The sequence below is a fragment of the Gadus macrocephalus genome, chromosome 9 (genome assembly GCF_031168955.1).
Source record: "Gadus macrocephalus chromosome 9, ASM3116895v1".
Classification (NCBI taxonomy): Eukaryota; Metazoa; Chordata; class Actinopteri; order Gadiformes; family Gadidae; genus Gadus; species Gadus macrocephalus.
Genome location: NC_082390.1, coordinates 11,708,554 through 11,923,553, shown reverse-complemented (window position 1 = coordinate 11,923,553; position 215,000 = coordinate 11,708,554). Strand labels below are relative to the sequence as shown.

Below are 215,000 nucleotides of genomic sequence, written 5' to 3'. Positions count from 1 at the left end.
GCTCCAAAGAACGAAATGTAAACCAATGCATTCTGAATGGGAGTGTTTCTCCGATTTTTCCATGCTACACAGAACGAAATGTAAACCCATGCAAATAAAGACTTCATGGTCATAATAATTTAAATATCATTAATATCCTGAGTGTGTAGGGTGGCATTCTATTTTTTTCAACGGGGCTGCATCCAGTCACTTAACCGTTATGGTTGCTATGGTGGTTGCTATAGACCGCCCCTTCTAATCCTTACATGGCTCTAAAAACCACGCGGCAAAGGAGCTGCCGTCAATTGTGTTGTTTTTGTTGTAAACGAGGGTCAGATTGTTAGAAAACAGGCAGATATTCCAAGGTATCCTTAAAAGGCAGCTTGGATGTTTTTATTTTCTGCAGTTTAGACGTCTACTATAACCTATTTTTGAAAGCAAAACACCAAGCTCATTGATTTAACGAGGCAGGGTTATTTGAAACAATTTATTAAATAAATATTTGTGAGATGTCATTACTTCTCCTGAGTTTGCTTCCTATTTATGTCGAGTATACACCCCTGCTGTCCACAAGCATTCCCCCCCCCCATATGGATTTGGAGAATTGTTGCCACACCCCAGTGGTGGAGGTATCATATATATGAAAGAGGGCATTCAATTATACTATAATGATCAATTAGGAGGCCGAAGCCCTAAAGGAAGTGATGCAATAGTTTCAAGTTTCAAGTTTATTATTGTAGCCATTTCAACAGTATATAAAATACAGTTGATAGGAATTTGTTTTGGTGTGCTCACATGTATTACACAGCAACATAACAACACAACATTACAAGACAGAAAGCCAAAACGGCACATAAATAACAAGGAGTACAACACTTAACACACATGAAAAACACACAATGCATGGTTCGCGGGGAATGACAGCAGTAAAGTACAGTACAGTGGTGCAAAAACTGCAAGTGAGGTAGACCATGAAGATCTTAAAGACCTTAAAGTGCTTAGTGCTTGACGTATGTTGGTGACTGAGGGACAACATTTGAGACCCCCTTTTATCAAAGGGGGTCTCAAAGGACGTATACGCTTCAACCTGTGGCTCCAGCCCTACAGGAAATGACTCAGCAAGTGCTCCATCTCGTTGCACCTGCACCCAGCGGCTCGCTTGCAAGATTTTGGCCTGAAGTACTTCCCAGACCTACACCCTAGCCATCCAACATGCATATCTGAGAATCAGGCCTCTCTTTAATAATGACAAAAAGTTATGAGAGAATTACACATTAACTTTTTGTTATCTCATAAGCGGCGTGGTGCCGGCTCCTTTTGACCTTTTGACCCTTTTGACCTTGAATATGCATGTGTACGTTTTTCAAATGACATTTTCTCTAAATCTATACAGTAAAATCACATGGTTCTTTGTGTACAAGTAGTCAGTACAACAGTTAGTATGGTCATATCAGTCAGTGACATTTTCTCTAAATCTATACAGTAAAATCTAATGGTTCCTTGTGTACAAGTAGTCGGTACAACAGTTAGTATGGTCATATCAGTCAGTGCCTGAACTTATGTGAAATTCGGTCTATAGCCCACTTCAAAGTGCTGACATAATGCAATTTTGCATTATGGTGACCGATTAAATATGATGGGAAAAATAAAACGACTTGTCCGACTTGAGGGCCGCGTTATGAAACGATGCGTCAGATAAACGATCGCACACATAGGACAGAGCCTATAAACTCAACAAATGAATCCTATTTAACAGCCCGTTCCCTAGTAAATCATTTAATTTTTTTCGTTAAGTGACTAACATATCTTTGTTTTTTTCCGTTCGTTCCTTGCAGAAACAACACAGACAGAATAAGCTTATTAATAATCAGACGGAAATCGTCGAGCGATGTCTTTTGTTCAGAAGCGTTTTCAATATGTGTGCAACAGTAAACATGCAAACGTTAAAGATTCTTCGAAAAAAATTCCAACGTCATGCAGCTCATTGTGACGTCATAAGAGAGATGACCTCTCCACCGTGGCCGTGTGTGTGTGTTCCTGTCCTGTGTTTGTGCGTGCGTGTGTTACGGACAGTGCTGTTAGCCTAGCAGAGGCGAGATGCTTGCATGTCATGAATATTCATAATAAGAGCCAAAATCTATCTATCAATGTAAGCACCAACAGAGGATCATGGGCATCAGGGCTCCGTTTCCCGATAACGATGCTCGTACGATCATTCTCACGATGGATCTTGCAAGCCATCGTAAATTTCTTTGGAGCGCTTCGAACGCGCGTTCACTGCACTCACGACGTTCGTAGGATTGTAACCGTCTACTGACACGGTGCTGAAATGGGCTCCGTAGGAGGGGGCGACGCAGGAATGATGCAGGAAAATGGGGTTAAAAAGCGTTAAAATATCTCCCCATCAAGGCCATCAACAGAATAGCCTACGAAACGATTAGACTGCAATAATATGAATGCTAAAGATATTAAAACACAATTGATTAGGCCTAGGCTGACATATGCTACATTAGTCCTTATCCTGAACGCACTACTACATTTTTTCAAGGCATTTTCCCCCCTGAAATAATTACAAAAATAGCTTGTGTGACAACTACATTTATCTTAATGTGCAGCAAAGAGCCGACTATCTGATTCCGCATAAGGTTTCATTGATTGGCGCGCAATTTAGAATATGATGTAAAACAAAAAATGCAACATTCCATTAATTCATTAGCATTCAAACTCAGATTCTGGGCATTGAAACCCGGCTATTGCTGACCCGATTAGGGGAGCTTGGTCTAGATCCTGCCCATATTGTTGGGCAGGATGATGTATAGGCCTTTTTACACTGCCAAGCCGGACACCCGCATGCAAGAATGAGCTCACGTCTGAGTAAAGGCTACAAACGAAATTAACTATTTACAAGTACAAAAACTTCAACTTATTGTTCATTTTGCATTTTGCTGAACACACGACAAAAGCCTCATAAGGAAAGTTCCTCTGCGTCTCTCGTAGATCGTAGGCCTACCATCTTTCAAGGTATTTTTTAATGTGACTACATAACCTCTCACATGATCAGCAGCTCGCGGATTTCACTTACACCGAAACAGCCTGCCCTGGCCATCATATCCCTTCTTTTCCGGGTAGGCTATACTAGGTTATTAACTTATCCTGGAAATGATAATAGTATATTAAACAAATCCCAGCACCACACCAAAAGGAGGCAGCAAATCAGAGTTAAACATATCCATCTGCTCATTTCCACATGGTAAGAGAGCAACACAAAACAGGTTTATAATATTTGGATGTTTTATTTTCTTTAAATCAAGCAGGTTACATTTCATTCATTTTTACACAATCTGACATTTGGAGGCATTTGCAAATATGCTCATAAATTACATGATTTGTAATCCCAAAGAATGTGGTTAATGATCAATATTGGGATCAACAGTGATCACTAGGGATGTGTCGGTCGCGACTGATTCGTTACAACGAACGAATCCCGAACGTGAACGACAAGAACTGGTTCCCCAAAACAAGAAGAACTGGTTCTTTGATTCTTTTTTTTTAACATATCTTTTTTTTTTGACGTATCTTGGGTCATACCATTCGACTCATAAATTTTTTCGAAAATAGACTTGACCTCCAGCTGTTTATTGGATAAACGCATTTCCCAATCTCAGGAGTCTTTGCTCCATTCTACGTCAATTTAAGAACAAACAAAACAATGAAGAATTAAATGTAAAGTAAAATAAAATTATAAATGTAAAACCATGAATGAAATATAGAGAGTAAGCAAGTGGTATAAATATTGGTGGGACGTTCGATATACTATATAGCAGGCATCTCCAAACGGCGGACTGCGGTCTTGACGGTCCTATCCGGACCCATGACCAATTAAAAAATATATATATATTTTTTTTAAGATGTAATCTGACGTAACGAACGAATCAAAACGACCGAATCAAATAAACGAATCGTTATAGTGAACTGAACTGAAAGAACTAGTTCCCGGAAAAGAATCATTTTGCCCATCCCTCGTGATCACCCTACTAATGTAGGCATTACGTATGCAGGCAGAAAAAGAAAAGTTCCCATTAAGGTCTCATGTGAAACACCACAGGTCTGAAATACTCAGGAACACATGAAAATGGCACAAAAATAAATTTCACTCTCCAACCTTTTGCTAAAGAGACGTTGACAGGCCCACAGAGAGCCTGGAGCTCACGGGACAACATTCACACACATTCTGCTTCATGAAGAGGTCAGATTATCGTCAGACCATAGACATCACATGTAAGGACACTGAACATTTGGCCGGATTACACATAGAAATGCAATCCAAAACAAAATGGGTAAAGATAAAGCATGTTTATTGATGCGGCAAACAAAGGTTCAAATATCCTCCAAAGCACTTCAAGCCCTCAAAGAATGAAACTCAAAACGCAGATGAGGTAAAAGAAGAAACTTCTAAATTAAAGTGGAGCGACCCAGGGACAAGTCTGGTTTGGGTTAAAGATTATGGATGGTTAACTTTGTGTAACGTGTTTGGACAAGCAAGTTTAGGTTTTAGGCAAGCGACTTCAGGTATTAGGCAAGCGACTTCAGGTATCAGGCATGCGACTTCAGGCAAGCGACTTCAGGTATTAGGCAAGCGACTTCAGGTATTAGGCAAGCGAGTTTAGCCAAGCGAGTACAGGCAAGCGAGTCAAGCTAAGCGAGTTTAGGTTTTATGCAAGCGAGTTTAGGTTTTATGCAAGCGAGTTTAGCCAAGCGAGTACAGGCAAGCGAGTCAAGCTAAGCGAGTTTAGGTATTAGGCAAGCGAGTTTAGGCAAGCGAGTTTAGGCAAGCGAGTTCAGGTATTAGGTAAGCGAGTTTAGGCAAGCAAGTTCAGGTATTAGGCAAGCGACGCGAGTTTAGCCAAGCAAGTTCAGGTTTTATGCAAGCGAGTTTAGGTTTTATGCAAGCGAGTTTAGACAAGTGAGTTTAGGCAAGCAAGTTTAGGTAAGAGAGTCAAGTTACTTTAGGCCTCACTTTATTTGCGGTTAAATTGCGGCATTAGGTTTAGAAAGAAGGTTAAGATCCAGGCTCAGGTTTGCTTCCAGCCTTGTCCCTCTAGTCGCTCCCTATAAAGAGGGTTCCCAGCTACCGTGTTAAAATACAACAGCTGGGATTACAGATATGGAGTACAGAAATAAATGACAAAGATTGATTCAAACATTCTTCCCCCAAAATGTGGTGCAACATAAAATGGAGAAAATAATTACTTTCTCTCCATTGAAACCCAGTCATATCTTACGATCTCACGAGGTCCCGCCGCAAGGGGCGGACTTACGAGCTCTATAGAGTGTGCACTGTGTGTTGATGTTGGGTGTGGATTAATGTGCTGGTGTAGCCATCCAGGGATCCTCAGGTTTTATGGGAGTAGAACACACTGGTGTAGTTCAGTACTGTGAAGTAAATTGATGCAAAAAGTAGAATCAGTGTCAAGGGCAATCAAATGTCTATAAATGCAGGAACAGCCCCATCTGGATCAGGAGGGATTATACAATTGCTGTTTGACACTAGAGCCCGACCGATATATCGGCAGGCCGATATTATCGGCCGATATTAGGCATTTTTCAAACTATTCGGTATCGGCATTTATAATGGCCGATAAATGAATAGAAGAAAAAAAATAAAGTCTGTCCACCAGAGGGCGCTCTAACGCCCAAACCCGGTGATTTAGCCAGAGTTAGGCAGAGTGAATGACGGAGATCGACGGTGATCATCGGTGTTGTTCATGTGTGCAAGTGTGTTCATGGTAAGTTGGCAACTGTCACGAGACATACATTGCTTGAATAACAATTAAAAGAACACCCCCATCAATTCTCTAAAGTCGATAAGCATGACTTAATTCATGACTACCATGTCCAGTTTTGCTGTTGTTACGTGTTAGCTGAGAGTGAAAAGGATTTAAAGGATAACTACAAATAACCAATGTTAGGGAAATGTGTTTGTTTTGTTGCGCGTTTCTGGATTTTTTTTAATATATATATATATATATATCGGCCGATATATCGGCATATCGGTTTTTTAAATCACAAAATATTCGTATCGGTATCGGCCTTAAAAATTCTATATCGGTCGGGCTCTATTTGACACGTTAGGTCTGTTCAAGGAGGAAGTAAATATTTACCAGCGTTGGGTCTCTGCACCATGACACCCAGCTGCCGCACATCTGGTCTCCCTTTAAGTCTCCTGAAGGAGAGGTCAACTTAATTGAACCTAAGGGGAATGGGTCACAAGAAAAGGTAAGGATAAATCAAAGCTAAACATAGAAAGGATGAAAACAAGCATTGTCCAACATGGGGTTCGGCGATATTTTGATGTAAAAACATTTAGGTGTACGATCCAACCATCAAAAACAGGCTCTTCTTATCATGTTTCCAATGTACCCCGAGTTGCTACGCCCTCATCAGCCACCAGGTGGCAGACTTGATTTTGTCAGTAGAAGGAGCAAAATAGCCATCCAGCTTGATTACAGCAATAGTAGAGGAGCGAGTCAAAATAATGCGTTTGAGCACCTTCAGCCATTGGCTCTTGTTCAAGGACATCCCGCTGATTGGATGAAGTCAGATCTTATTCTCTAGAAAGTTTGTTACAGAAGAAGCCCCTAGTATCAAAGCAACATACCCGCCAAACAAAACTAACCTTGTTGAATAAATGAAAATGTCTTCAAGATGGTCAATCCAGTATCTTACCGGTTCCACATGGAGTCTCTAGTCGGCTGCGCTGCGGGCCTTAGGTCCGTCCTCTGCTCCGGGACGAGGTCTTGAGTATAAAGAACCAGTCAGTCATCAAGCTGCTTGGTCTCTTCAAAGAGGTGGAGGTTTGACCGCCTGCACCATGAGGACGCTGTGGATACGGTATGGGACCATTTATCAGCGGATCTGAACTGCAGAACTTTAATCACATCAGCTGTAGATTTATGTACCTTCTCCGGAAAGATGAGTGGTCGTCAGCCCCTGAGCAGTGATCTTCATCCCCAGTGACTCCTTCAATCCTGCTGGAGCAAACACTCAGTTACCATTTGGAGATGACCCAGCTACCCTAGTGTACTCACTACTAAGTGATACAACCCGGTTCAGTGTTTCCCCCAGACAATGTCTTAGTCAAGGTGGGGGGGGGGGGGGGGGTCTTCGGTGAGGGTTTCAGTTCGCAATAATACGATACAACCACCTTTTCAATTACATTCAAAATGCTTTATGGCACGACTATTGTTTTGAACAGTATACAGTATTACCGACAAATTATTTATCTATATTTTTTGTACTTGAGGAAAGTATGTTTTCTTTCCCTACGAGTTTTGCACTTTGTTATTGCATAATTATTTTTTATATATAATTTTTCTACATTGGTAGTCAAGGCGGGGCCCTACTGTTAAGACGGCCTTAACCATACAGTGCTGGGGGAAACACTGCAGTTACTTGAGTTAAACATTAGAGTTTAGTCCCCAAATGGCGATACCACCAGTTCATGGCTGCGCTCTTTGATTTTCTCGTTGATCAGATTGACCTGGAGAAAGAGCTTACCTTCCATGGATGAGGAGCTGCTTGGTCTAATCACGAGCCGCCTTCGGACCTCCACCGCCGGAACCCCCAGCCGTCCTCCACCACCGGGACCGTCTCCTCCAGGACCTCCACCGGGCCGACCGCCTGGACCTCCGCAACGTCGCCTCATTTCTTCTGAAATGTGACACACGTTCTATTTGCACCCCGGACATTCCTCCCCGTTCATGATGCACTGGAGAAGAGTTTAGCTTTACTGGATGAGGAGCCGCCGCCGCCGCCGGGCCCTCCAGGACGCCGCCGCCGCCGCCGGGCCCTCCTGCCAGGTGGACGCCACCGCCGGGACCTCCAGGTTGGTCCCAACCACCGCCTCCAGGTTGGTCCCAACCACCGCCTCCAGGCCCTCCAGGTTGGTCCCAACGAACCACCTCCAGGCCCACCGACTCCAGGACCTCCAGGTTGGCCTCCACCTCCAGGCCCGCCGTTGGCCTCCACCTCCAGGCCCGCCGTTGCCTCCAGGACCGCCGTTGCCTCCAGGACCTCGGCCGTCTCCAGGCCTTCCAGGTTGGCCGCCTCCAGGCCCTTCTGAAATGTGAGACACAAGTTCCAGTTGCACACTGGAACATTTCTCCCCTTTCATCATGGATGTACTGAAGATGAGTTTAACTTTACTGGATGAGGAGCCGCCACCTGGCCCTCCATGCCGCCCCTTCCAGGTTGGACGCCTCCAGGACCTCCAGGCCACCGCCACCTCCAGGCTGGCCTCTGCCTCAGTCCTTCTGAAAGGCGAATGACACGTTCCATTTGCACACAGCACATTTCTCCCCGTACATGATGCAGATAATCAACCAGTTCATGGCTGCGCTCTTTGATTTTCTCGTTGATCAGATTGACCTGGAGAAAGAGCTTACCTTCCATGGATGAGGAGCTGCTTGGTCTAATCACGAGCCGCCTTTGGACCTCCACCGCCGGAACCCCCAGCCGTCCTCCACCGCCGGGACCTTCTCCTCCAGGACCTCCACCGGGCCAACCGCCTGGACCTCCGCAACGTCGCCTCATTTCTTCTGAAATGTGACACACGTTCTATTTGCACCCTGGACATTCCTCCCCGTTCATGATGCACTGGAGAAGAGTTTAGCTTTACTGGATGAGGAGCCGCCGCCGCCGGGCCCTCCAGGACGCCGCCGCCGGGCCCTCCAGGACGCCGCCGCCGGGCCCTCCAGGCTGACCGCCGCCGGGCCCTCCAGGCTGACCGCCGCCGGGCCCTCCAGGCTGACCGCCGCCGGGCCCTCCAGGCTGACCGCCGCCAGGTGGACGCCACCGCCGGGACCTCCAGGTTGGTCCCAACCACCGCCTCCAGGTTGGTCCCAACCACCGCCTCCAGGCCCTCCAGGTTGGTCCCAACGAACCACCTCCAGGCCCACCGACTCCAGGACCTCCAGGTTGGCCTCCACCTCCAGGCCCGCCGTTGGCCTCCACCTCCAGGCCCGCCGTTGCCTCCAGGACCGCCGTTGCCTCCAGGACCTCGGCCGTCTCCAGGCCTTCCAGGTTGGCCGCCTCCAGGCCCTTCTGAAATGTGAGACACAAGTTCCAGTTGCACACTGGAACATTTCTCCCCTTTCATCATGGATGTACTGAAGATGAGTTTAACTTTACTGGATGAGGAGCCGCCACCTGGCCCTCCATGCCGCCCCTTCCAGGTTGGACGCCTCCAGGACCTCCAGGACCTCCAGGCCACCGCCGCCTCCAGGCTGGCCTCTGCCTCAGTCCTTCTGAAAGGCGAATGACACGTTCCATTTGCACACAGCACATTTCTCCCCGTACATGATGCAGATAATCAACTCCTCCTCTGCTTTAGCTCCCACAGATCTCACTGATGCCCTACTGTGCAGTCTTCAGTGAGGTATTATTTAACCCAACAGCCAGCTACACACACCTAGCCTACATCCTGGAGCTGGTCCTAGTGGCTGAGAATGCATCTGACATTTTTCAGAACACCGCCGAGTTGCTGTGGCTGCATGTCAAAGTTTTAATTCTAAACAATTCACCAAGCCTAGAAAAAATGTGCAGCTGTGCAGTTCCGTGTCTCACCGTTCTGCATCCGTTGGGCTGCACGGCTCCCGGCCTTCCCTCCACCTGCAGAGAGCGCCTCCAGACGACCGCCATGGACCTCACGGCGAGCACCTCCAGACGACCGCCACGGACCTCCAGACGAGCACCTCCAGACGACCGCCTCCATCACCTCTACTGAAACAAGACAAAATCTATTTAAACACTGGAGATTTTTTTCTCCTCGCTCACTCAGATGTCAATAGCTTATCTTCTCCCATTCTGTGCGTTCTTGAGAAGTATCATTTCCTATAAACTGTTACTCCCAAACCCAGCCACACATCTAATCTTCATAAGGACACTAGTCCTAGTGGCTGAGAACGCTTGCCTAACAAGCCAATCACAACCAATGACTGAATTCCAGTTTTATTCTGAACCGTTTGACCACGCCAAGGTGGAGTTTATAGGATGTGCAGTTCCACGGCTCACCCGTCTGTTCCTGTAGGACTGAACGGCTCCTGGCCAACATTCACCTGCAGCTCCCAGCTCCAGACCCGCTCTGTTGAAGCCTCTGGGAGTACAATCCGCTCCTGAACAAAAACAACTGTTCATAAATCATTTGGTACTCTGCAATCCTTGGAAATATTATGAAGCATGAGCTTGAATAGATAATGTTCAAATCCTGTATAATGATTAATTGTTGTACAAATGTGTATAGTTCTATTGATTACTTTTTTACTTCTATAAAACATTTAATGAATAGTGGGAAACTACACAAGAAAAGTAAATGAATGCGGTTTTAACGCGGTTATATTAGTAAAGCAAGTCTTACCCAAAAAGTAAATAAATGGTGACCACATTTTATCATTATTATTATTAACTATTTAGTGCTTCACTTAATTCCTATAGCAAGTGGAAACGTTACTCTCCTTCATTGGTGATGTTCATGTTCCTCGATATCTTCCAATGGACTCGTTGTGAAATCCTTCTGGATCCTCTGCGTTGAAGTGCGTTGTTCAATTTCCAAGGGGCGTGTCTAAAGGGCGCAATCTAAAATGGGTCGATGCTATGCTATTGGATAGGCCTCGACTAATCATAGCATTGGAACGGGTGATGCAGAAATACATATTCCTCAAAATCTTTGAGTAGTAGTCGTTCGTTCTTTTAGTGAGCATATACAGTCTTTAGTTCACTAACTTCCATCTTTGTTGTTGAAACACCTCTACATGTTGCGTATATCCAACCTCACATTAGATAGCCTAAAGGGTTGCTATTGGTCGGTCTAATTCGTACCGGGCAGAAAACGTTATATAACGGAGGGGCGCCTGACCGCATCTTTGAAGAGCAAATTATATACGAGGTCCGTCTAGTTCCGAAGCTATTGGTGAAATACGCAAAACGAATATTGAAATGTTAATTTTGGCATTTAATTTGCATCTACATTTTGCCAGTGAAGGAGTTTAGGTTTGCCAATCCGAGGTCTAACAGGCAGTAAACATGTTCATTAAAATACAAATGCAAAGTCCACAGAACAAACGCGATTAAAAACCACATTGCACCACCAGCGGTCAACAGCAGCAGCAGCAAGTGTATTGAAAGTAGAAAAGTAGTAAAGAGAAGAATAGAATTGGGAGAGTGGTGTGCAAGTCAGACACCGCATCTAACCCAGGACCACCTTGCAGATCACAAGCAGCAAACCTTCTACCAGACCAACCAAACACACATCAACAGGCCCCCAGTCAGTAGGGTCAGTCAGACAGGTTTCCACAGAAGGGCTCAGTGGGGTTATGGGTTGAGCAAAAACAGACCCCTTTCTTCCTTCCACAAGTTTCCATCCTGGATTTTTCAGACATGTGGAGTCGGACATGTTTCAAGTTATCCGTAGATTCCTGAGGGCAGTGAAGTATCTGCAGAAGGTGACGTTCAGGTCCAGCGGTCTGCCGCATTGACCACGAGATCTTAAACCGAGTGGGACCGCCTCGGTTTGTAGTAGGCCTAGAACAGTGTGTTCAACAGCGTGGAGGTCCTCGTTTCCATCAGAGTTGCTGCAGTTCTTCCATGCTGCTTCCACAGTGAGCAGAGGACACTTCCCAGTGTGGTGGTCGGTGCTGTAGTGGTCCGCAGCGTTAGTTAGTCAGTCGATCCCATAGATAAACCACTCAACACAAACTACCACTTCCATCAGCAAATCCACATTAACCTCCAGCGGTAAAACATGTACAATAGAGGGGCGAGAACAGACGACAGGAGGAGATGGGGAGAATGTGCAGTGCTCATGAAGGAAGTACCCCGCGTTACTCACTGCGTGGGTCCCTGTGGCGGGGGTCCACGTCGGTGGCCACGATGTCCGGATTGTTCAGCCCACGCAATCCAACGCAAAATAAACGATTAACATCCGTCACGGTGGGGGCGCTTTATGAGGAGAGGCGGGGGAGACGCAGCTGAAATCAATTAAGAACTAGCAAGCAGGTGTCTGTAGGGCTATATCAGGAGTTAATGCACGCACTGCAGCCAATCAGAACACGCGTATTCTCCCAGACCGTGGTCTAAACAATATTATTCACGAGTTATAATCAACCCCTACACATCAATATTAATGATAACCCTGTGTAAATTGCAATAAGTGAGGGATACAATTTCGCACGTTGAGCACACAGTTGTGTGACTCGTTTATTTAGTAAGAGAGAAACAGGAAATCAAAACGTGCTGAATGTAAACAAATCCCGCATGGGCTCTGACGTCATGAGACGCTCGAAATCTTTAAAGGGACAGCGATCCCTGAACCACCAAGACAGTAAACGAGATGCCTAACACAATTGAAAGAACAACACATAACAAAATACTGTAGGTGAATTATGTTACACTCACTACAACCCATTAAATACGGTATGATTTCTAGATGTCATGGCAACGTCCGCTCGCGACACTGGACTTGCGATCGAGGCATCGACGCGGACGTTCATTCACATAGCCAAAAACAAGAGAATAGATGGCTAGATAAAATAAACATCAAGACATACAATTATAAAAAGAACAGATGAAGCAGCTACCCTTTTTTCCTTCGCGGTTTGCCTACAGAGCAGCGCACCTGCATTTAATATATCCGTGTATTGTCACAATTTCTCAGTATCAAAGGTGAAAGTAGAAACGGGTGGCCAAAAGCTGTCATATTGTTAGTTATCACAGACAATTTTAAGTAGAAACGGGTGGCCATAAGCTGTCATTTGTTAGTTATCACAGACAATTTTCAACAATGAATGATCTGTACGGAGCTCCATAAGGGACATTAGGGAGAACGCTCCCGGACAGAACCTTAGTTTGGAAGTCATGCTTAGTGACTGACACGACAAATAGCCTACTTCCAATTGAAATACAAAATTTAGAATATAGGCCTACGTGTCCCTGATCACGTTTCAATAGATTAAATAACGTGACAGTGTCACGTATTTTCGTGAGACCAGGTTCGAGCGTGTGCATGGGCTGAATTGCGTGTGTCTCACGCCGAATGCATGAGACATGAGAGCCCTGTAGGCCTACTTACGTGACACAAACCAGCACCGCAAACCACGTTCTCTCCCGCTTGAGATGACGTCTTTCTTTATAGGTTCATGGGTCTGATTCGCCGATTTCCCATGCTGATATCCCCGGAGATTCTCGTGCATCTTCGACAATTTGGCTATAGATTGTCTCATTACACGCTAAATAATATAATTATAGCCTAATTATATATACAGCCTATACATACATACATACATTGTCTGAGAACACTCCCATTCAGAATGCATTGGTTTACATTTCGTTCTGTGTAGCACGCAAAAAGTCGGACTATCGTGCTCTGGAACACGCTTCAATAGATTAATGTTCGTGCGCAGGAGCACGCAATCGCGTGATACCGGGTTGCGCACACACACACACACACACACACACACACACACACACACACACACACACACACACACACACACACACACACACACACACACACACACACACACACACACACACACACACACACACACACCTAACACCTTTACACACACATACACCAACACAAATACGCCAACACACGCCTACACACACCTTTGCACAGGGGGGATTGTGTGTGATGGGGGTTGTTCATCTTCCTTTGTACCCTGCACTCTGCTCCCAGTTGCCACGGTCACACACCCTTCACACACAGCTGCTGGCCATACCCCACAGCTCTCCTGAAGAACAGATCTATGGGGAATATGTCACACACACACACAAATAAAAAAATAACGTAAAAAATAAAAGCAAAACCTTTTATTTATTTACCCAATAGGAATATAGAAGAACATGTATCTCTATTTACTGTGTCCTCATCCAACCCAGCTGACTCCCTGACCTCTGACCTTATTTGAGGCACCTGATCATCGCTTTTACGAAAGAGGTGAGGGGTCACAAGCTTATCCCACACTGCTGCAGCTGGGTTTTCTGGGTAAATATACAAATGCACAGCAGAATCCCAGCAGGCCACATCAATTGCATCACAATCATTCCTGTCCATTATTATTATTTGCCTTATCATAATATCTATGTGGTCTATGTCAATTCTATGTGCTAATTTAACAGACATATGGCCAGGTCACCATGCATAAACCATAATTACATACACACATAATACATCCCATGTAGAGCCCATGTGCGATTTACAGAACGCTGCACATCCCAGGAGTGACCGTGTGTATGTGTTTGTTTGTTTATTTGTGTGTGTGTGTGTGTGTGTGTGTGTGTGTGTGTGTGTGTGTGTGTGTGTGTGTGTGTGTGTGTGTGTGTGTGTGTGTGTGTGTGTGTGTGTGTGTGTGTGTGTGTGTGTGTGTGTGTGTGTGTGTGCGGGCTGTCAGAGGAGATCTAGTGAGAGTGGGCTAATTGGAGTTAATTCACCATCTGTTTGTGAGAGCTAGCAGACAGGGTCATTAGCAGAGACAAGTCCAGCCACAAGAGAAGCTAAAGGGGACTCATCCTCCCTCAGTCCCTCTGTCAGCATTTTGTTTCCACTGTTCTGACTCCCTTCTCACACCCTACCTCCTTTGTCTTTATTCTACTACTTTTTTTTTTTTACATACAATCCATTATCCCCCGGCATCTCCCTCCTTTGCGATTAAAGGCCCTTTCCAAAGATTATGTAATCATTGTTTATATTTTGTAAGTCGTTTTCGGTATTTTCGTTTTGTTTATCACCAATTATCGCCAATTATTACAATGATGATCTGAGGAGTTAAGGCATAGCGACTTATGTGACGCTCATGTAGCGCTAAAGCTGAAGCTATGAACATGGTTTATCAAACCACTGCTGCCCTCTACTGGATATCCTCGGTCTATGTCAACTTATTTCATAGGGTCCATGATGACAACAAGCACTACGCTATCCTACTTTACATACATTATACATTATACATTATACATTATAGGCCTTCGTATTAAACATCGCAAGACAAATTAAGCTATTAGGTAATACAATTACACAACAAAAATAATAATAGGCTTTAAATTAAATATCATTCAAGCAACATTTAGCCAGAAATATTTCACATACCTGCGCGATTAAGCCGAGTTCTAAACGCATTGTTAGCTTGCTCGATGCAGGAACTCGATAAAAGAAATTACACTCTTTTTAAGTATTTGATAGAGATTTTTAGCGAAATATGCCAATATAATAATTATTAGTATTATTAATAGCAGTAGTAGTAGTAGTAGTAGTAGTAGTAGTAGTAGTAGTAGTAGTAGTAGTAGTAGTAGTAGTAGTAGTCGTAGTATTAATATGATTGGGGCAATCATTCAAAGAATTTAGGAAGGAACTTACCATTCAATTCAGATATGGGTTGAGGTTTAGGATGCATACGGCACTTTTCCAGAACCCTTCATGTCCACTAGGGGGCAGCCAATCCCCAAGACCCGTCTGCCATTGGTTGGCTCGGTTCAACTGAATTCAACTCGGGCACTGCGGTGCGTACTGTGGATCCACGGGTACTGCTGAAAAATGGCCGGGGCCGCGATAGTTCCTTTTGTAACTCGCTAAATTCAAAATTATCGCAGTTACCTATTTTATCTCTGATTATAGAAAGAAGAAAAGGTGCGGACATTTTACACCTTTTTGATACAACATCGGTGACTTTTGCGTGATCGCGATTTATAAGTGGATCTGCGTTTGCTTGGATGAGGTTGTGACGCTTTCAACGATTTACAAGTTTGGTTAGCTGACGGCTAGGCTAGGCTATAGTTAGCCGATAATGCTATTAGCCTAGTTAGCACGCTTGCGAGCGTTTATTTTAACTACGTTTGACTTATCCGTATTTTATCTTTTAGACAGTTTCTTAAACGTCGTTTATTCTCATCTATATTCACCCAGCTTCGAGGCAAACGATGTTAAAGCGGGGCCCTTTGGTTTAGTGTAGTTGTTAGTCCGTCTAGCTAACGAGCTAATGTTACAAACAAGTAGTTGCTAGTTGGCTTGTTTGTGTGCTAGCTAACGTTAGCAACTTAACCTGTGTTGGCCAACCCACAGTTTCGGCAAGCTAACCCTAAATTACGGTCACTAACAAACTACTGCTGTGGATAGAGCCGCTGTGTCTGTAATCATGTTTGAAATGGAGACGCATATATCATGCCTTTTCCCGGAGATATTGGCAATTATCTTCAGCTATCTGGAAGTTAAGGACAAAGGACGAGTGGCCCAAGTTTGCGCGGCCTGGAGAGACGCATCGTATCACAAGTCTGTGTGGAGGGGAGTCGAAGCCAAGCTCCATCTCCGCAGAGCGAACCCGTCCCTGTTCCCCAGCCTCCAGACCCGGGGAATCAAGAAGGTCCAGATCCTTAGTCTGAGACGAAGTCTCAGCTACGTGATTCAGGGGATGCCGCAAATCGAAAGCCTTAACTTGTGCGGGTGCTTCAACCTCACGGACAACGGACTGGGACATGCTTTTGTACAGGATATTCCATCCCTGCGAGTGCTCAACTTGAGTCTTTGCAAACAGATAACGGACTCTAGCCTGGGCAGAATAGCCCAGTATCTAAAGAACTTGGAGGTGCTTGAACTCGGTGGATGCAGCAATATCACCAACACAGGACTGTTGCTTATTGCCTGGGGCCTCCACGGACTTAAAAGCCTTAACCTTCGCAGTTGCAGGCATGTGTCTGATGTGGGCATTGGACATCTGTCCGGCATGACTCGGAGCGCTGCTGAGGGCTGCTTATCTTTGGAGAAGTTGACTCTCCAGGACTGCCAGAAGTTGACTGATTTGTCCCTCAAGCACGTCTCTAAGGGCCTGAATAAGCTAAGAGTGCTCAATCTCAGTTTCTGCGGAGGTATTTCAGACGCGGGGATGATCCATCTCTCCAACATGACCCACTTGTGCAGTCTGAACCTGCGGTCCTGTGACAACATCAGCGACACAGGAGTGATGCATCTGGCGATGGGGTCTCTCAAGCTTTCTGGCCTGGATGTATCGTTCTGCGACAAAATAGGTGACCAGAGCCTTGCCTACATTGCCCAGGGACTCTACCAGCTCAAGTCCCTTTCCCTGTGCTCGTGTCACATCAGCGACGATGGCATCAACCGGATGGTCCGCCAGATGCACGAGCTGAGGACTCTAAACATCGGACAGTGTGTGAGGATCACGGACAAAGGTCTGGAGCTGATAGCTGACCACCTGACCCAGTTGACAGGGATTGACCTGTATGGGTGTACAAAGATCACCAAGAGAGGGCTGGAGAGGATAACGCAGCTCCCGTGCCTTAAAGTGTTAAACCTGGGACTATGGCAGATGACAGAATAACACTTTTGTTGTGAGTTTCTTGGGGGTTGGTCTCTTTCAGTTGTGAGCATTGTTTTATACAGCAAAGATATATTGTACGGCGGTTACTGTCATGTTTGGGTTAAAACGCAGAGGTTACCAACATTAATCACGGGAAAAGAGCAGGTCCTCTGCGATGTCTCCTTGTTTTGATAGGGTTTCATTCCAGTCCACTGTCTTAGCAGTCTATAACTCGGGCCTACGTTAAGTTCTTAATAGCTAGCTACCTCACACATTAAGAAACAGGAGTGCCTACTAAAATTGAAATTAAAACAAGGCATCGCATTTTATTTGTCCTATTCCTTTGTTTTATACTGCGTACAATGATGCGTAAACACTTTCATTATTTGGAGAGAAATAAGACAGGACTACCTTGTGTGGAAGAACATTTTTGATAGAAAATGCCTTCTGTGGCCGATGTATTTTTCCTTATGTAAAACATATTTTTTTGTAACGAATGACTGTTGTCCAGAAAATTGTACTTCAAATTGAAGTGATTTGATTGTATTTTTCATTTATTTCTTTAATTTTATTATAGAATGTTTAGCGCAGTTTTGTATTCCTGCGGAATGCCAGATATCAGATATTTTTAAATGTTACTTTTAACAGTCGTATTGTGCAGAGCGGACATGCTTACCAGGAACAGCTGGCAATCTAATATGCAATATCTCAACGCACCAGTCCTTTTCCTCCTAAGGAGCTTCCACTATACCATAAAAAGTATGATTAAAAACAGTAATTTAACGTTTTTATATTCCTACTGTAGTAATATTTATGAATAAAGTGAGTTATGTTTCAATTCGCAGGTTGGAGTTTCTTTAGTCAAGAACAGGTTCTGGAACAGTAGTCAGAGGATTTTCCCAAAAAGAACCATTTACTGAAATGTGCTATTAAGATATCAGGATTTACAATTTCAAAAGAAAATTCCAAGACTGATAAGATATATTTATTTACATACATACAAAATGAAAATACTCAAACATGTCTTTAGCTTTCTTTTTACATGGTTTGATTTCATAACACAAACAGAAGGCAGTACATTTCTCTTACAAACGTAGACATCAACAAAACGACATGACAATGAGGCAACAGTTAAGGCTTGGGCAGGAAAATGAAGGCCTAACAAAGAAGCGTTATTATTTTTGAAGGTGTGTAATGAAGGTTAAATCTAACCCGGCTGACAAACTTTGGCCAGACCAGTGATGTGGTTGGGTCAATTATTGTCGTCCTCATGAATTATGAAACATTAGACTCTTACATCTTTCAATACATTTAGAACTTGGACCAATATGCATCTTACACAACCTCCATTCCTTAGACAGGCCACACTAGACACTTATTTTTTGTACAGCCTTCTCAAATATAACACTAGGGTCAGGAAAAAGATTGGAATACGAACAAACTAAAAATATATTTTGGGGTAATGTATAACTTAGAGGATAATGCACGAAAACTACTTTTCCATCACATAATCACGGTTCGAAACATCTGCAGTTCACGTATTGACACAAAAGGTTGTATTTTGACACATTTTCTCTCAACACTTGACAGCCATTTTATTGAGAGCAACTCACTCCTCAGGATTCTGTGCAAACATTCAATGCATATTCATATGGTTAACATTTTTATATATGTATATCTATAGATCATGACTTCTGCAATTTATGGCAGTACTGTCACACATTCTGTCTTGAAGACAAAATTATACAAACAAAAAAGACAACTGCACCGCTTTTAACTTGTCATATATATGTTTTTTTAAATGCAAATCTTCCACTAAATCATCTATATCCAGTCACTTAACGTGTTAATTATCAAGTTATTTACAAACTGATCTAAAAATTCAAAATCTGCCAAAAACGGACTTACATGAGCTGTAAATGCCAAAGCACAATCAAAACATGAGCCCTGAAGATTAAACAGTACGAATCCCTGGTGGTAATAAGGTCAACCATTTTTCTGGAAATACAAGAAAGAACCCCAAACTGGAACCTACACATGATTAGGGAGGAAAACCATAACGGGAACAACATCCCTCGCCTTTTCACAAATTCAAATAAAAACAAAAAACTAGGGCTTTTAAGTGGGGTCCATACAAAAAACACTTAGGAATTGTGGTCAAACGGTTACTAGGTTGGATGGAAAAACATACTCTTCCATCATGCCTTAGCACCGCTGGTACAGAGGACTACACATCCCTGCATAAGGTCCACAACAGATCACTGTGCATGCTCCAAGGCCACTGGGACTCAACAACGTTGCATACCTCATAAAACACATGGACATTGTGTGCAAAAACTTCTGGAGTAAAATCTTTATTTAGTGACATTTAGTGCAGAGCTACAGCCTCGCTCTGATTTTCTTCCCTCTTTTAAATCTAGTCTGGGCTTCATGTGTTCTGTAGCATGGGCGTGCAGAGAGAGAGAGGGGGCTACAGTGGCGAGACTGCTGTCCCAACACACCCCTGGACGCCCCTGGTCTGTAGTGTTGCTTTTAACTGAGCCCAAACCCAAAACTCCAGTTAACTTAAATATAATTCTGGCAAGAAAAAGATCCAAATATCACAAGGGGACATTTGGAAAACATACTTGTTTTTGGTTTAAAGCATAGATTTGTGTGTTTCAGTGTTTAAATGATCATCTAAGAATATCTTGACTCCTGACTAGTCTCGACAGATAGTATAAATTACGATGAACAGCCCCTGCTTCCGATGTAATACTTTAGGAACACAGGAAAATAATTGAAATTAACTATTAAAAAAAGATTAAATACAAAAGCCTCAAGCATCAATACTCCAAGAATCAGCCCAGATCTTCCCTCTTCTTATCTAGAGGTCTCCCCTAGGACCTAAAGGTTTCCGTTATCTACTCTGACCGTGGACAACACCGCATGCCTCAAAACAATTGTGCTCAACATTAACGCCATCATCCATCATAACGAGAGGAACAGTGGAGGCGAGGTGTATGAAGACGGGAACCCAGAACCTAGATTAGCCTCCAAGTTCTTCATCTAAATGTAGATAATAATCAGAAACACTCAGGAGACCCAGGAGAGGAAAGACATGTCCAGGCTTTTGGATGATCATCGCTTTCCACCCCACACCGGGCCCCGGTTGACATGGGACAGCTCCGTCGACTACCGCTGTGCTAGGGACTGAGCTCAAGGGTTTATCTGAAGCCTGAAGGAGGTGGGCAGGGATCGGGGTCTAGAGGTCAGCACGACTCTTCGAGTGCGTTGACGACCTGCTCCAGGATGTCAGGACAGTAGTCGGCGATCTGCTGCAGAACCACGTTGGCGTACTCCTGGAGCTCCCCGCTCTCCCTCTCGCAGACCTCCAGCTCCCCCTCCAGCTGGGGGAGAGAAGGACAGGTCAGAGGGTGGGCGGCAGCCAGGTGGGACTGCGCTGGTGCTTAAACCATTAGTGCACCACAATGATCCGTTGTTCCGGGTGACACTCTAATGGTAGTAACTTGGGAAAAAGGTCAGGAAGGTTAGGAATGTGTGTCCCGGGTTTTCTCATCTAAAGAGAGCGAACGCCTGGTGTGTAGACAGCGCCGAGGGAGAACGGGTAACGTATCAGTTTTCCGTTTCCGCATATTTAGTAGATGAAGTGATAGTTTGGTTAATGCATAAAGTTAATATCACGATCCAGGGACGAGATAAGAGTGTGGATCCGGGGCTACACATCAACGACACCTCAGAAGGCTTGTGAAGCTGCCTGTGGCGAGCTGTACCTGGTCGAGGGTCATCTTCTTCAGCTCCTCCTCCCATGCTGGGGGGTCAGCATGGTGATAGTGGGAGGGCGGGGTGAGCTGGCTGAGGATGCTGGGGTCGCGGTCGTGGCACAGGTCGGTCAGGTGGGCGATGTAGAGCTTGAGTTTACTGCGGTTCTGGGCGAGGGCTAACAGAGGGGGGATCATCTGGCCGAGAGAGAGGGGCAAAAACACACATATTAACGAGGAGTGATGAAGGAGAAAAAGGTGAAAGGGCCGTCGTAGGGGTATAGAGATGAGACGTTGGCCATGTTTTTAGTCCCCTCCTTCATAATGGGGTCAATGTGAATCAACAAAACATAACTGCACTCCAACTGAAATGGATTTAAAGAATGAAAGGAACACAGAGAATGAGAGCACAGCACAGCACAGCATGCAAACAGCCTCTCAGAAGGAGACAAACCTCATCAGTCCTCCAGGTTTGCACGTGGGATCAAAGTGGCTCATCATGTTTATAAAATGGACGCCAGGTTGGGCATGCGTCATGAGGAAGTTGTGTGAACAAGGATAATAATAGTTCTTCATCTGTTTTGTGCAGCCGTAGAAACCATTCCTCTCTTGTAAGTAAGGTCTTAATGACGGTGAGAAGTGTTTTGCTTAGAGATCAAGAAGTGAGTTTGCGCAAATGAGTGAGGTGAGATTTGCTCAACGAGAAAGGCCGGATCTCTGTAGAACCACACCAAAATAATTCAGGCACCAATGATCAATGTCGATAACAAAAAGGAAAGACAAGACGTCACAAGTTCACAACATCACAAAGAAAGAAAGTGGAAACGAGTGCAAAATGAATGAGTGAGGAAGGTGAGCAAACATGCCACAGACACTGATGAAGAGACTTGACGAAAGTGTCTCTAGAGGTTGGTTCTCACCCTGAACAAAATGGCTGAGAGAGAGAGGAAGGGAGGGGGCACAGGGTTGGCTATGCCCATATGCCCTCCTCATCATCCTGTTAATAACAGGTTAAGCCATTCGCAGCATTGGGGAGGAACACTTCGTTAGTGCATGTAGAGTAGTGGATAATCAAGATTTTTTTTAACTACAACCTTAACAAACCCAAAGCACCTTTTTAATAACAAATAACCAGTTTTGGTTAAAGGGATAGTGAACCAGATGCGTCAGCTCAAATTTGAAGAGGTTTGACCGTCACGGACACAACAAAACCAGATTCTGGGGCGGAGTGGAACATTCACAAACTGGTTCGTATTTTTATGCTATTTTGATACTAATTGATACTACGTTAATGATTAGAAAACAACTCATTTGGGTCTGCTGAAACTTTAAGGAACCACTTAAAGTGTTTAAAAGATCCTCTATCAATATAAATATCGAAATTCATAAAAATGTCACGTATTTTCCTTCCCTGCTAGTATAGAACCTTAAATCAGAATTGATTAATAAAGTCTAAACTTGTGTTACTTTGTAGATGATGTTGACATATTTAAGCAATCTGTACATGCATACCCATATAATGCTACTGGAACAATACAATACAACATACTCCTTTGTCTCTGCAGCGAATGGAAACAAGTTGTAATAGTGAAGCAGTAAAGGGGTTGAGGGAGCTCAATGGTGGAAAGCTGATGTACCTGATCAGGAGAAGGTTTGTGATTGGTCTGATCAGGGGCCGTCTTCAAATGGTCATCGTCATAGTTATCTGCCATAAGCTTCATTCGATTCTGAGTCTGTAGGGGATAGCGGAACAGAAGAACAGATAGAAAGAGGAGAAGGGTAAGGAACCAAATTTGATGGTTTAATGCCGCGTTTCCACTGCAGGGTGCGGAACGGATCGGATCGCAAAGGTGCGGTAGGGAGGGGGCGGTATAGCCCAGCTCAGTTCCGAGGTCGCGTTTCCACTGCCGACAGTACCCTTTGTGGTAGGCCGGATGTCGATCGCCGCGGCAGCTACGTAAACATCGTAAAAAACGTCTTCCTTCCCAAGAATGCAGACGAACGTCTCCACCTCCTTGTTCGCCCAAGCAAGCGTTTTACGCGACAAGTTAATTGTAAAGAATAATACCTCGAGGCTACTGTTCGTTTGTTTTTATCCCCGCGTCACCCGGAAGTGACGATTCTGTCGACCAATCAACGGAGGGGGGGTGTAGCTAGAATTTCATGGGACCCTTTCAGGCGTCTCGTCTCGTTTGCGGTACCCCAACGGAGGAGTCCCGAGAACGGGGCCGGAACGGGTACGGCAAAGTCCGGGTCACGCCCACTTTTGGCGGTGGAAACGCGACCCGACCCGCACCTTTGCGATCCGATCCGTTCCGCACCCTGCAGTGGAAACGCGCCATAAGTATTTTCTACAATGGTAAATAAACAACGGATTAACTTTTGTTTTCTAATCTTCCTCCTCGTTACAGTTACACAAAGAAGCCGTTGTTTTCAGTTACAGTGAGCGGCTAAGATCACAATAATGTCAGACACACACTAAAACACTGCTCAATTGTTTGCGTCACAGACTGATGCAGAATGCTCATTGGCCAGTGTGACAAATCCCCCCATTGTCTTCATACTACAAGACCCACAATGAAAATATAAAACATTGTGTGACGTCAAAGACAGGTAGGAATCACGGATCGTTGACCCTCTCAAGCCATACGACCCTTTCTTGTGGAGATGCAGGAGGCAAGCAGGTCTGCCTACCTGCTGTTTGAGCTGCTGCACCAGCCGGTCCTTCTCCCTTTTCATCTGCGCCACCTCGTCCTGAGTCTTCTTCTTCTTGGAGGAGGACAGCTCTAGCAGCGCGATGTGAGCGTCCTTCTCGCTAATGGTAGCCAACAGCGCCTCCTGTCTGTTGGGGTGGAGCATTGAACCAAGATAGAATTTACACCCACACACACACACACACACCGGTAACGGGCCTCACCACGCATTTATTATTGATGGCAATCAATCTCCCAGGCCATGGGGGAGGGCCATAAGTGGCTGACATTTTATAATATGCAGGTGAAACATTAATAATCTACAGTATGTTCATTCTGACCTCAGGCCTGCGTGGGTGTTTTTTTTTTTCAATTTAAAAGGTGACATATTATACCACCAGGTGTGAGTGTGATTAGCCGTTTTGAAAATCTGCCTCTTCTGTCATCACAAGTGGGCGTGTCCACTTAGGTGTCAGAAGAGGCAGATTTTCACGACTTGTAACGGCTAATCACACTAAAAACCTGGTGGTATAATATGTCACCTTTAACCAGGCGGCTCTCATTGAGATTAACACGTCTGTCACAATCAGAAAGACCCGGCCCAGACAGCCGCACCGCATGCGTTTGTGTGCGGGAGGCTCCTCACTTCATCTCCAGCACCTCCTCTAGGTGTTTCCGGCGCTCGGCTCGCAGGGTGGTCAAGTGGGTCTCCTTCTCACACAGGGACTGCTGGGTGGAGGCCAGCTTGGCCCTCATGGAATCCAGCTCATGCTTCACCTTATCCATGGCCCCCAGGAGTTCCTCCATCTGGAACACACAAAGACAGAGGTCCCCGTTTTAGTAGATCACGGACCTGGCGTCCATGATGAAGCTGGAGGAGGAGTGACATGGTTTGAGAGAGAAGTGGGTTCCCTCGCCATTTACTTTTAATGGAATAAAAAGTGATTGTAGAATCACTGCAGCGTTTTAATATCAATTGATTTGCAAGGTGAATCAATAACCTCACGATGGTGTGTTGATCACTAATGGGGTTGTATACACACACCGTATAGTTACAAGGTGGTGAATACAGTTTAGTGTTGATCATTAACCAGGTAGTAAATATAGTATAGTTGATCCCAAGTAAGGTGGGGAATACAATATTACTGATCACTAACAAGGTGCTGAGAAACGTATAGGGGTGTTGATTCCTGACAAACACAGCATTGTTTATCACCCACACAAGGTGGTACACACAGTTTTGCTATTACCAACAAGGTTGTAAATCCAGCAGTAACATTGATCACTAATCAGGTGAAAAATACAGCATAGTTTATAAATAACCAGTTGGTAAGTACAGCATAGTCTATCACCAACGGTGATAAATAACGGTGGTCCATACAGTGTATGTGGTGACAATGAAGATGGGAAATAATGCACAGCTGATCAATGACGAGTTGGTAATATAGTATAGCTGATCATGGGGCCTGGGTTCATACCTTGGACCACTGTAAGTGGGTGAGGTGAGACTCATGCATTGGTTTGAATGAGTGCATCTGACAGGCAATGTTCAACAGAGAGAGAACAGAGAGAAATTGAGAGGCCAAGACACAACAGGAAACTTAAGTCAGGAAAAAAGAAAAGAAAAAAGGGAACAGAGATGACAACCAAACTTGGGAAACTCCATAACATTTACATCCGAGTTGTTTTCCAGCAGTAAGAGTGTGTATAGAGCAGTGGTTAAGCTAGTAAAAATGTCACAGAGCGCTGCTACGTTACAGAATGTAGGAAAGTCAATCAGTGTTTGCGTGCGAGTGAGCGTGTTTCTAAAACCTGCGTGTGTGTGCGCGTGTGCGTGCAGGTCTGAGCGCGTGCAGAGGCGTGCGCGGGCCGGGTACCCTCTTATCCTGCAGGGAGCGGGCGGACTCCTCCTGGGCCAGCACCATCTCCCTCTCCGCCGTGATCTGCACGCTCTCCCTCAGAGCCTCCTCCAGCTCCTCGATGCGCTCCGCCTTGTGCCGCAGGGAGTCCTGCACCGGGAGGGGGGGGGGGGGAGGGAGGTCACAGGGGACTCACGGCACAAGGGCAACGACTCAGAGGGTGGGGGGGGGGGGGGGGGGGTTCCTATGAGCACGAAGGCAGCCCACTCCACGTTGTTTCATGAAACACCTTCTTTAACCAACATACAGTGATGGTTCCATCTTCATAAGACTTTTATTTCATCTTTTCTGTTTATATGGTGTGCCTGGATGTTTTTTTTTCGTGGAAGGCATTCAAGGCCCTGGCACAAAATCAACATCAGAGAGATGTACAAAAGAGATTTCTGCAAGTATCGTGAAACAACAACAACAACACAGTATTGTTGAGTGTGACCAATGTTAAGAACATTTGTTCTTGACATTGTTAAGACCAACGTTAAGGCCATTGCTCCCAGCACTCCAGCAGTACTCTTCTACCTTGACCTGTTGGGAGCTCTCCGACATGTTGTCCTCCCTCTTGCGCGCCTCCTCCATGAGTCGGGCGTTGCGGCTCTTCTCCACCTGCTCCTTGTGCTTCAGCGACGCCACCTTCTTGGACTGGTCCTTCATCTGCCTGCAGCCACACCACATGCAACACACACACACGCATTAAGAGGCGTGTAGTTGAAGAGGTGGCTATTGTCTCTCCTTTTCCCAGGTTTTACATTTTTTTCATCCTCTCCAATAACGGGATTTGATCCCTATGCATAGTTGCCGTTACAGCAGTTCTGCTAACGCAGTGTGTAGTGAGCAGAAGGCCGTTATGTTTTAATCAGCTCAATAACAGCAAGTGGTTACAGTTATTCAGACCTCCTCGATTCCCTGCAAGGGCCATAAACACACCACTTTTAGAAGGCTGTTAGCTACCCCAGGGCTGCAGCCACTATGATATAGGGTTCAGGGTAAGGAATGTCGTCTCATCCTAGCTAGGTCCTAAATCCCTGTAGTCTTAAGAGACAACGATTAAAATGCTAAACAGAGCTGGGTTTCTGCCATCTGCCTGTAGAAAATAGTTATCAACACACATTAATTATTATTATTTTAAATGGTTTCTAAGGAAACAAACCTTTACAGAAAAAAAAATCTTCAACTGATAATGAAACTGGAAAGGTAGATGAGAAGGAGGCGACTGACCCCTTTAAAAGTACGACATCAAAGAGTTACATGGAGGTCAAGCTGTGCGTGCAAGGACAAGTCTCAGGCCCCCAGTGGGGATACAGAAGGAGAGAAAATAGCTGGGCAAAGTGAGAGAGCAAGAGCGAGAGAATTCCTCTCAAAAAAGGTGAAGAGAAGGAGAAACAGATGTGAATTACTAACCTGGAGGCCAGACTGGGAAGATGAAAGCATGTCCAGTGAAAAATGAGAAGGAAGGAATGAGAAAGAGAAACAGAGTGAGACACCAGAGAGAGAGAGGGGAGAAGCCATCATCCTACCGTTTGTGGAGCTCCTCCCATACACACAATGAAAACATATTATATTGTAATCCTTTTTACATTCAGTAAAACAAAACTCAATGAAGGCTTAGTTATGTTTCCACGTCGACGCAATGCAGGGGCGTTTACAGACCCATTACGTCCTTGCGTCCACCGCAAGGGTCTGACGTGCGACTCCCAAAGATTGTAGCCTAAAGTCGAGGCGACACAGCAAAAAGGGCTGTGATTGGTCCGCTAACAAAAACCCGGCGAAGAACCATAACAGGTTCACGACTGCGTTGGAAGCGTCTGCGTGGTCACTGCATTGCATCCACGTGGAACCATAACGAAGCCTTTATGGTGTAAAACCTCTCTTTTTAAACGTTCACAAAATGACACAGACAAAGTATCAGGAAACCTCGACAGAAGTCCGAACAATGATACATTTCCCCGCTCCACTCACTTCTCCAGCTCGTTGATCTTCTTGTCCTTGTCGTTCTTCTCGTTCTCCATCTCCCTCAGGATGTCGAGCAGGCGGTCCACCTCGGCCTGCGCCTTCCCTGAGTCCTCCTTGTGGCGGGCCACCTCCTCCTCCAGGCAGCTGATGCGCTCGGCCAGCTCCGTGTTGGCCAGGGCCTCCAGGGCAGCGTTCTTGGCCTGGTGGAGGACCAGCAGGGCCCATTACAGTCAACCAGCAGGGACTGGGCAGTCAACCAATCCAGTGACAAGAGGCCAGGCCTGCTTTTTACCACTACCAGGTGAGCCGTGCCTGTTCTGATTATAGCTCTCGGTACGGCCAATGTGCCCATCGCACCGACTCTGCCACATGGATTGAGTTGAGCAACAAGCTAATATGGTTACAGTTTAATTCAATTATCACAGACAGATGCTGGGGTCTCACCCTCTTAAACTGGCTCTCCAGTTTGTGACATTCCTCCTTCTTCTGCTCCAGATTGATCTCTAGACTCTTCAGCTTGGAATCCTTCTTCAGCCCAGAGGAGGCCAGTGATGAGGCATGTTCCTTCAGGTCCAGCAGAGAGGTCTGCATAGTATTCATGAGATTTAACAAGCATTACAACCATGTCAACAACGGCCAATTCATTTAATGGAGTCCCTCGCAAGTTTTAAAAAGCATCAATAATATAATTTCACATGAGTCAACTGAGTCATTTCTCTTCCATCAATACAGTTTCTTAAAATGCATTAAATGATTAACGTTGCATTAAGTTATTAAAAAACACATCACGTGCTTTGGGCAATCTGAACGAAAGGGTACAGACTGTGTGTCTGACACAAACTGTATAAATAGACAGTGAATTTGTGTGTTTGTGTGAGTTTGTTCATGTGAGTGTGTGCGCGTGTTCATGCGAGTGTGTGCGCGAGTTTATGTGTGTGAGGGCGCGCTTGAGTCTGTGAGTGCGTGTGTGAGTGTTGGGGTGAGTGTGCGTGTGCGTGAGTGCAAGTGCCAATGTGTGCGTGTGCACGTGTGAGTGAGTGAGCGCGTGCGGGGTTTTTTCCGTGTGCGTGCGCGGGCTTGCATGTCATCTCTCACCTCTCTGTCTGACAGGTCTCCTTGGAGCACGCTCACCCTCTCCTTCAACTCCTTCAGCTCCTTCTTGTTGCAGTCAAGCTCTTCACCTTTCTCCCGGTCGTCCCGGTCTCTCTGCTCCTTCAGCCGCTCGATGATACGCTCCTAGTGGTGCAGGGAAAGGCCGTTATTAAGTATATCCAAATGACACACACACACACACACACACACACACACACACACACACACACACACACACACACACACACACACACACACACACACACACACACACACACACACACACACACACACACACACACACACACACACACACACACACACACACACACACACACAGGTTCTTAAGATCAACCGTCTCCTTTTGGGATCAAACCCCAAATCTTTGATTGGATGTCCATGGCCACAATTGCACTGCCAAACGTTTTTCATTAAAATAATCATCACTGCATTTCCCCCAAACACGCACCTTCTCAGCAAGGGATTCCTCCAACGTGGTGAGGGCGGTGTCTGTGTTGGAGGTATCTGCCTGCAGAGACTTGACCCTCTCTTTCAGGCTGCCCATCTGCTTCTCCTTGTCCCGAAGCTGCTCCTGCAGGTTCTCAATCTATGGGCGGCAGACAGGCAGAGCCAGAGTCAGCCCTTCTCCCCTCCCTCTGCAGTCCAATGCAGAGCCGCTTCACCTCTCTGGTGGGGAACACCGATGCACGGGCCTCACTCACCTTCTTCTGTAGGACATTGACCTTGCGCTCCTTCACCTCCAGCATGTCCTTGAGGTCGTGGATCTCCCCGTTCAGGGTGCCCTTCTCCTCGGACGTCTCCTGGATCTGCTTGGTCTTCTTGTTGAGCGTGGCTTCCTTCTCCTCCAGACGTAGGCGGAGGGCGTCCACCTAGACCAGAGCCCCGAGAACAAGGGTCCACAGTCAGACGCAGGACCACGTGTGTGCTGCTGGGTCATGCTTAGGGGGGTTTGCAGTGAAGCCTATTCCTCATGCCATTCCCCCCGTTCTCCCTACTCTCTACCCGGTCTCTCTCCATTTAAGAGTGATGAGGTATATTGCAGGGTTATAATATGGAGGTATTGTAGTGCACTGGATAGAGGCCACACCTCTGTCTGCAGGATGGCAGCCCTCTGCTCCTTGGCGGTCAGCGACTCCTTGAGCACCTCAATGTGCTGCTTGCTGTCTGAGAACTGATTGGTGAGGGTCTCCAGCTTGGTCTGCAGGCCCAGCATCTCTGTGTCCTTCCTGGACAGGTCCTGCTTCACCTGCTCCATCTGGAGAGGGTCAAACAAGGAAGGTGCTACGTCAAATCTTTTATTCAACCAACACTGCAAGGTCAGAGCATGGGGCTGCAGTTCTTTAAGGCACAGTAAGCCCGGCGGCGTACCTTATTCTTCATGAACTTGGTGTGGCTGCGGTAGACCTCCATCTGCTTCATCTCCTCCTGGCGCTCCTCGCAGCTCAGCAAGCCGTTGGACTTCAGCATCAGCATCTCCTCCTCCATGTCCCGCAGATTGCGCTCCATGGAGATCAGCTTAGCATCCTGATGAGACGCACGGAAGACGGGCTCAGCCGAAGCACAGGCAAAAAACAATGGGGATCTCAAAACTGAATTTGGGTCCTGAAACGTGATCCAAGAGTGTATGCACCATTAAAACCCTGAAGGAAAAGACTGCAAGCCGCAATCCGAGTTCATGTGTGTTATGTGTATACGGAGGCTTCATCTAATAAGGATACATTTTTTACCAATAACAGCGATGTAGGGCGTTGAAACCAAAACATGATCGATCAAATCTCATCCCGTTGTATGTTGACCCGCCCTAATATCCTGTAAGATCCACTCTGGTCCACACGGTCTCTGATCTCACCTTCATGTCGATGACCGTCTGGAGGGCCTTGGTCTTGGTGGACTCGGGGGTCCCCTCGTAGCGCCGGTGTAACTCCTGGTTAAAGGTGGGAGGAGTTGAGTATGGCGGGCTCGGTGATGGGAATCGGCCCACATTAAAGAAGAGATCTCGTGACAAGGAGGCGACGCAAGAAGCCAAGCCAAAGCCATTATGGCTGCCCCCCTCTGTGTGGATGTGGTCCTTACCTCCCTCAGAGCGCAGACCTCTCGGTCTCTCTGCTCCAGCAGACTCTCTAGGTGGTGTCTGTGCATCTCTGCATCCGCCAGCCTCCTGGTCCGCTCCTGGTCCTCCTCGGAGACTTTGGCGGATGGACCTGGTTCATTAAACCCAGTTCAACAGTCACTAGGTCATTCACCGCCTCAGGTAGCTCCTTAGGTGGCCAGGTAGCTATACATTCAACCAGTTAACAGAACAAATAACAGCCACAGGCTTATGAACTGAAGGTTACATAAAGAAGTGGACAAGGCCAACTGCACTGTGTTGGACCATCCGGTAGACTAAAACAATAGTGAACCAAATATTGACTGATGTCAATATATATACACCTTCGCTAGCTAGTTAACTTGCTAGGGTTTAATGCATTTCTCTATCTTCTAATACACACACACGTTTTAAGCTTTAAGCAAAAAAAACAACAACATTCAGAATAAAATAATTGATGGATACGCACTACCGACGTCTAGTTCCTCAGAATCCTTCTGCCACATCATGTCGTCGCCTCACCTTTGCTCTGCAGCATCTCAAGGAGCTTCTTGATGGACTCGTCCCTGGCACTCATGGTCTGCTTCTGGGTGTCGATCCTCAGCTCCATCTCCTCCAGGGTCTTCCTCAGCAGGAAGAGCTCCTTGGCCTGCCGCTCGTGCTCCGTGTGCAGCCGGCGGTAGTTCTCCTCGGTGGGCTCCGCCACCAGGGCCAGGTCCCGGCCATGGAGGGCTGGGTCCTGCTGGAGCAGCTGGTTGAGATCCCTCTGGACCCGGAGCTCATCCTGGAGGGCCTGCACAGTCATCTGGAGATGCTGATGACGACGAGGAAGAAGAAGAAGAAACAGGAGAGGAAAACATTTATGAATATACCACAATGTTCAGAAATAAAAAGCTGCCTACGGCTGGCTTGGGGAAATGGAAATTCATCAGCATCACACCCCCATCACACAAGTCAGCCACAGAGGACCAGCCAAGAAACAGGCTCTCATGTAAAAGGGGCCTAGGTGGAATATTGGGTTACAACTGCTCTAAAAATCAGCATCTCATTATCAACGAGGATTTAGTGAAGGCTTAATCTTGGATGCCTTGTAGACAGTCTTATATTTCATGCTTCGAAGAAACACAAGTGGTGAAACACAATCAGCCCTGTGTTGAGTTGCATCGTTTGTGGCATTCGGAGCCACGGGCACTTGTCTGTGCTGCGTTGATAGAATGACTTGTACTGTTCTGTGCCGTGTAGTGAAATCCAGCTGTGAGCCTTTTCAGATGAACAAAGAGGGAAGTCAGTGTCTGCCTCCGCTTCACCCACGTCGTCCTTCTTCTTAGACAAATCCATTCCTCCTCTTCTCCCAACATCATCTTCTTCTCCTCCTTTCCCTCTGTCCCATCTGCCTCACTAATCCACACCCTCCATCACGCTTGCCTCTCTCTCGCCGTCTCCTTCTTCACACTAACCCTTCGTGTTCACATACACCTCCCCCTCCCCATGACAAAGGTTGACTCACTGCCGTGAATGCATTGATCCTCCGGTATGACCTCGCACACACACACCTTTCTCTGCTGATTATATTCTCATGTATTCTTCCTGCTGACAGAGGAAGGTGTTTTCAGCTAATTAAATGAGAAGCCCCATATAAATCGATTATAACCACCATCATATACAGTGTAGCCATTATTTAGACCATGCTCACAAGAGAAGTAAAGGGTTGGACAGACCTAGAACGAACAAGGATGTCTGAATGACATCTCATGAGCACCTAAAAAATGTCTGATTCTGAACGTCTTCTCTCTTAGTAAATTCCTCCTCTTTCACCATGCTTTCCTAAAGGGTACGCATAACATACATTTGGCTATGTCAGAAAGCCTTTAGAGAGCATCCCCTGGTGTTAATTAGACTAGTAGCAGCCCTGCTTCAGCGGTAAACTAAACTTGACGGCCATTTCACAACCAGACATGTTTGGTCATACAGCTCTCATCACAGACAACGATGGGAACGTAGGTCTTTATGGGAATGGGATGTTCCCTTAGTGAGTGAGGGAGTGAGTGCCACTAGCAAAGAGAAGAATGCAAAGCAAGAACACACACACACACACACTTAATTGGAAGGGGTAATTAGCCAGATGACTGTGTGTGCAGTTCTGTTGCGTCTGTTCTTTTGCACGCGTGTGTTCCTGTGTGTGTGGGAGGAGAAGTCTAGCAATGAAAAAGCTAACATCTTAAAATTAGTGCACCCAATTATTAGCCCTGCACTAGCCGGCCATTACAGGGAATTAATCGGCAGTGTGATTGTGTTAATCAGCACAGGCAAACAGCTTATTATACATGCTTGCCCGTCCACTCCGGCACAGTCACAAGAGGATAAGCCCCTTTAGCTGCAAAGGGACTATCACATTGATATAGATTTGCTTTGGACATAACTAAAGTCTAAGGATCATGGAATCAAGGAAATAAGGGATTGAACTCCATACCAGAAAAATGTGGTTAGCAACCAAGCTAGGAAGCTTGTCAAAGTATTCTTAAGAGACAACTAAATGTGTTCATATCAGTTAGACTTAACTTAAGTAGTCATTACTTCTGATCCAACCATCTTTAAGCACTCTGACTTACCAATTGCATCTACAGTAAACAGCATCAACAAGAATAAATCTAAATTAAGGCAGGGAAATAGTGACATTTTGAAATGTAAAATTCATCATGTCACCAATGCCGCACCTTACCACGATTATATATGCACAAGACCAATAGATATCCAAAGCTTTTGGATTATGTGGCATTTAAACATTTCTGTAAGTTGCTTTGCTCGATACAGAACTAATGCAGGCATTACACTTTCACCCTGTAAGGCATTATTTTATACTGACACGTAAAAGGATTAGCTAGAGGGCTTGATGCTGCAGCTAACATTTGTATTGTGTGAAATGATCAGTTATAATACAATAATTATCTTCAATGTTTTAACAAAGTATCAAGCCCAACAGCTAACTGCTTATAGTTTCACAAATGCTAATCCTGTTGTTTTTTTTCTTCCCTTCGGGCTACTATAAAATGTATGCTTCACTTTCTTGGCGGCTCTTCAGATTATCACTTTGGACTCAGTAGCAAATCATAAAAAGGCAGAATGGATTAATTTCAAGGAAGAATACACTGTAATACACATGAATATGCATAAATTAATGTGAAATCTTCAATGTGAAACCTTAACAATCATATGGTAAAATGCCTTGCCTAAACATTTAATCAAGTAGAGCCACAAGACACACCTGTGTTTCGTCCTGAATGATGCGGTATTGTTCCTTCCACACAGAGATCTTGGACACCTCATCTTTCCGCAGAGCTCGTTCCTTCTTCAGCTCGGGGCTCCAGAAGGTTTTGATGGAATTCATGGAGGAGCTTAGTTTGCTCTCCTTCATTTCAACCTCTCTGAGCAGCAGTTCGTTCTCACGCAATACCTGACAGAGTAGCACAGGTAAGGAACAAACACAGCAACCCAATTGGACGTAAAGCCACCTAATTCCTATTCTGACTAAGAGCATTACAGGCTAATTTACCAATGAAAAATAAAAGCTCAGGAACATCTCCAGGGGAAAAATACGGCATTCTCTCAAACCGTTATCAGCTCAAAATATCTTGGGAGGACTCTGATAAACCTTACCTCCTTGAGTTGGGCCTGTAGGTCCAGTATGGTGTTATCCCTGGCCTGTCTCAGAGAGTGGGGCACAGTGGAGGACATATGGTGGTCCCCAAAAGCAAGTGCATCGCCGCTTATCATCCCGCCAGGCAGCAATGGATTTGTGGGCACTGAGGTGGCAATGTTGGGGGTGCTGGCTGCCACGCCTCCACTGTTGCTGCTCCTTGAGCCGTAGGTCACCCTTTGTCTCCCCATAGTCGTCATCGTCCCACCACTCTTTGGGATGTGGTCTGTCATGCCAACCTCATTGTCACTCAGGTACATTGGTCCTGAAGTTGCATAAGCCGCATTGAGGGACTGGATGTTCTCCATGGAAAGGGTCTTTCCTCCAGGACCTCCAGGGCCCCCTCCACTACCACCTGTACTGTTGGTGCGACGGTGGCCCATTCGTGGGGAGCGAGGAAGGCGAGGTGAACGGCCAGATCCCTGGTTAGTGCTACTTCCTCCATCTCTTCCACCGCTGTGGTTGGCCTCCCCCCTGCCAACAGAGCGGGCACTGCCATACATCTTCTGCTAAATAGAAGAATGGAACTCTTGGAATGGAAGATCTAAAGCTTGACTGATGTTTCCTTAAATAGTTTGGTTAAAATCGTAACTGAATCGTAGACTTTAGATTTCAACAAGAAACAACCGGTAATATTTTGTCTTCCAACTAAAGCTGCCTTCCAGTGATCCAAACGTATGTCACCAATCTGTATATGCAAGAGAGAAATCAGAAACAATTATGACATTTGCCTTTTAATGCGGTAGGGTAATTGCACATGCTATGGATAGAGAACAGAACTGAAATCAGTAGATCACACAAGTTCAAAACGCAGAGATACCTAGTGTTATTTTAGTCTTATCACTACAATATCTTGCCAATATACATTGCAGAGAAAAATGTGATTCCCATTTCCCAGGGCGTCCAAAATAAATTGTTTCGATAAAAGGATAACGAATTTCGACCAAACACCACGAAAACGTTATGGAGCATTTAACTTCAGTGACCGTCTTCGTGGCCTAGCTAGTAGTGCTAACATCCAGCTAATGTTACCGTACAACGGCCTAGGTTAGAACGGGTCAAATGCGCTTTTAAATACCCCAAACATGGTTGACACAAAATGCATCCGTAACATTTCAGCAGGGTACGGGGGACGAATGTGTGTCGAGGCGGATTAAAAACTATGGATTACAGTCGCTCAGTGGAAGAAATCGTTCTCTGAGCATTTCGTCTGAGCATGGACATAAAACAGAATACACGATACATTTACCTTCATATGCATGGGAAAATGTATTTTCTTGTTTGATAGATATTGTGCAAACGTTTGCATTTCTGTAAATACGTAATGGTAACGTACACAGGTTTTGCCATGGAGACACCCAGTCCTTTTCCATTTGTCCTCCCGATTAAAGAATCCATTTAAAATAGCGTTACGCTACATTTTCAAACTACCCACTTACATGGCTTATTGCGAAATGATCGATGAGACTGACCAAATATTAACTGACGGGTTCTACTCGATAAGTTATTTTACTGTATGTGGCAATTCCTCGTAATTTTGTGGTCAGGCAGAATCACATTTTACTCAACACAATAGCTTGTAAGAAATTCTGTCAAAACTACCTTATTGTCTGTCCTGTAGAGGTCAATTCGGCGTCTGTATAGAATGGTGTGACAAATTGAAATCAGGAACACAAACGGTCATTTTCTCTTAGTTATTCGTTATATAGCTATCATATTTTTCCATCTTTTACCAGCAGTACCAGCGGCTCTGGAGAGCCAAGGCGCTTCAGTGACGTCAAACACGCGATGCGCGTTCACTACAGTCATCGCCACGCTTGGATTTTAGGGCGAGTCACGCGCAATATTTGTAACACGCACGATGAAAATAAATATCATTTTTTCACTGTGTGTGTGTGTGTGTGTGTGTGTGTGTGTGTGTGTGTGTGTGTGTGTGTGTGTGTGTGTGTGTGTGTGTGTGTGTGTGTGTGTGTGTGTGTGAGTGTATATTGATCAAATATGAGCCAATGACATATTAAAAAAACTATGCCAGCAGAGAGCACTGTTTACTCAAACATATTTTCACCTGATCCATTAATTTACTATATTACTTTGCCCTGACCAACATTGAATAAGCACACGTTTACTAATCCTACATTAATGTTATTAAATTAATGATCAAGACATCGAGTTATTTAATATGGGAGGACTGAAGGGCTGAATATGTGCATCTGTGAGTATAACTGTTTGTTGTGAATAGATAAAAGGTCGATAGTGTGATGTGTTAATCTTAATATATCTATATATATCTATATACAAACATACATATGTACGTATATATATATATTTTATACAATATATATATGGCAATTACATGTGCGTAGGAAGTAAAGGAATACACCTGTGTCTAGTGTAGGCGAACCATGTCTAGCGCATGCGTTGTTCTAGCTCAGAAAAAAAAAACCTTTCCTTCGACGAATTTGGATTGTGATTAAGGGTTTCATTATCTTTAAAACGGACTAGTCTACCTCGTGTAGATTTGTATGCTTTATACATTGGTATTATGTGGTCGGAGTTTACGGCGACAGAGCTGGTACTAAAGAACATTTTTGCCGAGAGTGTGCAATATTGAGGTAAGTCACATCGCGTCCAACCGGTGCCGTTGCAGCTACATCATGTAGTTGCTATGTTAGCCTTATCTGTAGTCAGTTAACGGTAAGAAACTAGTTGTGTTGCGACACAGGCTCAAATTCCATCTGGAGTTAATATTAACGGTCGTATTATGATAACGTAGAATCCAGTGAATACTGTGAGCTAATTATTTTTGATTGACGTCAAAAGACAAAAAACACAATACTCAGCATACATGATCACGGGGCTGGGGGGCGGGTCTAGATCTGGGCCATCTTGGTGGTCATGAGGAAGACCCGCCTTGCTAATGCTGGCTAGTCAGCTAGCTAGTAAGACAGCCTGCTAGCGGTGGCACTGCTTCTGTCACGGTTTGGTAGCATTCCAACCGGTATGCCAGACGAACGTGTCTGGTGGTGTTAACAGCAAAGGTTGTGGTCCTATGATAATGGAATTTCGATATCGAGAGGGTAAGATGAGTTGTCTACTATTGATTCGTTAAATGTAGCAATGTTCTTTAAATCGCAACGAATGAAAGTGTTAAGGCAAGAACTGATGCGTCAACCAGTTACGTTAGCCAATTGGCTAACGTCAGTGGCTAGCTGTTAAACCAGCAAGCTAACAAAGAACCATCGGTCTTCCGTGCTTTGTATTCAAGGATGTTGCTATTCAATTCCTTCTTAATATGGGCCTTATGGTCATACAATTGACTACACAGACACATTTGGGTTGAAGAATAAGCTGCTTCTAATCTCTATTATTTAGTTTGGTTTCCTGTAGCAGAACCTTTCGCGGTGACCCAGTTGCGTTATGGTTTTTCGTAGCCTAACTATTTGCCAGTGACAGTTATACCATAACTTAGTAGAAAGTGTTCTGTAATTGATTCATGATGGTAGGATGTAGTTGCGTATTATTGCCAAACCCAAACTGTACTCAATATCAACAGTTATATTGAGTAACCCCTTAATCATATTTTTAACGTTAACTATTGGCTCAAACCAGGGATGGAGTACATGCCGCCCAATAAGGGTTACGAAGTGATGTGCTGGACATGGAATGCATGGTATAACTTGCTGTTATAGTAGTTTCAAACTCATCCGTTTGAGTATTTAGACAATTGGTGATGTTGTATAGCTATAGTATTTATGTAATTTGGCCACGTATACTAACTCAGGTGTATGTATGTATATATATATATATATATATATATATACATCCACACACACGATATGAATTGTAAACCTACTATGTTTGAAGAATGCCAGTATTTGACTTCTACTTGTTGACTTGCAATTTAGCTACTGTTGAAGCACACTAAATCTTTATGGTGTTGAAATTATTGAATGTGTATAGCATTTTTATCATTCAGTTTGCAAATAATATTTATCTATGGTTTTTTCTTGCAGGGATATCAGACTGGAACAAATCGAGTGGGTGCGACCTGTCAGCTGTTGACTATACAGCGGAGTTTGGCCGCAGGAGCAAGCGCTGCCACTTTCTATCTGCTTTCAAGTGATTCCTTATGTTGAATAGAAACCGGTCTCCTTGCCCCACAGGATGGATGGTGTGGATTTAAAAAGCCTTAAGTGTCATCATCAAGGCTCTCGCTTTTATAAGGGTGTTCTATTTTTTTCTATTTATAAAAGAACACCGCCGCTCCAAAGCCTTGTGTCTCTATCTTGCATACAGAGCACTGCTCTTTAAGCATTAAGAAGACAAGACGAGAGGAGTTGCGGCACGTTGTTGCTGCTCTTTTTTTTGTTGTATAATTTCTGGAATTGATAGTGCTTCATTGATTTCTGAATGGAGATAGTGGAACTGTCTTGTTAATTCCGCAGCCAAGTGTACGTGCTCACGCTTGCTGTGGGATGTCGGAGAAGTCAGGTAACAACATGGTGAAGTTCTTGGCTCCCCCCCAGAAGATGGGAACTGGGTCTGGGTCTGATTCCATGGTGGCCGATCGGCTGACAACAGAAGTGAGGAGGCGCCACCATACTATGGAGCGGGAGCGGTGTAACCAAGAGCACCGGTTCCTACGCCGCAGTGTCATCAGTGACTCCAATGCTACAGCTTTGGACCTTCCTCTGCCCACCAAGGTCCCACAGTGGCACCTGGCCTCCTCTGCGCACGCCCTCCAGGTGGATGTAGTGCTGGCCGTGAGCGAGGACTCTGCTAAGCACGAGGGACGAGGTGAAAAGGCGAAAGTGAATGAGTTGGCGGCAGAGAAGACGGTTGCTTTGGTACAAGACCTCTGTGATGGAGGAGTACTGGTAACAGCTCACTGCATACCCACCATCAACACAGAACCTCCAAGTAGATGTGAGGTGGAGGACAGGCCTGAGCTGAAGTCGGCGCGGGAGGAAGAGGAGCCCGGCGCCGAGGAGGAAGTTAAAGAATCAGCCAAGGCGAGAGCTGAGGCAGTGCTGAGGGAAGCAGAGTACAAGAAAGTACAAGATGACATAGAGGAGGCCGAGACGAAAGCAGTGGGCACATCACCAGACGGCCGTTTTCTAAAGTTTGATATTGAGATCGGGCGCGGCTCCTTTAAGACTGTATACAAGGGTTTGGACACTGAGACGACAGTGGAGGTGGCATGGTGTGAGCTCCAGGTAGGACAATACCCTGATCATCATTACTGATGGTTCTAAACACACCCTTTAACTCTCCCTTTCGTTTATAACAAATGTGTAGTTATTGTTGTTTAATATTGCTTTATAGGCCAACATGTATTTTGAACACGTCGTGTGCACTGCAAATGTTCTCCTTAAATCGTCCTTCTAAGAAAGCGCCTTGATTATCACATTTGAGAGATACAAAAATGCTGCCATATAGAGGATTTATGTTAAATCATAGATGTGAAATGAGCTATACATCCAGCCTTTAAATTGCCATTAAAGTGTAGTTTATATAGTCTACCATAAAATCCAATCAGATAGTCCAAATATAAATTCAAAGGCATTGATAAATGTTGAGCAATAGCTGATATATTCAAAGCCATGATTGGGATATTATTATTTTGAACCTTAGCATCAGCCGTTGGCTGGATGGAAAAGTGCCAAAGTAATTTCCTTCCTGATTGTTCCTTCAGCTGTAGCCTCTGTCATTTCCCTTCAGAAGTCCATGGCTCACATTTCCTCTTTTTGTTTCACTTTGCATCATATTGTTGCCGGGTTAAGAGTTTGCTGCACCTGTGGAAGGTCACTTGACGCATTTCACGTAATTGTATTTGTCATCCTTCTCATGCCTTAACACCTGTAATGGTTGGCCATATTGCTGGGTGGGAAAGGAAATTTATAAGGATCTACCTGGTCTTTTTTCTCTGCCATTGATGTATATATTACCACCAATAAGCACATCCTTTGTGGATTTAGTTAACACAATCTTTATCTAATGACAGAGCTGCAGTTGTTTATAGTTGTGGCATGTGAGGCCTACTGGAGTTACGGCAACATTTTAGGGTCTATTAAATGGATGATAGTTCAGTAAGGTAAAGCTTCTTTGTATTCTAAAGGCAAGGGCCATCCTTTGGTTTAAATCGGCTATGGGAATATTTACCATGTTTTAATGATTTCCCATATTGAAAGCAGAAGTAAGAAATTGCGGGGTTAGCTTATATAAGTGTGGCTATTTACCATTTTAAAAAAATATATGCAACGTTGCTGAAACGATTACATTGCCTTCAGTGACATTCGACTCGACATTCACTGAAGGTGTGTTTGCCTTTTCCGTTTTTCCTGTCTGAGCTGACAGACTACTCACACAGCAGTGCCTTAGGAGTGCAGTTGGAGAGGCACACCCACACACAATGTCAGGACTAGAGCTTATAACTGTGGCCCCTCAATCCTCACATGGAGAGGATCTGGAGCATGCTCAGTCAATGCACGTCTCCTCTGGATGTAAAATGGTTCAACCTCACAACCAGGAATTTCTAATCCTCTGTGTGAAGTAAAGTGCAGCAGAGATACCTGCCATGGCATGTTTCTTCTCTCGTCGTCTTTATTTCCACATAATATTACCTATTTAGCACTGCATTGGTCCTGAACTTTTTTGAAATCCTGCTTTTTTACAATTTTCTTTTGTCCGCATATTCTTTCGGTTTGGCCTATTCTCCCTTTTTTCTTTTTTCTGTCAATTGGCTCACTATCTATTCTGTTATGAAAGGAATATATATTTCTTTGGTATTTTATCATATCAAAATGCTGGTTTGTGATCTCATTTCAATGAAGTCTTTCGGCTATTCTAGGCAGGTTAGATTAATGACTATGAGGGCAAGGTGGTTTGATTATTTATATTTGAAAAGTCTGGTTTCCTTGAGTCATGTTTGCACTCGAACACCTGTCAACACTTCACTTTAACTGGTGCAACAGTCTAACCAGCATCTAGTATTTCCTGCCAGCAATAGCTCATTGGACACTATGTGTAAAGTGTTTGCCTACATGTATTTATATGGTGCCTTTGGCAGTCTATTGGTCCTTACCTTTTTTATTTGATCATTTTAGGTGGGAAAACTAACTTTTATTTATTTAACAAGTTAATGGCGAGGAATTTGCCTCCATACATCTTCAAACTGCGACTAGGGAAACTTGTATTGCCCTTCTTTTAATGCGATAAGAAGTGATGTCACATGGGTTTAAAACCAGTTCCCAAGGGCACAAAGTGCGCGTTGAAACTCTAACTCTTATTTTCCAGAATAGTTTCCTTTGGCAACGGTGACTAATGCTTAACTGCATGAAAGCAACGTTTCTTTTTTTTTTTTATAATGGTCCATGTCAGATAAACTTATTGTACTAACTAAGACTTTTCATCCATGTCGTGTATATTTTAAAACACATGGTCTACCTCATATAAGATCAACAATATTAGCTTGCAATATACGTTTTTAGCTTGTTAGCTAACCGGTCTGGTGGGTGTTCCAATTGCAACCTGATGGTCTTCTCCAGTACCAGTAATGCTCGATCATGCTCTTTTGACAGGGGATATCTTAATCGTGTTACATTCAATGAACGGACATAACTTGTAGCAAAGGTTTTTATCCATATTTTCTTTGTCAAAGAAGTTTGACATTCTAAGGATTCCAATAGACACCAAAACAAAGCAGTGTTTCCCCCAGCACTGTATGGTTAAGGCGGCCGCCTTAACAACAATAGGACCCCGCCTTGACTACCAATGTATATAATATATATTTATTTATTTTTTAATTTTTATTTAATTATTATGCATTAACAAAGCACACAATTCTTTATGTCCACTGGTTCTGGGAATTCATAAGCATCCATTGTTCTACCTCGCATGCAAAACCACTTTGGTTTGATTCATATATCTCTTAGCCGCCATGTTTGAGCCGTAAGTAGGTCAGCATGCAGAGGAAGTGAACATTGGATTCTGGGACCTCCCCCTTTCCCCCTCGTTCATCCATCCTTAACAAACCGTGTCATATCCAATTCTCTGTCTGCCAAGCCCCCTTCCTTCTCAAATTGGCAGACGACCAGCATTGAAAGATGAACAGTGAAACCACAGGCATCCTTTGGACGCTGTGGCTCTGCGAGCGACTGCCTACATTCCCTGAATGCCATACCTCGGTTATCTCAATCCACTGGCTTTTCACGTGGTGGAGCTTCTTCTTGTCATAAGAATCTAAAATAATTGCTTTTATGGAATATACTCTTCTAGTTTGATCGACCAACAAATCAATGGTTTGAGATGTTTTTAGAATCAAACACTATGCACTTTCATTTGGGATGTTTGAGTCTGTCACCTTCATTTCCCACTTAACCATATTCCCATAATCACATTACTAAGATCAAACTTCAGCGAAGCCACCGTGTTCTCCCGCCTGGCCAATTAAAAATTTGGAATGAAAATGCCATGACCATGGTTCTACTCAAGCCTAGCGTCTCTAATTCTCAGTACTCCTCACAACAGGGCCCTGCCGTAGGCCGCCCAAAGCATGATCACAGACCTTCCTCACCCTGTTCATTTTTAGATTCACTTGGTTATTTATGGACATTTCTGCCTTGCAGCAGCATGCGCCCCTTCCAAGCTCGCCCTCTCTGTAGCTTTGTGACAGTCGAATCGCTATGGGTTCAATTAGATTCTTTGCAGCACCATAGTTCATTATTTGTTTTTTAAATGGTGAGGAGTATTTGTATCTTTCAAGACATGCTTTTGCTGACTACAGTTTAAAAGTCGTTTTATATTCCCATGGCGTGTAAAACCACTTAAAACGAGGCCGATGCACTATGAATGCCAAAGGATATGAGATATGCATCAGTCATGACCATTACTTGACCTTAATCATTTGTATTGTCAAGAGTTACTGTGACTCATTTCCTGCCCTGTCAGAAATTTTTTGGATTTATGAAACCAGGTTCGGAATGTGTTTGAGATATCTTAAGCCCTGTCCTCTACACCCTATGACTCAATTTTTAGGAATTCTTTGAGGTAGTGGTCCCTCCGAAATGAGCGGGGGGATGAAACAAACACTAAGAAACGGTACAGACTCAGACATTTGAACAGCTTGACCAGAAATTGCAAATTGCAAACTTGAATAAACATTTGACATGGTGAATAAATTGCATGCAATTATTAGTTTTGTTAATTACACTAAGACAATCATACAGATTTGATATATAATGTATTTAAGATATTATCATTAGTGTGGTTGCAAAGAAAGCCACACTATTGTAATCTTGTTTTATAATTTTTCTTATTCTTCCGCCTCATTTTGCGTTATCTACTCCTACAGTTTTAGAGGTATAAAAATCAAATCATACATGTATCGGTACAGAGGCTTTAGTCTTGGAGGTTGTTTCCCTGTTCGATAACTAAATGTAGTCTCACTCTTTTAGAAAAGGCTTGTATCCAAAATGGAACTGTTGCGATATAACTGCACATATGTTATTAAACGCAAACTATTATACATTGAGTATAAGTCGATGACGTAGTTTACTACCATGGACTGTGTGCCGAGAAACGTAAATAGGCTTGGTTATTACTTCCACCATGTCCTACCACCATGTCCTACAAGTACAGTGCAGCGGTCATGTTGAGTATTGGTGACTACAATGATACCTGATTGATTGTTTAACCGATTTATTTGCAGGCTAGAGCCGTCAAATCAACCTTGGTACGGCTAATTTCCGGCTAACTGAAACCGTGGCTGTTTTCCGGATTCCCACACACCATATTTTATATTGTACTTGTGATTATTATTATTATTATTATTATTAATAAATGCTATACAGACTGATTCACAATAATGGACTTGACTGATTGGGGAAGCTAGCATTATTGGTATCAATAGGGGGGGAATATGGGCCACAACACTTGACTTGCAGGCTCATTGATAATAGCCTTCATGGTGCTGTGTAGGAGTGTGCTTCCCTATCCTATCTCTAATCTGATCCATAACAAACACCTTATGAGAGGGAAGTTACTGTGTTCCTTACATGATGGCAGAACTGAACTTTTGTACATGCTGTTCGTACTCTCTATCTCCAAGGGCATAGTTATACTAGGCGGTAGGCACCGCCAACAATCTTAACCACATGCACATCCCTTTTATAAGATAAGCTGTAAGCATTAACTTTGCAACAACTTGATGGAAGTAATAAGATGGTTCTCTCCTCTCAATACAACCGGGTTCATTATTATATATATTTTATAAATATTAATTGTAAAAAATTATATTAATTGAATAACATTATGGAAGATATTATTTAGGATTCTGCTTGGCTGTCTCCATGTAGTGATTTGTAAAGTGATGTTGAGTTAGCTGCAACTGTTTCATTGACACAATTGCCATCTTCCAATATGCTGGTTATAACATAGTTCATTTTGGCTTTTAACCATAATGGGAAGCAGGAAGGCAGTGTGGGACAGCTGCTCAAAGTCCCCAGAGTGAGGAGTGTAGGGGAGCGAAAACGGACAGGGGGTGTATGGCTTGTGACCGGCAGCCCATGCCCTTTCAGGCACACGGCTCGTCGTGACCCAGAGCGGCTGCGCAGGTTTTGCATGACTGTTCGCACATGGTGGGCAGAAGAAGAAAAGGCATGAGGATCTGTGGAAAGTAGGTCAGTTGGTCAGAGATCTGAAGACCACTAGTTGTTCGTGCTCACCCCTCGTCATACAGATCACACTCTCTGCCATTGTTAATTGCCTAACTTGCCTTGCCTAAAGATCTCAACAATATCTCACTCCATCTGGGCGAAATCTTAAACAGATACCGCAATGTCCTCGACAATAGGGTTGCATCAAATCCACTTTTTCTCAAACCAAGTACGAGTACTTTTATTTGGTAAACTGCCGATACTGAGTACCGATACGACTAGTTAATAATACTATTGCAGTTTAAAGAGCCAGCGAACCCTCGGTTTCAGTGGGAATTCAAACTCAAACATTACTCAAGAGCAGGATGTGTTATTACCATTGTTAAGTATATATATATTTTTTATTGTGTGAGTTATAATGTAAATGAGTGATATTGTTTTTTTTCATGTGCCTCACAGTTAGCGATATACTAGGTGTCCTGTAATCCTAACCCTCCAGACGGGGGTATTGAATAAATCATCCCTTCTCGACAGTGACCAGTAAGTCAATGTGAGGGCATTCTTTCCCTGCCACAAGGAAGAGCTCATCCTTGTCAAGGTTAAGCTTAGGGTGTTGGGCAGTCATCCAATAGCTGATGTCTTCCAGACATTCTGACATGCGTGTTGCAATCATGGTGATGTCAGAGGAGTGGGAAGTGGGGAATAGTTGTGTGACATCAACTTAGCAGTGATGGCAGAAACTGTGATGCAACACTGGTGTCAAGAGCGCAGGGTTCGGTTAGAGGTGGCATGTTCCAATGTTTTAGAAAGGGATGAAAGAAGAGATACTGGTCTGCAGTTCCGGATGTCAGCAGCTTCCAGGGTCGGTTCTTAAGGAGCGGCTTAATTCTAGCAGGCTTGAGGAAGCTGAAATAAGGCCTAAAGTGAGGGAGGAGTTGATGAGCGGAGTGAGGAATGGCAGGATGTTGCTCGAGAAGGGATGAGTGGATTGGGTCATGGGGGCAGGTGGTGTTAGATTTTACTATTCTGTGGATATCTTCAGAGGAGAGGGAAATGAAGTGGGTAAAAACAGAGGGGTCTATAGGGGGAGGGATGATGTCGGCACGGGTAAAAGGGGAGCAGATATCCTTCCCCTTCTTGGTCAAGTTGGTTACAAATGTATTAGCTGTGAGGGAAGAATGAAGGGAAGGAGTGAGGACGAGGAGGGAAGGGAACATGGAAATCTGTTTCCTTGGGTTGGAGGCAGAGGAGTTGATTTTGGAATCAGAATCAAAATCAGGTGAAGGTAGTGAAGGAGAGAGATCATCACGACATTCTGATCTCATCCATTTTCTCTCTGATGCCCGTAAATCTGCTATACAAGCCTGGAGATATTCGAACAGCCAATCTCTGCAGGCTTGTAGAGCAGAGATCCTCTGGGGAGGTGATCACACTGGTCTGGAGTGGAAGGGACAAAGGCAGTCCAAAAACTATGATATGGAGGATAGCAGAGTGTCTTTGTCTAACCAGGTCTTCGTTTGCAGGGGCCTGACGCAAAGCATGACCTCCTTAAGTGCTAGTCATAAGTTCTAATACTTCATCAAACTAATGCTTAGTATTACAAAGTTGGCATGGGTTTAACCATGGGGCTATCAGGCCCCCTCATTCCTAGAACTGTAAACTGCCAAAACCCTTATTTTTTATTTCACTTACACTGTAAGCATTTTGGACTTAAGCACTCAACAAGACTTCTAGTAACTTTCAAGTAACAATTTAAAATTAATAATATTCCTCGAGCATACATACCCTTCCACAACAATGGTTCCAGTTTCCTGGAGAACCTGGAGGGTTGCCCAGGCAAAACCCTAGGCTTGTGTCTTGCTATGCCTCAGAGTAGGGTTTCTTTGGGCTTGGCAGACGGCTGTGGTTTGGCTTCGTCAGTAAAGCACAGTGCGAAATAAGTGTACGTCAAGCCGGGCTTTGCAGAGAGTTCCAACAAGAGATCTGTGCTTGTGCCAATAGGCAGACATTGTATCTGACAGGTGCTCTTGCTATTGGTCATTACTTGTGCATCTGCTCTTGACCCAATTCTGTCATTTAAATTCCCCATTGACACACATCGCTATCAGCATTTCAACACCGCCCCATGACACATTTTGAACCCTGTGACAAAATTTGTTCGCCATTGGAATAGTGTCACAGCTCTTTCTAGATTAGGGCATTATTCATCGCCTCACAACGTGTTCATACTTGGTATTTACTCAATCCAAGTCTGTCATGACTTGGCATGAGCTCTGGCATTGGCATGACATCTGAGTATGACATCTGAACGGTTTAGGTTGGGGATGGTTGGCAATGGAAAAATGCGGGGGGGGCGGGGGCTGCATCTTGCATATCTATATCCAGGGTTTCCCACAGCACTTTACAGCTTACGCGGCCGCCTTAGCAAAACACGCCTGCCACCTTAACTACAACGTTACGTTATTCTTTTTATAAATTGGTAACATTATACAAGAGTATTAAAAAAGCTAAACTTCATTTACTCTGTGTATAGATCAGTCCAGTTCATATGTCATCTTGTGACCTTTTCATTGAGTAGGAAACTTGCCAGAAACAACACTGTGACCCTTGCTTTGATAAACGGCCCTTGCCTCTACCTTGTGCTCTAAACAATGGTAATGCAAGGATGGGTAGATCTCAACACCTTTTTATTTTTTATGTCAAAACCTTGTTAAATGCTGCTTGGTTCCTAGACATTTCTTTCCATCATCTGCGTCAATAGTAGCCTTCCAATGCATGTGTACATTAGGCTGTTGCAGTATTTATTTTTTTCACCACAGGGATAAATTGGCGCTCAATCCATCGGATTGCTCATAACGCCAAAATAAATAATAGTTGTTACCCCACACAACCATTTGAAAAATGGATTATTAAATCTAGTATATTGTCCATGTTTCCAGGCAATATTATTTTGGTTGGCTATGATGTGTATGAAGTGCTGGGATCATTCATAAAACGTTTGCAAACACCATAGGGTTATCAAAACTGTTGGACATTATAACATTACTCACAACACCATAAATCCAGGCTTTACCTAAGTATCAGCCTCAGCTTTTTTCCTCAACTGAGATTATGTGGAAATCGCTAGTGCATTGTCCCACTTGGAGAAACTGCAAGACCGACAGAGCCGTTAAGATATGTTTTCACTGCGAGCACTTTACACTAACCGATAATTCTGCTATATGCTTATGCTTATCGTTACATAGCTGCTAGCATTAGTTGGTCGTAATGAGGTTTAGTAAGCAGCATCATTGTTTCACTAACTTTTTTTAAATGCTTACAAGATTTACATGCAGTATGTTTTTTTTTTTTTTTATGTATATTTTAGCAACTGTTGAGCTGCTAAAATAACCGTTCATTAATAGTTGACTTTATCAACGTTGAGTTTTAACCTCCCACGTGGGCATGAGGCGGCGGTGCTGGAGTGGAGCTTCAGTGTCTTGTTCTAAGCATATCTGCTCGGTGACGCTGGTGAACTTGCTACATCAACGTGTCAAAGTGACACGTTTGACGTCTGTTTCGTCCACACACCTCTAATAGACGGGCAAGATTGAATCAAAGAAGTTTTATTGGTCAGCTATAAAGTCACATGTGTACAGCAATGTGCCATGTTTACTTTGACTGCTCCTATTATTGTGCTTAGTCAAGCATTGAACATGCATAGCTAATGAGAATAAAGCAAAATTTAATAAAAACACGGTATGATTCTATGCATAAAAAAACCCTATGTTGAACGTGTTATAGCAGCATATAGTTTAAGTGAATTTTTCAGTTCAATAGTTTAGCACTTTTACAATGCGGCTGGGTCAGTAAGCAATGTTAACGGTGTGTTCCCTTTGTGTCCTGTGCAGGATCGCAAGCTGTCCAAGTCAGAGCGGCAGCGCTTCAAGGAAGAGGCTGGAATGTTGAAGGGCCTGCAGCATCCCAACATTGTCCGCTTTTATGACTCCTGGGAGGGGCCCTCCAAAGGCAGGAAGTGCATTGCACTGGTGACGGAGCTCATGACTTCTGGCACACTCAAAACGTGAGTGTTATGTAGCAATACACAAACCGTGATACTTGCAATCCAAAAGGCCCAGTAAATCTCATGGCTATTGTTGCTGTTAGTCCATCTCTTTTGAGAGATGAACCCTTAAAATTGTATTGTTATTACAGTGAATGTTTTTATTTTTTCTGAGTTGTGTTCTAAACCTCTATGGTCTTTTTATCTACCCTAGATATCTGAAACGGTTCAAGGTGATGAAGATCAAGGTGCTGCGGAGCTGGTGCAGGCAGATCCTGAAGGGCCTCCACTTCCTGCACACTCGGACCCCTCCCATCATCCACAGGGACCTTAAGTGTGACAACATCTTCATCACGGGCCCCACGGGATCTGTGAAGATCGGAGACCTGGGCCTTGCCACGCTTAAGAGGGCCTCATTTGCCAAGAGTGTCATAGGTACGACCTCAAAGTCACCGCTACCTCCTGCACCCCTAATCCGACCAGGGCTGCAATATTGTTGTGTTGAGTTTTTCAAATGTGTGTATTGAACTGCATTTGAATTGCGAGAGGTTGTTTTTGTTTCTTTGACAATGTGGTTGATTTGGAAAAAAAAACAGACCACAGTGTTTCAGCTTAACTCTCAAACCACAGCTCAAACGGAGGCCAGGTATTGTGGATGTCTTGGGCTAGATAACACAAGCCCTGCTCTCTCCCCACTCTCACAGCAAGTCAAGTACGTTACTGTGACAGAACCTTACTGTTCTCTGTGTCTTCAAAAAGGGATTTTTTTTCCAGGCACCTACTGAAAGTAAGTAGCGCCTCAGTGTTCTTCCTTGCTGTTGACTAGAAACCTGATTTAATAAAAATGTCATGCCTTGTACTTGCAGGCTGTCCTGGCCAGGGCTAAAGGTATTCCCTTGGCTTCCGTCTTAGACTGGTCTTTGTTCTGTGGTTTGGAAATATGTGGTCTGTTTAACAATAATGCCAATGATCTTTAACATCTCTTTCCATGGGTTTGCCTCAACAGGTTTTGGTTAGGCTTTAAAAAAAAATCATTCAGCATTAAGAGTGTATCTTGTCCCTCCTCTAGTGAATGCCCCAGCAGTCCTCTTTATCAGCCTCTTTTTTTATTTTATTTTTTTTACATTCCTGGGTATGTTTTTAAACTAGGCTCTAGCTTCAGCTGTGCCTCATTCTGCTGTATGGAATGAATAGGGTACTGCTGTCTTTGAGTAAGTATACACTTGAATGGGCCTGGTAAGTCTTTACCGTGTGCTGTGACACACCTCACTTAAAGAAAAAATCTTTAAAAAGGAACCAACTGGGTTTTTCTGTGTAAGACCTACATTTCAAAGCATTTGTTTATTAAGGGCTGGTGTACAGAGGCATACTGATGAGTACAGGGTCTAGCTATGGGATGTGCTTCGCTCAGACCTGACCTTTGTGCAATTCTTCTCCAGGTGAAGGACAAGAAGGTAAGTCGTCATTAAAAGGTAGGTGAAATGTACGCTTTTTAAAACCTTGTGAGGTCTTGACAGAAGTTACTTCCATAGCTAGTCTTGTTGGTCCCCTTAAATCATTGGCAAACAAATGTGGGGTTTTCTTTCAATATTTGGCTATTGAATGTGTTCTGTACACCAGCGTCTTCACATGAAACTCTTTCCTTATGCTTTAGACTGTCAGGGTCTTATACAGACAAACGCGTGCGCCTTTCTCCACAGTCTAACTGAGCTCAGTTTCCCCTTCCTTTTTGTTTCCCTCGCTTTTTTTTTTTTTTTTACACTCTCCTTCCCCTCTCCTGTCTTCTCTCTCTCTCACACCTCTCCGCTCGCAGGTCCCCCACTCTCCGGCGGACGGCGACATGGCCGGCCACTCTTCCTCCTCCGCCCCAACCCCCCAGGCGGGTTTGCGGAGCAGAGGGGCAGTGGGCCATGGGAGGCCTTGTCAGTCAGTCAGTCAGGGGGAAGAGTTCTGAATAGTTGTTTTGATTTAAGGTACCCCTGAGTTCATGGCGCCTGAGATGTATGAGGAGAAGTACGACGAGTCAGTGGATGTGTATGCCTTTGGAATGTGCATGCTGGAGATGGCCACCTCCGAGTACCCGTACTCAGAGTGCCAGAACGCTGCACAGATCTACCGGAGAGTCACCAGCGTAAGTCCTCCCTCCAGCCCTCTGCCCCGCTGCCCCTTGCTTCCTGTGTCCAACACTTTAACTAGAGACTAGATTTAACCCCCCCCATCCATCATCTCCCACACCAGAATAAAATTAGATAAATATGTGTAGGTGTAGTTTGAGAATCACAGTCCCCTGCCTTCCTCTACTTATCTCTACTAATTTCAGTTCACTGTTGCTTTTCAACGTTTAACTACCCACTTGTCACTGCTTGTCACTTTCATACTTTGTACTTTAAACTGTGTACTACATTGGCCTTTGAAGCTATACCCAGTCATTCTCATTTAACGTCATTGTATGTTTTATTTTTGTTGAGTGAGACCTGTCATTGATGATGGATTAGGGTGTGTGCCGTCCATGTTCACACCTTTCTTCCTGTAACGCAGCTAGATGCATTGGATCAATCCTGCATAAACACTTGAGCTATTTTTTAACCTGTATTTGTTTAACTAAGCCTTGTGTCTTTGAAAAACACCATTTATTAAGAGTCGGTAAGGCACTTCCTGGTAATCTCATATTACTGCGAACCCAACACTTTTTTTTTTTTTTTTTTACAGTAAATCGTTTAGATTATATCATCAACTACATATTATGTAATGATCTTATTGCGGCAATAAGCTTTTTCTTCTATGAAAAGCGATACTGCTAGCACAAGCGTTAGTATTACTCAGCATCAGGGCAAAAATAAAATGCCTGATTTAGTTATTTGATACAGACGGTAGCATGCTTATACTGCAGAGCAAAGTATCAAAATGGACGACGAGGCGTCCGGAGATCAAGTCTCATTTGGTGTTCTGTGTTTCCTGTAGGGGGTGAAGCCAGCCAGCTTCGACAAGGTGGCGATCCCGGAGGTGAAGGAGATCATCGAGGGATGCATTCGGCAGAACAAGGACGAGAGGTTATATTCAAAGATTCCCCCCCACTCATAATGCTCTGACCTGGTTAAAGTCCACCGAGTACTGTTGCTCACAGTCACTCTGCTCCCCCCAGGTATTCGATAAAGGACCTTCTGAACCACGCCTTCTTCCAAGAGGAGACGGGGGTGAGGGTGGAGCTGGCGGAGGAGGACGACGGGGAGATGGAGGCCATCAAGCTCTGGCTGAGGATTGAGGACGTGAAGAAGCTCAAGGGGAAGTACAAGGACAACGAGGCCATCGAGTTCTCCTTCGACCTCAGCAAGGACGTGCCCGAGGACGTGGCCCAGGAAATGGTGATTTGACCTCGCTTAAAATCACACCTCCCAGATATAACCGTGTACATTCAAGATGGATGGGTTTTCTGTTGTTTTACTTAACATAATTATATGATCTGCGAAAAGACTACCAATTGGCTGTGGCTATATATGAAGCTCAATCACTTCCACTCACCCCCAATGTTGACCAAAGTTGTACCCTGTGTGTTGTGCTCCAGGTGGAGTCGGGCTACGTGTGTGAAGGAGACCATAAGACCATGGCCAAGGCCATCAAGGACAGAGTGGCTCTGATCAGTCGCAAGAGAGAGCAGAGGCTGCAGGTCTGTAGTCATTCATCATGCGGTTTTCCTTCTTCCTGTTGCCTTCTCAAGGAGAGGAAATGACCCATTTGAAATTGACTATCATTGAAGGTGCGACAGGAGCAGGAAAAGAGGAGGCTCTCAGAGGAGCAGCAGCTGCAGGGTTCGATACAACAGCAGCAACAGCAGCAACAACAGCAGCAGCAACAGCAGCAACAGCAGCAACAGCAGCAACAGCAGCAGCAACAGCAGCAACAGCAGCAGCAGCAGCAGCAGCAGCAGCAGCAGCAGCAGCAGCAGCAGCAGCAGCATCTAAGCCAGCCCGCGGACACCCCCCAGCCTTCCACCCAGTCCATCCCACAGCCAGCCTCGTACATCCCGCCCCCACAGCCCGGTCAGCAACCCCTCCAGCAGAACACCAACTACGCCAATCCTCAACAGGCCCAACTGCCTGGGCCGGTACAGGTGGCCCCGTATGTCCCCCAGTCTACAGGACAGGGCCAGGTGGCCCCATATGTCCCCCAGTCTACAGGACAGGGCCAGGTGGCCCCGTATGTCCCCCAGTCTACAGGACAGGGCCAGGTGGCACCGTATGTCCCCCAGTCTACAGGACAGGGCCAGGTGGCCCCGTATGTCCCCCAGTCTACAGGACAGGGCCAGGTGGCCCCATATGTCCCCCAGTCTACAGGACAGGGCCAGGTGGCCCCGTATGTCCCCCAGTCTACAGGACAGGGCCAGGTGGCCCCGCCGGGCCAGTCTGCGTCTGAAGAGCCGGAGGCGGATCAGAATCAACAGCGTCCAATGCCCGGCGTCGGAGGTTTGTGTTCCCTCCTCCTTCTGGAAACGACAAGATGGTGGTATTCTGGAAGCCATTATAAAGCAACTTTTTCCTATGTCTTTACCACTTCAGTCAATCAGATGGGAGACCGGCCTCGGGCGACCTCCGTCCAACAGGACACCCAGCCTATGATGTCATACAGCTCCCTCCCAAACCAGCAGCAAACCCCGCTGCTGTATCCACAAACTGACCAATTAAATCAACAGGTCTTGGTAATTACTTGTAGTCATCCGTTTTAGATAGGTGTACTATTTCAAGTGCTGCGACTCAATTTAAAAAGCTTTGTTGATTCCTCTTGAGTTGCATAATTAGTATCATTATCAATACAATCGGAGACTAAAGTCTGTACTCTGGATCACAGCAGGTCCAGACCCAGGTCCAAGGAGGTCAGATAGTCGCGGTCCTCCCTGGATTACCTGGTGCCCTGTCATCCGTGATGGCCACCCCACCACAGGTAGGACCTCCTAGTGTCTCCCTACAGACTGGTTAGGATCTGTAGGTAGATAAAAGGATCTACTAGAGCGTCTCCCCACCGACACTGGTTAGGACCTCCTCTATTAGACATTTAGACGACTAAAGACGCTGATCTTAAGACCCTCCACTGGGTTCTCCACTCCTCTCTCTTTCAGGTTTTCTCTCTTCCTCTTCCCCCTCAGCTTGTCTTTCTTATAGTGTGTTGTGTTTCGTCTCTTATAGCAAGGAGGTTACTACCCACCAGCGCTCCCCCCTCAGGTAGATAAACTGACCCCGATCTCTTAACCTCTCCTGGTTGCTCCAGCAGACCCACTTCTTAAAGCCAAACATGGAGTTATGCTCCAAAATAAGGCATTTACTTGCAATTCTGATCATGCAATAAAAGAAGCACATTGTACTGTTCTTCACTGTTGTAGCTTTTAAAAGGAGAGTATACCGAGGTTAAACGGCAATAGATTGAACAATATCCTTCCCTCCCAGGTGTCACTCATCATTGAAGCCTCAGTATGCTGGTTGACTTATAACACTACTTAAAATTACACAGAGCAGACTAAACAACAAAAAACTATTGATATGCGTTGGGTAATTTCATTTTTTACTCATAGATGTATGTATCCCAACGTTTCCAGGGTCTTGTGCTGTGTTCCAATATCCATACTTCCATGAGTCTTAAACGTAGTACACTATCCGCACTCACTAAGTGCGCTAATTTTCAGATGTCAGTGGTGTTCCAAATCGAATACTCCGTGGTGCACTAACCGGAAATTACGATCACGACTGCCGCCGCGGCTCCTCCCCTGCAATAAACATCCCGCTTTGAACGGTGAACTCTTTACGCCTAGCAGCTATAAAAAAACAACTAAAAACTACAAAATGTCTATTAATATGTGGAAAATGCGCCGACTTTGGGTCAGCCTGGCTCCGCCCTCTTCCGCTACGTAGCTAAGATGGCTGCCGTTGAGTACGAAAACAGGGTGCCCGCGCATCCTTAAAAAGTCTTAAAAAGTCTTAAATTCATGTTTCTAAATTTAAGGCCTTAAAAAGTCTTAAATTCGTTACAAATGTCATATGCTGGTCTTAAATACTGTAACGCAAGGTCTTAAATTTGTCGGGGCAGGACTGCTTTTTATTTATTTTTTCTCGTGGGACTTTTCAGGAAGGACGTAGAGAGGCTTCTTTCTTACTACCTGCATATATAAACGATTATCTGCGTGCTTGCTAGATAGTCTGCGACAATGGGTAGGTGCAAATTCAAGGACAGTTGGCTGGAAGACGTCCGTTTCCGAAGTTGCCTCGCGTCTGTTGCCAACCCCGACCATCACGTGTTTTAGGTCTTACATTTCACTCAAGGTGGCATTGAAAAGGTCTTAAAAAGTCTTAAATTCGACTTGCTGAAACCTGCAGATACCCTGGAAAAGTGTACATCGATCCACACTTCGAGATATGACAGTTTTGAGTACACCATCCGGGTCCTTTCAGTACTCTTATTTTCGCCCGATCTGAATTGGAACGCCCTACGTACTCAAACTAAGGCTAGTAAGTACGGATATAGTATGGATATTGGAACACAGCATTAGTCTTTGAGGCTACTGATCTTGCACAGTGCCTCCTTGAAGGTGAATTATTCAACTTTTAAATTCTGTCACATGGTACATTTTAGGGCTTTTGTGAGACACCATGGAAAATATGTACAGACTATGCCTGAACAAACGATGGGGGTAGTTGGAATTCAAACCATGTCCCCTTTGTTAAAGTAGCTTGAATATTCATGGGGTTTTTCTTCCCTTTTCTCTGCCGCTCCCTCTTGTCTTTGCAGATGTCCGGCCAGCAGTCTGTGTCGCTTGCCCCCTCCCAACCCGTCCAGCCAGCCCAGCCTGAGGCCAGTCCTGCCCCACATAGCTCCACTCCGCCACAGGCAGGCCAACAGGTACCCCCAACCCTGGAGCCTTTCTCACTTTCACGCATATCTCCATTGTGAACACGGTGACCTGTGCACGTGATCTGTAATGTGCACTCATTTCTACCATGCATGGCTTTCCTCTCTTATCGTTCCTCTCTACTCGCATGCTGCTCCTTCTGCCATAACTGTTAAGTGTTGGGCCAATGAGCCAAGTCCGCTCCTGTCTCCTCCAATCAACGCTGAGCATCTGTACTTCCTCTATCAGGCCACATGCCTTCCTCAGCTGCAGGTGTGTGTCTTTGTGTGTGTCTGTGTCTGTGAGTGTGTCTGTAATCAACAGCCACGACATCCTCGCATAGCTTTGTAATAACTGAGTGTTACCGTTTCAGTATCTTCCATTTTTTAACCACCTCTGAATGTCTGAACACCCCAACAACTTCCCTGTGTGTTATGTGGCTCGCTCCATGGCCTACCCTGGTTGTAAGTTGGCGTGTTCTCTGTTTTTCAGGCCCCTACCAGTGTTATTTACCAAACCGCACCAGTGGATCAGACAACGGGGCCTGCGCTGGTGCCACCCCCAGTGGAAAGGTTGGCATGAGCCTACCATCAGAATCAAAGACCCCAGAGCACCATGACGTGGCTCGGCGGATAGCTCACGGTGTACCCCGGGCTTGTGTTTCAGCTGCCTGTCGGACGCAGCGTCCGGCCTCAGCGACGGGAACGAAGGCGGCCCTCCGTCCGGTGGCCGCCACGAGGGGCGCTCCCTCAAGCGCCACCAGCGGCGGTCGGTGCGGAGCCGCTCGCGCCACGAGAAGTTCGGCAAGGCCAAGCTCAACGTGCTCAACGTACGTGGCCTCTTCTCTCCCGCGCACTGCTCTGCGGAGCCAGACGGCTTCCCTTCCTCGACGTCAGTCGTGCTCCTAACCCGTGCTCGATGGTTTCTGCTTGTAGATATCCAACATGGGAGACAGAGTGGCAGAGTGCCAGCTGGAGACTCACAATAGGAAGATGGTGACTTTCAAATTCGACCTGGATGGTGACAACCCGGAGGAGATTGCCTCCATCATGGTACGTCTCCTTCACAGCTCTAGAGCAGTACAGTGAGGGCCTTTTGGAGTGTTCTTTGGTGGTACTCGTTGTACGTGTCTTGGATCTTCTCTGTGCTACAAAGCTGTTACATTGGCTTCATTTTGGTGTTGTGTTCTGTGGTTTGTGCTCCCTTACTGAATCATAAAAAACGATGGATGCAGATATAGGTTTCTATCAGTATTCTTAGGCAACTACTAGACATATACGCCTGAGGGACATCATGGGGCAAAGATGAGGATTGTTAAAATATATTTAAGTTTTAAAAGGCGAGCAAATTGTTTGAAAATATTCATTTTCAATTGACCCAATATCGGACATATCAATATCATTATTGCAATTTATATTTTTGGTGGAACTATGGCCGCTGTATCAAGGCGTCCCTAATACAGAGCTGTCATTAGGTCCAGAGTGAATTCATCCTTGAGAGCGAGCTGGAGTCCTTCATCGAGCAGATCCGGGAGGTCATAGAGATGGCAGACGAGAAGGGAGAGGGCATAAAGGACTGCTTCAACCAGGTACGTTCCTTAACATCGCATTTCTGTTCCAACGTTAAAACCGTCATAGCAGCACTGTAGATGTTTCTCCATGCTGGTCTTCATCCACACTTCCTCCTTCCCACAGATTAATGATCTACAGCAGCAGCCTCAGTCCACGCCACTGGTTTCAGGTAGACACACACTCCCCTCTTGGGTTACGATAAAAAGGTCACAATTTGTAACATACAGAACTTGGGATATATTTACCTTAGGCATAAGGAGAGAACTAATGAAGGACAGACATTTTGTGTGTGTGTTACATAAAACCTAATGTACAAAAAATACATGGGACAAATTACTTGTAGTAATAATAATTAATTAACCTATAAGCAGAAGTACTGATCTAGACACCCAGCAGTCTCCTCCACCCTGGTTTAGCCCACGTGCCTCCCCTCGTGCTCAGCTTTAACACCTTGTGTTCCACCCTGTCCTCAGGAATATCCCCCAGCACGGCGTCCCAGGTGGTCCACTCCGCGGGTCGCAAGTTCATCGTCAGCCCTGTGCCAGAGTCCCGTCTCAGAGAGCAGTTCTTTGGACCCCATTCTGGACTTGCCTCCTCCTTCGGAGAGAAGCGGGATCAAGGTAACCCTGATCAGTGGGACTACTTTCTATAGGTTAACGTTGACACACTTGACTTGATCAGTGGGACTACTTTCTATAGGTTAACGTTGACACACTTGAGTTGCGTTAGTTGCTACTTCACTGTCTCTTTAGTGAGGTCCTTTTACAGCTCCACATTGCTCTAAAATAAAATCACTAATACATGATTTCTGCTGTTGCTCTCCTGCCAGCTGCTCCTGGGAGTATCGGCCTGTCTCTGTCTGCGCCGTCTGGCAGCCTTCAGCAGGCCTTCAGTGAGCTGAGGCTGGCCCACGGGGGGCCACACCGCCACCACCGTCCTGCTGCCGAGCCAGACCCCAGCTCAGGGTCCTCCAGCCACCACACTGAGCCCCCCTCCACCACCAACCCCGCGCCCCTGGAGGCTCCGGCCCCCAGCAGCTCCCTGCCTGCTGAGACCACTGCCTCTCCTCCCGCCTCAACTGGAAGGGCTTCTCCCAACCCGGTCCCAGTTCAAACCCGTTCCCCTGCTGCATCCGCCATTCATGCCCCTCCATCTGCGTCTGCCCAGCCCTCCCAACCACCGCCCCCCTCCCAGCCCGCTCCCGCTGTCACCATCCCTCCCCCTTCCTCCACGACTTCTCCCCCATCTGGTTACCAGTCCACCCCGCCCCAGCCCCAGCAAGCCTCCCCCCCCCAAGGGCCCGTCTCCCAGCTGGGCAGCACAGCTGCCTCTGCACCCTCTGCGGCTGGCAGTACCCTCGGCACTGTCGAGGCGGTGTCGGAGCAGCAGCAGCCTGCTACTATTGCTCCTGCATCCATTCCCCCCTCTCAGACCCTCCAGTCTGGCACGCTGCCCGGCCAGGGCCAGCCCCAACCTGCAGAGCTGGAAGGGGCCGATGCCAAGGCCCCTGGGGTGGATGACATTCAAGCCCTGGATAAGAAACTGCGCTCTCTCTTCAAAGACCCGAGCTCGGCCGCCAGCTCCTCGGTGGACGCCGCATTCAGTACGGGCACTTCCTCTCCTCCCACCGGCACCACGTCACCTCCGCCCGGGGCTGCCCTGGTGCCCCCCTCCAACCTGCCCCTGAGCTCTGGATCCCAGGCTGCCCTGGGCCCCACCTCCACCCCAGGACAGGGCCAGCATGCCCACACCCCTCCCACCAAGCCCAGAGCACAGGTGAGCTCAGTGGTTTATTCAGAGAAATCTTCTGTTCATGCTTTGCATTCACCCTAATACGTGCTTTTTGTTCGTTCTTTTATTAGACCCTTCCTATGGGATTCGATCAAACTGTTACTCCTCCCTCTGAGTTTGTACCTCCGTTCCCCGGGCCGGCACAGGTTGGGCCCCTATTGCGTCTTAAATAAAAACATGTATATAAGTATCCCTGCAGTATCATAAGGTAGTGTGGCTGTTGAACTGACTGTGCCTTGGTGTTTCCCAGTCCCAGCTGCCCCTGGTTAACCTGGAGGCCCAGTTGAGGAGGGCTCTGAGCCCTGAGATGTTTCCAGAAGGAAACCCGGCTCCGGGCCCCCAGTGCGAGTTAACAGTGGGACCTGGCCAGGTATGGAAACTCTTGTCATCGCAACACTACACTTGTGTTCCAGTAGAAATGGTTGGGGAGAGTTAAAGTCTGTAGCCCTGTGACAACATTCTAGTAATACTGGCTATGTAATAACATACTATTTTAGTATATTTCGTTCCTTTTAAACTGCGTTCCAAAAAATCGCTCATCTCGTGTTGTCCTCCAGCTCAGCGACGTTCCAGAAGCTTCCATCACGGTCTCCTCTTCCTCGGTGACTCCATCCTCTACCTCCTGCTCGTCCTCCTCCTCTTCCTCCCTGTCCAGTCCAGAGAACACGGTGCACGGCTCCTCTCCCCTGTCCCGGGGCGTCCAGAGAGGGGACTGTACGGACCGGGGCTCCTGTCGGGCTGCAGACCCGTCCCGCCTCTCCTCCACCTCAACCACCACCACCACCGTGGGCCGCTTCCAGGTGTCCAGCACCCTTGTGCAGCCCCCCGCTGCCAGCTCCAAAGTGGGCCGCTTCTCGGTCACAGGTGGGTGGGTTTAACATCAGGGGAAAGAAGGGTAATGTACCAAGGCGCATCCCTAGAAGAGAACGTAGAATCTAAGCTGATGGTTTGGGGGGTCTGCACGTCACTATTCGATTAACAAAACCCACGTGCACTCTTGTGTGCACGGTGACTTGTTAGCCTGGATGTCACTTAAGTGCTATGTGGAAGAAGTCTGGGTTTCAGAGCCCATCTCGCTCCAATCCGATACGGTGACGGCAGAGCCTAAATGTAATGTAAATTGACCTATGAGAATCTGGTCGTACAAAAGTGTTAAGTGTTGATTTACACTTGGTGTAAAGGGAACGTTTTAAGGCCAAATGTCAAATGTACGTCCATACGTAACACACGTCCCGTGCATGTGTAATTTAATGTGTTTGTACAAAATTGCATGCATTTAAAAACAAATCTGGTCGTCCAAAAGCAACCAATTGACCAGAAGGTCTTCGCCCTAGTTGACACAATGTCTGTAATGTATTTTTGTTGCGACCCCAGTGACCCCAGCCTCCACGGACGGCCCCCAGCCCTCATGTGGGCCCGGCGTGCAGAACGGCCCCTCGTCAGAGACCCCCTACCCCGGGAACTCGTGTACGCACTACGTCAGCAGTGACGACGAGGACCACGAAGACCCAGAGGACGAGGGCTTCAAGAAGGAGGTCAACCGGCTCAGAGAGAAGTGAGTCACTCCTCACAACTCTGAGCGCTCTGTAATACTGCATTCAAACATACTCCAAAAAGAGATTCTAACCCCACTCCCTTCTCCTGTGTCAGACACATGCTTGAGATCCAGGTGTTAAATTCTCGCCAGAAGGAGGAGATCGACGCCCTGTTCACCCGCTTGGGGAAGCCCCTCCCCTCGGCCTCCCTGTCCCCCGCCGTGGCCATCGCTGGAGGCCGACGCAGGCCCAAGAGCAAAGGTCACAAGTCTGCTCGTAACAGCGGGCAGCCCAGCCCTGTGCACGCAGGTAGGGCTGCTGGGTCCTGTGACTAATCTGTACTGGTGGCAACACCAGTGTTCAATCTATAAGGACTGGCCTCGGACGCTCCTTTGTAGCCAGTGTAGAACTGGGCCCGTAGTGACCAGGCCCTTCAAAGCCAGTGTAGAACTGGGCCCGTGTCGATCAAGCCCTTCATAGCCAGTGTAGAACTGGGCCTGTGGTGATCAAGCCCTTCATAGCCAGTGTAGAACTGGGCCTGTGGTGATCAAGCCCTTCATAGCCAGTGTAGAACTGGGCCCGTGTCGATCAAGCCCTTCATAGCCAGTGTAGAACTGGGCCTGTGGTGATCAAGCCCTTCATAGCCAGTGTAGAACTGGGCCCGTGGTGATCAAGCCCTTCATAGCCAGTGTAGAACTGGGCCTGTGTCGATCAAGCCCTTCATAGCCAGTGTAGAACTGGGCCTGTGGTGATCAAGCCCTTCATAGCCAGTGTAGAACTGGCCTGTGGTTATCAAGCTATAGGTGTCCAGCTTCCCGGACACCTATAGCTTGATCCGTCACAGCAGCAATCTATTTAATGTCTGCGTCCGAATGAGGGATAGGATTCCCGGACACCTACAGTATATCGCTATGGTTTGTGGCGCATTTCATATCCAACAGCTCTCATAACATTCATTCCAAACAATGTACTAAAAAAAGTCTCACAAATATGCTGTGGGTCATAATCATGGGGATAACACGCCCTCCTCCTTCCCAGAACTCAGCCAAGAACTTTTAAACCTGCTTGAATTCAAGCTGAAACAGTGTGTTCAATGGCTCTTTAAATAACGGTACACATTCACCTTTCTCCCATTCATACTCCTTATTCAGTCCAACTGGAGCAATGGTTTAAAATCCTCATTGGCCTCATTTTTCCCCTAGACGACAGAATCACGCTGGTTTGATGTTTTAGAAAGGCGTGCCAGCCATCGAAGAGCGTTAGTTCTGATCCCACCTTGTTAAAGCCTGCCCCATGGTTTCTCATGCAGCTCCATTCTATATCATGATCCCATTCCCGTTTGTCTCCAGGAGCTCCAGCATCCGCCCACAGTCCCCAGAAGCCCCCGTACCCTCCTGCCTCGGGGGGTTCTGAGAGGCCTGGCAAAGGGCCGCCGCACCAGCTCAAGTACTCCCCGTCCATGCCGAGCCTAAGCCCCCATTCCACAGGTACCCATCGCCCTGTCGCTCAACCCTGGCTGCTCCTTACCACTGACACTCCTCCATGTACCTGTGGGTCATAAGAGGAATTCATTGTGTCGGCTCAGCCCCTTCACCGGTCTTGTGTCTGTCCTCAGGAGCGAGTGGGACCAGTTCCGACAGCGGATCAAACCACCACCCGAAGTCCTGTCACTCCCACCACCCGTCTGCTGGACCTGGCCTCGCCCCAACGGCCCAGAAGTCCAAGGGCACCTTCACAGACGACCTGCACCAGCTGGTGGACAACTGGGCCAGAGACGCCATCATCCTCTCTCAGTGCAAGAGGGGCCCAAAGCCCGGGACCACGGGCCTCGACGTAAGCCCCCAGTCCCGCCTCCCACCTCCAGAACCGCTCACGTTCCACTGCTCATATAATCCACCGCTGTGACGTAATAATCCCTCAAATGTAATCTCTGTCATTGCTCTCATCGCAGATAATGCTGCCGCCGGCCAACATGGGCCGCAAGTTCTCAGCTCCGGGTCACCTCTGCCCCACGCTCCCTGCCCCCTCCTCCACGCACATTAATCCGGCCATTCCCTCTGGGCCACGCAAGGGCTCCCTGGGCCCCGCGGCCCAGGGCTTCGGCTACCCCTCGGCCCCGTACAGTGGCGCTCAGTGGGCGGGCCCCACGGCCCCCTGCCAGGGCAGCATGCTGAACCCCAGCCCAGCGCTGGCTCAGTACCAGCCCCCTGCCGCCGCACCGCCGTCCCTGCAGCAAGGCTACACCATGGGACCCGCAGCCGCACCACAGAAACCCGTCAACCCCGCCGGAGCCTCCAATCTGAGGCCCACATAGCCCTGCCTCAGCCCCAATCTGACTGAGATCTGGGGCAGGACAGCCAGTCCAGCGGCCGTAAGATAAGAACCACCGTGTGGGTGTTGGTTAGCTGGTTGAGATATGAATTGTTTTTTATTTAAATTTTATTCTTTCTTTAGTATTGGTGGTGGCCTGCCAGCCAGAGGGATTTCTTTCTGGCAGTTGGAGGGGAGTGCAATATTCACATACAATACAGCAGTCTCGCACACACACACACACAAACACAAACACGCACACAAACGCACATTTCATTGGCTGTGGAAAAAGAGGAATCTGCATTTTAATGAATTCAGACTTGGACTGGACTCGGGCATAACCAACAGCAGCCAAAGATGTAAATTGAGTGGTCCTGATTCAAGCCGATCTATTCATGTCAAAACAGGCAGCAGTGGGTGGGGGGGTATAGGGAGTCCGGTATACATCAAAGCCCCAAGCTTAACTAGGGGGACTCCAGAGAGTGGGACACCTGTAACATGTAATGTCCCGGACTTGACTGGAAATGTACTGGTTTGAGGGCGCTTCTGAAAGGCGGGTTTGGGCTCTCTAGGAGAACCAGCTGGAGAGGATGAATGTAGAAGCAAGTGGTCGGGATGACTCAGTTAAGTAATGGTCAGCGGAGGAATGTCTCTGGTATAAAAGGAGAAAATGTCAGGTGGTGGATGAAGAGAAGGCGATGAGGGAGAGCGATGACTTTGATAAGTGCCACCAGAAGAGGGTGTCACTTGAGAGCACCAGGCCTTAGCCTAAGGAAAGACCTTGTACATAAATGTTTCTTCACTGGGTTTGAACTCCCTTGTTTAGGATGTTTGTCTTTGTGAGAAAGTCGGGTGTCTTCTGTGCTTAGGTTTGTCACTCTGTGCGTCCATCCATATGCATTAGAGTCGCACCATTCATGCTCATGGTGGAGCGTCCTTTGGGTTCCTCTCCCGGAGTCTGGCTTTGAGTGACGTTAGCGGGGTAGTGATGACTCAAGTGGCTGCAGGTGCGTTGGCGAGCAGATCTCCAAGGAGACGGTTTCACCGGGATACTCTTGATCCCTCGTATCAGAACATGGATGTTAATCTCGCCATCTCCCCCCAAATGACAATACTCTAGGGTTGTCACTCTTAATCTCACACTCTGTCACGCTGGTGTCCGTTTTTTTTACATGTATATTTAATGAGACGAACAAGGTGTTCTTTATGGACCTGTATTCAGCCATCAGATTTTGATGTTTCACTGTAATTATTATTAAAGGTTGTTAAACAACATGTAGTTAAAGGAATATAAAAGTGCAATTGCAGGGTTGTCATTATTGGTATCCTACATAACCTGGGAGGTACCCTGCGTTTTATTAAGCTCTTATCTTTGACCGGCCCTTTTCTACTATATTGTGTACATAAATATATGAATATATATAATTAACGTGAGGTAAGTGGTTCCATGTAACGCTTTCATCATAGAGCCGTTATGTACTGACTACGACCTGGCCCCGCCATGCATACACACTCAACCCCGAGTAACCTGCAGAACATTAGTGCCTTGTGTCCTTCACAATAAGTCCCACATCCACCCAGGCCTGAGCAAGCTAGAGTAATAATGTAGCTTTCACGGTACTGCAGAAAAAATACTCAAGGTTATAACGCATACTACAACAACTCATGTTTATATGGCTGATTAAAATGATACCATATTGTTGTTAAAGGTTTTAGAGGTTTGGAGCAACTGAGGACCGTAGTCCAGAACAACAAGCACATGTATTTGGGAACTTTTGGGAAATCCTCAGACGTCTTTTCTTTTTTTTTGTGTTTTTGGCTATGTATCAGTGACAACATTCATAGCCATTACATTATCTTCATAGCCGTGGTGATCAGTGAAGCCCTATGGTAACACGGTTGAGCTTCTGTTCTCTCCTGCTACGTGAGTGCCATTTAGTCTTTATTGTGAACCTTTCCCTTCCCTATAGATTGGACTATTATTTTAACTTCTCTAGAGAAAATACAAGTTGCTGCAATGCAGAATATGCAATGGTTAAAGTTTTATAGGGACTGAGGATAACGGAAAACATTTGCATGTTATTGAGGGGTGTTATTGACCTCCATCTTTTTTGATAATGAAATATAGCGATCTCATGTATTGATTTCCTCCTCTCATTTGTACGAACACACAAAGCGCTGAACTGATTTTCTTTTAGCGATTGACCAGTCGCGAGCACAGCATATTAAATTATTGGTCAGTATGAATCTTGCATGCTAGATCCTTTGGGTTTCATTCTACAGACAACCAACTCACAACTTAACCACTGTACAGCACCTTACTAATGTGTTACACAGCTACTGTCGATATTACAGAAAATACTCAATATATGTTCCAAAACTTGTTCACAAGCATCCTGTTGTGCTCTTTATATCGGTCCCCCTCTTTGCTATCTTCCTGTGACTCAGTGTTCTCTGGATTTGTGTATGTTTTTCACATTGTACAAAATGTACAAATAAAAATGTAAAGCTCCTGACTTTTTTTTTTTTGGTTCAAAGATTGACTTAATGTCAAGTGTCCAATTTGGTTTTATCACAGGAATCATAATCTTGTAATGGACCAATTACTATCGGGGCATTATGCCATTGAGCTCCTTGTTCTAGATCTTCTTCCAGGAAGTATTTTTTATAAGGTCTCGTCGACAAAAGCAGCATAGCCATTTAAAACCAGTTCAGCATACTATTGGGCAACCAGCCTCGTCTACACACCGCATCAATAATCCTGTGTTCGATAGTGTAGGACAATGTTGGTGTCACACTAAATATGGACCTTGACGTCACTAAACAATTAAACCCTCACCTGTAGAATGGAAATGGTTGAAGAGGGACTGCTATGGAACTTACGTGATAACAAGCAACGTTTTATTTTACCTGGTTTACAGAAACACCAAGCATGAAGAAATACATATCAACCAACAAAAGAAATAACAATAGAAATGCATTGTTCACATTAACAAATAAATATAAAAAAAATTGTAAAATCTTTTAAAACATTGAAAAGGAACATTCATTTGTTTTGTATTCGTTCATGTGTCCAGTTTCCGTTTTTTCATGTATTGCCCTTGTCTGTATGGGCTGAACCCCTGGCCTGCCAATGAGAATACCAAATTAGACACATTAATTACATAAAACACACAAACATACACAAATACACAACCTGGCATACCCTGGGGGTGATCGGGATGTCTGTTTCCATACTGGGGGACATCTTGCCCGGGGGCTTGGTGGCAGTATGTCGGACCGCCCTGCGGGGGATCTCCATCTCGGGGCCTTCCAGGACTTTTGGGTTCCCTCTGAGGGGTCATACTGCGCGTCTGCATCTGGTGGTTTCCGGGTGGGGTCGGCCTCAGGCCCCCCTCTGCGGAGCCGTTCAGCTCCTCGATCCCCTCCAGGGTGAAGTTCCAGAGCTCTGCGTCATCTGTTGACAAGGGAGAATTACTCACTGGTGATATCTGGGTGCACAGTCTAGTATCTTGAGCCCTCTGGTGGTGGCTACAAGGCTCTCTACATGCTCAATACTCATCCCTGATGCAGGTCCCTTTATGAACCCTAGAGGTGCTATGACCAAATATGGCTGCTTTTTCAAAAGGGCTTACAGGACCTGGAAAGTCGCCAAACTGAAATCTCAGAATTCTTAGGCATCTCAGAATTCCAAGGCAATTTATCCGTACATGCAGAATGATTAATAATCAAGGAGACATTACCTTCTTGAGGAGGTTTCTGACCAATGCTGGTCTGGATATGTTCAGATTTGAATTTAGATTTCTCGTGCTTCGGTGTTTGTTTCCTGGTTTCCATCTCCTTTCTGAACTTTTGCTGGAGTTGCTGCTGCTTGAGCTTTCTCAGCTGCTTGGGGTCTGTCTGTCCTTCAGAGACTCCATCATCCGAAGGCTCTAAAAGAGGACTGCAGGAAACAGGACGTCATAGCCAGTAGATAGAGTAGATAGAATCAAAAAAACATCATGGAATCAAATATCTATACTCTTGAAATAACAGTACAATAACACCTTTCCATGTTTTTATGAAATACATATAATACATTGTTAATCTTTTTTAAATGCTATCTTCTTGGGTGATAGTTGAATCAGCGGTCTCCAGTTCGAGTGCAGGCTTATCTAAACAAATGTATTATTATCTCATGAGAACTGTAAGGAAAGACGCCTGGCCTGTATGATAGAGAACCTTACCCATCAATGTTTTCCTTCTTGTCCAGCTGATCTGGCTGTAGTTTGGAACCAATACTAGGGGAGGGAAAGAGTACGGTTTGGACTTCGGTTGCACGGCTCCGGCCTTCCGAACGGTTCTGGTGGCCGGTTCTGAGCTCCAATGGGTTTCGTGAGGATCCGGTCATGTTGTTGTCGTGGGCCAAGCTGGACAAACGAGCTTTCTCTATCATAGGCTCACCGTCTGTGCGCTTGGTTTGGGCGGGGTCTAGAGGAGGGGTGGGCTGTAGAGGGTTGAGAAGGGGGGAAAGATTCAGCCTCCAAACAACAGATTAAGCGACCATTGTAGGAACATGCATTACCTGTTTGGGGATCTTGTTGATAGCTATCAGGTATTCCTTATTGTGGATACAGTTACCCAGGGCGTTGCCAAAACATCTGAAACAACCACAGTAAGCCCAATATCAGAACATTATCAAATTAGTGATTTACTGATGTTGGAATCCTCAGTAAATACCATAATAAATAATATTGACTTGTGAATGAAAAATTGGTAATTGTAGCAGACATATGAAAGATGATTTCCTCCACCAGCCCTGCCATCAAATCCACACTACTAATGATATTATGCGACTAGATGCAACACAACACTAGGCGGCATTACACCACGTTACACTACGCTTAGCTATTCTACACACAATGCTAGTAGACAAGCTATGCTACTGCCGTACTTGAGTGCTCTCTTCATTCCATCCGTGACGGCCTCCTTCCTGGCCTTCTCCAGCGACAAAGCCTTCGACTTGAGCCCCTCGCTCACGCCATAGCCCACATCCTCATGGAAGGACCCGTCCTGGGAGACAAAACACTCACTTAGACCCAGCAAGGCATTTCACCAGAGAAACACGATGAATGGTTGAAAAAGGGTTAGAAAAAAAATTAATAATAATCGCAAAACCTTTAACTGGACCTTGATGAAAGCGCTGACGCCAACATAGAACTTTCCATTAACAAGGTCTACGAAATCTGTGGAGACAACCAAACACAGCACTCATTATGATACGATACACTTAATTAATCCCAGAGGGGAAACCGAGTAAGCCCCCATGCATGACATGAAAAAGTAGGATAACAGGCAGCTAAGACAATGCGAACACAGGCAAACCAACCAACCAAAGCAGTGTCACAGAAGGGCGGAGGCCCCATGCCTACCAACGTTCTGCTGTGAGATGGAGTGAGACCAGCCGTTGTAGCCAAACATCTCGTTAGCCAGGCTGATCACACGATGGCCCTCCACGTAACACACCTGTGGAACACAATGACACAGAGAACTGTATTCTGGCTGCAGGAAACCGAGGAACTATTGCTATATAACTATCCATAACAGATCAGAGCCCTACCTTCTGGCCCCCTCCAGCCATCCTGGTACTGATGTACTCTGGCCCCAGCTTCTGCCGCAATGCATTCTGTACTGCCAGGTATTCCTCTGCTGTGAATTTGTACTGTAAAAAAATTTAAATCCATAATTGCTACCAGATCAAATGAACATAATTGATACTGTACACATTGTTTGAAAAAAAAACATCCATTCCCCAGCCCCTCTGGTCACCCAATAAAATAGTGTCCATGATTTTTTCATTTATTGACATGCATTAAAACTACTACTAATCATTACATTACTATGCTGAAAGTCGTACTATTCCTGTTGACTGCAAACAAAATACACAGGATAGATTCATTCATATATCATTGTACATGTCATTGCATTGCTTTCATAAGTCAATTTGACTGACGCTTGCACACAAGATCTATGGCAACAAAATCTCAAGCAACTGGATGGGGTTTACCTTCTTTATCAAGATTACTGTTAAGGCTAGTTCCAGGTAGCTTGGCTTTGGCAATAGCATGCTACGACCAAACATAAGTTACATAGTAACGTTACAGTTTTACATAGAGCTATACCCGACAATAAGATTCGATGTTATTCAAGATATATTCCTACCTGTCCAAAACACTTAGTTGTCTGGGGGGTCTTCTCGCCCTCAACATCATGGTGCATGTTGTTCTTCCTGTCTTCACCTAATGCGATACACCGCGTCAGTGTTCAGTTACATTGTTCCACTTCATGTCACATTGATATTGTCAGTGATATTGTATAAAACCGCCTTACAATGTAATGAGTAATACGGTAATACTGAGTGGCGTTGAGCTTGATGCAAATAGTTTGTAATAATGAATTGTATCGAATGCAATACAACGCAATTTACGCCGCGGAAAGACCAGCAAACACTACACCAAAATTCGATCTTAAAAAGTACTTTGTCAATTAGTTTAAATGAAATGTGACTCCTAGCTGAAGATACTTACAAACCATGAGCTGCAAATCGAACTTCCCGCTCTGCCGGACGTGGTAAAGCCAGTCTAGTTTTGGGCCGCTTCAATACAGCAACACCACTGAAACATCGGATTTTACATGACTGTACACACAATGTATTGTCAATATATAAGACGTAATGTTTTTGATCTATGTGCAATCTACAGTCCAGGGCCTATTAACGATTTATTTGGGATAGAAAACAGTAACCAATGTCAGACTAACTTTATTGTGGATTGTGGATCACGGATAGGCTACTCCTGCTTTTGTTTTGAAAAGTAACGTCAGGCATATATTCAATTTGACATTACAACACATTTCGGAAATAGAGCTGTGATTCTTTTTGCATGGCAGTTCATAATGGTAAGCTCGAGGGAATAAATCGTGCTGGCTGTATTCAACTTTTATTTTAAGATAATATAAAATAATTAAGGATCTTATGTGGTGGTCCTTTAAACAGAGCACGAGTCTAATTGATGGTGTTGGTCTGCATTTGTTTATATTGTAAACATGAATTATGCACTTCTTCACTGTTGCTACGAAGTTTTCCCAAAAATATTCCTACGTGAAAATAGGCCTTGTGGTCAGCGCATGCGCAAATTCACACCACTCTGAAAGGGCCCTTACATATACGCGCGTAAACGACGTGAGTGACGCGAGCGTCGCGCTTCCTTTCATAAGGCGGCTGCATGCTTCAGCGTTGGTGTTACGTTGTTGCGCAAAATTTACTCAAAGCAATTCATGCTCCCTTTAGGTTGCGCGTGTTGCCAAGCAATTTACCGCCAGAACAGTAGGTGGAGTAATATGTGGAGTGAAGTTTTTCGTTGAAGACGACCTCGAGAATGACGTCTTTGTCTGTGGGAGTCGTTGGTTTGTTTATGTGCCAGATCGTGTTCTCCCCATACACAGTGAATGATGGCAACAGACAGAGGAACAGGGGTGATGAAGTTGTTGATCATTGGGGTTGTATAAATGTGCATATCTCTCTACATTTTAAAACGACATAATGTGTTGGCAGCAAAGTTAACTTCACTTCACGTTAATGATTTTGTATATGAGCCTGCCGGCCGGGTTCCATTCTATCAAACCACCCACCCTCCTTCCTCCTACGGCAGCGTTTCTCAAATTGAACCATGAAAAGGAGATTTTCATGGTATTGGTCGAAGACTACCTAAGTGAAGCCTATATGGTGTATTTGTGTGTGGGCGTCGTCGTCGGCTGTTTATAAACCGCCTCCCAGTCATGTTCTACACATTCAGTGAACTATGGCAGAGAAATGTGATACTCCAGACAGGAAGTAGTAAGCAGACCAATCACAGCCTTGCAGGCTGCGCGGCTCGCGTAAAAGCTTACGTAAAAAATGACGCAAGTCTAGAAAAATCGCCCGACGCACGCAAGACGTGAGAAGTCGCGCAAGGGGTGCGCAAGGGCGCGCAAGGGCCTCTTGCGCTTGCGCTTACGCTTACGTAACTGAGCATAAATCGGCCTTTAGTCTACACAGCATACGCGAACGTCGCAGGCAATGCATGACATGCAATACACCACTCACGCCATGGGTGGCAGCAGAGTCACCGGTGTTTTCGCGGGGGGACGTTCCAGGTGACGTTCCGATCAAAGTGGCTACGGAAGAAGAGTGATGAAGCGCAGAGATAGGCGGTGGTATGTGCGCCCTTTAAATACCACACGAGATCATGATGGGGAATTTGTTTCTCTGGTGCTTCCAATGCGAAGCATGGACGAGGAGAGGCATTTCCAGTATTTTCGGATGTCGGCGCCAAAGTTTGATGATCTCCTTTCGCGAGTCATCCGATATCTGTTTTAGAACATCCGAAATGTTCTAAAATTGGTACAATATTATAACCACGTTAATAAGGTTTGTAAGAAACCCAACCGTTGGTAAAACGGTTGAAAATGTAGCAAGTTATGGTTATTTATAAAGTACATGTACCGCTACCAACACAATGTTATGGGTGAGCAGCTGACAGGCAAGATGTCCGCAAGTGCGGACATTCTAGACGCCGCCAGCTAGTGTTCTATATATCTACACACGTAGGTGAAGGGTTTTATATGGAAGCATATATGTAGCAAAATTCAAATGGCAATGCAATTTGCAATTCAATAAGTAATTACGTTATGCAATTGACAATGCATTATGCAATTTCATAATGTAATTTGTAAATACGTTATTCAAAGTGTATTTTAATATGCAAAGTGACAATGCAATCCTCAATTACATTTGCAAAGTTATAACAATAAAAATACAATAACATTTTGTCAAATTCTTTGAGTTCCTTTATTCAAATTGAAAAGCTATAGCGTCCCCGTGATTGCAATCCACTTCGCCACGCTCCGTGTGTTGTGATATTCAAATGACATTTCAATCCGCAAAACGGAATCCAAAACGGAATCCAAAGAGGAAATCCAAAGAGGAATCCAAAAAGTCAATATGCAAAGTGGCAAACGTATCAGCCACCAGCGGGAACTACGTCACTTTCTATTGTGTCAGACTGTTTTGTGTGGGGGGAGGGAGTACCAGAGCCTGGGTGCAGAACAGCTGAATGACCGGGCGGGCACCCATTCGTAATGAGTCGTGATGTGGGGATACATAGTTGTCCAGCAGAGGTTGACCGGAGGGAGCGGGAGGGAGTGTATTCTTGGAGGAGGTCCCAGAGGTAACTGGGGGCTAGGTTCTGGAGAGCTTTGTAGGTGAGGAGTGGGTGGAGACGGTGGGTCTCCCGACCCTATGTTTCGCACCCAGTGCCTGTAGCACTTTGGAAATCTTTGTGTTTACCACACTGGCGTCAAAACGTACCCGTGAGGATAAGTCGTCTATCCTATCTCCCAGAACACGCACTCTATCTACTGCATCTGTGTCTTCAACACGATTGTTCTCCACATCATCGGCCAAACTTCGGAGCGTATCAATAATCTCCATTGGTGACCATGGACCTGACACATACGAACTAGAAGTGAACAAGGAAATTACGAGCAAGTGACGTAGTTCCCGCCCAGACGCTGATTGGCTGATACGTTTGCCACTTTGCATATTGACTTTTTGGATTCCTCTTTGCGGATTGAAATGTAATTTGAATATCGCAACACACAGAGCGTGGCGAAGTGGATTGCAATCACGGGGACGCTATAGCTTTTCAATTTGTATAAAGGAACTCAAAGAATTTGACAAAATATTATTCTATTTGTATTGTTAGAACTTTTGCAAATTTAATTGAGGATTGCATTGTCACTTTGCATTTTAAAATACACTTTGAATAACGTATTTACAAATTACATTATAAAATTGCATAATGCATTGTCAAATGCATAATGTAATTCCAAATTGCATTGCCATTTGAATTTTGCTACATATATGCTTCCATAGGAACTCAAATAATTTGACAAAATGTTATTCTATTTGTATTGTTAGAACTTTTGCAAATTTAATTGAGGATTGCATTGTCACTTTGCATTTTAAAATACACTTTGAATAACGTATTTACAAATTACATTATAAAATTGCATAATGCATTGTCAAATGCATAATGTAATTCCAAATTGCATTGCCATTTGAATTTTGCTACATATATGCTTCCATAGTTTTATTTTGAAAACGTTGCGAGATACCACCCAAAGGCTGTTTAGAGTTAAGGCGCACGAAGATTTTGTGTGACGGCTGGCTTAACCGCGGATGAACGAATGGCGGCTCACTTGACCGCAGTCCTAGGACCATTCATACAGGAGCTAGCAAGAACGTTACCTTTTTCTGTCCTTGGGAAACGAAAAGACGGACAATCCGTTTCCACTGTTAGTGCAGTTTATCATTGCACATTTACACATTTTTCTTCTTTAAACTATCTTTATTTTCGAAAAATAGACAATGACAGATGAAATTATATTGAGCGGGACATTGACTGTATTCTTTAAGGTGGTCATACCGTACCTACCATGTATATAACACATTGAACATTGAACACAAGAAATGGAAGAAATTCCATTTATGCCCATGTACTTTCACCATACATACTATCTAAAAAATAAAAGGTATAAATACAGTACGCAAAAATTGAGTTAGACACGTAGACACGTTTCTGATTGCGCTTCAGCTTCAGATGCCGTCAAGAGGGGTCTCTGGTCGTAATCAGTCGCAAGTCCGTCCCTGACCATTCATTAGCAGAATGCTAGCGTGTATGGCCAACAACGGCCCAAACTGTAAGAAATCGAAAGGACATAAGTATTCATTCATTTGACTTTTGAACCATAATCTATATTGAACTTGCGGAATCTACAATAAAATGTGCGATATTTCAACGACAAGCAGGTGAAAGACGCATAATTAGCCATCTAGCCCCATATGCCGCTTTTCCACTGCATGGTACCAGCTCGACACGACTCGACACGACTCGACTCAGCTCGCATTTTTTGCGTTTCCACCGCGGTACCATGGTATCTGGTACCTGAAGTGGCTGCTTTTTCTAGTACCTACTCGCTCTAGGTTCCAAGCGAGCTGAGCCGATGCTAAAAGGTGACGTCGGCAGACGGCCGGCGACTGATTGGCCAGAGAGTGTGACGAAGTCACGAGAGCGACATGGCAACCATGCTGGTAACATCCATAGCAGCGCCGCAGCCAACATGTTCCACTTCTCCAACTTCTTCAACATGCCAGCTAATAATAGTAATGCGATCGATGTCCTCCATTGTTGTTATGTGGGTTCTGTCCATGTGTGGGTTGCGTATGTGTTGTTTGCGTCGCGTACACAAATACGTCACGGCCCTTTCGCGCAGCCGACCCCGCCCACGTCCAGGAGGTACTATTTGCGGTGGAAAAGCACCCGTGCTGCTACCGTGTCGAGTCGTGTCGTGTCGAGTCGTGTCGAGTCGAGCTACATGTGCGGTGGAAAAGCGGCAATAGACTCCCATTCAATCTGGACTCGCCCGCGATCACCCCCAGTGGATGTCTCATGGAACTACAACCAAGATCGGTACAATGGGGCGTATAGGAAGTGCCCAGGCTCTTCGTAGACGGGCTCTGGCTGTACACAGAGCGACACAGAGCAGCCTCACACAAAACCTAACATTATCAAACTTCTTCACTTTTTTTTTTGTTTTCTTTACATGAAAGATTATAATTTAAATCCGGAAACAGCATATGTGTAATCCAGGGCATATAAATACTGGGACCAGAAAATTATTATTTTCTCTCCATTGACACCCATTCATATTTTTCGATCTCATAGGTCCGGTGAGCTCTACCGGAAGGGGCGTGACTTCGCCACTCTATTCACAGCTACCACATACTCAATATTTATAAAAAGAAAAAAAAACACCCTTGCTGTTATAGTGGGGTCTATGGAATTTATGTATTTATATTTGAAACATGAATATAACTGGGATCCCCTGCAGGGCTTTTGAGTTAAATCTGAGGCACATGATTAGGCCTACAGTACTAACAAATTGTTTTAATCCTTTATATTGGGAATTCTTATCTTGGAAGTAAAATAACTATTCAAATAGATTGAATAATTATTTGAATAATTGAATACTTCTGCCAATCAAAGCCTTGTTATGTGTGTATTTGCATCATATTCGGTTATATATAATCGAATATGATGCAAATGCACTCTTAAGGCTATGATATGTTATCATGTATATATATGTGGTGGTACTTTATAATAAGGATACATAAGTTAATCATAAATTAAGATAAGTGAATGCAGTTATAATTATTAACTCACGATTAGTTAACTAGTTAATGGTCTGTAATAATTGACCAATGGTGTTTTCATGTTTTCTTAATGTTGTTTATCTGAACTAAGGTAATGGTGTTCATTTTAACTACAGTATTTGTTTATAAATTATTTAATTTTGTGTTTTATGCTATTATTATTTAATAACATACAATATTAAATAATAGCATTGCCATGAGGTTAGGGTGATTGGGTTGCGTTCACACTAAAAGATGCATTTGCTGCCCGAACGCGTTGCCGCCGAAGTTTTGCGGCGCCGCTAAAGTTTTGCAGCGCGGCAAAGGTTTTGCTGCGCCGCAAAAGTTTAGCGGCGCCGCAGTTTAGTTGCGCGCAAGTTTTGCCCGCGGTGCTTCTGAATTCATTCACAACCATGGCCGACATTACGAGCATTGCATGTCTTTACCTGTTGTGGAAGAGGGAGAGACGTCGGAATGCCCGTCGTTTATGGGTTCATGAGACCATTCGGAGCCGTACAGAGCTCGGTGAATTTCACCGTCTTCTGCAGGAGCTCCGTCTGGATGACAAACGCTTCCAGCGCTATTTGAGGTTGAATCCGGCCCAGTTTGATGACCTGCTAGCTAGGATCGGTGCTAGGATCTCTCGGTTGGACATTTATACTTATATATATATATATGTATTGGACACTTATAACTGGCCACGGTGGTGTTGAAGATCACCGGGTATGCGGAGACTGCAATTATTATCTTCTCCTCCATTTTAGCGCTTTGATCTGGATCAGGTAGTGAACTAAAGCTCACTCCAAGGGAGTTACCCTGCGTTCACACCAAAAGATGCAAAAAGTTGACGCGCGTCACAATCCCATTCAAAGTGAATGTAGAGACGCGTTGCTGCTTTGCTGCCGCAGCATTTGCTACAGAGAAAACGGGCGGCAAAATTTGATTTGCGGCGCGTCAAAATCTGATGCGCGGCATGCCCGTGCCCGCTGCCGGGCACGGGCGGCGGGCACGTTCACGTATTTTGCGGCGCGTCAAATGCTGCTTGAGTTGAAATATTTCAACTTTTGACGCGCTGCAAAACCTTTGCCGCGCTGCAAAACTTTTGACGCACTGCGGCGCCGCAAAACTTCGGCGGCAACGCGTTCGGGCAGCAAATGCATCTTTTGGTGTGAACGCAGGGTAACACTGATTGGCTGTTACGGCATGTCACTCAGTGGCAACGCTGTTGAACGCTGATTGGCTGTCATCACGCGTTTGCTGCCGAAAAGTTGAAATATTTCAACTCGAGCAGCATTTGACGCGCCGCAAAATACGTGAACGCGCCCGCCGCCCGGGCATGCTGCGCTGCAAATCAGATTTTGACGCGCCGCAAATCAAATTTTGTTGCCCGTTTTCTCGGCAGCAAGTGCTGCGGCAGCAAAGCAGCAACGCGTCTCTACATTCACTTTGAATGGGATCGTGCCGCGCGTCAACTTTTTGCATCTTTTGGTGTGAACGCAGGGTTAGGGTTAACACAAACGCAATAACCAAAACCCCTAATGCTATATAATAACGCTTATAACTGCATTAGTGTTAATAAATGGTCAATTAATGTCCCCTTATCGCAATATATTACCATATATAAATGTGTGTGTGTGTGTGTGTGTGTGTGTGTGTGTGTGTGTGTGTGTGTGTGTGTGTGTGTGTGTGTGTGTGTGTGTGTGTGTACTATAAGCTATCGATAGGCTTACATCTTCTTATGACACATCCATCCATGCTCTATGCAGGGCGTGTACGCTATATAAACCAAGACCCATTTTTTTCTTTGTGTTCTGTTCCCCAAATATTGCACAAAATTATATCCGTCATAAGGTTGATCTTTTCGTCTCGTTGCATGATCGGTCTCGTCTACCGCACCTCGCAACGCCTTTCTGGCCAAATTTCCCTATGCGCGTGCACTTGTTTTCGTAGACTCAAACGCATTCGGCGCCGTCCGCGCAGGTTCTCGTCTGTACTCAAAACAACATGGGGGCGAGCATGCGGTGCATGCTTCATGAATGACTACAACACAACCGTCTAGGTCGCTGGCGCATCCTTCAAAACGGAACACTGAATTATCCCAGATTAAACATGGAAAACTATTACGGACGCGATAGAAGAGTCTAGCCTCTATTTAGCCAAGAAGAAATTGCGACACTAAAAGACGTTCATTTGATCCCATCTGGAAAACAGGATACCAACGGTAAGGAGACGATTGTCTAGTCGCACAGACCATATGGATGAGGCAACTTTGTGTCCAATGTAAATATTTCCTATCTATGTGTGACCTCCACGTAGCGCTATCTCTAACAGCCTTGATTTAGACACTCCACCTTTATGTTAGCCAATGTGTTTATATAGTCATCTTGCCATTCTTCTTGGGGCACACATGTAGGAAAACCTCCACGTACGCAAGACTGGCTGGAGTCTACGTTACGCACCATGCACTGTTCCTCTGTTGACCCTGTTTCACATCTCATGAAACCAATCAAAGCATTGCGAAAAACAGTTGGGTGTTGATTTTCATCACAACAATGCAGATGAACGTGTTGTATGGCTATCGATCTGTGGATCACCAAAGGAAAGGACAAAGCAAATTGTGCGTAGCATGACTGGCAGACTGTATTTCGCTCTCTGTTTATCCGTCTCGGCCCCTTTCACTTACACACACACACACACACACACACACACGCACCGACCTCGCGCGCGTGCGTGCGTGTGTGTGTATCGGGGCGCGCATGGGTGTGTGTACATGAGGGAGAGATAACCAGATGTTATTTTCTACTACTGCTCTTTAGTTGCCAGAAAGGAAGTGTCATCTTACTTCTGCCTTTGCAAACAGGATGTAAATAACTTTTGATGATTGGCCGATGTTTTTGGTCTTTTGTCTGGAAAAGGGTGGAAAGCCAAGCCAGACGGTTGTTCTAGTCAATGGCCAGCTGATGGTGCCTTTCTACGTCGCTATGGTTAAACGATATCACACAGCATTTCATCAGGCTACGTGGCTTTTACAGTTAGACTACCTAGACTTTTTCAGTTTTTCTCTGTTGTAACATGTCATCAGTATTGTGCTAAAAAGAAACCTTAATACTGATTGCGCAACAGGGAAAAACAATAGGCCTACTTCCTTAATGTCGAAATAACAGTTGATAAAAGACAGGTCAGAAAGGGTAGGGCCTATTTTTTGGTTGCTTAAGCAACCAAAAAGAGCTTTATGCTATACAAATCACATAAACCTCATTGTAATATTATTTTCATATTCAATATTTTCGTAATAGGCCTACATTGAGAGAGCAAATCACACAATATAATCTATACCCATTCATTTAAGAGGGCCTCTGTGCAACATGCAGTTATGTGTCCACGTCCAATGTGTTGATCAGGGCAGAACTCCTCTATTCCTAATTCTGTAATCCTATTCCTTATTTGACAGATGCTAGATGGACTACGTCGGAGGAATGGCTCGCGCCCCTCCCCCCGACCCCTGTCACTCAATTTCACAACCTTCTCTGGCCCGCCCTCCAGCCCTGACATGGACAACAGCTATCATCCAATCAGGAGGTAAGGATTAGCCCCGATGATTAACATTTTAAACAAAGGCAATTTGAGATTAGAAGGGACTATTCATTCGTAGCGCAATTGTATTAGGGTATTTCTTGTTGTTCTATGTGTCTGGGCAATATATAAATTGTTTATTATTAACCAAAAACACTCAATATTATACATTATAGATAGATCTTAGCATGTCAAACGAAATATGCATTCACATTTTTACACTGGGCCTAATTGGTGTCGCAAGAGGGTTTGTGAATGGCTGGCTTGCATGTGTGGGTGCTTAATTAGTCCATTGTTTATTGTGTATTGGCAGACATGGTGTTCTGTCTCCTTTGGGACAGAACACCTTATATTTGATCAATGCTCAGAAATGTATTTTTGTTCTCCTGACCCCTGCTGTTCTCACACACATCGATTTCTACATCTGCCCACATTATATCATAATCTAGTTTATATTAGCCTCACTTATTGTTCCAAACTTTAATAGAAGCAACACAGATGGAGGATTCAGTGAGTCATGTTTGCCGGGGAAAAATTAAAAGTGGATGAATGAATGAACTCATTCATGTGGAAAACGGAATGTCTTTGGTTGGACAGCGTGTTTGTGGCTGCGGTGGTGAGCAGTAGTGAAGCAGGAAGGGCTTGCACAGTGTGTCTCCTGCTTTCCTGTCCCTGTGTGTTGTTAAAGAGCCAGCTGACTTCCTGCTCATTTAGCCTAGCTCTGTGCATGTGACCAGCCCAATGCAGGCCCGCATCCGTCCTCCCACCCCTCCCCTCCTCTCACATCTGTGCTGCATGTTGACATTCTCCCCTGTCAATGGCCTTATTGTATTAAGAGGGGGAGAGATGGGGGCGATGGGGGGGCAGGGCGGGGGAGGAAGTGAATGCGGCATCACTGGATATTGTTTGCTCTGTTGTTATTGCCTATTGTTCGGCCTTCTTCTGAGGGCCGGTAGGGGACACTGAGGTCCAACGCTGGGCTTGGCTCCGCCCATCACTCTTTCAGCACAGGTCCCTCTCCTATACCATGAATCCCTGTCCTACTTTTCTCTCTCTCTCTCTCTCTCTCTCTCTCTCTCTCTCTCTCTCTCTCTCTCTCTCTCTCTCTCTCTCTCTCTCTCTCTCTCTCTCTCTCTCTCTCTCACACTTTCACACTCTCTCCTATGCTTTCTTACTCTTCCTCCCTTTTTTGGAAACACACACACACACGCAGCCCCACGATGCCTTTGTTCTCTTCTTTCCCTCTGGCTATGGTCTTGGGTTTCTCTTCTGTGTCAGCTGCCATCTAACCTGACCTCCTTCACTCGGGCCCAACACTTGTATATTTATATATATTTTGCGTGTGTCTCTCTCTCCCTTCCTCTTTCGGCCATGAGGACTCTGCACAGGTTGAAGTTAATGAGCTCGCCCAGTCTGAGTGAGCTGGGGAAGAGTGACAAGTGTGTCTCGGAGGAGAGAGGAGGGGAGAAGCAGAAGAAGGGGGGAGCCAATGCCACCTGGAACAGGTAAGCACTCTGCAGAGACGAACAAGCAACAGTCTTTACCTGACAAGACATAGTAGCCGAGTTATCCGTTCACTTACAGTATGAACGGGAAGATAACACGGAGCATTCATAAGAACCAACCCAAATGTATCTGGTCGGTGTATATATATATATGTGTTTTCTTCTCTTGTTGCCAACACAGTATTCACAATGCGGTCATAGCAGTCTTCCAGAAGAAAGGTCTGGCAGATAATGACCTCTACATCCTTAACGAAGGTGTCCGGTAAGACGCACACACACAAGCCTGCACAGTGCACACACACACACACACACACACACAGAATATATTTATAATAATATATTTTTGTTGCAGGAACTTGTTTTCGTGTGTGATGTATGTTTAGGGAAATATTGAATCATGTGCTTGTCCCACACAGGATAATGTAGACACACCCTCTGAAACCCCTTTGAAGGGTTTTTGTTTTTCTCTCTGGGATATGGGCACAACAAATGAGATATCCCATACATGTTTGACTAGAATAGCTGTTAGTTGAAGCTTGTCCTTTCTCAGAGGCCTGTTATTCTTCATTCTCCATAAGTGTTGCAGTGCGGCTCCTCTAACAATGAGCCATCATGTCATGAAGTCACTTAGTGAAGCCGTTCTCTGTGATTCCTCCTCTCAGGCATCTGCTGAAGACAGAGCTGGGCTCCTTTTTCACTGAGTACCTCCACGTAAGAACCTTTAACACCATCTCGATTGATTGTTACTATAAGTATAAACAATGAGGGTATTATTTGGCATCCACTCAGTTGCAATGGAACACTGTAAAGAACAGTAAAATGCTGCTCTGAAACATCACATTGGTCATACACACATGTAGCATGAGCATATCCACACTTTTCTCTGCACTAAACCTCTTTCTCTTCATTTACTATGAAGTGAAGAATTATTGAAGTAGGCATATATAGATGTATATATGTTGAGTTGTGCACTTTAAGCATGCACACTATACGGCAACATTAACCTAATAAACCCAGACAGAAGCCAATGATGTAATTTCTCTGAGGTTTTAATTAAATAATTTCTATCCTCTGTGCCTTACAGAATCAACTCCTTACAAAGGGCATGGTAATTCTTCGGGACAAGATAAGGTTCTATGAAGGTATATCGAGCAGAAAGAAATAATTTAAGTAAACAAAACCTTCAACACGCTGCATTTTCTTTGTATTAATATTTAGCATTTAATTGGTTCAGGTCAAAAGTTACTGGACTCCCTGGCCGAGACATGGGACTTCTTCTTCTGTGATGTTCTGTCAATGCTGCAGGCCATCTTCCACCCAGTGCAGGTAGAGACACCTTCCTCCTCCCTCCCTCCCTCCCCCATAGTCTTCACCCCACTCATCCCCCTGTTGTGATCACCTCCCTCTCTCCAATCTCTATCGCATTCACCTTCCACCTCACCTCCCTGTCGTGTTCCCCTCCCTCACCCTTTCCCGAGTTCATCCCAGGAGGTTTCACTCTGCATCATTATCTTGTTATGGACGGATCTAGACAGTTGTGTTGTCTATCTGCGTGGTCTGTTGCATGTCCGTGTGTTCTATTGTCTGTCTGTGTGTTATGTTGTCTGTCCATGTGTTCTGTTATTTCTTGTATTCAGTTGTCTGACCACATGCCTTCTGTTGTTTCTTCTTGTATTCAGTTGTCTGACCATGTGTTCTGTTGTCTGTCCATGTGTTCTGCTGTCCGTCCATCTATCCATCTGTATCCAGGGTAAGGAGCCTTCCGTGAGACAGCTGGCCCTGCTCCAGTTCCGCAACACCATCGTCCTCAGTGTGAAGCTGGACGACGCGCTGTCCCGGCCGCGGGCGCGTGTCCCGCCCTCCATCACACAGATGCTGCTAATTCTGCAGGTAGCCACCCTTGCTCCATTGGTAATCATCTTCCTATCGATCATAGCTCCACCCTGACATCTACCACAATCACTATGACTGACTGGGATGACCTAGCGTCGGCCCATGGCCTAACGCACGCTCACAGGTACTGTACATCACCGTGCTCTCTCTGATCCACCCGCAGGGGGTGCATGAGCAACGGGTGGCCAGTGAGGACTACATGAGGCTGGAGTCTCTAGTGCAGAAGGTAGTGTCTCCTTACCTGGGCACCCACGGACTCTACTCTGGGGATGGGAGCGAGGCCCAGTGCTGTGTTCTGGGTGAGTGGGAGAGGTCGAGGGTGTTGGAGACACCTGTTGGCAACAAAATCGCTGCCGGTTTTGATGTACAGATCTATATCTCAGAAGGCAATCTGATCTTTTGTTCTCCATTTAGAAATGAATTAGTGAATTAGGTCAGTGAGGAAGGGAAAAAAAGATAATTAATAGAAAAAATACATTGTGCTTTTACAAGACACCCAACATGCATAGTAAGTGTTGGGGATATCACACCTAATCCTATGCTAGTGAGTGGCACAGCTTTGGGTGTGTAGCAGCCTGTGTGTACACCCCACACTGCCTATCCCAGTGGAGAGGTGAGGAATGAAACTATCCAATGAGAGACCAGGTGAGAGACCAGGTGAGAGACCAGGAGATGACTTGGGGCCCATGTTGGTACAAGCACTTGTTTGGGAAGGGCCAGGACACCAGAGTTAGCACTTCCACTCTTGCCACTGGATATTTTGTGTATCAAGGGAGTCAGGAACTCTCATAATATCTCATCCCCTCAGTCGTAGGCAATTGGGATATTACCTAGACCATAGGGCTGAGAACCTCTACTGGCCCTTCAATCATTCCCCCCCCCCTGTCTTGCGGTGATTGTTTACCACAGAGAAACGCCTTCAATGGTCCTGGCCCAAACCAGTGGACCAACTGTCGAAAAATCCAGTTGTGAGATCAAAGAGCTACAACATTCCCCTTCTGCTCACCCCGGTGGCTGAGTACGACCCGGATGCTGGTTCTGTTGGCAGCGGCGGCATTCGGCGACATTCTGCCTGTGAGATCACATCCTGCCTGGATGAACAAGGGGCAGCCTATGGCAGCATAGCGGCTGGGTCCAACATGTCCACCAACAGGCTGTCTGTGGGATCTCAGTATAACGGTAGGGGTCGGACGTCCTAATGGCAAAAGACTTACAGCACTAAAGCAATATCAATATGACTCTATGTGCCATTATTCAGGGTTTCCCTGATCGTTCCCCTTCAGATTTGTGAGATGTATTGGATTTTTCCTCTTAATCAAACAAGCAGACCATAGTAATCTCAAGTGTACTGTGTGAAAACGTTATCAACTTTTAGATGCTTGTATTCACCTCGACTTCCCTAAGGATTTCCCTCCGGAGTGGTAAAGCACTCTGGACCTGAATGACTTGAACGTTCCCGGTGCACTTAGTTCTCCCACTGTGTGACGACCCCCACAGGGCTGCTGCACGCCGGCTCCAGCGCGGTGGAGCTGTCCCTCTGCCACCCGTCCTCCTGCATCCACCCGCTGCGCTCGGCAGGGCTCCTCCACGGCACCCCGGCCACCACCACGCTCGGCGACCTCCGCAGGGCCGCCTCCCCCAGCCCCACCAGCGGCACGTCCAGCCCTGAGACCGTCATCGGCGGGGCGGTGGAGTCCGAGGACTCCACCGCCTCAGAAGGCATCTTCATCGATTTCACGCCCAAGGGACCAGAGTCAGAGGGGTACGGTCAGGACAGACAGAGCACCGTCTAGACATGAAGGGAGCCGGGGGAGCAGGGTACGGAGAGAGAAACGACCCTCTCGGGTGAACCTGAGGGACGCCGACAGGGGGGCCGGCATAATAGTCCCGGATGACAAATGACATGGATTGCTTCCACGGGGTGTCATCCAAATGGTCCCTTAATCAAATCGCATCCCTCCTACATTTAGTCCTGTCTTGATATTGGGGTTTGGAATTTGGTCACTTGGAAATGGGTACACATTTTTTTGACTGCTTTTAGAAACTATTCCATTGTGTAAGCAGATTTCCTGGCCAAGGGCGCTGCTCTTTTTCTGAGTTTTATATGGAAGTAAAAGCTATGTTCTTTTGATCTGATCTGCCTTGTAGGATTCTATTGACCATTTTGCTAACTTGAAATTTGCAAGCATTTTTTCATTTTGCTTAGAAATGCTGAGAGGTTTGTGTGCTCTTAGCTTATTTGTGTCTGACACAAATGTCGACTGGTTTGAACTTTAATAACGCAAAAGTTATTGCTGTAAGCATAATACATTTGAAGACATCTCTTAATCCGGCATTCTATAATAGACAATTGAGGAATGATTGTTTATTGTTTACACATTTGATTGTTGTCTCAAACACTGTATTTTGTGGCACCAGTAACTTGTAAATAAAAATCTTTTGTGTTATTTTTAGAATGACTAGATGTTGTGAAGTAAGTTTATAAATTAATATGAATAACCATTTTGATAAAGGCTGTTAACCTAAGCTTTTTGCAATGATGTTTTACCTCAAAGGTTTTGTACTTTTTTTGATAGTCTGTGATATCTAGGATGTTTTATCCAAGATTGTTATTTCTATACATTTGTTATACTAGTACAGTACATTAAAATTTACATTAAATCATCCTTGCTGGTCATTTTTCTAAAATAAGTGAAATGTTGAGTTTTTATTCTATGCTTTGAAGGAATGTTTTAAGTTTTGTACAGATTTAATTATTCTTTGAATAAAAAGTAGATGGCAGCAATTGCGCGTTGGCTAGACGACCAATAAAATGGTTAGACTACCAATAAAAGAAGTCGAGGACCTATGCTTTAACTTTGAAAATACCGCCGGAACATGTTACGTCGCAGTTGCGTTTCCACTTCTCCAACGCGTTCGTGATCTTCCCTGCCTTCCTGCTCTAGTTGGTACCCATGTATGTATTGGTTGGTACCGCTACCACATTTTGCTTTAACGCACTGAAAGTCAGCAGGTGGGGTAAAGTGGATCATTCAGACTGTATGCTTTCGTATCATCTATTTGAGAGTCACTTGACGTGGTAGGATAACACATATTCAAACTTTTACTCGTATCGTTTACGGTCATATACAAAGCCAACGCGAGTGCTATTATAGATAGTTATTCTTGAGTATATTATCTTACTAACACTGCGTGTAGTACAATTCAGAACACTGTTACGTTGTTAAACGTAGAAATCGGTATAGGTAATTTCCGAGCTCCGATTTCCTTGACGTTGGTATCAGTGACGTCACAGCAACTGAACAAGGTTGACAGCATGGCATGATCAGGCTGGAAACCAGACTGGTTTTTAACGTACCCGCTTGGTTTTTAACGTTTTAACTTAGTAGAGTCCGTAAATGCCGTGTTCATTATTGCAAACTTTAATTTAAACGTGTGTGTCTTTTGAGTGTCATGTACGTGGTCCTAGATATGCATGCAATATCTGCATTTGTTTAGTTTATATTTTTTCTGCATTAATCCATATTGTCAAATAAACATGTGTTGTATGTGTCATGGGGACGTTGAGATTGGCATTAACAATATTTTTGCACTGCAATTCAAAACAGGTTTCCTTGCTTGGCCTATTGGACACAGACGGCCCGCCGTAGATGAAAATGTCCCTGGTCCAGCGGGTGCTGCTGAGTTGGTTTTTTGCCCTCGTCTTCCTCATCATGCTGGTTCTCAAACTGGACTCTAATATCGACTGGAACTGGTTTCTCATATTCCTTCCCATTTGGACCTTTGACGCGATTCTCATCCTCATGCTGGTCGCGAGGATGGCAGGTCGTTGTAAACAAGCGTTGAACCCGCGAGATGGACATCAGAACCTGCCGCGCACAATGTGGTACCTCATAGCACTGCTGCTAAAACTTGGCTTTTGCTTGGCGCTGTGTTCCCGCCTGGAGAAGCTCACGGACATTTGGCTAAGCGTGGTGTGCATACCTCTCTGGACCCTGTTGGTTGGGGCGTTAGTAGAACTGGGTCACAGCGTGTTCCACTACAGAAGGGAATGAGGAATGGACTACTAGGGTCATATTTCACTTCCTCCAGGACAAATTGAGGATGAAGATTGGAGGGTTTTTTTGTTTGTTTTTTAACCACTAAAGATATGCTTGAAGGGAAACTTTGTTACACTGCACAACTATTTTTATTCATTCATTGTTACAAACCATTTTCGTAAAAGTCAGTTCATGTTATGTGGTGCACTTCACATATCTGAGAACTGGTACACTACATACCATTTTTTACGTGCTTTACCAAATACACTGTTTAAAACAGTTGACTTGATTATTGTGTCGACAAATCGATGTATGCATCTTATGTATTTCGGGAGGCAAACTAGTCTTCGAACTACAGCTAGACTCGTTTTAGCATACACCAAACGGGAATGAAACGTCACATGGAGGAAACAAGAACTTAATATACATCATTGGAATATTGCCTTTCCTCCGATTTCTGCATGATATATTATTAATGGTAGATGTAACATTGACATCGAACGCCCAAAATGGGTACTGCAGTCCAAATTCATCATTTGAAGAGTTGTCTCCGCCCCCTCCTGCCGAGACTCAAGCAGGTTGCCAGGTTGAGTTACACTGCCTACACGACTGCAACATAATTTGGTACGAGCGCAATTATATTTCGACAATGAGCGACGAGTCCTACATTGTAAGATGAGTTAATACACTTGCAATTTATTGTTTGCATATTATAAACAAGTTCATGCTGCATCGGTCTTGAAAGCCTTCTGTTCTCTAAGCTTTCTCCATCTTTCAATTGCAGCTCCAGATCTCGATCGACCGGTTTTTACCAGGCCTTTTTTGCTTGTGTCAAATCTAGTATATCTGGATACATTTAGTTTGTTTTACGTCCAATGCTGCACAAACTGTGCCCCTTTATTTAATATCTGGCAACCTGAGATACTCAGAATTTGGAATCATCACTGGCCAAAAAAAACAACGTTCCTACCCCTAAAGGCATTTTAAAAACATACTGGTTGTATCAGAGTAGCGTCGTCGGAGAAGCCGGCATTAGGCTCTAAATTGTTCCTTCATCTTGGACATACCATGGTCCTTCTATGATTTAAAACTTGTCTTAACACAAAGAAGGCACACAAAATATTCTGAACCATTTATTGAGAGTTTTGGAGTATAAATCACACTACCAAGTCTTACCTTAGGAAATAAAATGTATTTACAAAATTCTCACGTACATTGGTTTCAAATAAAAACTGACAGTAAATGATATAAATAAGTTCTATGGAAAATAAAACTCATCTTACAAAAAATATATGCAATATCTGTATACATTTTCTCACCTTAATGCTAATACATCTATACTGTACAGTAGTATTTACAGCCCTGTGAGTCAGTGAATCCAGTCAGAAAACATTTCAAAGTGTTTAAACTAAAAACTGGTAAGACTACAGCAATATGTAAAAAAAAAAAAAAATCCTTATCAGGGGCATGAAGTGTTTCAAACATTGGGGTTTCCTATAGCGGAAGAGAAAGACCAGATGTTTGCAGACGGTCTGGTTGAGTACCTAACAGTTGATGGGTCACTGATTAAAAAAGCCTACATACATTCGCCAACCAACAGAAAATGTTGCTATTTAACTTACATTCTTGCTTCAGCACCCATTTGAAGTACCTCCTCTGTTCAGATCACCATAGTGACTGTTGGTGTGAGCTATCCAATGGAATGTGTCCTTTGGCCAAACAGATTTTAGAACATGATCATATATGAAGGAAGGGTGCGGTTAAAAAAATGACACTTCCACACAGCCTTGGCGAAGTTGTACAGTAGAAAGACAACCAAACGCTGAGACATTCATATTAAAAAGTCCTTCTGGGTTTGGGGGGTGTGTGGTTTAAGGGGCTGTTTTAACAACAGCTGGGACTCAGAGTTCGGCGTGGCTTTCGCCTGCTTTGGGTCCTTAGCTTTGGGTACTTTTGAGGGCGTTAATGTCCGACTGTCCGCTCCGAACCTGGAGCCGGACGTGCCTCGCGATTCACCGTGATGGTGACTCTTGACTCGCGTGTCTGTGTAGGACACAGGCAGCGTTTGGTGAGCGTCCATAGGCTTGAAGAGGTCAAAGGTGATGAGTGTTCGTGGTGTGGGTTTGTGGTCGGGCGGCGGAGCAAAACCCTGAGCGGCGTTGGTCTTCTTTCGCTCTTCCTTGTTGTTGATTTCCTTGTCCTTCTTTCCCTCCTTCTTGACGTGACTTTGTTTGAGGGGACCTGGCTTTCCGTCCTCTCTGGCCGTCTTGCTCCGGGCTTGGCTGTCCTTCCCTTCCCTGTGGCTGCTCTTCTCCTTCTTCCCGTGGGAGGGCTTGTGTCGATGCAAGCTGCCCTCTTTAGAGTCCTCCCTGTCCGGCCTGGTGTGAGGCGGAGCGCTGGGCCGCTCTTTGTCATGCTCCTTGTCTCTCTTGACCTGAGACGGCGCTTTGGAGGCCGACTCAGGCTCTTTGGACCCCCTGTCCTCCTTCTGAAAGGGGAGCGTTGAGTGACCACTGCCCTCTCGCGTCCCGTCCTCCTCCTTCTTCTTGACTTGGATCAGTGGGTGTGTCAAGGTCACACCCACAGGTTTGGTTTTCTCCCTCTCCCTGACCCTCTCCTTGTCTCTCTCCCGGTCCTTGGGCCTGTCTTTCTTATCCCGCTCCTTCTCTTTCCCCCTCTCTTTTTCCTTCTTCTCCCTGTCTTTCCCCTTCTCCCTCTCCTCTTTATCTTTGGCCCTTACCTTTTCCTTATCCTTTCTGACTGGTGTTGATGGTACGCAAGTGCCTGTACAATCCTCTCTAGCTTTCTCTCTCGCACCCGGGCTTTGTAGCAGCCTCTCTTCTGCCAGAGTAGGCTTCTGCGGCCTCTCTTCTGCCAGAGTAGGCTTCTGCGGCCTCTCTTCTGTGAAAGTAGGCTTCTGCTGCCTCTCTTCTGTGAAAGTAGGCTTCTGCTGCCTGTCCTCTGCCAGAGTAGGCTTCTGCTGCCTGTCCTCTGCCAGAGTAGGCTTCTGCTGCCTGTCCTCTGCCAGAGTAGGCTTCTGCTGCCTGTCCTCTGCTAGAGTAGGCTTCTGCGGCCTCTCCTCTTTGAGAGAAGGCTTCTGCTGCCTCTCCTCTTTGAGAGTAGGCTTCTGCGTCCTCTCCTCTTTGAGAGTAGGCTTCTGCGTCCTCTCCTCTTTGAGAGTAGGCTTCTGCGTCCTCTCCTCTTTGAGAGTAGGCTTCTGCGGCCTCTCCTCTTTGAGAGTAGGCTTCTGCGGCCTCTCCTCTTTGAGAGTAGGCTTCTGCGGCCTCTCCTCAATCACATCTTGCTCTTTTTTGATGTGCTTTAGCGTCCAGGGAGCACCAGCCTCTCCTTCCTCTACTACCCCTTTATATAGTGTCCGAGTGGCTGCATCCCTGGCCTCTCCCTGGCCTCCCCCCACCCCCTCCCCATTCTCCTTTTTGGGTGTAACCTCCATTAGGCTCTCTGCAAGCAGACCATCCTCCCTCTCCTTCTTGATGAGGTCTAGACTGGGCGTGGGCGAGCAGTCGTCTGCTGGCGGCTTCCCGTCCGTCTCCACCTCTTCCTCCTTGTAGACCCCCGTGTGTCCTTGCGAAGAGGGGTCCCTCCAGCCCTCTCTTCTTCTGTCACCAAAGTCTGGTGACATCTTCGAACGAGCGTGACAGTCCTTTGTCTTATCTCTCTCGTCGTCCTCCTCCTCCTCCTCCTCCTCCTCCTCCTCATCGTCATCATCTTGGTCGTCCTCTTCCTCATCGAGTCGAAGCGGCGACCGTGTCGGCGTGAGCGTCTCATCTTCCCCCTTCTCCTCCTCTTCCTCTTGGTGATACTGCCGGAGGCGGATGTGCCAGGCTAGGCTGCAGACGGCCGACACCGTTTTGAACTGGTGGACCACTCCCCTGGGTATGAAGTAGATGTCGTCGTGGTAGAGCTGGATGCGAGCGTAGCGTATTCCCTCCCTCCTCAGCTGGTTCAGCTTGGCATCGTCGATCCACTGCACACACTGTGGAGGGGGACGAGAGTAGCAGAGGAAACTCATTTCACCACATTGTAGGCTACAGACAACACCGGGACATTAACTGCTGGGAGGAGGGGGAGCTCAACGGACATCCGTTGCAATAAGCAGACCCTCCAGGATTTCGCGATGCTGCGATTTGCAACTTCAACACAACATCAACCAATCACCGCAAATTAAGTGCGGTGTCGCAATTTTAACCAACCAACGCAACATTCCCGCAAATTTGACCAATCAGTGGCGTCTTGAACTGACGTCGACAAACTACCTTCCGCCTTACTTCCGTGTTTACTACTTCAAGCGATTCAAGCATTCATGCAGCATGTGGGCGTCCAAGGTTTCACACTTGCAGACCAAAATAACTGCAAAGACTACAAAAAGGGGTCGGCTTAGCTCAGGAGGTAGAGCAGTTGTCTTGTAACTGAGAGGTTGCTAGTTCAATCCCCAGCTCCTCCTAACTGGGTGTTGATGTGTCCCTGAGCAAGACACTTAACCCTAACTGCTCCTGACGTGCTGGCTTGTTGCCTTGCATGGTTGACTCTGCCGTCGGTGTGTCAATGTGTGTATTGACACACCGCGTTGGATAAAAGTGTCTGCTAAATGCCCTAATTGTAAATTGTAAAAGCAGTATCCTGGTATTCTACATGAAAGCGGTGGGAAATTATTTTGCACTGCATGCAAAATTGTGGTGGAACATAAGCGGAAATCTTCCATTGATAAGCATTTCGCCACCGCGAAACATAACTACAGAACTGCAGGCAGGACGTCAGACGAATCACTATGACACAGGCTGTTGCATCCAAGTCAATAGCCACCACGAAAAGAATCAATTATTCATAGGACCATTTCTCAGGGTTTTTCTTCTGTTAATTAATGTTTTTTTCAGTAATAACTTAATATTTAACAAATTACTCAGGGAAAATTGCAGCAATAACATCAGGAAAATCGCAACTTTCACTTCCTCTCGCACTGTAATCGCAACAAAAACATTAAAAACACTGCAACTTTAATCACAACTTTTTGGAAAAGCTCACGCAACATCAGGCATTTTAGGCCGCAACAATCACAAAAGAGGCCCGCGAAATCCTGGAGGGACTGAATAAGGCACCTTGAGGTGTACCCTGCGGTTAGTGTGGAAAATAAGATGCTACTGGGTTGAGCTGTGAGGCCTACCTGAGACAGCGGCGGTTCATGGAGGTCGAGCTGTAGCCTCATGACCACATCAGGGAAATCTCCGGCATGGAAACACACCACATCTTTGGTGATCCGGGCCGGCCCATCACCGCTGTATGAAAAACCAACATGGGTAAGACTCAAAAGATCCCTGCCACAAAAAAAATCCACATAAACACAGGGGTTCACTTTGGGCACGGCATCAGGCACTTACCCCTCTCCACAGCGGACTGCCTTTAAGACGCCCACGGCGGCTGTGGTCTGTCTTTCGAAGCCCTGGCCGATGTGGTCGGCGTGGGCTCTGGTCCGGTCCTCAAAAAGCATTTCCCTGGGCTCGCTGGCCCGCGGCAGGTACTGCAGGTTCTTTATCTCATTGGTGGATCTGCTACACATGTTCAAAGGAAAATCAGGAATGTTCAAGAGTGTACAAGAATGACACAAGATGAGATCAATTGTATTATTTATCCTATCATGGCTTTGATGACATCCTACAGGAAAGCAGTTGAGCACAAATAACCTCAACTCTATCCTCAAGTCTTATTCAAAGACCGGTTGGACAGCTTGTCAAATCGTTAATTGCCCACCTTTTCCTCTTGAAGGGGGACTTCGGCATGTCTGCCATTGGGATCATTTGTTCTCCAGGTCGGACCCACATGATGGGCCCGTCGTCGCTCTCCGTGGGGCTCTGGAGACGGAGGCTTGAGAAGGTGCCCCAGGGCAGTGTCCTCTGCAGAAACGTAACAACAAGCCACAGATCATATACATAGCACCACACATTCACACAGCCATGGAAACTTGACATGTCTGATGCAGTAGCTACACAATTACCTACCAAGTACAATATTGCAGTACAGTAACCCTTAGTGTAGTTTTGAGAACAGTATTAGACAGTGTTAAGAGTATAGTTAAATAGTTGAAAGAAGTACATAAACCATCATCTCTTATAAGTAGGGATCCACGATATGGACTTGTTTCAACCGAGACCAATAACCGATAATTAATTAACTGCTTCTCATGGCCAATACCGGCAAGTTAATAACCTGTGGTTTGTGACCAACCAACAGAAGCACTTATAATGATAAACAACCTGTTGCAGTTGACAATGCAAAGCACTTACAACAACATCATGTTCAACTGAGGGTGCAAACGTGTACTCAATTAAACGAGTACTTTTTTATAGTTTGAATGCATAATTAAATGGTCCAAAAATAAATTCATGCAGTTGTATATTGTTAGAAAGATAGATCAACAGATATTCAAGTTCCCATTAACAGCAATCTGCTGCTGGGAACTTTAGGAGCGATCAACAGTATAAGTCCTAAGTTCCTAGCAATGAGACCGGCCTTTTAAGAAAAGCTGTCTGTCAGGAGCGCTTCCCTACAGAGCTATATTTTGTTCCCCAATGGGTATAACATTCAAATTACTTAATCGGAACTCGGAAAAGCAAGTGAACCACCGTATGGCGAGCGGAGCGCTGGTGCGGGCATAATGCACATACTGTGCATCATGAAGGTTCAACTGGCCTTCAATGTGTACATTGGGCGAAAGTTTTGGGGTATTCCTTGCATCTCTTTTAAAAAAATGTACACTTTTTCCCTCCTCTTTGAACCCTAGCTGAACATGTTTTGCTAATCATCATGCTGTCGTCCTCTGTGACAGTGAATAACCAAATCAGCGACGACATGTTTGCAGACATGTTTTGCTCCCTGATCTAGCCTACGACGTGTGGTTTACTCGCCAGCGGCCTTTTTCAGCACAACCCTAGCAGCTGCTATCAGTGTGGGCGCGTCCCGTACTCTGTCGAGACGTTAAAGAGCACAAACCTCCAAGAAGGGGGAGTCCGCCAGCATGCTGATGAACTCTGGGAAGTAATCCCCAACCTCCTCGTCCACAGCCCCCACCAGGCTGACCTGCCTCATGGCCCCTGCACGGTACGTTCCCTGGGAGTAGGTCCGCTTCACCTGCCCCACGGGAACACAAGAGACAGCTGAGGCGGGACGGCACAGTGACCCAGTCGGAAAGACATTCATTCTGCGGACCTCGACAGCTCTTTGCACTCTACTAGTGGCCACTGCCACACAACGCTCAGTCTGCATTTTATTCTTTGCCTCTTTTTTTTTTAGAAAGTGTGTTTATTATACGTTGATGGTGCCTAAGGGTTATTAAATGATTGAGTAAATAAATAATCACTTACGAGTCCTCGATATGTACCACTTTCTATCCACATATATTAGCCTTACTATCGAAATAGTAAGACAGAAATTCTCTCACATGAAAGTTTCAAAAGTTGACATCTTGTTATTTTCATCATTGGTTCTGTAGAGCATGGTTGTTGTCACCATAAGCCTTAGCACGACACATATGGTTAAATGCTGAACCATTCTTTGTTAAACGTTAAGACACCAGCCCACACCATGCACAAGCGGCATTGTTTATTTTTTAACGTGACAAATTTCCATGTAGGGACCAAGGAGCCAGGTGTGTTGATTCAACAGTCAGGATTTGTATTTGGTGGGAGTATTTGGAGGACGTCCCAATGATGTCATTAACTGTATTAGCATTTCTAATGGTATGCACACCATCACAGACTTTGTCAGATCAAAACAGTATGTTTGGAAGGAAATTAGTTAACAAGGTAAAAAAAAAAGAATGCGTGTTTCATCCTTGGGATGAAAGTCTGGCCCAGCGTTATAGCAGTGCTATATCTGTAAGCAGGGATGGATGCATATCAGTGTTTGTGATAATGTTGTTGTTGTTGGTGTTGTTGTTGTTGTTGATGTTAACAACTCAGGGCCTCTTATCAATCCGAAAAGTTGTCTACGAGTGCTCCCTTATGGAGCGCCTTGTCAATCACGTTGTCCCGCTGTAATCAGTCAGGTTGACTTAAGAGGTTTGTTTTTTTAACATCCGATTTGGCCCCTTGCAGTGACCCTCCCCTCCTCGTTCAAGACTTCAGCGACCTGTATGCCAGCTATAGCCAACTGCTGCTCCTGACGGATATTGGCTCCCTATAGGCTCCCTGTGCTCTTCATCATCACATCTCACACTGTGGTGCTGCTTCTCCCGGTCTCCAGCTCTTAGCTCTGTTCTAGGGCTGTGCTGTGCTGTCCCCTGTGGTGGTTGTAGCTGCATGTTCTTGTCTGTGACCTGGCTGCTCCATGTTGTTTACAACAGTTCAGCCCCTCTGGCACCTACTGTGCTCACGACCTTCCCGAGAAGGAGGGATGCCTCTTCTCATGGTTTCCTCACTTGCATTCTGGTAGTTTTCCCTAACCTTTGGGGGTGTAAAGGGGTTGCCCGGAAGCCCTTTGAGATTGTTACTGTGATAGAAGTTCTTAACATAGGTGCTTTCAGGTCCTCCTGTAGACAGCAAAGCTCCCAACCCAAACAACAACAACAACAAACACTCACCTGAGAGCAGAAGTTTGCCATGGTGGTGGTCTCGATGTCCTTCTTGCCGAGGACCTCCATCTTCACCGGCGAGTTGGGGAAATTGTAGGAGAAGTAATCCAGGAAGTCTGGGAGGTAGGACGCTGCTCCGTGAATGATTCCCATGACAAAGTGTGCCGCCTGGTCCTGGTCCTCGCTGAAGGACAGCGTGACAAACTCCTGCGCAAAGCGCTGCATCTCGGCCGGGGAGAGGTGGGCCAGGTGCTCTGTGTAGGTGTGCGCCACCGACGCCCCTCCGTTCGCCTGCTGCTCCACGTGGATCAGACGGGCAAACTCCAAGCCTTCCAGGACCGGTGATGACGATGGGGCACACTGAAGAGGAGGGCTGAAGCCCAGCCTCTCCTGCGCCATGGCGGCAGTGGGAGCCAGGGCAGAGTCCAGGAGGTGGTCTTGGTGTGGGGCGGCTGTGTTGTGCCGTAAGCTATTGCTGCTGTTTCCGTTGATCTTGGTTAGGAAGTCTGGTAATTCAAGAGAGACACCGGCACAAACCGTCTGACTCGACCGGTGGTACATTTTAGGGCGACTGTGCCTGGTCTTCTCCCGCTCACCATCTTTGTGTTTCTTTTTCTTCTTCTTCTTCAGTTTCTTAAGCAGCATCTCTTCTTCTGACGTGGGTTGAAGTATCTCCTTCGACTCAACAGGCTCTGAGAACAGAATAGGTACAGTATGTTTCACATTAATGCAACGCCTTGTTACTATGGGAATAACTATGCTATTACTATACAAAATATCTACATGATTGATACACATAAAATAAATACATTGGAAGTTTGCATGTTATCCATACCTTTCTGCTGTGAAATCACTTCTCCATTCTCACTGCCAATGTCATTCACAGGTAAATTATGATTTAACTCATTATCCTTCTCTTTTTTCTTGTCTCTTTCGTTGTCTTTAACGCGATGTTCTGAGAGAGAGAGAGAGAGAGAACGACAGTAAATTGCAATGTAATCAATGGCAAACTACCGTTAACTGAAGCCCAAACACCCCCACGTGTGCTACTGGGCCTAACAACATTGGGCTATATCAAGCTTTCTAGCGATATATTAACTAACTTTATTAATGTGACATTTTGTTTCCAACTACCTCACTAATAACATTCTAATGCAACTGGTGATAATGTTTAAATGATTATTTTCGTATTCCCCTACCTTTTTTAAACACTTGCACGTCACCGTTCTCCGTCTTTGTATGGCAACTAGCAGGGCTCACTTTCTCCATAGCGATAGGGGAACTCTGCGTTTGTAAGGTTTGGTCCTTATCTTTATGCCGTTTATCTTTTGCCTTTTTTACTTTATGGGGCGATGCAAGGAAGTTGCTGATCTTGAATATTTTTCGAGCGGGAGCTGGCGCGCTGGAGTTGCTCGCCTTGGCCGGGCCGAAACTCCATTTCGCTGGGCTTCCATAACTCTGCTTCCCGTTGTGTTTTTCCCCTGCGCAGACATCTCCGTTTAGTTTCTTGTGTTTCAAGCTCTTCTCCTCGATTCGGACTTTCTTTGAGGGTGGTGAGTAAATATCACTGGAAGACTGTGGCCTGCTCTCGGGCGGCCGTTTAGGTATCAAGGGTTTAGGGGAATTTGTTTTGCTATTTGCTGCGAAATGCATGGAGTCCACGGACTCAGCCATCTTGGAAGTTTCTATTTTTTACGGTCAGACGTAACTAGTGCGTGAGAGACGTGCGAGGCGGGGCTCCGTGTTCTCTGCTATGGAGGACGCAGGTATCAGTGCGCAGGATGGGGGAGGGAGATTAACCTAGTCAATTGTTTACTATATTATGAGAGGAAACGTTGCCGTGGGAATCTATAGTGATACAACATAACAGCAAACAGGAGCTGGTCGGTTAATTTGATTTAATGTTACATAACAGCCTCGCTGTTATTCATTGTTGCGATGAAGGCGAACTATAGATCCAGGCGGAATAGGCCAAATTGGCCTCCGTTCAAATGGTTGGTTAATTAATGTCGGAGCTTCAAGGTTATGTTTGAATCGTATCGTGTGCTATGTTTTAACGGGCTACACGATGATAAGTGTAACAAGAACGGTTTAATATCGCTCAAACATACCACTAGGTGGTAGTATAGTGGTGAAATGACGTTCTCATTTGTTTTACACGGAAGTCTCCTATTATTTACCTATATCTATCGCACTAGTCGGCTGTTTCGTTCCCAAATACTAAATGTGTGATGGTGTTATTACAAATATTTACTTACTCCCCGTGGAAAACGCTGCCTGCCAAATATTGACAACTTTTGTGTACATAGTTTAGCCGGGCTGAGAGTGGCTTGCTCTAAAATAGCTATTTATTTATTGATGTCGTCGGTGTGTGTGTGTGTGTGTGGATGACACTTAATATTGATAATGAGACATTCAACTAGCAAGCAATTTTTATTTTTGTATGTTAGTTTTATATAGGTAAATAGTAGCCTATCGATAAATGAAATAATATTTTCAGGTATTGTTTTTCTAAAAGGCGATCTAGACGCGCAAGTATTTCCAACTTTGTTTGCGCGGGAAAGCTCAGCGCGCCTCTTCTCTGCACACGGGGATGCACAAACTCTGTAAATTCACCGGATCTGAGCGCCCGTGGACTTTGCCATGGTAGGATGGGAGCGCTTATCTTGCAATGCACCAACTATTACGGCAAGTTGTTAACAGATGGAACTTTGTTTTCCATTTGTCGTATCTCATGTGCGTTTAGGGTAAAATAAGGGTAAACTGCTAATGTAAAACGGGAGATAAAACGCATTCACGCGCACACACAAGGAGGCACGCACGCACAAGCACATGCAAAGATGTTCCTCAAAGTTATACCCATGATCACTTCTCTTGATTCCTAGATCCTCAAGCGTCCCATGCTGGCCCTGCGCCAGGATTGAGTGACTTCATTTTGAGAAGGTGCATTTTTTTTCATAAAATATAATTGCTGGATCGACCACGTATAGCCTCTGAAAGGCTAAATAACAACAGCATAAGGCTACAGTTTCAAAATCCCCAATTTTTTTTGCTATAAATCAAAGCGTCTATAGCACTAGCAGAGTGCTAAACATTTTCGTTATTTATCACCATGGGGATAGCAGGGGGAGGCGTGTGGAATCAGCTGTTAAAGGCTTTTGTTTTGTAATAACAGCCTAAGCGATAGTCAAATGTATCTCCGCCACTAACTGTTGTTTTGCTATCTTTCTATAGATACATTAGCTTAAACAGAGGGGCAAAAAATACAACTGAGGGGGCAAAGACCCCTTTTGATGACAGGTCCTGTTCCGTGCCATTCCAAGGGGTGACTTAAACGAACACATCATTTAATTATTATCCATCCTTGACCAAATTGTGTGTCAAGAATTATCGAACAACAAATTGTTAATGAACTCCAGTCTTTTGGAAGAGAAACTGGACCTCATGTTATCTGCTGATGACCGTCTCAAATTCCATCCAGATGTGAGGGACACTTGGTCCCTCTCCGTTTGATAGATTTGATGTGTTAGATATGTGTATCGTCTAATTATCTACAGAAAAATATTAAACTAATGGCCAATTTATGGGTTTATGAAATGTAGAGGGCATGTATGTCTGTGTGAGATTAAGTCTATTAAATTAGACTACTAAAGAAATAAATCTAAGAACTATGATATTTTTTATCTGAATTCTGATTCCGATAATAACCCTTTTAGCCTGTCTAATGCAGCTCTGTGTGTTAGCGACGCAATAGCACATGTGCTGACTCTGGTCCACCAGGGAACGGGACACCCATGCTCTTCCCAGACTCGAGGAGGAGAAGAGGGCTGCGCTACATGATGTGCATGGAGATGGGGGGGGGGGGGGGGGGGGGGGGGGCGGTGGAGAGCCCAGACAGTCAGACTGATGCTCAGATGTTTGTTCAACCCGCCATGGAAAAAGCGTTACGTGTTTACACAAGACTTGGTAGCTAGTGGGCCGGAGGAGCCTACTGCGCTTATTCAAAACATTGTTTCACAAGAGGACTTCAAAAAAAGTAGTTGCCCATAAATGGATGGCTCCATTAGAGATGACATTATCAAATGCAACACAGTGCGCTCCTCTCAAAACGCAGTGGAACGGATCGTAAAACGCCAGCTCAGAGTCTGCTGCCATCCACCTCTCAACGGCCGTGGTAATGTGGCGCTCTGAAGGGCACTTCACGTACCCATGACCTCAGCAGAACACTCTGTCGGTGGGTGTGTTGTTGTGGCGGACCGGCTAATGCCTTGGAGATTATACTTAGTGGAGATGTTCTTCGGTAATAATCAATCACCGTGGCCTAGCTTTTTCGACACAAGTCTCTTGCGGGTGTAAACATTTCTCTCACACTATTTCCCGATGGCAGGTGAGCGCCTGGGTTATTTCCCGTCCCTGGCAACAGTTGGCCAACGTCAAAGCGGACCACTGCCTGAACAGTGTGGCGCAACACCAAGCTACGACTGCTGTTACAGATATAAACAGATGTGAACTTATACAGAGCCACCTTTTGTATTGTAAGCAACAGGATCTCTGCACTTGGATTTGCTCTGAGTGGGGTAGATGTGATCAAAATATTAGCTCTTACAATCTTTGTATATATAAATCTGACATTTTTGCAATTCATTATGAATTTATTATTCTATTCTATCCATGTTTTCCTTTGTCATGTGGAGACAGCCAATCAAACAATGAAATAAACCAATGTCTGTTATTCAGCACTTAATTATAACCTTGATGAATCTCTTGATGAGGTTTTTATGCAATGCATGGATTATCTTGAACAATCCACCTTAGACCTAACCATACAGTGTGTCATTTCGCAGGATGGTCTCTTGACTTCCAAAGTCTGGCAGAGTGGCATTTAAAGATGAGAGAGCTGCTATTTTGGTCACGGCAAATATGGGTTTTAAAAGTCCCTGCAAAGTATGTTTAATAAGATGGCAAATGAGCTCAGACTTGCTGTTGAATCTGAGTGGCAGATGTCTCAGAGAGAGTCACTACAGATGATCCTGCTTCCTCACGGTGTCTCTATCTACAAGCAGAACAACGACCACCCCCACAATGAATAAGGACCATTATATTCATATCTCCCAAGAGAAAACCACAACATACCCTTGGCTCCTCACCAAGGCGACGATATTGTGCTTCCAATGCATATTTTGACCCATCGCATCTGATGCTCATATGTCTGCAACTTATTGACAGGAAACGTGGGACGGGCCTGCCAAAGCACTGTCACATACTGCAAACAGACGTGATTAACAATGAGCTATAATATGGGTTTAATATGACATCATGGAATGAGAATGTATTACACCATTATGCTCTTTGATTAGTCTGATAAATACTAGGGTATTGGTAAGAATTAGATACGTTTAAAATATATGCCACATCTTGTTTAAATATTAAATCTTGTGTCCTACCTGAAATATATCAATAAATGTATATCAAACTACAACTTGTTTTCAACAGATTTGATTGTCCAATTTTTAAAATCGTTTTACTTTCATCCTACACTCCCTGACGCAATTTTATGTCTACAAACCCCTCTCTATTTCCCCACTTCTTTCTCTCTCTGCTTCCCCTCCCTTCCTTCATACTATCAGACTCTCACAAACAGAGGTGGGTGTTTTCTTTTTTCTGCATCCTCCCACACTCTCAGCACCCCCCTCCCCACCAACCCTCTTCATCTCTACGCTCCTGTCCCTCTGTCTCTCCCTATCCATTTCTTATATTGGTCTGCGTACTGCAGACATGATGAGGCGAACAGCAGCAGCACTCTGCATATACTGTTTCACTCTTGTGTCCTACCTGCAACAGACCACGGCAGGCTGGGACGAAGAGCCGGCAGCCCTCCACTGGACTATGGGAGCTGAAGGCCCCTGTGCTGTGACTCTGACCCCCGCGGGCACCTGTGGACAGGACCAGGACACGTGCACCTACTGGGTTCACCTGCCGCCCCTCACTGTTCAGCTCCCCAAACAGCTGAAGGATCTGGACGAGATTGTGAAGGAGATCCAGAGGCTGAAGGACACTGTGGATCAGCTCAGAAGGAGCTGTGGGGATTGTACAGGGAACCAGAATGAGAGAGGAGAGGAGGCGACACCGAGGGACCGAGAGAGGGGTAAGGATAACCACCCACAGCAGAGCTTGGCGAGAGTTTCAGAGACAAGGAATAGGACGAGGGAAGAGTGGGGAATGGACAAGGTGGAAGATTGGGTGTCTGCAAACACAGACCCAGGCTGGGAAAAGGCATTGGAGGACAGAGGCAGAGAGAAAATAGTAGACCAGCGAGGGAAAGATAAAATCGTTAAGAAAGAGAGAGAGAAAGAAGGAAGTGAGGAAGGAGACAAGGGAAATAAAGGTGTAGATAACAGCAGACAGACAGGACAGGCTGTCGACCGGAGTACATTTAGAGAGATAAGCGCCCCAGCTGGCAGCAGAGAGGATGAGGTGAGGGGAAAGATAGCTGGCAAAGAGAAAGACAGAAGAAAAGAGGTAGAAACTGAGAAAGAGGAAGAATCCGTCCAAGGAAAGGAAATGCTGAAGAATATGAGGAGGGATGATGACAAAGACAGGGAGGAAATGGGGACTACAGGGAATGGTGGGCATCTGTGGAGCGATCCAAATGAGATGCAGAAAGAAGGAAAGCCTTCGGGCAAGGTCTGGGAGAGGGATGAGGCGCGGCCGAGAGAGGACCGTACCGTGACCAACACACCGCCACACCGCCAAGAGAAAGAAACGGGACGGGAGAGAAACTATGACAAACCAAAGCTAGATGACGTCACTGGGAGGAACAAGGATGAACATACAACAACGAGTGGAGGAGAGGGGGCTGGAGAGAAGCTGAAGGAGGAAAAAAAAGAGGGTGATAATACAGGGCTGAGAGGACAGAAAGTCAGCAAGACACCTAGATCTGAGCTAGTCACTCAACGTACACCTCAGGCTAAGACACCTAGATCTGGACTAGTCCCTCAACGTAAACCTGAGACTAAGACACCGAGATCTGGACTAGTCCCTCAACGTAAACCTGAGACTAAGACACCTAGATCTGGACTAGTCCCTCACCGTAAACCTGAGACTTGGACACCTATATCTGGACTAGTCCCTCTTCGTAAACCTGAGACTAAGGCACCTAAAACTGGACTAGTCCCTCAACGTAAACCTGAGACTAAAACACCTAGATCTGGACTAGTCCCTCACCGTAAACTTCAGACCTGGACACCTACATCTGGACTAGTCCCTCACCGTAAACCTGAGACTAAGACACCTAGATCTGGACTAGTCCCTCAACGTAAACCTGAGACTAAGACACCTAGATCTGGACTAGTCCCTCAACGTAAACCTGAGACTTGGACACCTAGATCTGAAATACAGAATCATGTTACACCTGAAACAAAGACCCCTCGATATGGACTAATAACTCAACATAAACCTGAGACTAGGACACCTGTATCTGGACCAGCGACTCAAGGCCCGGGTCTACTTCACAAGCCAGGGGAGCTTCCTCCCTACAAAACTAAAGCAAACCGGTCCACATCCGAAACAAAACCAGGACTAAGAATCCAGACACCAAGGGAAGAAGGGACGATCCCAGGCACTGAGACTGACTTGAAGACCAAGGAATGGTTGTTCATGACCACATCGGCAGCTAGCTCAATGAGGAGAACTGGACAGCCAGGGACTGTAGCCACTTCCACCTTGAAGCCACAGGTTAGCTCCTACAATAGCATTGGTTCAGCATTTGAGGTTCTGACACCCTTTTACTCTAGTCATAGTTTGCCCACTGTCTTGAATTACAAGACCACCACCACAAGTCCTTTCACTACTACAGTGAAGACCCTCTTAAAATTGAAACCAGATCAGAGGGCCAAAGTATATCAAAAGCCCAAACAACAATCAAAACCTAAACAGGGACATCCAAAAAAAGTATCCTCTGATAATAAGAAAGACAAAATCCCTTTCCCTAAGGAAGAGATGGAAAGGAAACGCACAAGGCCGGCTCCCACTGATCTAGATTCCAACACACTATCTAATTCTGGCCAAAAGTCTGCAGTCAACACCAAGCCTGTTCTGGGCTTACAGCCAGCCTCCCATCCAAAGCCTAAGCCTCCGTCTAAGAATCCAAAAATTCATCTGAATCATTCTACAACTAATTTGACCTCAAACCAAAGGCCAAAATCTGACCACAAAAAAGAAAAACCTGATATCGACCATTCAACAAATAAAAAGCCCCAAAATAACCAAGGAACTAAGCCTAACCAAAGTCCTAAACTAAGCCGTGGACCACAACATAAAAAAGATTTAAAAAGTTCTACACCAAAACGTAAGCCTGGAAGTGTATTAGAGTCTGATATTGGTAAAGATATTTCGCCTGATCCGGATGCTGACACAGATCTAATCCTTTTATCGACCAAAAAGTCGATATATAATTCAGGATCAATTGCACCTGTCACCGAACCAAATCGGCAAATACTAGTTGATGCAGAATATAAACAAGGCCGGTCACTAATAGGCCCCAATCATAATCTTGATCATGTGACAGCACCGCCATATCCCAAACCTGATCCAAAAGCCAAGAGAGGGTCGGACAAAGTCCCCAAAGAGAAGCCTCCACACAGACCCAGGACAGACGGAAGTGATGGACATAATCCCGAAATACCAGCAAGGTTAAAACCAAGACCTGTAGTAAAACTTAATCCACACGACACAGAAATGAGTTCTGACAAAGTGAAAAGGATCGGACCCACTGCCATTCCTGTCCGCATTGATGTGGAATCATCCCAAGGCAACATGGAAGTTTCCACCGGGAAAATGCGTATTTGCACACAGAGCCCAGAGACCTCCACTAGTCATTATGCACAGGGGGTGACAGTCTCCAATTTCAAATCAAAGGCAACTACCCAATCAACTACTAGCCCAAGGCTGAACTACATACCTGAAGATAACGTTCCTCTGATAGCATCTACAGAACCAAACGCAACAGCTAGCTCAGACACAACAGAACAGCCCGATGTGTCTGCTAACAGCTCCATAGAGAATGTCATCCCCCCTCTCAGCCCGGGACAAACCAACCCACGACCCGGGACCATTCCCACTCCCAGCCCGGGAGATACCAACCCAGGGTCCAAGACCACCCCCAGGCCGGGAGATACCAACCCAGGGTCCAAGACCACCCCCAGGCCGGGAGATACCAACCCAGGGTCCAAGACCACCCCCAGGCCGGGAGATACCAACCCAGGGTCCAAGACCACCCCCAGGCCGGGAGGTACCAACCCAGGGTCCAAGACCACCCCCAGGCCGGGAGGTACCAACCCAGGGTCCAAGACCACCCCCAGCCCGGGAGATACCAACCCAGGGTCCAAGACCACCCCCAGGCCGGGAGGTACCAACCCAGGGTCCAAGACCACCCCCAGGCCGGGAGATACCAACCCAGGGTCCAAGACCACCCCCAGGCCGGGAGGTACCAACCCAGGACACAAGACCACCTCCAGGCCGGGAGATACCAACCCAGGGTCCAAGACCACCCCCAGCCCGGGAGATACCAACCCAGAGTCCAAGACCACCCCCAGGCCGGGAGGTACCAACCCAGGGTCCAAGACCACCCCCAGGCCGGGAGATACCAACCCAGGGTCCAAGACCACCCCCAGACCGGGAGGTACCAACCCAGGGTCCAAGACCACCCCCAGGCCGGGAGGTACCAACCCAGGGTCCAAGACCACCCCCAGGCTGGGAGATACCAACCCAGGGTCCAAGACCACCCCCAGACCGGGAGGTACCAACCCAGGGTCCAAGACCACCCCCAGGCCGGGAGATACCAACCCAGGGTCCAAGACCACCCCTAACCCAGGACATTCCAACTCATGGCCTTGGACCAGCCCTACAATCATCACCAACCTAGGACACAATATCCCAGGACGAATCACCACCCTAAGCCCAGGATACAATAACCCAGGTGACAGTTACAAAGGTGATAGTAACCCAGGTCAAAGTAAACAAGAGACAATTAACCCAGGCTACACTAACCCAGGCCACAGCAACCCAGGTCACAGTAACGCAGCTGACAATACACCAGGCCACATTAACCCAGGCCACACTAAGCCAGGCCACACTAACACAGGCCACAGTAACCCAGGCCGGAGTAACCCAGGTGAAGATAACCCAGGCCAGAGTAACCCAGGTGACGATAACCCAGGCCAGAGTAACCAAGGCCACAGTAACCCAGGTGACGATAACCCAGTCCAGAGTAACCCAGGGCACACTAACCTAGGAGAACCTAGTAACCCGGGCCATACTAACCCTGGCCGCCGTGACCCAGGCCACACTAACACAGGTGGCATTAACCCAGGCCACACTAACACAGGTGGCATTAACCCAGGCCACACTAACACAGGTGACAGTAACCGAGTCACTATCGGAGGCGGCATTAACCCAGGTCTCCATAACCCAGACCTCCATAACCCAGACCTCCGTAACCCAGACCTCCATAACCCAGGTCTCCATAACCCAGACCTCCGTAACCCAGACCTCCGTAACCCAGACCTCCGTAACCCAGTCCTCCGTAACCCAGACCTCCGTAACCCAGACCTCCGTAACCCAGACCTCCGTAACCCAGACCTCCGTAACCCAGAACTCCGTAACCCAGAACTCCGTAACCCAGACCTCCGTAACCCAGAACTCCGTAACCCAGAACTCCGTAGCCCAGAACTCCGTAACCCAGACCTCCGTAACCCAGAACTCCGTAGCCCAGAACTCCGTAGCCCAGACACCCCTCACCCTTTGCCCCGGCCTGCCCTCCCGCCCAGTCCAGGACGCACCAACCCAGGGCTCACCCTCACCCCCATTCTGTCAACTACTCCCAGTACACGTGAAATGCGGGTCAAAATCAACCAGGTGGTGGCGTTCCCCGATGCCAGCCTGCATGTAAAGCCCCAGAATGAGCTCATGGAAAAGACTCCTCCAAAGGTCAGCCTCAAGCAGGGAGGGAAAAAGCCCCACTCAACAGATGGCCGCCACCCGATGTTCCCATCATCAAAGCGTATGTATAATTAACAAGAATATAATCCTAGTGAAGATGGTTTTAACTGCAACACTTATTTTTGTCAGTATCTAATGTGTTTTTGTACCAGATGGAAGAGTAGCTTGCATAGGAAACAGTGGAAATCATGAAATCATGTTAATCAGCCTAACTGTTAATAAGATAATGACCTAGACACTTATGACATAGACATATATATATTCACACACATGCATATTTGTGAGTGCCAATTGAATATACTGATATATTTCATAAGTAATATTAAAATATGATACAACATCAGAAACTATAAAAATTAAATTATTGTCCAATTATCCCTTTGGATAATTGGACAATATTCTAGAAAAGAAGAAGAGTTATTGTTACATGTTTCATGTTTATTATAATTAACGATAATAACAATAATGATGATAACAAAAATGTCTGTATTCATCATTTTCTGTAGATATGAATTACTATAAAATCAAACCACTTAATGTTGGAGATTTTTTAATTTGCCCATGTGTTTACCACATCTCTGAGCAGCGGGAGAAACGTGCAGGAATCCAACAGTGCTCTGGCTGACTCAGACTAAACAGCTGTAAGGCATCCTTTAACCGGGCCCTCCTCAGTCCAGTTTCGCGCTTGCAGCCAATGACAAACAAAGTAACAACTCAAAGTTTCTCAGGCCAAGCAAACCAGTTCATTGGACTTCAGACCAGTGGATATCCATTTAATGAACTTGTGTATGCCGTTTTACGACCCAGGGTAGCTTTGGGCTTTTAATGTATAAAGGAATTTTGACCCTTTGCAGACCCATTATTTCTCCTCTCATTTCTCCTCTCCCTCTCTATCTCTCTCGCGCCCTTCCCCCTTAATGTATCTTGGTAAATAATTTTGGAGTGATTTGTATTCCTGACCTATAGTACCCAGGGCACCCAGGGACTGTTCCGAACATCTCAACAGAGGGGATCAAACAACCGGCCTCCACCTGGTGACCCCTGACCCCAGGTTGAGCTCCTTCCCCGTGTTCTGCGACATGGAGCACCAAGGTGGAGGTTGGACGGTCATTCAACGACGCCGGGACGGTAGCGTGAGCTTCAACCGGACGTGGGTCGAGTACAGCGAGGGATTCGGGGAAATGAACGGAGGAGAGTTTTGGCTGGGCAATGAGAAGATCCACTTGTTGACGCGGGCCAGGGACATGGTTCTCCGAGTGGAGCTGGAGGACTTCGAAGGGTTGAGAGAACACGCCGAGTACGGGAAATTCAGGGTGGCGAGCGAGAGGCAGCGCTACCGCCTGACCGTAGGGGGTTATTCGGGGTCCGCGGGCGATGCCCTTAGGTTCAGCAGGAACTACGACCACCACAACAAGGCGTTCACCACCCTAGACAGAGACAATGACCGATACCCGTCTGGGAACTGCGGGGCGTACTACAGCTCAGGGTGGTGGTTTGATGCCTGCATGGCAGCCAACCTCAACGGAAGATATTATGTAGGAAAGTATAAAGGGGTCAGAGATGGGATTTTTTGGGGGACATGGCATAACATTTCAACAGAGTATTATCTGACTAATGATAGGCAGTCTTTTAAAACGGTTACAATGATGATCAGACCCAAAGGGCATGCATTGTGAAGTGGGCCTAATCGTTTTATAAGATTAAAAGTACGACCTTTCTACCACAAATTTCTTCAACAAGCTATGGCTATATTAGGTGATTTAAAGGGCCTATATTATACACCTACATTTTTTATCCAACACAGTCGATACAATGCTTCCCCCTCCTGGCATGATAGGGTATTTCAAAGGTTTAAGTGCACTGTATAACGAGTATAAACTGAATTTTGTAAGTATTTAGTCTACTTTATTTTTCTCATGGATTAAATATTATTTTCATTTTAATGTTATGTAAAGAAATGCTTTCGGGGGTGGATTTTTGTAATGGAGAATTTGAAATTGAAAATTTGTCAGCAAATACGGACGGACGCAAACCTCAGGTTATTATCTGAGGATAAGTAAGACTGCTGAATTGAATTACTGGAATGTTTTGATGTATTAAATGATTTATAAATGATGATTTATGGCCTACACGTTTTATACATTTATTTTATTATGATATAAATAAAACTATAGTAGTCCATGAGTTTTTCGTTTATTTATTTATTTATTTATTGCTTCAACACATTGGTATCAAAACTATCTGAAAGCAACCGCATATTCAATGCTTTATTTGTTTTAATAACTGCAGCGGCTTCTTGTCAATCGTATAGGACTCCGTTTCCCAGCAGTCTTTGCGTTTCGGGGACCGGAAAAACATGCGTTCATTCAAGATTACCAAACAGTTAAAGCTCTAAACATGGGCATATGTATGCTTGTTTTAACTTTGAGATGCCTGTTTTGACTTGAGATGCATTGATAATCATTAGCTTGTTTAATGCTCGTTTGATTGATTAAGATATCATTTGTAGTCTAGAAGAAGGGCATACGTAATATTGCATGTGGTGGAACCCTGTCTGCCCTTGGCAACGACGATGTTTTGGTCCATAGCAGGTCGGTGTGTTGGAAGGGAGTTCATAACAGCATGCCAAAAGACAATCTCACTTTCAATTGTAAATTCAAGTCTTCCGACTACGTTCAGAACCCTATCCACCACTCCATGTACGTTTAGCGACAGCACCGGTGAACGGGAAAGGCAGGTCCTGGGGAAATGGGATTTTGTCGTAGACCCATACTGTACGGTGCTCTCCCGTTTGGGTTGCAGTGTCGCAGTGAGATCGCTGGATCCACATGACTTTCCTCAAGCGAATCAAGCCTTTATTGTAGTTTACGGATCCAGCATCGAGCAATGTGTGAAGCTTGATCTGTTTAAGGTGCACTACGATAGTCAAAATAAAGAATTATCCATCCTGGCCGACCGGGTCACCAGCAGCGATATCACCGTGGAGTTGACAACGTCTGTCAAAAGTAGTAAGTTGGCGGCTTCAATCAATTTAAAGAACATAACGTATTTATTTTCGTAAATAATCTTTTCAATGGCTTTATTCCGATTTGTTTGTGCCTGTCAGATCTCAATATCGTCACTCACGGAGGAGGCGCTGTCCACATTCAAAACATGGAGTGTGACGTATGTAAGGTACAGACGGGGCAAGGGAGCTGCACTCTACAGTCGGTCAAGGTAACTCTTTCTCAACCAGGTATATTCATTGTAACCCTGAGTAATGAAAATACGTGTATGTAGACTGGAGAGATGAGATTGTTTGGCTTTATTGAGTTCTGCATGCTGGCGTGCATGAACATTCAGTTGTGTTGCCTCTCTCCCAGGGTCATGAGGTCGAAGTGCATTCAGATGGAGGGCATGTTACTGGTATCGGCACTATCCATGGCAACGTAAACATCAGAACATCTGGAGACGGCGTATGTCCACAGTAACTTATGCAAATATAGCGTTTTTCTCTTTCACACACTTAAGTGTTAAGTGTTGTTTAATATGCTAAATGTTTGTATATCTAATGGCAGTTTCCAACTATAGACAATTTAACACACACGCACACGCACACACACACGCGCACACATACATTATGTGCAAATGTCCATTTTGTTCGAGTTCAGTTTGGATGTCCAGTGGGAATCCCAGCAGGACATGATGTACAACAGTGTGTTTGTGTGTGTGTGTTCCTTTTGCAGGCGGTGGATGTGAAGAAGCTCCAGGGAACGGTGATGCACGTGTCCACAGAACGCGGTCCTCTGAAAGTCAAAGCCATCTACGCAGAGTCCACATCTGTCTCGTCCTCCTCTGGGACAGTGGAACTGGGACATGTACACGGTGAGGCCGAGAGAACAGCAACCGTCCCTCGGTCTCTGAAGTGGACATAGAAAAGAGCACTGCTTCCTTATGTCGTATCTCAAGTCAAGCTCTTTTCAAAGTTACACAAAAATGCTGTTAACAAGGTAACAAGACAAAATAGGGAAATTATTGAAATTATTTTTTAATTAAAAATACTTTTTTGTGATAATGTTGAACAAATATAAGAGGAACATGAACCCATGCACATCTTGAACTTTGAAAAGTCTTGATGTTTGATATTGTGCTTGGCAGCATTCTGTTATCTCAGAATAACAATGTTTGTCCCTTTGGCCAGCAAAGGACTTGCGAGGCCTTGAGAGTGTTGAGTAATGGCTCTGCAATGTTGTTTTCCCTCCAAGATCGACAAGCCTAGCCACGCATGTCATCTTTTATTATCCTTTCAGTGACAAGCACAGGTGTTTATTATCAGTGGAATTTACCCGCCTTCTGTGTACAAGAGCGCTCAGTCAATGCTATTATTTACGCTTTTGTCATCTTGTCTTCTCATAGGCGAAGCGACCGTGAAGAGTGTTTCTGGGGACGTGATCATAAGTAAGTCTGGGTCTCCCTTTGCGTTGCAATGTCAAATCAATACTTCCGTCTATTTAACGCAAAACACAAATGCTGTATGTTCTTGTTTGTTTTTGCATTGACAGATGGTTCAAGTGGTTCCCTGGATGTGTGGTCCGACAGCGGGAACATTGATGCGTACGTTGGGGAGAGTGGCAGTGCTAAAGTCTTCAGCCAATCAGGTGAAACGTGGAAGTTAAAGCATCACATTTTAGATCTTTAACCATGTCGATCCACCACCGTTGACTCACTCTTCCTCTTCCTCCCTCTCGATGTTGTGTGGATCAGGGTCCGTATGTGTCCGTGTCCCCTCCTCTCTGAGAGCGCGGGCGGACCTTGTTGGAGCCTCAGTGGAGGTCAGCCCAGAGGTCACTTTGCAGGAGGCCAGCCGCAGGGTCAGCAGGGGTCAAACCCAGGTGACAGGTGAGGCGTGTGCTATACCTGCCATGCAGGTGGGCTACAAAATACTACTATGCAATTTTTGGCACTTATTATCACAATACTACAATATGACAGGACTAATCATATGGTTTTTACTACAAATATTATGATTCTGAAACATTGTTTTTACATAGTTTATCCTCGGGCTCAGCAAACAGAAAAGCATTACATGGTAGACACAATGGTTCTGTCCAATACCATCGTCATCTGCCCTGTGCACTACAGGTACGACTGGTCACTATTAAGAGGTTTTTGTTTTCAGGGTATGTGAACGGTAACCCCGGGACGGAGCAGAGCATTACAGCTGAAGCAGGACAAGGTGTGGTCACCCTGAAGACACAGAGTTGGTTCCAGTCCCTCCGGCTGCAGGGCAGCTAAGGCAAGAGCCTCGTAAGGGGACTGCCCCACAGCCAAGAGGACCTCTATTTATATGCAGTCTGGCAGCAGACACAACTCAATCATCAGCATCCTGGTCATTGATTGGTCCATTGCTGAGGTATTTAATAAACCTGGGCTGGAGTTGGGAGTCATTGGCGAAGTCCGAGTGCAGAGTTGTGACGTCAGTTTATGAACATTGGTTTACAATGATGGACTTGACAGAATTTGTGTGTTTGTGTGTGAGGAAAGGATAGTCAAGAAATGACTTAAGAATGTATTGTAATGTGTAACTATTGTAATAATAAAGAATAAACATACTGTCACTGAAACATTTTATATAAGTATTATCACAATGTAAAGCAATTGTTGACAATATTCCATCACTTTGAAATGTAACAGTGCAGTCTTGGGAAAGAAAATTGAGACTAACAAAAAAAAATTCTGGTTTCTATAGTGTAGTATTTAAAAGCAGTTATTTTGCTTATGTTGTTAATTCTTATGTACATATTGTTACATACACTTATTAGAAGTAGCTTTTGACAAAAGTGTCAAAAAAAATAAAATGCTCAAATGTAATTTGTGGGTTTTTCCCATAATAACATGGGGGGGCCACCAGACCTCCACAAAACAGAGCCTTCTCAATGTGACCCAGGATATCTGAAGTGGTGCATGATACTATCTCAGGTCAGTTTGCTGCTCTCTTCATCCACCGTCTCCTCCGCTGGTTCCCCCTGCCTGCCAGTGACATCACTCTGGCTGGGGCTTTTGATTGGCTCCAGCATCTGGCCCATGTTGTTGTAACCGAACCAGAGGGGCGGGTCATCGACGCTGTTTACCCAGCACTTCACATGTGGCTTCAGCCTCAGGGCCGCCGTCCTACACACACACACACATTATTTTTCTTCGTCAGTAACTCCAGTGTACCTTAGGGGTGTGTGTGTGTGTGTGTGTGCCCAGGCCTACAGGCGCTCTCTCACTTGGAGATGCCACAGCAGTAAGCCAGGGTGACGCTGCCCAGCGGTGGGCAGATGCGCTCCAGCAGACGGACACTCCGGTCGCTCAGCCGCACACAGCCGCTGACGTCCAGCTCCCGCAGGTAATGCAGGCCAGCCGTCAGGTACTGCAGCGCCACGTCGGTCATCTGCCAAGACGGCGGCGGATAGAGAGAGAGGGAGAGAGGTGGATATGTCACATCCGCTTTGACCTTTTTGTAGTACCGTACTTTTGGTACTTTTCCTTTGTTTCATTTTAAACTGCTCTGGAAATGTAAATGTTAATTTCCCCTGCTAATAAAGTTATGTTGAATCTAATTGAGAAATATTTAGAGAGGCCGATGGAGTGGGAGAGGGAGGGAGATGTCGATTCGAGACGTGGAATGTATCGAACGCAGGAAGCACAGATAAGCACTCACGCGTAATGAGGAACAAGCGTGTGTGTGTGTATGAGTGTGTGTCTGTGCAGCGTGTGTTCGGTGTGTGTGTGTGCGGCATACCTTGGGGCAGCCAGCCATGCGCAGGCTGACCAGTGCTCTGCAGTAGAAGGAGAGGGCCTTGATGGCGTGGTCGGACAGACCCACGCAGTGAGAGACGTCCAGGTGGCCCAGGTCTCTCAGACGCTTCAACAGCTTCTGCGCACGCACAGAGACACATAAAGTGTATCTCACATACTATTCCAATATTAACAGAACAGGAAAAGGAGTGGTGTGTACCAATATTATGAAGGAACAAAGTATGAATCAATAAAAAACAAGCCACACAAATGACTAAAACAATACAAAACACACAAATAACAACAAACAAATCTGAATAAAACAAAATAACTGAACCAGAGCTGAGCTGAGGGGCCGTACCTCAACGCCAACGTCTGTGATGTGGACACACTGCGAGAGCACCAGCCTCCTTAGACAGACGCCTTCCAGAGCCCCCAGCCCCTAAACATCCAGACAGGGTTTCACAGACACGTCCCCACCACGGTGCCACCACTGCAGCAGGACGTTAGTGGAGGTTCAGGAGGGGCTCAGACTAGTAGGGATTACCTGGTCCTGGAGGCTGCAGCCACTGAGGTCCAGGGAGCAGAGCCTGCTACCGGTCAGACACTTCAAGCTGCCGTTAGTCAGACTGCTGCAGTGACTCAGGTTGAGGTGGAACAGTTTCAACATCCTGAAGGATCAACCGTGCACGCACACGCACACGCACACGCACACGCGCACGCACACGCACACGCGCACACACACACACACACACACACACACACACACACACACACACACACACACACACACACACACACACACACACACACACACACACACACACACACACACACATCACATCACATAGACGCTCAATGAATGAAGCCCAAGGGGCATGTTCCAGCAGGGAGGTGTGAGTGTGAGTGGCAGTATCTGTGGAATGTGTGAGTGAGTCCAGGTGTACTTCTGGGCGATCCTCATGACGGAGATGTCCCGGACTCTACTGCAGTGACTCAGGTTCAGCTCTCTCAGTTTGGCTGCAGCGGAGCCCTCTGTCAGGAACCGCACACCGACATCGCTTACCCTGTCACAGAGCGGCAGACATGTTCGTTCAGAACCACTGGCATGCCCACTACAGTTCCCTGTATTACACATTGTATGTAACAGAGGTTTTGTGATATGGTGTCACTGTATACTCAAAATATATCAAATCTATATACATAGAGATTTTGTGATATGGTGTCACCAAATGTGTACACCAAATGAGCGGTATTACGTCCCAATTTGTGTTTGTTTTGTCACTTCAATAAGGGAGCCAAACCGCACCTTTAAATTCAGCTGTTTCTCAGGTGTGGTGGCAGGTGTGGTGCATCAATGCTAAATAAGCAGGTAGCCAGGTAACCATATCAGCCAATAAGAAGTTATTCATCCAATAACCGAGAGAGAGAGTAATCTAATGCAGTGTTGGGGTTTGGTTGTCCTTTAATCCCTCTGTCGTTGCTTTTGATTGGTTTCCCCGTCATTGGTTTCGGTGAGTGCTAATTGGTTAATTGGTTAATTGGTTATTGGTTGTGTTGGGTGTGGTGATGGAGGTTGCCACCTCCATCTCAGCAATTTCCTATATCTGTTTGATTTGAGGTTGAGTTGTTTATTTTTTATTAACACATGCATTATCCTTTAGATTCACTTTGCGTGTGTATGTAAGTTATTGGGAGTGGAGGTGGGAGAATACAATTGCAGTTGTAACCCCTGGGCGGTCATCACACATGCACGCACGCACACAGCATAAAGAACATTGATCGAATTAAATGAGTAGCTGCAATTCAATGCACACACACTTGTTGCAATGTGAGATGTCTAGGTAGTTCAGGTTCTTCAGGGTGGCTACAGACTTCAGGCATGCGTCTGTCATCCTGGGGCACTCGGCTGCATGCAGCCTGCGCAGACCGGGAGAGCTGTGACACAGGGCCTTCCAGCTGCTGTCCGTGATGCGGCCGTTTCCTGCAACCCAACTCACAGAGATGTAAGAGGGAACCAGAGGAGGGATAACCTTTGTAAGGTCGGTGAGTGTGATAAGAGAAGACGTCGATTAGAGTTATGGTTAGGGTTAGAGTTCAGCATTGTAATTGGTTAATAATGTGTTGATGGCTTTGCCAACTTAGATTTCAAACCACTCCCAGGCTTGTTCCTGTTCGGGAATCCTGTCAATCAAATGCATGCACACAGTGTTATCATAACTCTAATGCAGGCCCACTCCTCAATGGCAGAGAAACAGGAGGGAGGGAGCGTTTTCTTTGTTTATTTCTCAAAATCTCTCACTCTTTGAAACAATCAAATCTGGCCTACAGCCACTCAACATACAGTGTCATTGGATGGGATGGGACCATAGCCTCACCCTCCGTGCTGAAAGCCTTGAGTTTGGAGACTTCTGCAATGGCCTTGAAGGCGGCGTCAGACAGATGAGGCGTGTCCAAGAGGGAGAGGGCGCAGAGAGAAGAACACCGCGCGATCAGACCCTGTTGAGGAAGACCAGATCTGAGCTGTGTTCTGTTATCTACTGGGCTAGGAGAACTATTGCTTTCTGGGATCTACTGCTCTCTTTCATCTACTGCAATCGGTGTTCTACTGCGTTCTGAGGCTTGATAACCAGACCCTCCTGAAGATCTGTTGTGTTCTGTGAGGCTGTGAGATAACCCTCTCTTTTATGTGCAGGTTAAGATTCTTAAGATTAAGATTGGTAAAGAAAGGCTTTGGTGTTGGTGATGCCGTGGTAAAGATCAGGAGGAAAGCAATGGATCATGATGGGATTAACTCCGGAAAGGTGCTAAAGATCTTGTTTACCGGTTATCCTGGACAGCTGCTTCTAGAGAATAACTCTAATTATTTTCCAATCCCTTATGCACCTGTGATACAGCGCCCAGACATGACAATCACTATTCATTTCAAGGGCTGGGATTTTCAGGCAACCCACTCAATGATTTGGTTTGGCACTTTACATGAGCATGTTCAGTCTCCAATTTCAAACAGTGCGGTTTCTTTGTTTTTGTCCTACTTGCATCCCCCTTCTCATACCAAAAGCAGTCAAGCATAGGGCGTGGCTCCATGCCAGGTCTGCTCAAGAGTCCCGGACATGGGCTAGCCAGGTGACGGGTTCACACCCATTGACATTGACACCCATATTTCAGTGTGTTATATGGAAAGTCCTACTTTCCAAATCACTGTGAAACGTTGCCAAGAGTGAACGTACTTACCACAACACATCTATCAGACAGCGTGGCCATATCATTGATCACAATCTCTTTGAGTGATGGGCATCCTGTTGAGATGTATCTGAATCCATCCACTGTCATCTAAGACAAACGAAACATGATTTCAGAATATGTCTGTCTCCGGGCTGGAATGTATAGGATGCAGCCGGTTAAGAGTTCCCCCTCTGAATTTATTTAACTGTAAATCCATAGCATCTGGAAACAGACTGAGTATAAAGTGTCGCATGTGATGGGACGTGCTCTTGGTGTGTGTAGGTGGGGTAAGGGCAGGGGTGTAATCTAATACAGCCTCCCTTTCAAAAAAAAATCTAGCATTCTCTCTCTCTCTCTCTCTCTCTCTCTCTCTCTCTCTCTCTCTCTCTCTCTCTCTCTCTCTCTCTCTCTCTCTCTCTCTCTCTCTTCTCCTCATACGCGTACAGTTTTCCAGCAATTTGAGGCAGAGTTAGGAGTGAGAACACAAGGTTAGAAGACAGCGAACGGGAGACTTCATTCACATCAAGGAGACGTGGATGTTGTAATCAGGCTCTACAGAGTGAAGCAGAGCAGAGAGAGGGGATTTATCAGCAGCACGGACCCCAGACCTGTGTGCAGCCAGACAGGTTGAGGTGGACCAGGTCGTGGCAGCCCTTCCCTGTGGTAAGATACTTTAAGCCTTTATCTGTGAAGTGCTGGCAATAGGCCAGACTGAGGTACTGGAGGCTCAGACTGCTTCTGTCAAAAATAACAGACATTTGAAGGGTAACAGATTGTGATAAAGACGAATGGACATAAAGACAATATATAAACTCCTAATTATTCTCCTGTCAAACATGTGTTTGAAAATGATTCGAATTTATTTGATTTTTTTTTTTTCTTTGACAGACCCATTTGAGTTCAATGGTAATCTTTGTAAACAAATTTCTTAAGTCATTTCCTACGGCCTTATGTTATTAGAAATTGTGCTTTTTTTTTGCAGAACCACTTTAGTTCAATGGTAATCTTTGTAAACAAATACTTTTCGTAAATTCCTATATCCTGAAATGATCATTTCCATTTCTGGGATTCAATACACACAATCATTCCAAGTCTTAACATAACCGTCTTTCCTTGTTCTCTGACTCACTATGAACTCCCATTTAAACATACTTCTAGCATCTTGCCAATCTGGCGCTGGACTGTATTTCTCCAGCAGAACAGAAATAGTACAAGTTCTGGGAACGAGACGGCATGGGGCCAGGGCGAAGGGGGGCTCAGTACAAGAGACTGGAGGGTACGGTAGTAGAGAGGCAGACTGCGATGCTAGTCTTAACCTGCAGACGCCGCGTACCTTGAGAGTGCCCGCAGGACCTCATTCGTCACCGGTGTGCAGGAGAGGTTGAGGTAGAGGAGGTTGGGACACGCCTCCACCAGGCTCTGCACCATCATATCCTGAGGGTGGAACAATGCATTTGACTCCCAAAACATCCAGCATATGGTCGTGTGATGGGATAAGTGTGTCCCTGGAACATCTCAAAGTACAACATGTTTTTCTTTCTATAAGACCATTCAAAGAATGATTGAGAAGGATTATCCCACACAAAAACATGAAGGTTGTGTGGTGTTGATGTCATCTTTCACCGACACTGAACATTTGAGTAACTTAATAAAGAGGGAGTCGGACTCAGTAACCACTTCCATGTGTTCAGCAAATACAGCGTGTGTGTGTGTGTGTGTGTGTGTGTGTGTGTGTGTGTGGTTGGCATTTAACTTACAGTGATATTAGAGCACTCTGACACGTTGACTTCCTGGAGGTTTCTGCATTTATCTGATGCAGAGAGCGAGTAAGGGGTGGAGCAAATAAATAAGTAAAATCAGAATTGTGAACTAAACGTAATCAGTTGCCATGGTCCTTTGAAACACAACCCTTCCCCCCTCAGAATGTCAGTCATTTCTAGATGTCGAGCTTGGTTAGTTTCGGTGTATTCTATGTATAATGCAGAGGAAGGATCAAATGTTGTCTTTAATGCAAGACAAGTCAGTATGCAAGATATTTCCCCCTGATCCCCATATGGAGCTCATAGTTTAAAGCTTCATCTGAGAGGTCGTACCGCATATTCAATACTGTGCTGCCATCCCTCAAGCAGCACAGCAGCTGTACCAAAATAACAATAAGAGACTGGACGTGCTGGTCCCCATCTGCTTCTGTGTTGCAGTCTGTACTTCAGCTTGGACAGTCATTCCAAAGGATCCCCATCGCTCCAAGTGCTCCCCAGCTGGAGAGGCCGCTCCAGGGTCCAGCATGCACCTCACCTCCTCCATCCTCTGGGCCGTGGTGGTCCTGCTCCTGTTCTCGATGGCTGAGATGAGAAGAGCCGGACGGGGCAAAGGACTCAAAGGAGTGAGGAATGGCTTGGCACGGGACAGGTGTGGATCATCCACTTGTTCATCCTTCTGCATATTTAGCTGACACATGGATTGCAACATTAAGTGTACACAATCGTTGTTTGTGCGTGAGTGACAAACTCACAGCACTTGTCTTGGACCGCCATGGTAGGTGGCGAGGCAACAGGCGCCATGGCAGATCCGGCGCTGCCAGGTTACTTCCCCCGAACTGCACAGAGTCCCTGCAATCCAGGGACGTCTTTCTGGACTGCCAGGAGCGCGGTCTGATCTCCATCCCTAGCTCCAGAAGCTGGTCCAAGGAGCCCAAGCATCTTCTTCTGGCCCGCAACCGGATACGTATCCTACGCGACGGGGCCTTCGCCGGCTTTGAGGGCCTCAAGAGTCTGGACCTGCAGCAGAACCAGATCTCCGTGGTGGAGGAAGAGGCCTTCCGGGGCCTGTGGCGCCTCAAGACGCTGCTCCTGCAGCACAACAAGCTGGCCGTGGTGAGCGAGGAGGCCCTGATCCCCATGCCCAACCTGCAGTACCTGCGTCTCTACGACAACCCCTGGAACTGTGGCTGCACGCTAGAAAGCCTCGTACAGACCCTGCAGGTCCCAAGCAACCGTCACCTAGCCAACCACGCCAGGCGAGTCACTGCACACAAATGATGGTCACCGATTTAGGAGATGCATTCACCTTGGCACAGGTCATGGAGGGGCAGTTGGAGGTTCAACAGTACAGAGAAAGGTCTTGAAGGAGCAGGTAGGGGTTAGACAGTGATTACATATACAGGTCCTCAGGGAGAAGGTAGGGGTTAGGCAGTTATTACAGATGCAGGTCTTGAAGGAACAGGTAGGGGTTAGACAGTGATTACAGAGACAGGTCCTTAAGAAGCAGGTAGGGGTTGGACTGTGATTACAGATACAAGTCCTTAAGAAGCAGGTAGGGGTTAGACAGGGATTACAGATACAGGTCCTTAAGAAGCAGGTAGGGGTTGACTGTGATTACAGATACAAGTCCTTAAGAAGCAAGTAGGGGTTAGACAAGAATTACAGATACAGGTCTTGAAGGAGCAGATAGGGGTTGGACTGTGAATACGGACGGGTCATTACAGAGCAGGTAGGGGTTAGACATCTTGCTGAAGATTTATTATTAGCATAAATTATTTTGGATCTCGTGGGTCATATCCTGGGGAAAGCTTATATGACATTTATACGACATAACCCATGGCCTGAAACCAATTTTCTTCTGGCAGGTGTACAGAGCCGCTCAGGTTGAAAGGCAAGAAGCTGAAGCAGGTTGATACTGAGTTTCTGTGCCAGGACTCGGACCAGGGCCCCCAGGACGATCAGACGGACCCCTCTGAGCCTGGAAAACCCAGTGGGATCCAAGGCAAGCCGGACGCCACCGTCTCCTGCCACGCCTACCTCTACCCAGAGCCACGGCTGGACTGCAGTCAGAGAGGTGCTTTTACAGACTGATTCTCCACCACCTTTGATTGGTTTTAGGTCTTTGTATTTTCACAGATACAGAAGATGTTTTGGTTTTGGGTGAATGGGCCACGTGTTTGTTATGCAACAGAAAGATTAAGAGAAGGGTTGTAGAAATATGGCCTTGATCATCAAGCTCACACATTAAAGCCGAGAACAGCCCTCTGACATTCTCTTCTTTGCATTCCCAAGGAACCACGGTGGTACTATCAGAAACAAGCAGCTTGGATCTCTCTTGAGAGTCACAAACACATTTTAGCATCTCAACTCACTGCCAAAGTTGCACAGCACAGATGGTGAAACAATATTTCCCCAGCAAATACCACGATGGCCCCGTAGAATACGAACATCTGAGCGAACAATCATGATGCAACGGTTGGGCGTATTGCATAACATACAATACAGAATAACTCTGTCCCTCCCTTCCCAGATTTGACCGAGGTTCCAAGTGGTATTCCGGATTATATCGTTCATATGGACCTGTCTCATAATTCCATTCGTCAGCTACGAGCCAGAGATTTCCATGAAGCCCGGAGCTTGAGAACATTAAACCTCAAGGACAATGACCTGGAGCACATGGAAAAGGGTAAACACTTTTTATTCCAAATATCTAACCCTGATATAAACAGAAGGGAAAGAAGGGATGGTGAAACATAGTTTCAAAAGACCTCTGAAATATAGCTGTCCACTTTAGAATATCATTAGGTGTAGAGGGGCAATGACTTAGAGGAACACGCCAGGGGCGTATTATAAACATAGTAGACATTTTGAATGGGAAACAGAAGAGGAATGTTGGCCAGTGGACAGAGACCCGTGGTTTTCTGGAGAATAATACTCAGACCAAAATGTTGGTCGGAATATGAAATGACATCCAAGAAAGAAACCATGAAAAACTAAACAAATCCAGCACAAATGTCAGCCTTCTGGGAAAGGAATATTCTTTGTTTGATAATAACCATAAAACCATTAGCTGTCTGTCCCTTTATCTGTCTCTCTGTCTCTCTCCGTTTTCTATCCCAGGCTCTCTGTCAGGCCTGCTCCACCTTCATGAGATGGATCTGTCCGACAACAACTTGCACTTTGTTCAGCATGGCGTCCTGGAAGACCTTTACTTCCTGTCCCTGCTGAAGCTGGGAGGAAACCCCTGGGTGTGCAACTACAGGTGGGCTATTCTCATCTGTACAATAAATAATCTAATCAGTGGTAAAAACCTTCCAGGTCCAGAAAGTGAGAAATTCGCTGCCAAGTCTTTGCTCCAGCATTGCAGTAAACCATTATGTGGGCTATATAGTCACTGTGATGCGCCATTGCTGAAGTGGGCGGACAGTCCACACACGACCATGGCATTTATGGTCACTGTTGGCCGTAACATGGCTGTGGACACGCTGTTTGCACACTTTCAGAGAGGCAAAATATGGGACTAATTGCTTTAGGAACCCTGTACCCTTTGATGACCTTATTGGTTCACACAGTTCACTCACGGCGACAATAAATAAGGTTTAATGTGTATCCGAGTCTGCTGTTTGGCAACAGACTCACAGTCGGGAAAAAATACCAGCAGGACTTTTATATTCTGGGCATTGAAGGGAAGTCACCACAGTCCGGTTTTGTGAGCTGAGTCTGTTACCTAAAATACATACTGAACAAGGTACTCTTTTCAGCATCCACTACATGGTGTACTGGCTGCGTCTGCACCCTGGGGTGAGGATGTCTGGCCTGCAATGCCGTTCCCCTGTGCAGCACATGGGGGAGCGGGTGGAGAAGTACGTGGACTCCTATTACCGCGCGTGCCCAAAGGAGGCGCAGCGCAGCCAGGAGGAGCACGAGGAGCTGGGGGACATGGACCCTGAGCTGTGGGAGAGCCTCCTTGAGGTGCAGGGGACTCTGGAGGAGAACCCGGAGCCCAGCCACCTCAGAGGGCCCCAGAAGTACCAGATCATCAGACTGTCCTGACTCCACTGAACATCCAACCTCCACTATCTATATGAACCCCCCTCACACAAGCAATACAATCAGTCTGTATCAGATGGAGAAACCGACCTTTAGAATGATCTATAGTTGATGATCCTTATAACTTCATTGCAAATATACAAATGAAAAATTAACTTTTTGACTATTAGATAGTTGCTTGATAACATAGATATTTACAATTTGCTGGGATAAATCACTTGGATATAGGGACTACACATGAAACCGGTGCAGCCGTTGCACAGAATACTCACTGATGCATGTCAAGCTAAGCCAGGTCAGGGACGTGCAGCCGCGTAGGTTGAGGTTGGTGACAAAGGGCCGGTACTTCTGGAGAATCTCCTTGACCGTCAGGTCAGTGATCCAGTCTTTTTCTACAGAGAAGTTTACCTGCCAGAGTCAGAGACATTAGGAGAAATCCTCAACACTTGTGTAGTCCGTATGTGTTGCTGCGGTTCAGTGTCATGGGGTGAGGACCGCATACAGAGATGAAAGGGGAAAATGTAGGCCTACCCGACTCCACAGATGCCCCGACTGTGTGATGGCTCTCCACGTACTGCACACTAGCTCACATTTCAGCAGGTCTCGCAACTCTAAATACTGGAAGATCTGAAAGCACACAGACCTACTCATGGATTTGATCTATTCCTCACTGAACAGCATTCTGTTTCTTTAGTAACCAACGTGATAAAATTGGTTACTATCACGTTGGTTACTAATGATAAGCATTAAAAAAGCTTATCATTTTTTAATGATAAGCTTTATTATCATTAAAAAAATACTTCCAGCAATCAATTATTTGATGTGAATTTTGGGCGTTGTGTAGAATTACAACTGTACCCGAACTGCTCTCTTGAAGTGAACAATGCTGTTTGATATACGGATTGATTTGAGTCTTTGTGGTACAGCTATGCCTTTTGGACATATCCGGTACTTATCAGTTAACCCATGAAAAAGACGAAATTACTTTTTTGATTTTAAAACATGTTTTAAAATCCTGCGTACTTTATAAGTTATAGAGCACATATTATATATTATATCCCTTGTTTATTAAGAAAAGTTATTGAGAGAAAATGTGCTATGGCATGTTTACAAGATTCCATAGCACTTAAGACGTATGTGGTGTTATGACTATTATAATTGCAAACATACTATAGTTGTTGTGACGCATGAAGATACACGGCAAATCAGTCACATGTTGAACTTAATGATTATTTACATATCAGTGCACACAAAAACTCAACAACGTAAACAGCAGAAGTAAGTCAACTAGTCGTAGTTTAAAAAGAAAAAAACCTGTAGGGTCCTGGAGCTGAACATGTGGTATTAACTAAAGAAAGAGCTTTCCATAAACATACACCCCTGGAATGGCAATGTCAGATATGATATATATGGCCATAATGAGATGGGAATGGCTTTAATCAGCAGTCCTGGAACTAAAGCAGAGTGTTTACTGCGCACTGTAGTCTTATGCAACACACATGACCTCATCGCTGACGGCCTGTAGGGCACGGGAGACATCCTGGGCCCCTGTACAGTACTCACCAGATGAAGAATGCCCCTGTACAGAGCCCTCGTTACTTTAAAGACAACATGAAAAATTACTTGTTCATGCTAGTTTTTTAACCAAACATTTCAAAATAAAAACTAGGGGGGAAATAAAGAAGGTTGTACTATTTCGTTTTTTACTCAAATCTAACTTGCTGACCTCTTAAGAAATATTTATTTGATCACGACACAGAGTGTATGATTGGGAATTACATTGCAGCCACTGAAAACACAGTGATGTGATCACAATGAAAAGAAAGCATGAGGCAGGGGCCCCTGACCTCTCTGAATGACCATATCATATTCATCCCTCATATTGTCTTTTACAAATGTGTCACATTCCAGATGCCAGATAGGCGCTCAAATTAACCTATATATTTGTGTTTTTAGCTTGATCTTTGTTATTTTTAACTCGGCATATAGTTTCCTGCAAAAAGATGGATGTCAGTGTGATACCTTATTGGAGAGCTTCCCGGGGAGAATGGAGACACTGTCACATCCCTCTCCAGCCTGGTCGCTCATCTCCAGCACACCCTTATCCAGTGTCTGGGGTACACCCACGGAGCAGCAGATTAGAACACACACACACACACACACACACACACACACACACACACACACACACACACACACACACACACACACACACACACACACCCCTCAAACCTCCAAGTATTCCTTGGTCCTCTTTGATTCCTTCACAGCAAAGCTCCATATGGTTATTATGCGTTTAAAGCGGATGCCATTGAACACTTTCTGAAGCTTCTCAAAGACCGCTGAAAACAACAGAAATCCATACTTAAATCAGATCATATTACAGGTTATGATTGTCCTACCTGTCTTATAGCCTTAGGATACATTCGAGAAATCAAAATATGCAGGTAAAACTTGCTGTATCAACTGAAACTACAAATGATTCCCAATGTGTAGTTCATTTTAGTGGACAAAACACCTGAATGAGATGTAGTCACCATTCCTTATGAGGACAAAACGGTTGTGTCTATAACTTCTAGGTTTAGTCCGGTCACATACCTGCTTGGACGCTCTTTCTGAATCCTAACCAGCGGATCCAACTTGTGAGTGCTAGGCCCTGCCGTTTCCTCCCGTAGTGCTCTCCAGCCAACCTCATCTTCTGGTGAAGCTCGTAGGCCTTCCTCTTCCTTTGTGTGATGTACTTCACCCATTGTCTACACACACACACACACACACACACACACACACACACACACACACACACACACACACACACACACACACACACACACACACACACACACACACACACACACACACACACACACACACACAATCACTTGTCATTCATTATTCACTCCTCAGGATCCACAGAGAACACAAGGGGAGTTGAAACAGGACACTGGGGGCTAGCCATTGAGGGGGAAAGTGAGTCATATAGTATGAAAGCTCACCCGTTTTTGCAGTCTAGTTTTATTTTCTTTGGATCTTATTCTGGTACTATGGTGGCATTTTTCACTAGGCCTTGTTTATTTGTATCAGCTTCTCCATGACCATCTCTAAACATCACGAGGGAATCCCAGGTGTAGAGCTCTGAACACACAGTCTAGCTAGGCTTACACAGAACTCTCCTCGCCCCATCTACGCTTGAAAAGTTCAGGCTGTGACTCACAACTACAACAGCTGTCTACAATGAACTAGTTGAACAAGGTACTCTTTTTAAGCAGTTGGATTAATTATCGAAATTGTTTCCCCTTTTCCTTGCTCTTGCATAAGGTTGATTGGGTGAGTTAAGGAAGCATTAGGCGGAAGAAGTGAGGGAGCAGACAGGGAGCAGGTGAGTGTGTGGAAGTGGAATAAATGGGATCAACATTCGGCCCAAGGCACCGGAAACCATTTTTTTCCCCAGAGAAGCATAAAAGGCTCTTGTATGCTTAGATTAAATGTTTGGCCGATGATAAGATATATGCTGCCCTTATTTCAAACAGTGAGGCTTCTGTTCAAAGATAATCGGTTGATAACAATGAATTCAAATCTCTGAATCTATGCTTCCTTAACCCTTCAGATAAACCAGAGTGGGCCACTCCTGTAATGTTTCTCTAGAGCCAGCCGAACAGGGCTATATATCCAATAGACATAATCGGAATCAAAATGCTAAAGACCGAGCAAAGGCTACAGAATGCAACCTGATGTATACGCTAGTTCTTCCGGGCCCAAAGCTACAGCCCCTAGTCCCCAAGCAGACCACGTCTTCCAACAGAATATGTCTTCAACTTCAACTGATAAACATAAAGACAAATTAATTATGTTAATGAGTATATGCTACTTAACAGACAAAGAAGTTATCTTTCCATCCCAGCTGTATGACCCAAACAAGTAAGCTGGCCTATCAGATCAGATATGGCACCTGTTGCCAAGGAGACGCAGAAGGCAGGTCTGTTGTCCCCTCTCCAAGTGCCTGTATCTAACAGGTAAGATTAGACCATTCCATGTTGGATTTGGTTTGTCCACCCACAAGCTCTTATAAGGTGTACTATACAAAGCAGTAGGTTCCAACCTCCATCCATGTGGCAAACGTCAACTGTCAACATTTGCTGTTCCACAAATGAATGGGCTATGGAAACGAGTTTATTTTGGAGCCAAAAAATGAATGAATTATTAACAGCAAAAGTAATAAATACCTTTGAGATACATTCGCTTGCAGTACTCAAAACCTACCTGAAGCAATACTTTGTTAGATGTCTTCGGTAACAGGAGTAGGCTTTCTCTAACAGATATGTGGGCAGCTGGGAAGATAAGGTGCTTTTTTTTAAACTCAACATTCTTCATCTGGTGAGTACTGGATTTCAAATGGATTCCAAGATGGGCTGAAGGAATGGAAACCACACAGTAGGCCTACCGAGTCTTCGGCCTCCTTGAAGATGGAACGCACCCTGCCACGTGTCAATGAGGTTTTTGCTATTTGGTTTTCTGCATCATGAGCAAATGTGTACCTTGAAACACATGGTTTTACAATTGACATCAGCTGGAAATAGTCTCTATAATAACTTCTTCAGATGGTCTACAGACAAATAAGGTGCAGAGATACAGTATGTGTCATATTTAAACCAAATTGAAAGAGAATGCAGATAATATAAACGATTATCCGATGTTCGATCTCCAGCACAAATGCTATAGAAGAATAGAGTTGCCAAAGTGTCCCATATTAATGTTAACACTCATATTTCACTTGTATGATACTACAGGGACAGGCTGCTCATGCCCACTACTCTAAAAATAAGAATTACGAATATTATGAAGTAATTAATACTATTACAATTAATAGAAATAAGCTAACTTTGGTTAATGGCAAAACATTGCAATAAAATACAGTTCTTGCAGTGTACTCCAACTTTTCCTTAGATATGAAGTAGACCAGCCGGATCGATTTTACAAAACAGTATTCTTTCGATAGAAAACTATCATGAATTGCGACAGAAATGTGGGAGGGAAATGATAACTGGAAAGAGAAGAGAGTATGCCCACTTTGGCTCCACATGTATTTCTGGAAGACTTTTCGGCCCTCAGGCCTTGAAGATCAATTTGAGAGATCAAGTTGAAGAATGGCAGATTAAGTTTGTTCTAATTTAAAGTAACTCTTACGTGAGTATAGGGTATTATGATGTCTGTTTTAAATAAAGCGCCCTTCATTATTTGAGTATTTATTAATATTTTGCATGAGAAAGAGCGCCACCGTGTGTCAATCTCTTGGAACAACAATGCAAACCCTGAGCCGTTACCAACCAGTCAATGTCGTGGAGATTATGATGTCCTTGAAGGGCAACAAGTTTATTTTCCAGAAACTGTATTGGATCATTTGGGCTTGACAAACATGAAGCTGTCAACAGGGCCTGTTGACAAGAAAGTGTATGCGGAAGTAAGGCCTATGACAATCGATTTTACGCACAACAGCAGTAGTCTATTATGCATCTGACACAAATGCATTGTGATATAGATTAACATACCTGATAAATTTGCGGCAGAGAGTGTTTTAGCACGTATTGTTTAACTTTCGCGTTTTGTAAGGGATCCATGGCGTGCCTTCGTATGAAGCTCCTTTCTCACGGGAAATCTTTCTAGGTTTGACGTTGCTAGGTGACCATCACACCAAATCCAAAATAATCTAATCTACTCAAAAGTAATGTTGGACAATGATCAGTCACTGAGTGAAGTAAAAAATAAATAAACGAAACAAAACCAATGTGGATAAATGTTATCCAGTAAATTAATACATTCATAAATAAATATAGTTTTTGGTGTATAGGCCTATTCATATTTTAAATCTTAATGACGGGGAAATGTATTTGTATGTGGGTAAAAACAATCTGAGGTCCGTCCAATTAGACACCTGTGGCTGCCTCTGAAACCACGTGAAAATTTCATAAAACTTTTATTAAAACAGCAACATTTAAAAAACATTGAGAGACGGCAAAGGCCTGCGTATTGGTTAGAGTCTAACCAATACGCAGGCCTTTGCCGTCTCGTCTCGAGCTTCTCGCTCACAACCAATCACGTTCTTCTGGAGGTCACTAGTTCTTAATTGATTTCAGCTGCGTCTCCCCCGCCTCTCCTCATAAAGCGCCCCCACCGTGACGGATGTTAATCGTTTATTTTGCGTTGGATTGCGTGGGCTGAACAATCCGGACATCGTGGCCACCGACGTGGACCCCCGCCACCGGGACACACGCAGTGAGTAACGCAGGGTACTTCCTTCATGAGCACTGCACACTCTCCCCATCCTCCTGTGTCTGTTCTCGCCCCTCTATTGTACATGTTTTACCGCTGGAGGTTAATGTGGATTTGCTGATGGAAGTGGTAGTTTGTGTTGAGTGGTTTATCTATGGGATCGACTGACTAACTAACGCTGCGGACCGCTACAGCACCGACCACCACACTGGGAAGTGTCCTCTGCTCACTGTGGAAGCAGCATGGAAGAACTGCAGCAACTCTGATGGAAACGAGGACCTCCACGCTGTTGAACACACTGTTCTAGGCCTACTACAAACCGAGTCGGTCCCACTCGGTTAAAGATCTCGTGGTCAATGCAGCAGACCGCTGGACCTGAACGTCACCTTCTGCAGATACTTCACTGCCCTCAGGAATCCACGGATAACTTGAAACATGTCCGACTCCACATGTCTGACAAATCCAGGATGGAAACTTGTGGAAGGAAGAAAGGGGTCTGTTTTTGCTCAACCCATAACCCCACTGAGCCCTTCTGTGGAAACCTGTCTGACTGACCTACTGACTGGGGGCCTGTTGATGTGTGTTTGGTTGGTCTGGTAGGTTTGCTGCTTGTGATCTGAAAGGTGGTCCTGGGTTAGATGCGGTGTCTGACTTGCACACCACTCTCCCAATTCTATTCTTCTCTTTACTACTTTTCTACTTTCAATACACTTGCTGCTGCTGCTGTTGACCGCTGGTGGTGCAATGTGGTTTTTATTCGTGTTTGTTCTGTGGACTTTGCATTTGTATTTTAATGAACATGTTTACTGCCTGTTAGACCTCGGATTGGCAAACCTAAACTCCTTCACTGGCAAAATGTAGATGCAAATTAAATGCCAAAATTAACATTTCAATATTCGTTTTGCGTATTTCACCAATAGCTTCGGAACTAGACGGACCTCGTATATAATTTGCTCTTCAAAGATGCGGTCAGGCGCCCCTCCGTTATATAACGTTTTCTGCCCGGTACGAAATAGACCGACCAATAGCAACCCTTTAGGCTATCTAATGTGAGGTTGGATATACGCAACATGTAGAGGTGTTTCAACAACAAAGATGGAAGTTGGTGAACTAAAGACTGTATATGTTCACTAAAAGTACGAACGACTACTACTCAAAGATTTTGAGGAATATGTATTTCTGCATCACCCGTTCCAATGCTATGATTAGTAGAGGCCTATCCAATAGCATAGCATCGACCCATTTTAGATCGCGCCCTTTAGACACGCCCCTTGGAAATTGATCAACGCAGAGGATCCAGAAGGATTTCACAACGAGTCCATTGGAAGATATCGAGGAACATGAACATCACCAATGAAGGTGAGTAACGTTTCCACTTGCTATAGGAATTTAGTGAAGCACTAAATAGTTAATAATAATAATAATAATAATGATAAAATGTGGTCACCATTTATTTACTTTTTGGGTAAGACTTGCTTTACTAATATAACCGTGTTAAAACCGCATTCATTTACTTTTCTTGTGTAGTTTCCCACTATTCATTAAATGTTTTATAGAAGTAAAAAAGTAATCAATAGAACTATACACATTTGTACAACAATTAATCATTATACAGGATTTGAACATTATCTATTCAAGCTCATGCTTCATAATATTTCCAAGGATTGCAGAGTACCAAATGATTTATGAACAGTTGTTTTTGTTCAGGAGCGGATTGTACTCCCAGAGGCTTCAACAGAGCGGGTCTGGAGCTGGGAGCTGCAGGTGGATGTTGGCCAGGAGCCGTTCAGTCCTACAGGAACAGACGGGTGAGCCGTGGAACTGCACATCCTATAAACTCCTCCTTGGCGTGGTCAAACGGTTCAGAATAAAACTGGAATTCAGTCATTGGTTGTGATTGGCTTGTTAGGCAAGCGTTCTCAGCCACTAGGACTAGTGTCCTTATGAAGATTAGATGTGTGGCTGGGTTTGGGAGTTTATAGGAAATGATACTTCTCAAGAACGCACAGAATGGGAGAAGATAAGCTATTGACATCTGAGTGAGCGAGGAGAAAAAAATCTCCAGTGTTTATATAGATTTTGTCTTGTTTCAGTAGAGGTGATGGAGGCGGTCGTCTGGAGGTCCGTGGCGGTCGTCTGGAGGTGCTCGCCGTGAGGTCCATGGCGGTCGTCTGGAGGCGCTTGCTGCAGGTGGAGGGAAGGCCGGGAGCCGTGCAGCCCAACGGATGCAGAACGGTGAGACACGGAACTGCACAGCTGCACATTTTTTCTAGGCTTGGTGAATTGTTTAGAATTAAAACTTTGACATGCAGCCACAGCAACTCGGAGGTGTTCTGAAAAATGTCAGATGCATTCTCAGCCACTAGGACCAGCTCCAGGATGTAGGCTAGGTGTGTGTAGCTGGCTGTTGGGTTAAATAATACCTCACTCAAGACTGCACAGTAGGGCATCAGTGAGATCTGTGGGAGCTAAAGCAGAGGAGGAGTTGATATCTGCATCATGTACGGGGAGAAATGTGCTGTGTGCAAATGGAACGTGTCATTCGCCTTTCAGAAGGACTGAGGCAGAGGGTGGCCTGGAGGTCCTGGAGGCGTCCAACCTGGAAGGGGCGGCATGGAGGGCCAGGTGGCGGCTCCTCATCCAGTAAAGTTAAACTCATCTTCAGTACATCCATGATGAAAGGGGAGAAATGTTCCAGTGTGCAACTGGAACTTGTGTCTCACATTTCAGAAGGGCCTGGAGGCGGCCAACCTGGAAGGCCTGGAGACGGCCGAGGTCCTGGAGGCAACGGCGGGCCTGGAGGTGGAGGCCAACCTGGAGGTCCTGGAGTCGGTGGGCCTGGAGGCGGTGGTGGAGACCAACCTGGAGGCGGTGGTTGGGACCAACCTGGAGGTCCCGGCAGTGGCGTCCACCTGGCGGCGGTCAGCCTGGAGGGCCCGGGGGCGGCGGCGGCGTCCTGGAGGGCCCGGCGGCGGCGGCGTCCTGGAGGGCCCGGCGGCGGCGGCGGCGGCGTCCTGGAGGGCCCGGCGGCGGCGGCGGCGTCCTGGAGGGCCCGGCGGCGGCAGCGGCGGCGGCATCCTGGAGGGCCCGGCGGCGGCGGCTCCTCATCCAGTAAAGCTAAACTCTTCTCCAGTGCATCATGAACGGGGAGGAATGTCCGGGGTGCAAATAGAACGTGTGTCACATTTCAGAAGAAATGAGGCGACGTTGCGGAGGTCCAGGCGGTCGGCCCGGTGGAGGTCCTGGAGGAGACGGTCCCGGCGGTGGAGGACGGCTGGGGGTTCGGCGGTGGAGGTCCGAAGGCGGCTCGTGATTAGACCAAGCAGCTCCTCATCCATGGAAGGTAAGCTCTTTCTCCTTTATTCATTTATTCAACAAGGTTAGTTTTGTTTGGCGGGTATGTTGCTTTGATACTAGGGGCTTCTTCTGTAACAAACTTTCTAGAGAATAAGATCTGACTTCAGCCAATCAGCGGGATGTCCTTGAACAAGAGCCAATGGCTGAAGGTGCTTTAACGCATTCTTTTGTCTCGCTCCTCTACTATTGCTGTAATCAAGCTGGATGGCTATTTTGCTCCTTCTACTGACAAAATCAAGTCTGCCACCTGGTGGCTGATGAGGGCGTAGCAACTCGGGGTACATTGAAAACATGATAAGAAGAGCCTGTTTTTGATGGTTGGATCGTACACCTAAATGTTTTTACATCAAAATATCGCCGAACCCCATGTTCGACAATGCTTGTTTTCATCCTTTCGATGTTTAGCTTTGATTTATCCTTACCTTTTCTTGTGACCCATTCCCCTTAGGTTCAATTAAGTTGACCTCTCCTTTTGGAGACTTAAAGGGAGACCAGATGTGAGGCAGCTGGGTGTCATGGTGCAGAGACCCAACGCTGGTAAATATTTACTTCCTCCTTGAACAGACCAAACGTGTCAAACAGCAATTGTATAATCCCTCCTGATCCAGATGGGGCTGTTCCTGCATTTATAGACATTTGATTGCCCTTTACACTGATTCTACTATTTGCATCAATTTACTTCACAGTACTGAACTACACCAATGTGTCCTACTCCCATAAACCCTGAGGATCCCTGGATGGCTACACCAGCACATTAATCCACACCCAACATCAACACACAGTGCACACTCTATAGAGCTCGTAAATCCGCCCCTTGCGGCGGGACCTCGTGAGATCGTAAGATATGACTGGGTTTCAATGGAGAGAAAGTAATTATTTTCTCCATTTTATGTTGCACCACATTTTGGGGGAAGAATGTTTGAATCAATCTTTGTCATTTATTTCTGTACTCCATATCTGTAATCCCAGCTGTTGTATTTTAACACGGTACCTGGGAACCCTCTTTATAGGGAGCGACTAGAGGGACGAGGCTGGAAGCAAACCTGAGCCTGGATCTTAACCTTCTTTCTAAACCTAATGCCGCAATTTAACCGCAAATAAAGTGAGGCCTAAAGTACCTTGACTCTCTTACCTAAACTTGCTTGCCTAAACTCGCTTGTCTAAACTCGCTTGCATAAAACCTAAACTCGCTTGCATAAAACCTGAACTTGCTTGACTAAACTCGCATCACTTGCCTAATACCTGAACTTGCTTGCCTAAACTCGCTTGCCTAATACCTGAACTCGCTTGCCTGAACTCGCTTGCCTGAACTCGCTTGCCTGAACTCGCTTGCCTAAACTCGCTTGCCTGAACTCGCTTGCCTAGACTCGCTTGCCTGTACTCGCTTGGCTAAACTCGCTTGCATAAAACCTAAACTCGCTTAGCTTGACTCGCTTGCCTGTACTCGCTTGGCTAAACTCGCTTGCCTGATACCTGAAGTCGCTTGCCTAATACCTGAAGTCGCTTGCCTAAAACCTAAACTTGCTTGTCCAAACACGTTACACAAAGTTAACCATCCATAATCTTTAACCCAAACCAGACTTGTCCCTGGGTCGCTCCACTTTAATTTAGAAGTTTCTTCTTTTACCTCATCTGCGTTTTGAGTTTCATTCTTTGAGGGCTTGAAGTGCTTTGGAGGATATTTGAACCTTAGTTTGCCGCATCAATAAACATGCTTTATCTTTACCCATTTTGTTTTGGATTGCATTTCTATGTGTAATCCGGCCAAGTGTTCAGTGTCCTTACATGTGATGTCTATGGTCTGACGATAATCTGACCTCTTCATGAAGCAGAATGTGTGTGAATGTTGTCCCGTGAGCTCCAGGCTCTCTGTGGGCCTGTCAACGTCTCTTTAGCAAAAGGTTGGAGAGTGAAATTATTTTTTTTGCCATTTTCATGTGTTCCTGAGTATTTCAGACCTGTGGTGTTTCACATGAGACCTTAATGGGAACTTTTCTTTTTCTGCCTGCATACGTAATGCCTACATTAGTAGGGTGATCACTGTTGATCCCAATATTGATCATTAACCACCTCATTCTTTGGGATTACAAATCATGTAATTTATGAGCATATTTGCAAATGTCAGATTGTGTAAAAACGAATGAAATGTAACCTGCTTGATTTAAAGAAAATAAAACATCCAAAAATTATAAACCTGTTTTGTGTTGCTCTCTTACCATGTGGAAATTAGCAGAATCTTAATGACGGGGGAAATGTATTTGTGTGTGTGGGTAAAAACAATCTGTGGTCTGTCCAATTAGACACCTGTGGCTGCTTCTGAAACCACGTGAAAATTTCATAAAACTTTTATTTAAACAGCAAAATTTAAAAAACATTGTGTGGTCAATGTGTTTGAACGGATCTAAAGTGACTCCTATTTCTCCGTGCTCCACTCTCCCCCCCCTCTTTTCTTATGTCTATACTGCTCTTCTCAGTTGTGCTTCTTTCTGTTCTTATATCTGTTCTCCTCTTTATTCTCTTCTGTCTCAACTACTCTCTATTCTCCTCATTTTTCTGTGTTTTCTTCTGGTTTAGGTTTTTTTTTTTTCTAGCGTGTTTTGCCATTATCTTTTTGGCATTCTTCTCTTACTGATCTGTCTCTCACTATTCTGTCTGACCTGTTTTATGTTGGAGGATTGCTTAGACCTTATTGATAACATCATATTATGTTGCTTTAAGATACTTTACTCTGGGTTTTAATGAATGCATGTTATTATGAAAATATAGCAAGAGTAATCATAACAAATAAAACAAAATGGAAGGAAAAACACAGCCAAGGTCTGCTATAAGGCCTTTTTATTTTCTTATTTTACATGCTTTTAATTTCTATAGTTGTAAGATTCATTTGTTAAAGATGTGCATTTTAAAACGTGACTTAAGCCAAATAATTGTATCAATGTAAAAAATATTAATGAAAGAATTGAATTTAGGGAAACCAACTCTCAGCCTGGCCTGTCTCTTTGTCAACTAGTGTTTACATGTAAAGTTAACTAGCTGGTTAGCTTCAGGCCAGCTAGCCTTGCTTGTGTCCTGCATTCTGCTACTTCAAATAAGTGAAGTGCTGCATACTGGATCAACATTGATGCTCTAGTTAATGAAAGCTTCTGAGCAATAGCTTATCTTTGACTGAACCGTTTACTTTCCACACACAGTAGGCTGTCTGGTTTATGCATAGATAGCTGACCTCATAGTTAGGCGATAGCCATGGCCAAGGTTTAAGAATCGCCGTGCGCTGCTGCTAAGCGATCGTTTAAATAGTCCCCTGACTTCACAGCAGGGTACTTGTTCGAGCCGTCGCAGCAGGTGATGAGGTAGTCGTCATCAGGTTGCACGAAGAAAGCCAGAGATTGACGAGTACTGGAGTCACCAGCAGGGGGAAGCAGAACCCGGTGGATCTGAAAGGAGTTATCAAACAGTTTTAAACGGGCTTGAAAAAATAATAATTATAATTATATATATATATATATATATGGGACATACCATATGAAAGAATAATGTACCCAATACATGCCAGTCAATACATATCTTGTATAAAATGACAAAGGCTAGATTTGGTAAATGTCTCAAAGTTGTCAAAAGTAGGCCTAATTGAAAGAAATTGGGCTTGTGTCTTCCCAAGAAGATTTTTTGTGCAATATATACCTGTGCCGTGGTTTTATGAAGTTGTCGTGCTGCTGCTCGCCAACCAACAAAATGAAAATGGTGAATTCAAACAAAACTGAATTTTAAATGTTAAAGACAAACTCACAGCTGAGATGAAGTGGTCGCTGGTCCACCGCTGCATCAGATCAGCAATATTGATCAGGACCGTTCCTGGTATGCAGGGTGCTGGGATGTACTCACCTGAGGTACTGAGCACCTGGAGGAAAACGGATCAAGGCTGAAATACAAAGTTAACCCCCCTGAAAAGCACACATGTTCTTTGGCCCCTTTTTTTTTTATGGAATTTTAGTTTTCTGTCGGACAGTGTCGAATAGTTGATGAAACATATCCGTAAGTGGTATCCCTGTGAATGTGAGGAGCCAACTGATGTGCCTGCGGGTGTCTGTGACTTTGAGCCAAGTATTTTATGTCAATCATGGGTTTGCTTTATAGCACAAGTCATACAGATCTTGTTGATCAGCTGGCCCAGTGCAGAGGTGTGTGTGTGTGTACCTGCAGGCCTCCAGCTTGGCCTTGGAAGACCAGGGTGATGCTGCCGTAGTCTGAGTGTTCCCCACAGCGTAGCTGGCCCTCCTTCACCAGCTCACTGTTGACTGGTGGGTAATATAGAGAGCGCAGGGTGGTCCCGTTCTTCTCACCTGTGGCAGTACACAACAAGACTGCTCATCCCTCTGGAACTCCATCCCCCTGGCCATCCGTAACTCTGATTCACTGCAGTCTTTCAAAAGTCATCTCAAAACACATCTCTTCAACATCACTTACAACACCTGACAAAAAATGTCCACCCTCTCTCTTTCTCACTGTCCTATCTTTCTCTGTATTGTTGTTTTTGGATGTATGCATGTATGTACTGTACTGTTCATTTGTATCCTTTTTTTGTTTTGTTTTTTGTAAAGCGTCTTTGGGTACCGAGAAAAGCGCTATATAAAACCTATGTATTATTATTATTATCAATCCCACCCATCGTACACCATTTTTATTTGGGAAATCTAGGAACACGCTGTAGTTATTTTTCCATGTGTGTGTGTGTGTGTGTGTGTGTGTGTGTGTGTGTGTGTGTGTGTGTGTATACCTACCGCCACTTATCTACAAAACATTTTTAATTGTGGATACCTTTATGCTTCTGCCTGTGCGTTTTAAGTTGAATTCTACAGAATCTGAGAGCTATGGTAGCTGAGGGCTGCCAATGTGCAGCAGTATCTTATCCGAAGCACTTGGTATGCAGTTCACAAAATAAACGAGTGATCGACGTAGCTTAGACAGACATCCTCTCTGTCCCACTCTGACACTCCTGAGAAAGGAAATGTCTTTGGAAGCATGGCTTAAAACGCCAAAACAGTTGGCAGTAGTTAGTGCTTATAACCGCATTAACCAATGTTAATGAATGGTTCATTCACGTACCCTTTGTTAAACGGGTTACTATCTTGTGGTGGTGCTAAACTTTCCAGACGGAGAAAGTTTGCTAAAAAAATATTGGAATACTTTTTGTATTTTGAGATCTGTATTTGACTGTTATTACTTGATACACAATGTTAGGTCAATGCAGAGGACATACCTCCTATGTGGCGGTGAGCATGGAGGAAAACCTCTGGCTCCAGACCCAGACTGATGGCCATCACCCTCAGCACACGCAGAGACAGCTGCCGACACCGCTGGTAGAAAGAGAGTTGTCTGTCCTCGAACGCAGGCGAGGGCCAATGCTAGGCGGGTAGAGGAGAGTCAACACCATTAGTCAGGACTTCTGGATATTGTCACCAATGTATTGTTTGAGGCCTTCCTGTCACTCTGCAGATGTTAAAGGTGCTTACTATATCATTATGGAAGGACATCGAGTTGAATGCTTCTTTTAAATCTCCGGGGCGACGTGGATTCAAGCTGATGTCATACTTGCATGTTAGAACATTCGTAATAACAAAACCCAATACGAGTTAACAAAACACAGTCCAGTAGGCTTGAGTTCTAGTGATTATCCCCACCTTTCAGCCTCGGAAGAGACCCAGCCATGGTTAGGAAAATTAGCAAAACTCCCTCTGCGGAAAGGAACCTTCATCTCCACTGGTTGGAGAAAAAACGTCTTGGAGATGTCCATAACTTGTTCAACCTTAAAACACCAAAAGCCATTTAGTGAGGGAGTTTATGTGGATAAAAACCCACACTTTAACAATGTACAAGAGGTCGAGAAGGACAATGTTTGAAAGATAAAGACTTCATTATCACTTGCACAGATGTAATAACAAAGCCTGAGTTGGTTTGCAAAGAACCCCTGATCAGTAATCAGGCTGGTGGGCCAGCCTGAAGTCTCATTGTTCCTTCATACAGCAATATATAAAACTGCAATGTAAATTCAAATACATGAAGAATATTTAGTTTTGATCAGAGGCACTCCCTTTAATTTTCACACCCACACCAACAACAATGGCCATATATGTTTAAGTAAACAATGCGACACTCAGAATTAAAGAATGTAGCCTACTTTTTAAAGTTAAATGCATAAATCTGCTGCACTTTGAGAGCAAAATTAAGATGCTAGATGCATGAGGAACTTAATGTTCTTGCAAACTATTCTGTGCTCCAGTCTACAGTTTAATCAAACAAAATGTCATTATCAATCCGAGGGAACTGTTCACAAATCCGTTCGCACGGATTTACACCAATGTGTAGATACGGCGTATGTAGATACGGAGCCTCTCTCACATGGGTAGTAGTTAGTCACAAGGTAAGAGATGGTAACGATTGCATATTAACCATGGTTTCACAAAATTTGACCTTGGATAGTTAAGAGATTTTGTCTAATAATCAAAACTTCTATGCAGAATATGAATAGGATTTTCACTTCCGGAACCCCACTGTTGCGCTCCATCGGCACCCCGATAAACTATTTCCCGAGGCTCGCGCTTACCTCTTCTTGTGTAATCCCAGTGTTCTTCAGATATACAAAACCGATTTCTGTAAATGAGGATTTTAATTGCCTTCCCAAGTCGACAATGTGCTCGTCTAAAACACTATTTTCTCCCAGGTTGCACGGACTAAAATCTATAACTGGTATGTTCATTTTGGATTCGTCGAGTTTCTACGAAATATTAAAATGAAATTGGTTCAACAGCTGGTTTATTTCACGTAGTCTACACCTTCTAGGCTTGTCCCGTGCGCCCAATCGCGGTCACTGACATCCTCCAATAACATGCAGCTGCAGCCCTAGACAGTGTTACACCGAATTCTGCGACCCACCGAAAAATGTGACCCCAGGGAGCGCTGTTGTATATTTTCTGCAATATGCACGAGTTGGAAGCGTAGACAGGCATGACAAAAACATATTTAACTTATAAGATCTCCCCCCAACCAATTACCTTTTTATTAAAGGTTTTTAGTAAATACATTTGATTGATTTGATTAGCACTTTACAGACCCATACAATGGATAGGGCGTTTAGTACGGTCCTTCACCGTTGCTTCTTTACCAATAAAAAGCTACAGTCAGTGTTAAATTACGCTGATTTACCTCTGATCATTTCCTATTATAGGCTACTGTGTAAAATTCTGTTTAGAATTAATGTTAGTATCAAGAAAAGAAAGACCCACCGATGGGGGGAGATCTTATGTTTTATTTATGTTTTTGTTACAATGCACACAATGCACAAAATGTACAACAGTGCCCCCTGGGGTCACACTTTTCGGTGGGTCGCAGAATGCGGTGTAACACCGGCCCTGAGGTCTGGCAGATCCATTTTTGTACGGCTTTTTTCGACGCTTTTCGTCACAGTCGCCACCTAGCTGCCCTAGTCGAGTTTTTCAACCTACATTCTTCTCGAAAAAATGTCAATAAACAGAATTAATAAATTATAATAAATCTTATTGAGAGAGCGCGAGAGAGAAAGAGAGAGAGAGAGCGAGAGAGCGAGAGAATCCTTTTATTATGAGATTTTATTAGGTCCAATTCACCGTCCAATTAGACACCTGTGAGCTCCACTGAACCACGTGATTTGTATTGACCTATAGGAAAATGTCTACTTATCAACAACAAAATCAATTTACACACGTGGAAGGTCCAAACTATCAAACAGTGGATAGGGTAACATAAATAATTAGGCTTTATAGGCCTACATTTTCTCAAATCACGGATGGAAGGATTGAGGTAACAATAGGCCTATTTTAAATTGGTGAATTATGTTTGACTTGAACAAAGAGTGGTCCATCTCCTTTGCCGGGTGTGGGTTCATGGGGATTTATTATGTTGGGGCCGCCAGTTGCATTGTCGAACGATTTCCTCAGTTTTTTGAAGGTGCGTCCAAAATCTACGGGGCGTCTGCAGGTGCTTTGATGGCAATGATTCTTACCATCGGAACCCCCCTAGGTGAGTGGTTTTCTTTCCTTGCCGGATAAGTCCAGTGACGACATTTTAACGTGAATGCATTCTGGCACTCCATAGGCGATGTATACAAGCTATAATTCATTCTCATTGCAGTTTATTAAAGTATTATTCTTAACAGTTTAATGAGGTTAGGAAGCTTTCCCTTTCAATATATTTAGTTCGCAACAACGCCCCCATCAGTTAAGAGAAAGTCAAACATGTTCAATTTCGAAGGCAAATGTTTTAACATTATAGTGGCATTATTTACACGGGGTTTCATGTAATACACTAACGATTACGCAAACAATAAGAATACAAATATAAATCAATACTTTGTTTCATTAACTGTTTGAATTAAATTAAATGTGACAGTGATGCAACAAACGTGTATAAATTGGCAACAATGGAAAATGTTCAATTCTTCCCAAGAAGATCATTTATGCGATAGTTTAAATAGTCCCCTGCCGTAACAGCGGGGTACTTGGTCGAGCCGTCGCAGCAGGTGATGAGGTAGTCGTCGTCTGGCGCTACAAAGAAAGCCAGAGATTGACGAGTATTGGAGTCACCGGCAGGGGGAAGCAGAACCCGGTGGATCTGAAAGACGAGTTATCAAAAGGTTTTAAAAAGGCTTGAAAAGGAATATATATCAATCATGAAACACACATGTCAGTCAATACATACATGCTTGAGGTCGAAAGTAGGTCTAATTTAAAGAAATGGGGCTTGTGTGGATTTGTTTGGCTATAGCAGATATCTTCCAGATTAATCTTGTATAACGTGACACTGTCTCTTGTGAAAGTGTAAACTTATTTTGTAAACTTTAATAGTCCAATGGTTCCTTGAAAGAAAAGTAATCTAAATTTGCCATATAGATGCCGTGGTTTTATATAGGTGGCGTGCAGCTGCTCGCCAACCAGCAAAATGAAAATAGGGAATTCAAACAAAACTGTGAATTTTAAATGTTAAAGACAAACTCACAGCCGAGATGTAGTGGTCGCTGGTCCAACGCTGCATCAAATCAGCGATATTGATCAGGACCGTTCCTGGTATGCAGGGTGCTGGGATGTACTCACCTGAAGGACTCAGAACCTGTAGGAAAATGGATCAAGGCTGAAAACAAATTTGACCCTCCAAAAAAAACACATACAAATATAGACATGAAATTCTATTTTTGTAATTACAACTTTTCATATCTTTTTCTGACAGTGTTGAATTGCTGATGGATGTCTGTGACTTTGAGCCCTCCAAATTATTTTACGTCAATCATGGGATTGCTTCGTAACACAAATGATACAAACCTTGTTAATCAGCTGGCCCAGTGCAGGGGTGTGTGTAGGTGTATGTGTTTGGGTAAAATATTTGCTTGTTTCTTTCAGTTTTCCTCTTGTTAACAGTAGCGATTCTGCCCTTGGCTATTTGACAAAACTGTTAGATGGGCATTCGGGTGGTGAGGTGATGGATGGTGTACCTGCAGGCCTCCAGCTTGGCCTTGGAAGACCAGGGTGATGCTTCCGTAGTCTGAGTGTTCCCCACAGCGTAGCTGGCCCTCCTTCACCAGCTCACTGTTGACTGGTGGGTAATATAGAGAGCGCAGGGTGCTCCTGTTCTTCTCACCTGCGACAGGACACAACAAGACTGCTCATCCATCCCACCCATCGTACACCATTTTTGTTTGGGAAAGCTAGGAACACGCTGTAGTTATTTTTTCATTTTCTGGATAAATGAATGTGCCTCTGTTTTTGAGCAGACTTCTACAGAAGCCATGAGCTACGGAAGCTTAGGGCTGCCAATGTGCATTAGTATCTTATCTGAAGCAGTTAATATTTAGTTTATAAAGCCCGCTCCGAAGCTCAGCAGTATTATGGGCTTACCTGAGCTAGCTACAGAAATGTCTTCGGATGCCAAAACAAAGTGGTCCTCAGAAGTCAAGCTGATTTTGATAACGTTAATCTTGACATTCATGTGAAGGAAAGTGTGTGTGTGTGTGTTGGTAGATATGCTATGCTGAGCAGAGATGGTCTTCTGGGACAAGGAGCAAACTGAGAAAGCATTTTCAATGATATGAGATATGAGATATGCTATGCTGATCAGAGATGGAAGCATTATCAATGATTGTAAGTATAGAGATTCCAAAATAACTTTCAGTCTCTGAATTTTGTTTAGAAGAATGCTGTCTGGAATAAAGTAGTAGTATGGGGTTTGTACATCCAAATGCATGATTTGTTGAGAGTAGTTGTAGTAATCTAAAAAAACTAATCTAATAAACGTAAATACACCGTATCCTAGGCTAATGAAAACTTGTTTTTCCACATCTCGCATGAGAAACACTGTGGGAGTTCCAACACAACTCTGTCACCACATAAACTAAACAATGACCAAAACATGGATGAGCAGCACCCAAAAACAGCGCTGCATGAGGCTGTTTGAAAGTAGGCCTACTAGCACCTGTTTCATTCCAATTCAAGCACCGGCTTTATCTGCTGGCTGAGGTTTAAAGACGAGACCGATGAAGGAGTAATTATTGCAGAGATCTCAATCAGGTCTGAAGCGGAAATATTTGTCGTTTTTGTCAGTGCCATAAAAGTCACTATTTGTGGCAAGAACAAGCCTAACCGATGCCCCGTTCATTTGTAACCTCGCTACTCCAGTCTAAACCTCACACGCTCACATTGGAATACTTTAATTATTATTTTGACATCTCACCTCCTATGTGGCGGTGAGCATGGAGGAAAACCTCTGGCTCCAGACCCAGACCGATGGCCATCACCCTCAGCACACGCAGAGACAGCTCCCGACACCGCTGGTAGAAAGAGAGCTGTCTGTCCTCGAACACAGGCGAGGGCCAATGCTAGGCGGGTAGAGGAGAGTCCACACCATTAGTCGGGACTTCTGGATATCGTCACCAATGTATTGTTTGAGGCCTTCCTGTGACTTTGTAGATGTTAGGTGCTTACTATATCATTACAGAAAGTCTCCACGTTGAATGCTTCTTTTAAATCTCCCGGACGATCTGGATTCAAGCTGTCATAATTGTATGTTAGAACATTCGTAATACAATTGAAAGCATCACAGTCCAGTAGGCTTGAGTTGTAGTAAGTATCCCCCCACCTTTCAGTCTCTGAAGAGATCCAGCCATGGTAACGACAATTAGAAAAAGTCTCGCTGCGGAAAGGAAACTTCAACTCCACTGGTTGGAGAAAAAACGTCTTGGAGATGTCCATAACTTGTTCAACCTTAAAACACAAAAAGCCATGCATTTAGTGAGGCCGCCCATCCGACCGCCCGTTGAAGTTGTTTCCTAATTTGTATATAGCTGACTTCACTTTAGAAATACAATCTGGGATCATGGGGGATTGTGGTATTTATTCTATGACATGTATTAACTAGCAAGATTTTTTTTCTTGACCATGTTAGTTAGGTAACGTTAACTCTAACAATAGCTATAACGATGGCTGATAGTGATAACCATTTAATTTATTTACGTAATAAAAATAAAATAATCCGAGGCCTAACATGCAATCCCCCGAGGCCTCAGATGGGAGTGGCCCAGCGGCTCTCTAAGAGCTCCACAAGGAGAAGTCCAATGCATTGTCCAAACCGAGGACTTCTTATACTGTGGCACACAGGGCTCAGGAGGCTGAGAACAACTCTGCTCCCCAATACAACACAATAGTATTGGTTAACCAGATGGTGGTAAGCTATCGATCACCTCCTCAGGTTGTCATAAAGGGGGACATAGCCGTGGCCCGTGCCTTATCAATAAGAGCCTTTGACCCTTGACCCATGTGATGGAAAAATCCATATGTTGTTTCCTTTTAGTCATCTAAAGCTTTGTTTCCTGTTTCTTGCATTGTCTAGCCACCCTACCTTTCCTCAGTGTCATCTAAATGTTAACCTTTGTGCTTGGGTAAACCGGTCCCAGGAGAGGGCATCCCCTCACGCGTTCTTCTGGATTTGGGCTTTAAGAAGCTATCCTATGCAGCTTCTTAAAGCTGTATAGGACAGCTTCTTAAACTTTAAGAAGCTGTCCTATACAGTGTATGAACCAGCGTTTCTATCAGGCCCCCGTATTGGCCTCAGGGAGGTTCAAATTTATTCATGGAGCTTGATGGTTTTGTCAGGCATGTGTTTGAGCGGTACATTTAAATTGTTTTTGGAATGAATAAAAAAACATGCATAGTATGACTTTGAGCTGTAAAAAAAACGGTTCGATAAAATAATTTCATTCATTTATTAACATTGGCCTTTTTTTTTAATCGTGTGATTATGGGAAATTATTATAATTACACAACAATGATAAGTAGCAAGGAAAGGAGACAGTAAATTACTCAGTGTATGGTCAATATTAATCCCGCAATAGATTTATTTCACTCCACATTTCACAACCCAGCATTCTGAAATAACCCAATGTATGTCACATTTAACCCAGCAGTAGAGTTCATTACACTCTAGGTTGTGTCAAATAAACCACCCATCATTCTGGGTCAAATGGTAAAACGCAGTACTTATTTATTTTGGTTTCTACCTTTTTTGCTTTTGCAAAACAGAAAAGGCTCCTTGAAAGGAGAACAGATTGCTTCCAGATTAGTCTTGATGTAAAAGCTAGACATCTGGCGATTTTTAACACTCTTAATTTGCTTAGTATCACACACTTTATCAATGATATTCCAAATAAACAGCTTTTAATTTCGAGCTGTGATGAACTTTTCCTGCTGATATTTAGGGGGGATTTAGGGACTACTAAGTAAATGCAGCAATATATAAATTACAGGTCGAAGAATATTTTAAACGATTATAATGTGATCAGATACACTCCTTTCTTTTAATTTATTTTTTCACAGCCGCACAAATAATAAAAAAAATAATCTATATTTTTGCAAAAACCACAATAACATAGATACAGAATACTCTATTGAGCAAACCCTTTTCTTGTCATAGAGAACTCTGTTTCCGCCAGACTTGTTTTTTTTAAAACAAGACGAACAGGCTAATACACTCTGTTTATGAAGTTAAAAATCACTTTAAGATTATAAATCATAGCCCCTTTTTACATGTTTTGATCTTATTTCTAATGTATGTTGTGATAATGTTGCATATTTTTGCTTTCTTTTCAATAGTTCCCTCAATTTGTATGAAATATCCGTGACAAAGTTTGTGATGCTCAGCAAACTATTTTCCGAGGCTCGCGCTTACCTCTTCTGGTGTAATCCCAGTGTTCTTCAGATAAACGAAACCAATTTCTGTAAATGAGGATTTTAATTGCCTGCCCAAGTCGACAAGGTGCTCGTCTAAAACACTATTTTCTCCCAGGTTGTACAGACTAAAATCGATAACTGGTATGTTCATTTTGGATTCGTCGAGTTTCTGCAAGCTATTCGACCGAGGGTTAGGATCCAACTGCAGATCTACCTCCTGAGTCCTTTTTATCTGAAGGGCTGCAGAGCCAATGGGTGGAGCTTGCCTAGTCCAGCTCCGCCTCTAGGTCCAGCTGCACCCCCGGCTGAGGTCCAGCCCCGCCCCAACTCAAACTTGTTAGCGCATGTTCGAGTAGCATCTATGAAGCCACGGTTCCGTTCTACCTAACCATAACCCTAACCTTAACCCATAACGCTAACCACTAAACCTACCAATAACCCTACCCTGACCCCTAGACCTACAAATAACCCTACCCTGACCCCTAAATCTAACCATAACCCTGATCCCTTAACCTAACCATAACCCTTACCCCTTAACCTAACCATAACCCTTACCCCTTAACCTAAACCTAACCATAACCCTTACCCCTTAACCTAACCATAACCCTTACCCCTTAACCTAACCATCAACCGGACCCCTAAACCTAACCATAACCCTTACCCCTTAACCTAACCATAACCCTTACCCCTTAACCTAACCATAACCCTAACCCCTTAACCTAACCATCAACCGGACCCCTTAACCTAACCATCAACCGGACCCCTAAACCTAACCATCAACCGGACCCCTAAACCTAACCATAACCCTTACCCCTTAACCTAACCATCAACCGGACCCCTAAACCTAACCATAGCCGTTAGTGGATTGATGGGCCAGTGTAAAACCTGATCAGCTGGACTCGGTCCAGAGAGGTGCACCAAGCTCCATTTGACCATGACCCCCCTTTTCAGGCCACAGATCTGTTAGCCAATAGAGCTTGTAAGTCCGCCCCTTCTGGTAGACCCCCATGGGACCTATGAGATCGTAAAATATGAATGGGTTTCAATGGAGAGAAAGTAATTATTTTCTGGTCCCAGTCTTGATATGCCCCGGAGAACACATATGTTGTTTGTCGATGATAATTTTTCATGTCAAGTGTTTGACCATTTATTGTGCAATTGTTCAGTTAAAGGCTGTATAGAAAACACAATGAGAAAGACAGGTCTTGTATGTGACGTCACGCTCCCTGCGACTGGCGTGGACAAGACCGACAATCTCCTCATCGGCATAACTGAAACTCTCCACATGCCTCAACTTATAATGGTTTTCACCTCTTTCGATGCTGTTATCCTCCCCTTGGAAAAAACCTAACATTATCAAAGTTCTTCACGAAAATGTTTAGTTTTGTTTGCATGAAAAATTATCATTTAAATCCACAAATATGTGTAATCCAGGGACTATATAGAATGGAGCCAGAAAATAATTACTTTCTCTCTGTTGAAAACCATTCATATTTACGATCTCATAGGTCCCATGGGGGTCTACCGGAATAGGCGGACTTACAAGCTCTTTTGGGTTAGTCGTAGGATCAGGAAGAATAAGGTGTGCCACTTTTGCTACAGCAAAGTCACGAAAAAGCAATATACAACCTCTTGCTACAAGAGTTACTTTTCAAAGCAAGTAGGCTACTGTTTTTGTGAATGAGGGATGAAATGCGCCACAAATGGACAGATGGCTTGACCTAATTTAGCCTTGTCCTATGTCCTTTGCACCAGATTATCGTCTACATTCATTTAATTCAATAATATTTGAGTTTTACTTTTTAATCGAAGTGTAAAATAGTGACATAAGCCTACAGTGCCATGATTTCATATTATTTAAAAAAAGCTCATGATATTCAGTTGCATGTCTGCCACAAACTTAACTGCCTCCCTCAAGTTCCCTTATGTGTTGGGCTCCACAGAGAAGAGCTGTTTGGACCTGATGTCCATGACCCGGGATGCCAGGAAACATAAACTGGGCCCCTTGCACCCGGCGTTCAACCTGCAGCAGCTGGTGCGTGACTCCCTGATGGCGACCCTGCCCGCCGACGCCCACCTGCGTGCCTCGGGGAGGCTGTGTGTGTCTCTGACCCGCGTGTCTGACGGGAAGAACGTCATCGTCTCAGAGTTCGACACCAGAGAAGAACTCATCCAGGTACACCCACCAGAAGATGCCATCTCACTTGGTTTATAGTTACACGTGGACTATCTCCTCCTAATGAACAATATTAATGCGTCTTTTCATTTTGCTTCTCAGGCGGTGTTATGCAGTTGTTTCATCCCCTTCTACTGCGGGCTCATCCCACCCACGTATCGGGGAGTGGTGAGAAGACAGGAATTGATAGCAGTCGTGTTAAATGCTCATTGGCTCCTGCATACATGTCTTTCTCCTGGTGTGTTGATCCCTGGGTTGTGATCCTCAGCGCTACGTGGACGGAGCCGTCAGCAATAACCTGCCCAACTGTCACCTGAGGAACACAGTCACCTTCTCCGCCTTCGCCGGCGAGAGCGATGTGTGCCCCCGCTCGGCCTTCAGGCTCCACGAGGTGCGCTTCAACAACGTCAGCATCCACGTCAACTCACAGAACTGCTACCGGGTCGCCAGCAGCTTCTTCCCCCCCGAGCCGGAGGTCAGACCCCCCCCCCCCCCCCCCCCCCTCACACACACACACACCCTCTCCTACCGTTCCCTTCCCTATCAGAGGGTTTGGAACATGTGATCTGATGGTCCAGAATATATCAAATACTTGGCACTAAAAAGTCATATGTACATTTTGGAGGATATGTGGTGTGTCAGGAGGATCCACGCCTCACAGTGCTTCTGAAGCAGCTGTTCCTGTGATCTGATGTCCCATTAAAAGTATGGTCAAGAAGTCCCCCCCAATGCAACCCACCTGAGGTAGAGAACCGGGATCAATGTGTCTTTTGTTTTGCAGGGCATGGCTGAGATCTGTGACAATGGATACTTGGACGCCCTGCGCTTCCTTCAAGACAACGGTAGCTCTCAAGTTGACCTTGAATTGCTCAATTACCTTGAGTCAGGTTTAGGTGTGATTGAGTAAGGGTTAACTTTTGGTGTGTTTTTTGTGTTTGGTAGAAAACTGATGGCAGCCGAGACGGTAGAACCCATTGTTGCCAGTCCTGCAGCGTTCCTTTTGATGCTCATGACCAAACATCATTCCCCATTGCAGGCCTGGTCCCCAGCGAGGCTCCTCTGGCTGGTCTGGCAGTCAGCACACCGTGTTGTGATCTGGGGAACCCCTCCACCCAGGAGACCGGTCCCAGTGAGGGGCCAGACCTGAGCTCCCGTAAGGAGGGCCACTCGTGGCTGAGGCCGCAGCTCATAGAGAACCTGCCTCTGGACATCAAGCGGAGTAAGATGGGGGGGTCTGCGAATACCGTTTGTTTTGTTCCAGGCCTGTGGAAATGAAAGGAGCTCCACAGCAGTTGATTCAGAAGCACTATGAGTTGATCCTCCTGACCCACAACATATCCTCCAAAATGTACATGTATCTTTTTAGTGTTAAGTATTTGGTATATTTTGTACCCTACAGAGTCTCAGGAATCTTTACAAGAGGATAATTTCTTCAGGAGACAATTGATTTAAAACAAGTATGGCTGTGAGAAATACAGCAGCAGTTGTTAGTTTTGATTTTGCAGAGCAGTTTTGGATAGTTATTATTTGTCCTACAATGTCTGTATAGAAAACACAATGAGAAAGACTACATGCCACAAAATGTATTCAAATTCAGAATTATTTTTAAATTTGCAGTGGTAAAGTTAATCTTATATTCAGTCAAACATCCAAATGTTGCCCTGAATAGACACCATCTTCATGTAACCCAGAGTAGAAATCTGATGGTAAGCAACGTTTATAATTTTGCTGCCAAATTTGTTGAGAAACATCATTGCTATTGCACAATGAAATGCCATGCCAAAGCCTTCGCTCTATTTGGCAATGAATAGATATGCTTTAGTATTCATTCATTGTTCTGTTATTGCTTTGCACAGAATCTTTTCAACCTAAACGAGATTGTGGGTTTAAAAACAAGATGGGGAATGTACAATGCTACCGATTGTAATCCCTTTACCTTGAACCTTGTGTGTGTCCCAGCGCTGTGTGAGGGGTGTAGGGAGAAGCATGACCGTGGCAGCATGTTGTCCCAGGTGAGGGAGCGGGTGCATGGCAACATGGCCTCCTACCTTCGCATCCCCTACGCTCTGCCTATGGACTCGGCCCTCATGCTGGTCAACAGGTAGGCCCTTTCCTGGTGCACACTGCTGGTTCATGACGCCTTGTCGGTTTGACTTAGACTTAGAATTGGCTTGGCTTTATTTATCCTTTTGGGATGACTCCCTCAAGGAAATTGAATTTTGAGTTTGTCTCCCCAGCACACGCTCGCTCTCGTGTGGGAAGACGAACGGCAATGACACAGCCAAGCACCATGTAGGAAATCACTAAAACAAGGTGGGGGTCAGAGACAGGGCTTTGGCAGGGCGAAGGTGTCCTCAATAGCAGTGCAGGGGAAGGGACAGGTCTCTGGAAGGGAGGGGGGCGAGGGCAGGGAAAAGGTGGCATCAACTCACAGTGAGGGTCAAAGACGAGGCTCTGGCCGAGGAGGGGATGGTAACAGAATGAGGCAATCCATATCTAACGGATCAGCAGTTTAAACTTTATTACATACCTCTTCACCTGCCACCGTTCAGAGAATCACTTCCAAACCTGTTGGCCATTTCCCCACAAGGCAGAACCCGCGCAACAATCGCACAGCCGTCACACATCTCAAAAAATCGAAGTCAGTAGGAACAAAATTAGGAAATGAGGAGCATTAAAGGGGACATATTGTACCACCAGGTGTGAGTGTGATTAGCCTTAGAAGCCGTTTCGACAATCTGCCCTGTATGACATCACTAGTGGGCGTGTCCACCTAGATCTGTGCTGGATGGATGAGCAACGTTTACTTCAGTCCACTGGGTAGGCTGGTACACTGATCTATCCAGCACAGATCTAGGTGGACGCGCCCACTAGTGATGTCATACGGGGCAGATTTTCGAGACGGCTGGTAAGGCTAATCACACTCACACCTGGTGGTACAATATGTCCCCTTTTAATTAGCGTTAAAGCAAAATGAACGCCTTAGGGTTCCCAGATTCATGGTGAGCGTAAACGAATGCACTGCTGCATAAATGAAAGTGTGTTGCAGAGTAGCGGACTGGATCCCAGAGCTGCCCCGGGGACCGGGCTGGCTGTATGGAACGGCAGGGCATCGCCACAGCCCAGCGGAGAGCGGGGAGCAGGGTGACCCCCTCACGTAGGTCTTCTTTACCCTTTGACCTTATACCTGTTGCAAAGCAGTTGCATCATTTTGCATCATTTTTTTTCTCTTGTCGGTTGGGATGTTGCCTAGCCTGACATCGCCACCATTTAACCATAGCACCAATAAGCACAATAAACCATAACTGCCCAATATTTGATAAACGGTTGTGATTTGCGCGACGCAGGCCAGTATACTGGAAATCTGTGGACTGGAGGGGGAATATACCAGAGCGAATTAAATATGAGCTCACAGATTCGTCTGATTCCCAGGCTAGGTGATGCCGCGATGTAACGCCATTTGTACCCTGGAGAAAATAAGATAAATCAAATATCTAATCTTTAAAAAATGATAAATTGGTTAAATGGAATTGAATAATGTTTACATTTATGGAATAAATGTTTGGATTAATTCATATTTTTGTCTTGTAAAATATTTCACTCAATATTTATCCATTTATCAATTGTTGCTATTCTATAAACCTTTTTATCACATTGACGATTCTCGATATGTAAATGCAGCCTGTCAATCAAACACCAGCAGGGTTGGACATAGACAAGAGCAGCCGATCAGTAGACCACACACCATACATACCATACATACTAACCATGACCAGCACAGTCGACTGTCTTTGCACTTGCACATGCTCTCGGTAGTGGCTTCTGCAGCATGTTCAGTATCAACCCAGCGAGCATGTTTGCTCCTGGGTAGTGCCCGACCCGGTGGTTCAGGAGCATAAACCATCTGCTGCTTTGGTCTACGTCCAACATCATTTATCCAAAACATCCAAAACATTTTACACAATCAATAAATATAAACATTTATTCATTCAGTTAGACATTTATTATATTTAATTTGATCAATTGAAACATCTATTCAATGGATATATTTTACTTGATTAAACTTAATTCTTACATGCTTTCCATAGTGTGTAATAGAAAGATGTGGACTTTATAAAGGGGAGCTTGGACTTTATAACAATTTCTCTGTGTGTACGTGGCAGTATTTACATTGGATTATGAAATCAATGCCTAACAAGCATAATGGGCGTACACATGACTTGATACCAAGATAGATTATAAGAAGCCTGGAGGACACCATGCTGCAGTGCTTACACATTCCAGTGGCTAGTTTTACTGGTCACTGGAATAGAATGTGTCAACGTCCACCTTCGTCACCCGAGATACCTCTGCACGGAGGAACCTCTTTGGACATGCAATTAATCTTGATAGTAAACAGTATTTTCTTACTCGTCAGTTAAAAAAATTCAACTCCATCAACTGAAGGAATAGGATCATGTAGATTGTCGTTCATAAAAATGAAACAGCTAAACAAGTGGTCAATAGATTCTTACCAGATACAAAATGAATAGCTGTAGCTGATTTACAGCTGTGCACTCTAAATAAGGACGTTGATGGTTAAGATCTATCCTTTCCCGACAACATCCAAGGTTGACTGTTGACCTGATAAAAATGATCTGTGCATCCTAGATTGTGAATGATTAACTACATACCATACTATTAAAAGTCTCCCTAATCTAAGAGATAAACGTATCGCTTCAACATTTGACGATGTGTCAAATGGCAAGCTCCCAAATTGGTTGTGCTTACTTGGGGAGGAATCCCTTTAGAGACGGGTTGAGGCCGGCTGCCAGGGGCAGATGGCATCAAGGAACATTGGCCTTTATCTGATTGGGTTGTCACCATTGTAGTGCCCTTTACCAGCCAACCAACAGCGCCGCGATAGCCCTACTACCCAATGAGTCGATGGCCAGCAGTCTTCTATACCCCCCCCAGTAAGATCCAGTCTCCCTCTCAGAGGTCTGCCCTCTCCTTCCTCCAGGGACACGCCTCCACCCAGGGACACCAGCTGGCCCTCTGAACTGATCGCCCTCAACCAGAGTGGGGAAGAGTTTGTTTGCCCTTTGACCCCGGAGGCCACTCCCATTCCCGCCGATAACAACACCCTCAGCTGGGACCTCCCGGCAGAGCTCCACCAGCTCTCCCTGACGCCCCCGCCGACACCCCCCCTCGGCCCGGCAGACCACCAGGGGGCTGGGTGGGGCTCAGGCCTGGGCCTGGGCCGCGCCGTGGGCTGGTTCCGACAGATGGGGTCTGAGAAGGGGTCGGCCCCCAGGCAGTCAGACATGGGGGGTGGGCCCCCGGACACGGGACCAGAGGATATGAATGAATAAGTAATGTGTGAATAAATAAAGTTCTTATGCTGGTCCAAATGGTCCTGTGGTCCTTTTTGTCTAATTATTATTTAAATCACACATCAAATACTTTCCTGTATTACTTATTTCCAGAATGTCTCCAGTGTCCAGAAAGGCAGATATTACTAACTTTATGATAAAAATGATTCTTTTTTAAAAAGTTTGCTTTTTAAAGAAAATTTAAAAGTATTTTTCAAACTTAATACATTTAACCCCTGCTGTTTATTTACACTTCATTCCTTATCTTCTCAATAAAGGCTTTCCAGTTAACATTAATAGACGGACCTTTTATGGTTTTAGATAAGTAAATCAAAACAGGCCTGGAGATACCTGTAGATAAGATGTAGCTCATGCCAGGAAGAGATGCCATGTGTGGGTCTCCTTATGTGCACATAGTATCTGACCTGACCTGGACCCACGGGGTCTATTTTGAACTCTGACTCGTGAGCCTCGTATGTTGTGCAATATTGCGCTGGTGTTTTTAAACTTGTGTGAAGGGCATATGAGGCAAAGGATGCCTGTTACACTATTGGATAGGAAGTTTTGAGTGGTTTTAAACGTTTTTATTTGCCTGGAATTTTCTGTGGAGTTTGTGTTACAGGATGATCGACCACTTAGACAAGATGTTTAAAGGAGAGGAGTGGAACATTTCTTTTGCTGGCTGTGGCTTCAGTAGTCTTTATTACTTGGGAGCCTTGAGCTGTATTCTGGAGCACGCGCCACATCTGGTTCGCCGTGCGTCGAAGATCGGTGGCGCGTCTTCGGGTTGTTTAGTCGCAGCCAGTCTCGTAGTTGGAATTCCCATTGGTGAGTTTCTGTGTGTGTGTGTGTGCAGCCTATTATTTTAGATATTTATAAATGGAAAAGGATGAAAGGATTACATCACCGGTAAATTGTCTTTTTAAAATGAAATTAAATGCAATGGATGTTGCTTCTGCAAATAGATTTTAATAGTATTAAAATTTTGATCAAACAATATTTTAAATAGTGGTGATTTATTGAGCAGATTCAATTTCTAGAATATAACTTGGTTAAATACAATGAATACATATAAATGGTTAAATTAATAAATTTATGGGAAAGATCACATGAAATGTTATAATGGGCTTGTTGTGATGAAAAAATATGATTATTTTGATGTCAAGGTCCAACCACTTACGTTTGGGACCCATTCTATGTACATGGACCGGTATGTGTATGCATATGTATTTTTGTCATGTATGTCATATACTGTATGTATTTGTTTCTCCTTAAACCCTTTTTGGCTCAAGGAGCACCTGATGCATCGGTTGAGAAACAATTGTTTGGAACAAAAATTGTTTTGCTTCAGGTTCATTTACACAAATGCAGAGCAGGATAGTATTAGGTGCAAAGTCCAGTAGATCGTTAAGTTCATAGTCCTGTACCTCAATAACACTGTGTGCGTGTGTGTGCATGTGTGTGTGTGTGTGTGTGTGTGTGCGCGTATGTGTGTGTGCATGTGTGTGTGAGTGCGTGCGTGCGTGCGTGCAGAGACCTGCTGTGAGTATGTGATGTCCATGGCTCTAGCGGCGCGGAGGCACCAGCTCAGCGTCCTCCACCCGGCGTTCAGCCTCCTGGGGGGGGTGCAGGACTCCCTGCTCCGCTACCTGCCCCCCGATGCCCACCTCTGGGCCTCCGGGAGGCTCTGCGTGTCCCTCACCCGGCTCTCCGACGGAGAGAACCTTCTGGTCACAGAGTTTGACAACAGGGAGGAACTCATTCAGGTGGCATTTACCTTTTTTACTTTTTGTGGGGATACTTGAAGGGAGATTATTCTGAACGCTGAGGCCTCCGCTGTGTCATCAGTGAACTTCAACCTCGCCTACTTCTCTCTCCCCACGCTGGCCATACTTTGCAGGTACTCCTGTGTAGTTGCTTCTTCCCCCTGTATTGTGGCGTGACCCCTCCATCGTACCGTGGAGTGGTAAGCCGTCCCCTCCCGCACCAGGCATAATAAATCAACCCTTTTCCTATGTCCTATGTAGGACAAACACAGGTGTTGCCCATAACACTGAATAGAGGCCTGCTGCTTTGATGTATCCGGGCATTAGCGAAACACTTATCTCCACTAGTTTCATCCACTAGTCGTGCCCTGGAACATCAGTGTTATGAGCGACACCTGTGTTTGCGCTACGATGCATGTACCCTAAGAAAAGGGGGTCGATTCCTCGAATCCCAAGCGGATCGCTTCGACTTTGTCCCGTTGTGATCTGCGGGCCCCCCAGCGCTACGTGGACGGCGCCCTGAGCAACAACATGCCGCTGCACGACCAGAGGAACACCATCACCGTGTCGCCGTTCTGCGGGGAGGCGGACATCTGCCCCCGGGAGGGCGGCCTGGGCGTGCTGGCCGTGCACTACGGTGACCTGGGCATCCGGGTCAGCCAGCTCAACGTGAAGCGCATCTACAGGTCCTTCTTCCCCCCGGAGCCGGCGGTGGGTGGCGCTCAGCCCCGTGCTGTAACGTGTCCGTACGCTCTGAAACGTACACATGACGGCCATCAAAGTCAAAGTCATGTACGAGGCAAATATAGTATAAGTAAAAAGGATACAATTTGTTAAAATGATTAAAATAAGTCATATTTACAATTGATATATTCTTAATTGTGCAATAATTCTGAATAGTGCAAGGTAGGCAAAACAAATGTCCTCATGGAGTCCACTATCTGTACGTTTTTTGATTTCTGCTTTCCGTTTCTTTGTCCCCCAGTCTTGGTCAAAACTATGTAAAAGTGGATGTTATGATGAAGAAGAGACAATTTGCCGTAGTTCCATTACGTCCTCAGTGGAACACACAGTGTGTATTGTGTGTCCTACTGAGCATCATGGGAATAAACATTGTTTGTACTTTACAGGAGTTGGCAGAGATGAGTCACAATGGCTACATGGATGCTCTTCGTTTCTTGAGAAGAAATGGTGAGATCGTCCTCATCGCTGAACTTGGTTCATCGTGCTTGTTCGTAAGGAACATGGAAATATAACTTTCATTCAATGAAGCACCGAACCTGTCCTCACAGATCTCCTTGGAGCGGAATACTTATCTTGGTCTATGTCAATGGCGAAACCCCCAACCAAACCAATGTGCTGTGCTGGACAGACACAAGAAAAGGACAACCAGGTGTCAAAGGTGTTGCAGCCGGAGTCCCACTGGTGGCTGGAGCAGAACGCGGCCCAAAGCCTGCCAGCAAGCATCCAAAAGGGTAAGGACTCAAAGCAGTTGTAATACCCCCCCCCCCCATATAGACAGACATCAGATGTACTTTAATTTCAGGAAATTCACTTTTTCATATTTTTTGTCCAATCATTTCATTTTCATATTTTTTCACCAGAAATAATAAATGCAATTCCAGAAATGTTTACAAATGGGGTACTTTTTGTCTACTTCATGCACTTTCGGCCATACTTTGTCAACTCCACATACCTTAGTATTGGGCCCGGGTATGTGAGGTGGACAAAGGTCAATTATTAAAAGCTGACTGAGAAGTACATATTATGTTCCTGTAGCCAAAGCGACCAACATATTCAACAGTCTGCTCCCAATTTCATTAGCACTTGGGTGTCCACTTGTTCTACCATAGGTACTGCAGAAAGGTACAGAACCGTAAATGATGCTTTTTGTGGCAAAAGTCTCCCCTACTGAGATGAATTCAGAGCTCTTCATCACTAAAGATACATTCAGAACTCTTCATCACTAAGATACATTCAGAACTCTTCAAAAGAAACTTATAGATGCTTTTGAATGCAAGAAAGGTACTGTGGATGTCCAGGTGTTTGTTGACTTACTGTATTGCTGATGCTTACCTTTCAGGAAAGCCAAACCATCATTATGCCAATGGAAAAATATTGTAGAAAGTTTATTACATTTATGGATAATGGTTTTGATGTGTGGTGTTTCAGATAAACAGATATTAGAATGAGAAATATTCTATATATTATTCTCAATCTCATTAACATGTTCAAAATGTATTCAGATTGTGTAGTTGCTAGAGTATTTGACCCATTGCCAAAATGTACTAGGTTTAATCTCAATGTCTTCCTGTAGGCATCCTATACCCAGAGCATGATGCCAGCCCCTACCAGCACCTAATAATGATGAATTCACTAAATTGCCATAGATGAATGTCTCCTAAATGATTACTTCCCCTTTCCCATCAAATACATCAATAACAGCACTGCTCCTCAGACACCATGCCGTTCACACACGAGGTCCAGTGTTTAAAGCCATGTATAATGTTATGTACTGTATGGCTGGATGTGTGCGTTCCAGTGCTGTGTAAGGCGTGTAGGGAGAGCCATTATGCTGGCAGTGCTGGCAGTCAGGGGATGGCGCCCCCTCTGGTCAGACTGTTGTGCTTCCTGCTGATGCCCTTCACGTGGTCGGTGGAGCTGATCGTCTCACTTATCAGGTATCTCCCTCAATCGCACACAAGTTTTTTTTAAATGTAAGAAACAATAGAGGTGGAATACTGAGAGGCACCTATAAATGTTAGGAATTCTCACAAATCCACCCAAAGATGTCATTGAATAGTAATTATTGAATGTGGTTTGTCTGGCAGTGTGATGATGTTAGGCTGGAAATTGATGTGCAGTCTGATGATGTCGTCTGGAACGAAAACACCAAAAGATCTGGGGCCACGGTAGCATGCATGGCAGACGGTACGTCCAAACCTCTCCAACCGGTCCGGTATCTGACTAACATGGAAGGAGTCTCCGTATGCATCTCTGACATATTTTAAGATATCCATTAATGTCACTTTCGGATCTCTTAAGTATAATATATCTAATGTATGAACATTTCTGTTTAGTTTTGCTCCAGACCCGAGCCGCCGCCTTCCCCTGGAGCTGAGGATATTGGGTCGCACTGACAGGAGGAAAGAAACTTCAATACCTGCACCCTCTCCAAGGACCTCAACATCCTTTCCCTACTGGACCAAGCACCTTGAAAGTAAAACGTACTCTATTCAACTAAACGTAGAGTTCAGCCTTAACTAACTGTAATAGGGCCCATGCATCATTTCAAATAAAATGTACTGGGCTAACCACATGTTGTGGATCATATAAATGTGGAGACAACTTCAGCCACATTTTCCAGGGGATCCATTAGTTACTTAAATGTATGATTGGGAGAAGTACTGATAAATATGGGTTAATTCATCTATTGTTGGTTGCTTAAAGCCTATCCACAACCCTGTGGATTTTGGGCAAGTCATTTTAACAATATATTTTATACAATATCTTGTTTTACTTGTAATTATTATTTACAGAAACAAGAATGCCATTTCAACTTCTTCCAAATAAAACCAGATTGCATGAGTGTAAAATACAAATATCAAGGCTTACATCAAAATGTAGAAAAACATCATTCAGATATTTTAATGCACATTTTGATATACTTTGTGAATGACAATTTCTAAACCGATTTAAAAAACAAACATTAAAATAGCACCAAATTGAGTTGATAACGGGCCATAGAAATTCTGCAAGTGAAATCACAACAAGTCTGTCCTTTGACCTGGCTTGGGCTTTCCCATTCAGAATATACTCAATGACAAACCAATTCTAGCCCTACTACTCCTTTGCTGCCATCTAAAGGTTAGGCAGCTATAGTAAAACACAGGTCCGCCTACACCAGTTCATGCTTTGCTGTTACCTTAATGTATAAAATATATACAACGATTATTTGACAGTGTACCCCGGTTCATTGATATTACCTTTAACATCTAAATGGCAGCAGATAAGTAGTAGTTGGTCTTCGTAGGCCTCAACACAACAACACCAGCAGGCTCATACAAATTCCCGCTGGGCTATTTCCAGTCATTCAATTGTAAAAAGTTCTAAGTAATAAGAAGGCATTTCTACTGCCTATACAGTAGACATGATCGGCCACACCTACTGCATCACAGTGCAGTAATGTACAGTACAATAAAATAAAACCGATTCAACTTGTGACCTTCAAGCATCATTTTCATAGTCCCTGATTTCACACTTAAAAAAAAGAAAAAAAAAAAAGAAACTGACTGCCATGAACAAAGTGTGTACACAGGACACAACTGCAGATGGTGTTCTGCAAAAACTCTAAAAATGTGTCATTAATGCGTGTGTATTCTGCTAAGTCACTAATAGAAAAAGGAGAAAAATGGGAGGATGAGGTCTTCAGGCTGAGGCCCAGCTTTGCATCAGACGTGGGGCGGGCCTGGACCCTCCTGTGTGTGTGTGTTTGCTGCGTCCACACAGAGGATGGCCCTGGTCCCTAAGCTGTTGGCTCTGTCGTAGGGCCAGTCGTCGTTGCCGCCACTGCTGCTGCTTCTGCTGCAGCAGCAGTCGCCGCCGCCGCCGCCGCCGCCGCCGCCGCCGCACCCCCGATGTCAGGGATCTGGTCGGCAAACGACTGGGTCATCCACTGTCCGTCTGGGAGCTGGCCTTCTGCCCCGCCCGCCGCTTGGGACGTGGTGGCCTTCTCTGCAGCTTCTGGACAACAGATGGAGACACACCTGCAGTGTCAGTCAGCTCTCCTTTTCCCCACGTCGTGTTCTCATTCATCTGCTCAAACTACACCTCGTATGAAAGCTGATGCACTCACTCTGAGTGACCATAACACGATCAAGAAGCAACTTTTTAGTTACTACCACAAAATATGAATGAAATATGATCACATAAAACCACCATAATAAGATAATCCAGTATACTGGCACACTTGGAATACTAAAACGGTATTTACAATCATTTATTGTAGATAAGAGGGTTTCACCAAGGAATTAGTGTGCCTTGAATAAAACACATGGTCTTTATCGATGTCTTGTGGCCCTAGGGTGCGATTGAAATGGTGTCTTTCTATTCTCATTGCCCTGACCTTTCAATAGAAATTGTATGGTACTTTTCGCATTTGTCTGCATTGCATTTGTTTGCCTAAACCTACCTCTATATTTGCTGTACTTCCCATTATTGGCAACAAGCCTTGACCCAGCTACTGGTTTTCATTATATTGCTTTGAGTACTCCATGCCGTTTTACCACTGTACTGGTGGTTTATGTTTTGAAAATTAGTTTCAAATTATTGAAATGTGACAGTCTACCAAGTAAAGATTACAATACAATCAAATAAGCTCATTGGTCCGCTTTTTTTCAGTATGTAGTATAAGATGGCAAATACATAAATAAACAAAGCAAGCATCCCAATTTCAACAAATAATTTATACGCCAAGGAAAGGCCACAAGACAAGTTAGCCATTACACAGTGGCCAAATGGTACGATTAATATGTTGGGTTGTACATTTGTTAAAGTGTGTGGCTATTGAATGAAGATGGAAGGGTTCCTGAAAACGCTGGTGTACGGGGCCAAGAATGTCATGCGACACCTCTGGACACCCCAAAATGGAGGATTAGGGATGAAAGTGTTCTAGTTTGCGTGTTCTGCACTTCTTATGACAAATGTACTTATTGTAAGTCGCTTTGGATAAAAGCGTCTGCTAAACACCAACGTCGGGGTCCAACGTTGACGGGGCTCCAGTTGCGTACGGCGTCGTTCTACGTCACCTGTGTTTTCAGCCGCTGAGAAGTTGCAGTGGCCGTTGGTCTGGGGCTCGCCCGGGGGGGGTGGTGGGCCTCCTTCAGGTCCTCCTTCAACGTATGCCCCCCCGTAGGCGTCCTCGTAGCCGGGGTCGTACGCCTCCTCCTTTATGGCCATCCTCTTGGCATCCTCTGGGGACGCAGAAAACCAGGGACATGAAGGCGCTGCTCTGTAAAGGGATCTGCTCTGCACATCGACACTGGACGACTAGGGCTTTGACTTTTGCCCAAAAATCCTATTCGAAGTTCATTTGTTTATTAATATTCGAATATATTCGAATATTTATGAATAATATTTTGATCATTAAATGCCTTCTGTTTATTAGGTTTCTAATAAATCGCTGTCTAATCAATACTTCATTCACTGCCTCTTCCGTGATCATTACAATATTATGAATGGACTGCGTCGGGTTGTCCGACGTCTCTCCCTCTTGGCCTGCCCATAACAGGTTCGAATATTAAGGGATGCCAAATATTCATTCAAGTTATGATTTAATTTTTGATATTCGAATTATATTCGAATAACGAAGTTCGGAGTCAAAGCCCTACACTGGACCGAGCCGAAAATAGTCGACAGATTAGCAGATTGTGCGTACATTTTCACAGGGGAACTACACATCAGGTCGGATTGATACATTTGTATGCGGCTATCCCATGACCCATCTCGTCCCTAGGGTGTTACTCAGCTGCCCCACTAAAAAAAAAAAAGAGGAGAGGAGAAAGCTCTTTCTTTTTCTTACCCTTAGCCAGTCCCAGGTCAAAGCTGTATTTGACCTCCTCGATTTCTTTCGACTTCTGGATTCCCTTCAGCTCGTCCCTCAGCTCCCTCAGCTTAATGTAGAAGTGGACTTTGTCCTGGGCACGGGGGAACTGGGCACAGCGAGCACTGGACGAAGGCATCAGATACAGGGCCTAGGCAGGAGAGACAGGAAGTCATGAGGGCCCGCAGGACTCAGGTGTGCAAGGCTGTGTAATGGCAACTATCTGCCCAGCAGCCATCTTGGTACTGTCTTTGTTCAAAAATGAGTTGGGGGAAACATTCAGATACCCCACCCAGCTGGCGTATAGAAACAAGATGGCGTGTACAGTTCGTGGACAATATTAATCCATCTCGCCCTGCCCGTGGTTACGAAAGCTGGGATGTAGAGGTTTCTGTAGTTTACCCATATTTTGGCAGCAACGCCTCTTGTGAGCACTTGCAAACAATTTAAAAGTAGTATTATAGGGCTACCAAACATTTTTTAGGGCCCAAAATATTTAGGCCTTGAAATAATTACAATACAGTCCCCAATATCCCACGGTTCTTACCACATCACAGTCAGGAATCTTGTGAGGCTGCAAACCAAACGTGAGTGTCTTTGGTTTTTTGCCAAACATCTCTCTGCAGAACATTTCATATATGCCTGTGGGAAAGATGCAATTGTGGTTCTTTAGATGATGCATACAATACATAAACAATATGTCCATTGGGAATGTATTTTGAGACTGCTATAGAATACTTTTACTTACATTTTCCGTTGAAAACTGCAATGAGAGGCTTGTACTTTATTAATTTCTGTGTGAGAATTTTGCCTCCTTCGCGTAACTCCGTGCTGTTTTCCCGAAAAAAAAGAAAGAATAGAAGGTCACATAATCATCACTTTTACAACCAAAACAGTGACCTGACGACATGGCCATTAGATGTATGATAATTTTACAATTGATGACAAATGGGACTGGATTATATGGGTGTTCAGAACTAGTAAGGATCCATCCTCAATGTGTATAGCAGTCCCGCTGGTACCTGGAGAGATCTTTGCTCCCAGGTGTGGCCCTGGCCACCATGTTGGTGAAGCCGATCTTGTACTTAGTGGGCAGTAGTGTGTCGGCCGTGTGGTTGAGCAGCTCATCTGTGAATCCAGACAGGAACAGGCACTTCCCTGCAAGGGTTCACACACCTCATCACTACTCACTCCACGCATTTCCAAATGTACAGGTGGTCCCATCAGCAAAATGTCAAACTGTTGTTCTGCACTCTTATTGCGCCGTCTGTAGGCCAAATCCAATAGAATTGTTCTAGCAAAATAGGGAAATGCTACTGGACATCATGAACTAAATATACATTATAGAAGGGCTTCTCAAAAAGAGAGAAACACCCGAGAACTTACAGAAGTGGTTTCCGGGACCGGGGAACCAGCGTCCAATAAAGGCAGCCAATAAACCCGGGTTTATGCCAATCTGAAAGGAGTGAACACAAGCCTGGTTAAGGGCCACTTGGACTGGTCGAGAACAACACGCTAAATATTAAGTCAGCCAGGCGAGTGGATGGAGATGCTCACAATAACGTAGTCCAGGTTGTATTCGAGCAGGTCCGGCAGGGTTTTTGTCATGACCTCTTCCTCGCTCATTCCCTTGAAACGGTCCCTTTTCCTCTTGACCTTCTTGAAGCTATCGTCTATTTTCTCCTGCTTGCCGTCCGCCTCGCCCTCCTTGGCCTTCTTGGACTTGGGACCCGGCTTGGCCTTTGGGGCGGCGGGGTCCTTGGGGGCTTTTGGTACTTTGGGCGCCTTGGGGGGCTTCGGAGGCTTGGGCGCCTTTGGGATTTTGGGGGGTTTAGGCTCCTTGGGCTCCTTGGGTTGTGCTGGTCGGCCTCTCTTTTTGGCTGGAGCTACGAAGCAAGACCAAAGAGGTTTTTTTAAAACACTTCACGACTTTTCCAAATCTGGACCTGGCATGCCATGTTCCATTTACTGAACACGATTCCTGTCGTAGTCGCAAGCATCGGACACACACATTAAGACCAGGTTCTGACATGGCGTCACGCTACAAAATACGGAGGCAACAGCGTATTCGCAAGACTTACTGCTTAGAGCTTGGAATCGTGTTGTCTGTCTAGCACTAGACACTGCGGGTCCAAACACCAGCCTCTATGCATCCTTATTTTGAACCCACACAAAACAAGAACCCTGCGTAGGATGATATACTCAGTACGTTTTGCTGGGTTGGCGGGCTCCTGCTGACCCATCATGGGTTCCGGGTGAGAAGCCATGTGTGCCGTCGCCTGCTCTCCCGCCGGCACCTCTGGATAGTGGGGGTGGTGGTGCGGACTGAACCCGGAGTACTGGGCCTGGAGCGCCTGGAACTGCTGGGTCGACTGAATCCTGTAGAGCCGGGGGTACAACACACAGGCATGAGCGGGTTGGTAGGAGCTACAGCAGTGAGTGAGGCTCCGCGGAAATACTGTCAGACCAGTGAAAAGACACAGCTCCAGGACAGGTGCACCAGGTATCAAAGAATTTGTACGCCAACTTTATTTTGTGCATTCATTTATAACATGGCGCAATATTTATATATACAGTGGGTATATACATAACTTGGCAATTCAGAAAATAGGGACAAACAGGACAGACCATCTTATGCATTCTTATGGGTTAAAGGTTCACACAGAAATCCATTCACAGGACTATCAATGTATACACAACTCATCTGTACTTATGACTTCTTCCTCAACATCTTAAAAGAGACATATTTATGAACGCTACAATTGTTCAAACTCCAAGCGATTCAATCTAAAAGGTCTTTCAAGGATCTGCTGCATCAGGCCCATGACAAACACAAGAAAACACAAGGCACACCTATTAATATCACAAGCCAGAATGCAATTAACAAATGGGATAAATGAAAAAAGGGGATGAGGTGCACATGCTTTCCATTTCATTTTAATAACACTGGGCCTCAAAAAGGATTTCTACAAAGAACTGTGTCCTGTGGGGCCACGTTGCGCTGGGAAGGGGACTCACCACTGTTGAAGATATTCCGAGGGGACAGGCAGTGATCCATACAGCTTTTCCTCCATCTTTAGGTTGGTTTGACTTTGTTAAATAAATCAATATTCATGTTGAGGACACATAGTTTGATGATGTACAGATGCTTTTGCATAAACAATTCGCCAGTGCATGAAACAGAATGCATGTGCCAAAACAATTAAATCAAGGGGTGCAAAGAAAAACCGAGAAAGGGTGGTGATTAAAGAACACTTTTGGTGGGTATTTCTTAGTGGGTACCTAAAATGTATTGTCCATCCATTCTTTCATCAATGCTAGGCTATAAAGCTAACACCAAACGATTAGGGATAGGCTATAATTTAAACGTGCATTCACCTCAGATAAACCAGCGCAAGGATTCCTAACGAATGATCTGGTTACAGAATAACAAAGAAGTATTAAACCAATCTTTGTATGTAACATCCAACTGATTGTGAGTTGAGCACCAACCGGCTGCTAGCCGACGTAGCCAGCAGCTAGTCGGCTATATTAGCGTATTGAGTGAGCGGCTACGCTATTGCTATCCGTGCGGTTTTCATCATTAATCGACATTAAATACCATTATGAAAAAATATAAACATACCTGTTTGAGCTAATGTTGAATTGTAGCCGTCTTTGTAGACAATTGTACAATTTTCATTAATTCCGCACTATTGATTACATTGGAAAAGGTACAGCGACCCAACAAAGACGTGACAGGGTAGCCCGTCAACTTTGACATCGGAACGATCCAAGTCGGCGACTTAGGGGTACCAAGTAAAATTACTCTCTGTTGCAATTGAACAATCATTACAAATTGCAATTTATGAAATGTAATGTGAAACAGTTATGTTTGGTAAATGTGTGCATTTACAATGCCGCGAGATAAACAAAACGCTTTGCAAATATTGACACGCACACATCCCCGTTTTTATTTCAACATTGGTATATCCTGGGCAGACTTTTAAACTGCGTTTAAAAGGCACCAGGCCGTTTTTCATTGGTTGTGAGACTATGTAGCGTTATCGAAACATCAACAAAGCGAATAATGCATATGAAGATATAAATATATATATATATATATTTATGTATGTATGTATGTATGTATGTATGTATGTATGTATGTATGTATGTATGTATGTATGTATGTATGTATGTGTGTATATATATATATATATATATATATATATATATATATATATATATATATATATATATATATATATATATAGGCCTATGTCCGTCTTGAAAGTAGCACAACATTATATATATTTTATTTTTTTATTAGTTGCATGACCAGGGTATAAATTCTAGCTCCCTCTTGCTCAGAAAGGTAATCGTTAACTGTAGCCTACCTCCTGTTGTAGTTCACAGTGCACCCCACATATCAGGGTATGCAACCGTATTGAATAAACAAATTCAATAAGAAGTAAAAAAGTATTTATACTATTATTACATTGTATATTCAATGCAAGCCATTGAGATAGAAAATAAGGCTCTAAGTCTAATAAAAAAGAGTAAAGTGACTTCTGGGCACCCGGGAAAGTGAGTAATCAGTTGTGAATTATGATTGATGATGCAGTGTGTGATATCAATAAACAACGACAAATATGTATGTATGCTTCCTAGACCATGTATATTTTGAGAAAATGTACAACTAACCTCAATCCCAAGCACCGTTTTCGTTTTATATGTAGGCCTATGGCCTTTATTCAAACAGGCATTACACTTGCATTACACATTTTTTTTCCAAAATGTTTCCATTTGTATTGGATAATAAGGGTTAGGCGCATGCAGGGTTCGAGTTAGGTGGGAGCCAGTGGGAGCTGAGCCCCCACTGGGAGAGGTCCTGCTCCCATGAAAGCAGCAATCTCAAATGTCTGTGGGGGTCTCTGAAAATACAGCAGCATAATATTGTAATTACAAATAAAGCTATTTTCCCTTCCACATACAGAGTACTATTGACGTGTTAAGTAAGGGATAATAGAACGCCGGTCATTATCGGGAAAATAAGCAAAGACAAGGCATACCGGACATCGACGCGAAACGGGGCTTATTTACGAGTTATTGGTAAGGTCCCCCCCCCGTCAACAACTTTAAGAGTCCCCCACAGAGATGGAATCATAACTCGAACCCTGCTTACATGCATACATTATTTGCGCAATAACGTAGTGAAAAAAATTGTCAGGAGTAAAATGGAGTCCGTTATCTATCAATGCTTGCACATGAGCTGGTTCTTCACTTCAACATAGCGATGCTAAACAAATCCAGTTAACAATTTGCCGTAGCAGGGTCTTTTTGCTAAACCAACCTTCACCAAAGCAAAGCACCAGTTCTAAGTTTTTTTCTCATCTACTTGATTCACAATAAAAAGTGATAAAATATATGCCGGTGACAACCTCTTTTCCAGGGCCACACAACAGACTGAGATGTGCTCAGCAAGTGGTTCATGGTAAAAATATGGAGAGAAGTTCAATTTTACTTACTTTTATGTCTTTGGTACACGGATACAACAACTATTTCTCAGATATAAATATTTCAAAAACAATTAAGGCAGGACAGTAGACACGGAGGAAGAGTCCTCTGCTGTTGCACTCATAGAAATGAATTGCCTTGCTTTTTAAGGCAGAAACGTTAATAAATCACATAAAAGTTGAGGTTGAACATTAGAAGGTATTTAATGGCTCCGCAATCACAAATCCGAAATTCCGGAGCACAGTTACACAATTATACATGATACAAATAATAAAATCCCAGTTTTTTCCCCCAAGATATAAAAATAAGTCACCGAAAAAACACACATGCGGTACGAAATGGAATAAATTATAATACTAAAAAACACCAAGAATACAAACTGTTTGTCTGAAAGACGTGGAAGTCCAGGCACTGTTGGCCGCCCCCCCTTGTGTGACACATGCAGACATGACGAATCATCACAGGTATGACCCCCCTATGACCTATTCTCCATTACATTGGTGTCCTTAAAACGTCTTGCCCTCAACCGGGGGTTGAGGTATGGTGCTGCTATCACAGTTGATATCCGGTATCTGCTCCACAAACGACTGTGGAGTCCACGGGTTACATGTCATGTGACCTGCCGCAATCTCTTTACGGTCAGGTTCTGGAAGGAAGGCGTCACAGAGGCGTTACTGAAGATGTCAAAGGGTTGCATGACCGTTAATCATGGACAGGTTCCTTCCTAGGCTACAAAAGGTGCAGGGGAAAAGTATTGTAACCCAAATTACAACTTTAACTTCTCACAACAGGCAGCAAATAGCTTTAAGGATAACTGATGGACAAATATTAACACATGAAATCATCTTCGTAATAGTGGATCCCAAGATGCCAAAGCTAGTTCTTTGGAAGGGAGAACTATGTGATGCTCCTTGGCAGGTTTAAATATAGGGCTGAATGTGGTCCTCAGCGTTGACGACGTCATAGATTACTTTGCATTAGCACCACTCACCTTCCTTTTTGGCATTGGAGATACTGCAGTGGCTGGGGCCTTGCCTCGCCTCCTCACGTCCCCGGTCACAGTTCTCATACTCTGGGTCCACCTGCTCCTCTTTGATTGAAATCCTCTTGGCGTCCTCTGCCAAAGCAATCCCAATTCAAATCAGAAACAAAGGGAAGTTAAATTTGGCCAAACTTGCAACAGACCAAATAAGTAGCGTTCAAATAAAACAAAACACAGCCACACTTAAACAGCTAAGGTAATGGGTAATAAACGGTTGTACCCTTTGCCAGCTGTAGATCAAAGGAGTACTCTGTCTCCGTCACTTCAAGGCTTGGCTTGCCCTTGCCCTTGCCCTTGATTTGGTCGCGAAGATCCTTCAGCTTGATGTAGAAATGCACCTTATCCTGAGCCCGGGGAAACTGCGCACAGCGCGGACTCGATGAGGGCATCAGGTAACACACCTATCCATAGAGACACATGTCCATAAGTTAACAAGTTTCCACCCCAGTGAGACCCTTGTACTGGTCCATCTGTCTCATCTGTCGCCTGTTGCCTATTCACGTACCGTGCCGGTTTCAGGGATTTTGTATGGCTGTAGGCCAAACTCAAGATTCTTTGCCTTTACCCCAAAAATCTCTTTGCAGAAGATTTCATAAATGCCTGTTAAAAAAAAGAAAAGAAAAAAACATTCTCAGTTAACAGCAGATTACACTCAAAGACACTGTGCCTTAAATCACCAGAACATTTGAAGAGTATTCTTACATTTCCCATTAAACGCTGCGATCAGTGGCTTGTATTTCTGAAGCTTGTCAAGTAACTGTCGACCTCCTTCACGAATCTCCTTGCTGTAAAAGAAAAAAACATTCAATATTCATCAACAATCTTTACATATAAATAAGTCACCAAAATGGCTGTTTGACTCGGATGGTACAAAATTCCAGCATTACTATTTCTCAAATATGGCATGAAAACCAAAAACTCAGAAATTTCCACACCTATGAAAATCCAACAACAGTTTTTTAACAAAGCCGGAACACTTTAAGCTTGTTCAGCCTAACAAAAACCGTGGCCGTAACACGCCTACGCCTAGTATACTTATTGGTTTACTTGGACAGGTCTTTGCTTCCTGGTGTAGTTCTCTCCACCATGTTGGTAAAGCCGATGCCGTACTTCTCCGGGAGACTCTCGTCGTGCATGTAGTTGAGCTGCTCGTCAGACAGACCTGACAGGAACAGACACTTCCCTGGGAACAAGGGTGTAGAACATAAGTCCATGAAATCTATTCAAACTAACCGTTTGAGCGGTCAAGACAAGAGTATGTACAAATGGGTCTCACGGCCTCTTAACACCACAAGGATTTTAGAATATGAGTTAAAAGAAGAAAGCCTGCATATTACAAACTTCTAAATGGTAGTGTGCTTTTCCACAACACTTTCCTTCTTAGTTTACATTGAACACTTTCCATTCATTTTGTGAAAAAACGGGTGGTCAGCTTTTGCACTTGCACAACTACTTAACTGCAACCTGTTTGAACTTACTGGTATGTAAATAGATTTGACCAAGTACAAATTATCAAAACAATGTCATAAAACTACATTAGAGGACGTACAGAAGTGGTTTCCTGGATTGGGGTAATGGCGTCCTTTGAAGGCTGACAGCAGTCCCGGGTTGATTCCAATCTAAGGAAAAACAAGGTGTTACCATAGAAAACCTACTGGAAAGTCGACATTTTCTGTGAACAGGAACTCAGCACTGGTGTGCACAAAGTCAAAGTACCAGAGCCACCTTTTCACCGCCATCTGCACCTCCTTGTGTAGTTTAGCTGGAAATAGACCACTCTTTGCTAAATGAAACAAATATATGCATCCGCACAAGATAACTTACTATCAATATGTCAAGATTGTAGGTAATAACATCTGGCAAGGTTTTGGCCATGACCTCAGCCACTGACATGCCGTTGAAGCGGTTGAGGGCTCTCTTGGCCTTTTTAGCGGCCTCCTCCTCACTCATCTCGACCGGCTGCATCTTGCTTTCCTCCGATTGCTGCTTTGGAGGCCGGCCCCGCTTCCTCTTGCCCGGGGGTGCGGCTAGGAGAATTAACAGATGTTCAGAGATGGCAGCAAAGATTGCTTTCTTTGTTTTTATATGAACATTTGTCCAACTATTGACATGCTATGTATATACCTGATTCAGCTAGAGGCCATATTGGGTGGGGATAAGTTGGATTTGGAAACCTTCTCGAAACAATGTGCAACAATGGAAACGCACAATTCTAAGCCGGTATGGAAATGAGGAGCAGAACTAAAACTATTGCACTGAGCTTTCATGGTTTCCAAAATTCAAGAAGGGTTTCCCCACCCAGATAACCAAAGTGAAAAAGGTGTAAGGCAGTTACCGATTGTTGTGCTCATTATTAGGTACTGAAAATGTGCATAACATGTTGTATCGTTACAATGATCCGGTGTGATGGGAGTTAGTGGGGGAGGCTGCCTCTGCCTGCAGGCTTACTCACCTGGTGCGGGATCGACAGGTTGTTGCTGTTGGTGAACCCTCCCTGGCTCCTCCTGATGCCCTGGAAACTCCTGATGCGGACTGGGCTGGAAAGCAGGCTGTTGGCTCTCCCTGAAGTTGTGGTGATAGTCAAGTTCTGCTTGGTGGGAGCCCTGTGGATAGTAGCTTTGGTGTGACAGGAACTCCTGGTGAGATGAAGGGAGTTCCCGGAGGACAGAGAGCTCTGTCATGACGGGCTCCTCCCGTGATCCTTCGGCGTATTGGCCCATGCTATGGTACTGCATCAGGTGTTGGGCCTGTGGGTGCTGCTGGCTGGACTGGTACCTGGGGGAATAGTTTGCGAGCAGAAGAGTAAGACATTAAAACGGGATAATGGGAAACTATCATTGAGTGAATTACCTTTCTGAACCAGAGTAAAATAAGTTCAAATGGGTGTAAAGAGGGATGGATTGAAAGATAGGATTTTGAGTGCATGCACACCTTACTGGAAGTGGGAACAAACGGTGACAAGCTACCTACAACCCTTTATGCACCCTAAACATTGTGATCATTGCACATTCCGAGCTCAGAATACTAACCTGATAAAGATGATCTCTTACAATAGGCAAAATGATGAACAGTATGGCATTTCCACACTTTCGCATGCATTTCCTGTAAAAATGAATCCCAATATTTCCTTCACTCCCTCGAAATAGTTTTTAGATCAGCCATGGAATTTCCAAAATCAATAAACAAATGAGGATTGTCCCATATGTTGCTCGAAGACAACTCACAACCAGTGATGCCTTCACAAATGATGTTCGATTAGCATATCTGTATAAATAATAGTCATGCATGACATGCTATCTTCATGGAAATACAAAATAATGGACGATTTCCGATCTCCAACAGAATTACATTCGGATTCGGCGAGGACAACTCACCACTGTTGGAAATAATCCGTAGGAACCGTCAGTGACGTATACTGTTTTTCTTCCATCTTAATCGTTGATATACTTGAATAAACTAACATTGATTATGCTGACAGATTTGTACGTAAAAGCATAGTGTGGGACATTGATGGGATATGTTGGAAATAACGTTAGACAAAAGGAAGTGTCTGCAAATTCTAACCGCAGTAGTACAAAGACGGCTGGTGGAAGGTATTGTTACTAGCTTCTATCCGCTTTACATGCCTCACAAACTGTCTTCATCGAAAAATACCACTTTCATTTTATGAGTACGGAGGAATAAAAATAAATCAACACGTAAATAACGTACCTGTCATACATTTTTTGTTCTTTTTAATAAGGGACAACGTTCGAGCCCATTCAAAACAAAGACCATTTAAACGTCCAGCATATCGTTTAATGAGCCCGTTGGCGAGTAAAATAAATATATCGCCACCCATAGGCGTGGAGTATTCAAAACTCATACTGATTACAATTTAGAAATACAATTCTTAGAGAAAGACAATGATTTAAAATCTCCAATAAAGGTACGGAATAACTTAATAACTCTTTGATAATATAAATACAAATATAAATTAATATTAGGCCAAACATCTATACTACCTGGGAGAGACACACGGTGGCGACAGAGTGCGTGTGTATTGACACGTAACCACGAATTGATTGGAGAAGAACTGAGCGTTATGGAGTAGAAATTAACCTCGGCGGAAGCATGTAGGATTCCGCCTACAGTGACATTTGTTTATTTTCTGAAGAAAGCGAGGTAATATTTATTTTGACATAAACATTTTACCCTAGACATTTTGGAAACGTAGCTGTTGGGATGGTAATTAAATGAGCAAGCGAATATTGATGTACTTAAAACGTGTTGGCATGTGCCGGTTTTTGGTCACTCAGTGATTCTGTTCGTACTTATTAACCTACGATATACCTCAAGACCTACCGTCGGATCATATCGATGAGCATGCATTTCATGCTTGAATACAATAACCATAGATAATACCTTGTAAAGCAAGCTGTGAACTGTGAAGTTGGGTTTCCTTTACATAATTTCTGCCATAGTATTTCAATTAAAGGCAATGCTACAATAATATTGCTGTTTTACTATCTCAATGCGTGTTTTTTTTGTTTTGTTTTTACACTCGCCGGTTTGTATTCAATAGGGAATATACTTACAATCATGACCTCTAAGCTACCTTTCCTATCAATATCTATTTACATTGCATTGCGTCATGCCATTCTTCCCTCGCAGGTTAAACTCAAACCCCAATAATGCCAGCGGGTGTGTCTTGGCCTCGCTACCTGAGGATGTTTGGGGCCAGTGTCCTTGCTATGTTCGCAGGAGCACAGGCTGTGCACCAATACTACCTTCCTGACCTAGTGAGTATCACAATGTGACCCAGTCACTCGTGTGTGTGTGTGTGTGTGTGTGTGTGTGTGTGTGTGTGTGTGTGAAAATATTCATGTAGAAGATTCAATATACCATACACTTCGATTATTGCTATTTTATAGTTATAATAATGAATAAATCCCTTGAAAAAACATTATGATTCGTCGTCATTGTAACCCAAAGGATTCTGGTTTCGAGGAAATAGGTTAATTTGGACATTGATATAATTGAACACTCTTGGGTAAATGTGGAGTACAGTGTGTTTGTCTGTCATCATCCACCAGAGTATTCCTGAGATCCCACCCAGGCCCGGCGAGTTGAGGACAGAACTGCTTGGCTACAGACTTAAGGAGGAGGCTGCTTCCCTGCAGCAGCAGATGAACTCTGCACAGAAACCTGACTGATCATATGCCCTATGATCTCAGGGATGGACATGATTCAAGTGGATATATATTTGATATTTTATGAATGTGTTGCAGATTTTGTTTTATCCCTCTCAGTTAGACGACCAAAACAGTTAGAGGACCTAGATGGCTTTGGTGAAATTGCAATTTTGTCACTGCTACCGTACCTTAAGTTAATCATCATAATATACTATGAATTAATAAATACATTGTCTGTCTTATACTAATTTGTTTCTTCCTGTGAAAGTGAGTCATACTGTATTTCCTAGGTTGCCTTATTTACAACTTTTGGTAATCGCAGGGTTTGGTACATTTGTGCAAAAATGGAGACTTAACAAGCTCAAGCATAACATTTTGAGTGATACTCATGTGATACTTTTATTGTATATTAGCGATTTTAATAGACAGCCTGTCCAATAAAACTGTTATGCACGAAAAAAGTATTACATAAGTATCACTCAAAATATAAAATAAGTGTCATTATATTCCGTATTGATGTCCCTACCAGAGCAAATTGAAATAGCTCTGGTCCCGACCCTTCTACGCAGGCAGTGGTCCAGACTCCAGCCCCCGGGGTATCATAGCAACCACAACAAACAGTAGTAAAGATGGCGACTCCAAGAGCAATAGAAGCTGCTAAATATCTAGAAAGGCACAAAATTGCCGAACTCATGAACAACCTGACGAGCAGTTTGTTATTTAACAGACCAGGTTAAATCTATTTCCATGTGTTATCTTGTCATCCATGAATTATTGTGTATCCACGAACGATCGATGTAATCCGATAGGCATCTTATTATATCCATCGTTTATGGACTGCAGGTGTAAACGTATACTGTGATGTAAACATACATTTGAAATGTTTGTTTCGGATAATATTTTCTTTACAGAGGATCCGAAAGATTTTCTCATTGACTACCTCGGGCAGCTGAAGGACTCTAAAGATAACCACACACAGGGGCCCTGTCTTTTTAATGAGTCCAACTTGGACTCCGTATTTGGAATCCTAGACCCAACTAATGAGGGATACGTCTCATATGACCAATACAAGGAAGGTGCGTTGAGATTTAATATATGTGCCTCCAATTATATTTGATCACCTGACGAATGCAAAACAACTGCAATTCATTTCATGTTTAAAATAACAAAAGTTTTCTCCGTCTCCATCTAGCATTGATCACTTTAGGGGTAAGCAAAATAAACGAGCGTCCGGAGGGGGGAGATCACGATAGAATATCGCGCGAGACGTTCAAAGTAGAAGCGTAAGTGCACTTCCAGGAAAATATAACCGAGAAATGTATATACCTTCATGTTTTCTGATTGTTTTGTTACATGTGCATCCAGGAGGAAAGGTCTACAGAAGAGCTCAGCAACATACGAAGAATCTTGCAATTAGATGTTGTGTTTTTGGGTAATGTTATGCTGCTCTTTGAAGATGTTGGTTCGGTTCTATGTTAAGTTTATAACTGCAATGTGATATTGTTGTCAAATCAATAATAATAAATGATTAAAGTACGTCAAGATAAATTGTTACATTTCTTTCCTCTGTCATCTTCCCTTCGAAATCTCTAAACAGTTATATCATGTATATAGGCCTATACATATCGTAAGAATAGTTTTATATTTCCTGACAATGCTTTGGGTCATCATGGGAAGATATGAGCTCGTATTATGCATCCTTGGAGAAAGAGAGACACTTTTCGACAACGGTGTTGTGAATCTTGAATGACCACCTTAAGAGGGCGTGGCTACAAAAAAAAGTCATGGCGTCCTCCGTTGATTTGACTTTACCGTTTTCTTACTAAAATAAAAATTAGATATCATAACCGGCTACCACTAATATTAAGTACAAATAATAACCTGTTCTGCAGATCCAACCATGGGGGCCGTCCACGCAAGGGTAAGACAAATATTAAGAAATTAAAGCATGACCTCGATAAAGCAGACATATGCCAGCAAGATTTGTGTGCTATTGTAAAGTCACCTCAGCGATAAACCTAAGCATTTCTGTCAATTGTCGATGCAATGTCGTAGCGTGCTTTATATTAAGTTATACATTTTGTATATTATGTGCAGACGTAGAGAAAACGACATCACATGTTTTGTCTTGTAGAGCCTTGACCCTCTCCCCATGAAGGGACCCGAGCTGGGTGTTCATGCCGATGACATCGAAACGTCAGATGTTGAGAAGGAAACTAAGCAAGAAGTTCTTGAAAACAAAAATGTAATATCATATGTAACATCTAATTTCCATAGAGCAGTAAATACATAAGCAATTTGATATTGTCCAAAACAATAGACAACTCTATCTTATCTCTTGCAGGTGGTAGTTCAAAAAGTCCACATAGATGGGCTGGGAAAAACAAAGGAAGACTTCCTGACTTATGAAATTTCCGAGGTGTTTCGAGCAAAGAACCTAATAGACGTGAGCATCCATTGTACCATGTATGGGTCCAGACCCTTCTCTCAATATCTAGACACATGGTGGACCATGAGCTGATTCAGCTAGATGTTATTATTCCAGGTAATGAAGAGGTCTCATGAAGCCAGACAGAGACTGCTGCGTCTTGGTATCTTCAGAAAAGTGGAAGTTGTCATTGACACCTCACAAGGTATATTGAGACCGACTTGATATTCTTATAACAATCTTTTTTGTTATTTAGAGTTGTGAAAGGTGTTTGTGCATGGATTGAGGCTGCACTGCAAAACTATTGAGGATAGCTGCGTTTATGCTGCAACACATTTTCTCAATGTTTTGATTCCATTCAGGAGTTGATGCCCTTCCCAACGGTTTGGATGTTACGTTTGAGGTGACAGAGCTCAGGCGCATGACAGGCAGTTACAACACCATGGTGGGCAACAATGAAGGAAGCATGGTACGTAGTTCCACCATGGTCCATGAGTTGATTTTAACAGGAATCACACAAGAACCAAAGTAAGGGAAATGTATGGTTTTCTCTGAATGTTCTACACATTTGTATGATCTATACATTACAGGTACTTGGTCTGAAGCTCCCAAATACATTTGGTCGTGCAGAGAAGCTGACGTTCCAGTTCTCTTACGGCACTAAAGAAACGTCCTATGGCCTATCTTTTTTTAAACCTCAAGCAGGGCACTTCGAACGCAAGTAAGTTTGGATATTATCAGAACTTTCTACCAAATTTTGGGAATTTAAAAACGCTAAAATTAGGCCATGATGGTGTTATAAATTATGTATACATATTCTTTCTTTACATTTGAACAATATTCTGTGAAAGGAAATGGAACAGTCAGAAGCCATGTGTTTTCTTTGATGATATTTCGGTATTCGGTTAGAGAGATCAAATCAAAATCCTCTCAAATAAGTCTTGATTCCAGGCTCAAAAGTTGTTTCCAGAGGCTCATCCTTTGAGCACTGCAGATTATCGCAGATAATCTGCTCATCCTCAGATTATCTGCGAGTTTGCAAGGTGGAGACTGGCTATATTTTCCTCGTCTTTACTTTTTATTTTCTTCTTTCCACTTTCAGCGTCTCTGTCAATCTATACAAAGTCACAGGACAGTTTCCATGGAGCTCACTGAGGGAGACCGATCGAGGCGTCTCCACAGAAATTAGTGTAAATTGTTTTGTGAATTTATATCAGCTTTGTCCTTGCGAACATCTCTTAAACTCCTCCAATAATCGATTTCTGTTGTGATTTTGATTGAAATGGTAATGTGGAATGGGAGCTGCTGGAAGAAGTTCAAATTCTAATCGCTATCATTGTGGACCTGTCCTCTTTTCTTTTTCCGGTACCAGTTCCCTGTGTGGAGGACCAACCACACCCTCAAGTGGGAGGGAGTGTGGAGAGAGCTTGGCTGCCTGGCACGGACTGCATCTTTCGCTGTCAGGGAGGAGAGCGGGCACTCCCTCAAGTCGTCATTATCGGCACGTTCTCCCTGTGTTTTGCTGTAGACGTGTGTCAATTCGTACCTGTTAATGTAATGCATGGTGTTATTTTTTTTTTTTTATCAGTCCTGTTCATTGTTGAGGTCATGTTCTTAATGATGGTGGAAGGCACCCAATACTCTTGAAAGGGATAAAGGAAAAACTTAAAACTCAATGTTTTCACTAGCCATGTGTTTAGCCATTATTTTGGTAATTCGCTCCAGAAGCTGGAGTATTATAGGTGTTATAAATGCATTCTCCTCTCTTCAGCACACAATGGCCATTGATACCAGAAACTCCTCCATCTTGCCGAGGAAAGGAGGTCTCTTCAAGGTTCACCAGGTTGGTGTTCTATTGCAAATGTTTTGATCTAAAAAAAAAAAAAGCCAATAGAATATTGCATACCATGCTCATATTTCATTTTGATGGTGCAGGAATTGGCAGGTTACTTCGGTGGGGATGCTCGCTTCCTGAAGGAAGACTTTGAGATTCAATTGAACAAAAGTCTTTTCTGGGACTCGGTGAGAAGTCCTTTTTATACAAAGATTCTTGAGTGAGAGGTTATTTTTAAATATTAATTCCTGAGTGACCTTACTAACTATTGCTAACTGACCTAGCAGGTCAGTTTTCTTTTTTTTACAATTTCCAGATGAAAATAATACAATGGAGTATTTAGGTTATTTCTGATAGTTCTTTCTAATACTAGTTTTTAATGGACCACTGTCGTTAACAGCCCAAGAGCGAGACATTCCACTATATAAATATAAAACAAAATGTACCTTTTTTTAATGTATATATTTTTCTGCCACTACATGTTTTTGACTATGTCTAGCTTGAAAGGTTTTGATTCTGGTAAAAGCTCCACCCGTAATACATGAAACACACAAGTCTACTGTCTTCTCAGTGGAGTCTTTACCGCTTTCCTCTTCAGGTTCTGTCAACCTCGCTATGGGGTGGCTTGCTGCTTCCCATCGGTGATCAGCCCACAAGCATCGCAGACAGGTAACACTGACAAAATTATTCTCAAAAGTATCGCAGACCGGTAAATGAGAATACCAGTCCCACAAGTATCACAGATCAGTAAAACGGACTATACCATCTCCAAAAGAATCAGACAGATAAATGACAATACCAGTCTCACAAGTATCCCAGACCAGTAAAACTGATGATACCATTTCAAAAAGAATCACAGACAGTAAAACGGACAATACCATTTCCAAAAGAATCAGACAGACAAATTACCATACCAGCCTCACAACAAGTATCACAGACAGGCAACACTTACAATACCAGTCCCACAACCATCAGACAGGTAACTGACAATACCAGTCCCACAAACATCACAGACAGATAACTGACAATACCAGTCCCACAAGCTTCACAGACAGATAACTGACAATATCAGTCCCACAAGCATCAGTGTTAACTGTGATGTTTTATACTTAAGAATTAGTATGATAAGTCAAGTGGCCGTGTGATTGTGTTGGATAGGTTCTATCTTGGTGGACCCACGAGTGTCCGAGGTTTCAGCATGTATAGCATGGGCCCACAGAGTAAAGGTAAGCCAGTTTTGTATGGGGTTTTATGCCCTCATGGACGGGACAGGGAAAGTGGATTGAAGAAGATGGGAGTGGGAGGGAGAGAAAAGTAAAGAGGTGCAGCATCTGGACAGACCGTGGTCGTCACAAAGAACAGTGGCTATAAAGTTTGCCACTAAGCGGCCCCATGATGCCTCTTTTTTGTACGGGTAATGTATAAACGGCTGGAAAGGGAAAGCCATTCATACTTGACATGCTCTGGACATGTGGGTGCTTGATGTCTAGGCACTGAAGAGCCAAACCACAACATACTCATCCTGTGGTTGAATGCTCCTCTTTTGGCTTGACTTAGTTCAGAATATTCAGTATGTTAAAGAAATGGAAGATTGGAAATAGAGCTTTGAATACCTGAAAGCAACTCTCTTCACCAGCAGAGTGTGGTTTAAAATATATAACAAAAATCACAGTTTGAAAATCCACGCCATTCATTGCATAATTGTTGGTGTGTGTACGCAGTGGACTCAATACAATGGAGTTATTTCATGCTGATTTTATATATTTTTGCTAATAATATTATTGTTTTTATATAGTAGTGTATGCATTACTAGCTTAAATACCCTTACAGAAAAATAAGGTATTCACAATGCTGTTTTGATTTTGATTGCAACACTAGGTGACTACCTGGGAGGGGAGGCCTACTGGGCTGGGGGTCTCCATCTCTACACGCCCCTCCCCTTCAGACCAGGCAAGGGGGGCTTCGGTGACCTCTTCAGAACGCACTTCTTCCTCAATGCCGGGAATCTGTGTAACCTCAACTATGGTGGGTACATTCAGGTCACCCATTTTAGAGATGCAACTAAAGTTACGCAGTACTAGTCTTACTTATTTTCTAAAACTGAGGTAGGACAACAAAGTTGAAACGCAGGGCTAATCATTTACACATTCCAGAGCTCAGATTGTAAGTCTTTGTGTGTGGCGCTCCAATGTCTTATATTTGAGCAGTTGAGTTTGTTTCATTTTTTTTTTATTATCCTTTGAATTTGTGCTCAGGTGAAGGCCCCCAAGCCCACCTGAGCAAGCTTGCCGAGTGCATACGCTGGTCGTACGGAGCAGGTATTCTGCTGCGGCTGGGAAACATCGCCCGGCTGGAGCTCAACTACTGCATCCCAATGGGTGTCCAGAGCGGAGACAAGTACGGCGTTAAGATAACTCACCACTAGCTGTAAACATAATCAACATTAGACTAAAGTGATGGTGGGATATGAAAGTGGGCCAGAATATGGTTAAACACTAAAAGGGCCCCTGTTTACCACCTGGTGTGAGTGGCCAGGTGTTACAGTCTGGGTATGCTGGTGGATGGATCTATCCATCAACTATCTATCTAATGCCGCTTTTCCACTGCATGGTACCAGCTCGACACGACTCGACTCGACTCGACTCAGCTCGCATTTTTTGCGTTTCCACCGCGAAAACATGGTATCTGGTACCTGAAGTGGTTGCTTTTTCTAGTACCGCCTCGCTCTAGGTTCCAAGCGAGCTGAGCCGATGCTAAAAGGTGACGTCGGCAGACGGCCGGCCACTGATTGGCCAGAGAGTGTGACGAAGTCACGAGAGCGACATGGCAACCACGCTGGTAACAGCCATAGCAGCGCCGCAGCCAACATATTCCACTTCTTCAACTTCTTCAACATGCCAGCTAATATGTTGTTTGCGTCGCGTACAAAAATTACGTCACGGCCCTTTCGCGCAGCCGACCCCGCCCACGTCCAGGAGGTACTATTTGCGGTGGAAAAGGACCCGTACTACTACCGTGTCGAGTCGTGTCGTGTCGAGTCGAGCTACATGTGCGGTGGAAAAGCGGCATAACACTATATCTATCTATCAACATTTATCCCCTTGTGATGTCACTAAGGGTGCACTCACACTAGGCCATCTGGCCGTGGCCGTGGCCGTTTTCACACCTAACCGTGCTCAAATCTGCCAGTGTGAGTGTGGCCAGTCTGGCCAGGCAAGGCCAATTTGGCCACTTGGGAGAGGTGTGCTGCTACGGTACGGGCCGCTACGGTACAGATGCTAATGAGCCGACACGCGCACACGCACGGCTACGCAACCTGAGCTGGATAACGTATAGTCCATGCGATGACCAAGGACATAATAAAGGCGACGAGCCTTCTTTTCCAGTTAACGGTAAACATATATCCAAATAAGCAACAGACTCAGCAAAGTGCGAACTGTGTTCTCTGTGTTGTTGTCCATTGTTGTTAAAACTCTGACTGGCGGCAGACTTTATTATGGTCCATGCAGCGGACGCTTGGTGATGACGTGTTACTTACGACGTGATGACGTATGTACAAGAGCCTACCGTGGCCAGGCCACAGTAGCGACGGCCAACGGCCACGGCCAGATGGCCTAGTGTGAGTGCAGGCCAGAGAACAATGGGGCCATTTGAGCACGGTGTGAAAACGGCCAACGGCCACAGCCAGATGGCCTAGTGTGAGTGCACCCTAAGTAAAGGGCAGGGCAGATAAGACATAGGTGCCCTTTAATTTAGAACATTGCATAATGATACATAACCCTATTGACAATTGATTATATCCCTGAGTGATCAAGAAGGATTTTCTTCTAATTGAGCGGTAGTCATTCTGCTCAATGCACTCTCCAATCTGTTCATACGCCAATATGTTGTTTCTTGTTTCATAACAGGATCTGTGATGGAGTCCAGTTCGGAGCAGGAATTCGTTTCCTGTGATTTATCATCCTTGCTTTGGAGCGATATTCAAGACTTGCAATACCTTTATGTTATTACATTACAACCTACTTTATCAACTAAGCACGTTTAAGTGGCTATTCTGAAAATCCACAATTGGAATATGGCAAGATGGATCATTCTCCAAATAATGCTCTAATCAGAAGCGACAGGGCGAAAATAAATTCTGAGATGAATTTCCCTTAATCACTTACTGTACAACTAACAAAGTCATCATGTCTGCGACTTTTTTATCTTAACAAATATTTTTTTGGAATCATGGTCAAATGGTCAATGGTCAAAAATGTATTCAGTCCATTTGTTAGCCAGATACCAAAAACATTTACTTTTTTACTGCCATTGCTATTGTTGAAATTCCCATAAAATCCATCCACTATCCACGTTATCAATCCAGATCCAGGTTTATTTCTCCCTAAACATTTTCTGCCTTCTGTTTTGTTTTGTAAACTTTTCATTTAATGCCTACTTCTGTTCACCTTCCACTGCATACAATGCTGTGTGAGGGCTCATTCCTCCAGTGGAGTGACCTGGTTCACAAGTATTTCACAGACTGAAGCCTTTTTTTGCCTAATGTTATGGCAAAACTAATACAATACAAATAAGATATTAAACAGCTTGTTTGCAGAGTTAGGGATAACAACGGGAGACTTCCAACCATGTGTGCATTTATCGAGGGTCGATGTAAATCCAACCAAACGTAAAATTAATTGATAAAAATATTTTTTTTTTCCTAGTTGTGCTTTAGTGGTTTCAGTATAGGCTACATTTATTTTTATTTCTATGTTGTGAGTTTAACCATGTATGGTCATGTGTGATGCAAGGAGAGGGGGAAATTGTTTTACTCTATGGCAATCATTTTTGTATTTTTAATCTCTTTATTTGATCTAATCTTGGTTGTTATATTTTTTTAATGTATTTCCATAGCACTGACCTCCACACCTGTGGGGGCAGCAATGCGCCTGACGGCATGCTATGACGCCTTTAGATGCAAAAGAAAATAAAGAAGATTTCCCCCTGGCTAAAACGCTAGCAAACGTTTATGAAACAGAGCGGGGCTTCAGTCACATATTTATGCAATTTTGCTCTCCCAGTAACCGTTTATAGAATTGCATATTTTTTTTAAAATAGGCTATTTTTTAATTAACGACGACTAGAAGCAGAGACTAAATTGCCCTCATACGGGATATCGGTGAATTCATTGGCGTTCTAATCTAAGCACGCACTCGGACACGCTGATGGCGGTCACTATCGAGGAGCTGTATCGTAACTATGGGATCCTTGCTGACGCTAAGGACAACCTCAGCCAGGTATTTAATCATCCAACCATCTTATTAGTTTTGAATTATCGAATAATACGTTTATTAGAGTGATGTTTGTCAGGTAAAGTGCTTGGAAAGGATGTTCAATATGGTAGGCTGTTACAAATGCTAAGCTAACGATAACATGCTAGCAAACGAGCTTGAGATCGACCACGGTAGTAATCTTGAATCCGTCTATGGACATCTGGTGTTTCTTTGTGCAATTTATTGGGGATTTGTATTTATTTTTCCTGAACTATCCAGATGTAGTAATGAGAAGGAATTAAAGATCGAAATAGGTCCCCCAAACTTTAAAACTCTTTCGCATGAGAAATTAATTCATTAAGTAATTTAAGTGTACTTCTTGGGATCTCTGCAGCATAAGGATGCCTACCAGGTTATTCTGGATGGCGTCAAAGGTGGCCCAAAGGAGAAGCGTCTCGCTGCACAGTTCATCCCAAAGTTTTTTAGCAGCTTTCCCGAACTTGCCGATGCTGCCATCAATGCCCAGCTTGACCTGTGTGAAGATGAAGATGTGTCGGTGAGTTTTTCCAAAGTTTGAACTGTTGTTGGTGTTGCTCACAGAGTGGTTTATCGTTTTTCACGTTTTTTTCTCGACTCTATATCTTTTAAATATTGGCAAAAAACCGTGTCTAATACTAACAAGTAGTCCCAACACTAACAATCAATGTACAACCTTCCGTTTTCAGATAAGGCGACAGGCAATCAAAGAGCTTCCACGTTTTGCGACCGGGGAGAACATCCTCCGGGTCGCAGACATACTCACCCAACTCCTCCAGACAGGTACTGGGCTTGGTTATAAAGTTAACACCGTCATGTTTACAATACAGAGACCAGGGCATTTTCCTCACTAGGCCTGCACGATTCGGGTAAAAATATGAATCACGATTTTTTTAGCTTAATTTATATCACGATTCTCTGCCACGATTTTTTTCTCACGAAATGTAATTTTTATTGCACCATGAACCATGACAAAAAAACTAATGGCAGTACCAAACAGTTTTTTGGCACCTCTAGCACGTTGCGTTTCATATGGCCCTTTATAACTGATTAAAGTGCAGTGTCAAAAATGGATTTATTTATTTTGTACATATAGCAGCACGTTGTCTAATTGTTGGCCTTTCATAACTGCTGAACCAACTCCACACACTTGTAAATGAAGGCGTAAAAAAAGTCAAAGTACTTTAAAACTGCAATCCACACAGGGGCGAATCGAGATTGCGATTTTAGACGATTTAACATGCAGGCCTAATTCTCACCCAACTCCTCCAAGACAGGGTTAGGTAAGTTACTTGGTTAGGTTATGAAGATAACACCGGCCATTTTACAATACAGAGACCAGGGCAGCATTCATGATGTTGAGTCCTCCAGTAACCTGTGTGTTTGTGTTTGTTCAGAGGACACTGCAGAGTTCAACCAAGTGAATACGGCCCTTGTATCGATTTTCAAGAGTGATGCCAAGGGTAAGACTTATTCTCTTCTTTTTTTTTACCTTTTGCTTTTTGTGTCTTATCTGAACACCTTATCTTGATATATGTTCCCTGCTGATAGCGGTGAGCTTATAGGAAAGATGGTGGTTTATAATTCTGCAGACCCGTAAACCAACTGGGAACTAGCGATGGTTAAGATCCATTGGAGACCCATTATATTAAACGCAGGACAAAACCTATCATCTAATCTACAGAGGTGTTGTCTATCCACAACAAGAAGCTACCCTGCGCGGCACTCGTAGTTTGTCTATTGTGACCTGCTTTACATTGGAGCTCTGCCGGACGGTAACCCACTGACCTTCTCCACAGAGCACTAACGTGATATGAATGGACTTTTTCTCCACCAAATATTGGTTTGTAAACCATGCGAATATTCAAAGCTTGAAATGATGTGTTCGGGACAGCCCTACTGACCACAATCTGCCCTGTTGAATCAAATCACATATCCGACAACTGCCTTTTATGAATTGTGAAATTTGAAATACAATTAGCCTAACTGCATACGTTTTGTGTCAAATGAAAAAGGTCCCCACTTGATGGATTCCAGTTTCTGCACCCCACGATTTTAACTGTTCTTATCGCCTTGATGTGTCATAAAAGGGTAATGTGTCATCCTTGGGCATATAAAAGATGCTCATTTGCAATTCTCCGTGGCCTGTGTCCATCAGGTACACTCGGAGGGCTCTTCTCCCAGATCCTGCAGGGGGAGGACGTGGTTCGGGAGCGAGCCATCAAGTTCCTGTCTCTGAAAATCAAGACCCTGCCCGAGGACGTCATGACCAAGGAGGTGGAGGACTTCGTCTTTGCAGAGACTAAAAAGGTGCGCTCTTGTTTCCAAATGTAAACCATTGCCGGCGCTATCGTGTTTTCCCCGTAGTCCTCTTATGTGGCTGCGATGGGATAGAGTACTAAAGTGTGACGTCACGTTTCCATAGCAACCGATTTTTGGTTCTACACAAACCAAATTAACAAGGGGAAATCCTATGCCACACAAACGTTTGATAGAAAAGGTATGATTTTTTTGGCCGAATTGATTTGCGAGTTTGCTTTACCAATGATGTAAGTAATATTGAGATTGGACCAACTTACCGTTACATTATAAACTTTATCTTTCATGCTAGCGCAAACTTTTAATTTTAATACCCCAGGGGAATACATGAATGCCTTGACATGTTTAGATTGGTAGTGATTTTCACCTATTGAAATTGACTCATTTTCATTTGAAAGAAACAACACATGGAAGCAACAGAGAACGCCATCCCTCTTTCGTCTGTTTAGAACTGAAAATCCGGTTGCCAGGACAACGTGACGTTTTCTCTTTAGTACTCTATTGGATCGGAGTGGCTGAATGACACTCTAGTCTGAGTGTGAAAGATATTGATTTGGCTGCTGACATGATCAAGTCTTCAACAGGGTAGTGGGTTTATTTCCAGTGACTGACGTCAACGTTTGCAGCGTTAACATTGGGTCCGATGTCCTGTTTCCACCCGTGTCCAGGTGTTGGAGGACGTGACGGGAGAGGAGTTTGTGCTGCTGATGCGCGTGGTGTCGGGTCTGCGCATACTGCAGACCGTGAGTGGCCGGCAACAACTGGTGGAGCTGGTGGTGGAACAGGCCTTCCTGGAGCAGGCGCTCAACCCTGCCGACCCGGACACGGTGGACCGTCTCCTGCAGTGTACACGCCAGGCCCTGCCTCTCTTCTCGGTGAGCATCACAATCAATATATCTTTAAACGTATTATCTAATGGTGGAGCTCAAAGCTCCGGAACAACAGCTCCGGTGACCTAAGTTTAACCCCTTCGAATCCTTTGGCTCGAACTGGGAACAGGTTGTGTCCTTTGAGTCGATAAGAAAGGCTATCTAGCTGCACCTAGGGGCAAAGTTAATATTTAGGGTTTGGATTATTGTCAACATATTTTTCAAGCAAGTGTTGGAGAATAGTTTTCTAACGAATCTATTCCAACACTAAAACAGAGCGGTTTCTTTATTGTCGTTAACTTTTCCAGAAAAATGTCCACTCAACGCGGTTTGTGACCTACTTCTGTGAACATGTCCTGCCCAACCTCAGCAAATTGACCACCCCGGTTGCTGACCTGGATATTCAGCTAGAGGTATGTGCACTCCTCTTCCTATCAAGGCCTTGAAGTGAGCTGCATGTTTTCTTCTCATTAAAAAGGGAATGAAACCTTCAGGCCGTTGGCTAAAGGATATGCATCTGTATGTGTAGGTTCTGAAGCTGCTGGCTGAGATGAGCCCGTATTGTGGCGATATGGAGAAGTTGGAGTCCAACCTCAACATGTTGTTCACCAAGCTGGTGGTGAGTAGGGCTCTGGGTGTCCCGTTGCATTAACAGATCATAACCCATGTTTCTGACCCTCACTTTTCATTGGGTTTTTAATTTCTTGGAAATAAAGTCCTATTTTTTGGGTCTTGTGTTATTGTCTTGTTGTCCGTGTAGGAGTATATGCCCCTGCCCCCAGACGAGGCAGAGAATGGGGAGAATGCGGTCAGTGAAGAACCCAAGTTGCAGTTCAGCTACGTGGAGTGTCTCCTGTTTGGCTTCCATCAGCTGGGCAAAAAGCTGCCTGACTTCCTGCTGGACAAGGTGGATGCCGAGCAGCTCAAAGACTTCAAGATCAGGTGAGCAGTGTAACTCCTGGACACCGTTTCTTACCATGCTATCTAGGTGACCAGCATTGATTCAATAGACGTCAAACCTATGTGCTCCTATAGTTCATGTTTCCAACCGAAGTACCTGGAACGTTCATTCGCAGGAACTACCTTTCACAGATGTGAAAGGTTCCTTTTGGCACGTTCTGTGTTCTCACTACTGCCGCGTTTCCACTGCAGGGTGCGGAACGGATCGGATCGCAAAGGGGCAGTAGGGAGGGGGCAGTATAGCCCAGCTCAGTTCCGAGGTCGCGTTTCCACTGCCGACAGTACCCTTGGTGGTAGGCTGGATGTCAATCGACGCGGCAGCTACGTAAACATCGTAAACAACGTCTTCCTCCGCAAGAATGCAGACGAACGTCTCCACCTCCTTGTTCGCCCAAGCAAGCTTTTTACGCGACATGTAAAGAATTAATTGTAAAGAATAATACCTCGAGGCTACTGTTTGTTTGTTTTTATCCCCGCGTCACCCGGAAGTGACGATTCTGTCGACCAATCAACGGAGGGGGGGTGTAGCTAGAATTCCAGGGTACCCTTTCAGGCGTCTGGTCTCGTTTTGGGTACCGCAACGGAGGAGTCCCTAGAATGGGGTCGGAACGGGTACGGCAAAGTCCGGGTCACGCCCACTTTTGGCGGTGGAAACGCGATCCGACCCGCACCTTTGCGATCCGTTCCGCACCCTGCAGTGGAAATGCGCCATACGATTCAAAGACCCGTGAAGGTTAGAGAAATGAAGGTCCTTTTACATTAGGCACGTAATGATAAACAAGAAATTAGTCTTTCTAACAGTTCAATTATTTACATACGTTTTAGGGATGGGCACGAGTAGTAAATTCCAATCTCGAGTGATCGAAGGAATTTCTCGAGGATCAATTGAGTACTCGTTTATCTATTACCTATTTTTAGAATGCAACGCATGAACGGCATTATTACCAACCAAACATGTAATGCTTATTCTCAATCAAAATAGTCAGTTATTCATTATTTATTTTAACGTTCAGAACACATTTTCCTTACAAAAGTAAATAAATATGTCTCACAATTTAAATCACGTCAAACAAAGGCCTGTAACGTTAGCCCAACCATTGCGATAATTTAAAGTTGCAAATAAAATGGCAGCAAATGAACAAAAAAAAATACAATTGAAAGAAATATATGGGGCATAATTAATCCACCAAGCAATCAAGGTAATATAAACTGAGGCACTGGGCCTGCTTTACACATTTAGAAAAATACACCCTATAAATCATGACTATCCGAAAATCCAAATCAATTCTTGGTGAGAAAAACCAGCATATCGGCGTGCTCTGGAGACAGGCGAGAGCGCATTCTGTTCACTATCTGTCCCGCGGCGGAGAACACTCGCTCCGCTGGCACGGAGGTGGCGGGGATAAGCAGGTGCTGCTTTGCCAGAACGCTCCGTTTTTTTGTATCGATCCCTGTTTGACTTCCACCACTCCATGGGGTTTTGCTGTGGACGGATGCATGACTGAAATAAGCTTCTAGTTTGTTGACATCGCTATTTTCGAAGTAGTCCTCCCCGAAGTGGGTTTCAAGGGCCTCTGATGCGCTTGTGATGCTGTGGGCTGGGGCGTCACTGCTTTCCCCCTCCATGTCATCCGGGCCTTGCAATGGAACCCCGTCGTGCAGTTCCGATAGCTTCTCTTCGGTGCTGAAGCGAAGGGCCGGATCCAAAAACCGAAGATGTTTGTGTCTCGGGTCAAGCGCAGATGCACGCGCACACACACACACGCACACGCACACTCTCTAGTGGCAACAAACATACCTTTATAAAGAGCAAAGCAATAACAATAAATAGCCAGCGGCTTAATTAATTACCGTGGCTGATATTTTCTTCGAGCGGCCTTACACGGGTTCAGAGGGAGCCGACGACGGTTCTCTTGAAGTCCACCACAGGCTTAGATTCCCCTTCCACTGGCTCAAGATGCTTTTCAAGCAGGCTCTTCGCAACTGGGAGCACCATGGACCGAGACTCATGAGTCTCAGTGCAGAGAGCTGTGGTCGCTAATTTGAGGGACTTCAGTGATGGCAAGATCTCTTCAATGCTCTTCCACATTTCGTCCGGCAGCTCAAGTGTCCTTGCATCGGCCAACTTCGTCACCGTCCTGTCCGAAATGCGCTGCGGTCACAGCCCATCTCTGCTCGTGCAGTCGCTCCATCATTTCGAATATTGAGTTCCAGCGTGTCCGGCAGTATTGGATCAATTTGTGTGGTGGGAGGTTTTGTAGCGCTTGCTTTCTTTTTAAAGCATTAGAGGCCGCTGTGGTGGAAGTGAGAAATCAACCTGCTGCACGCTGCGACCACACGGTTGATGTTCACATTCTTAAAGCCGTCATTAATTGCAGCGTATGGGCGAAACAGGGAACCGATCCCACTGGAGTAGCTGCTGGTTTGCCAGGACCATGTTGCGTGCATTGTCATGCACACATGCTACGACTTTATCGGGAACTCCCCACTCCTCAGCGACAGCTCGGAGATGAGCAGCGATGTTCTCCGCTGTGTGTCTCTCCTCCGAGCTACGAGTCTCTGGCACCGCTGTCTTCAGGTCCCAGTCATCTCCCACATAGCGACGGGTAACTGTGACGTAGGACTCAGTTGTGAGGGCAGTCCAGGTATCGGTTGTTATCGGAACCTTGTCGGCTGTCACCAGGTCGGCCTTTAACTGCCCCCTTTTCTCCGCGTACATGTTCTCCACTCGAGCAGTGATGGTGCGCCATGATGGCACTGTGTATTCAGGCTCCTATAAAGGCCATGAGATCACGGAACCCCTTCTCATCCACAAAACTGAGAGGCAGCATCTCTTTAGTGATCATCGATGTAATCAGCATTTTGATCCTCCCTCCAAGGCCGGGATTACAGCTGAGTCTTACGGTGAAAATAGCCGACACACTTGGTTGCTGCAGGTCTGCTTTCTCAAACTCGCCGTTGTGTTTCAGGAGCATATGTTGCCGCATAGTACTTGTACTACTTCTAGTACTACGTAGAATATATTACATTCCACCTTTATGATCTATTATTTCTGTAAAATATTTCCATACTTCGCTGCGCTTTGCTCTAACCGCCATCTCTTAACTTTTTTAATTTTAGCGTCCAGTGGCGCCACGCAGAAAATTGATACATTTGCTTCAGAAAACGTCATTAGATTAAACTTCATTTTGTCAGTGTGTGTATGCAAACTCGAGTTTGCCTGTCCACCAACCGAGTTCATTTGTAACGAGGAGTACTCGTGTAATCGATTCCTCACGCCCATCCCTAATACGTTTATACTCGTACGCTTGTTTTCCAGCAGTCAAATAGACGGATGTAGTTAACCGTCAACCCCCAGCTATTACAAGAGTGTGCGCTGTCCTTTCATCTAAATGTCGTGTGTATTTTGAGGATTCAAATATTATATTTATGGTGTAGTGCAGGGCAGTTGTTTTCCTCTTCGATATCTAAAAGTAAGCTTTCATGACCAATCCGATGTTCAGCCCTGCATGCCCCGCCCCTGATGTTCCTGTACTTTTGGTAACACCCTGTACGCCCTGTTCCCTGCCATGGAAACACACTGATTTCCTCCAAAGATTTCTAGTTCCTGGGGAAAGTTTCTGCTATTGCTAAGTGGAGTGGTTAGTTGGAGATGCAGAGGTTGAATATAATGATGAAGAGGATGTGTGTACCAACTCATGAATTGTTTGTATTTCTGTGCTTCTCAAGGTTACAGTACTTTGCCAGAGGCCTGCAGGTTTACATCAGACAGCTACGGGTGGCGCTACAAGGAAAGACGGGAGACTCATTGAAAACTGACGAGGTAAATGGTGTTTTGGAGTCTGCGTTCAATGTATTGCATTTACGGTCAAACGGTGTCTCTGTTTGGGTGATATTAGCTCTGGGGACAACTAACCTTTTCCCTTTTCCCTTTTAACTCTAGAATAAGATCAAAGTGGTGGCTCTCAAGATTACCAACAACATCAATGTACTGATCAAGGTAAGCCTCTTAGTATCTGATGATGGAGTCTAATGTAACTTTATGCTACTTTCTCTAAAACCTTTTTTTCACTCTTTCAGGATCTGTTCCACAATCCACCATCATACAAGAGCACAGTCACATTGAGCTGGAAGCCGGTGCAGAAAATGGAGGCAGCAGCAGCAGCGTAAGTTTAAACAGAATTGTACAACGCTTTGCACCTTTTTTGGGGGTAATATTGTGGAAACTGAAATGTCTTTTGAAGTCAATTTGGAAATTACTTAAATGAGAAGAATTTATTGGCCCACTTGACAACTTGACTAAATTCAGGACGTAAACCATGTGCATTAATTAATAATTAATTGAATTTATATAGCGCTTTTTTTTTCTGGAAACTCAAAGTGCTTACAGTGATGGGGGCGTGGGGGGACCTCACTAGCCCACACCAGACACCATCTTACTTCTCCAACCTGATGTCTTCCCCAAAAAAGTGACTGTTGAGCAATGAGCCTTTTTGGAGTATTATTTGCCTTCTATGTAACCCGCAATCAAACTTATTCAGTGCACTGGGGGCCATTGCTATATAGTGCTTTATCACAACCTTTTCCCTCGGTGTTCTTCCACAGACCCAAGCGACCGTCTGGTGAGGAGATCAGCCCAGTCAGCACTATCAAGAAGCAGCTCCCTGTGCTGCCCCGGCGGGACGCCCGGCAGATCTACAACCCTCCCAGCGGCAAATACAGCGCCACCATCGGCACCTATGGTACGCACACGCAGCACTATCAAGGCACCCTTGAATCTGACAGCCCTTGAAATCAAGTCGCTACAGGTCGATGTGGGTTAACTTTCAATAGGAAGAATAGAAAGTAATATGAATGGTTTTCTGCACCCCGCTCACTGATAGCTCCAGAGACGCGCGGAGGCTTCAGAGGTGGCCGGGGACGAGGGTTTGGAACCCGTGGCAACAGAAGCCGAGGCAGGATCTACTAAAGGGGGACCCCGACACCTTGCACACGCAAACACACACTGATTGAACTGCAGAGTGTGGAAGGGAACTGCTGTCATCCTTTTTTAACCAGTCTCTTCACCTGTTCTTTCTGCCTCTTCTGATTTTTTTTTTTCTCACTCACAGTAAACTGGCTAGGATTCTTGTACAAACCTGTTGCTTCAACTTAACATGCCACCCTCATGTTCACCATCCCCGTGGTTTACCATCCCCATGGTAGTTCGATGTGGGTTTCATTGAACAAAGGACTGCCACGTTTTATCTGGATTTTAATTGTTTCCTTTTTAGAAAAAAAAGATGCAAACGGTCACTTATTTAATCCTTGTTTTTGTAAGAATTTCACTTAGATTGGCTAGATGTTGGTACTTTGTATGAATCCTTTTTTTTGTGATTACTTTTTTATTTCCATCATCATAAACTTGTATCGAAGTCTCAAGTGGTCTTTTTTTGTGTATCAGTTAATGGTTTGGCTAATCCGCTTAGTCCAAAGCAAATGTCTGCTACTGAAACGTCTGATTTATGCACCGTATCTTAAACATGTAAAGTTAATAAAAATTATGTGGCCACCAGCCTGTTCCTAACCAGCAAATGTAGCAATTGTGATGCATGGAACTACTAAAGCACATGGTTTGAATTGGGTTTGTTACAATTATGGCTTATTGATATTGTAGGCAAACCATTACCATGGTGGATAAACAGGACACTTTGTGTTGTTGTGGTAGTAAATATTGTAATGACTCTTGAAGGAATGGCCTCTTGGCAATGTCAGTTCTGTTAATGTGTTGGTAAGGCTTGGGAGATGTTTCTGAATATCAAAGGGTTAACTTTGTCAAGTATTTATTGGTTGCATCCTTGCTGGGAACCAGATGTATTAATTTTCTACAATTTCTATCCCCCAATGAAGGTGTGCTAGTGTTTGCATGTTTTTTAATTCAATTACTAGTGTTAAATTTTTTTTGGATTAAAGGCAGTTAATGGGTAGACAATTGAGCTTTTGATTGTTTCCCTTTGCAATTTAAATTTATCTTTCTATTTTACTAACAAATATAAATTGTCTCTCGTTTAGATGTAGATCAGCAAGCTCCACAAAGCATTGCCAGTTATCCTGGTTTGTAGAAGATTATTTATCTGTTCCAGGATTGGGGTATGGAGATAATCAACTAATATATATATATATATATATATATAGAGGTGTGCATATCTATAATCTCTATTGTGACGTCAATGACTAATTCTTCGATAAGAGCAGAGAAAAACTACCAATATGGCGCTGAGAGGTACCTGACCACAATGACTTGTAGTGAAACAGTTTTGCCACTAGAGGACGCACAAGACCATCGCTTTCCACTCAAAGCAACCAGGTCTATTTTTATCCCGACCAAACCAGGCACTTGAAGCTTCATGATGTCTTTTGTCTCGTATAGCCGGCTGGGCAGACACCGATGAACATTGCTTTCTTGATAAGAATCTTGCAGAAAAGTAAAATGTAGATCAAACTCCCCACACGTCATTAACTAGTTGGTCACGAGTAATCCAAACAGCTTTCGTTGCTGGACACGTGGTTAAAGGATAACCCCGTTTTTCCTTTGAAATTAAACCCTGAAGTAAGCCGACGTTGGTTGGGACCTAGGGTCGTCTGATATTAGATTCAGTTCTTTGCATTATTGCATACACTACACAGACTGCAGACCTGTTGGTAGCCTATATTAACTTCCATTTCTGGTCGAAGGGGGGCTATAAGCGATAGGCAATGCCTTATTGCTCATTGGTTGTGACCAGGTATTTCCCAAACCAGCCACATGCACGCGCACGTTTCTTACAATAATCAGGTGGTGGAGGAAGGGTGGGTGGCAGCAGCGGCAGAGGATGAGGAGTAGACCCGAGAAAAATAGCGGATTGAGAGAAAGGAGAACGCGAGTGGTGGTGGAACTCTGTAGACTATGAGCCCATGTGATCTATTCATTTCTCTCTCTCTCTCTCGCTCTCTTTCTCTCTCCCTCTCGCTCTCGCTCTCTTTCTCTCTCCCTACATACACAGGCATTTCAGGGATTATTGACAAATGGTTAAAATGACGCTAAGGCATGTCCACAATTAGCTACGGAACCCCAACTCGAGACTCGGGGTTCTGTAAACACTGTCTTAGCCAGTGTAGCAAGACAGTTATGGCCGTACAGTAGCCGACTGTTCTCGACGGAGGAACTGTCCCCGGTGCTGAAGCGGGTTACGGTCTCCTGACAGAGGCCAACATGTTCCGTCTCGACGTTTCTCTTGAAGAACGAGTTTCAGAGATGTTTAATTTAAAGCAGGGAACGCAAACGGAATCTAATTCCAAAGCCCTCGCCTCTGAGTCCAGAATGCTTTGCTTTTATAGTGGGATAGTTAGGCTCTTTTCAACCAGTTTAACCGAAACTGACTCGTAGTCTTTTGGAGGACGCAAAGGTTCCACGTCACGCTGTGGCTTCTTCCGTTTAGAGGAATTCTTAGTGTAGGCCTACACGTTTGAGAAATAATATGATCAGTCTGTCACAATAAACTATATATACCCTACATGGGATCCTATTCATAGGCTCATCTACACCAAAATACAGCTACGTCTTTACCCAAGCTTTCGGAGTTGCCTTATTAGTGGCGTGCTAAATAGCAGTGGGCCTAAAGTCATTATCTATCAGCCTATATGCAGGAGCAGATTGCATTACAAACAGGTCGCTATGTAAAGCACTCTACAGAGAAAATATACAACGTGAAAAGGGAACTTTTCTTGAATTTCATAGAAAAAAAACAGTCCGCCCACTCATGTACAATGCTAGGAATAGTAACAGTACCGCGAGGCCAGGCTAAATATAGCATCCAGTGAGAGTTAGCATGTCAGTTTGGGCGGGAGTGAAGCGGCTGCTGCACGTGAGACCATTTTATGGGTACATAGCTATCAATAATCCCATCCCTCTGGCTCATTGCTGCTTTATAAGACTATCACAAGAGAACCATACCTGGCTGAACATAAACAAGTCGTCCCCTTAGTCAGTGGCCTACCTTTCTGCCGATTAACCAAACATCAACCGTCAACAAAACATTTTTTGTCTTAAGGAGCTTTGTAAAATATTTACAGACAGAATGTTGCTGATGGATATGAAATGAGATATTTATAAAACCCTTAAAATGTGCGAGGAGGCAGAGGATTTTATTTTTACCAATGCGCCTTTCAGAAATAGAAGGTATCCAAAAAATAGACCTTCTCAATCGAGTACGCCTGTGCAGGAAAGCGTACATTTATTTGTGATGGAAGAAGACGTTAAGCCTCCCGTTATGTAATCTTGCATGTGAATGTCAAGAGAAAGAACGAGTTGGAGGGGGCTGGGGGGGGGGGGGGGGGGGGGATGCTGAGAGCCAACTGTTATTTGGTCTATGCATAGAGCTCCCAAAACTCAGGGAACACCGTGTACTCTGTCTCCTCAGAGACCTTCCATGTTCACATTTTAGCTAGTACCCAAGTAGGACCCCTCATAACCCGACCCTACACCTTTACATGCACACACACACGCATACACACGCATACTCGCACGCATGCACACATACAAACACACACACACACACACACTGTAAACATAGGCACACCCCTGACCCCATTCACATGATCCATTCACAAACCTTGGCATGCTTTATGTGAATGAGTGAGTGAGAATCGTGAATGAAGGCATGAACGCATGAATGAATAACTGAGGGCAAGCCTGCATTGCTGCTGCGTGCTCAGAGAGGGAGCTGTGGTGAAGTAACGGCTGCTACGCGGTTGAGAGGGAGATACCCAGGCAAGAATTTCTGATGAGGTGCTTTTGAGAGATTTAACGGCCCCAATTTCGCAAAACAGATAGGGATATAAGAGATTGTATACGTGTATATGTGAACACATTTAAATGTGCGAGTTCCCCAAGGGACAGCAAACACAAAGTACATGTAAACAAAACCAAAAAAAGGCAACACACAGAGGACTCACAACCGTTCATAAATATTCAGCGGCGGCTCTATTCATGCATGCAGACTCTTGGGGAGTTTATTGTGTGTGTAGCAGAGCTCCCAACGAACCATGTGACTGAGGAGTAGGGGGTGGGCTGGGGGGGGGGGGGGGGCTGGGGGGGTAAGTAGAGGAGAGTTGGGGGAGGGGTTGTGCTAAAAATAGCTCTATAGCGCTCTGCTTCCATTGACATCATTGAGGCGGGAGAGATGGAAAAATAAACAGGGAGCCGGTATTGGTGGGCTGTGGGGAGGGGGGCAGTGTTCCTTAATCTGCACTCACAATTCAAACAAACTTGCCCAGCCATCGCTCTAGGCCTGTATTTACCCTCTTTCATCAGGAGCCCTATAGTAAACAACGGACCAAAACACTGTCCACTTCCTAGAAAGAGAGCTCTGCAGAGACCAGACCCAATGATGGAAAGCCACGAGATGTGGAAAAGGAGGGACGGGGGACATCAAACAAATTAAAAGGACCTGTGTGTATACAACTCAAACACACATACACACACACACACACACACACACACACACACAAACATGCTCACACGAATGCACCCGTGCACACACACACACACACATACACACACACACATAGACCAACATATGTATACTAATGCTGGATCAAATGGAAACGACAGGGTCCGCTGTCGATCCAAGGTAAATATTTTGGAAGGCATTATCAAAATATTGACATGATTAGGTCGAAGGGCAAGATAAGGCTTGCGAATGGGCCAGTATTTTGGTTGCTTTATCTTTCATTTCCATGTAATCAGTTGGAGGAGGTTGTTGGGCAAGCTGGAGATTAGGCAGACCGTGGTGTTTATGTTATGATGGAGACACATGGTGACTGTGTTTCCATAGTTGAAATGTCTTAGTCACCTGATATAAGCCCATCTCTCTACCTCATTCTTTTTCTCTCTCTCTCTCTCTCTCTCTCTCTCTCTCTCTCTCTCTCTCTCTCTCTCTCTCTCTCTCTCTCTCTCTCTTTCTCTCTCTACCTCTCTGTCTCTCGCTCCTGTTGATCTATATTTCACCACTGAATACTGTGTCTTTCCGATTATCCCTACTACCATCCTGTTCTGGTCAATAATAATCCATAATAACTATGATTGATATTCAATTATCAGTCGGTGTATGTACACATAGAACACAGCTGGTTGATGAGCCTGCTACAAGACCAATAGCATTGCGTGTCTCCCACGTGATGGGCCATGTGTTTCTCTACTTATGAGGCGCATCCATAAGGCCAGCACTATGCTCAGCCCCCTGGCAGTAACCCCTAAGAGACAAATACCTCCTTTCAATCTGAAACATATACCGTGGACGCATTACACACAAAGTCTTAACTAATGATGAATTGGAAAATAATTTCCAAATTGACATGAAAGGCACCCTGTGTCACTCAAGCTGATAAAGGCTTTCTCTTGGGAGAAGGTACAAAGGCACACTTTCAGATAAAAGGCTCCAGAGGTCATAGGCCACAGGCTCTAGAGGACGTACGCCACATTGGAGAAGCTTTTCCCCAATGCACTATGGGTAGCAGTGTTCCCTAAATCTCAGCTCCCTGACCCAGCTCTCTGAATTCATTCACACCATATTTAAAAGTCAGTGTTCCTGAGAGATACCTAATGACGCAATGACGTCAATGCAGGTCGATGGCACACGAGAGTAGTGGACCGGACGGCCTGGGGAGAGAGCGGGAAAGACATGGAGAGAGAGGGAGAGACAGGGAGAGAGACGGAGAGACAGGGAGAGAGAGGGCGAGACAGGGAGAGAGAGGGAGAGAGAGGGAGAGAGAGGGAGAGACAGGGAGAGAGAGGGCGAGACAGGGAGAGAGAGGGCGAGACAGGGAGAGAGAGGGAGAGAGAGGGAGAGACAGGGAGAGAGAGGGCGAGACAGGGAGAGAGCGGGAAAGACATGGAGAGAGAGGGAGAGACAGGGAGAGACAGGGAGAGAGAGGGCGAGACAGGGAGAGAGAGGGCGAGACAGGGAGAGACAGGGAGAGAGAGGGAGAGAGAGGGAGAGACAGGGAGAGAGAGGGCGAGACAGGGAGAGAGAGGGAGAGAGAGGGAGAGAGAGGGTGAACAATAGACTGTGTCTCAACTCGTGACTCAAGGCAACAAAGTTCCTTCTATAACGAATGTCACGATTTTGACCTACACCGTGTCGTTTGAATGATCAACTCCAGCACAGTGAATCACAACTAGCCTTCGGTACCAGTTGGCTCAGTGGCACGACTTGAGGTACTCGCTGGCTCACGTGGTTCAATGGTACACTCACCCCCACGCCTCCCAAACCCAACTCTGCCCCCACCATTTTTTTTGTCCCATTTTAGTCTCCCACGGAGACGGCACAAACACATGCAATGGTGAGACTTGTTCTCGGACTTGACGCTAGAGGCAGAATTGTTTTAGGCTTCTTTTTTGAGTCCTTTGACAACCTTTGCTCTGTCTGTATTCTACAAAGTCTAGAAATAGTTGAAATGAAGCAAAGATAAGTGTGTCATTACGGCGTCAGTCTGCACAAGCCTCTCAGAGTGGGACACTTTTGTATAGACAATATATGACAATGTAGGCTGCGCTATAAACTGTGTGACCTCGCTCTCTCTCCCTCTCTCTCTCTCTCTCTCACCCTATCTCTCCTTCTCGCTGTCACCCTATCTCTCTCTTTTCACAGAAAGAGAATGTGAGGGGGACACAACAGGGAAACACTGTGCGTCTGTATTCGGTCATTATTTCCGAATACTGTCGTTTGAAAGGCGGTTGTAGGCATTTAGCCTGTTCAGAACACTGAAATGGCTCGAACTGACTCTTGGTATCATTTAGTTTGTAACAGGGTTTGTTGAGCTCTCCAGCTGAGTTTGTCGTCACCACGCGGAGCAGCTGGCGTACTGCATCCTTGATGAGGTTTAATATCCAAGTGAAATTGTTGCATGTGGACTGACTTTGGGCTTCTGGTAGCAGGTACTAGGTATTGGCCTAGCCCCTTTATTTCGGCCTAGCCCATTACATTTAGAAGAGAGAGAGAGAGAGAGAGAGAGAGAGAGAGAGAGAGAGAGAGAGAGAGAGAGAGAGAGAGAGAGAGAGAGAGAGAGAGAGAGAGAGAGAGAGAGAGAGAGAGAGAGAGAGGGAGAGGGAGAGGGAGAGGGAGAGGGAGAGAGAGGGAGAGAGAGAGACAGAGACACACACACACACACACACACACACACACACACACACACACACACACACACAGAGAGAGAGAGACAGTGAGAGACAGAGACTGAGAGAAAGAGAGAGAGAGAGAGAGAGAGAGAGAGAGAGAGACAGAGAGAGAGAGAGAGAAAGAGACAGCGAGAGAGAGATAGAAAGAGAGAGAAAGCATTAGAAACTGTTTGTGAGACCATATCCCCCAGAGGGACCAGGCCTATTTCTCTCCAGAGTAGCAGTGTTGTGGCCAGCGGTGCCCTCCTACGTGCATTCGCCGACAGCCGAGGACATACAGTGGCGTGGATAAAAATAGAATCCAGCGATGCGACGCCCTGTTTTGTCTTCTCAGACCTGACTTTTACATCCAGCTGTCACTCATTGAATGTGAATTACTTACCCTCCGTTGCACCGCCACAAACACATACACACACACACACAGACACAGACACAGACACAGACACAGACACACGCGCACACACACACACACACACACACACACACACACACACACACACACACACACACACACACACACACACACTACTTGGACGGCAAATATCTCTGTGGATATATCATCTACGGATGTGTGTCTCAGTGTACTAGTCTGAACGTTGAGAGGGTTTATTTTGGCTTGACAACTGTATGCTTCTCGTGAGTCTTCTCCATGTGTGTTCGCGTCTGGCACGTGGGCTCGGTGAAGTGAATGGAGCGCATTTTGCAACATTTTCCTTAAGAATGTTTTGCCCGCCAAATACATGGCTCGCGTAAAAAAAGTCCCCTCCACAACAGACACAACATCAGTAAGAGAGGGAGAGATGCGCGGTGGAGTTTGGGTGGTTGGTGTAAGGAAACCCGGAGCTTCCAGAATCCAAGTAAGGTTAAATATGTGGGTTGCTGCCATATCACAACGCGTGTACCTCTCTCTATCCCTATTTGACTTTCATATTCCTTTGCAAATTTCATGAGCTCTGATCAGAGTGGAAAAAAAGGCAATTTCTTTAATCACGCGCCATGGGCTGTAAAGTGGGAGAATCTAAACGTGACGTCAATGCTTAGTAACTGACGCAGCCGTCCAGCCGTCTTTCTTGTCAGCAAAGCTTTAATTATTAGGTTTTTACAGTGCTCCGTCGACCAAAAGAAAATAACGCAACAAGCGTCGAGCCAATGTATGCTTGTTCCAATCTCGAGCTATTGCTAATTGGAAAGCCGAAATACGTTCACGAGTTCGGTCGACTAAAGTTGCGATGGCACCGAGAAGACACGAGAAGAATCTGAAGAGGGCGACAAGACATCAATTATTGTGATCATATTGTCAAGACTACGAGTAACACATTTCAACTGGCGGGAGTTTATAGTATCGTTTACAGATGGCGAGAAGGTGTTAGTGTTATCGGGTGCACACTGGTTTAAAAAAATAACAAAAAACCCTGCAATGATGCAACGGAGGGAATTGCTTCTCTGCACAGTTGGCGAGGCAAAATTAATTTATATTACATGCACTTCACGTAACGTTTCTCACCGATGCCTTCGTGAATGTGTTTTTTTTTCCCCTCTTACTGTGACCTAAAAATAGAACGAGAGTTTTGATCGTGCGCCAGAAATAGACGGAAATCACTCGTATATAAAGGGAGCCAACGTGGACTCTTAATAACAAACGGAGGACTTCTTTGATGCATTCTTCCCCGATTCAACTTACTACTGTCGTTCATGAATAAAACATTGAGTATCTCCTCTATTTCTATCTCTCTTCTCATTTCAGAACGAAGACCTTCCTCCACTTTGGTGAGTAGCACATTTTGCAGCCTCAGTCTTCTATTTCCTTGCAGTTTGTGTGTGATCGCCTATTGCATGCTCCATAATAGTTCCGTGCCTTGCAGTGTTTGCTCAATTTCTCCCAATACTCGTATAGCCGCAAGGATTCACGCAAACACTGCAACTCCTGGCTTCCCTGGCATGTTTAAAGCGACATCGTGCGAAAGCCAGCACCCGTGTACGCCTCGTCCGAGTAGGAATCTCCCTTTTTGGGGGGTAAATCAGCAAGTGTAAAACTCCCTTTGTCTGTGGCGCTGTTGAGCGTCTATATCACCAATGTATTATGTTGTTCCCCTCCCGCTCAACGGAAAGCTAGGGGAATCCTTTTATGCGGAGCCCTGGAACAAGCCTTCTCCTATATCCAATTGTATCTTTATTGTCTTATTTTTGAAAGAGCCCATATTGAAAGAGACCAGCGTCGGAGGAGGAGGTGGATCAAGGAGAAGAAGAAGAGGGGGAGACAGGGTGTAACGGGAGAGAGGAGTGTTATTGCTGCGGCACAGAGAGCACAGCGCCACGCGCACTGCGCGGGGAAACCCGGGAGCTGTCCAGCAGCCATGCTGCTGAACCAGCTAGAGGGAGCTGTCCAGCACCAGGGTTTAGTGGTCCAGGACCAGGGTTAGCGGTCCAGGAACCAGTGTTTAGTGGTCCAGGACCAGGGCTAGTGGTCCAAGAATCAGTGGTCCAGGACCAGGCTTTAGAGGTCCAGGAACCAGGTTTGAGTGTTCCAGCACCGCTAAAGCTTAATAGAACGTAACGTTTACATATTTGGCTTAAGTAATGCAGTAAGACTAGATCTATTCAATGGGATTTGCCCGGAGACGTTGTGGTGTATGCCCGATCGAGAAAACAGCCACAAAGTAATAGCGAGAGTAGTATGGCATAGGGTCGCGATACTCTACTCAGATTGTTTCTTTCTTTTGCGCTACTATGTCCTGTACGACCTCGGTCTGTTCTGAAATCTAAAGGCCATGCACCAATTCGTTTTATTTATTTTTTTTACAACGAGTCGCCGCGTTTGTGAAATGATAGTCTACTTTGATCGCGCAATCTCTACCGCCTTTCACGTGTGCACGAAATCTGGTCTCGAGTCGACGGCAGAAAAACGTCAACAGACACAAGTGGTGTTTCTGTTAAGACCACTCAACGATAACTAGGCGTTGTTTGGCGTGTAGTGGCGAGGATGGGTTTGGGGGGGGGGGGGGGGGGGGGGGGCTGGGGGGGGGGGGGGAGTGTGTGTGTGTGTGGGGGGGGGCGCCTGAGGGGAGGGGGGTCGCGTCAAATTCTCGCCTATATTTGGTTATTCTTGGCCAAATGCTGAACGCTGAACGACAAAGGAATTACCTTTTCAGATCCGGTAGGCTACCAGTCTGACACTAGCACGCCTGGGTCAACACAGAGGGGGAAGTTGGCAGATGTATGTTGCGCGACTCAATAGCAGCAAATCACTTGTAACCACTGAACATTTATGTTGCACGAAACTGGCTACTTTGTAGTCTAGGAGTCGAATTATAACTTAACCGTGAGCGACTGCTGTGGCTGTATTTGTCACGTAAAATCCCGACTGAAAATTCGACCAATGCCCCCTAAAAAGCCACTATCTTCTTCTTCTTCCTCCTCCTCCTTCTTCGGTGGAACGCTTCAATGCGAAGATGAAAGACGACATTCGGTGTAGTAGCATCGTATCATTGAATAGCGGCCGTGTTAATTCGGGGGGAAATCAACACGGATTCTCGAGTCGTGACTGCTAAAGTGAGTAATGCGCGCCAGGCTGGCTGCGTCAGGAGAGGCAGACGATGCGCAGCGCAGACGGTGGGGGAGAGTCGTGACTGACTGGGTCGCAAATGAAAAGACCACCACAATATATATTAAAACCTACCCACGGGGGGAGGGGAGGGGGTGTGGCTTTCGACTAGACCTTTCGCGGGAAGCTGGGGATATTTATATGGAGAAATAAACAGGGAAAGTGAACCAAAAGGGCTTTAAGGTCTCCGTGTATAAAGTACATGACACTTCCTTCCACGGGTACATGGGGAGAGAGGTGTCTTTAGGTGTTCATGGGACCGCGAGTATCGAACGATATGAGAAGCAAAGCAAGAACAGTTAAAAGAAAATAACTGAAGGTGAGTTATTACCCATTCATTGCTAAATGGACCCGGATTTACCCTTAAATTAATGATCGATTAAACTAAGACGGTGTGTGCAACGTAAAATATAGGTTCAACGTGTTTTTAGTATGTGGCAAAGTTTTCAACCGGTTGATTGTAAAGTTGTATTTACCTCAAACGATATGAAGATCCTTACATTGGCAGTCCATTTGAAAGTCTGACATTCATTCATTCAGCGTTGTTGTGTCATTCCGTGAACGGCTATCGCTGTCCTCACTTAGCCTAGGCTACTCGATATGTGTAGTAGACAGTCTCTATTGATAAGATACATTGTTTCGTGTTACAAAGAAACTGCTTTATATTAAGTTATATTCAATACAACAGCATATCGTGTCATCCTCTGAATCTACAAAAAAGCATAAAAGACATTTGTGTCTAATCAATGTAAATATATTGCTACTTCAATTAATATTTTTACATCCGTATACTGTTCTTGGTAGAGGACAACATTTATTTAGCAATGTTTTTTCTCTCTTTTTTTAAAAAGGGGGGTCCCTATATGCGCGAAACACTGATTGGTCGATGACGAGTTTTCGCTTGCTCCAATAGGATCTCTCGCTGCTCTCTATTTATTGCGAGCAGTTTACTGCTGGCTCCCTCCTTAGCCAGAGCCATCGAAAGGCAGGAGCCAGCTTATTCTTTAGGGCGAAATCGCGGACGAAGGAAGCTAAATACAGAGCAATAATAATAATAAAAAAAAACAACACCACGAAATCCTTCGCTGGCCGTGATGTACAACTTCAAAACGACCACATTTGCGCACGCGTCCGAGCGTTTGGATCCAATAAAACCTCGGGGATAGAAGGGGGGCGCGGGTGGGGAAGGGGGGTCGGAGAAGGCAGCTCAGGGAGCGAGAGAGAGAGTGGATCATTCAAACTATCAGGAAGGAGGAGAAGGGATTCAAATCCAGCCAACACAACGGAAAAGCTCTCAGCTAGCAGTAGTGTAGTCCTGCAGTCAGATAACCCGCTCCTTTTCCTCTGTGCTCCTCTCGGTGGCAGTGGGCTTTGGAGGACCACTCGCCTCGGGTTCGCTGGATACAATCACCCCGAGAAACGCCACGGAGTCCCCCGCGGAAGGCTGTCACTGCTCTGGACGGATACTACTCTCTACCACACGCAATCGGCGGAGCACCATGAGTCGATATGTCCTTCACGAATCTTTTTGCGGTCTGGGCTTGCTGTTCATAACTAATAAGCTGGGAAGCCCTTACCCCAAAAAGCATTCGCGGAGGGCGCGCGCGCCGTGCCGAGCCGACGTTGGAGGACGGGCATCACTTCGTTCAATCTTGAAAATATTCCAGCGATTGCTTTTCTTTCCCCCTCTTTTTTCGATTTTTCATTTGTTTTCTTCAATAATGTGCGATGATTTCCTTTTGTCGTTTCACCCGTAGCTCTTTTATCTTGTTCAGCTTAGTCGGAGTGTGTTCGATGGATAGTCGTTTTGACAGGATCTCCGCGTCTCCTCTATATACCTTGGTTAGCGTGTTATAAAAAATACAATTTCCTTGTGGTTCATTAAAATATGTCAGAGCAAAAGTTGAGAAATGTGAGGCCAATAACTCATTCTATCCCCCAGTACACCACCCGCCCCTAACTTACACACACCACAGTGACGGTTGACCCTGGCAGAGAACGACGCGCGTAAACACGGACCCTTGGAATGTGCGAGTTGCACGTGGGAAAACAGTCACTTCATTCAGTGTGGATTGTGTGTGTGTGTGTGTGTGTGTGTGTGTGTGTGTGTGTGTGTGTGTGTGTGTGTGTGTGTTTTTACAATGGGTGTGAGCACACACACACACACACACACACACACACACACACACACACACACACACACACACACGCACGCGCGCGCGCACACACACACACACACACACACACACACACACACACACACACACACACACACACACACACCTGTGGCCAAAAGTTGATATTCCATGTAGGCCTACTAAAAACGCACGAGGAAAAAGCCGGTGGAGAGGGATATGGAAAACACGCCGCCGGTGGGGCTTTCCGACTGTCTGCCTGTCTGGGCATCCACTTCTTAATGAGGTCAATCCGCGCAGAAACAGTTTACACGTGCTTCCATTTCACTGATTACTGAATACCAGGCTCCCAGTAGTAACGCACCTCAACCAGGCTAGAATTCTACGCTCCTATACTTGGGGCCCGGGCGGCCCCTCACCTCCGTCTGCGTGAATCTGTGTGGCCCATTCATGGTGATAAAAGGCAACCCCCAAGATGTCCGTACTCAAACAAATCCGATTACGGTTCAAAATGCAAAACGCTGACGAAAAGTCATATTAAAAGTACGTTTGGAACAATGTGCGTAATGACTCTTGTTTTGGATCAAAAAGTCGTTGTCGACGTGTAACAGTCGACGTGTAGGCCTATAATTTCCACATAAAAAAAAACAAAAAGATACCCGTGTGGTCAGTGTCTTTAAACGTAAGAAACAAGATATCAAAATGGTCAAGTAATACAGCAATGGAATGACATAGAATAACCAATTCTACCTTTCGGCTAACTGTGACCTACAAAAATATCCTACTAGATATCAAAATCACCCTTTTCCGAGTAGATATCGACGTAAAACTCACTTGATATTACTTCGTAGGAGTCGGGTATGTAGTCCTATGAGGTAGCAGAGTAGAGAAATAAGACACTAACTTACCATAAACCAATTCAACAAATTAACAAGGCTTACAAAGTTGCTGTCAGCAGCAGCATCGATGAGGCACGCACCTGAAATGTGAACCATATTCCTTAGACTTGAAATGAATGAACCAGAAACCATGAGGCCTACCGATTAGACTTATCATGGTTAAACCTACCAGGCCTCCAATTCGACAGCCAGTGCGGGATCCAATGAGGGATCTGTGCTTTCACGCAAACTCAAGGACTCGCAACGGGACCCGCACGACGTGTGGCCTCCTGAAGTCCGCTCTTTCCCCTGGAGCGAGTGGCCTCAAATTAAAAGCCAACAACTGCTACCTTCACAATTATAACGTGGCTGCAAAATAAGGACACACGCACACACACACACACGTTTTGTGTTTGCTATAATGTTGGCTCTACGCAGATTCACTGGCAGCCTAGATTCACTGGCAGTCTATTAAGCCTAATTCCACTCTTTATTTTCTGTTTTGCTTTAGGACTAAAATGGAGCCACTTAATGGGACCTTCTTCAGACTGAAACGGTCACGTCATCATAGATGCTTCCAGATTGTCTACAAAAAGAAGCGACGTCCGTTTTGATTGTAAAGGAGGAGCAATGGAGCTATAGGGGCTTAACCTCCCTCCCTATCGTCCTGAAACACGGTCGTCCAAAGGTAATTGCATGGTCTAAAAGTGTTGGCGGGAGATGACGTCAAAGGCAAATCCCTTTTCAAATGGCATTTGGGAGGTCGATCATGGCTGACGGCGCGGCGTGGTGTTGTCATGTAGTGATTTCAAACTGTACGCCGACTTGTTGAAGAGTTAGGGTCGTGGGCCTACGTCTTGCACTTTTTTTGTGCATATGGGGACAGCCTATACAAATCTGTGTTGTCTAATGGTCGTCTTTGGTAGTCAAGGAGAAAGGGCAATGTCCACAAATAAACGTAAAGGCTGTCTCCACTCAATTGATAGACGAGCAGATTTGTTTGGGATACTTACTGCCTTACTTCCTAAACTTTATGGTTCGTGGCCTTACCTTCCTTACAATGAGTCCTTTACAGTCCTCGTTCAAGCGAGGTCAACCTTATTTATCACAGGTTTTAGGATTACGACTCCCTGCCGACTCGCCGATTAACGCAGTGACTCTCTCCAATACCTGAATGTTGCAATGTTAACAAAGGGACAATCCAAAAATCGTTGTCACGTTAACTGAATGACAATGTTTGAAAAAAGTTACACAAAATAAGTTTTTAGTCATTTATCTATGACATTATTAGGGACTAACACTATGCAAGTAATTGATAAGGGGAATTACCAGGAATAATATATGCCCTGTTTCCCGAAGCTCACGTCCCTATAACACATGACGTCAGATGCAGCCTGTTTCAGCATCTGAAAAATATCTTAAAATGGTACATGCCTCATCACATATTTCTGTGAGTCATATATGTTCAGCAATCTTAACTGGAGGTTTTCATGTTGTAGAGAAAATTTAATCCTTTGATTTTTTTTACTTGAGGTCGTGTTATCAGTTTTAAATTTATATGAAACGTAATCGTCCATTCTGTCGAGGGGTGTAGTGGACTCATGGTCAAAAGACTGAGGGAATGTTCCTCGAAGTGTTAATATCAATCATACAATTGTTCAGTGAATTCAGCTCAAATCTCCATCTCGATCTCCATCTAAAAATGTACCAAAAGACCCACAGACCCAAAAGCCCTTTTTTGGGCTAAGCCCCATTTTGTTTGATGAGTCGAAAAATGTAATAATAAAAAAAAGTATGATAGTTATCATACCGCCCAAGAAGGGTAAACAATTCAAGGTCTAACGTTAGATGATGGCATGAAAAAAACACCCTTGGGTTCAACCACGGCAGATCCCCACTACATTTATGATCTTGTCCGTCCCCATAAAGAAGGCCAATGGGAGGTAGGCCTACGCTACGCATGTTTTAGAGTTAGGTTCAGGCAACAGGAAAGTCCATTCTCATTCTCTCATTGGCTATCTTGGTTTTACCATCTGTTACGGACATATTTTAATTTAATTATTAACATTGATTAGCCAAACCAAATAGCTTCTACGCTGGCAATGGTTAAAACATGTTATGTTTGATTTTACTAATACCATATATTAACATCTTCATAGTGAAGTGAAGCTCTGAAGCGGTATTTTTGGGACTCTGGTATCGTGGTTTCAAGGCTAGGTATAAAGGTTCAACATGTGGTATATTGGAGATACAAGGTTAATAGACATGCACTCTGGAGGGGGTTCATAAAGCATCCAGCTAGAAATTCAGTCCATATTGGTGTGGCAGAATGGTAAAGAAGCCTATAGGGTTAGATTTGCAGGTAAATATGGTATTGGCTAAATGGTAAAGAAGCCACGCCTATAGGGTCAGATTTACCCATCTATTTATCAGAACCATACAACTTTATCTGGTGTTGTCTTGACCACTCATCTGACCTCTTGTAAGCACTACAGATATGTGGTCCAATGAGATACTAATGTCAGCTTTAATATTGTGTGGTCTTCTAAGGCATAGAATAGAATAATTTACATCAGGTCCCAAAATGTATCTTAAAGGGGTAGTTTGGAATTTTGGACATAGGGCCTGATTCCCAAGTGAGCATTGGTATTCTATATCACTGGAGACAGTTTTCAACACATTTCATACAGTCCTTCTAGTTGCAGAGTTTGCTCGTGCTAGGCTAGCGCAAGTCAACGGGCAATGCTAGCCTGCTATTAAAAACAGTCTTACCCACTCCACAGTACACCCGAGGTAAATCAATTATAACGCCAGACTATAAATCTAAATGTCTGTTTATAGAATAATGTTAGAAATAAAACCAACCTTGCATTGCATTGCATTTTGAGGGAATTGCGGGGTCTCAGCAGCAGTGTTTATATTCCTGTACGTAGGCTACGGCAGCGGCGGACTGATACCTAGGTTACCTGCCGCTGTCATTGCTACAAACGCAGAGTACAGTGAACGAAGGAATTCTATAAGCGTATTCAATTAACAAGATATGCCCACGTTTGGAGGAGTTTGCGATGCATCTGCTTTTGAAGACGATTATGAGGAATTTGTTGTATCCAACGAACCGTACATGTACGAGCCGGTGTTTTGATGTCCAAGCCAGCAGCAACAAGCCACAGTTGAGTCCTTTCTGGATCTCGCACTGGAAATTGGTGGAAACTTTGTGGTGCCCATCTGTACCGTTTATTTCTACAATTTCTAAAAGCACACTGAACCATCATGTTGCCTAGTCGTTCAATTGCGCTTCTGTCCCACGCTTCTCTGTTTACGTTCTTCTGTCGTGATTCGGTTACAAACCTAACCAGCGCATAGTAAAATTCCGCTTCTGCTGAGAAAGTAGTCCCTCGATGATTCATGCGATGCAAGGTTAGTTTTATTTCTAACATTATTCTATCAACACAGACATTTAAATCTATAGTCTGGCGTTATAATTGATTTACCTCGGGTGTACTGTGGAGTGGGTAAGACTGTTTTTAATAGCAGGCTAGCATTGCCCGTTGACTTGCGCTAGCCTAGCACGAGCAAAGTCTGCAACTAGAAGGACTGTATGAAATGTGTTGAAAACTGTCTCCAGTGATATAGAATACCAATGCTCACTTGGGAATCAGGCCCTATGTCCAAAATTCCGAACTACCCCTTTAATTTAGCTTTTGCATATGGCATAAGGATTGCAAGCAAGGGATTTTTTAACATGGCGTCGCAAGACAACTACAAACTCAAGAAGATCCCTCAGAAGAGTTACAAATCTAGGCAATTGCAATTTAACATATTAAAGGTCTCATGGCATGAAAATGTCACTTTATGAGTTTTTTTAACATTAATATGAGTTCCCCTAGCCTGCCTATGGTCCCCCAGTAGCTAGAAATGGCATTAGGTGGAAAACGAGCACTAAGCATCCTGCTCTGCCTTTAAAAAAATTAAAGCTCAGACGCTCTGATTTCGATATGTCGTCATAAGGGGCCAAGTTACCTCCCCTTTCTCTGCCGTTCCCTCCCAGAGAATTTGGCCTGCCAATGAGACAATGAGCTATGACCGTGCGAGCGCCACATGTGTGAGTGTGTGTGTGTGAATACACACATTGTAACGCAAGTGTTGTTATTTGGATAATGGCGCATAACGCGTCAGGTTCTCTGACGTCTCTGGTATTTCCACAACGAGACTCGTAGTGGCGGTTATCTCAGCCATGATTGAGAAGGAATTAGGGGAAATTATCTTTGACTCCCTGAAGTACATCGACATGGAAGAGAAAGGGATTGTTACAGCCACTACGAGCCAGTCCCACAATGAGCTTTCCACAAAGGTGCCCCTTTTTGAGGCGTGTCAAGGTGGAGGGTGGGGGTGTCCCTGAGCAGCTTGCGGCCACGGTACCATGCGCTAGTGTTTACAGTGGATGTTTCACAATTGCTCAGATTATTAATATAATCCGGAGGCGCACACAGATCATGGCCGTGTTCTGTAATTATTCTAGAACACTCTAGGTGCTCCGGCGGGAGTCCTGGAGCTCTATATCTAAATAATATCATATTATACATCGATATCTATATCATATAATGTATATTATCATGGCCTAAAGCTGCGGGCGCCTCCAGACGATATTATGAATCTCAAACGACTGCGTCGGGTTCTCCGACGTCTCTGGTTCATCCACTTCCACATCAATCTGAAGTAGACTGACCCGCGTCATGGAGGAGAAAGGGATTGTTGCCCGCGATTGTTGACTGCGATTGTCTCCTGCCGGAGTCCCTCTGCCCGCTGCCGAGGCACCACCGCCTCGGAAGCGGGCAGCGGGCAGCGGGCAGCACCGAGGCGGTGGTGCTCGCGGTGGTGGTGCCTCGTGACGGTGGTGCCTCGTGGCGGGCAACAATCCCTTTCTCTTCCATGTCGAGGTTCATGTACCAGGGAGTCAAAGGTCATTTCCCCCAATTCCTTCTCAACCATGGCTGAGATAACCGCCACTACGAGTCTCGTTGTGGAAATACCAGAGACGTCAGAGAACCTGACGTGTTATGCGCCATAACACCAACAGCAGAACGGTTATCCAAATAACAACACTTGCGTTACAGTGTGTGTACTACTCACACATGTGGCGCTCGCACGGTCATAGCTCATTGTCTCATTGGCAGGCCAAATTCTCTGGGAGGGAAAGGCAGAGAAAGGGGAGGTAACTTGGCCCCTTATGACGACATATGGGGCCAAATTCGAAATCGGAGCGTCTGAGCTTTCATTTTTCAATGGCAGAGCAGGATACCTAGTGCTCGTTTTCCACTTAACGCCATTTCTAGCTACTGGGGGACCATAAGCAGGCTAGGGGAACTCATATTTATGTTATTCTGTAATTCTGCACAAAGGCTGAATTTCTTGAATGTCTTCAATACTGTACTAAGGGCCCACTAACAGCATCCATAAGCATCCATAAAGTAGCATGCCATGGGACCTTTAATACGTAGTTCACTATATTCCCTTTGTCAAAATTGAAAATAATACACAATGACCTTTGCATATTTCCAAGTTGGAGAGGATATAAGTATTGTAAAACGTAGCAGTATTGTTTGTGAAAAAAACACAATTAGCTTGCTAGCTAACCTTGTTCCAAAGCGTTCTCAACTCACAACATAACGTGTGGAAGTGGATGCTCAAAGATTTCAGGAATTTCGAGCATAGATCCGTTTCAGTTACATTTAGAAGAAAACCATTAGAAAACAGGATGACCTCTGATAAGCAAGAGTGTGTGAGAGATAACATTAGTTGATGGTGGGGAATTTATGCCAACAACTTTATGGTCCCAGTTTACCATGTAACGGAAAAATAAAATTTAGAGGTAGCTCATTTTGAGTTTTTAATTAAGTATGGAAAAAGATTGGAAGGTGTTTACTAAAATTCAAGATACTGCCCTGAATCCTAAATTACATTCATCCATAAAATCCTTGTTCTTTTCCAAACCAGCAGTCTGAAATGATATAGAGGCATGATGTAGCCTTTATACCACCACTGGGTGAGCTGGCCATACGTTGCTCATTAATACTGAAAGATCAGCGTCTGTTAGTGTTAATGTGTTCTCATTTTCAGAATACCATGCTGTCATGGCTCATGCAAACGTCTGTATTTTTGAGCAGTCCACCTAAATGCTGGTAGAGAATCTACTGAGCTCACACAGTTTGAATTTGATTTTTGATCACATGCACACCTACTCACGCACGCATCGCACACACACACACACACACACACACACACACACACACACACACACACACACACACACACACACACACACACACACACACACACACATACGCGTATACAAAGACACACCCGCCCACACAGCACTTCTTTCATCTTAATATTATTATTATTATCCTGAGAATGAACATTATATTAATCTTCCATGGTATCCAGCTCATTATATAGGATACAGCAGTGTGGCTTCTGTATTCAACACAAGACACCTTATTGGAAATAAGATGTCATCAACATCAATTTAAGTGAACTTAATAGAATATGCTGGCTTTTTTGCTTTGGTTTCTTGAAAAGTTGCACAGACCAAAATTTAAAATGTCTCAAAATAAAAGAGAGGTAGGAAAGGAAGGCGTGGATGAGGATGGGGTGTAGCAGAAGGAGGCTTCTGGTGGTGGAGTGTGTGTGTGTGTGTGTGTGTGTGTGTGTGTGTGTGTGTGTGTGTGTGTGTGTGTGTGTGTGTGTGTGTGTGTGTGTGTGTGTGTGTGTGTGTGTGTGTGCGTGCGTGCGTGCGTGCGTGCGTGCGTGCGTGCGTGCGTGCGTGCGTGCGTGCGTGCGTGCGTGCGTGCGTGCGTGCGTGCGTGCGTGCGTGCGTGCGTGCGTGTGTGCGTGCGTGCGTGTGTGTGTGTGTACGCGTTGGGGCGGGGGGGGGGGGGGGGGGTTGGGCATCGTCACCACCTATTTCTCTCTGGTCGTGACTCACACTTCACAATGCTTTGTTCTATTCTACCAGATCCTTTGTTTATTTTTAGAAATGTTTCATGCATGCCCAAGCAGTTGTACCCACCCTGATACACTGTCCTTGAATAAAAACGTGCTCCAACACATACACACAGATGTACGTACATGTATACATCACTTTCCTACAGTATTTCAGCTTACATTTGTTTCCTTCTTGTTTTGAACTAAACATTTGTATAGTTTTGTGTTGCCCCTTCCCGTTCCTCTGTGTTTTCCTTTCTCTAAGTTGTTATTTGGGTTGTTCTCAGTTTGCATGTCACGTTCTGCTCCATACGGCCTCACCACAGGTCTCTCTCACATTTCTCTCTCTCTATTTAGCTGTCGGTCATTTCTCATTCTATTTTATGCAATAGCACCCCGGCTTTTGTCTGTCGCCCCTTCCTGATACAACTTAACCATTGTCTATCAGTCTTTCTTTCAGTCTATCTACATATACCTGTTTGTCTATCTGCCAGTCTTTCTGCCAGTCTGTCGGCCTACCTGTACCTTGCTGTCGACCTGGCTGTCTGTCTACCAGTCTGTTTGTCTTACTATATGTGTCTGTCTGTCTGTCAGTCTGTCTATTTGTCCATCTCTCTGTCTACCTTAAACTGCTGATCTGTGTAGCTGTCCGTCTGTATGTCTGTCCGTCTGTCTGTCTGTCTACAAAATGGTTTATTGCATGCATCAGCCTGCATGCATTCTAGCCACTATGAACACTCACAACAGCCGACTGCTCTAGACACATGCTCTGGCTGCCTTCAAGCCATCCCCAAGTCGCTCATTAGGAACAGTAAGGGATAGGGTTCTTCAAACACAACACAGGTATATCCTCAGATACTGCTGCTCCCAAATGGTTTTGTATGGCATAAAACATATTGAAAAATGACAGCTTCACTCCATAGATTAAGATAGATTTATCAATATTTATGTCGTAATGCAGTAAAATTTGTCAACTAAGACTTAGTTGTGTATCTGCAAACGTTTGCCTTTGCGATGCTAACTGAGAGTGGCCACTTGTGTGCAAATGCAACGTAAAATGTTACTCAACTTATTCAATGCACTTATTCAAGTTATTGAAAGAAATGCTAGCTTTCTTTCATGCAGACATTCTGCACCTTGAGTATGGACGAGACCAATGGCTGACCTGTTACCTCACACATCTCCACCTCATATTAAGGCCTTTTCTCGAGGGAAGCTGGAATCCAGTGCTTTGGAGGGGGTCTGATTAGCTTGGGAGCCCATCCTGTTTCCTGCACTGTAAAAAATAAAAAGTTGAGAAAACTCAAAATTGCAAGGCAACTTACTGCAATAAATTTTTGAGTTTTGAGCCCAACAAAATGTCATTTTTCTTCTTTAGACAAACTTGAAAGTGAAGAGAGTTATACCAACTAAGATTTTATATTTTACAAAACTCAAAAAAGTAAGTCAGGGTTGTTAACTTAATAATTCAAATTAAGGTTAATATTATTTAAAAAAAAAAACATTTCAAAGAATGCAAAACTAGTTTTAAGACAAACAATAAAGACCCCAAACCCGTTAACCCCACTTAACCTAACAGAAACAAATTGACAAAAGGCAATAAACCCCTTTTTCCCAACCGGCATCACGAATACCCAGACTCCCCGGGGGGTAGGAGTCGCCACAATATTTACCATCTCAAAATTCCGTTAGGAAACCCCGTATTTTCCAAAGTGTTGAAATGCGCATGTGCACCGTAGTTGGCCCAGCCTCAGACAGAGTCTGACTTAAACCCGTGTGTCTTGCTAACAAAGATACTACACTGAGCCCAACTCTTGACCCAAAACTCAACATTGTTGGTTGGACTAAATTGCATTGCACAGTTGACATGAATACTTAATGTTTTATATTCATTTTACTCAGAAATCATAATGAGACCAACAATTTTAAGTTTTCGTTTTTACAGTGTGTGTTTTAGCACATACACATTGGCAAAATGTAAAGGGGGACAGGGTGGAGATGTCAATTTTTTTATTATTACACACCCCTCCAGTGTTATTCCAGAGTAGATATAAAACAAGAATTTTAACATATATTCTTAGCATAGTGTCATCATATAGACACTCAAAAATGGACAGCGCAGAATATAGTAAGAGGTCAGATAAAAGGTAAGCTAAATAAGTTGGAAGTAAGAGAAAAAAGTATGTGAAACCAATTTGAAAAAAAAAACAATTTGAAAGCTGTGGATACTGATGGAATTATTCAACATTAATAGCCAAGTCAAAGAAATGTTCACATCTTCTAATCAGGAGAGGAGTGAAAGAGAGAGAAAAAAAACTGAGAGACATGAGAGGAGAGAGGGACATCGAGGAAGAGAGAGGTTCAGACAGTACAGGAGGGTCTGCAGGTCCTTAAAGAGTTTAAAATTGTCTAAAATTCAGATGTATTAAAAAAAGGCCTTATTTATCACAGCTGTCCAACTCCTGCCACTCCCCATGTCACCTACTTGGCCCCCTGACTTTACACATTCAGACGGGAATGTGCTGTTATATGCAAATGATGAGGTCAAGATAGTGTAAAATAACATACAATTAAGATAATATTGCACAATACTTTTTAGGATACTTGATCTTACAGAAGATAATAATTAATAACTTTAATATTGTATCTTCCAAATGTGATCATAGAGAAATCTGCTCCTATAAAGTCTGTGGTGTACTGTTGGAATTATTTCTGAAACTTATTTTGACTGAGATACCTTGTAAATATGAATATGCCAATTTGAGTTCACAGGACCAATGTATTCTCTCATCATTTTCCTTGCCCCTAAAATCCTAAAAAGTTTAACATTGATAAAGAACTACCACTATCTATAATAATAATAATAATGAAGAATGTGGTATACATGTAATGGGAGTTTCAGAATTTAATGAATTAATGAATGAATGGTCAGTTTATGATATACTATTTAAAATCTTTTCGGAGTGTCCGGATCTTGTCAAATAAACTGTCCTAAATATGAACACTAAATGCTCATTTCTGAATGCTTTTTCTAAGCTCACAA

General features: G+C 44.7%; 21 protein-coding genes and 1 long non-coding RNA gene across 55 annotated transcripts; 14 read left to right on the top strand and 8 right to left on the bottom strand.

Annotated features, from left to right (window-relative positions):
- The first annotated feature begins 4,266 nt into the window (after window positions 1–4,266).
- On the top strand, window positions 4,267–5,188 carry LOC132465113 (uncharacterized). Of its 2 annotated transcripts, none has more exons than XR_009527456.1 (3): window positions 4,267–4,569; window positions 4,626–4,709; window positions 4,967–5,188. It is a non-coding gene; the product is annotated as an uncharacterized LOC132465113 (long non-coding RNA). The 2 variants fall into 2 exon arrangements; XR_009527457.1 differs by having other exon boundaries at window positions 4,605–4,709.
- A 10,273-nt stretch (window positions 5,189–15,461) lies between these two features.
- Window positions 15,462–18,176, top strand: LOC132465088 (F-box/LRR-repeat protein 14). Its single transcript, XM_060061810.1, has one exon. The coding sequence runs from the start codon at window positions 16,161–16,163 to the stop codon at window positions 17,355–17,357; it is 1,197 nt and encodes a 398-aa protein (XP_059917793.1). The 5' UTR covers window positions 15,462–16,160; the 3' UTR covers window positions 17,358–18,176.
- A 132-nt stretch (window positions 18,177–18,308) lies between these two features.
- Window positions 18,309–36,415, bottom strand: LOC132465062 (ELKS/Rab6-interacting/CAST family member 1-like). 4 transcript variants are annotated; one of them, XM_060061755.1, is made up of 21 exons: window positions 36,155–36,410; window positions 34,513–35,240; window positions 34,121–34,309; window positions 31,381–31,672; window positions 30,843–30,970; window positions 30,619–30,693; window positions 30,138–30,293; window positions 29,857–30,024; window positions 29,471–29,638; window positions 29,218–29,355; window positions 28,752–28,892; window positions 28,101–28,241; window positions 27,663–27,856; window positions 27,105–27,116; window positions 26,226–26,361; window positions 25,668–25,799; window positions 24,437–24,597; window positions 23,792–23,939; window positions 22,735–22,830; window positions 21,110–21,295; window positions 18,309–20,725 (listed from the first exon to the last, which is right to left on the bottom strand). In XM_060061755.1, the coding sequence occupies exons 2-21, from the start codon at window positions 35,053–35,055 to the stop codon at window positions 20,588–20,590; spliced, it is 3,342 nt and encodes a 1,113-aa protein (XP_059917738.1). In that variant the 5' UTR covers window positions 35,056–35,240; window positions 36,155–36,410; the 3' UTR covers window positions 18,309–20,587. The 4 variants fall into 4 exon arrangements, 3 of the variants coding, with proteins under 3 accessions (XP_059917738.1, XP_059917740.1, XP_059917739.1); XR_009527447.1 differs by lacking the exon at window positions 18,309–20,725 and adding an exon at window positions 22,018–22,094 and having other exon boundaries at window positions 21,155–21,295; window positions 36,155–36,415; XM_060061757.1 differs by lacking the exon at window positions 27,105–27,116 and having other exon boundaries at window positions 26,232–26,361; window positions 36,155–36,408.
- Window positions 36,416–36,959: 544 nt separating this feature from the next.
- On the top strand, window positions 36,960–65,840 carry LOC132465055 (serine/threonine-protein kinase WNK1-like). 11 transcript variants are annotated; one of them, XM_060061727.1, is made up of 29 exons: window positions 36,960–37,164; window positions 38,566–39,768; window positions 49,098–49,270; window positions 49,464–49,684; window positions 51,223–51,380; window positions 52,211–52,299; window positions 52,392–52,611; window positions 52,812–52,913; window positions 53,004–53,709; window positions 53,803–53,942; window positions 54,092–54,184; window positions 54,427–54,462; window positions 56,021–56,131; window positions 56,298–56,393; window positions 56,613–56,692; window positions 56,787–56,949; window positions 57,056–57,172; window positions 57,595–57,708; window positions 57,815–57,860; window positions 58,165–58,311; window positions 58,521–59,467; window positions 59,554–59,628; window positions 59,733–59,852; window positions 60,040–60,346; window positions 60,857–61,037; window positions 61,133–61,326; window positions 62,367–62,504; window positions 62,633–62,850; window positions 62,969–65,840. In XM_060061727.1, exons 2-29 carry the CDS (start codon window positions 39,028–39,030, stop codon window positions 63,329–63,331), a joined length of 6,096 nt encoding a protein of 2,031 aa, XP_059917710.1. In that variant the 5' UTR covers window positions 36,960–37,164; window positions 38,566–39,027; the 3' UTR covers window positions 63,332–65,840. The 11 variants fall into 11 exon arrangements, with proteins under 11 accessions (XP_059917710.1, XP_059917713.1, XP_059917712.1 ...); XM_060061730.1 differs by lacking the exon at window positions 36,960–37,164 and adding an exon at window positions 37,216–37,629 and having other exon boundaries at window positions 53,803–53,936; window positions 54,095–54,184; XM_060061729.1 differs by lacking the exon at window positions 36,960–37,164 and adding an exon at window positions 37,216–37,629 and having other exon boundaries at window positions 53,803–53,936.
- rad52 (RAD52 homolog, DNA repair protein) lies at window positions 63,986–77,465 on the bottom strand. Of its 2 annotated transcripts, XM_060061799.1 has the most exons (12): window positions 77,329–77,465; window positions 69,894–69,980; window positions 69,529–69,605; window positions 68,927–69,028; window positions 68,739–68,832; window positions 68,485–68,552; window positions 68,261–68,379; window positions 67,892–67,967; window positions 67,554–67,813; window positions 67,071–67,270; window positions 66,533–66,784; window positions 63,986–66,454 (listed from the first exon to the last, which is right to left on the bottom strand). In XM_060061799.1, the coding sequence occupies exons 2-12, from the start codon at window positions 69,898–69,900 to the stop codon at window positions 66,393–66,395; spliced, it is 1,317 nt and encodes a 438-aa protein (XP_059917782.1). In that variant the 5' UTR covers window positions 69,901–69,980; window positions 77,329–77,465; the 3' UTR covers window positions 63,986–66,392. The 2 variants fall into 2 exon arrangements, with proteins under 2 accessions (XP_059917782.1, XP_059917783.1); XM_060061800.1 differs by lacking the exons at window positions 69,894–69,980; window positions 77,329–77,465 and adding an exon at window positions 69,697–69,880.
- A 101-nt stretch (window positions 77,466–77,566) lies between these two features.
- Window positions 77,567–85,235, top strand: prr5a (proline rich 5a (renal)). 2 transcript variants are annotated; one of them, XM_060061793.1, is made up of 11 exons: window positions 77,567–77,819; window positions 79,050–79,177; window positions 80,548–80,676; window positions 80,858–80,938; window positions 81,339–81,387; window positions 81,761–81,818; window positions 81,911–82,002; window positions 82,426–82,587; window positions 82,733–82,868; window positions 83,479–83,748; window positions 84,067–85,235. In XM_060061793.1, the coding sequence occupies exons 2-11, from the start codon at window positions 79,050–79,052 to the stop codon at window positions 84,360–84,362; spliced, it is 1,401 nt and encodes a 466-aa protein (XP_059917776.1). In that variant the 5' UTR covers window positions 77,567–77,819; the 3' UTR covers window positions 84,363–85,235. The 2 variants fall into 2 exon arrangements, with proteins under 2 accessions (XP_059917776.1, XP_059917777.1); XM_060061794.1 differs by having other exon boundaries at window positions 77,574–77,819; window positions 82,426–82,566.
- A 184-nt stretch (window positions 85,236–85,419) lies between these two features.
- LOC132465104 (transmembrane protein 60-like) lies at window positions 85,420–88,108 on the top strand. Of its 3 annotated transcripts, none has more exons than XM_060061830.1 (2): window positions 85,420–85,525; window positions 86,178–88,108. In XM_060061830.1, exon 2 carries the CDS (start codon window positions 86,220–86,222, stop codon window positions 86,622–86,624), a length of 405 nt encoding a protein of 134 aa, XP_059917813.1. In that variant the 5' UTR covers window positions 85,420–85,525; window positions 86,178–86,219; the 3' UTR covers window positions 86,625–88,108. The 3 variants fall into 3 exon arrangements, with proteins under 3 accessions (XP_059917813.1, XP_059917814.1, XP_059917812.1); XM_060061831.1 differs by having other exon boundaries at window positions 85,421–85,582; XM_060061829.1 differs by having other exon boundaries at window positions 85,424–85,648.
- On the bottom strand, window positions 87,730–96,904 carry LOC132465059 (lysine-specific demethylase RSBN1L-like). Of its 4 annotated transcripts, XM_060061743.1 has the most exons (9): window positions 96,393–96,904; window positions 96,029–96,148; window positions 95,203–95,885; window positions 93,615–93,752; window positions 92,376–92,518; window positions 92,006–92,176; window positions 91,792–91,903; window positions 89,564–90,606; window positions 87,730–89,533 (listed from the first exon to the last, which is right to left on the bottom strand). In XM_060061743.1, exons 1-9 carry the CDS (start codon window positions 96,865–96,867, stop codon window positions 88,441–88,443), a joined length of 3,978 nt encoding a protein of 1,325 aa, XP_059917726.1. In that variant the 5' UTR covers window positions 96,868–96,904; the 3' UTR covers window positions 87,730–88,440. The 4 variants fall into 4 exon arrangements, with proteins under 4 accessions (XP_059917726.1, XP_059917724.1, XP_059917725.1 ...); XM_060061741.1 differs by having other exon boundaries at window positions 87,730–90,606; XM_060061742.1 differs by having other exon boundaries at window positions 87,730–90,606; window positions 92,006–92,173.
- A 7,025-nt stretch (window positions 96,905–103,929) lies between these two features.
- Window positions 103,930–108,309, top strand: LOC132464949 (mucin-2-like). Its single transcript, XM_060061582.1, has 2 exons — window positions 103,930–106,252; window positions 107,158–108,309. Exons 1-2 carry the CDS (start codon window positions 103,930–103,932, stop codon window positions 107,865–107,867), a joined length of 3,033 nt encoding a protein of 1,010 aa, XP_059917565.1. The 3' UTR covers window positions 107,868–108,309.
- A 219-nt stretch (window positions 108,310–108,528) lies between these two features.
- On the top strand, window positions 108,529–111,794 carry fam185a (family with sequence similarity 185 member A). Its single transcript, XM_060061813.1, has 8 exons — window positions 108,529–109,199; window positions 109,298–109,407; window positions 109,554–109,646; window positions 109,917–110,055; window positions 110,587–110,628; window positions 110,733–110,828; window positions 110,935–111,069; window positions 111,350–111,794. Exons 1-8 carry the CDS (start codon window positions 108,764–108,766, stop codon window positions 111,463–111,465), a joined length of 1,167 nt encoding a protein of 388 aa, XP_059917796.1. The 5' UTR covers window positions 108,529–108,763; the 3' UTR covers window positions 111,466–111,794.
- A 143-nt stretch (window positions 111,795–111,937) lies between these two features.
- fbxl13 (F-box and leucine-rich repeat protein 13) lies at window positions 111,938–127,706 on the bottom strand. Its single transcript, XM_060061835.1, has 21 exons — window positions 127,532–127,706; window positions 127,311–127,417; window positions 126,427–126,520; window positions 126,246–126,313; window positions 124,587–124,741; window positions 124,221–124,330; window positions 124,011–124,100; window positions 122,520–122,615; window positions 122,261–122,396; window positions 117,936–117,988; window positions 117,512–117,612; window positions 116,787–116,916; window positions 116,188–116,286; window positions 115,332–115,452; window positions 114,775–114,937; window positions 113,901–114,020; window positions 113,501–113,624; window positions 113,315–113,395; window positions 112,958–113,092; window positions 112,443–112,606; window positions 111,938–112,341 (listed from the first exon to the last, which is right to left on the bottom strand). The coding sequence occupies exons 1-21, from the start codon at window positions 127,598–127,600 to the stop codon at window positions 112,146–112,148; spliced, it is 2,412 nt and encodes an 803-aa protein (XP_059917818.1). The 5' UTR covers window positions 127,601–127,706; the 3' UTR covers window positions 111,938–112,145.
- lrrc17 (leucine rich repeat containing 17) lies at window positions 116,594–122,143 on the top strand. Its single transcript, XM_060061795.1, has 7 exons — window positions 116,594–116,841; window positions 118,377–118,587; window positions 118,718–119,194; window positions 119,804–120,012; window positions 120,469–120,624; window positions 121,059–121,200; window positions 121,700–122,143. The coding sequence occupies exons 2-7, from the start codon at window positions 118,463–118,465 to the stop codon at window positions 121,989–121,991; spliced, it is 1,401 nt and encodes a 466-aa protein (XP_059917778.1). The 5' UTR covers window positions 116,594–116,841; window positions 118,377–118,462; the 3' UTR covers window positions 121,992–122,143.
- A 6,735-nt stretch (window positions 127,707–134,441) lies between the features above and the next one.
- LOC132465098 (uncharacterized) lies at window positions 134,442–138,551 on the bottom strand. Its single transcript, XM_060061821.1, has 7 exons — window positions 138,211–138,551; window positions 137,288–137,412; window positions 137,120–137,186; window positions 136,867–137,011; window positions 135,804–135,949; window positions 135,397–135,507; window positions 134,442–135,043 (listed from the first exon to the last, which is right to left on the bottom strand). Exons 1-7 carry the CDS (start codon window positions 138,361–138,363, stop codon window positions 134,864–134,866), a joined length of 927 nt encoding a protein of 308 aa, XP_059917804.1. The 5' UTR covers window positions 138,364–138,551; the 3' UTR covers window positions 134,442–134,863.
- Window positions 138,552–139,272: 721 nt separating this feature from the next.
- LOC132465073 (patatin-like phospholipase domain-containing protein 2) lies at window positions 139,273–152,422 on the top strand. 4 transcript variants are annotated; one of them, XM_060061784.1, is made up of 10 exons: window positions 139,276–139,379; window positions 139,580–139,661; window positions 146,797–147,029; window positions 147,132–147,197; window positions 147,298–147,504; window positions 147,811–147,871; window positions 148,066–148,248; window positions 148,989–149,130; window positions 150,079–150,186; window positions 152,032–152,422. In XM_060061784.1, the coding sequence occupies exons 1-10, from the start codon at window positions 139,311–139,313 to the stop codon at window positions 152,381–152,383; spliced, it is 1,503 nt and encodes a 500-aa protein (XP_059917767.1). In that variant the 5' UTR covers window positions 139,276–139,310; the 3' UTR covers window positions 152,384–152,422. The 4 variants fall into 4 exon arrangements, with proteins under 4 accessions (XP_059917768.1, XP_059917769.1, XP_059917766.1 ...); XM_060061785.1 differs by having other exon boundaries at window positions 139,273–139,661; window positions 147,298–147,420; XM_060061783.1 differs by having other exon boundaries at window positions 139,275–139,661.
- LOC132465097 (uncharacterized) lies at window positions 139,757–145,090 on the bottom strand. Its single transcript, XM_060061820.1, has 7 exons — window positions 144,852–145,090; window positions 142,767–142,891; window positions 142,613–142,679; window positions 142,362–142,506; window positions 141,127–141,272; window positions 140,637–140,747; window positions 139,757–140,252 (listed from the first exon to the last, which is right to left on the bottom strand). The coding sequence occupies exons 1-7, from the start codon at window positions 145,002–145,004 to the stop codon at window positions 140,073–140,075; spliced, it is 927 nt and encodes a 308-aa protein (XP_059917803.1). The 5' UTR covers window positions 145,005–145,090; the 3' UTR covers window positions 139,757–140,072.
- Window positions 152,423–152,810: 388 nt separating the features above from the next.
- On the top strand, window positions 152,811–159,525 carry LOC132465089 (patatin-like phospholipase domain-containing protein 2). Of its 2 annotated transcripts, XM_060061811.1 has the most exons (10): window positions 152,816–153,211; window positions 153,917–154,149; window positions 154,284–154,349; window positions 154,651–154,860; window positions 155,280–155,340; window positions 155,442–155,624; window positions 156,692–156,830; window positions 156,981–157,080; window positions 157,230–157,369; window positions 158,538–159,525. In XM_060061811.1, the coding sequence occupies exons 1-8, from the start codon at window positions 153,007–153,009 to the stop codon at window positions 157,063–157,065; spliced, it is 1,182 nt and encodes a 393-aa protein (XP_059917794.1). In that variant the 5' UTR covers window positions 152,816–153,006; the 3' UTR covers window positions 157,066–157,080; window positions 157,230–157,369; window positions 158,538–159,525. The 2 variants fall into 2 exon arrangements, with proteins under 2 accessions (XP_059917795.1, XP_059917794.1); XM_060061812.1 differs by lacking the exons at window positions 157,230–157,369; window positions 158,538–159,525 and having other exon boundaries at window positions 152,811–153,211; window positions 155,422–155,624.
- Window positions 157,772–164,535, bottom strand: tdg.1 (thymine DNA glycosylase, tandem duplicate 1). 3 transcript variants are annotated; one of them, XM_060061787.1, is made up of 11 exons: window positions 164,376–164,535; window positions 163,769–163,840; window positions 162,960–163,129; window positions 162,308–162,636; window positions 162,137–162,206; window positions 161,773–161,908; window positions 161,499–161,581; window positions 161,298–161,392; window positions 160,730–160,901; window positions 159,957–160,121; window positions 157,772–158,892 (listed from the first exon to the last, which is right to left on the bottom strand). In XM_060061787.1, the coding sequence occupies exons 2-11, from the start codon at window positions 163,822–163,824 to the stop codon at window positions 158,675–158,677; spliced, it is 1,494 nt and encodes a 497-aa protein (XP_059917770.1). In that variant the 5' UTR covers window positions 163,825–163,840; window positions 164,376–164,535; the 3' UTR covers window positions 157,772–158,674. The 3 variants fall into 3 exon arrangements, with proteins under 3 accessions (XP_059917770.1, XP_059917772.1, XP_059917773.1); XM_060061789.1 differs by having other exon boundaries at window positions 163,769–163,824; window positions 164,376–164,527; XM_060061790.1 differs by lacking the exon at window positions 163,769–163,840 and having other exon boundaries at window positions 164,376–164,534.
- A 1,895-nt stretch (window positions 164,536–166,430) lies between these two features.
- Window positions 166,431–171,121, bottom strand: tdg.2 (thymine DNA glycosylase, tandem duplicate 2). Of its 7 annotated transcripts, none has more exons than XM_060061775.1 (11): window positions 171,000–171,083; window positions 170,663–170,744; window positions 169,741–170,063; window positions 169,113–169,315; window positions 168,838–168,907; window positions 168,336–168,471; window positions 167,991–168,073; window positions 167,794–167,888; window positions 167,509–167,689; window positions 167,238–167,363; window positions 166,431–166,892 (listed from the first exon to the last, which is right to left on the bottom strand). In XM_060061775.1, the coding sequence occupies exons 1-11, from the start codon at window positions 171,004–171,006 to the stop codon at window positions 166,753–166,755; spliced, it is 1,446 nt and encodes a 481-aa protein (XP_059917758.1). In that variant the 5' UTR covers window positions 171,007–171,083; the 3' UTR covers window positions 166,431–166,752. The 7 variants fall into 7 exon arrangements, with proteins under 7 accessions (XP_059917758.1, XP_059917759.1, XP_059917762.1 ...); XM_060061776.1 differs by lacking the exon at window positions 170,663–170,744 and adding an exon at window positions 170,339–170,390 and having other exon boundaries at window positions 171,000–171,021; XM_060061777.1 differs by having other exon boundaries at window positions 166,864–166,975; window positions 171,000–171,086.
- Window positions 171,122–171,293: 172 nt separating this feature from the next.
- On the top strand, window positions 171,294–172,706 carry LOC132465107 (ubiquinol-cytochrome-c reductase complex assembly factor 6). Its single transcript, XM_060061833.1, has 3 exons — window positions 171,294–171,452; window positions 171,942–172,069; window positions 172,364–172,706. The coding sequence occupies exons 2-3, from the start codon at window positions 171,962–171,964 to the stop codon at window positions 172,481–172,483; spliced, it is 228 nt and encodes a 75-aa protein (XP_059917816.1). The 5' UTR covers window positions 171,294–171,452; window positions 171,942–171,961; the 3' UTR covers window positions 172,484–172,706.
- A 152-nt stretch (window positions 172,707–172,858) lies between these two features.
- Window positions 172,859–174,016, top strand: si:dkey-42p14.3 (EF-hand calcium-binding domain-containing protein 10). Its single transcript, XM_060061828.1, has 4 exons — window positions 172,859–173,194; window positions 173,374–173,538; window positions 173,655–173,745; window positions 173,828–174,016. The coding sequence occupies exons 1-4, from the start codon at window positions 173,092–173,094 to the stop codon at window positions 173,877–173,879; spliced, it is 411 nt and encodes a 136-aa protein (XP_059917811.1). The 5' UTR covers window positions 172,859–173,091; the 3' UTR covers window positions 173,880–174,016.
- Window positions 174,017–174,175: 159 nt separating this feature from the next.
- On the top strand, window positions 174,176–181,176 carry samm50 (SAMM50 sorting and assembly machinery component). Its single transcript, XM_060061836.1, has 15 exons — window positions 174,176–174,383; window positions 174,597–174,707; window positions 174,807–174,908; window positions 175,008–175,095; window positions 175,253–175,359; window positions 175,481–175,611; window positions 175,993–176,080; window positions 176,263–176,391; window positions 176,662–176,733; window positions 176,826–176,912; window positions 177,323–177,393; window positions 177,883–177,950; window positions 178,603–178,749; window positions 178,980–179,121; window positions 180,633–181,176. The coding sequence occupies exons 1-15, from the start codon at window positions 174,363–174,365 to the stop codon at window positions 180,676–180,678; spliced, it is 1,410 nt and encodes a 469-aa protein (XP_059917819.1). The 5' UTR covers window positions 174,176–174,362; the 3' UTR covers window positions 180,679–181,176.
- A 462-nt stretch (window positions 181,177–181,638) lies between these two features.
- Window positions 181,639–192,134, top strand: api5 (apoptosis inhibitor 5). The gene is made up of 14 exons (XM_060061782.1): window positions 181,639–182,003; window positions 182,374–182,535; window positions 182,705–182,798; window positions 183,413–183,478; window positions 184,174–184,325; window positions 185,003–185,209; window positions 185,512–185,616; window positions 185,733–185,822; window positions 185,964–186,145; window positions 189,893–189,986; window positions 190,107–190,163; window positions 190,244–190,329; window positions 190,769–190,905; window positions 191,047–192,134. The coding sequence occupies exons 1-14, from the start codon at window positions 181,932–181,934 to the stop codon at window positions 191,130–191,132; spliced, it is 1,590 nt and encodes a 529-aa protein (XP_059917765.1). The 5' UTR covers window positions 181,639–181,931; the 3' UTR covers window positions 191,133–192,134.
- Window positions 192,135–215,000: the final 22,866 nt, after the last annotated feature.

What these genes read in the sequence shown, in the direction of transcription:
- LOC132465088 (XM_060061810.1), top strand. Translation starts at nt 16,161, where the DNA reads ATGTTTGAAATGGAGACGCATATATCATGCCTTTTCCCGGAGATATTG.
- LOC132465062 (XM_060061755.1), bottom strand. Translation starts at nt 35,055, where the DNA reads ATGTATGGCAGTGCCCGCTCTGTTGGCAGGGGGGAGGCCAACCACAGC. An exon ending in GCTCCCTGCAGGATAAGAGG is followed by an intron (nt 24,598 to 25,667) that starts GTACCCGGCCCG and finishes TGTGTGTTCCAG; the next exon opens with ATGGAGGAACTCCTGGGGGC. An exon ending in TGCAGCAGCTCAAACAGCAG is followed by an intron (nt 22,831 to 23,791) that starts GTAGGCAGACCT and finishes TATCCCCTACAG; the next exon opens with ACTCAGAATCGAATGAAGCT.
- LOC132465055 (XM_060061727.1), top strand. Translation starts at nt 39,028, where the DNA reads ATGTCGGAGAAGTCAGGTAACAACATGGTGAAGTTCTTGGCTCCCCCC. An exon ending in TCCAATGCCCGGCGTCGGAG is followed by an intron (nt 53,710 to 53,802) that starts GTTTGTGTTCCC and finishes TTACCACTTCAG; the next exon opens with TCAATCAGATGGGAGACCGG. An exon ending in CATGCCTTCCTCAGCTGCAG is followed by an intron (nt 56,394 to 56,612) that starts GTGTGTGTCTTT and finishes TCTGTTTTTCAG; the next exon opens with GCCCCTACCAGTGTTATTTA.
- rad52 (XM_060061799.1), bottom strand. An exon ending in CAACTAAGTGTTTTGGACAG is followed by an intron (nt 69,029 to 69,528) that starts GTAGGAATATAT and finishes ATTTTTTTACAG; the next exon opens with TACAAATTCACAGCAGAGGA. An exon ending in CATCTCACAGCAGAACGTTG is followed by an intron (nt 68,553 to 68,738) that starts GTAGGCATGGGG and finishes TTGTCTCCACAG; the next exon opens with ATTTCGTAGACCTTGTTAAT.
- prr5a (XM_060061793.1), top strand. Translation starts at nt 79,050, where the DNA reads ATGCTAGATGGACTACGTCGGAGGAATGGCTCGCGCCCCTCCCCCCGA. An exon ending in ATCCTTAACGAAGGTGTCCG is followed by an intron (nt 80,939 to 81,338) that starts GTAAGACGCACA and finishes TCCTCCTCTCAG; the next exon opens with GCATCTGCTGAAGACAGAGC. An exon ending in TGTGGGATCTCAGTATAACG is followed by an intron (nt 83,749 to 84,066) that starts GTAGGGGTCGGA and finishes CGACCCCCACAG; the next exon opens with GGCTGCTGCACGCCGGCTCC.
- LOC132465104 (XM_060061830.1), top strand. Translation starts at nt 86,220, where the DNA reads ATGAAAATGTCCCTGGTCCAGCGGGTGCTGCTGAGTTGGTTTTTTGCC.
- LOC132465059 (XM_060061741.1), bottom strand. Translation starts at nt 96,867, where the DNA reads ATGGCTGAGTCCGTGGACTCCATGCATTTCGCAGCAAATAGCAAAACA. An exon ending in GCAGTCCGCTGTGGAGAGGG is followed by an intron (nt 91,904 to 92,005) that starts GTAAGTGCCTGA and finishes TTTTTCATACAG; the next exon opens with CGGTGATGGGCCGGCCCGGA. An exon ending in ATGAACCGCCGCTGTCTCAG is followed by an intron (nt 90,607 to 91,791) that starts GTAGGCCTCACA and finishes CCCCCTCCACAG; the next exon opens with TGTGTGCAGTGGATCGACGA.
- LOC132464949 (XM_060061582.1), top strand. Translation starts at nt 103,930, where the DNA reads ATGAGTTCTGACAAAGTGAAAAGGATCGGACCCACTGCCATTCCTGTC. An exon ending in GATGTTCCCATCATCAAAGC is followed by an intron (nt 106,253 to 107,157) that starts GTATGTATAATT and finishes CCTGACCTATAG; the next exon opens with TACCCAGGGCACCCAGGGAC.
- fam185a (XM_060061813.1), top strand. Translation starts at nt 108,764, where the DNA reads ATGTTTTGGTCCATAGCAGGTCGGTGTGTTGGAAGGGAGTTCATAACA. An exon ending in GACAACGTCTGTCAAAAGTA is followed by an intron (nt 109,200 to 109,297) that starts GTAAGTTGGCGG and finishes TGTGCCTGTCAG; the next exon opens with ATCTCAATATCGTCACTCAC. An exon ending in GGGTCAAACCCAGGTGACAG is followed by an intron (nt 111,070 to 111,349) that starts GTGAGGCGTGTG and finishes TTTTGTTTTCAG; the next exon opens with GGTATGTGAACGGTAACCCC.
- lrrc17 (XM_060061795.1), top strand. Translation starts at nt 118,463, where the DNA reads ATGCACCTCACCTCCTCCATCCTCTGGGCCGTGGTGGTCCTGCTCCTG. An exon ending in GCTGGACTGCAGTCAGAGAG is followed by an intron (nt 120,013 to 120,468) that starts GTGCTTTTACAG and finishes CTCCCTTCCCAG; the next exon opens with ATTTGACCGAGGTTCCAAGT. An exon ending in CCTGGAGCACATGGAAAAGG is followed by an intron (nt 120,625 to 121,058) that starts GTAAACACTTTT and finishes TTTCTATCCCAG; the next exon opens with GCTCTCTGTCAGGCCTGCTC.
- fbxl13 (XM_060061835.1), bottom strand. Translation starts at nt 127,600, where the DNA reads ATGGATCCCTTACAAAACGCGAAAGTTAAACAATACGTGCTAAAACAC. An exon ending in CGGGGCATCTGTGGAGTCGG is followed by an intron (nt 122,397 to 122,519) that starts GTAGGCCTACAT and finishes TGACTCTGGCAG; the next exon opens with GTAAACTTCTCTGTAGAAAA. An exon ending in ACCTGTCTGGCTGCACACAG is followed by an intron (nt 116,287 to 116,786) that starts GTCTGGGGTCCG and finishes CGTTTGTCTTAG; the next exon opens with ATGACAGTGGATGGATTCAG.
- LOC132465098 (XM_060061821.1), bottom strand. Translation starts at nt 138,363, where the DNA reads ATGAACATACCAGTTATAGATTTTAGTCCGTGCAACCTGGGAGAAAAT. An exon ending in CTGGGATTACACAAGAAGAG is followed by an intron (nt 137,413 to 138,210) that starts GTAAGCGCGAGC and finishes TGGTGTTTTAAG; the next exon opens with GTTGAACAAGTTATGGACAT. An exon ending in GTCTCTTCCGAGGCTGAAAG is followed by an intron (nt 137,187 to 137,287) that starts GTGGGGATAATC and finishes GTATGACATCAG; the next exon opens with CTTGAATCCACGTCGCCCCG.
- LOC132465073 (XM_060061783.1), top strand. Translation starts at nt 139,475, where the DNA reads ATGTTTGACTTGAACAAAGAGTGGTCCATCTCCTTTGCCGGGTGTGGG. An exon ending in TACCATCGGAACCCCCCTAG is followed by an intron (nt 139,662 to 146,796) that starts GTGAGTGGTTTT and finishes TGGGCTCCACAG; the next exon opens with AGAAGAGCTGTTTGGACCTG. An exon ending in TCTTCCCCCCCGAGCCGGAG is followed by an intron (nt 147,505 to 147,810) that starts GTCAGACCCCCC and finishes TTTGTTTTGCAG; the next exon opens with GGCATGGCTGAGATCTGTGA.
- LOC132465097 (XM_060061820.1), bottom strand. Translation starts at nt 145,004, where the DNA reads ATGAACATACCAGTTATCGATTTTAGTCTGTACAACCTGGGAGAAAAT. An exon ending in CTGGGATTACACCAGAAGAG is followed by an intron (nt 142,892 to 144,851) that starts GTAAGCGCGAGC and finishes TTGTGTTTTAAG; the next exon opens with GTTGAACAAGTTATGGACAT. An exon ending in TGCTCACCGCCACATAGGAG is followed by an intron (nt 141,273 to 142,361) that starts GTGAGATGTCAA and finishes GTCCTGTCGCAG; the next exon opens with GTGAGAAGAACAGGAGCACC.
- LOC132465089 (XM_060061811.1), top strand. Translation starts at nt 153,007, where the DNA reads ATGATCGACCACTTAGACAAGATGTTTAAAGGAGAGGAGTGGAACATT. An exon ending in ACAGGGAGGAACTCATTCAG is followed by an intron (nt 154,150 to 154,283) that starts GTGGCATTTACC and finishes CATACTTTGCAG; the next exon opens with GTACTCCTGTGTAGTTGCTT. An exon ending in TCTTCCCCCCGGAGCCGGCG is followed by an intron (nt 154,861 to 155,279) that starts GTGGGTGGCGCT and finishes TGTACTTTACAG; the next exon opens with GAGTTGGCAGAGATGAGTCA.
- tdg.1 (XM_060061787.1), bottom strand. Translation starts at nt 163,824, where the DNA reads ATGGAGGAAAAGCTGTATGGATCACTGCCTGTCCCCTCGGAATATCTT. An exon ending in TCGGAATATCTTCAACAGTG is followed by an intron (nt 163,130 to 163,768) that starts GTGAGTCCCCTT and finishes CCGGCTCTACAG; the next exon opens with GATTCAGTCGACCCAGCAGT. An exon ending in GCCCGCCAACCCAGCAAAAC is followed by an intron (nt 162,637 to 162,959) that starts GTACTGAGTATA and finishes CTTGCTTCGTAG; the next exon opens with CTCCAGCCAAAAAGAGAGGC.
- tdg.2 (XM_060061778.1), bottom strand. Translation starts at nt 170,751, where the DNA reads ATGTTAGTTTATTCAAGTATATCAACGATTAAGATGGAAGAAAAACAG. An exon ending in ACGGATTATTTCCAACAGTG is followed by an intron (nt 170,064 to 170,662) that starts GTGAGTTGTCCT and finishes CTATTCCCCCAG; the next exon opens with GTACCAGTCCAGCCAGCAGC. An exon ending in AAATCCCTGAAACCGGCACG is followed by an intron (nt 167,690 to 167,793) that starts GTACGTGAATAG and finishes CTCTATGGATAG; the next exon opens with GTGTGTTACCTGATGCCCTC.
- LOC132465107 (XM_060061833.1), top strand. Translation starts at nt 171,962, where the DNA reads ATGCCAGCGGGTGTGTCTTGGCCTCGCTACCTGAGGATGTTTGGGGCC. An exon ending in AATACTACCTTCCTGACCTA is followed by an intron (nt 172,070 to 172,363) that starts GTGAGTATCACA and finishes ATCATCCACCAG; the next exon opens with AGTATTCCTGAGATCCCACC.
- si:dkey-42p14.3 (XM_060061828.1), top strand. Translation starts at nt 173,092, where the DNA reads ATGGCGACTCCAAGAGCAATAGAAGCTGCTAAATATCTAGAAAGGCAC. An exon ending in TTTGTTATTTAACAGACCAG is followed by an intron (nt 173,195 to 173,373) that starts GTTAAATCTATT and finishes TTTTCTTTACAG; the next exon opens with AGGATCCGAAAGATTTTCTC. An exon ending in ATATGACCAATACAAGGAAG is followed by an intron (nt 173,539 to 173,654) that starts GTGCGTTGAGAT and finishes GTCTCCATCTAG; the next exon opens with CATTGATCACTTTAGGGGTA.
- samm50 (XM_060061836.1), top strand. Translation starts at nt 174,363, where the DNA reads ATGGGGGCCGTCCACGCAAGG. An exon ending in AAAGTCTTTTCTGGGACTCG is followed by an intron (nt 176,913 to 177,322) that starts GTGAGAAGTCCT and finishes TTTCCTCTTCAG; the next exon opens with GTTCTGTCAACCTCGCTATG. An exon ending in CCCACAAGCATCGCAGACAG is followed by an intron (nt 177,394 to 177,882) that starts GTAACACTGACA and finishes TGTGTTGGATAG; the next exon opens with GTTCTATCTTGGTGGACCCA.
- api5 (XM_060061782.1), top strand. Translation starts at nt 181,932, where the DNA reads ATGGCGGTCACTATCGAGGAGCTGTATCGTAACTATGGGATCCTTGCT. An exon ending in CTAAGGACAACCTCAGCCAG is followed by an intron (nt 182,004 to 182,373) that starts GTATTTAATCAT and finishes GGATCTCTGCAG; the next exon opens with CATAAGGATGCCTACCAGGT. An exon ending in GTGAAGATGAAGATGTGTCG is followed by an intron (nt 182,536 to 182,704) that starts GTGAGTTTTTCC and finishes TTCCGTTTTCAG; the next exon opens with ATAAGGCGACAGGCAATCAA.